At 37.9% G+C, this 288,358-nt stretch overlaps 2 protein-coding genes and 2 pseudogenes across 3 annotated transcripts; 1 reads left to right on the forward strand and 3 right to left on the reverse strand.

Annotated features, from left to right (window-relative positions):
• The first annotated feature begins 20,730 nt into the window (after window positions 1-20,730).
• On the forward strand, window positions 20,731-136,939 carry LOC149138849 (mechanosensitive ion channel protein 2, chloroplastic-like). 2 transcript variants are annotated; one of them, XM_089449163.1, is made up of 14 exons: window positions 20,732-20,993; window positions 22,743-23,009; window positions 56,352-56,432; window positions 56,874-57,037; window positions 70,397-70,520; window positions 70,696-70,793; window positions 70,961-71,074; window positions 71,165-71,225; window positions 71,366-71,515; window positions 72,213-72,323; window positions 72,537-72,704; window positions 134,836-134,949; window positions 135,098-135,154; window positions 135,479-136,939. In XM_089449163.1, exons 2-14 carry the CDS (start codon window positions 22,929-22,931, stop codon window positions 136,541-136,543), a joined length of 2,388 nt encoding a protein of 795 aa, XP_089305289.1. In that variant the 5' UTR covers window positions 20,732-20,993; window positions 22,743-22,928; the 3' UTR covers window positions 136,544-136,939. The 2 variants fall into 2 exon arrangements, with proteins under 2 accessions (XP_089305290.1, XP_089305289.1); XM_089449164.1 differs by lacking the exon at window positions 56,352-56,432 and having other exon boundaries at window positions 20,731-20,993.
• A 38,227-nt stretch (window positions 136,940-175,166) lies between these two features.
• LOC149138850 (splicing factor 3B subunit 6-like protein pseudogene) lies at window positions 175,167-176,065 on the reverse strand (annotated as a pseudogene).
• A 3,505-nt stretch (window positions 176,066-179,570) lies between these two features.
• Window positions 179,571-180,337, reverse strand: LOC149138851 (splicing factor 3B subunit 6-like protein pseudogene; annotated as a pseudogene).
• Window positions 180,338-217,584: 37,247 nt separating this feature from the next.
• On the reverse strand, window positions 217,585-218,968 carry LOC149138852 (splicing factor 3B subunit 6-like protein). Its single transcript, XM_089449206.1, has one exon. It carries the CDS (start codon window positions 218,277-218,279, stop codon window positions 217,908-217,910), a length of 372 nt encoding a protein of 123 aa, XP_089305332.1. The 5' UTR covers window positions 218,280-218,968; the 3' UTR covers window positions 217,585-217,907.
• Window positions 218,969-288,358: the final 69,390 nt, after the last annotated feature.

A 288,358-nucleotide genomic window follows, 5' to 3' on the forward strand; every position in this document is an offset into this window, starting at 1 on the left:
TTGATTCCATCTAGCAATGTTAATGACCAAAACAAATTTATTACCTGCCCTTCCCTTCTTTGCTTCCCAGTCCCTCAGGGAATCCGGTCACCCCCTTTCATGTGCAGTCACTCACCTTCCAAGTTCCCCAATATCTGCTTCTTTGCTTTCCAATCCCTCGAGCGATCCATCCCTTGGCAAGGTTTCCTCACATCGAAAGGTCCAAAAACCAAGGCATGCCCCTACCTCAAAACCACCATATCAATCATAGCGTGCTTATGGAAATCAATGGACACTATTGGGTACTAGTGTCCCACAATGGCCCTACTCCTAAATGCTTTACCGACATATTGTTGCATGCTACAATTCCTTTTACTATTGTTACTAACTTTCTTGTAGCTAGTTCCAATCACCCAAACCAGACATTTCCATGCTTTCCTATACCAAGCACATAATTTCCATTAGACTAAAACATAATTGTAATAAATTCAAATCATACCTCATTAGTAGTTCATCAATGAGGCAACAACTAAAACTCTATTTACTTCTTCTCAAAACAGGTCAAATTAGCTCCTTGATCAAATCATCATATACAAACATATCACATATGGTTAGTTCAAAACCCAATCATCATAAATTAAAATTCTAAATTATGTGCATGACTTTGAAATTAAAAACTAAAAAGGAATATTGATACTTATATTTCAAATGATTCTTTTCTTTTTCCTTTGTTCCTTTTCCTTTTCGTACGCACACCAAATTGGTTGCCAAACTCGGCAAGCACCCAATGCCTTATCTTCTCTTCCATATGCAGTATCAACAAGGGCATCTAGAGGCTATGTCGCCTCAACCCTTTATATCAGCAACAAGGGTATCCAAAATTATACCATCTCAACCCTTAATATCAACAACTCAAGATTGGTCTCTTCCCAAGTTGTCTAGGGCTTCCAGGACTACTATCTCAACCAACAGCCTCCAGGGCACTCAAGTTGTTACAAGGCTCCAACCCACAGCCTCCAGGAAAACCAATATGTTACAAGGCTCTAACCCTCATCCTCTAGGGATCTTGAGAGCTAATCCCCTTCAAAACATGTACACATACATACAGTGTACAACAACACATACATGTACACATAGTACAACACAACACATACACCTACACATGGTGTACAACACACAACGTACACATGTCATAATACAACAACTACACAATTCACATGACACCGTACACCATGTACACAACATGTGCAATGTGTACACAACACAACATGTACGACATGTACACAACACAATGTGTACAACATGTAACATGTACACAACAACAATACTGCACATCGAGAGACCACATTGTCTCTACCAGGCAACCTTGCCTCTAGAGTCTTTCCCATGCCTTATTGCGTGCATCCACAACCTAAGTCTAAGGTTTGTGCCTCTTTCCATTATCCCTGCTTACCCAACATTGCGCAAATCACACAACTTTTATTTTTTTAATGTATCCTTGAGCATTGCCTACCATAAGATAAAGATAGGCATAGTTATAAAAGCGTAATATCAAAATCATATACACATGATATTAACCTCATAAATCTTCCTAGGATACTCTGCCCACTTGATTACTTATAAAACTAAGAACCTTTTTCATGCCATTCACCTACATAAAACAATCATTCTTCCACAAGAATGATCACTAACGACCCTGTCATACAATGGCATTCATATATATAGACATTAGCATAATCACGATCACAACACAATTACCAGTGTTCATAAGACCAAGGTTAAGATAACTCCCTTTATTGTGCAATACATGCACAACATTGAGAACCACAGTTCCTAAATTAGCCAAGGCATCTGTTACCTCAAACCCATTTACTTTACCTTTCATGGTTACCTTTCTCATGAATTTCCTGCCACTGTCCATTTACCCCAATGGACCCAACCAACCCAACTAGTTGTCACATCCTTGCCTTCAGCTGCTCTTTATTCATGCATTGGGCTTCATCTAAATCTTTACACTGTCTACTGGGTACCACTCAAATCTCCTCAAGTTCCATAAATTTCCTTTTCCCCAACCAATTCCCAAGACCGTCAAAACATAAAAGGCGGGAACAAGAAGTCGAGACAAAGAAAACATCGAAAACCAATCAATAATACAACACCACAAACAAAGTGGAAAGGCCATACACTAGACGTAATCAAAACCACAAAACACCAAAACCACAAGACTTTCAATAGACACCATTATTCAAAACCCATGAGTTCCCGTGCTTCCAAGGGTTCATGAGTGAAAGCTCAGCCCGAGCCTTCTTCAACATCTATGGCAATCTCTTTTTCCATGGAGTTCCCTACATCATACTACCATAAACACACAACTAATAGTGCATAAACAAATATAAAATATAATAGTTACCTTGCCTTGTTGTACCCAACACACTACCCTGCAACTAAACACATGCACACATCATCTTCCAAGGGATTCCAATTCCCTTGACAAGTTCAACTAGAACTAGAAACCAACTATCATGCTTGCATCTGATCAACCATCTTCCCTGTAACTTCCTTGGCCCCAAAGTGCTTCCATGCACTTTAACTTGCTCTATTAATTGCTCCCAAAGCATGAGCTCATTCTGTTGCAAGATGCATTGAGGATCTACCTACAAAACTCCTCGTGGTTCCACCTTCCATATTGATAATGGATGCATGATTATCTGCACGTCTGTTATCCACTGTTGCATAAATATGAGGAATGCTCTGACCTACATCCTCAATTGTCTGTGCCTCCTTATCATTGTGGATCTGAGGCCTGCCATGCATCCGCTGCACCACTCTGATACAAAGGGAAGACCTTCCAGCGATGATCTCCACCATAGGTTCAACACCGCAATGGTTTTGTGTCATTGCCTTTCTTATGTTACTCCACAGGCTGAGACCCATATCCTCTCCCCACTACATTAAACTTTTTTTTTAGGTGCCACATTCTCTTTTTCACTTGCATCCTGAGGTCTTCCTCGCTTATGAGGCCATTTTCCTTTAGTATTCTTATTACCCTTCTAGTCACACCTGAATTCAGGCTTGCGCTTTGATTGCTCATAACAATGCATCGACTTTCTAATGGCTTACTCGAACGACCAAGGCTCATCAAACTCAATCTTGTCTTTGAATGCTACTGATAACCCATTCATGAAACTTTGAATCTTTGCTTTCTTATCCCTGAGATAAGGCACATATCTCAACAACTCTAAGAATATGCTTGTGTATTCACCATCCATCATGGATCCCATCCTAAGCTCATAGAAGTCCTTGGCCCTTTCATCATAATATCTTTTAGATAGGTACTTCTTCTTGAAGAGTCTCTCAAACTCATCCCAAATCAGTGCCTCTTCTTTAATGCCTCTGACATTTTTCACATCTTCCCACCAAATATATGCTTTCCCTTTGAGATTGAATGTAGTTATCTTGGATTTCATGTTCTTTGAATAATCATGCAATCTGAAGAACTTATTCATCCCAAGCAACCATGATTTTTCATCTTCTAATTTATTCATTTCTCCATCAAAAGTAGGTGGCTTGGCTTTCTTGAACCCTTCTGGCAAATATCTCTTCTCGCTCCTATAAGGATGATGACGGTGATGGCGATGATGTCTCTTGTAACCAAAACTAGAATAGAATCCAGAAGTGCCACCCTTCCTCTCAGGTGTATCCAAGGATTTTCTACCTTTGACTATATCATCTCTATCCTTCCTCTGTCCTCAATGAGACCTGTTGTCATATGCCCCATTAGTCTTCTCCTCTTGTCCATAATTGATCCCCAACTATCCCTGCTTCTGCAAATACAAAATAATTTGAAGGAAGACTGCATTAACTTTTGCTTACTTTTCTGGATCCCTTGAAAGTATTTCTTGTGCCTTGATCAGCTTGTTATTGTATTCTTTGCAACTTTTGATCTATTCCCTCAGACTCCTCAGTGTATCTGCTAGATCAGGAGAATACTCTTATGCTTTTTTCTCAATTGACCTTTCCCACTCCGTTGAATTCGCATCAAGCCTGTAAGGGGATTCATGTGAACTGTAGTCCACCATTCTGCTCTCCATGTTGGCTTTTCTATTTCTTGCAAACATGCCATGTTAGATAAACTAAATGGAAGACATAATCAAATCATACCTCAGAGTATCTCAAGGGAGTCCATCTTATCTGCACAAATCAATCCATATTACCGTGATATAATATCACAAGCATACCAACTCATACATAAATATCATGACCATAGTAAGAAATAACTTCCATGCATGCATGATGAACACGAAAACAATTGACATGCATGCATAACAATATGCATTTAGCCCATCTAGGGTAAATGTTTGAACCTAAAAGCTTTGATACCACCCTGTAACGACCTCACCCCACATTTACCCACTTTCATAATCTCTCCAGGGTAAACATCAATTGAGTGTCACTATGATATGACCTGACATCCAAGATCCAGTTATGGAAGTGGGGCCTATAGATCGGAAGCTTATTGATACCTCTCAAGAACACCAGATCACCCAGAAGTTAGCCCACAACCTCCAATGATTAGATCCTGAGATGGAATTTCTTTTTCATAGACCTAACACCACAACCGCACCCACAACACAATAAGCATGTGATTATGAAGCTCCAACTACACCCATAAGCCTGTCTCCATGCGATTACGACTAAAATTTCTCTGTTATGTGCCAGTGGTTGCGAGATTTGTGCCACTTTTTCAAGGCTGGCGCTAAAGCCATTTCCCAGAAATGCCCAAAACATTCCAGAAACATGTTTAAGATGATAATAATGCTAAACAACCAATACTCAAGAAAGACCTTGACCAAGACATGCCTACTACGTGATATACATTTCATCAAACAGATAGTAGACATAGAAGCTACCAGTCATGATTGCATATCTAATCATAAACTTCTAAACTTCATCTGAGGATCACTAAGAAGGATTTATGCCCTCTCAAGCTAGTTGCAACAACACTTGTTAGCCATGCATTTATCAACCGTTGATAACTTATCAAATCATGAACAAGATCCATAATAGGAGCACATTGTAGAATCATTCATATAACCAACATATAACCATAATATAAACCATAACAGCTCAACCATAAGATCAACACTATAATCAATACAAGTACCCATAGATCACAATAGGAAAATAACTTATATTAACATATTCAAATAGCAACCAAGTCAGGGACTTCCACATACCACCCGACCATAGATTGGGTTGAACCAAATCTCTCTTTCAGCCAATCACCCCTACGCCATATTCCAAGCATCAATGTGGGATCATAAGGGTTAAACCAAAATAGAACCAACTAGGGCTTCCAAAGGCCAGACCACCTCAACCCTCAACCACAATGATTTCACCTAACCAGTTAAAAAATCACTAATACCAAACCAAATCGGTCTCTTCCCAAGTTGTCCAGGGCTCCAAGGATGCCTATCTTAACCCACAGCCTCCAGGGACCCAAGTTGTTACAAGGCTCTAGAGAACTATAGTCTCAACACACAACCATAGGGAACTTGAGAACTAATCAGAAAATCTAAATGGGGAACCAACTACATCATGGCTATCCATGAAATGGAAAGGCAAGGTTGAAACCACTGTCAATATGAGCAAATCTCCATGCAAATGACAACAAATAACCATGGAACCACATGCATGTATGATGCATCCAAAACCAACAAGGGAATCACATGCAACCTGTTACCTGCGAAGTATCCCTTGTAGTTGTTGATCCAACCTTCTCTTCCTGTACCCACCAATTCCTTGTTTGTCCTTTGCTTTCTTTCTCCATGTCCAAGTGAATTCTAGAATGCTCCAAGAATACTCTAAGTGTGCAAGAGTGTAAGAGAGCCAAAAAAATGAACTAACAAAAGCTAAAACTGACAAAAGTTCGGAATTGTTTCTCTGGCGCCTTTTTATCATTGATGTATTTTTTCTTTCATTTTTCTCTAATTTCCCTTACATGCAAATTTGTGTCTCTTCGCCTCCCTTTTCTCCTGTTTTCCTTATTTCTCACAATCAAATGTCATTTATTGCCTCTTTTCCTTTTTCCAATGCCTTTGCCAATTTACATAGCCATTAATAAACCACAAATGATGCTCACTATAATGTTTTCCCCGCCATTCAACTTAGAATATGTGTCCCATGACCTTTGCCTTATTTTATTTACATGAAAAATCAACCTAGGGTTGTTACAAAAATATTCCAGAAGCTTCAAGATCCCAGCACATGGAAGGAGGAATGGTGCCCCTGGTTACTAAACATTTTGAAAAGAGCGTGGATGTAGGTGCCCCAAGCGAGAATGAAGACTCCAACATGATGGATGATGACGGAAATAGAGGGGTTAGACCTAATGGCCATGAAAGTTGCCTTGAAGAGAAACTAATTGTAAGCAATCCCTTGAAAACAAATCGATCTCCTAGCAGTTGCACTCTAGAAGGACAAAGCAGCTCGCCAATTGGGCGTCCAAAGCATGGTTGCCAGGGAAAAAAAAGGATGCAAGGAATCAAAGAAGATAGGTCACAAAACGAATCTCCAAAGAATTGAACGACTTGTAAGAAAAGTCATTGATTCAAGGAAATACAAGCAAATATTATAGATCTTCTCAACCTCCCACCCCCTTTTCTTACGAAGATCATTTCATGGAACATAAGGGGCATGAATAGCCCCTCCAAATAACACATTCTCAGACGGAGGATCCAACATGACATTCTCTCCATCCTTCTCATCAATAATCAAAATGTTCTAGTTCATGTTTTGATAAAATAATCATTTGGGCCTAGAGGAGTTCTAAGACCATAGCCTTGGATGTTGATGGAGCCATGGGATGCCTAGTCATAACCTAGAATCCCACCTAATTAAATTTAAGTGAGATCAGTTTGCACCCCTCAGTGATTACTATATATTTTCATTTCTTAGGAATGATCCTGCATGGTTTTCTTTTATATGCCTGTGGCCCTCAGATTTAAGCACACAAGTTGACAATGTTGCAGCACCTGAACTCCCTCCAATCAAAGTTGGATCCTCACAAATGGATAATAGGTAGATATTTCAACACAATCACTAATCTCAAAGAATAAAAAGGAGGCAGGCACACTCTAGAAACAAAGTCTGGATACTTCAAAAACTCCATTAAGGAGAATGATCTCATAGATCTTCAAACTACCAACTGGCTACACATGGAACAATAGACGAGGAGGCAAGGCTCAAATCTCTTCACACCTTAATTATTTTCTAGTCTTAAAACTCCTCATCACATCCAAACAAGAAATCACAAGCAAGATCCTCCCAGTTGTAGGATCAAACCACTAGCCGATCTGCTTGTCCTAGCACAATCTAAGCAAATCCCTCAAGAAGTTGTTTAGATTCAAGCAATTATGCCTCACCAATGCCTCTATCATCTCTAATATTCAAGCATGGTGGGAATGTGCCAAACCCAAAGAGGGATTTAAGATGTACATCTTCTAGCAAAAGCTCAAACAAACCAAAATTCATCTTAAAAAGTGGAACAAAGAGGATTTCAACAATATATTATAGGAGAATGATAGACTTGAGAAGGAAATGGATGCACTGCAACAGGACATCATCATCAATGGTCGAAACATTGACTCAGAGGACCAGGAAGTAGCCCTAATCTCGAAATTGGAAGAACGCTACAAACAAGAATAAATTTACTGGAAGTAGAAGTCCATAATCAATTGGCTCAAAGAAGGCGAGCGAAACACATATTTCTTCCACCACTCAACCATCCAACACAAGTCCAACAACAAAATCACCTCTCTCTATCTAGACAATGGTGACTGCATTGAAACATAGGAAGAAATAAAGGATGCCCTAGTGCATTTCTACTTAGATTGAATGAACAAGTGCTCTTTTGCACTATAATTCAGATGCAATCAACAAGATCACAACCAACATTCCTAAGCTAATAATAGAGGCACACAACAAAGCTCTGACAAGGGAGATATCTGATGCTGAGGGCCAAGATGCTCTGAATCAAATGGCAAAAGGTAAAGCTCCTGACCCTTATGGCTTCACAATTTCTTTATTCGAGCACTATTGTCATTTCCTCAAAGATGATGTCCTTGACATCATCCAAGAATCTCGCTTCACCTGTAACATTCTCCCTGCCCTCAATGCCACATTATTAACTCTCATCCCCATGGAAGAGAATGTTGCCTCCCTTGGTAAATTTCATCCCATAGCCCTATGCAATGTTGGTTACAAGCTCATCACTAAAGTCATAGCTAAACTCCTCAAACCCATTCTTCATCTCGTCATTTCGCCTAAGCAAATTGACTATGTCGAAGGATGTAAAATCTTTGATGGAAACAGTGCATTCCCTTAAAACTCTTAAGAATATTGGCATGCTCCTCAAGCTAGAGTTCTCCAAAGCCTTTGACAAGCTCAATTGGTCTTACATGGAACACATTCTTAGATCTTTCAGATTTTATGAAAAATGGATAACTTGGATCCTCTCCCTGATCTCTTAGGCCTTATTTTCTATCTTGGCCATTGAACTCCCTCCAGCCCCTTCTTGTCGTCCTGGGGCATTTGACGGGGGGACCCGATCTCTCCCTTTCTCTTCATTCTCATGGTTGAATGTTTAGGGAGAAGCTTGTATCAAAGGAACTTTAAAAGGCCTCTTCATCCATGACAACCTACCTCAGATTCATCAATAATTCATGGATGCTACTCTTCTAATGAATGACTTCTCTGTCCAAGATGCCAGATCCATACAGGAAATCCTTAACCTCTTCTCGAAAGCCTCGGGCATGGACATAAATCAAGAAAAACCCTCAATCTTATTTTTCAACATTCCTCCCATCACCCAAAGAAAAATCCTTATAATTCTTGGCTTCTAGACTTCCTCTCTCCCATCTAAATATCTAGGAGCTCCCATTACTGACTCAACGATCAAGCATTCCTTCTAGCGGGATCTCCTAGACAAATTCAACCGTCACCTAACTAGTTGAACTGATCCTCAACAAATCCGTGCTTGAATCCCCACCCCTTTAACTCTTCTCTGTCTTATCTGCTCCCAAATGGGTCCTAAAAAGTATCAAATCCCTCTAAATAGGCTTTCTATGGGGAGGAATTGACCACAAGAAAAATAGCCCCTACTTAAATGGGACACTTTATTTCTAGAAAAATATGAAGGAGGATTGGGCTTACGAGATCCTAAGTTCATTAATTAATTCCTTGATGCCAAAATCTGGTGGAAATGGGTCAACTACACATCGAAACCATGGGCCCTCCATTGGCACATAAAATATGCTAGCAACAAAGAAAAGTAAGATTTGATTAGCTTTTCGCTAACTTCGAGGGGCTCATTGATTTGGAACACGACCAATGACAATAAAGAAAATGTGTAAGAGCATTGCTTTTGGGAACTAAAAAATGGCAAAGCAACCAGATTATTGGAGGATTACTGGAAGCAACTTCCAATCTTGGAGTCAAATCTCTAGCTTCCCTCCATAAAGCATTCAACCCTCCTCGAAGGTATAACTTAGGTATGCCATTATTGGAATGAGGGGAGCTCTAGTCTTTTCAGATAATGGAACCAGGAAGACCCTCTCCTGGGGGAAGCTCTCCAAAAGGATCCTCAAGAGATCATACTAGCTTAATGTGCTTAGATGAGGGTACATACCGATTGGATCATTCTCAATCAAGGAGGCCTACTCCCCAGTCCAACAAGCTCCTCCCACTGATCCTGACCCTAATTGGAAAGCCTCGTGGATGATCGATCTCTGACCCAAAGTTACCACATTCTTATGTATGGTTCCTCAAAGACATATTCTAACATGGGATAACCTCTGAAAGAGAGGACCTCTAGGCCCATCATGGTGCCGAATTTGTAAACAACACCCTGAATCCATCGACCACCTTTGGGTTCATGTAAGTTAGCCAACACTCTATGGACCAGGACAGGTTTGGGTTTCCATAAAACAGTCATAGATCTTGATGACATCCTCCATTCTTTCTAATATTGGCCCTGTTGTACCTTAGGAAACCAATTTCCTGGCTGTGTAGAAATTGTGCTTAATACATTAATGTTTATAATTATTGTCACTTGTTTGTCACTTAATTGTATGTTGTATTCTCAAATGAAGGACCTAAAAGACTTGGTTTTAAACCCTCAATACTTAGGTGACATGAAAATCTCAGAATTCCATTTGATTGCTGAATATAAATGATGAATGAAGAAAGCTTGAAGAAGTCATAGACAATATGTTGTTTTACACAGAATCTACTATCTGTGACACTTGGAGAAGTTAAAGATAATATGTTGTCTTACACAGAAACTACTATCTGTAACTTAGAAGAATTGCAGAGGTGGGAACTTCAAGTATAGGAGCACTCTTTTAAGGGATTTTAACTTCATTTACATAAGAAAATAAAGACCTACAACTTCATTACCATACTTAAAGGAAGAAAACATTTAATGACACATAATAGAGAAGTCACAAAATCATACCCAACAATGTGTGGAAAACTTCTGATCCTTTCATTAATCAATAGTTTTATCAAGAATACAGTGGCTTAGTCTCCACGTTTTCGAAAGTTCGAACCCTTTCTCTGTAAATTTTCCTCTTTTTATACATTATGAGACAGTTGGTAATCACCAAAACTGTCATACTACTTAACTATTCTCCTAACTATCTAAAGTAAAAATTATTACAGAATATTACATAGAGGGTAAAAGACACCTCATTCTCAAGAAAATAAAATAACAGGAAGTAACAGAAATTAGAAGGTGATGGTTGTTCGTTGTTTGAATCTATGGCTCAAATACATGGTCTGAGTATTATTCTGCAAGTTGTAACCCTGTAGATGTCCTGATGATAGTTAGACTGTTTTAACACCGCAAACCGCAACTTTACAAGAACTCTGTGCGTGGACTTGTGGGTTATGGGCCCACGTACATATCGGAAGTGTTGTGATTAGCCAAAACACAAGGAAACCTGACCAATCACCGTCCCTTTGAAGTTTTGATCATCTCCCTCTAACTTTGGTTATTTTGCTTAAACAACGAAATTGGCTAATTTACGCGGAACATAGTTTACCACAGAACTGAAAAGGATTTAGATTCTGGATCATAAACCTGTCGCGTCTACCTGAGCTGTGCGCTATCACCGTCCAATCACACATTCAATAAACGGTCCGATCCTTCGGAACTCAACAAAACTTTAAACCTGTTGAACTAAACCTTATCAAGTCCGTTTTTTCAATGCCCCTTTGACTCCCATATGGACCCGATAGGAAATAAAACTGCTTGTTAATGATTTATCAGGTTCAATTTTAAAGATAAAACCCGATTACTTTTCGACCCGATATCCATCGGATCCCATCACTTTCAATGAACGGCTGTGATTGGTCCGAACTTCGGCGGATTAAACTGTATTTCATACAACATTGCTTTTGATATTTGAAATAAACCCCATTCTAATTAACTACGTGATTGTCATCAGATTTGTGGCCTGTTGATCGAACGGCTCAAATCTTCTCGCGAGTTTCTCACATTCGCAAGGGTAAAGAATGTACGGGAGATTCAACGAGGTTGAACCCCCGTAGTAATTTCAGGCCACACATTGCGGTTAATCATGCTAACGTCACGGTCAACTTTGGGGGTTGAGCTTTAATTAATCTTCGTGCTCATTACTTCCTCACAGCACACCTCAATGTACTTATCAAGCTATCTCTTGATCGCGCTTCTTGAACCAGCATGACCTTTAGACAATGGTTTGATTTTTTCATTTTTTGTAATAAAACTGAAAATAGAATTAAAAGGATAATGGATGCTACAACAGGTCCAAAGACCCCTTTCAAAGCCCCATCCTTAATAATCTATGGATCTTAACCCTTGGGCTCATGGTGTAGAAAAATAGAAATTGCAACTACTTAAGATTTCAAACTGAAAAACAAGAGACACAATTCTACTCTACTAATCTACGGAATGGAAATCACAATTTATAACAACATGCATAGACATGCAACAAGAAAAACCACAAATACACAATGATTTCTAAGGGAACCCAATTGGGAAAAACCCCTCAAGCCTCTTTGCATTAATCAGTTGAATAGAGAAACTATTACAATTGCTTGCTCCAACTCTGAGCACAACCTACAAAAGAATAATTGTTCTCTCCTGAATGAAAAACTTTGGCCAACATTTAGCCAATTATTTTTCTCATCAAGCCTCCTATTTCCTTGCGTAAATCCTGAGGAAATTAGTCCCTAAAAGATAGGAATTTCCTCCTAATTGATTGTGCAGTTCCCAAGGATTTTTCTCTTGCCTCATGCAACACCTGTACACTCAAAACTAGTCTATAACTGATGTTACACTGCCTTATCATCTCCACTGCAACTGAGGAATTCCAATTCTTTGCATGCACTAGCTATTTTGGGTCGATTGATCAATTAACTGACATATCTCTGAGTTAGACTATTGTCCCACTGCACAACTCACATTCAACTAACTCTGTTAGAGGCCAGTTAACTGAATACAGCTAAAAATATCTGAACTAGATTGCTAAAATTTAGCAATCACACATGCATAAGTAAACTCCAAACCCTCTAACTCGAATTTACTGACCTAACTAAGTGACAAGGGTCATGTAACACTAGTTAACTACCTCCAAGTTGTCTTGCTAATGTGGAAATTTAATTTACTCAATTTGACTAAGGCTAAAGTCAAATTGAGCCTTTCTTGCTACATTTTTTAACACCTGGTTTGAGAAGTTTGGAAAGAACACAATCAATGCCTATTCGTGGGAAAATCCAGAGACCTTCATGGCAATTGGCTCCAACTTCACAAGCAATTGGAAGAAATTGTGTTCCTGTGCAATTGGGATGCAAAAGATTGCCCCACTCACCCACCTAGAAACCTTAATCTTCCGCTAGTGGAACTTCTCTCACCCTCCTACTGTTCCCACCCCTCTTCGCTCGCCACCCTTCTCACCTAGTCCTGAATGATGGGCCCCTTCTCTTGAACTTCTTTCAAGTTGAATTTCAATGGTGCCTTGAAAGGTAATTCAGGTGAGGCAGGGATTGGTGGAGCAATTCACAACAACAAAGGATAAATCATAAGCATGTATGGTGGCTATATAGGACATGAAACCAATAATGCAACAGAATTGGAAGAACTAATTTAGAGACTCCTCATGACCCAACATCACAAGCTTCTTCCTCTCATTGTTGAAGGGGATTCTTAGGTGATAATTCAACTAGATAAGCGTCTGCAAGTTGGTTCTCCTCCCTCCAAACGCTCAATTGGTTGGAGGCTGGATATTAGATCTCAACACCTAGCACAACTCCTATCCATCTAGGAAGCTATCATGTTCTCTCATGTAAGGTGGAAATCCAACTATCTTGCAGACTTTCTAGCGAAAAAAGGGACTGAGCTTCAATTTCCAATCAGAGAAGTTCCCCTCACCCCCCAACTCTTCAAATTGGGCCTCCTAGTGTCAAGTATTAGCCTCTTAGGATCTCAAGCCCCCAGATCCATGCGGCGATCCAGACCATCCAAATCCCCACACACTTAATACTGGTAGCACATCCTACCTGTAATGGATTTTGGAAATGCTTCTAGTGTGGTTCTCACAACACCTCAATAAGGGAGTGAGGGAGCGATGTCAAGTCCACCACCATTAGGCATTTAAAGCACATTTAGCCCATGCCCACTCCACTTGGTCTCTGCAACTATCATTCACCATTAAATTGATGGAAGCTCACACCATCTAGTTCATTTATGGTTCTCGAGAGAAGGTAGTCTCTTAGCTCTGTTTTAAACCTCGTGATTTTGTTGTTTTACGTCCATGGTGCAAGAGCGAGGAAGGCCCAACATAGGAGGGCATGTGTGAGGCCGACCTCCTCACCCTCCCTAGTGTGGGCATGGGGATGAGCACTTCAACTGTGGAATCCCCCACCACTTCAGACTCATGGTGGCTGAAGCTAAAGCTCGAGAATTTCGCACCTCAGGAGATCACCTATGGGCCTCACACAATGTTATGGGTCGACATTATCGTGATCAAGAGGACACCAATTTCTTTCTTAAGGGCCATGTGTTGGATTTGGAGTATTACCTCCACCATGCAAAGTTGGCATATAAAAATTTCATACATCTTCTGGGTATGTAATTATAGGGGTTGGAATCCCCTTCGATCGACATGGTTCATGATTCTTTGTTCTCTCCCGAGCTTGCAGACGCTCCTCATGCTCGATTGCGCATTCCCTCTCCTCGTTGTCGTTGGCCTTGTCGAAATACGAAGTAGAGTCTCGTGGGTGTGGATCCTTCCCAAGGTCCAAGTTACTAGATTAGTGGACCTCCGATCAAGTCAACGAATCCTCTTAACGACTTGCCGAAATTGATACTCTTGTCTCCAGATCTTTAGAGCTTCCTTTGTCCTTTGACCTATACTTTTACAAGCCATGCCTGATGGTTGAGGAGGATCCTTCATAGCACTAAGTTAGCAAGCTCAACCTCTCAAGGTAACTCTCATGTCCTTGCTGCTAGTTTCCCTCGGTGGTGTGGCCACCTATCATGTTATCGTGGCTCTCGGTTTAGCGGTCAACTCTTAAGGTGGCGTAGTCTATCTTTTATGTTTCTGCTTATTTTGGTGAACTGCAAATGCAGGGAGGTTTTCTGGTTTCTCCAATTGGCGCAAAACCTCCCAAATTTTGTCTGCACCTCATGTCTTCTTGGTGTATTGGCCATAAGGCCTAACATATGAAAAGCTCAATAGCTCCCATGACTATAATGTATATATTTCTACTGTAATGAAAATGCCTTACAAAAAAATATAAATATTTTTTTACTAAAAAAATTTATTTTTTTAAAAGTTAAGTTTAATTATCATTATATTTAAAAAAGATCATATCCAATTAAAAATATACAATGAAATATTTATTTTATAAAATTTCAAATTCAATTTATAAAAAAAATTACTTATTTAAAAGTTAAGTTTAATTATTATTATATTTAAAAAATATTATATCCCATTAAAAATATACAATGAAATATTTATTTTAAAAAATTTCAAATTCAATTTAAAAATAAAGAAATGCAAAATATAATTAATAAAAAAATAGTTTAAATCCATCTTCACGTGGCTTTATCAAATATTTTTAAAAGACGTCGAATTTTTTAAAATTTAAAAATTCCCTTCAATTTTAAACTCTAAAAATAACTAGCAATTGTCCCAGAAGGTACAAAGAGAGGCGGATAGGATTATTAAATTAGAATTGTTGAATTTCTCTAGAAGAGATGTATTATTAAATTAGAATTGTTGAATTTCTCTAGAAGAGATGTTGGTTCAAGCCTAACGGATGAGCAATTTGAGCTGGCTAAAGTATAAGCTTTATTACATAAAAGACATGAGTAGTGGACCAAAAATCATTTTGGTTGCACATGACAAAGCATCCGGCAATTAATGAAATAATGTCGTGCATCTATCCAATCAAAATTTATAATTAATGTTCTGGAGCAATGTTATGTTATGGTTTTTTTTTTCAATTTATTATTTTAAATTTATTTATTTATTTTTTTCTGATAAATATAATTTAAACCCATAAAATTTGTCAAATCTATATTATTAATTTAAAAAAATTATTTAAAAAAAGTCAATTTTCAATCAAAAATTTGTTTTAATAAATATTTTGAAAATAATATTAAAATTTTATAATTTTATTTTATTTTAATTAAAATCAACTAAAACTAATTACAATATAACTTACTCTCGACGAGTATAAAAAAATCATAAATTATTAACCCAACATCATATCATTAAACAAACCACATTTATATAGACTTTAATCTCACATTTCTTTCGACCTAAAACATAATAATTGACTGAGAGTTTCACTCATAGCTGTCTTTATTATATTTAGTGCACATACCATTTTGATATCTAACTAAAATAAAACTTGAATAAATTAAAAAAATAATCCACCCACACTCCCAAGTTCCCTTTCAAGCATTTTTGATATCTAACTAAAATAAAACTTGAATTAATTAAAAAAAATTAATCCACCCACACTCCCAAGTTCCCTTTCAAGCATTTTTGATATCTAACTAAAATAAAACTTAGTCAATCAAAAAAAAAATCCACCGACGCTCCCAAGTCCCAAGTTCCCTTTCAAGCTTCCTTGAATAGTCAAGGGTCCCAAGTTCCTAGCAATACTCATATGAGGTATGGTCATCTTTGTTAATTGATTCAAACGACTTGACTCAGACTTCTAAGGTGTTAAAGGCTAACATTCCCTATATTGATGTAGATTCAGTGGTATCTGTTATATCTGGTTTTGTTCCATTGCTTTGTTGTCCAAAATCCGCTGCTGCTCATTGAAGAACGCTGCGATGGAAATTGGCATGGGAAGCTTTGAAGCTTATTGATGTAGATTCAGTCGTATATGTTATATCTGGTTTTGTTCCATTGCTTTGTTGTCCAAAATCCGCTGCTGCTCATAGAAGAACGCTGTGATGGAAATTGGCATGGGAAACTTTGAAGCTTAAAATCAGAAGTGTGTTGATACAAATGTTGCAAAGACACTGATGCTTCTCCAAGTTTCATAGAGTTTCTCATAATTTTGGTAATATAGCATTTTATTAGTGAAAATATCATTTTTCTATTGAATAGGCAAGCTGATCCAGATCTAAACTTAGCCTAGTTATCCAAAAAAAATATTTGCAAAATTGAAAACATAAGATTTCAATTCGTTTTTCGCTGCTGAGCTGGGTTTTGATTCTTGGAAAGCCAGGATCCAAGAGATGTAGATTTGAAATTTATTTCTGACAAAGAAAGAGGAATTACAGGGTTGTTAGAATGACAACAATTGCTATTTTGGCTAGAGTTTGCATTGTTGTGCTTGCGCTACTTGGGCCATTGCCAGTAGACAGAGCCATTGGCGTTTCGGTCCCTCCGCCTGTCTCACCTGCCGTTTCGGCCCCCACGCCTGTTTCAGAAGACGATATAAGATGCCTGCAAACTATAAAGAAGACGGTAAAAGACCCCATGACTATAATATAGCATTTTATTAGTGAATATATCATTTTTCTTTTTAATAAGCAAGCTGATCCGGATCTAAACTCAGCCTAGTTACCCAAAAAAAAAAAATATTTACAAAATTGAAAACATAAAATTTCAATTCGTTTTTCGCTACTGAGCCTGGTTTTGATGCTTGGAAAGCCAGGATCCAAGGGATGTAGATTTGAAATTTATTTCTGACAAAGAAAAAGGAATTACAGGGTTTTTAGAATGGCAGCAATTGCTATTTTGGCTAGAGTTTGCGTTGTTGTGCTTGTGCTACTTGGGCCATTGCCAGTAGACAGAGCCATTGGCGTTTTGGTCCCTCCGCCTGTCTCACCTGGCGTTTCGGCCCCCACACCTGTTGCAGAAGATGATATAAGATGCCTGCAAACTACAAAGAAGACGGTAAAAGAACCATGACTATAATATAGCATTTTATTAGTGAATATATCACTTTTCTATTTAATAGGCAAGCTGATCCGGATCTAAACTCAACCTAGTTACCCAAAAAAAATATTTACAAAATTGGAATCATAAAATTTCAATTCGTTTTTCGCTGCTGAGCTGGGTTTTGATGCTTGGAAAGCCAGGATCCAAGGGATGTAGATTTGAAATTTATTTCTGACAAAGAAAGAGGAATTACAGGGTTTTTAGAATTGCAACAATTGTTATTTTAGCTAGAGTTTGCGTTGTTGTGCTTGTGCTACTTGGGCCATTGCCAGTAGACAGAGCCATTGGCATTTCGGTCCCTCCGCCTGTCTCACCTGGCGTTTCGGTCCCCACGCCTGTTCCAGAAGACGATATAAGATGCTTGCAAACTATAAAGAAGACGGTAAAAGACCCCATGACTATCTTTATACTTGGAATTTCAATAATAATACGCTTGGGCTTATCTGTAACTTTCTGGGGATAGATTGTTGGCATCAAAACGAAAACAGGGTTTTGAACATCAACCTTCATGGGATGTCTCTTCAGGGCAGTTTTCCAACTGGCTTTGAGTATTGTGGAAGAATGATAGGTATGGATCTGTCGGACAACAATCCCGGACAATACTCGTAAATATTTCAAAATTGCTACCTTATTTGACTTCATTAGATCTCTTCCAAAACAATTTTCAAGGTTCAATTCCAGCAGAGCTTGCTAATTGCACATATTTGAATATAGTTCATAGGAGAATCGGTTGTCTTGTGAAATCTTTCGAGAATTTCATTCCAATGGATCAAGAATTTCATCTCTATCGATTCTTCTGCTCAACATAACAGCAACAAAATAGAATCCCCAGTATAAACCATGCAAACACTCTTTTAAAAAAACATAAATTAAATTCAAAACAGAGAAAAACACGACAAAAATAAAACACTGTAAAATCCAAAATGCATGGCCATGCAACAAAGAAAATAAACTTGAACAAGAAACAAGGCAAGCCAATGCAATGCAGAGTATTGAAGAAAATGATGAGATGAAAGTGAGAATAGGCTCTATGAGATGCTTAATACTAATCAGTGCTAGCCAAAAGCCAGGGAAGAAGAACAGTGCTTGCCAAACGCAGGGAAGAAGAACAGCAACAACAACTAGCAAGGAAAAAGCAGTAAAAATATCTTCAAGAGTGACATAAAAGAATAGGAAAAATCAGTAAGGCAACTCAACCGATATTTAGAAAAAGCAGTCACACTTCAAATCAATGGTTGAAAGTGTCTCACCTGATCCAACGGAGCAGGGTAAAAGTGTTGATGATTGTTGATGCATAGGAAGGCCTATCGGCCTAATTATATATTGATAAAATTAACTCTTTTCAATTATTGATAAATTCACAACTAAAAAGAATTTATATTAATAAATTACTCTAGATTCATCTTAGCTCTAGATCTACCAAGTGTCGAAAGGGATCAAATTTCTTGAGATGAAAGAAAAAAAGAAAGAAAGAAAATTTAATGTCCATAAGGCTAAAGATAGCATATCGGACAAACTGCTTCGCCATTTGATTCCTGTATTCAACCCTTTTCCTGTGAAGCCTCACGATAAATGCTTCGAGCTTCTCGACAAACCCCTCACTGAATAAATTATACCAAGAGCTAGCTGCAAGAATATCTGTATAAAATTCCTTGTTGTTTTTGAAGGTCTCATATTCTAAAATGAAATGCTAATCTGTTTCCACTTTTCCGGAAGAGCAAAAAATACATACTCTTTCTTCCCTCACTTCTTTTGGCCTTTTCGAGCGCCCTGTTTCACAACAGAGTTGATAAGAATTAGTCATTAACTGAGCAATAAGAATTTTGGCTCTCCAAGAAATATTGGCCCTCATGTATGCTTTTTGTTGATGATTATGAGCGGGATTAAACTCTTCAATATAGGTTTTTTCCTTTCTCCCTAGCTCCTTATCCCAAGTACGTTTGTGGAACTTATCCATAACAAAATCTTTTATCTCTTTATTACTTGTGGGACTCATGTTCAAGCAAATACCCCATTTAATAATTCATTTGTTATTTTTTCGCATCTGAGTCTTCTTTTTTTTGCACAATATATCATTAAAGACAACCTTAAGCCAACTCCCCTCTTCCATTTGGTCATTTTTTTTTAAATATCTTATGACTCACCCCATAGCAATTGCTTCAATAGGAGCAACCCATGTTTCACTTAACAAGATATCATAAGGAACTGCACTTTTAATTTTGAACTTGTTTGTAATCAAGTGCTCTTGAATTTTCTCAATTTGTTTCCACTACATGTCGGATGTATTGTTGGCCCATAGTTCACAACCATAGAGAATAGCCATAATCACTAAAAGCCTAAAAAGAGTGTGAGTGGTCTTCCAATCCCATAACTCTGTCTCTCTACACCTATTTTGAAAAGCATAAAATGCTTTCCAAACCCCCAAAGTTCTTTTCTTTTTATAACCGTCCCAACTTAGATTTCCGTTGAAGTCAATTTCGAGGTATTTGTAATCTGCAACTTCTTCTAGAGTGCTGCCTTCAAAGTAGAACTTATGCTAGTTATGTTTTCTTTTGTTAGAGAAAACCACTGCTTTCGTTTTGCTAATATTGACTTGCATCCCAATCTTTCTACAAAAATGCTCAAGGGAAAGTAAGTGCTCTTGCAAACCAAAAGCAAATTTAGCAATAAGAATAAGGTCATCGACATACAAAAGAAGCCTTATAACAAAGTCACCCAATTGGATACCGTCATCCTCTTGAGAATTTAGCCACTCTTCAAGCTTATCAATATATAAACTAAGATGGATCTAGGCTAGTTTAATTCCCCTTTAAATATGTTATATTTCACATAAATACCGTGAGTTCTATAAAAATGGATCATAAAAACTATCAATAACTTAACAAAGTCAAATTTACTTTACTCGCTTGACAAAAATAATTAATTAAAATTTTTATTTGATTTTTTTTAATTTACATAAAATTGTTATTATTATTGGGAAGTCAAAATGTTTATTATGAGGATTTTTTAAGTAATTAATTTTAAAATCTATATACTTTGCTTGCTTATTCTTCCCCTCTTTATCTTTACTCCATGTCTTACCATGGAAACAATAATATAAATACACCCAATTTTAGAAACGTCAAAATCCCCTGTCGCCATCTTATCTGCTTCGAGGACGGTGGCAGGGACTGCCGGACTTTACCGTGTCGAGTCTCCGAAAAATCAGAACTTCTCCCTTTCTTATCAAAGTGAAAGTCTATGTGGCACACGCCAAAACCTGGCAGGGCTATAAACACTTATCGAACAAACATCCAGAAAGGAGATAAGGGGGAAACACTTTTCAATCTTTTAAATTCCTTCAAATCCTCTGAAACCCTCCCTGTTTTTCACTAGTCCCAAGCAGAGAAAATAGTGGGGACTCGCAGGAACAGTGGCCTTATACTCCTGACATCTGGGTTCCAAATTAAAGGCAAATTTCATCGAAGCTCTTCAACGATCCGCCCGTTGCTAAATCAGGTTTGTCGTGTTCTCAAAATTGATCACAATTTTATCAGTTTTGATGAAGGAATGGTCTTAAATTTTAGTAACTCAATGAATTTTTATGCAACGAGTGCAAATCCCCGGTTGAGACTTCTCTGTATGAATATAAGCTCTCAATTTACTGTATCGCGGATGGTAGGAATCATTTTCAGAAGGAAACCTCGTGTTTAGTAGAATTTGAAAGATTGCTTGGTTGTCCTCTTGTGATATTGTGGGCGGTATGATTTTGTGTTCCCTTGAGATCGACATCCTGACCATGTGCTGCCGAATGCCGGCCAGAGCATTGGATCATCTTTCAATGTCGTGTTTAAAGAGCTTTTACGAGAGCACCCAGTGGACATTCCACTCATTGTGCAATGTAAAGTCTGATTCGCTTCGCTGTACCATATAAGTTCCAATATATCACGACGAATTTCTATATAGGTAGATACCTTCATATTAACATAATGATAGATTTGAGACTTCTGCGATCTGCATTTTGTGTGGTTATGTCTTCCGGAGTCATCGCATTTTACTATTTGGTGTATCCACGTTTTGAACTGATTCATCAGCAGAATTCGATACGATGAGTTTCCATATAGGTAGAGACCTTCAAATTAACATAATGGTTGACTGGTTTCTAGTTGTACATGCATGCATGCTTGCTTGGCCTCACTCATCTGTGAGATGTGTTGTGTGGGTGTGTGAGAACAGAAACCAATGAATAATAATAATAAACATTTGGACATTCCGTGTTCAGCCGTTTTGGTGACTTTTAAATCTTAATTGATGTGACTTCAAAATTTTCTCTCTGTGGTACACTGATGCCACCCGATTTCTGTACCACTAATCTTGCTTTTTATATAAAACAATAAACATTCAAAAACTTATTTGGCATTTGCTTTGCCCAGATTGAAACTCTTTGTTTTGTTAAGAGAGCAGGCCATTGAATTTACTTGTGTCCATAATTTATTTATGGCACCTGAAAACAAACAAACTTGGTTTATATTTTGTACATACCATCTCAAATCTGATTTGATATGGCCCTCTAGTTTGTGAAGCTGGAGGTTCTTTATCCAGAGGGGATAAATTATATGCACCTCCGTAAACTTCAGCACTAAAATTACTGCACAGAGGAGTCACTTGTCCGAGAAACAAGAAGTATCTTTCATCAATTTGATGTTTAGCTTGGTTATCACCTTAAAATAGTTTATTATTAATATTATTGTCTAGAATTACAATACTTAGTATATAAGCCATTTGTGTGAAGTTGAGATACACATACTCAAACTTTGCAACCTCTTGGATCATATCAAACCTGGTTCTGGTTCTTGATGAATATTTGTTAAGTATCTACATTCAATGCACCTAGAACATCATCTGGATTCAATGTACTAACACACACAAGGTGTTGATTGATCCCCATCTCACCCACCACCCTGGCTTGACTTTGTATGCTCCCACATTCTGCTTTTGAGCATTGCTTGACTTTGTATGCTTCCACATCCTACCTTTAAGTATCGCATACTGTTGTTGGAACTTGGAAGTTCGTCTGATTTGGATTCATCTCAATTCTTTAAAGCCGTGAATGCAGTTACTGTGGAGCTTTTATATTATGTGCTTATATCTTTATTATAACTTTGCACACGAATTCTTTGATGTACATTTCAAAACTTCATATCTTAATATTTTACAATTTGATAAAGCTTTTTACGGTAACTGACATTCAGCTTGGTTATGTCTTAGGTTTTGATAACTGATATTGTCCTTGCGGTTAAGGACTTTTGAAAGAAATCCTGGCGTTGAATATTTTTTTCCACATAGTACTTGATTCTTCTAACCTTCAGTCCGAGTACTTGGAAAGAAACAAAATTCTGCAGTTTGAGTAACATTATGGTTCTTTCAAACTAAATTTACCCGGAGTCAATATCAATGATGGCGGCTACAAGTTCTTTGCAATTGTATCATGTTCTAAGACCTTGCAACCACCGTGGACAATCTACTCGCTTCGAGGTATGCTTTGGTGGGAGAAGTTTCCATAAGAGTCTAATGATTTTCGTTTTTTTTTGGTTTGATCTGTTCCATTGTAATTTAGAGTAAAAATGACATGCATACTACAACAGCATTGGGCATCTCTGAGGCGTACCTCCAAAAACTAGATCTATATCATCCTTTTTGCCAAGAAAAGGTCATATATAAAATATCATGCCATGAAAGAGAGAGAGAGGAGGTAATCAGAGCTATCTTGCCACATCAACCACTATAGGAGAAATATTTCCATTATCATCATTCTGAAGGTTTTTGAGTAGGAGTTCAACATGCTTCATAGAAACATCGCTGTCACTTTCATCGTCTTCCTGTCCTCAAGGCCAAACAAGAGGGACACAAGAGGGACAAGGGTTTTGATAGCATATCTTGGAAAATGAGATTTAGGTATTTGAAATTCTTGCTAGCTCATATAGGTCTGCTTCTACGTTTGCATGACTTGGGATTTATCTTTATCTTGATTTAGCAGGACAGTAATGGCTTTGAAAGGGACATTGCCCTAGTGGCTCAAGTACTTAAATTTTGTTTGTTCTTCCTTGATGTTTATTTTGTATTGACATGGCATAGTTTACATTAATCACATGTGAATCAGTAAGAAAGATAGAGCGACTTTAGTAAAATTTATATTGTTTACCCACTTGCAAATGTGGAATAAACCTCAAATGCCTACTACTTAAGTTTACTGAAAGGTGGTAGATTGAGCACCCAAATATTTATCTTTTGAGGTTATCCTGAAGGTGTTTAAACTTTAAACCATGTTTAGGGGTGCTTCATGTAACATGGAGTGCATGGTGTGTTGACTACCCTTGCTTATACCATGAGGGACATACACACTAGAGATAGTTTACTTATGATTGTTATGCCTTGACTTGATACTTATATTGTTCACTTAGTAGTTCATGTGGCTTGGTGACATTCTTCTTGAGTCATAGACATGGAGGTTGGTTAATTGCTTGAAGGACGATCCATTCAAAGGATGTCGTTGAGCCCTAGGTAGCAATGAGAACACTTGGTTGCTTGCATGGAGGCTTGTGTTTGAGTTGAGGATGCTTGGGTTGAGGAGTAATCATGTGGGTGTGGTAGGTACACATGGCTTAGGAGGGAGCATTGCAACATTGGATGCCTTTTCATGAGTGATGGATAGTTCTTGTGGAGCGCTCACCTTGGTACCCTTTGATGGAGGCACATACCTTGGAGCTTGATATGTGTCTCTTAGAGTTGGAGTGTTTCACACGTTGACCTAATCTAGTAATTATTTAGGTTGCTTGTTTTGGACATTACCTACTTTGTTATTGTCGGCCTCCGTCATCATTCGTATAAATAAAGGGGGGGGAGAGTCGTTTCATACATCACGTCCATGACATATTTGTATTAGAGATGTGAGAGCTAGATCAAACTCATTTATTTTGTTGTACTTCTTCTTCATTGTAATTTGTTGTCTGTCTTTTGCACTAGGGTCCTTGAGATGATTCGACAATACTAGGGTTAGGGTTTGCCCTAAGAAGACAAAGAGAGCCAAGGAAACACTGTTCTTGTAAGAGAAGAAGACTAGGGTTTTGTGGCATTTGGAAACTAGCACTGCTTGGAGTGCTTTTGTTGGTGTGTCTATTTCCTTGTGGATCTTTGGTAGAGTGACCAGCCTTGGTTGGAAGTGATTCCTAGTTAGGAGTTGGTGGCTAGGTTTTTTTTATGGTTTGTTAACTAGGGTTTGGGGAGCATGACTTGTACCACAATGTATTGAGCTATTGTATGTACATGTAATTTTATCTCATATAAATGAAATATGCTTTGCTGCCCAAGCTGTGTATTTGCAGATCTAAATTTTAGCTTATGGTCATAATGATTGGGTAGTTTCTAGTGCTGGTTATGCATGCTGATTTGATGTAACATTGAGCAGATTTTGTTAAGGGATTTGACAAACAAATAGAAGCTAATTGGTTAGATTTATGGCTGTAATAAATCTAATGTAATAAGTTATGTTCAGATATGGTTTATGTTCAAGATTGTGTTGTAACTTGTAAGAGCTAGAAACATTGTTCCCTTGAAGTATACTTGTTCACTATTTACTTGAGCTACCTTTGTATTTGGTTAGAAGTAAGTGAAGTAAATACTGCCATAATTTATATTTCATATTCAACCACAGGGTTGAAATTCATTGGAAATGGATTCGAGTAATCTTGAGGTTTATCTTACCAGATCTGTTGGCCTAGGTTCGGGTACCCCTAGATTTGTCTAGGATCTGCTCAAAAAATGGATCCTTAAATTTGAAATGTATTAGGCTCATGGACGAACAAAAATGTATGATTTTCCTATGTGACCATTCTTCCATTAAGGATCCTATGCAGTGATATGATTGCTCGATCCTATTAATTATCCATTGAACCTCTCGCACAACCATAAATTTGCTCAACCCTAACATTCTTTTGCTTTTTGAAGTTAACAAACAAATCCAATGTGAAGTGATCGCATACTGTGCAAATAGATGGCATCATGTGTATTGATTGGAAAATCCTTTTGCTGTGGTATGCTAGATTGGAAACCAGACCAATGACAAAAGTTATTGTCTTTTGTACCAAATGTCCATGTACTAACTTGATACATGTAAAAAGGTCTACTGACCAATACTTCATTATGCAAGACATTATGCCATAGTATTGGTAAATTCCAAGTGGAAAAACCATAACTTTACTAAAACCATCAAGAGAATGTGGAAATATCAATGGTGCCTTAAATGATTGGATTGACTAGAATTGTAGGATTTGGTTTGTTGAAAAGATGTTCCTCTATGCAAGCCAGTTCTTCATGTTTTTCCACCCTGTTGCCGCCTAAATCCACAATTGGGTTAACGTGGAGAAAATCTCTAACTCCACTTGGTGTGGCCTTGGGGGCAAGTCTTGAGTTGAGCAACTATCACTCAATTCTCAATTGCTTCGTTTAGGCTAACTCCTAGTGAAGCCAAGGGGGTGGGCCCAATGAGACAAAATGTACTAAGGTTTGATTAAGCTAGGCTAAACTAAATCAATTTCTAGGAGTTAAATGAAATTACACAAGATACATCCAACCATCAATAAATGAATTGCAACATGACTTCAAAGCATGTAAATGATTTCATAAGCAAATAACCATAACCACCATAATTGTTCATAAAGTTTAAACAAATGAAGGTAATTAAGTATTGAAATAGCAAATGAATGACCAATATGACCAATGCCGAGAGAGTGCTTATAAAAGCAGATGCTCAAAATAAAGTACTTGAAAGTAAAATGCTGGAATGTAAATGTACTTGGAGAATGAAGTGCTTGAAGGTAAATGAACTTGAACTTGAAAAATAAAGAGGCAATGAGATAATGATCAAGTACAGATTGCTGCGAAATGGAATGTGAGGGACTTGGTTGATTTTAGTTAAAATTAGATTTTCACTTGATTTATTTTGATTGGGTGTGTGGATGCACAACATACAATAAGTGACTGCAAAAATTAAAACTAATAAGGTTGGTTTCCTCTCCAGGCCTTATCCTTGGTGGGTTAAGGAAAGTTGCAAGGGGATCCTGCAGGAGGAAGCTCAAGCTTCTAGCACTCTTGAGACCCCTCAAGTCAACCCATGCACAAGGAGGTCTAACACTAAGAGAACAAACCCAAAGCCTTACTTCACAAGTTGGACGTTTACTGGTTTCCCCCAATCTTTGAATAAGAAGACATAGAAGAGGGTGTTCCCTAATTAATCTACTTCAATGAACAAGCCATTGGAACATATTGGAGTTTTGTTACTCCTTGCAAGAAATGAAATCTAAGCTAATGACATAAAGTAAAATCTAATCTAAAGTAATAAATTAGAATTAATCTATTTTATGAACAAAAGGAAAACTATTCTAGGTTGTAGTTAGATTGTCTAAATGAAATGGAAATGAAACTAAGCTATATTGCTTGAAAGAAGTTATAAAAAAATTGCAACCTACTCTAATGTTGTGTGAGGATCTAAACTACTATAAGGTTAGTTTTAGCCCAAGAAAACAAACCATGAAAAGAGACAAAAAACACACACAAGATCCCCAATGGAGAAGAGGGATGCTTAGGGGAAGAGGGATGTTTAGGGGAACTATGTGTTGGCATTATGGCTAAAGTGTTGTCCTGATGGCAACCCATTCAGGTGATAGATCACAGTACTTCAAGTCAGCAGCAGAGATTGATGATCAGCTATTAAATATTGAAGAAAATAAGGGGTACGCAGGTACACCTTGCATAAGGTGCATACACGCAGGTCAGTGTTACATAAAGTGCGTACATACCCGCAGTTATCCCGTTCAGGAGGTGCGTACCCCCAGTGCACACATTTCAAGGCAAAGAAATTCACATGTGGGGTTTTCTTATGTTTTACTCTTGGTATTTAGCCGACGGTTTTGTGTTATTATGGTGTCGGCTCGTGGTATTGATCCATGATTTAAGGAAGAGCTTTCCTATATAAAGCAAAGGAGATCATTTGGCTTGAGCATGTTTTGTGTTGAATATCTTATGAGGGCTAGATCTGACATATTATGATCTCTCTTGGGAGTATGTCTAGATCTAAATAAGGCGAATCTACTGATGGATTGAGATCTCTTCGGCGCATGTTCAGATCTGTAGATCTGACTGTCTGGGTTATTTCTGAAGTCTTGAAATCATCTATGCCCGAAGGTATGCAGGTACAGTGAGAGAAAAGTGCGTACATACGCAGGAACGAAGCGTTTCAGGTGCGCCCGTACGCAGGCACAGAAGGGTTTCAGGTGCGCCGGTACGCAGGCACAGAAGGGTTGCAGGTGCGCCGGTATGCAGGCACAGAAGGGTTGCAGGTGCGGAGGTCCGCAGGCAGTTCAATGGACTCAGAGCGAGGTACGCAGGCTAGCAATTGAGCAAGGTGCGTACGTAAGCAGGCGAGCAGTTGAGCAGGGTGCGTACTGTAAGCAGGCAAGCAGTTGAGCAGGGTGAGTACTGTAAACAGGCAAGCAGTTGAGCAGGGTGCTTACGTAAGCAGGCGAGCAGTTGAGCAGGGTGCTTACTTCTCTTAAAATCTTTGTTTATCATTGTTGTGTTCTGGGTTTGGTCCTATTATTGTTGATCTGGTTACTACAGTTGACTGGGTGATTCTCTTATACTTGATGATTATTTGATGCTTATGGATCCAGTTTGAAAATTTATGAAAAGTGGTCCTTGTAAGAAAAGAAGTAGGGGGTTGTAGCTCCCTTCCAGGAGAGACTGGAAAACGAGAGAGAGAGTTGTAGCTCTCTGCAGGTTGCAGCCTGCGTACTGGTAAAGGACTGCACCAGTACAAAACCATTGTAAAAGGAGTTTCTAATTTGAAAGAAGATGAGACATATTGCAGCAGGTGGTTTTCACCCACATTGGGTTTCCACCTTACATCTTGTGTTCTTTGGTGTGACTCTGTTTTCTTTTGTTCATGCTCATTATTTTATGGTACTGACATGCAAAAATAATTCAAAGAACAAATAAAGAAGATTTACAAAAAGAATTAGATAATACTGATTCACCCCCCCTCTCAGTATTATTTCCAACAATTGGTATCAGAGCAGGTCCTTCAGAGAAGCTTGATCGCTTGAAGGTAGATCGTTCATCATGAGCAACTACGAGAGAGAAGCATCAATCAGGCCACCGGTTTTTGATGGGACAAACTTCAATTATTGGAAGGTAAGAGTTACTGCCTATCTTCAATCTCTTGGTACAGAAGTTTGGGACATCGTAGAGACAGGCTACGCTTTTCCTTCAGCTACTCCTACAGATGCAGCCGAGAAAAAGAAGTATGAAACAAATGCGAAAGCAGTCAGTACTCTATTAGGATGTATATCTCAATCAGAATTCATGAAGGTAATGCACTATAAATCCGCAAAAGAGATATGGGACAAAATTGTCACGAGCTATGAAGGAGATGAACAGGTAAAGCGTGCTAAACTTCAAACTCTCAGAATTCAGTATGAGACTCTCAAAATGTATAATGATGAAAGTGTGGCCAACTATTTTCTTCCGGTAGATGTGTTAACTGTATGAAAAATTTGGGTGAAGAAATAAAAGAGGCTATTGTGGTTGAAAAGGTTCTAAGATCATTGTCCCCCAAGTTTGAATCTAAAGTATCTGCAATAGAAGAAAAGGAAAATCTACGAATTCTTACTATGTCTCAGCTACATGGAATTCTAACTGCTTATGAAATGAGAAAGGGAGGTCCATCAGACAGAAGAGAAACTTCTTTCAAGGCATCAGGCAAAGGAGATTATTATGAAGCAAGCCACGTCCCAGAAGAAGAGGAAGAAGCATCAAATTTTGTCAGAAATCTTCAAAGGGGTTCTGGAAGGTTCAGAGGTAAGTTACCTTTTAAATGCTTTGCTTGTGGAAGAGTAGGTCATTATGCTGCAAAATGTCCTTATAAGGATAAAGGAAAGGAACCTGCTAGATGGAACAAGAAACAGAATGCAAATAAGAAAAGCTACTACACTCATGAAGATAGTGATGGTCTATCAAACAGTGATGAAGATGAACAAGGTAATGAATATAAGTTGTTAATGGCATTTGAAGATGATGATTATATGGATGCTATAGATGTGGATAACCTTTATGATGAAATTACTAGACTCAAGAGATGTATAGAAGAAAAGAACATGATCATTGATACTCTACAATTTCAAATTGATGAAAAGGAAAAACATCTTGAAAAATTAGAAGGTGAAATTGTTGGTCTTAGAAAAGAGATTGAGAAAACAAAAGCTATTAATCTCAAGTTTGTCAAAGGATCTGAAACTTTGGATGAGATTATCAATGTGCAGCGGTCTCCACTAAACAAGACAGGTCTGGGCTATAATGGAGAAACTTCTCAAGCATCCACCTCAAAAAGTTATCTTGATGCAGCAAGAAGAAATGAGCAAAAGCACAATGAAGATCATCAGGTAAAGCAGGGACGAATTACAAACAGAAACTATCAGGGGCAATCCATCTTAAGGGTGAACAAAAGCTACAACCAGCCACAGGTAAAATCTTCTCAATTTGGTTCAAGAATAGATGACAATAGAAATTACAATCAATTGGCTGGTAGATTCGATAACCGCAGAAGTTTCTTCAATGGACAATGCTTTTCTTGCCATAACTTTGGTCACAAAGCAGCTCAATGTGTTGCATATAAAACGATCATGACTAGGGAAGCTCAAAAACAAAGAAGTATGACGGGGATTACAAAAAGGACCTATAACAACTTTTCGGTTCTTGAAAATGAAGTTGAATGTTCTATTTGCAATAACTTTGGTCATGAAGACTCTGAATGCAGGAGCAGGTTTCAGCAGAAAAAGGAACAAGCCTCAAGCACCAAAACATGGAGAATAAAGGAACCTCAAACAGAAAGATGTGGGATAGCATTTTATGCAGAGGGACAAGAAAATCTATGATACATTGACAGTGGATGTTCGAAGCATATGACAGGTGATAAAGAAAAACTTGAGTCTTATTCTACTCTAGAAAAGGGAAAGAAAGTCTCTTTTGGAAATGATACTCCTGCAACTATAAAAGGAAAAGGCATTGCTCAGTTAAAAGAAAAGGTCAAGGCTGGAAATGTTTTGTATGTTGATGGATTGAAGCATAATCTTCTAAGTGTCAGCCAGATGTGTGATCAAAGAACCGAGGTTATATTCAGATCAAATGGATGTCTTGTTCGTGATCTTGATACAGGTAAAACAGTGATCAAAGGCAAAAGAACTCCAAATAATCTGTACATATTTGAAGAAGGACAACAACAATGCTATCTGAGCAAGGATGATGAGCACTGGTTATGGCATCGGAGGTTGGGACATCTAAGCTTTTCACAAATAAGGAAAGCATGCAAATATCAGGCAGTTCGCGATCTTCCAGATATCAAAATTCCTGACAACACCATATGCAAATCATGTCAGTTTGGAAAACAAACCAGAACTAACTTTCCAAAGAAAGAAGGATCAGCTAGCATGCCTCTTGAGCTAGTACATACAGATACATGTGGTCCTTTCAGGAAAAGAACACCTCGAGGAGAAGAATACTTGATATTATTCATTGACGATTTCTCCAGGTTTGTCTGGTTAGGACTTATGAAGCACAAAGATGAAGCATTCGAAAAATTCAAATCCTTCAAAGCCTTGGTTGAAAATGAATCAGGTCACAAAATTAAGTGCCTCAGATCCGACAGAGGTGGGGAATTTACTTCAAATGAATTTTTCGATTTCTGTGAAGAACATGGGATAAGAAGAGAATTCTCTACAGCAAGAACTCCTCAGCAAAATGGAGTTGTGGAAAGAATGAACAGAACAGTCCAACAAATGGCTCGTGCTATGCTTGATGAGTCAGGAACTCCCGCAACTTTTTGGGGTGAAGCTGCACATGTTGCAGTTGTTATTCTCAACAAAACAAATGTACGGGTGAACAGCACTCAAACTCCTCATGAGCTCTGGAGTGGTAGGACTCCTTCAGTAAAGCACTTCAAAATCTTTGGGAGCAAATGCTATATTAAGAATACTGATGAGCAGCTTGGCAAACTTGAACCTAGAGCAGATGAAGGCATTCTTCTTGGTTACTCTCCACATAGCAAAGCATACAAATGCTACAATAAAAGACTTGGCAGAATTGTTGACAGCATTGATGTAGTGGTTGATGAGAAGGGATACATTCCTAGGCAAGTACATCATGAAGATATCGAAGAAGATGAAGGCTACCCCCAACGACAGAATGATGAAGAAGAAGAACCTCAAGAAGAACCAGAGGAGCAAACAAGAATAGAAGAAAAGACGTCATCCAGATATGTTCAGAAGAACCATCAAGAATCTCAGATTATGGGGCAGAAAGAAGCAGGTGTACAAACAAGAAGAACAGTTGCAGAAGCTTCAAGCTATTTGGCATTACTCTCCTCTACTGAACCACAAAATGTGAAAGAGGCATGCAAAGATGAATGTTGGGTGAAAGCAATGGATGAAGAACTTGAGCAGATCGAAAAGAACAACACTTGGGAGCTGGTTCCTAGACCAAAAGATAAGAATGTTATCGGGACAAAATGGGTCTTCAAAAACAAATTGAATGAAAATGGAGAAGTAATTAGAAACAAAGCCAGACTTGTTTGTAAAGGGTATGCGCAGCAAGAAGGAATAGACTTTGAAGAAACCTTTGTTCCTGTTGCAAGACTTGAGGCCATCCGAATGTTCCTTGCTCTCTCAAGTTTTCAAAACTTCAAAGTATTTCAAATGGACGTGAAATCAACCTTTCTGAATGGAGACTTGGAAGAAGAAGTGTACATTGAACAGCCAGATGGGTTCATTCTTGGAAATGATCCAAATCTTGTATGCAGATTGAAAAAGGCTCTCTATGGTCTCAAACAAGCTCCAAGGGCTTGGTACTACCGTTTGGACAAATATCTTCATCAACAAGGCTTTTCAAAAGGATCGGCAGATAGCAATCTTTATATAAAAGTTGAAAATGACAAATTGCTAATACTTGTTGTGTATGTAGATGACATTATTTTTGGGAGCAATGAAGAAGCTATGAGTCAAAACTTTGCCTTGGTCATGCAGAAAGAATTTGAAATGTCCTTGCTAGGAGAACTGACATATTTCCTTGGTTTGCAAATCCAACAAAAAGAAGGAGGAATCTTTTTATCTCAAACCAAGTATCTCAAACAGATTTTGAAGAAATATGGTATGGAAGATGCAAAACCAGTATGTACACCCATGGTCACAGGATGTAGCCTCAGTGCAAATGATGAATCTGCAGCAGTACATCAACCAACCTACAGATCTATGATTGGAAGTTTACTTTATTTGACAGGTACCCGACCAGACATCATGCATGCAGTTGGAATAGTTGGAAGATTTCAGGCAAATCCGAAGGAGACTCATCTTCAGGCAGTGAAGAGAATTTTCAAATATCTTCAAGGGACTCAAAATTATGGCTTATGGTATCCTAGAGATACAGATCTTACACTTCATGCTTATACAGATGCAGATTGGGCCGGAAGCGTGGATGACAGGAAAAGCACAAGTGGTGGTGCGTTCTTTATGGGTTCCAGACTGGTATCTTGGTTCAGCAAGAAACAAAGTTCGATTGCCTTGTCTACAGCTGAAGCGGAATATGTTGCTGCTGCATCTTGTTGCACCCAACTCCTTTGGATGATGCAGACTTTGCAGGATTTTCAAATCACTTGTACACCACCAATCCCCATCTTATGTGATAACACAAGTGCAGTCAACATCTCAAAGAATCCTGTTATGCATTCAAAAACCAAGCACATACCGATCAAGTATCATTTTCTCCGGGAACAAGTGCTTGAACAGAAGGTCAAGTTGGAGTATGTTCCTTCTAAGGAACAAGTTGCTGATATTCTCACCAAACCATTGCCCAGGGACACTTTTGAATACCTCAGGCAAAAGCTGGGGGTTGTTGATGCATCATCTTATTGCTGAACCTCTTCTGATTGATGGTACAGGTTCAGAGGGAGCATATAATGCATTGTTGGCATTATGGAGGATGTGCAGAAGGAGATCTTGGAAGTAGCTGCAATATGTCTCTATCTCTTTCATGGTGGATTATGGTTCTTCGTTGCAAATCTGGTTCATATTCAGGGGGAGCATAACCCTTTGCCCTTGATGTCAAAGGGGGAGAATGAAGCTGAAGCTTTGAGGTTGCCATCAAGTCCAAAGGGGGAGATTGTTGGCATTATGGCTAAAGTGTTGTCCTTGATGGCAACCCATTCAGGTGATAGATCACAGTACTTCAAGTCAGCAGCAGAGATTGATGATCAGCTATCAAATATTGAAGAAAATAAGGGGTACGCAGGTACACCTTGCATAAGGTGCGTACACGCAGGTCAGTGTTACATAAAGTGCGTACATACCCGCAGTTATCCCGTTCAGGAGGTGCGTACCCCCAGTGCACACATTTCAAGGCAAAGAAATTCACATGTGGGGTTTTCTTATGTTTTACTCTTGGTATTTAGCCGACGGTTTTGTGTTATTATGGTGTCGGCTCGTGGTATTGATCCATGATTTAAGGAAGAGCTTTCCTATATAAAGCAAAGTGGATCATTTGGCTTGAGCATGTTTTGTGTTGAATATCTTATGAGGGCTAGATCTGACATATTATGATCTCTCTTGGGAGTATGTCTAGATCTAAATAAGGCGAATCTACTGATGGATTGAGATCTCTTCGGCGCATGTTCAGATCTGTAGATCTGACTGTCTGGGTTATTTCTGAAGTCTTGAAATCATCTATGCCCGAAGGTATGCAGGTACAGTGAGAGAAAAGTGCGTACATACGCAGGAACGAAGCGTTTCAGGTGCGCCCGTACGCAGGCACAGAAGGGTTTCAGGTGCGCCGGTACATAGGCACAGAAGGGTTGCAGGTGCGCCGGTACGCAGGCACAGAAGGGTTGCAGGTGCGGAGGTCCGCAGGCAGTTCAATGGACTCAGAGCGAGGTACGCAGGCTAGCAGTTGAGCAGGGTGCGTACGTAAGCAGGCGAGCAGTTGAGCAGGGTGCGTACTGTAAGCAGGCAAGCAGTTGAGCAGGGTGAGTACTGTAAGCAGGCAAGCAGTTGAGCAGGGTGCTTACGTAAGCAGGCGAGCAGTTGAGCAGGGTGCTTACTTCTCTTAAAATCTTTGTTTATCATTGTTGTGTTTTGGGTTTGGTCCTATTATTGTTGATCTGGTTACTACAATTGACTGGGTGATTCTCTTATACTTGATGATTATTTGATGCTTATGGATCCAGTTTGAAAATTTATGAAAAGTGGTCCTTGTAAGAAAAGAAGTAGGGGGTTGTAGCTCCCTTCCAGGAGAGACTGGAAAACGAGAGAGAGAGTTGTAGCTCTCTGCAGGTTGCAGCCTGTGTACTGGTAAAGGACTGCACCAGTACAAAACCATTGTAAAAGGAGTTTCTAATTTGAAAGAAGATGAGACATATTGCAGCAGGTGGTTTTCACCCACATTGGGTTTCCACCTTACATCTTGTGTTCTTTGGTGTGACTATCTGTTTTTTTTTGTTCATGCTCATTATTTTATGGTACTGACATGCAAAAATAATTCAAAGAACAAATAAAGAAGATTTACAAAAAGAATTAGATAATACTGATTCACCCCCCCTCTCAGTATTATTTCCAACACTATGGCACCGGAGGTTTGCCCACCTTCATTATAAGGCTCTACCTGATGTGAGACAAATGGTGACAGGGATGCCCGAGTTCAAAATAGAGCATGAAGATGTATGTCCGGGATGTGCCGAAGGAAAGCTCAAAAGTGTTGGGTGCGGAGCCTGATTATCTTCTATATTCAAAGGTATCGCCACATTGGACCCCAGTTCGAAATGGGGGCGGCAACGCCGCCCGTAAAATATTCGCTGTAGGGGGGGTCCAGGGGGGACGGCTGCGACCTTTGGGAGACCCCCTTGGCGGGGGGTTTCGGGGGCAGCGCCCCCGAAGCTAAAAACAACTGTAAAATTGCCTTGTAAAAGTATAGTAATTTCTAGTCAATTTGGGCCGTTCATTAGGCGGATGATCTGACGATAGAACTTATGTTTAATTTAGGGTTTTTTGCCCTAGAAGGCAACCCCTCTCTATGTATGAGGGCATTGTATTTGAGGCTGTGTGATAGATGTGTATTCTGTGAGCGAGAAATAGAGAGGTGAGACTGTGAGAGAAAACAGAGGATATTACAACGGATTTGCTGTAGGTTGTGTCTCTTCATTTTGCTGGATAATAGAAAGGAAGGATTGGCTGTTCGGGGTGGACGTAGCCCAAACTGGGTGAACCACGTATATCTATGTCTCTCTTATTTTGTGTGTTTTCTGTGTTTATATTTCTGCAATATTTTATGTGTTCCATTGCTCCGTAATATATAATTTTCTAACAACTGGTATCAGAGCTGAAGGTCTATTTGGCTGATAAACTCGCAGGAAAGAAGGGTTCTTGGTTCGAGTGGGAGCAATGGCGGAAGATGGTAAGTTTAGGGTCGAGAAATTTAACGGCCAAAACTTCTCGCTGTGGAAGATGCAGATGGAAGATTATCTGTATCAGAAAGATCTATACCTACTATTGGGCGGAAAAACAAAGATGCCGACGGGTATGAAAGACGAAGAATGGAACCTTCTCGATAGAAAGGCACTCGGTACAATACGGTTGTGCCTTGCTGCGTCAGTCGCCTTCAACATTTCGAAGGAAACCACGACAGAGGGTTTGATGCAGACGTTGTCGAAACTATATGAAAAACCCTTGGCCTCAAACAAGGTATTTCTTATGAAACGGTTATTTAATATGAATATGTCGGAAGGTGGATCTGTTGCAAACCATTTAAATGATTTTAATACAGTTACAAGTCAATTAAGTTCTGTAGGGGTAAACTTTGATGATGAAGTTATAGCTCTGTTATTCTTGTGCTCAATACTAGAACGTTGGAATGGTTTGGTAATGGCCAGTAGTAACTCCGTTTCTGGATCTAGTACTTTAAAGTTTGATGATGTTGTCGGTGCTATCCTTAGCGAGGAAATGCGATGGAAAAGCTCCGGTGAGACATCGGGAATTGCTTTGAGTGCAGAGTCTAGAGGAAGAAAAATGGAAAGAGGAAAGAGCTCAAGATATCGCAGTAAATCAAGGAAAGGCAGATCCAAGTCCAGATCGGGGATAGTGTGCTGGAAATGTGGAAAGAAAGGACACCTAAAGAAAGACTGTAGATCTCGGAAGGGAAAAGAAGGAGATGCACAACAAGAAAACAATCATGAAGCAAATGTGACAGGTGAGGTGTTACAAGATGCTTTGATTCTTTCTTTCGAAAATATTACTGATTCCTGGGTGGTAGATTCAGGGGCTTCATTCCATGCCACACTTGATAAGAAATACTTTCATGACTATGTTCAAGGAGATTTTGGACAAGTTCGTCTGGGTGATGATAAACCCTATAAAATCGTTGGAATGGGTAAGGTTCTTGTAAAACAGCAGAATGGAAACCAATGGCTATTAAAGGAGGTAAGGCATGTTCCAGATCTAAAGAAAAATCTGATTTCAACAGGGCAGTTAGGCGATGAAGGTTGTGTGACAACTTTCACAGATAAAGCTTGGAAGGTCACCAAAGGAGCCCTGGTAATAGCAAAAGGCGAAAAGGTTGGTACATTGTATTTATGCAATGGTATTTCTAACTCTATTAATGCTTTAACTTCCAAAGGAGCAGATACAACATTATGGCATCATGGGCTTGGACACATGAGTGAAAAGGGGATGAAGATTCTTCACTCAAGGAATTTGTTGTTGGGTTTGAAGAATGTTGATTTGGACTTCTGTGAGAACTGCATTTATGGAAAACAGAAGAGAGTCAGATTTCTCAGAGTTGGGAAAGAAAAGAAGAATGAAAAATTAGAGCTTGTGCATACAGATTTATGGGGACTTGCTCAGGTATCATCTCTCGGTGGCTCTCGTTATTATGTTACTTTTATCGATGATGCAACTAGAAAAACTTGGATTTATTGTATTAAGAATAAATCTGATGTATTTGATACTTTCAAGAAATGGAAAGCTTTGGTTGAGATTGAGACAGGAAAGAAATTGAAGTGTCTTAGATCAGACAATGGAGGTGAATATTGCAGCAAAGAGTTTGATAGGTACTGTTCAGAGCATGGAATTCGCAGAGAGAAGACAGTTCCAAGAACACCACAAGAAAATGGTGTGTCAGAAAGGATGAATAGAACAATCATGGAGCGTGCAAGGTGCATGAGATTGCATGCAGGATTGCTTTTACAGTTTTGGGCAGATGCTGTAGATACTGCCGTTTATCTAATAAACAGAGGGCCTTCAAGTTCCTTGGATGGTGGTGTTCCAGAGGAAGCATGGATAGGTAAAAAGGTAAACTACTCTATTTTAAAGCCTTTTGGTTGTGAGGCCTTTGTCCATATTGATAAAGAAAATAGAACAAAGCTTGAGGCAAAGTCAAAGAAATGTACCTTTATTGGATATGGTGTTAATGATTTTGGTTATCGCTTATATGATTACGAAAATCACAAAATCATTAGGAGTAGAGATGTAATATTCAATGAAAAGGTCTTGTATAAGAATCAGTTGCAGGAAAAGAAACAGGAAAAGGAAAACAAGGAATACGCAGTTCTTGATGAAATCACTGAAAAAGGAAAGGTGCCTGGAAATAATAATAATCAACAACCACAACAACAACAACCACCACAACAACAACAGGCACCCCAAACACCTGAAAGTGGTGTTAGAAGATCTACCAGGATAAGTAGACCCCCTGAACGATACTCTCCTTCATTATATTATTTATTGTTGACTGATTCCGGTGAACCCGAATGTTATGAAGAAGCAATGCAGGTTGAAAGCAGGAAGAAGTGGGAGGTAGCCATGGAAGAAGAGATGGACTCCTTAATGCATAACCAGACCTGGGATTTAGTCAGGTTGCCTGTAGGAAAAACTACATTGAAGAATAAATGGGTTTATAGGCTGAAGGAAGAAGATGGAGGAAAACAGAGGTATAAAGCTAGACTTGTGGTGAAGGGGTTTGCACAGAAGAAAGGTATTGATTTTGATGAAATATTTTCTCCTGTTGTTAAAATGACTTCAATCAGAACCATTTTAAGTCTTGTAGCAGCTGAAGATTTGCATCTTGAGCAGTTAGATGTAAAGACAGCCTTTCTCCATGGGGATTTGGAGGAAGAGATATATATGCAGCAGCCACAAGGATATGAGGTGAAAGGGAAGGAGAAACTAGTGTGCAGGTTGAAGAAGAGCTTGTATGGCTTAAAACAGGCTCCAAGGCAGTGGTATCTAAAATTTGACAAGTTTATGTCTGAACAAGGTTATACTAGATGTCACTCTGATCATTGTGTTTATTTGAAAAAGCAAAATGATGGCAGCTATATTATATTGTTATTGTATGTAGATGACATGCTTGTTGCAGGATCTAACATGCAGGAAATAAATGTGCTCAAAAGAAAATTGGCAAATTCATTTGCAATGAAAGATTTGGGAGCTGCAAAACAAATCCTTGGTATGAGAATAACTAGAGACAGAAAAAATCGTAAATTAACATTGTCTCAGAATGAGTACATACAAAAGGTGTTGAAAAGATTTAACATGCACAATGCAAAACCAGTTAGTACACCTTTTGCTAGCCATTTCAAACTTAGCAAGGAAATGTGCCCAAAGACCCAAGAAGACATGGATTATATGTCTAAAGTTCCATATGCATCAGCAGTTGGAAGCTTAATGTATGCAATGGTCTGCACAAGGCCTGATATTGCACATGCAGTGGGAGTTGTAAGCAGGTACATGAACAATCCAGGAAAGGAACATTGGATGGCAGTGAAATGAATTCTCAGATATTTGAAAGGTACCACAAATCAAGCATTATGCTTTGGTGGTTCAAACATCTCCCTACAAGGATATGTTGATGCAGATATGGCAGGTGACAGAGATAACAGGAGGAGCACTACAGGATATGTATTTACTGTTGGAGGAACAACTGTCAGTTGGGTTTCAAAAATCCAAAGTGTTGTTGCACTTTCAACAACAGAAGCAGAGTATGTTGCTGCTACAGAGGCTAGTAAAGAAATGATTTGGTTACAAAGGTTTATGGGTGAATTGGGTAAGGAGCATGATATGGGCACGTTATACAGTGATAGCGAAAGTGCCATTCATCTTACAAAGAGCTCAGCATTTCATTCCAGGACTAAACACATACAACTCAAGTACCATTTCATACGATCAGTGTTGGAAGATGGAGAGTTGAAGCTGGAAAAGATACACAGTAGCCAGAATCCTGCAGATATGCTAACAAAAGTTGTAACCAGGGAGAAACTGAGAATATGCTCAGTTTTAGTTGGTCTTCAAGGATGACGAGGAAGATGAGAAACAGCCAGGTCCAAAGAGGAGTCATTGTCCAGCAAATGGAGCAGCGGTGGAGTTGCTACAATCAGTCTCCAAGTGGGAGATTGTTAGGTGTGGAGCCTGATTATCTTCTATATTCAAAGGTATCGCCACATTGGACCTCAGTTCGAAGTGGGGGCGGCAACGCCGCCCGTAAAATATTCGCTGCAGGGGGGGTCCAGGGGGGGCGGCTGCGACCTTTGGGAGCCCCCCTTGGCGGGGGGTTTCGGGGGCAGCGCCCCCGAAGCTAAAAACAGCTGTAAAATTGCCTTGTAAAAGTATAGTAATTTCTAATCAATCTGGGCCGTTCATTAGGCGGATGATCTGACGGTAGAACTTATGTTTAATTTAGGGTTTTTTGCCCTAGAAGGCAACCCCTCTCTATGTATGAGGGCATTGTATTTGAAGCTGTGTGACATATGTGTATTCTGTGAGCGAGAAACAGAGAGGTGAGACTGTGAGAGAAAACAGAGGATATTACAGCGGATTTGCTGTAGGTTGTGTCTCTTCATTTTGCTGGATAATAGAAAGGAAGGACTGGCTGTTCGGGGTGGACGTAGCCCAAACTGGGTGAACCACGTATATTTGTGTCTCTCTTGTTTTGTGCGTTTTCTGTGTTTATATTTCTGCAATATTTTATGTGTTCCATTGCTCTGTAATATATAATTTTCTAACAAAAAGGGGACCATTCCACTCAAGCCATAGCAAGACCTCCGATATTTTGCAGTTGTTTCACTCCGACATATCTGGTATGATGCTCGTGAACTCTTTAGGAGGTTATTTATATTATCTCACTTTTACAGATGACTATTCTCGCAAGATGTGGATATACTTCTTGAAAAAGAAGGATGAAGTGTTCTCCTGGTTTCGTCACTTCAAAGCCTTGATCGAAAATCAAACCAAGAAGAAGATCAAGATCTTAAGGACTGATAATGGGACCGAGTATGAATCTAATGAGTTCCATGACTTTTGCAAAGAGGCTGACATTAAGAGGGAGACCACAACACCATACACTCCTGAGCAGAATGGTGTGGCAAAAAGGAAGAATCGTACGATTGTGGAAGTTGTTCGTGCTATGCTCCATCTTCAAAGGCTTCCGAAGTTTCTATGGACCGAAGCTACGAATACCGCCATATATGTTCAAAACCGATGCCCTCATCAAGCATTGGGTTCCAAGACTCCCGAAAAGATGTTCACTGGGATGTCTCTCATTTTAGAATTTTTGGAAGTCCCGTATGTTTTCATGTGCCGAAAGAGAAAGGGAATAAATTGGGTGCATCTGGAAAGAAGGGAATCTTCGTGGGTTATAACGAAAATTCTAAGGGCAATAGAATCTATGTGGCTAGTCAAAGGGAAGTCGAGATTAGTCATGATGTCACATTTGACGAAGATATGGCTTTTAGCAAGGTTGACAGTCTTCCTATACTAAGGAAAACTAAAGAAGCAGACACTAGGAAGCCGGTTGAAAAGGAAGATGAGACGATGCCCGAAGTGGAAGAACATATGGATCCTATTGATCCCCCTCTGCAAGAGCCTTCCTCTTCTAGGAAGAGGCCCTCATGGCTTAGGGGACACTTGATGATGCCGAAGGACACATTACACCCAGTGGAACTTTCTGTGACAGTAAGAAGTCGACCAGGTATTAGGGATACTTGACCATTATGAGATGATGATTCAAATGAGCCCTCATCATTCGAAGAAGCCGTTAAGCATCAAGTATGGAAGGATGCTATGAATGAGGAATACGAGTCCATCATGAAGAATGATGTCTGGGATGTGGTCCCCAGACCCTAAGACAAAACAATTGTCACCCCAAAGTGGCTTTACAAAATAAAGCATGGAGCTGATGGGAGTGATGAAAAGTATAAGGTTCACATTGTTGCTCGAGGCTTCTGTCAAAAGGAAGGTATAGACTATTGCACCTGTTGCCCGATACACCACCATCCACTCGTAGCCCTTGCTGCTTCGCAAGGAGGGAACTTACATCAGATGGATGTCAAGATCGTGTTCTTGCAAGGTTCGATTAAAGAGGAAGTGTATGTGGAACAACTCGAGGGGTTTGAGATTCATAATCGGGAATCTCACGTATGCAGGTTGAAGAAAGCCCTCTATAGGCTGAAGCAAGCACCCCGAGCTTGGTATGAAAGGATCGATAGCTAGTTGACGAAGTTGGGATTCACTAGGAGTGAAGCCGATCCAAACCTTTACTTTAAGGTTGAAGATGATAAGCCTCTCATACTGGTGTTGTATGTTGACGACCTCTTTGTAACAGGTGTAGATCCTCTCATTCACAAATGTAAGAGGGAGTTGGCTTCCGAATTTGAGATGAAGGACCTAGGACTGATGCACTATTTCCTAAGGTTGGAAGTTCGGCAGAAGCCAGGGGAGATTTTCCTATCTCAAGGAAAATATGTGGTGAAGATATTGGAGAGATTTGGTATGGTGGACTGCAAGCTCGTGACTACCCCAATCTAGCTTCACTTCAAGAAGTTATGCGGTAGTGCTACCGGACCTGCTTTGGGAAATGCTACTGAGTATCGTCAACTCAAAGGAGAATTGATGTTCTTGGTGAACTCCTGTCCGGATATATGTTTTGCAGTCAACACGTTGAGCCAACATATGGTTGAGCCTCACCACTCAACCATTGGATTGGTGGACCGAATCTTTTGAGATATCTTTGGGGCACAATCACTCATGGGTTGGTGGACCGAATCTTTTGAGATATCTTTGGGGCACAATCACTCATGGGTTGAGATCTCTGTCTTGAAAAACGACCAGTTCGAAACTGACTCGGTCGAGTTGGTTCGAGTCATGCCCCCACCGGGTCGACTCGGCCTTTGAACCGGAATGACTAGCTAGGTTATTACCGAGCTGGCCGAGTTGTTTAACGACTCGGCTTGCTTGGTAATAACTTGGTCGGCTCGGCCGAGTCCGAGCCTACTCGGCCGAGTCCGAGCCTACTCGGCCGAGTCCGAGCCTACTCGGCCGAGTCCGAGCCTACTCGGCCGACTCAGTTACAGCTGCCTGAAAAAGGCAGAACAACGCGGTTTTTTTTTTTGGAATTTGATTTTTGGGGACCCCAAACCCATTTCTAATCTGCCTTTAGGTTCTTTGAAGTCCATTCCCCTCTCCTAAACCCTATAAAGCCCACTCAACCCCTCTCATTTCTTCACAGCCATCTCATTGCATTTGAGTGAGAATTTGATTGAGAGTTTGTGAGGAGTTGTGGAGTTTGTTTTTGGAGCAGCAGTGAGGAGTCTTGGGCAAGCATTGTAGTAGGAGTGAGGAGCTTTTTGGGTAGCCATTGGAGCAGCATTGAGGAGTTGGTTTGTTGGAGCAACCTTGAGGAGGCAGTTTGTGCCTAGGGGTATTTTTTTTTACTTGTAAAAAAATGTTTTTGCTTATTTATTTTTTTGTGCAAATCTGGAAATTGAAAAGATTGTTTTTTGTGAAAGAAATGAACATTGAAACAATGCTATTCTTTTTGTTTTCATTTTCAGATTTTTTCCTTTGATTTCCAATTGAAAAAATGGCACCTAGAGTGAAAAATGCTACTTGGGCATATGTTGAAATGGTTGATAGTCAAATGCATTGCAAATTTTGCCATAGAAAAGTTAAGGTCGGTCCTGGGGGCATTAATAGGCTGAGACAACACTTGGCAGGGATTAGAGGCCAAATTACTCCATGTGAATCACTAGAAATTGGGGAGATTAGGAAGGATTTGTTAGCCAACTTTGAGAAGTTTAAAGAAGAAAAGGCTAGACAAAAGGAATTAGAGGCTGAAATTGGGAGGAATAGGAGTATACAAAAAACGCTGGTTGCCAATCCCCATTTTGATTTTAAGGGTTCTTCCTCTATCCCTTGTAGCCAACCCCTTTCGATATGTTCCTCCCTCTTTGGACTCTGGAGTCTATACAAGAAAAGGGTAAGGATAAAATGAAAAAGAAGGGTGATATGAATATCAAAAGTTATTTCACTATCACACCCTCCTCTCCATCAGATGCACATGGTCCTCAAGCTAGTAGAACTTTGCAGCCCACTTTAGATGACCATTGGAAGAAAGAATTGAGGGAGACTGCTTGTGATTACATATGTAGATGGTGGTATGATGTTGATATCCCCTTCAATGCTTCCCGTTCACCATATTATGAGCCTATGTTTGATGTCATACATGCTGCTGGAAAAGGCTTCAAAGGCCCTACTATGCATGAGCTAAGGGGGTATCGTTTGCAGAAAGAAATTGCCTCCATTAATGAGTATTTGAAAGATTTCAAGGACCCATGGGCAAGAACAGGATGTGCCATCATGTCAGATGGAGGGATTGATCAAGGAACCATACCATCATAAACTTTCTTATCTTCTGCCCATGGGGAACCATGTTTCTAAAATCAGTTGATGCATCTGATAAGGTAAAAGATGGACAATTGTTGTTTCAGCTATTGGATGAGGTTGTTGAGGAGGTGGGGGTGGCTAATGTTGTTCAAGCCATCACAGATAATGCCTCTAACTATGTTCTTGCTGGTAAACTGTTAGATGAAAAACACAGAACCATCGTTTGGACCCCATGTGCTCTTCATTGCATAGACCTCATGCTTGAGGATATTGGTAAATTAGATTGGGTCAAAAACACTGTAGATCATGCCAAAAACCTAACAAAATTTATCTACAATCATTCATTGATTTTGAGCCTTATGAGGAGACACACAGGGGTCAAGGATATTATTAGGCCTGCCATCACTAGATTTGCTACTCATTTTTTGACATTGCAATCTATGCTTTCACAACATAGAAACTTGCAAAAGATATTTTTCAGTGAAGAATGGAATCAAAACCAGTGGTCTCACAAATAGGATGGCAGAGAATTGAAAAAGAAGGTTAATGAAGTAATATTATGGAGAAAGGCAACAGAGATTGTGAAGGTTGTTGAGCCACGGGTTAAGGTGTTGCTGTTGGTGGATGGGGAAAGATTGGCTATGGGCTTCATTTATGAGGCTATGGATCAAGCAAAGGAGCAAATAAAGAGGGCATACAAGGATAAAGTGGCTAAGTATGGGCCCATTTGGGCAATCATTGATGAAAGATGGAACAATCAACTCCATCGCCCTATACATGCAGCTAGGTATTTTTTGAACCCACGGTATCATTATAAAGCTCTGGTGGCAGGAGCTTTGAAGGGGGAGGTTAGAGATGGATTGATTGACTGCATTGATCGCATGATCCCATTGGAGTGTGATCAGCTGGAGATACATTGACAGGTCACAACCTTCAGCAAAGCCACAGGTACCTTTGGGAAGAACCTAGCAAAGATTGCAAGGGAAGCAGATGGGCCAGGAAAACAAAATTTTCAATTTTCAAATTCTTAATACTTATTTTGTTAAATCATTTATAATTTGAAAGTTGGATATAATTTGTAATTTTGTTGAGCTAACTCATTACACTCCTATGTTTTTTGCAACACAATGGTGGGAGGCTTTTGGTAGCCATTGTCCTAAATTGTAGAAGTTTGCAATTCGTATTTTGAGTCAAACTTGCAGTGCTATTGGGTGTGAGCGTAATTGGTCTGTCTTTGAGAGGATTCACATGAAGAAGAGAAATCGTTTGGATAAAAAATGGTTAAATGATCTAGTCTATGTCCAATACAACCTCCGGCTCAGATGCAACCAATTGTTGAACAAAAGACCTGATTTAGATACCATTGTGTTGGAAGACATTGATCCAACATCAGATTGGATAGTGGAGAGTTATCCAACAGAGTTTGATTCTGATGAGGATCTTGATTTGGATTTACAGGTGGAGGCATCACTTGAACATAATATTCAGTTGAATGCAGATTCTAATCCACTTGTACCAGCCTTAGGGCCAGCCCCAAGTCCTCCAGTTGCAGGCACTTCCTCTGCTCAACCACGATAGAAGCGCATATCTCGTCTATCTCAGCTTGCAGCGGCTGCATAGCCTGTTAGTGCTACCACTTCTACAGTTGCAGTTGGAGATGATGATGATGAGGAGCCATGGGCTAGCCTGTCTGACTCTTATCCAGAGGTTGAGCCATATGATCTTGGCTCCTCTAGCAGTAGCCAGTAGTACTGGTCACAATTTACTTTTGTTTTAGAGGCCATTTCTAGCCTCCTTGGTTATGTGTTTTTGTTTTGATCTCTATGTCATCATCGTGTATGTATTGGACAGTGCATTGGGTGCCATTTTGATATAATGGATATATTCATGAGCCTACTTTGATCATATGTTGTCTTCTATCTATATTCTAATGCTGTGTGTTTGGAAACATGAATGAAAATCTTTAAAATTATGTGTGTGTGTGTGTGTGTTTTTGTTTTTTGTTTTGTAATAAAAAATAAATATTTAATGTATTTTTTACAACGATCGAGTCATTGAAATTGAGCCGGTTGAGTCGATACCGAGACGGAGTCCACCCTTAGCCAAGTCGGAGTCGGAGTCAGAGTTTTAAAACAATGGTTGAGATACACTGCCGGAGATGTAAGGCTACATGGATATACTGATGCTGATTGGGCAGGCAGTGTGGTGAATCGAAAGAGCACGTATGGGTGCTGTTTCTCTTTGGTTTCTCCCTCGATATCCTGGATGAGCAGGAAGCAGAAGTCGGTGGCTTTGAGAACCGCTGAGGAAGAGTACATTGCTGCGAGCATAGCCTCTTGTGAGGCTGTTTGGTTGCGGAAGCTCTTCAGTGGGCTGTTTGGACATACATTGGATACTACCGTGATCCTCTGTGACAACCAGAGTGGGATTCGACTATCCGAAAATCTCGTGTTTCATGATCACTCCAAGCATATCGATATCAGGGACCACTGAAGAAATTTCACCTCCCACTCCGGTTATCAGTTTTCTTTATCACTCCATGCATTTAGTTTTAAATTCAAGCATGATAAAAATTCTAAAATCTGGAAATCATAATATTTTTCTGAAAACACAAATTTAGAAATTTCACAATTGCTGAAATTGCAGAAATAAAACACAGCAAAATTATGACAGCCACACACAGAAAATAACACAGTGATTTTTGGTCAATATGACCCTGGAAAAACCCCCAACAACTCTTGGGGAAAACTAGTTTGAGAATTCTTCTTTATTTCTGAAAATGATTTTACAGAGAAACTGAAATATACAGTAAAAATTCCAGCAACCACAAATTACAACTTATCTCGATTTCCGTGCTTGAACTCCACCTCGAAAGTCGTGCCAATTAGCAAACAACCAAAACATAAATTTTTACAGCAATAAAACAACATTAAATGTTGTATGGCTAGCCTCGAAAAATGTGCCCAGAACTTGTTGTCCCTCTTCCTCGATTTTTGTGCCTTTCTCCTGTTGTACGGTTTTCCTTGGGATGCGTGCCAATAAATGCTGCTGCGCATATTTTCTGAAATGTCTTCTTGCTGCTCTTCTTCACTTTCTCACTGCTTAGAAATTCTCTCCTTCCTCTCTCTTCTCATTCTCTCAAATGCTCATGAAAGAATGAATTGATCTTTTTCTTTTCTCTTCTCCTTTTATTCTCTAAATGACCTTTTGGGTTACCCTAAGATCTAATGACTGAAATTCATTTAGATCTAGGGATGAGAATAAATGTTCATTTAATTCTCACTTTCTATTTTTTTAACTCACCCACTTAAATAAAGACCCACTTAGCCTTTTATTTCCATAGTCACTTTTTCACTTTCTAATTCTTCATTCACTTTAATAAAGTCACCTTTAAATTAGAATGTAACTTTACCACTTATAAAGTCACTTTTAAATTAGAATGTAACTTTACCACTTATAAAGTCACTTTTAAATTAAATTGACTTTACCACTTATAAAGTCACTTTAGGAGAAAAGTAAAAAATAAATTTGGACATTCCCTAGGCCAAAGATCAAAGCCTTAGGGAACCACTTTGTCCTATGGTACCCTAATTTAAACACTCCCTCTTACCGAGGAAAGTGTTTCTTACCACTCCCATCTTGTCTCTGAAGTATACATGCTTGCCCCGTGGTAAGGCTTTGGTGAAAATGTCTGGTACCTGCTCATTTGTGGAAATGTACTCAAGCTTGACAACTCCCTTTTGGACATAGTCTCTAATGAAGTGATACTTGATCTCAATATGCTTTGACTTGTCATGAAAAATTGGATTCTCTGTGAGTTTTATGCAACTCTGATTATCACAGTAAATTACTGAAGGACTCAATGTTTGACCAAATAGACCAAACAACATCTTGCGAAGCCATATGGCCTCACAACTAGTCAAACTAGCAGCCATATACTCTGCCTCAGCTGAGCTCAATGCAACTGATTGTTGTTTCTGGCTGATCCACGACACAACTGCCGAACCCAACCCAAAACAACACTCGGAAGTACTCTTCCTATCTGAAGCACACCCTGCCCAATCTGGATCCGTGTACCCTGCCAGTCTCACTCCATCACCCCGTCTATAATCCAGAGCAAAATCCACAGTCCCCTGCAAGTAACTAAGAATGTGTTTTGCAGCTACCCAGTGCACTCTCCTGGGCTCACACATGAACTGACTCATAGTGTTAATTGCAAAACATATATCTGGTCGAGTGTTGACCAAATACATCAAACAACCAATCAACTATCTGTATAGAGTAGGATCCACCAACTCGGAATCAGAAGCATGAAGCTTCTTCCAGTTAGTGATCATAGGTGTAGACATGGGTTTGCAGTCCTCCATGTGAAATCTGCTAAGAATATCCACAATGTACTTCCCTTGTCCCAGGAAGAAATGCCCCTCCTCCTGCGACACCTCCAATCCCAGAAAGTCCACTAATGGACAGTTCGCACAGTCCATCAAAGCTGGGAAAAAGGGATCTGGCAAACTTCCCCATAGCACATCCTCTGCATACATCAAGGTGATCAAAACTGAAATCTGGCACACCAGTGGTGATCTCCTGCAATGTATTTAAGGCCCCATGATACATGTGCCCCATCCTACGGTGCCAAATCTCACACAACTCTGAACTGCTAGATCTGCTGTCAGTCTTGTCTCGGGTGCTGCTACTCAATGCCATGAGGGGATGGAATGAGAACTTGTACACTTTGGCATGGCACACACCAATCTCTCTAGCTGAAGAAGCTGGAGTTCCCCTAGGATATATAAGCACCTGCCCTCTCTTGAACAACACATCATACCCTCTATCCACAAGCGCTGAGACGGATATCAGGTTCTTCTTCATTCCAGGCACATATAGAACAGCTGACACTTTCAAGGGAGGTTTGGGTCCCTTATCAAATGTCAATGTCCCCACACCAACTACTCTAACAATGTTGTCATCCCAAGTACTACCTCCATATCAGTATCACCCTCTGAAAGCTCTGAGAAGTACTCTCTGACTCCTCTCATGTGGCGGGAAGCGCCACTGTCAACATACCAAATGCTAGAAGATGCTCTGCTAGTAGCGGGGAAGGCACATTCCCTCTGAACCTTTATGGCAGGTGATCCTGCACTAGTGGCCTCACAAGCTATGAACCCAAACTCTCGATCAAATATCTCTGAGAAGCTCTCTATCTCTACAGAAGCTGCCATGGGTTTGTCTTTCCCTTTCTTGTTCTTCTTCTCCTTCTCCGGACACACAACAACATAGTGTCCCAACTTTTGACAATTCCAACATTTGACTTTGGAATAGTCCTTCTCCTTGTTCTGCTGCTTGCCTTTTACCTTTGCTTTTGCCTCCACTGTTGGAAGCTTGCTTCTTTGCTCTGCCCTTCTTCCCTCTTGCTAACAATGCCACATTGTCATACTCCTCCACTTGTTTGGCTGCCACAAGATGGTTCTTTTTTATCTTATTTTGAATGCAATCATCCCACAACCTCTCCCAATCGGGAAGGTTTTCCGGTGCAAAAATGCCATCCACAAAATTCTCTCAAGTCTTGGGAAGACCATTCAAAGCAATTCTCGCCAACTTAGTGGGTGCAATGATCTCACCTACGGCTGCCAACTCATCTCTCATATAAGTGATCTTTGTGAGTTATGCTGTAGCACTGTCAGTCTTAGCCATTTTAATGGCCTTCAGTTTCTCCTTTAGGACCATTTTTCTGTTTTCATTTGAGCTCTGGTAAAGACTGATCAACGCTGTCCACATCTCATGTGCATAAGTCTTTCCTTTCACATGATGAATGACATGGTTTTTGATTCCTTCCGGAATCAATCTTTTTGTCTTAGCATTCTTTTTGTTAACTCTGCCAACTGTACAGTGTCAACAGGTACTACTACTGGGTTTTGTGTGGTATTTACCATAATGCCCTAGACTTCTGTTTCCTCAAAGATGCTCTGGATTCTCTCCTTCCATGTACTGTAGTTGTTCTGCCCATCCAACTTGTCTTCAACTCTCAAACCCAAAGACATGTTTCACTGTCCTACCAAATTGAAATTTTCAAATCTGTGGTAAAGTTTCTGTTTTCTGTGTAAAAATCAGCTTGCTGTAATTTTCACTTTGCTGTCCCAAACTGCACTTTTCAGCCAACCAAGTTCCGATACTATGAATAAATTTCAACCCCCACTCCCGTTATCAGTTTTCTTTATCACTCCATGCATTTAGTCTTAAATCCAAGCATGATAAAAATTCTAAAATCTGGAAATGATAATATTTTCTCTGAAAACACAAATTTAGAGATATCATAACTGCTGAAATTGCAGAAATAAAACACAACAAAATTATGACAGCCACACACATAAAATAACATAGTGATTTTTGGTCAATGTGACTCTGGAAAAACCCCCTACAACTCTTGGGGAAAACTAGTCTGAGAGCTCTTTTTTATTTCTAAAAATGATTTTATAGAGAAACTGAAATATGCAGTAAAAATTCCAGCGACCACAAATTACAACTTATCTTGATTTTCGTGCTTGAACTCCACCTCGAAAATCGTGCCAATCAACAAACAGCCAAAACAAAATTTTTTACAGCAATAAAACAACATTAAATGCTGTACGGCTAGCCTCGAAAAATGTGCCCAAAACTTGCTGTCCCTCTTCCTCTATTTCTGTGTCTTTCTCCCGCTGTACAGTTTTTCTTGGGATGCGTGCCAATAAATGCTGCTGCGCAGATTTTCTGAAATGTCTTCTTGCTGCTCTTTTTCACTCCCTCTCTTTTCTTTCTCTCAAATGCTCATGAAAGAATGAATTGATCTTTTTCTCTTCTCTTCTCCTTTTATTCTCTAAATGATCTTTTGGGTTACCCTAAGATCTAATGGTTGAAATTCATTTAGATCTAGGGATGAAAATAAATGTGCATTTAATTCTCACTTTCTATTTTTTTAACTCAACCACTTAAATAAAGACCCACTTAGCCTTTTATTTCCATAGTCACTTTTTCACTTTCTAATTCTTCATTCATTTTAATAAAGTCAACTTTAAATTAGAATGTAACTTTACCACTTATAAATTCACTTTTAAATTAGAATGTAACTTTACCACTTATAAAGTCACTTTTAAATTGAATTGACTTTACCACTTATAAAGTCACTTTAGGAGAAAAGTAAAAAATAAATTTGGACGCTTTTCCCTAGGCCAAAGATCAAAGCCTTAGGGAACCACTTGTCCTTTGGTACCCAAATTTTAACAACCACTTTATCCGGGATGTTCAGTCAATTTAGTGTCGTAAATTGTTACATAAATTATTAATCCGGGTATCATAAACTGATGAAGTGTAGTGCACTATATGTGCCAGATGACCCTCTTACCTCACTGTTTTAGAGTTTTATGTTTGTTTTGGGGTTTTGTTCATTTGATTCCTAATGTTCTGCAATGTAATCTACAAAATCTTAATCTACTATTGCTAAGAATCTAGAGAAATGAAATGAGATTTAAAAGTGCTTTAAGCCGAATTTGGAAGTAAAGTTTTAAACAAGAAAAATGAAAACAAAGCTTCTCTTCTTGCTTTTATGATTGTTTCTAAAACATGAACTAGAAAGACTTAAAACTGCTAACTACTCAACTACAAAATCAAGGCTTTAAATGAGAAAATAAGATTGCAGCTATTTATGATAAATCAAAAATGAAATACTAAAAGTAAGATTACTTCTACTGTGTAATCTACTGCAGAATCAAGACTTAATGAACAACTGAAGATGGAATTGCAGCTAAACTAAGTGAAAAACCATAACTGAAAATGAAGTTACAATTATGAAAGCAAAGCTAAATGACGTATTTTTGTCACTCTGCTACACAATTTAGGGAGAACTACCTCCTTGTGATAGCATTCTTGAGAGATTTCATTCTTCACTATTCTAAGAAAAGTAGACATGAGCTAAACTAAGTGAAGAAACCATAATTGAGAATGAAGTTGCAACTATTCTATTATGAAAGCAAAACTAAATGAAGTATGTTTGTCACTTTGCTACACAATCTAGGGAGAACTACCTCCTTGTGTTAGCATTCTTGAGAGATTTCATTTTTCATTATTTTAAGAAAGGTAAACATAAAAATGCAAAGAAAGACTCATTCACAAATGAAACATTTCACCACTTAGTTTTAGGATTAACCATCAACTGAAAGGCTTTTGAAAATATTCATTTATAACATGAGTTACTTAAACTAATAAGGAAATGACATTGAACAACTTAATTCTAAATCTAAAAACTAATGAACAACAAATGAAATGAACCAATTTATGCTACTAACTTCAACTTAAAACTACTGATAAGAAACTAGAGAGCAGTAAATAACCAAAGAACTATTCTGCGCTGAAATAGAACTACACTAAGTTAGTGAAAGATGACACAAGCTGCATTATAAACAGAGTTAGAAAACGATTATAAACATAATAAAAAAACACAGTGAATGTACAATTGAACTATGAAATACAAAACAGAATTAAAATGTACCCTTGACCACGCAGGGGCCCTCTACAAAGGTCTCGGATTATGAACACTCAATCAGTACACCAACAACGCTTCAGGTATCCATTGAAAACAGAGTTTTTATATTAAAACAGAGAACTGAGTTCTTCAAGCTACAAAGCAGAAATTTGAACTATTACATAAGCGAAAATGTTAACTTGTTCTGCGTTCTACACGCTGGTATTTATAGAGAAATATACAACTATTTTGAAGAGAGAAATCAGCTACAACAAAACACGTAGACAGGCCAGTATGCGGATTTCTTGTCCCTGGTTGCTTAGAAACATAAATCTGTGGTAGTGGCTTGTTAGATTCTGTTTGTGCAGGTGGCATATGAAGTCCGTGGCCTCAGGAGACTGCCTCGGATCCCATTATTGAGAAACGTGTGCAAAACAGAGTCCTGTTTGCCATAGGTTTCTAGAGTTGACTTACCTTTGACCAGAGTCCTCCTCATCGATTTAGGCCAGATGGATAGGATATGATCCATGCTCTGATGTTTTCCAAGCTACCCATGTGGTCCTTTTCCTCTCTCGACACCTGTAACCTACAAAATCATGGAGATGGCTGCAGAACAGCCATTGAGCTGAGGAATGTGGCTGCGTTCCGTAGCTGAGAGACAAAAACCTATTCAAATAGCAAACATAGCAATATAACTTGTAAATCACTGAAATATACTCCTTGAGGCAATGTGTAATGGTTTTTGATGATTAAGGATGCATTTTCATGGAAAAGCAAAGAAAGAAGGATGAGAAAGTTGTTTAAGGGAAAGGTAATTTTGGAACTTAACATACCCCCACTGCGAGACTATTGCATGTCCCCATGCAATCAAAATGGTGGACTCCCTCTTCCTACTGCATTTGCTCTGAGACTTCAGCCAAAACATCCAACCTCTTCTTGCTCTTCTTTGCTGCAACTGCCATCCTAGGCTTCCTCATGAGGAATCTATACTTGAGGTTAATGAGAGCCCTGTTTAGCTTCTTGTTTTTCATCTTTAATTTTCTGTTTTTCTTATGCCATAGACCCAAATGAAGCATAGTGTTATCATGGATAATCTTATCCAACTTGTTTTGTTCTTTTAAGGCTTCATTGTCCCTTTGGATGTGCCTATTTAGAACCTCTAGCTCATAGATTTCCTGCTTAAGTGAGCTAGTCAAAGTCTCTTGTGATGTGGCTGGCTGCTCAGTGTTGGATGAAGTCACTTGATCTACTAATGTATTCTTTTGCTCCAGTGACTCAATGTAATCATAAATCTGCTGTTGGATTGGATCAATTCTTGGAGAGGCTCTTTTTGGGTTGCTTTCAAAGTTTTGTTGAGGAGAGTGCTGTGGGCTTTGCTCAAATGAGATATTGTCTTGGGACCGAGTTGGAGTTTTTTCTCCCAAATCTATGAACTGAGTCTCTTTTGATTTTGTTTTCTTCACTTTGCCCTTGAGTCTAGAACTCCTCCTCAAACTTTGGGAGCCTATGATCTCTTCATCCATAACCTGTCTTCTTTTCCCCTTCTCCTTCTCTTTCTTGTACTGATTCAGCTTGAAGCCATTGCCCTGTTTGGATTTGTCATTGATCTCTACTCCCTTCCATCACCTATTTTGAAATTCTAAAAACCCCAAAACTCCATTTTAGTAAGGCTACTCTCAACTTTGCCTTGTGTCTCATTGCTCAGTCTTAGTAATCCTATTAGGGATACATACTTAGAATTGGAGGAGAGCCAGCCAGAAGTGAAGAAGATAGGTCACTAAGGTGACAGTTGTGATTGTCCTAATAGTTGCCTCTTTAGTTGTTTCTTAAGGATTAGCGTTTTTATCATTAAGTAAAGTTTGAGCTGTAACAGGTCCTTACTTGGAACTCAGTGGACCAATTAAAATCATATCTTAGCTGTGCCTATTTCCAATATAAAAAAGCAGTTGCCTGTACAACAACCTGTCTAGATGTCCCTATCTATAGTACATTACCAGTAAATGTACGAAAATATGTCCTCCTGAAAGAAGGGGAAAGGTGCAAGGTATGATGAGATTCTTGGCCAGGCAGGTCTTAGAGGTAGACCTGGGATGAATTATAGACCATAGAAAGAAAGCCTCAATTTTGTTTTTAACTTTAATCCATGCTATCTTAAAAATTGAAAAAATAATCATTTCCCTAAAGATTGATCATTTCTTGTAACACTGTTTTGATCTATTGTAGCTTGGAATAATTGAAAATTCATGGATTTTGACTGGGCGTAAATTGCATCTGTATCAAGCATTGCTGATGTTGCGATGGAGCACTTTCTGTTTTGTCACTATTTTTTTTCTACTCTTTCTCTATGCTTGTCAGCCCTACGGTAAATTCACACCCACTTATGGAAACCACCTTGCCCTGATGAATGGTGTGAATCTCTCAAATTTCCCAAATGCCATTGGTCATGCAATAGATTCTAACGATAGAGGTGAGATTGCCTATATACATGAAGGATATGTTACACATCCATGGAGTGAAAGGTTCTCAATTCTTGGGCTTAGCATGAATGTAGTGGGGTGACTACACATCTTTGGTGAGATTCCTAATGCACTGGATTTTACACCCTGTGAATCTCCTAGTTTTCCGTCACCTGTGCTTTCAACATGGAGTGGTTTCATTCTTGTCACAAATTTTGTAGGATGGCCTGAACCCAAAAAAGCAACACAAATATTGTTTTAAATGACAATATCAGTACTTCATTAGAACTTGGACATTACCTTGCAGTATTCTTATGTGACAGAGTTGTGGACTTGCTCAGGCGAATTGTGCCCTATGCTCGTATCTCCAACTGCTAGATGGGAATGAAAATAGATATAGTGATTTGAGTGATCAGAATTCAGTTACTGACATGACTTGTGCTGTCTGACATTCACAGGCTTGCTCGAGCCTTGGCTGATATTGACATGGAAACTATAGATGTCTACAATTTCAGCACTAATGTGACATCAATGTGTGAAATTAACGCATGAAAACTGGTCCCACATAGCTGTTCAGTTTCCAGCTTGGTTGTTTGACTTGGAAAATGGGTCACCGCTGACAACCATTATCACTTATAACAACTGTTCAGTTGCATTGAGCACACATACATGTATAGCTGTTATACTTGGTATTGAAACAGAAGAAGAGAGAAATAGTAGAAATGAACAATCTCTTCTTCACTCTAGTTTTCTTCCCAACCCCACAAGCCTCTGCCAGACTTTGCACAAAGAGCAACTCTGCTTGCATGAACACTCCTTCCTTGTGCACATATGTAATATTTATGACAAAGTAATTGAATTCGAGTTAACCCTGTGATATATATTGTCTTCCCTACAGTTTGGAATCTGGATACATTGTTCTTTTCCTCCACCATGCTAGCACTTGTTGATTAATTGGTTGACAGGCACCTACATACACATGTTTGATCACCGGTTGGGATGTGAAATGATGCAGGGCAAATTAAATAAATTCACTACAGCCTTGCTTACCTAGTACTATAATTAGCCATCTCCAAGAAATATTTGAGGTTAAATTGTGTCATCTTGGTTTCTTTGTTTGTTGATGCAGGTCAGTAATTCTTTTTGGGAACATAAGGCAATAGGCGACCTGCCATGCATGTTGAGCCACTGTCTCTCCTCATGTGCTCGGGTACTTACAATTGGTTTCTGACCAGTTTCTCTGCATATTTCTTTTATCTTCAATATCCTTGTGGTTTTGGCATGTCTTTTTGCTTTAAAGACTATCCTGCCAGAACTTACCACCCTGATTTCTTACCACACAAATCAATTGTAAACTATTTGTGATCAATTATACTTGTATTTATTCTTGTTCTTGCTACTAGAAAAACTACCTCCCTTTTTCAAGTAGAAACAGAAGTTTCAGGTGGATGGAAATATCAACCTTTAGTTTCTTTCCTTTGCGCTGCAAATTTTTACTGATGCTGCTTATATTTTTTCCTTGCCCATTATTGATAAATATCTTTTGAAAATGAGATCATGTGATATACTTAATGATAGCGCTTGTTGTAACCATATTTTGCCACGGATATAGTTTTGAAGTTCTTTGAACAGTTCATGGATTATCTTGCAGAGACAGGATGCTTGGAGCCTCAAGATGTCAAAAAGTGTAAGCATGCCACTGTGTACAGTCCCTACATCTCGGGCTGTTGTCACCTGCAAATCTCTATTCAGTTCAGGACAATTAAATCATGCACTTTTACTGTCCATTAAACCTGCAGCTTTATCATTGACCAGGTATAACAAATTCAATTTGGTTATTTCTGCAGTTACCTTATCCTGCCCTCTTTGTGAATAGCTGTAACTTATATTTTTCCTATTGCTTTTCCTCTTAAATTTTTGAAATTTAGCTTTTATTTGTAGTAGGGAACAAATCTGAGAATAGTATAATTGAAAATTTGAGATTCCTGTTGTGTATAGTTTTTGTTCTGTCTGATGCTGTTGGTTGTATAACTGCAGCAGTAGTAAGAATTTTGCTGGCAATATGTATCAATCACGAGAATAGCTTTTGGTTTGCCACTATTTTATCCTTTTAGAACCATTTCGGGTTAAGTTAGGTAGCAATTGCTATACAGGTTGTTTACACCACTGGATAATGTTGTGTGTAAACGTTTACTCCAATAACAGTGATCTGAGCCCCTTTTTTCAATAGCCCACTGGAAATTGGAAAAAACCAACAGAAGGACAATCTCTAGAAAGCATGCTCTCATTGCACAAAAGGAAGACATGGGATTGACAAGAGTGCCTCATCCATGAAAACCAGAAAATAATAAATACGCCTATATCCTATTACTAATACTAAAAATAATAATAGTAGTAGTGGTAGTGAATACATGATAATGAGTTATGATATAGAATGGCAGGGCACTGATTTGAGGCCCACATCTAAAGGAACTATGGAGTTAGACAGAATGGCATAATTCCCAAGGTTAGGTTGTTCCTTTATTATTTCATTATGGGAGCTCTTGGGATCTTCAACATGGAATCTTCTTTCAGGCTCTCTGTTAAGTTTAACAAATCCAGAACCTCTAGGAGAAGGAATTGTAACATATGACCAATTCGTTTGAATACTTCCTCCTAGATCAGAGGCCTACTTCCTTGACAATAACATACCCCAAGCATTTGGTACATCAACTACAACTATGTCCATCACAATCATTATGTTAGGGTAAACTGATAAATGTACTTGTAAATCCTTGACTAACCCATGAACATCATTCTTTTTAGTATCCATGGCACATATGTTGTAGTAAGGCCTAGAAATTCTTAAATTGAGTTGCTCCATGACCTTTTTGGTCAATTGTTGAAATTTCTAAGTCTAACCGTTAGAAATTTTCTCTGTATTCTTCTGGTTTATTTCTCCTACTTGTTAATTACAAACAAGTTATCTTAACATATAAACACCGAAATAAACACAATACAGTCTCAACCATCTACAAATCAACAATTGAAAGAAATAGCAAACACAAATGACACCGTTATTTTTGGACAACTCGTCCCCGGAAAAACCCAATGCAGGAAAACCGGTGCAGCAATTCTGAGGGTTTATTTTATTATGCAGTCTATCCTTGAGTACAACTGGGTGCCAAACTGGCTCACCCGACAGAGAAAAATAACCGACAGTAATACCTCTCTATTCGGAAGCATATATTCAAAAAATCTGCCCCACGAAACCCTTTCCAACACCACTGAGGCACTGTGTCAGCCCTCTTGGCCTCTGCGTCAACCCTTTGAGACACTGCGTAGCCTCTATGACCTTCTGCGTCACTCCTATTGCCCTCTATGTGGATGAAACAGGCCCTTCTGGCTCAGTGCTATCTCTGTTGGGCTCTGCTTGGCTTGCTCTGGCTTCTGCGTCTGCCTCTTTGCCTCTGTACTGGTCTCTTGACACTATATCTGCCTCTCTGTCCAGTACTCAGTGCCCCTCGCTGCAAATTGATCACTGATTCGCAGTGAAACATGAATCTCCGATCACTTGCGATTAATCACGAGTCAAACTCTGCTCTTTCCTCAAACGATCCGATTCAACTCTGGGCGAGTCAAACTTGTGTGGACCAAGTTTGACTCGTGGTCAACGTGATTTTGACTAGTGACTCACTAATTAATTGCGATTTAGGGGACTACGGCTATTTCAACCCTAAACTCGGCGAGCACAGGTTTTAACTTTTAGGGTTCCCACATTTTTTGCTTCATAGTTTAGTTAGGTTCAAAATTAAAAGTTGGTCCATAATTGACTTCACTGTTCAGGGCTACAACTCATAAGTCAAGAAGGTAATAGAGTCATGGTTTCAGTTTCAATTTACTCAACATAATAGAGTCGTAGTGTAATAGAGGCGTAGTGTGCAGTGTGCTCCAATGTAGCTTCAGCGTGTGCTTTGTCAAAGATTTCAATAGAAAACCATTATCATATCATTTTAGCAGCAATCAAGAGATTTCAATCACTGCTTTTTTACTGATTGGTACGCAGTATTTTATAAACTTCTAGAAGTAGATGTTTCTGCTTCTATGTAGTCACAGGTTAGGAGTGAGGACCCAATACTTTGGATCATGTTTGGACTGATAACATATATGAGATACTTATTCATTCATGATATTTTGGACATTTATTGTTATTATGCATTGTTTGGACATGGCTTTATTGAATATCAATGAAAAATCCTTAATTCAATATATGTGTATATCTTAATTTATTGGATTCACCGATTTTTTGATCCGATTAAAACTCTTCGCTCTTTTGCCTTGCCGATTTATTGCCGATTCCGAGTCTGGTAACATTGCTGATTCGACTTTACTTAGCAAACCCCGCTATAGTAAATCAAATGACTGATCACTCTGATGTATTCTCCAACTGACTCTTAAGCCTTTTCTTATACTTTCCCTGCTGGTCCTTCAACGGTCGAGATTACATCTCTAATCAATGACTAAGATTAGATTTGGCTTGATCCATGACTTTTGGAACCTTCTAACTCAGTTTTATATTGATACCCATTAATATTTTATTTTTCCTAAGTTTAGACTTAGTAACTCCATTAAAAATATTAATTATTTTAATATCTCCCAAACTGCTTAGAATTTGCCCAAACCATTTTTGGGTCTTGGAGATCTCATGTGCTTTAGCCTCTCCACCAATTTTCATGGTTAGAGCACATCCGATGCTATCCCAAATCAATAGTCATAATGCAAGGCGAAGCACCAAAATCCAACATATAGTTATATAATCGATAACCATTAACAAGCAAAGTAAAAAATGGTTGATGATCCTTGTTATCTGGGTACATACTTTGCAAGTAAATTGGGGCATCTTGATAGACAACTTCAAGAGCCTTTTCCTAAGAAACATTAACATGAGATGCTTCAATGGCGTTCAATAACTTAGCCTTTTGGGAGGGAATCTTCAATATCTCGGTAACAAAAACCCAAATTTTTTCATTATTCAACCATCCTCCCAAGTCAACATTTAATCCAGAATTAAAGCTTGAACTAGGGTTAGAACTTCGAGGGGTAATTTGATAATCGCTTTGATCTTTATTCCTTATTTGATACCTTAACCAATGTTGCACGACTCGTACTCGTATAAGACTCGTCATGACATTGACTTGTCAACTTGTATAAGACTTGGGAACGACCCATATAAGACTCGTATAAGATGCATTAAAATACAAAAAACCTTAAAATATGGTAAATTTTAATCACAAAAAATAAACTAATGACAATTCCAATCCGCCTGGGGGAGTGACACGTAGGTGAGGGGGCTTGTGCGGGCTAAACCGCTTTTCGCACGCCCCCCTCGCCGTTATCTCATTTCATAGCGAGGGGGTGCAAAGAGCTTCCCCTCTATTGATCTGGGCGGGGAGGCTAATAACTGTTGATCTTCACCTAAAGCTTACCACATGCCGACAAAAGAGTTTTGTCGTTTTATGGCTTTGGTTTAAAAGCATAAGAAACATATTTATTTACAATAATTAATCACCCTTTTTAACAAGGTAATTAAACAATAATGAAAATTAATCTAACTAAGGGCATGTTTAAACTAGCTGCCTTTTAAACTATTTAACTAATCTAAACCTAATCTATATGACTTTAGGCCAATTTTTAAGCATATTAGGCTTTTTATTTTTCCTAATCTAGCCTAATTTCTAATTTTCAACCAAGATTAAATTGTTTGGTTGAATTTATTCTCTAGTCTAGAACAAAAATTTAAATGATCTGAATCAAGTTTAAACAGTTTGATTCAGATAAGAAGAAAAGGCTGTGGCATAAAAAACAAACTGCACACAGACCTTTATTATGACAAATAGAATTTATTCATAAAGTAGCGCTTAAACAAGCACACTTATTCAAATCTTTTTGACTTTCTTTTGATGGGGTTCTATTTCATCACTTTTTTACTTTTCTATTTTTTTCATATTTTCATTTTATTTTTATTTTTTTTATACCCTCTTTTATAAAATAGCAACTAACCAAAAATAAAGCATGTTACAACATGAACATTGACTCTCAAAGGAAGAAATTAATGCTGGTTTGTTCCTTCCTAGGATTTTCAAAGCAACCACCAAAACTTGGGTCACATTTGTAATAATATTGTCCATTTAAAAAATAAAAAATAATAAAAAATGAAAATCTTAAAATACATATATATGCTAGGGTGTGTTTGTTAATTTCTCTAACCCCAGAAACTTGGCAAATTATTTTCTAGTAGATTCCTTCAATTTCAATTACTTATTATGCAGATCTATTGAAGAAAAGCACAACTGAGATTTTCACACGTAAATAAAAAATATAACAAGGAAAGCAAATTAATACACTAATCTAATTCACATGCACACATATTCTGCCTTTAAAAATTTGTTGTTTCATAAATAACAATCTTCAGCATACAAGGGCTCCCTTCTTGGGATAATGGCCCTCTGAGAAAAATACAAATACAACAAAAAACTGTAGTTATACTAGTTGATCAAACCCTATACTGATCTTTCCTTCGATCTTGCTTGGTGGATCGAGATCATTCTCCCTCACTGCCCCTTGTTCTTCTTCCTTTGGACCTTGCACTGTTGGATGAAAGATCTTCTCTGCCCAATCACTGAGATCTCTCTATTTGACTCTGTCTTTTGTTGAAAGATGTGTCTTCTCCCTTAGCTTAGCCTTGCTTTTATAAGTTTGTGTTATTGACCAAATCGACGACCCTAATCTCCAAAGTGATTGATGGATGAGATTAGGTGTCAACTTCATTTGAGATCAATGGTCGAGATTCATCTAATTTGCTAATGCTGTTAGCCTTGTATTTCATTATATTAACTCACTTTTTGTTATAAAAGGAAATTACTTTAATAATTCCTTTAATTGAAGTAATTTGCTAAGGTTAAATGGTCCTTTGGATGACCTCCTTACGTCTAGACACTTGGACTTGTGGGGAACTACCTGTATAATGCTACTATCACCAATAGTGTCTCATTTGTTGTAACGATATCAACAATCAACCAACAACCACTATGCATCTCTTGAAGGGCCTCCTTCCAAACCTGTAGTTGATAAGATGAACATGTGTTGAATAGAAATTCAAGTGGAAAACTACAAATGCATGTAATAGTTGGCTTTGACTATCGTGCTTATGTCACGGGAAAATGTAGACCAGATTGAATTTAAAAATCGATTTTTCGCTATTGAAATATTATGTGATGAAAATATTAATACACAACTTTAGGATAATCATGGGTATCCTAAGGTGGAAATCATGATTTTTTTTAATAAAAGCTTATTGTTATTCTAATGATGAGTGTGGTCGCTTTGATCAATGAAGTTATCAACATTACTTTGAACAAAGATGACACCTTGTTTATGTTCCAAAGAATAAAATTCCAAAATGACTTTTGTCTGAAGACATACTTGGAGTCACAATTAGAGAGGTTACATTTTCAGAATCTTATCAAGATATATATTTGATAAAAGTCGACCTTGGATCTATTGATACTTCTAAATTGCATCAATATTGCTTGGAGCTTCAAAGATCTTTTTTTCTTGTTTCTTTTTGTGCTTCGAGAACAAAGCCCTCCTAAATAGGAGGGTACATAGTATACATAGATTAGATAGTTATATTGTTAATTTTTGGATAACAATGGTATGTTCTATGCTTAGAGTAATTTTACTTCAATTTCTTTACTAGCCCAATATCAATATCTAGTTTAGCAATCACATCAACTTGATAGGAAAATGCAGATAGAACATAAACAATACAGTAGAAGACAAGCCAATACAAGAGGACACAAGATATGGCACCAGCCAGGGAAAAACCCTAATGTGGGGAAACCCTTGATCAATTCTCCTTATAATTCTTCAAAAGTTCAGCAGAGAGAGAGAGAGTACAAGATACGATATTCACTTGCCCAATTATAGTGAAAATTTGATCAGTCAAACAATAGAAACAGAAACCGTAACTAGAAAGTCAACGCTGGTCAACAGGGTAGATTTTGACCTCCAAAACAACTTGGTCAAACTCGGTCAACTCGGCCTCCAACAACAAGTCAAATCAGCCCAAAAACAGTCCGAAAAGTCTAGTTAAATCTGGTCAACAAAAGTCAAAATTACAGCAGACCCTAGCACAGTCAACGCTTGTCAAACAGAGGTCAAACAACCTCGAATTTCGTGCCCAGAATTGCGGCTTGCCCAAACAGAAATACCCCATACAAAACCACAATCAAAGATGGTCAACGCTGGTCAAAACAACCTTTTGCAATTTTCGGTCAAGTCTGGTCAATGCCGGGACAACAAAAGAACAGTCCCTTATTCGCACGTGTGGAGAGAGAGAAGCCTCAGAAATCCGTACCCAATTAAGAAGAGAGAGATGTGTGTGTGAATGGAGTGTCCAAATGAGGAGGAGGCACCATGTATTTATATGCAAACGTTGAGGATGAATAGACGTGATTGTTGGGCTTTTGATCCTACATTAGATTGTTGGTAGACTTTGACAATTTGTCCATAATCAAAATGTTGTTCCTCTAAGATAGTAGTAGGTCAGGCTACCAATGCCAGAGCATCTAAAATAATTGTTTTGGGGGTTTTTGGTTTTAATTTTGGAAGACCAATGAATGAAGACAGATGTAGAATTGAAGTAATTAATCCTTTGGGTTATATTAATACTTCAGCAAAGGGTTGCTATAAAGCATTACATAGTGATATAGATCAAAAATAGTGGTGAGTAGAAGACAACAAAAAATATGATTATCATAGTTTCCAGACTGTAAAACAGAACAATCATAAGTTGGAAAACCTTCTAAACTACGTTCCAAAGGTTCAAGGCAGTATACTTAATGCTTACACAAGATGCTGATGATTTATTGATTAGAGGGGATTAGCTACACAGACAGTTGCATTAATCCAATCTCTTAATAGATGATCACTTCAGGAGCTTATAGGAATCAATTGAAACACAAATTGTTCCTACCTAGATATCTCTGCAAGTCATAAGCATATGAAGAAAAACATAATGATTAAAAACTGGAAAAACTTACAGGATAACACAAACTGTGTAAAACCAGATTCAGAATCCTCTGCTTTGTATTAAGGTTCCAGAAAGACCGAGTACATCAAGTGTTTGTAAAAGCTTCCTTCAAAGGTGGCTTTTAGGTTCAAAGTAGTATTAACAGTCAAGACTTTACAGGTAATGAACTATGAATCTTGAACTCCCAACGCTTAACATCTCGAGAAGAGAGTTATTTATACGATAATAAAACCAAGAAATATCCTAAAACTGATTAAGATTTATTCTAGGAAAGGAAAGATCTTCATGCAAGAAGATAGGGGTAGCTATTGAACTGCTTCTTGCTGTCCCTTTTATTCATGTTTTTGCTGGGTTTGTTTGTCTGATATTTTTCCCTTTTGGCTAATCGATTGTTGGTATCCTTCACGCTGGCAATTTGTTTCATTTAACCTTTTTACCTGATAATGCTTTAAACTCTGTTTAATATGCTTTGACCTGGCTGAGTGAATTTTACTGTGATCTTTTCTACCTTTACTGCGCATTTCAGTTTTATTATTGTGTTTTTCAACAGTAAAATCCTCATATTTGTCTTCCAACTGTTACAAAGGCTTTTTGTTTACAAACCTGGAACAACAGTCTTTACTTGCAAAACAAAAACTTATTAAGAAAAACATGGTGACAGAGGAGGTCGTTCATGGCTTTGCTGAGCTTTAAAGGATATCGGAAGGAGTCCGGGCGTATTCGGAAGGCAAAATGATGTTTTTTTGGCCGTAGAGTTTTATGCAGGCTTCACAGTGAAAACAGGCAAAATAGAGCAAAAATGGTCTTTTGGTGTTTAAACGGGAAAAACAATTTTCCTTTTGAAATACAGCGTGAAGTGAACATTAACCATTTGTCGTTTTGCGGAAGGTGGTTTTCATCTCATTGCTTATAAGGTGCGGGCAATTTTAAGAGGGGGTTGCCCGAAATAATATAAGCTTGACACGTAGCAAAGGGGATCAGTGGAATACCGCTTTTCGAGTGGGTAATGCTCGTACAGAGAGCCAACCTGAAATAGCCGAGGGCCGTTGGATTTCAATGGTCGTAATCGGATGGTGGAGGAGTGAAAGAGCAGCGCGAAAGAGCAAATGGAGGGGCCCAATGATTAATTATGGTGGAATGGCTTTATCATGGTTAAAAACCCAGATTAGCGGTGTAATGGAGGTTTAAAGTTAATTCTTCGTTTAAATCGTAAAAACGATTTAACACATAAAACCCTCGCAAAACACATTTGGCGGATTTGAAAATATATAAATTAAAGTGGATAACGATATCAGGTCTGGGTCTATTCGCATATTGCAATAGGAGTTAGGTGGGGGTAGGCCCATCGCAAAGGAATACGATAAGGGGCGGACGCGACGTAGAATGAAATATGACATATGATTGTGTCGGGTCCGGGTCTATCGCAATCGGAGATCGGAATGCGCAAAGGTTTTGGTATTAGTGGGAAGCTGTGATGGAGGCGGATGCGATGTTTGCGATAGATTGTGATATATAGCGTTGGGTCCGGGTTTCCATATCGAAGTCGGAGATCGCAATACACGGAGGGTTATGCTTCAGTCGGGAATTGCGATGGAAGCAAATGCGAAACAGGAATGAAACATGATATATATTAGCCTCAGGTCCAGGTCTATGACATATCGCAATCGGGAAAGGTGCATTCATATGAAAAGTTGCGATCCACGAACATTTGCGATGCGATATTTTAATAAAATACATAGTTTTTTAATAAAACTAAGGATTCGGGGTATGTTATAAAAGGAATTAATATTATACGGGAAAGGGGAATTTTAAGGGTTTAATACATAAATTAGTATTAAAAATGAAATATGAGCGGAAAAGGGAAATGCGACCAAGTATAATGCTTTTTAATGAATGATTTGACTTTTCATATAAGCATTTATACTTAGGGTAAAGATATTTTTATGGGTTTTTATGTAAAAAGGGATTTTACATGGAATTTTTACTTTTCCTATGTAAAAAAGGGCTTTGACCTTAGGAAAAGGGTTTTTTATGGAAATGAATGAATATGAATGTATGAAGGGAAAATTAGTATATATATGAATGAATGAGGATGAGGGAGGTTAATTAATTGATGTTGTAGACCTTCATTTGCTTTGTGTTATTGCCTCCTGGACATAGAAACATATGGTAAAACATGATAAATGTAGATTTGTCCAATCAATCATCAAACATCTGCAACCTTTTTTCTACTTACCCTTTGCTTAACCTATCATTCTTTCTTCACTTAATGGGTGCATTTGAGTTAGCAAACCCTTATCCATTTTCTTTTAAAGCAGGAAACTATCTAGTTCTAACCTTATATCAATCCAAGGGCTCAGATTAAACTGATGAGCACCTTATTATTCTCTACTTAACTACTGATCTGCCAAGATTAAACAGTTTGGCCAGATCTTTATTTATTTTATTTATTTATTTTATTTTTCTTGTGTGGTTCACGGACACCCTTGGTCACTGAGTGGCCGCTACGTCCATGGTAAGAGACTAGGCTGATCTACGGGGATCAAACCTTTCAGCCATTGCAGACTTGACCCCAAGGGCTTTCGGGAATTGACCCTGTGACCTCCCATCTGGCGAGGCCCTGACTTGACCGATTGAGCTTCCCCTTGAGGCTGGCCAGATCTTTATTTACTAAGTATAACATCAAATTTAAAACATGAAACAATCAAGATTAAACTGTTTGATTGTCATGGGTTGTGGCATTTAAAACAAGCTGCACACAACCATTATTTTGCAGAAACAGAGTAGTGGCATTTAGACTTGCTCACTTTCAGAGTTTATTTGTTTTCTTTTCTTTCTAACCTAACATTTTCTTTTTGCCTTGATTTTTTAGAGCATCTAACCTAACATTTTCTTTGATATGGACATTATCATCAGGATTTTTTTCAAAAATTTTTTTTAACTAACATTTTATTCACTATTGTTATGTCCATATCCTAACTTAACATTTTTTTTTATATATTCTATCTAATCAAAACCAAAAAATGCTACAACACAAAATAAATTCATAATTCCATTTGTACATGTCAGAATGGGATGATCTTTAGAACAATCCTACACCTCTCGGAGAGAGGAACCCAATAAGAATATGAGCTGCCTCATATGAGCTGTCTAAGGTGAAGTTTGGCCCTAGTTGCCAAAATTAACATAATAATTATTATGAAGGGTTATGTCCCTTAGCATGGTGGTGTCTTTTAGATATTATATACATGACAATTTTCTTGATTGTGTATTTTCATTCCTTGTGCCATTCACATTTATTATATAATTAGTTGTCCTTTTGGACAATATGGGATTGTCCCTTTCCTTGTGAATGTGTATGGCCACTTTGTATTTTATTATTCTTTTGGTGAATAGGGTACATTACTAAGCCTTTCATTTTATTAATTCGACCTTGAACTTAGCACCCAATAATTCGTTGACCTAGTAGATTACAGATCCACTGAATAAATGCACGACTAGATTCTTAACTTAATTAGTGGAAGCAAAATTACATATAATCAATCTCAATCACAACGACACAAAATGATTCTTCCCAATCAATAGTTCTTCATTCAAATCTGAAGTTATTTGGGTTCTCGTCTTGGGATAATGGCCCAATTGAGAAAATTACAATACAATATGCCTTGGATATGAGCCAACAAATCAGGTCCTAGATCAATTCTCGTTCTCCTTTGCTTATCTAGATATCCAGTATTGCCCTTTTGCACTTCCTTGGACCCGAAACACTAGAGTAGTACACTCCTCACTTGAGAAAATCGCTTCTTTCAAAGGCTAGTGCTGCTATATGGCATGCCTTTCTCCTCTCCTTAGCCTTGCTTTTATAACTTTACATTGAGCTAAATCCCTAACCCTAATCTCCAAAGTAATAGATGGTCGAGATTAGATCTTGCCTCACTTGGTCACTTTTCCTAAGTTTCTTTAGCACAATTAGCCAACATAATAATTATGTGCTTTTCCTAAGTTTAAACTTAGGCTAAGTTACATTAGCAACTTGCTCACACTTGAGCAAGTGTCTTAAGGAGATTGTGGGTGACTTCTTGCACGCCTAGACACTTAGCGCCTCTGCAGAAGTACCTGCTTGAGCTACAAACATCAACACATTTCATTTCATTTTGGCCAAAGATAAGAACATGAAATGGATTAAATTATTTATGATCTTGTATAGCTAGTGAAGTTTGACTTGTGAGTCTTGTTGAGTCTTCGCTGGAGTGAATATTTGCCTAACACATGCCTTTGAAACTCACCACTCGCCAGACTCATGGGTAACTTGCCATAATCACCATGCTTGCGAGCCTTAGGTCATACTCGCAAGTTGGACTTGGAGACCCCTGTGACCATTCCTTGGATATTTTGATGAGTGAAACTCTGATTGGAGTGCAGGTTCTGTGTTTATTTTCAGTGTATGATTATGAAACAAATGTATAGAGGAATTGGAGGAAGAGAATGTCCTACCAGCTTTAGAGGCCAGTGTTTTGTTTTGTTTTGTTTTATAACAGTTCTAATGTCTAAATACATTAATTTTACATCATTCAAACAACCTTAAATAACTCTAGCAGCAGCTTCACACTTGAGCAGTTTTCCAATTGCCCATGAGACCTTATTTGCAGAAACTTAGATGGTTTTGTCATAGCATCTAATGGAAAGTTATTGACTGAATATGGTACAAGGTCAATCATGAAATTTCTTGAGTTAATACTTTTAATTTGAGTTGTGGAGTCTTGAGACTCACTCATTGTTTCAATCAATTCAAGTTATTTTACTATTTGATGATAATATATTCAGTTCTCAAACATGGTAAACGAATCTTCGTTAATATTTTCTAAAGCACTGATACATCTACGATTTCTAGTGTCCAAGTATTCTTTAATAATACAGTGCCATAGAAACCCGACAGGAATCTACAGGAATCAGAAGTATCTTAATTATGAAAATAGTAGTAGTAAAATTTCAATTATAAGAGACAAACCTGTAGGCTGTAACACCTTAATGGATGTTCCTATGTGTTCTATGAGGGTAAAACTGTAAACAAATCTGTAGGCTTTCTGTAACAACTTTAATTCTAAATTTTTAAGAGACAAACCTGTAGGGCCTAGGCTGTAGCCTGTAATACTTACACCTTTACTTTTGCCTTCTTTCAATTTTCTGCTTATTTGATTTATGTATTAGTGTACGAGTTTGCAAATTTTTTTTGCCATGCTTTTTAAACTAAGGCATGCTAATTGTAATCATCTAATTCTGCTATTTATTCTTCAAATGGAGATTGTTGACCTTGACACTGTGAATTTGATCATGGGATCATCCCTAAATTTACTGTTTTGTAGACAAATATTAAGTGTCAAATGTTTTATTATCATAGTTCATGAGATGATCTTCTGAATTTGTGTGTAGACAATGGCTTTGTTACTTATATGGATTGGAATTGCCATTAATATATATTTTCGTGCCCAAAATTTAAATTTTGAGACTTTTTTCGTATTTCCTGAGTCTTTCCTTAGTTGCCGAGTCTCACAAGTCCCACGACAGCCAGGTATTTACTGTATCTGACTGACAAATTTGTGTATAACCAAAATTTCATTTGGCCTTGACTAGTCGGAAAGAGCATTGATGATTGCTTGTTTTCATCTTTCATTATTTAGTACGCACATATGGGCTTTTTTGGAGGGAGGCTGTAATATCAGTTTATGATATGGCATGTTTTTTGTGCTTGTCCTTTATTTTTGGAGCTGGGTTAGGCACTCTCTATAAACAGTACTATGTCTTCTACTATGGCTTTATTGACCTTTCTTTTGGTCACTGATACACATTAAGAAATATATTATTTCAGTTTTTGGTCATTTTTGGCATTGATAAATTTATCTATCTGACTTTTAATTTCGTTATGATCAAGATGAGATTGCTAAATAGAGTAGAATATTGTATTTTTTTATTATTGTAACAAAATTGATGATGTATGTATGATGTTTGGATGCCCCTTTATCGTTAGTTATCTTTAGTCATGTTCCTAGTATTGTTACAGAATGAAAATCAGTATGTTTATTTGAGAAGTTTGCTTGGTGTAGGGCATACAATGCCTTGCAAGGGAGCCCTCTTGTGCTTCAGTGTGTCCCAGCAGTTGGGCTTATGGCATTTTCTGTGTGGGGACTTGAGCCATCTCTGCAAGTTATTCGTCATTTGATACTTCGTGTATGTTCTGAAACCCGAAGAATGACATTGATAGATCTGCTGACATGATGAAATGTTAATTTAATGGGAAATAATTGTGTAATCTGAAAAGCAGTTTCTTTGTTAAAACTATATATGTGCTCACTTTAAAGCAATTTTAGCTGCATCTGAGATACAATGACTAAAACTTGTGCAGCGGAATGCAAACAATTGGAAAAGAAGCAGCACATATCACATCATGACCTCCTATTTACAACCAATTCTGCTATGGTTAGGTGCAATATTGATCTGCAGGTGACATCATTGCATTCATGACATAATATTATTGTATTTAGGCATGGAATATTTGTGATTGCATTTGATGCTCAAGGTTAGTTTGATGTATATATTTTGAACATTTTAGATTACCACTATTTCTTGAATCAATGAATGGCTATTTTTTTATAATCTATTCGTTGCAGGGCTTTTGATCCTGTTGTGTTATCCTCTGAAACAAGCCAAGCTGTCAAGCAGCGGCTTGTAAACTTTGTGAGATCGCTATCAACTGTCTTGGCTTTTGCATATTGTATATCTAGGTGAGTAATGATAGTACACCATTTGTAATTGAACTGTAATGTCCCCAGCCGTTATGAAATAATCAATCTCTTGTATTCACTTTGGTGCAGCTTGATTCAGCAGGCACAGAAATTTGTAATGGAGCACAATGACACCCAGGACACAAGACATGTATGGGTTCATTGTTTTGTATTTTTGTTCTACATGCACACATGATTTATAGCCGTGGTGGTTATAAAATACATGTAGTGAGTATATCACCATATTTTTTCCGTGGAGGTTCTTTCTTTGAAATTGTTTTCATGTTGCAGGTTGGATTTAACTTCATTGGAAAAGCTATTTATACTGCAGTATGGGTGGCAGCGGTATCCTTGTTCATGGAGCTGTTGGGGTTTTCAACACAGAAATGGATCACTGCTGGAGGGCTGGGAACAGTTTTGTTGACTCTTGCTGGTCGTGAGGTGATTGTGATTATTATTGTTTTACTTCATTTACCATCATATCCCAATCACAGTCATAGGTACTCTGTGGTAAAATTGTTTTCTTGTTTGATACAATAAAATATATCTAGACCATCAATGTCGCAGGCATCTTTTCTTAGAGTTTGTGCTTTTATTTGTAAGGTGGGAGAAAGCTTATCTTGGGCTTTCTGTGGCATTTACTGTTTGGGCCCTATTTTGATTAGCTCTGGTTTTATCTCCTACTTCTAAATTTTTACTATAGGTTAAAACTTAAACACTACAAGAGTGGAAAGAGCAGAGCCTCGCATTCTGGAAGAATACATGTAACCTTTGTTCTTGAGGTTATATGCCGGTAATTAAAAAGATTACCTGATAGAAGGTTGAAACTAAGGTCTAGATTGTTCTCACAGTCCATGAAGGTCCTCAATCTTCTCTTAGATTTCAAACTGGATTACCTTCTTGATAAGTAATTGTTGAAACACGTAACTTGTTAAAATTTTATGGTGTATATCTGGAGTAATGTTGTATGAGAAATCTGTATTGAAGGACTCAAGGAGACCAACGAGATTAGATGATTACATTTATCTCTGAATTTTCTTGACATATATTTTCTTTATGCAAATATTCTGAAGTAATATTTGTCAGTATTGTAACTTCTCTGTTGTTTTGGGTACTTACAAAGTGTTTTTCTTTGTAGATATTTACCAATTTCCTGTCAAGTGTAATGATCCATGCAACTCGCCCTTTTGTTGTGAGTGAGTGGATTCAAACCAAGATCGACGGCTATGAAGTTTCTGGAACTGTGGAAGTCAGTGCTACTTCCTTTCTGGATATCTTAAAATTAAGAGATGGGCATGTGCAGTCAAGCATCACTGTTGATTGTAGGGCATAGAAAATTAGTTTGTAGCATTTTTAGGGGTTTTCATTGTGTATGACACGCTGTGCCAGTTATATGATATTAGACAATTTCATAACATATTTGAATATTTTCAATTCATTCTTTCTGAACTCAATTTTTCAGCATGTTGGTTGGTGGTCTCCAACTATTGTCAGAGGAGATGATCGGGAGGCTGTGCATATTCCAAATCACAAGTTCACTGTTAGTGTTGTTCGGAATCTTACTCAAAAGAGCCATTGGCGCATTAAGACTCATCTTGCTATCAGCCATCTAGATGTCAGCAAAATTGGTGTAAGTAAACTCTCTGACAAAGTTGTCCTTTAGCCACAATAAGAAATAAAATATAATAATTTATGAAGTATCTGGAGTGGTAGATCTCCTTTTTACTGCTTCTAGAAGAATATAGGGAAGGGAAGTATATTTTGGTCAAAGAAAACCGTCATTCTATTTTCTTTGGCGTAGCACTGTTTTTTGACTTTTGTTTATTTACTACAAGATAATTATAATTAATTGAAAATGCCATGTCCATTACCATAATTTATAATCCTGTGAGGTTTTTCTTGTAAAATAAATATTCCATAATTCTAAATAAATAAATAAAATTTATTCTCTCGATCAACTTGCTAGTGTTAGAGATGAAGATATTACCAATGAATTACAATAATGAAGAACTGAGCAAAGATGCATAGTGATTATAGAAGGGGAAGATGTTAGCCCTATGTTAGTCATCAGTTTAGGTTTTTTTGTATAATCTGTCTTTCCATTGAGAGAAGCAAGATGCTCTTCCACCCTGGTTTGATATGTAACACATGTCCATCATGTTACAACAAAAGCTAGTAGTTGTTACCCACCTAAGTTAGTAATCCCTAGGAGAAAATTTTCTCCTATTTAACCTGCATGCCAGCCAGCAGCCCTATGGATGATGCGGAGATAGCTATGCCACATATGTCTGTTCTATGCTTTCTTCCTCACCTAGCATACCTCTTGAAGGAAAGTGGGTCATCTATCACAAGGTACATTAACCATTTTGTAGTCATGTGCTTTCATTTAATGTTAAGGGCATTCTAATATGAATAACAGGTTTAGCTAGATGATCGACCGCTCTTGATTGTATCCTTGTTCCCGCACTTCACCAGGGATGTTATCCCTTGTCCCTAGTCCTGTGTAACCTTTCTTGAGGCCTTTTCTTTCCATTGTTCAAGAGGGGCACAAATATGAGACATTGATTGATATAATGTGCCTAAGGGAATCCATACTTAATCATTTTCCATCAGTCCATTGTATCCACCTCCTTTCTCTGGGCTGATTGTCATTTGTCACTGGCACTGGCACCCTTTGTCCTCATCTTTAAGCAAGGGCCTGGAAACTTTGCCCTTAAGAGGTTAATGTGACTGAAAGAAAGATAAAAGCATGTATAGCTACAAGTAGAAGAAAATATAAAATGCAAAATATGGTTGGGATAGTTAAAAGTACAAGGACAAAAGCCTAGCCTGAGTTCTACCCCCCTTATTAGCCATCATCTAGTTCCTAGCATAATATGCTTTGTCTAAATAAAGGGAACTTATGAATGTCCCAACTATGATGAGCAATAAACCACCACATCTTAAAGGGTTATTGGAAAAGCATTGTTAGAGGAAAAATTTACGCCAGTAAAAATTTATTGTGTAGTTATTGTGTAGATTTTGTAATGTAAGTGTTGTAATAAGTAATTTTGTATTAATGTATAAAATCCGAATGTGTGTACAATACCCTCATGGTGGTTTGCCTCTATAGGCAGTCACTGATCATGAGAAATGCATAGTCATGTTCTTTGACTATTTACCTCTTCACAATAATGTTGTTATAATTATGTAATTATTTATTTAATTAATTATTATTTTAATATTATTTATATGATTAATATTGTTTTGTATATTTTATTCATAACTGCTACCCCCTTTAGAGATGCTTTGTCCTTAAAGCATAACCAGAAGGGTTTCTTCTAGTTGAACACATTGCTATGGAGTGGTATCTTTACGTTGACTAGTGAATCCCTCACGAGTATTTGTATCTTTCTTGAAGCTGGATGTGTTAACACCATAAAATTTATATTTTTGTCCTTGCCAGTTAAACTCCATGAATTGTTCTTCAAGATTTATAGTATAGCTTCCTAGTTGTATTAACCTCTCTACACCTAGAACTACATCCATTTCTTTGAGTGGTAGGGAAAATAAATCTGTTTGAAGCTCTAGTTCTTGTATCTGGATTGAAACCTTATGGCATTCTTTGACTTTTTTGAATTTTTGCCTAATAGCAATAGACATGGTCAGGTCCTTGATTGGACATATGTTGATTTTTGGTAGCATCGGATGCTCTCTAGCCATGAAATTTGGTGGAGAGGCTAAGGCACATGAGATTTGCAAGACCTAGAAATCGTTTGGAGAAATTCCACCTAGATGAAGAGATATTAAAATAATTAATATTTTTAATGGGTCCATAAGTCTAAACTTAGGAAATAAAAATATTAATGTGTATTAATATAAAATGGGTGAGAAAGTTCTATGCGACGAGGATCAAGCCAGTTTTAATCTTAGCCGTTGATTAAGGACTTAATCTCGACTGTTGAATCGTCAATAGGAAAAGTATAAGAGGAGGCTTGAGGGTCAGTTGGAGACACACCAAGAGAGATCATGAATTCGATTTTCTGGGGTGAGGTTTGCTGAGGAAATCAAGTTAGTGATCAGTTGCAGCGAGGGGCAGTTCAGCAAGGGATTTTCATCCAAGGCTGAAGAATACATAGCAGAGAGGCAGTGAAGTGTCGGGAGAGACAACACAAGCCCAAGAAGGGCTGATGCAGAGGTTGAAGGAGGCAGCATAGAGGGCCGTAGAGGTTGTGATGTAGAAGCCGTAGAGGCTGACGCAGTGAACGCAGAGGACACAGAGGGCTTCAGAGGTAGTGCTGGGAAGATTCCGTGGGGCGATCAACCGGGAGAGGGTTGACACAGTTCCTGAAGAGTGACACAGTTCCAAAGCAGTGCTTGGAGCAGCTTTCGCAGTCCAGCACAAGGAACAACCAAAATCACTGTTTGGTTGATCATCCGGTTGCTGATTTGCCGGAACATCTGTCCCCGGATAGAGGTACTACTACCGAGGACATTCTCTCTTGGCTGAGCCATTTTGGAACCCTAGTTGTATTCAAGAAATCTGCTTAATAATAAAACCCTCATATTGCTGCACCGGTTTTCCCGCATTGGGTTTTTCGGGGACGATTATCCAAAAATAACAGTGTCCCTTGTGTTATTGTTTCTGTTTACTTCAGTGCTTGATCTGTATATCTGTGAAGGCTGCATTTATGTTCACTTCGATATTTATGCAATTAAATAACTTGTTAATGTAAAGAACAAGTAGGAGATAGTATACCAGAAATTGTAGAAGGGGTTTCTGATGTGTTAGATTCAGGGATTTTCACATGGTATCAGAGGGATTGCAGATCAAAGGTGATTGAAGACACCAGTCGAGAAAATTTGAGAATTTGCAGCAGAGAAGCAGTTGTCTCGAGAGACAACGCTGTTCCAGAGCCAGAGATGCAGAAGGAGGGACACAATGCAGAGAAGGCGACACAGAGGCTCATGCATTGCTTGCATCAGCACTCTAAGCCAGATGAAGGTGACGTAGTAGCTGGGAGGAGCCCATGCAGTAGCTGCGTCAGCTATCCAAGCCAGCGCAGAGGCAGAGGGGGAGCAGATCAGACCTACGTAGTGCCAAGTCATCTTTCTCAGCGAGGAAGGATTAGCGCAGTGGCCAGGAGGAGCTGATCTAGCTCTCAATGTGATTGTGCAGAGCTAGAAGGGCTCAAATTCTTCAGTTGCTGGGGCTAAGGGAGCTGAGCAGATTTTGATTTGTGAAGTTGGTGGGACGCTGTTTCTGTGAGTGCAGAACAATGTCTAATGAAACTGAACCAAGGTAGAGGGAAGCACTATGTCGACAGATTTCTAGCTAAGAAATCTAGATCCGGGTTGCAGCGCCAAAGGAGGATTGGAGAGGAGTGATTCGACAATTGGCCAGAGGATTTCCGAGAAGGAAACCAAGACTCAAAGGGAGTCTAGAGAAGAGGAGCAGAGATGGCAGTGAACAGATTGATGGATCAGGACAGATTGTATGGGGCTTCCAATTTTGTCATTTGGAAGGCCAAGATCTTGGCAATCCTGGATAAACATCGTATTAAGGACTATGCCTTGAAAACAGTTGCTGTCCTAGTTGACCCTAATGCAAATGAGAAGTATGAGGAAGCCGAGGCGAAGGCGAAATGCATGATTATAGATGGGGTCAAGGATCATGTCATACCACGTATTGCTGAGAAGAACACAGAAAGGGAGATGTGGCAGACACTGACCACCTTATACCAGGGCTCTTCCGTGCAGTGGAAGATGTTATTAGAGAATCAACTGAGGTCATATCAGATGCATAAAGGAGAGGAGATAGATCCGTTCCTTCTCAGGTTGCAAGGAATTCGCGACCAGCTTACTTCTGTGGGGTCTACACCGAATCTAGAGTTTATGGTTAGGACTGCTTTGAATGCAGTCTTTGAGGACTGGGAGACGTTTGTCCAAAGCATTTTGGGCAGAGCGACTCTCCCCAGTTGGGAGGAGATGTGCACAGCTCTTCGACAGGAAGAGATCAGGAGGTTGACCAAGACGGGGAGTAGCGATAACGGAGTTCGAATCAAGAAAGAGGAGGAGGAGGATGAAACTCTAGCATCTGTAGGACAACAGGGTTTCAGAAGAGGAATAAGATATCTCCAATGTCAAGTGCTTCAACTATGGGGAGCTGGGACATTATGTCTCTCAGTGCCCCAGGAAGAAAGGCAAGGGAGAAGCTTCTGACTCAAAGGCTTCTCTAGCAAAGGCGGAGAAGGATGTCAAGACTGATGATGATTGAACCATGAGTGCTCATGCGCCTCTAGAGAAGAGGTGGGGAGACGTAGAGCTGTAGTCGAGAGGACTACAGAAGAGGGGTAGGATCCTTGAGCTGCCCAAACTCTTGGGTCACATACGACTCTGGGAGCCCTTAACGACAATAGCAGAATGACGAGAGTCAGTTGGTGCGAGGGATGACAGAGCAACAGTGGCAGAGATAGAGTGCCAGAGTCTGAAGCAACACAGTAGTAGCAGAGGGTCAACATAGATTAGCAGCATAGGTAGCTTTAGCATCACGAGGCATCCAGAGTCCAGACTGACCACATGTTAGCTCTTTGGGTGGCTTTTTAGTTGCCTCTCAACAACTGAGTTGCAGTGCAACAGTTAGCAGTGGCAGTGCTATGGGCAACATGATGCAGAATGTTGAGAGGGAGCTGTAGTATAGATGTAACAGTGACAATGGCAGTGTCATGGGCAGCAGTGCAATGGATGAAGGGCAGTAGGCCAAGCATCAGCAACACAAAGGACCAATGTCGTGGATCAATGTGATGCTTCTAGTGGGAAGTATTGCTAGAGCACATTCCTCGCTAAGAGGGAGTGTTGATTTTTGGTAGCATTGGATGTGCTCTAGCCATGAAATTTGGTGGAGAGGCCAAGGCACATGAGATCTCTAAGACCCAGAAATCGTTTGGAGAAATTCCACCTAGATGAAGAGATATTAAAATAATTAATATTTTTAATGGGTCCCTAAGTCTAAACTTAGGAAAATAAAAATATTAATGTGTATTAATATAAAATGGGTGAGAAAGTTCTATGTGACGAGGATCAAGCCAGTTCTAATCTTAGCCATTGATTAAGGACTTAATCTCGGTCGTTGAATCATCAACAAGAAAAGTATAAGAGGAAGCTTGAGGGTCAGTTGGAGACACACCAAGAGAGATCAAGAATTCGATTTTTTGGGGTGAGGTTTGCTGAGGAAATCAAGTTAGTGATCAGTTGCAGCAAGGGGCAGTTCAACAAGGGATTTTCATCCAAGGCTGAAGAATACATAGCAGAGAGGCAGTGAAGTGTTGGGAGAGACAACGCAAGCCCAAGAAGGGTTGACGCAGAGGCCGAAGGAGGCACCAGAGAGGATGTAGAGGGCCGTAGAGGTTGACGTAGACGACGGAGAGGGCTTCAGAGGCAACGCTGGGAAGATTCTATGGGGCAGACTGAGAACAGATCAGCTGGGAGAGGGTGACGCAGTTCCTGAAGAGTGACACAGTTCCAAAGAAGTGCTTGGAGCAGCTTTCGCTGTCCAGCACAAGGAACAGTCAGAATCACTGTGGGGTTGATCATTCAGATGCTGATTTGCTGGAATATCTGTCTTTGGATAGAGGTACTACTGTTAAGGACATTCTCTATTGGGTGAGCCATTCTGGTGCCCTAGTTGTATTCAAGAGATTTGCTTAATAATAAAACCCTCTTATCTGATGCACCGATTTTCCCGCATTGGGTTTTTTTGGGGACGATTGTCCAAAAATAATGGTGTCTCTTGTGTTATTGTTTCTGTTTGCTTCAGTGCTTGATCTGTATATCTATGAACGCTGCATTTGTGTTTACTTTGATATTTATGCAATTAAATAACTTGTTAATGTAAAGAACAAGTAGGAGATAATAAACCAAAAATTGCAGTAGGGGTTTCTGATGTGTTAGATTCAGGAATTTTCACAACATATACAAAGATCAAGTTGTTTAACAAGATTAATGTTAATACAATTGTGAGTATTGCCAGAATCTACAAGTATATTGACCTTTCTGCCTCTTATGAGTCTTTTAAGCTTTAGGGTTTTAGGGCGTAATCTCCTTATCATGTTTGTTGGGGATGCAGGAAGCTTAATGCTCCTTGGAGACTGTTTATTATTCTTTTGAATATGTGGTGGAATGTATCATGCAGTTGCTTGTTGTTCTTGATCTTTTGAATGGTTTCCATTTTCATCATGGTTTTTCCAGTCATGGTTCATCAGAATCCAAACCTTCACTGTGTGCGACAACAATTACTTCATCACGTTCTTGCACTTCAACTTGCTTCCCATCCACTATTTTATAGTAGCGTAACGAAGTGTCTTCACATTTGTGTCCTGGCGTCCGATTTTCTCCACATTTGCGATAATCTTTTTTAATCTTTATTTCTGAGTCATTACTTGAAGTGTTTGACTCTTTCTCAACTTCATAAGTATACAATTTGTTGTTAAGGCATCTATGTCCTGATGTCCATTTGTCTCCACAATACCTACATTTGTTTGACTCCTTTTACTTGAGTTTTGGTCGTCATCTTCCTTGAATGATGACATTTTGAACTGATTTGTTTGTTTAATAATTTTTGCTGCATGTCTAGCGTCCTCAATTGTTTTGGGTTTATATAGCTTTATTTTTGTTCGGATATATTCTTTAAACCCGCATCTATACATTTTAAGTAGTTTTTCGTCAGAGAACCCCCTTTGTCTTATAGCTAATACTTCCCACTCGTGGGTGTATTTGTTTATATACCCTTTTTGTTTGAGATGAACGAATTTTTCGTGAACATCGTCTTCTTCTTCGTCATGGAACCTTTTGAGCATGGCGTCCACAAAAATTTTCCAATTGAACAAATGAGCCTCACATCTGTTGGACCACCACAAATGAGCCTCACATCTGTTGGACCACCACAGGAACCAATCTTATGCTTCAACGTCCAGGTTATTGGATGCAATCATGATCTTGTCTTGCTCACTTATCGGCGGGTTTGCTCCGGAAATGGCCTCCATTTTATTTACCCACACAATGGCACCCCTATGGTTCTTACCATCCTACTTACGTAATTCCCTTTTAATTCTTTGGTAATCTCTTTCAGGAAACTTTGTATGGTATTGACTTCCTCGGAATTGTATATGCGGTATTTGTGGGACATTATGCATCGATGAAAATTCATGGCTTGGAAAAACTTCGCCTTTTGGAGTCTTGGACTTTATGACGATTCTTGTGTGATTAAAGGATTAAAAGTGGATTGGCTTCTCCCATTAATTGGCTCAGCATCCTCTCAACGTTCTCTATTCTTTTGATATTGTTTGCCATTTTGTCTTGAGTGATAATTATCATATCTTGGTCTTTTCCAAATTCTTCTTGCTTCTTTTCGATATTATCAAGGCGCCGTCACATTTTATCAAGTTCTTGAAATTTCTTTGAATTGGCGTCATACTTATTACTCCCCATTCTTTTCTCTTTCTTGGTGGAACCAATTATTTTTATTTTTTATTATTTATTCTAATTAAATATTAATAATATATATATATTAAATTAAATATGTAATTGTAAATTATATAACTTAATAATTATAAAACTTATAATTATAAAATTATATGATATAATTATAATTTGTATAATTAAAAATCCTTCTAATTATATAGTTATATGATTATATAGTGAATTATATAATCCAAAGGTGCCGACAGAGTTGTGATGGTCGGTGGCTTCTAAGAGTGGACACGACGGCTAAAAAATTGATGTGATGATTGGTGGAGATATCCGACACAACAATCAGAGAAATGTTGGTTGGCAGACAATCAACAAAGATTAGGGGTCGAGTTGAATAATGGCTGACAATGGCTGACCGAGATTGATCGCTGCAGAGGACGGAACACAATCGTGGACAGGGGTCACGAAGTCGAGCGACTATAGTGGCATTGGAACATTTGACTTTGTGTTTGGAGAATACCATGGACGTGGACGAAATTCAACGCACGAGACAGTTCGAGGAATGAGTGATGCTAGGGTCAAGCGAAACGAGGCGGTGATCGTGGTTTGATGGGAGCAGGACGTGACAGGGAGAGCACAACACTGAAGTGGAATGGAACAGGGTCGGGTTAGCACGTAATCAACATGCAACGCGAACAGGAACAATGGTGAATTAATGACGGACAAGGTTTCCTGGAGCAGTGCAAGCATGGATCAAAGGGGTATACGAGGCATGGATGAGCTGAAGTGTAGTAGAACAATGATTGAGTCGGTTTGGAAACGTATGGATGATGATGGATGCAACGAACCTGTCAAAGGACCAGAAATGGCTCTGATAGCACTGTTAGAGGAAAAATTTATGCTAGTAAAAATTTATTGTGTGTAGATTTTGTAATGTGAGTGTTGTAATAAGTAATTTTTTATTAATGTATAAAATCCAAATGTGTGTACAATACCCTCATGGCGGTTTGCTTATATAGGCAGTGACTGGCCATGAGGAATGAATAGTCTTGTCCTTTGACTATTTAACTCTTCACAACAATGTTGTTATAAGTATGTAATTATTTATTTTAATATTATTTATATGGTTAATATTGTTATGAATATTTTATTCATAACAAGCATCAAGCAAGCTAGTTACCTAGGATATGCAAGAAAGGAAAGGAAAACAAGTAAAAGGCATGTCAAAGGAGTGGTAAAAATAGGCTGGCGAAAGGGGTAACTTTGGTCCCCACAATTGCTCTCTCTTCTCAGCACGGCACTTTGGATGTTTGACCTCATTCACCTTGTACCATGGCAATGACATATTCCTTGAAGCCTTTCCCATTCCATGCCCACCTTTGTCACATCCACTTGTGGATTGATATGCATTCCTAGTAACTGTCATTCCCCTTGGGGTTGAAAGCACCTAATAGGGCTATTGAATATCCATTCCAAACATAGGTGTGGTGACTTGTTTACAAATCATTAGCTACAAAGACATTTGAGCACAAGGCTTGTGTGAAGTATTTTGACGCCCTTATGATTAAATATGGTTCACCATGATATTTTTATGGTTTCTTTACCTAATGATGTTGATTTCACTTTATCTTGAGGGTCTATCTCTGATGCTTTCTCCTAGATGCATTGGATATCCCTTGAGGGATGGCTTGATGCTCTTGCGACTTCTTGAAGAGGATAGTCCAATCAAGAGAGCACTTATGAGCTTGCAACCACAATTTTTCCCTTGTAGAGATGAGTGTTAATCATTGAACAATCCTCACATGGATGTATGACACTTACAACTCTAGATGTTGAAATGCTAATCACCGAGGTCAAGACGTTTCCAAGATTGGTTATGTGCCCCAAAGGACCCAAGAGACCCCTAGGCTGGCCTTGCACCTTCTTGATGGGTGTTGCCTTGTTCCAGAGCCCAAATGATGATAATGATGACTTGAGATGCTTTGGGAGGGTTGCTACATCCCTTCTTGATGAGGATGTCATGTGTTTGCAACATCACCCATTCAAACCATAGAGTGATGAATGTGGTTTATTGCTGTGTAGCTTGATGATGAACCCTTTCATGTTGATGAGGTTACTTGCAGTGAGGAGCACTATTGGACCTTTGCTAGCACCTTGCTTGATGGAGACACTCACTTTGTGAGGACGATGTCTTGTTCGGGAACCTTATTCCCACAAATGTGGAGTGAAAAGAGGCAATTTTGTTATATTCTATCATTTTGAGAGCTATCTTATGGGTTGGCTTGTGATCTTTTTGAACTTGTGAACATTTGAAGTCATGTTTTAGGGATTTTATTTTTAATTTAAGGTAATTCAACTTGGTTGCCCTCCTATAAATAGAGGGGAGTCAAATTACTTGGATCATTGTCACACTTGCTCAATTCATTCTCTTGTAAAGAGTGCACAATGGCTCTTTCTTTTTCACTTGGACGCAATGGATAAATAGGTTATACGAATTGCGTTGGGGAGGATATTTTTTAACTTTTGAATGGAGAGACTTTCTAAGGATTGATGAAGTGATGCTTCCTTGAATGGTGTAAGTTTAATGCTATTTTTCTTCCATTTTGCATTATTTGCTTTCATTTACGAACTCTTGTTTCTTATTATGCAAAATTTGTCATTAGGTATCCACCAAAAGAACTAGATTGCATCCTTTGGCCTTAAATTTTCTGAGGTAACAAGTCGCTAGGGATCTCTCTCCTCCATCCTGGTCCATTGTCCTCAACCTTTTGACCTTGTCCTATTGATGCCATTGCCCAAGTGATTGAAGGCATTAGTCATTGTGTGTTGATTAACTATTTATTGTATTTTAATGGTAAATTAGGGTTAGGGTTTGGTTAAATTTGCATTTTATAGCTAAATTGCACTTATATGTTTTTGTCCTAGACTTCGATATTGCATATATTAATGTTAAAAAAGTAGAATCTATCATTTTGTGCATTTTTCAACTTCATTTTTAGGCCTGACGTCTAGGTCTTGTTTGTTGTTTTTTGCATTTTCAGTCATCAAAAACATAATGTTGACTTATCCCTTGTTTAACCCTTTTCAATAGATTTAATCCCTTGTTGATAATACCCTTCATAGGCTATTTCCATTATCGTTGTAAAGTTTTGCATTCTATAAATCTGTATTCTTTGAAACCCTAACATATAGCATCGATCCATAAATTGATGGTGGCTAGTGGAAGACAAACTTGATTATTTATAGACCTCATCTCGGCCTCTTTGGCTTTGCTAGTAGTCTCCACCAATCCATCATCTCTTTTTTTCTCGAGCCTTTCTTTATTGAGGACCATTCTAGGTATAACTTGCACGATCCTTAGAGAGCCATTTGACTTAGGGATCCTTGGTCATCTAACCTCCACATCTTGCTAGGGAATCCTCCCTTGCGGGGATCACATCTAGCCACAAAGTTATAGGGGAGAGGCCATTGAGGTGACAACGGTGTTGGATCTCGTTGTTTCCCTGGACCTAGAGTACCTAGTCAGGCCTTGCACTAGGATGCTAGGTTTTGCAGCAACAATACCCACAAAATTTTAAAATCCAAAGCTCCAAGGTGATGACTATCTATAACCTGGGAAGATTTCCCACTGTCACCTCAACAACTCTTCCCCACACTTTTAGTTGGCTCTTCTCCAACGCAAGTGTGGCTTCCATAAGTTAGGGTTATCAAGGTTGTGGAGTGGGGGCTTAAGGTGAAAAAAAGAGTAAACCTTGATAAAACAAATGGTTTTAGTATATGGAAGAAAACGGAAATGGGGAAGGGGATATGGGAAAGAAAGAAATGAGAAGAAAAAGAAGACAAGGAAATGAAATGATATGACAAAGGACTAGTGCCTATCAATCTAGTGGGAACTAGGTTTCATACATTTGAATTCAAGGGTTTTCTAGAAAAAAAGTTTAGAGTTCGTCCAAGTTCCTTTATTACATTTGAAATATTATGAATGTATGAATTAGGGTTTCATACATTTGAACTAGGTTGCATAAACTAGTTTGAGAGAGCTAGATGCAACACCCCTCCCATTATCCCTCTTGTAATGTTAAAATTGTGACCATGTAATGTTAGCGTGGAGGCCATGGCTGGTTGAGACATTATGTTGTAAACATAAAATAAATTAAATGAGAATTTTAATCTGGTTGGCCTAAACAAAGGAACACTCAGATCCAATGTTCTGAGGTGGTTTCTTGTTGGTTACCTATGGTTACACTTGTTGCATGTTTGTTGTGTGCTGTGAGCAGGCCCATACTTGGATTCATTTGATTTCCTAAAACTGACCCTGACCAGTGACCAACCAACACTGACAAGCATTGATGAGGGAGAATGGAGAAGTGAGGATGGCGTCCTTACCTTTAAAGATAATGGAGGTAGCATAATAGATCAAGCCAACACCTAACACATGGCAAAGATGTGAGGGGATGAGGGAAGACACCCATGTTTTCTTGATTCGGCAACATGACAGAAGGGAAGCGTCCTATCTTTGCGAAATAGAAGGAGAGAGCGCAGAAAAAAGAACAAGGAGGAGCAAAGAAGAAGATGGGCATTGAGCCATTAGGGGGAGGAGTTTTGTGTCAAAGGAAGGGGACAAAGACACTGTCACTTTGTTTAATGGCCAAAGCCCTGAATGACGAAATTGGCGAAACAGATGGTGAAATTGGTGAAACAGAGAAACTCCAACTTTGTGTAGCAAAATGCTTCAATTGTGACGACAACAAGGTTGACAAAGGATTAATGGCCAAAGGCCAGATTAGACTGGTTCCCTTCAGTGGTTGATCGTCTAGAGGATCGAACAACTCTGATACCAATGTAACAAACAAAGTTCGTATACACAACGGAATATTTCAGAAGAAATGAAATATGCAAGTATCGATCGTAGGACAAGTAGTAATTGTATGTGAGAATTGATATGAGATATTACAAATGAGAATGAGGGCCTGCTTATATACCCTAGGCAAATGCCCTTTCATGAATGGTCATGTCTCTAAGACACACCTCTTCATTACTAACTAACTAACCATTAGTTAATTAATTATTAATTATTATTATTATATTTATATTTATTATTTTTATCAGTGTTCCACGGGGACTTGCCCCCTCGCCCCCCTGCGCTCTGGGGACGAGTAGGGGACGTTTCCCCACGCTCTCAAAAATGAGGAAACTCAGGGGGACATGCCAGGGGGTCGTTTCCCGTCTACATCTTCCACTGCTAACGTTTTGGAGGTTGATAATATGACAGGGTGTAAGATTCCAACATCAAGTCGTATCCTGATCTCACATATGTAGAGCACATTTTGTTGCAGGATGAAGAAACAGCTCAACCTCGTCACTAATAAGTAATATAATTGTTAATATTTCTAGATACCAGAGTCTCCAAGGTATAAGTACACGCACCACCCTCATATTCTTTAAATAACATCACTCGCATTCCTATATCGCTAGAAAACACCGTATTTTAATCACTCCAAATATATATACATAAACTCTAGGATGTGCATATTCGTTTGATGAAATGGTGTACGGAATTTTCATATAGAATGTATATACACGTTGGAAGAAAGTGGTTGACTGAAGGCGCTCCCTTCTCAGCATTATATTTGTATTTTTGATGACTTTATAGAGACAGTTATTTCTGTCGCTGACTTAATATATGTGTCTGGTTTAGCATAATTGTTGAGATCTCTGGAGATTTGAAATGAATATGATTATGCTATTAAGCAGTAGTTGTTCTTGAAAGTTTGAAGCAACGCCTGCTCAGACCGCATGGCCTTTAATCCCGTAAGAAGCTAAGGATTTCGAGGGAAGATTGCCGTGGCTTATGAGAAAAATTGTATTGCTAAGCGGCTCATCCTTAATTTCACACCGTGCTTTATAAAGTTGTTCTTGCAAGTCTAAAAGAAAACATTAGATTTGATTGTTATGGGTAAAATTGGGATTGAATTTTGTAATAGATTGTTTAGTTTAAGTGGTTTGGTTTGGTTTGGTGAATTTTGTAATAGATTGTTTAGTTTATGATGTATGATTATAAATTAGAATTTTAAATTTATATGATATTAGAAATTTACATAATGATATTCATATCAATGATCATGCTTTGCAGCTTTTCAATTCAAACCCAATTGTCATAGTGGACTCAATTAATAGATTGTATTTTATATTTATAAGTTTTTAAGACCCTGACGCTCCCCCATGTTTCCTAAAAAATGGTGGGGAGCTTTTGCATAGGCCGCTCCCGCGCCTCCTCGCCCCCTCGTCCCGGAACCTTGGTGGAACATTGATTTTTATATGAATTATATTCATAACAAAGCCCTTTGAATGAGCTCAAAGGAGTGAACGAGTCATTGTGACACTTATTGCCAGAGGCATTAGATAGGTGACCTGGACAGTGGACTCCACCTTTTGAGTGTGACCCTGCCCTTGGTATGATTCCCTTGAACAAGCATCCCCTCAAACTTGGACCTAGCTTGGGGGTGTTCAATTGCAAGAAAGATTGCAATGTAGTTGGCCTATGGTTGGGTTGGGAGTGGAAGTCCCTCCTTTAGTTGCCAACAAATGTAAATTCACTCATAAGTATAATGGTTTAAGCACATTTGATTATGAGTTATGACAATGCTTCTTATGCTATTGGCTGATGTGTAGTTCTATATGCCTCATGAAGGATTACCTGCAATCATTGTATGATCATAGTTGACAACAACTTATGACGTCTTTGGTTATATGGAATGATTTGTATTTTTAATTTTATTATCGAGCTTAATATTTGTAGACTATTTTCACATGTTATGATTTCAATGAATGTTTGGTTAATGCTAAAGGCACTTAGTTCATGAATGAAGTGGTCAATCTATGAATTATGCACACTTATGCTATTATTGCGATTGAGAACTGTAATTAGCTCAATACCTTGAGTTTCGATGTTTAATACACGACTTGTAACTCTCTTGTGTAAACATGCACACTTGAAGCTTCCTTGAGGATGATTGAAGGCATCCTATCTCATTAAAGAAGACAATTAACCCCCACAGGTAGTAGAGTTAGATAATTGGGCATACATCATTTTAGACAGTGTTGAAATTGGGGAGTTGGCCTGTGGAGCCATGTCTTTCTTCTACTTTGGATTTGGTGTTTTCTCCTTGTGCATCAATATGCATTTTAATGGTTCTTGGTGTTTATAATTATTGAATTCATGTTTAATGATTGTGTTTAATCTTAGATTGAAATGGTAGAGCCCTGTAGCCAGTCACAATATAAATCTGTAATACTTCGTGTTTGACTCCAGTCAACTTCATTAGATCAGAGAAATAATGGCGAACTACAGATTGGACTGGATTTGAGGTTGAACGATGAGTCCATCAATAACTAGATTTGTGAAGTTTCTTGTCGATAAGTCTATCAGTTAGCGGATATCTGATCCTTCACCATCTGGATTGGCCAAGGTGTGCACGACCAAAGTTATGATTGGATCCCTAGATGGGCGGATCGTGGTTTGTTTAAGTGTTATTCGATGTAGGTCCTACATTTGGGACTTGACACGATTATCCGGCTCTTAGTCATCCAACAAACTATGAGTTTGATACTTTAGGCGTGATTTGGATTTTTTCGAATCACCAAATCCACAATCTATTCACAACTTTAACTTATCTGGTGTGGGGCTCATGTTTAGGTATGAATGATTATTCAAGCATCTGACATTCGGTGTATTGTAGCCACTACAACGCCCACCAAAAATTTTATCCTAAATACCTAAATTTTGGGTCCTCCTCTGCTTTTCAAGGTTTTAACATGTATTCTTGTGTCTTGAATTGGTTAAATCCTTAGGTGACCTAGCTATCATTGAGGGCTATGGTTGTTCATGTTTTCACAAGGCACATTGCCTATGCCCACCTTGCTTCATCTTGGTTCTCATTCTTCTGAATGTATTATTATTTGTGGAATTGCTTCTTCATTCATGCACTTTTAAAGCTTTATACTACCATAGTGTGTATTGCAATCTATAAGCATGGGTTTTGTATTATATGAGTGAAAAGTGCCATACTTGACCTTGGTTCTACCCCCCTAATCTGCATCTTTAAGCTTGAGTTATCATGAGCATTCGTGGCGATTTTGGTCACAGTAATAGCATTGTCATGGTGGAAATTGGCTTGTATATCTATGCCATTTTTTGTCATATGCTTGAGTGTTGAATTGGTTGGAGGAAAATGTTGGTTTATACATCTAAGATTCAATTTTTAAAATGCACATTTTGCATTGAACTTCTTTTCGAGAAAAAACATTGGGTTAAGATGATACCCCCCTTACTTCTTCCCTTTTACACTTTGTTGGTTATTGTATAATACTCTCAAGAAGGAGACCAAATGTAGAAAAGGGTCTCTCCTCATTAATAGCTTGCATGCTCATTTTGTTCAAATGAGGTGACTCAAAATTATTTTCTATCATGAACCTTAGCCTGCATTGGACTTGTGATTTGATGTGGATCTTAATGTACTTAAACTACTTTTCTTTGCTTCATCAAGATCTAACTTATCACCCAATGCAACAAAAGCCACTTGCCTCATGATAAATGACTCTTTTAATGATATGGATTTTCACACCCATACAATAAAAGGTTATAAAAGTGGTTCCTTGCACCCATTTGTGGTTTTAGCGTAATATCCACACACTGTCTAGTTAACAACCAAGTCAAGGAGTAGTTTGTTTATGTAGGCACATTCAACCCCAATGCTCATATGGAATGCCATAATGTCGATCCTCTAGTAGGTTGCCTCTTGAATGTAGTAAGTGATTGCTATGACCCTTTGACTTCAACAAAGAAGTATTCTGGTGATCGAGCATTATTTCCTTTGGTTGCAATTGTCATCATCATCATTATAATAGTGCAAGCATCAAGGCATCGTTGCTTACAAGGCATAGTTGTTTTATTATTTATTGTTTATACCTTGCAAATTCATTTCTCTTGCTTAGCACCATCCAACCACCATCCTTTTGTAGGCATGTTTAGTGCTCATATTCCTATTGACCCATGTCACCACATAACTTACATGAGATACACTTTATTAAATGTGTTAATCATATACCTTTTGGGAATATGCTTGTTCATTTTGATTTTTGTAAGTTGAACAACCAAGATTAATATGCCTCCAAGCTCATGGTGTCCTGTCATTGTTTACAGGCGCGCCTGGATAAGCTTGATGTGGAGGTGGATCTTGTTGGCAGATTGGTGGCTCTGTTAGAGTTGATGACCTTCCCCAAAAGACTTTGAAGTTGTGTCGGGAATGCTATATACTGATTGAAAATCATAATCAGATTAAATTTCTTAGTAAGGCACGTAACAATTTGAACAAAACTCTAAATGGTATAGAGGAGATGATGTCTATTTTTGTTGAAGGATTGGAAGCAAGGGACTCCCTGAATGGCAATAGAGAATTGGTTCACATTTTTAGTAGATTGATTGCACTTGATGGAAAAGGAGGTTTGCTTTAGTTGCAACCTTTTCTCACAAGGAAAAGGTTGGAAATATGAGAGTACATTGTAGCTGAAGTTGAGGGAGCAAATCACAATTAGGAGGTTTAGTCCAGGAGCGAACGAAGAATGCTACAAAGACAAATGTTATGAGGAGGCATGCTTTGACAATTTGCTCTCAAAGCTTGCTTGGAGGATTTGAAGGTTGCATTAGAAGAGGCATACACAATGTTTTAAAACTCCGACTCAGAGTCCAAACTGGTCGAGGGTCGACTTCGACTCCGACTCGGTATCGACTCAGCCTAGTTGATTTCAATGACTCGGTCTTTGTAAAAAATACATTATCATTATATATATATATTTTTTTTATTTTTTTTTATTTTTATTTTTTTATTTTTTTAATTTTTTAAATCTTTAATTTTTTCTATCTTATAAAAAAACATAATTTTAAAGTTTTTGGTTCATGTTTCCAAACACGAGGCATTAGAATATAGATAGAAGACAACATATGATCAAAGTACGCTCATGAATATATCCATTATATCAAAATGGCACCCAGTGCACTGTCCAATACAAGTAATATATGGAGATCAGAACAAGGAGGCTCTAAATGACTTCTACAACAAAAGTAAAACATCACTAGTCACTAGCCACTACTGGCTACTGCTAGAGAAGCCAACATCATTTGGCTCAGACTTTGAATCAGAGTCAAATGGGGAACCCATGGCTCCTCCTCCTCATCACGATCTGCAACTGCAACTGTAGAAGTAGTAGCACTAGCAGGCACAACAACTGCACGCTGAGATATACGAGCTATGCGCTTGTGTCGTGGTTGAGTAGAGGAAGTGCCTACAACTGGAGGACTTGGATCTGCATTTAACTGAACATTATGTTCAACTAATGCCTCCATCTATAAGTCCAAATCAAGACCAATATCCTCATCAAAATCAAACTCTGTTGGATGACCCTCCACTACCCAATAATCAATATTTTCCAACACAATGGGATCTGTATCAGGGCTTTTTTTCAACAATTGGTTGCGTCTTAGCCGGAGGTTGTATCGGACATAGACTAGATCATTTAATTATTTTTGTTCCAAACAATTTCTCTTCTTCGTGTGAATCCTCTCAAAGACAGATCAATTGCACTCACACCTAGTAGCACTACAAGTTTGACTCAATACATATTGCAAATTTCTCCAATCGAGGACAATGGCTACCAAACGCCTCCCACCATTGTGCTGCAAAAAACATAGTTGTGTAATGAGTTAGCTCAACAAATTATATCTAACTTTCAAATTATAAACAATTAACAAAATAAGAATTTGAAAAGTGAAATTGTTTGTTTCCCTGGCTCATCTGCTTCCCTTGCAATCCTTGCTAGGTTCTTGCCAAAGGTACTTGTGGCTCTACTGAAACAAGTGATATGTTGTTGTATCTCTAGCTAGTCACTCTCCTAAGGGACTATGCAGTCAATGTAGTCAATCAATCCATCTCTAACCTCCCAGTCCAAGCTTTTGCCTCCAGAGCTTTATAATGATACCTTGGGTTCAGAAAATACCCAGCTGCATGTATAGGGCAATGGAGTTGATTGTTCCATCTTTGATCAATGATTTCCCGAATGGGTCCATACTTAGCCACTCTATCCTTGTATGCTGCCTTTATTTGCTCCTTTGCTTGATCCATAGTCTCATACATGAAGCCCATAGCCAATCTTTCCCCATCCACCAACCACAACACCTTAACCAGTGGCTCAACAACCTTCACAATCTCTACTGCCTTTTTCCAAAATATTTCTTCATTACCTTTCTTTCTCACATCTTTGCCATCCTGTTTGCGAGACCATTGACATTCATTCCATTCATCACTGGAAAACACCTTTCGCAAGTTTCTATGTTGGGAAAGCATAGGTTGCAATGTCAAAAAATGAGTTGCAAATCTAGTGATGGCATGCTTAATAATATCCTTGATCCATGTGTGTTTCCTCATCAGGTTCAAAATCCATGAGTGATTGTAGATATATTTTGTTATGCTTTTGGCATGCTCTATAATGTTTTTGATCCAATCTATTTTACCAATATCCTCAAGCATGAGGTCTATGCAATATGCAACACATGGGGTCCAAAAGATGGTGTTGTGTTTTTCCTCTAACATTTTACCAGCAAGAACATAGTTAGAGGTATTATCTGTGATGATTTGAACAACATTAGCCACCCCCACCTCTTCAACAACCTCGTCTAAAAGCTGAAACAAGTGTGCATCTTTCACCCTATCAAATGCATCAACTGATTTTAGAAACATGGTTCCTTGTGGGCAAAAGATAAGAAAGTTTATGATGGTATGGTTCCTTTGATCAGTCCATCCATTTGACATGATGGTACATTCTGTTTTTGTTCATGAACTTTTGAAATCTTTCAAATATTCATCAATGGACAAAACCTCTTTTTGCAAAAGAGATCCCCTTAACTCATGCATAGTAGTGCCTTTGAAGCCCTTTCCAGTTGCAAATATGGCGCCAAACATAGGTTCATAATATGGTGAACGAGAAGCATTGAAGGGGATATCAACATCATACCACCATCTGGCTATGTAATCACATACAATTTCTCTCAATTCTTTCTTTCAATGGTCATCTAATGTGGGCTGCATTTGACCTCTATTAGCTTGAGGACCATGTGCACTATCAAAGGGAGAGGAGGGTGTGAAATAACTTTTGATATCACCCTTCTTTTTAATTTTACCCTTACCCTTTTCTTGAATAGACTCCAAAGAGGGAGGAACATAGCGAAAGGGGTTGGATGCATTAGTGCAAGGGATAGATGAAGAGCCCTCATAACCATCATGTGTTTTATACTCCTCTTCCTCCTAATTTAACCTCTATTCCTTTTTGCCTAGCTTTTCTTCCTCAAACTTCTTAAATTTTTCTAGCAACTCCTTCCTAATATCCCCAATTTGTTCAGCTGGTGCTGCACATGGAGCAATTTGGCCTCTAATACCAACCAAGTGTTGTCTTCGCCTATGAATGCCCTCCACATCTCTTAATTTTTTTATGACAGAAATTGCACATATGCCCAAGCAACATCTTTCATTCTAGGAGCCATTTTCTGATATTTGGACTGGGAAATGAAAGGAAACAAATCTGAAAATGAAAAGAAAAAAAAAACAACTCTTCAATGTTCATTTCTTTTACAAAAATTACTCTTTTCAATTTCCAGATTTGCAAAAAAAACACAAGCAAAGGTAGATTTGAGAAGTGAAAAAAATGCCTCTAGGCTCTAGCCTCCTTAATGCTGCTCCAACAAACCAACTCCTCAATGTTGCTCCAATGACTGCCCAAGAAGCTCCTCATTGCTGCTCCAATGATTGCCCAAGAGACTCCTCATTGCCGCTTCAAAACTCAACTCCACAACTCTTCACATAATCCTCACAAATGCTCACACAAATGCAATGAGATAGCTGTGAGGAAATGTGAGGGGGATGGGTAACTTATATAGGCTTGGGATGTAAGTTGCACGAAACGGGGAAATGGGTACGAGTTTCCTAAACGGGAATGGGTACGAAACGTGACCCCCCCAAATTTTGGAAACGGGGAAACACAATATATATATATATATATATATATATATATATATATATATATATATATAAAAGGATATTTAAGAAATATGTGCAATCATCAAGCATATATGATACATTCTAATTTATTACATTATGATTAAATTGTCAATTGTCAATGCATAAACTATAAGTCTCTAAATTTACATCACATTTATTCATGAATGATCACAATGAAAATAGCAATATCCAAAATCAGCGATGAGAAATTTCTAATTTCTTGTCTCGTGCTTGATTGGGAGTCTCCTCCTACGTAGTCGAACGACCTTAATGCTCTTGATTAAATACAAGTTCCATACCCTAGTACCCTACATGCTCTTGATTATTGAGAGTCTCCCTTGCATAGAGGGCTTGGTTCTCTTGATTAAATACAAGTTCCATACCCTAGTACATGACAAAATCCAATGGAAACATTGCAATCCCCCCAATACTGAAATCCTGAAAAACAGATAAGTCTGCTGGATTTTGATTGAGATCTAAAATTCTACTTTCTCCATATGAAATCCAATGAGGGAGAAACCACTCTCAAACATCCTGAGTCATTTCATGGTAATGTTAAAAATTTAAGTAAAAGGATGAAAATGAAAAATAAAGGAGAATGTCAATTTTACTTTAAGAATTTAACATTACCATGAAATACATGTCAACACTAGGGCCATAGGCTTGAACATTAGGCTGCCCCACTAAAAAAAATCCTCTTTTTTATAACTTGAGAGGCATCTAGAAGCATCCAGAAGATATTTTAGTCGCCCAATAAAAAATTAGAAGTGAAAAAATTAAAAAAATATACAAGAAAAATTCAAGTTAGAAGAGGAAACTCCATTGTACGGCCTGGAAACTCGTTTCCGGCCGTACTGGCCACGTTTCCTCCTCAAGAAATGGGCTAGTACGACCAAAAACGCGTTTCCAGGCCATAGGTACGAGTTTTCCTCGTTTCCATTTCGTTTCCGGTCGGAAATGAACCCTTCTCCCAACGTTTCCTGCAACTTAGCTTGGGAGAGGTTAGATGGACATGCAAAAACCCTAAAAAAAAAAAATAAAAAAAAAAAATAAAAATTTAGAGTCCGCTTTCCCTCCATTTTCTGCCGCTAATCGGGTTTGACTGGCTTAGCTGGTTTATGTTGGACTTGGTTGAGCCGACCGACCTGTTATCGAACACCGATTCGACCGGTTCGGTAACAGATCGGCCTTTGGCTCGATTTTTGTACCGAGCCAGCTCGGGCAAGGGTCCGGCTCGGTCGGCTTCGCCTATTTCGAATCGATTCGACAGATTTTTAAAACACTGGGCATACGTGGTTGTAGAGGAGTTCGCCGATATCTATGACTTTGTGCATATTGGAAATAGATAAAGACCACCTACCAAAGAAAGCATAAGATGAGAAGCTATACACTGAAACAACGATTGATCTATTTAGAATTTTGGGTGAACGTGTAAATCATGCAGGAGAATAACACTGATGTAATGCTATATAAGGTAGCACTTTCTGTATTCGGGAAATGGTATATTTTTAGGCAGTTGAGAGGTAAAGTCTTGTGGAGCTAGTTGCTTAAATTGGGTTGGAATCATCATGTGCAATGGTTTATTTTGAAGATACTCGCAAAGCCTTTCTTGAAGTAGGAGAGGTCAAGTTGGAAGCCATAAATTGCAAATCGCAAATTGCACATTGCATTTACAAAGTGTGACTATGACTACAAAGTGTGGCTACCACTGTGACTGTAATCAACCACTGTGATCTGCGACTAAGCTAATCACAATCTTCCTTCATCGCATCACAAATGAACTTTGGAGGCAGTTTGTCTTCCCCTCTAAGATTTAGTTTGTGGATTATAATATTGTAAATATCTTTTGTCATGTTTATGAAAATAATAAATGTAAAACCATGTAAAAGGCAATATGAGGAATACAAAAGGTCATAAGGAATACAAAAGTTCATGGGGAAGGTGAAAAGTCACCTCTCCATTTGTATAAATACGCCCTCATGCCTCATTTAGAAGGACTTTTAGCACTTGAACTTTGCTAACATCTAGATCGCTGTTTGTGTTGGAAATACTGAGAGGGGGGTGAATCAGTATTCCTTTTCAATTGTTATTTTGACCAGTTAAATCATTTATATTTAGAACACAAAATGAATAATAGGAATAAATGATTTTATTAATATAATCTTTACAATAAATTAGGTACAATATATATAGGGCTCCAACCCTTAATGAAGACACCGATCTTCAATCTCCTAGGCTCCAACCTGTTGCCAAGCACCAACTTGGTCTTTTGTGAGGCTTCAACCTCTAGGGCACCAACCCCAAGAGCTCCGACCCTATAGTTTTTCTTTCTCAAGAAATGTTTTGATTGTATTACATTGCTCTCAAAATTTTCTTCACTATGTTCTATTAATCTAAAGCTTCACTGTAGTCTCCATGCTACATTATTAATAACAACCTGTCTTCATACGAAGGAGTCTTCACAACTCTTCATATTGCCCAACAGAGTCTGCAAAGTTAACTCATGATGATTTCAAATAGCCATCATGATCTCCAATAATGTCTCCAAGATCTGTTGATGCTTTTCAACAGGATATCTTTGATTAGTTGCGCTAAGCCTTCAATGCCTACACAAATACAATTCTCTATTTGCAACCTTCTGTTCTTACAGTTGTAGTAGTTGTTTCGAGAGTGACTGCTTCTCACTGCTCTTACTGTCGCGATATCTTACTTCCAAGAAACAAACTCACAAACACTTCAATGTTGGTGCTGTCTACTGCTCCCTTCAAACAATGACAGATGAAACTTTATTTCCTTTCACAGAATTGTTCTTCAGGTTGCGTTTTGTACTTCTTCCATAGATTAATTTATCACAGGTCTGAGCCTTTCAAAGATTAACCCAATCAACAGAATTGCTTTGTCCTTCGACTTCCTTCTGTCTTGCTGGACCTTCGGCTTCCTTCCTTCTCGCTCGATCTTCGGCTTCCTCTGTTCCTTCAAGTTCACAAGTTGTGAACTGTTACTTCTTCTCTCTGTAATCGATACCCGAGATCCACACCTTGAAGTGAAGCGTTTTAACTTGTTTTTATACGAGTTTCACCAATGACCAAAGGACATGTCTATTGGAGGGAGGCTGACTTGTATATTAAAAATATATATCGGAGAGTCTTTTATCCATAGACTTGATTATTCACGGAAACCATATAAGAGCTGCTATACCCACATGGAGGTCCCACATGCTACGTCATCACCTTTAATCCCGCAATCGCAATTTCATGAGAATCAGAGTCATTCCTTTAATCCCGCAATCGTAACTTCATAAAAATTGGAGGTTTTACAAGTGTGCACATGCTCTGTCTTCCAATGGAGCGGATGCGATATTCAATGAATTGTTTTTAATGAATCCATCGGGTCCACAATATTATCACAATCGGCGGTCCGAGGTCCACCACTCTATCGCAATCTGCGATCCGTAATACTATCGCAATTGGCGTTTTACCGTGACATCCCATTAAGACTTGTGATATAAAAGTTTTGATACGCGGATGCGATATTACATTGAGTCATATTATAGTGGTACAGTCAGGTCCGCAATAATATCGCAATCGCAATTTTTAACGTGACATCCCTTTATAACTTGCGATATGAAGGTTCTGATAGGCGGATGCGATATTACATTAGGGCTGTTACCATACACTGATCGGGTCCGCATATTATATCGCAATCGGAGTTTTAATGTGACAAGCCTTCATAACTTGCGACACGAAGGTTCCGATACGGCGGATGCAATATTAATTAGGGCGTGTTGTAATGGTTCCATCGGTTCCACAATGCTCCTCTGATATTACTGTTTTCTTCCTTTAGACTTCCGATAGCTCTACTCCGCCGACGTAATGTTCCTATTTGTTCTTCCGATAGCACTTACCCTTGGGCATATGTGATAACCTGCTTCTCTTTCTCCGATAACTTGCTTCTTTGATGGCTTTCGATAAACTCTTCATCTTACTCTTTGGTTTCACGATGACTTCTCCTCTTTACTCTTTCTCTTTCTCTTCTCATGGTTTTCGATATCTTTGCTCCTAGGTTCCACTATTTCTATTACGTCTGTATTCAATCCTTGGATCCTCCATGAGCAGTATTAAGATCAATGGGCATCAATAGGCAACATCATGTATTAAGGAATTTGCCATCACAAACACTGCTATATTGACATCAATGACAACCTAGATTAACACTTTGTTCTTAGGGAGTTGAAAGCACTGTGCTCTTGGTAGCTTTGAGGCTGTGCTGTGGTGAGGCTAGGGTTTGATGTTAGAGATGATATGAGCGACCTACATTCCACTACTAGATTTTGATGGACCTGCTGGATATGTACTTGAATTTGCAGCATTATTAATGAGAAGTTCTTCACTCTTTGCATCAATTCCCGTACATCTTTATGGTATTTGTAATGGCTATCCAATACTTTTATTGTGGTTGCATGTGTGCTTACATATTGGGTATATGTTGACGAACTAATTCGTGGCTTATGGCTTATATGTTTGCTTTGAATCTTTGCTTTCTCATTCCACATTATACTAGTAACTTATTGTGAACTAATTTGCAGTAAACTTCTAGTACATTCTCATTTGTGTATATCTTAGATGGTTTTAGCTAACTGAATCCTTCTTGAGATATACTCCTTGTTATTTTGCTATCATATTCTTGTATTATGTTATGGAATTTATGAACTGTGGGCTGATTTTGTCCCCATTTTCTGGGATTTCACACTTGCTTTCACTGTAACACGTTTGCATTGGACAACCAAGAGAAAACACAAATCGTTGTAGCTGGGTCCACATACTGGATGGGACTCCTATCCCAAACTGTGTGAGGTCTAATTGGCATTTCACACCGGGAAAACCCCCATACTGTTGGCGGTACATTTTTCCCAGTCAACACTGTAATGTTCTTGAGGGATTAATTGGCACAAAGGAAGAAGTAGCTTATCGATCCCCGTAGGATATAGTCTTCAATAAATGGGAAAACCCCCCAAAATACCCAATGTTTGGGCAAGTTTGGGGTAGCTGGGGCAAAAATACCCAAAGTTGGGGTTTGATGTTAATCTCACTCAACTAATTAAGAAGAAAAATCCCTTCAAGGAAATCTATAAATATAAAAGGGCTGGATTCATTTGGATCATCGTTGAATTGGATCATTTATTATTGTTTGTCTTTGAGCTTGAGGCTCTGAGGGTTTTAAGACCCCTTTCCTCCTATCAATTTCGGTGGTGAAAGATTCCACCATTGTTGATAAACTTCTTTTCATTTTTTATCTTTCTTACCTTGTTCTGGCACAAGAATTTCTCTAGACAAGGAATACCAATATCGATTTGTGGAAGGTTCCGTGGAAAAGAAAGGCTAGTTACTCTGAACTGGACAGAATTTACCCTAGGCTAGAATTGCGGTTCATTCTGAGGCAGCAGAGGCATCCTATAGCACAAACCCAAGCCTGAGGTACCACTGAAGTCATCTGTGGCAGACAAACCTGAGACTTTTGTAGTGGGTTGGCAAGGTTGCCTGAGATAACTGAGATATTTTGTGGTAACAGACTGAAGTTTGTGGGAGATCACCCAAATTTCTCTGTGGAATTGGTCCGAGACTGATATGGTACGAAGATGCCCTTGCATCTGGGCTGTGTTCTCATCCTGAAGCAGTTCCAAAAATTTCTAGTACATAATGGAAACAGGGTGGAGCATTCTAATAATTCTCTATGGCATACTAATTGATCTTCTGGGTAGGCAATGTCCTCTGCGGCTGAAAGACGGAGTTTGTAATCATCAAATTAGGGTCTGTGGCCGGGTAGTCCAAGTTCTAAGGCTGGGAGAAGACCTCCTGAAGCTGATATTGTGACATTCTGGGCAGAACGAATTTGTATTCTGAGAAGAAACGACTTCCTGTACAGTCTTGTGAGAGATGCGAAATGTCCTTTTGTAGGCCAAAGACTTGAAGTTCGGATCCTTTAGCGAGAGGAAGGCTGAAGATTTGTATTAGACCCAAAATTAGTGTGAAGATATAATAGTATGTCATATGAAGGCGGAAATCCAGTTGCGAGTCTGAGGCAACTGTCTAGTCTGAACTCACAGAGGGGCTTTCCGGTTACAGATTAAGCAAATCTCTGGTTAGGGTATTTTGTTCTATCAAGTTGGTCTCTGGTCTATCACTACTAAATGTGGAACATATTATTGTGTGGATTTACACATTGTATTGACTTGGACTATACATTTGTTGGATCTGTTTAGTAATACACTGTACTGTTGGATTCATTGCATCATTGGTTTGAAGGGTTGAATTTGTTGGGTGATAACAATGCTCTGCTAAGCTTATTGCGTTATTGAAAAATACTAGTACTGTTCATTGAAGGATGCTTCAGTTGTATTAAATTAAACTGTTATATTTGAGGAAGACATTTTAAAGTTCCAAGAAACCCTAGGACAGAATTACTGTAGCTCACTACAGTGGTATCAGAGCTGGCTCTCCTACCAGCCTGGAGGGTGTTCAAAGATGGGACACATGGAAGCATTTTTTGGCGAAAAATATGCAGAGTCTCAGAGGAAGCTGGAGCCTGGAAGAAGAACAAGCAGAACTATAAAAAAGTTGCAATATTGGAATAGAATGGTTCTTATAGAATTAGAGAAGTTGGACAGAAAGGGTGCATCACTTAAGGAGAATGAAGAGAATCACTCTCTTGAACCTGATGATAAGAGCACACAGCAAAATGTAGGTAAAAGGAAATGGAATGATTCATGGGCTAGCTGCAAGAAAAACAAATTGAGTGATACTGATGGTGAGTCTAAAACAGTAAAAAAAAAAACATAAGAAGCTGAAGCAAGGATAAAGGCATACTAGGAAAGGTGGTCATGGCTATATCCTCCTAAACAGAATAAAAATCCTAAAGACAAAACCATACCTAGTGGTAATGGTGCTGAAAGAAAACAACAGAATGGTCGTCTCAAGGAAGGAGACACCCATTTTGATAATAACATCATTCAAATTTCAGATATGCTTGGTATAAATGAAGGTAAAGGCAGTAGTGTCTGCAAGGACTCTCCAGACACCTCTTGCAGTGGTTTCTCACTGTATAGCTCAATCTCAGTGGAAGCAAGTATAAAGACATCAGATAGTGATGCTGACATTTCCACTAAGAGTATTACAGGGTCTAGTATGAAGCTATTAGAGGAAGATCTACAGGTTGTAGTGGATGCCCGTCGTGATATGGAACCATATAATATTTTATCAGATGAAGAAATAGATGAGCAACCTGGTGATGAACATGCTATTGAAGACAAGTCAGAGGGTGCTAATAGTATTAATGGTGAGTCATAGGTTGTTTGTGGTGTTGATGACAATAATAAGGTATCTGCTTGTGATGGACTACTACCTTCTATTCAGTTTGAAAATACAGTCTGAAAATGTTCTGCAAAATACTAGCACGTTGGCTAGTCTTGAGTCAAATGCTAATCTTCCAGCATGACAAAGTGTGACAGAGAAAATTCTACATGCCCTTGCATCAGAGAATAATAAAGCTACTGGTTATAGTACTAGGAAGCATATACTTCTTAGTGGCAGTGATAATGGAGGAGCTGGACAAAGTGAACTCTGCATTCAAGCACCCTTTACCCTACTGGACAATCATGGTCAGTGGGTTGTTGATCTAAAGGTGGGATTGGTTCTTTGTCAGTCTACAGAGGTTTTAACATGTTCTGAACAATCTCTGCAGATTCAGGAGCTCTGAATTGCTTAGTTAATATGTGCCACTTGCAGACTGTGGTAACTCATTTAGATGGATTGGTCTCAATGTTCCCACAGCACAAAAAAGACTGGTGTGTGCATGTACAGTTAGCGTGGAGGTTGTAAAGTGGATGCATAATTCTTCACGTATAAATATGGGATATTGTGATGATAGTCAATTTCAACAAGCATCGTTATCAGCTATAGCTGAAGCTATTAAGCATGAGCTAATTTGAGACGTTTTCTTACAAGATACTCATGCTCTATACGATCACCTTGTTTGTGATCCAATTCTTTCTGGATTTGCAGCCACACTGAAAATGCAGGGAAAAGTGAAGGCCCTTTTTCCTCTTCATGGGCGCTTATTTTTACAAGCTATTCTTGATTTTCAGCTTTTGATCCCAGGGACAATCAAAGTTTGGCTGGCTGAATCTTCTCCTTCTGTTCAAGGAAGAATGGTAGAAAATGATGGTGGTGGCTGTGTATCGTGGTTGTCATGGGTACCCTTAAATAACCCATTGAATGGAGCTCTCTCTGGCATAGACCATTGAATGGATCTGTCCCTTTATTACACTTATATGTGAAACCCAGGTCCCAAGGACTCATATTCTAGAGCCACTTTCTGGCCTGTTACTATGCTTATCTACAACAATGTCATCAAATAAGTTTTATTGTCTAGATATATATCCAATTTCTATCTGCATTGGAGACATTCAGATTGGTGTCAAATTTGATGACATAAAGTTTCTTCAAAATCTACTTTTCAGGGAACTCTTGAAGCAACTTCAAATAATATTCACCGCCGTCAATCAGTCAAGTGACGATTCTTATCCATGCAATATAGAACATAATGCTATTGTTTTACTATTGCGTTGTTATACTCGAATCTTACCATTATTAGATTTTGATACCAGTTTCAGCCAGGTTGCAACTACAAGGCTGGTATCTCTGTTTCATAAGCCGCGTCCTCCAAATCTGGTTCAAATAGTTTTTCGTTACAAGAAAACAAACATTGGAGAATTTGCATTATGAATTCCAAATTTTCTTGCTAGGTAGATGGATTTGCCGGATCTTTTGTTATATAAAAATTAATCAAATTATTGATTAAATAGGCAAAGGGCATGATCAAAGATCATGCCCATTCACCAAGAGGCACCCAACGTTGTATTTAAGCCAGGGCCTCCCACAATTGTAATCATCCCTCAATCAATTTATATATATATATATATATATATTTGAGTTTAAACTTTAAATGCTCCATTTAGTATCAGAGCGGGTTCCAATCCTCAGACCAAACTGTGAGGCTGCTACGATTCCGTCACCTGTCGTCCTCAACCATCGGCTTCCTTGTCTCACCCTTCTGCGTCCTCATCCCTGTCACGCCGTTCCTTCTCCGCCCTCCACGCCATCATTCCAGGCCTGGCCTGCAACCCGTTCCCATTCCTCTGTGTTCCCTGCTTGTTCTGATTGCTCTGAAATACATTCCTGTCTAAAAACCGCAGCTGCATTCTCTGTGTCCACACCGCTTGCTTCACAACTTATTGTTTCGCCACCATGTGCCATCATAGACCGTCTAGTTTCCTACTGTCGCATTTCCCCCCGACAACCATTATTTCGACTTGACGTCACATTCATAAACATATCGTGTCATCATTCGTTGTCGCTTTGTCCAAACTGAAATCGTAAAGCCACGGGCTAAAACGCATTGGTTCGATTTTGATTTTTGGTATAAGTATACGTATAAAAGTTATTACATAATTAATTGTTATAATATAGTTATATATAATAACTATGTAACTATAACTATATTGGTATATTATAACCATATATTATATAATTAATTTAATTTAAAAAAAATAATAATAATTATTTAGAAAAAAAATTAGGATCAAGTTAAGAAAAATTAAGCTGGATAAGTATACTCCACCACATACCTGATCAATGACTTCATCAATGTCGATGGCCGATTTCAATAAAAGATTGACAGATCTTGAGACTAAGGTGACCAGACATGGCGAACAAATCGAGGCGCTCCAGGATACGTTAAAGAGAATAAAGATTCAGCGCGAGCAAAACTGTAACGAATTTAAAAAGGACAATGCAATCCTTTCAAATACAGTGAATGTAATTCATAGTCAATCAATGAAGATGTTGGCTTGTATTTGTGACGAGTTGAAGATTACACCCAATCAAATACCCTAGAATAATGAAGCTATTCAACATCTCAATTCTCCAGATTCGTCAAACTCGTCAGAATCACATGAGAAACCCGAGTCTCCAAAAGCATCATCCATACCCCACCAACAAAATAGTAACACAAATTTTCAAAATATGCAGCTCTGGAATCAATTCTCAAATATGCAGCTTGCGAATCAATACCCTCTCTTTAGTCCAACAGTTGCGACATATCATCGAAGAGAAAAACTTGAACTCTCCAAATTTGACGGTAACGAGAAGTGCAGCGTTGCATGGTTCAATAAAGCAGAAGAGTATTTCGAAATTTACGGTATTGACAATGATGATGAAAAGATCAAGCATTCATCCATGCAAATGGAAGGAGAAGCATATAATTGGTATATGTGGTGGAAAAATATGACACTTGCTATCAGTTGGAGGAAATACAAAAATGCGTTCTTTAAAATGTTCCAAGGTGTCAAGGAAGAAGAGTTCTTCTCAACACTCACTAGACTGCAACAAAAAGGAGATGTGGATGAATACACTTGAGAATGGGAAACTTTAGCTACACGAGTGCTTGGGTTATTAGAAACCCGTCTCACTTTCAATCATACACCACAAGACTTAAAACCCGTCTCCAGGTTGAGCTTGAGCTTCATGACATCACTTCTATAGAAGTAGCAAGACAGAAGGAAAATGCTTCTGAAAAGAAGCGCAAGAAGATGTAGTGGCCAAAACTTGAAAAAATATATTCGAGATGAAGATTTTCCCAAGCTGCGAACACGGATAACACAAAATATGTTCCACCACATCTTCGTGAAGGAGAAAAAACTAACTTGGAAATGCAAAGAATGAAATAGGGCAAGTACAAATGTTGTGGTGAAAAATGGGACCCTAAATATAGGTGTGCTAAAGGAAAAGAGACCATGAACCTGTATAAATGTGAAGCAACTAATGATTCAGATAGTGATGAATCAAACATAGAAGAAATCGAAGATTCTCCAGAATTTTCTCCAAAACTAGATAACGAGAATATTCCGCAAGTGTCATTATCGGCCATGATAGGTATATCGCAGCCCCAGACATTAAAGTTAAAAGGACATATTAAGAAGAGCAACATAATGCTTTTGATCGATATTGGTAGCACCCACAACTTTTTGGATTCAACTATGGAGAAAAGAGTCAACATTTTCACATTTTGCATGCCCAACATGAAGGTTACGGTAGTTGATGGTAAGAAAATTGAAAAGGTAGGGAAATGCCATAAAGTCAAATCACAGATTCAAGACTATAATCTAGAATCTCCATTCTATACTCTACCATTAGGAGTGGATGTGGTTCTAGGTATCCAATGGCTTCAAACCCTAGGTACTTATTCTGCCAACCATCAAAAGCAATTTATAAAATTTAAATGGGAAGGGTGAAAATACAAGTTATATGGGTTCCAGCCCCCTAGGAATCATTTTCATCCCAATGATGAAAATAATTCAGAAAGGAGCACCAACTTATTTAGTACAATGTCATCAATTAGAAATGTTAACTTCAAATCTGGTCAACGAAGAAGCACTAGAAGTCCAAGAGCTAATTCAAAAGCACGAAAAAGTATTCGAAGATCTTCCAAAGAAGTTGCCTCCTAAAAGAGAAATCGAGCATACAATTGAAGTCAAATTAGGATAAAATCCCATCAACATCAAACTGTATCGATATCCACATCATCAAAAAATCGAAATTGAAAGATTAGTCGAGGATCTTTTAAAACGTGGCATTATCTCAAAAAGCAGAAGTCTGTGTGTTGCTCCAGTTGTATTAGTTCGAAAGAAAGATGGATCGTTCAAATTATTTATCAATTATCGAGGACTAAACAAAATAAAAATTAAAAACAAGTTTCCAATCCCTTTTATCGATGAAATGCTGGATGAACTACATGGAGCTAAATACTTCTCAAATTGAATTTAAGAATAGGGTATTACCAAATCAGAATAAGGTTGGAAGACATAGCAAAAGTTGCGTTCCGAACACATGACGGTCATTATGAATTTAAAGTAATGCCTTTTGGTTTAACCAATGCACCAACAACATTCCAAGTTACTATGAATGAACTATTCTGTCCATATCTAAGGAAGTTTGTGTTAGCGTTCTTTTATGACATTTTGATTTATAGTAAAACATGGAAGTAGCACCTACAAGATTTGGAGCAAGTTCTTACTGTATTAGAAGAGCATTAGTTTTATAGCAAAAATTGTGTTCCAAACACACGAAGGTCATTACGAATTTAAAGTAATGCCTTTTGGTTCAGTGTTGCGGGGGAGCGCCCCCCCCCCCCTTCGAACCCGCTCCCGAAGCGCGCTCCGGGCGGGAGCGGCTCGGGAGCGGGTCGGGAGCGCGCTCCCGTAAAAAAATTTGCGCTCCCTGGTCTGTGAGGGAGCGCTTCAGGGAGCGATCGCTCCCGCGCTCCCGGAGCGCTTTTTAATGCCCGGGAGCGATCGCTCCCTGATCGCTCCCGGGCATTAAAAAACGCTCCGGGAGCGAATTTTAAAAAACCGGGAGCGGTTCGGCGGAAAAAAATTCCGCCGGACCCGAAAAAACAAAAAAATTTAACTAATTTTTTTTGGTTTATAAGCCCAATGGGCCAAAAAAAAATCATTTCAATGAGATTGAGCTTGAGCTTGAGAGCTGAGGAAGAGCAAAGGAGCAAGGAGCAAGAGCTGAGGAGCAAGGAGCCAGAGCTGAGGAGCGAGTGCCAAGGAGCGAGGAGCAAGCTTGCAGAGGTAAGTAACTTAATCATTTAGTTAGTTTAGTTGGTTAGGTAGTTAGTTTGTTTAGTTTAATTTACCTGTTTGAGTTTAAAGATCATTAATTTAAATTAAATTAATAAATTAAATGAATTAATCCCAATAAACTAAATTAATTTGCAGATTCAAGACTCAAACCCTACAAACATCAAACACGATGGACCTGGGGATTTTTATTGGCATTTTCCTCTTCCTGGTCCCTTTTCTGGTTATTATGGTGGTGGAGAGTAGGAAACGGAGGGGGCCTGAAACTGAAGAGGTGGATGAAGAAGCCGGAGGAAGTCAAATAGGTGAAAACCCCAGTGAGGAGGATGTGGAGGAGGGTGAACATGAGGGTCAAAAAACTAAACAAGACCAAACTCCATTGTGGAAATATGTTCAGAGGGCTGAAACAGGGAGAGGGGGTGGAACCACTAAATTTCATTGCCCCCATTGCAACACTGATTACAAGGCTCATACACCCGTGCTAGAAGACACCTTTGCGGGAAAAGGGCATGGGATGGAGAGAAACAAATAGGAATCAGAACTTGCAACGCGGTGTCAACAGCAGATAGAGCCAAATACATAAAGGAAGAGGAGGATGCCCAATACAAAGCAAAAAGATCAAGGGGTTTCTTTGAAAGCTCACAAAGAACTCCTTCAGCATCCTCCCAAGGCAGTGGATATGGACATGGAGGCTCAGGGTCATCATCTTTACGCCGTAGAACCATATCAGATTTCCTTGATGAGGGGTGTAGGAATGATGTGGATTCAAAAATTTACAGGTTCCTCTATGCAAATGGGATACCATTCAATGTTCTACGCTCACCTTATTGGCACGAAATGGTTTCTGCCATAAATGATGCCCCTAAAGGATACAAGAGCCCTGGGTATGACAAGGCAAGAACTGTTGGCCTTGATCATGAAAAAGCAAAAATATCACATTCTTTGAATAAAATGACAAGTTCTTGCACTGACAATGGGGTGTCCATTGTATCTGATGGATGGACAAATGTAAAAGGCAAGCCATTGATAAGTGTTCTTGCTGTGTCCCGAAGTGGTCCCATTTTTCTAGCTGCACATGATTACTCAGACAAGTTCAAGACCGCTATCAACATTGCAGAAGCATTGCTTGAAACAATTGAGCGTATTGGCCCATACAATGTCATCCAAGTCATCACTGATAATGCTCCTAATTGTAAGGCAGCGGGAGCAATTATTGAGGATAGATACCCGAACATATTTTGGTCTGGATGTTTGGTTCACACATTGAACCTTCTGTTGCATGATATTGTCAAAAACAAAAATGAACAATACCAATGGATTGGTGATTTGTACAAGAAAGGAAAAAAAATGATAAAATTTATTACAAATCATAGCAATACCCATGGCCTTTTCCGCAGTCACTCGAGATTGGAGTTGCTGAAGATTGCGAGGACTAGATTTGGTAGCTATTACCTCACCTTCAGGCGCCTTTTGAAGGTAAGAGAGGGTTTAGTTAGCATGGTATCAAGTCCAAATTGGCAGGTGTTAAAGGAAAGGGCTACAAATGTAGCTGACATTGCAGGTTTTGAAACGGTGGAGGAGGCCGCTCTTGATGGGCAGTTTTGGACAACTGTGAGACAGGTATTGGATTTCACCAAGCCAATTTATAACATGATTCGGTTTGCAGATACAGACAAACCAGTGATTGGCGAGGTGTATGAGCAAATGGATACCATGTTGGGGGAAATAAAAGACATTGTTAATAACAGAGATCCCGACTTGTACAATCTGATTCACGATTGTGTGTGTGAACGGTGGAAAAGGCTTAACCTTCCACTACATTGCTTGGCGTATATCCTTACGCCAAAATACTACTCAGATTCTTGATTGGGCAAACCTGCAGCAGGGGGTGGTGTTAGGACCAAACCCCATTTAGATCGAGAGGTAACTAAAGGATATCTGGATGCATTAGAAAAGTTGGTGCCTGACAGGGAGGAATGTGCAGCTGTGCGCCTTGAAATAGGCAGATACTTCACTGGCAGTGGTTTGTATGGTAACTTCCATGCAATGGACGACAAAGATAAATTTGATTCTCTCACATGGTGGGAAACATATGGCGGCGACGGACTTTTGCGAAAATTGGCATTGAAAGTTCTTGCACAGGTTGTAAATTCTTCTTCTGCAGAGAGGTGTTGGAGCACCTACAGTTATATACATAATGTGAAAAGAAACAGGCTCAACGAAAACCGAGCAGAAAGCTTGGTTTATGTGCACTACAATTTGAGGTTGTTGAGCCATTACTGTGATCGGGCTAATGAAGATCCCACATATAAAATTTGGGACAATCACCCTGAGGACGACAATTTGGAGGATGGCATTGTACATATGGAAGAACTAGAAGATGAGCTTGTACGGGATGAAGCTGAAGCAGCTGCAGCAGCCATGCCACCTCCACCTCCACCATCCAGTAGCAGTTCTCGGGGCCCGAGTCTTGTTCCATTGCTGTCGCCACCTCCATCGACACCCTCGCGTGGAGGCTCTAGTTCTGGTCGTCGGTCTGGGCGGGAGACTCCTAGAAGACCACCACGACCTACTTATACTCCTGGAGACTCTCGTGGCAAGGGCCACTTGTAGATTTACAATTTACTTGTCTTTTTTAGTTTCTATTAGACTTGTCACTTTAGTTTTCATAACTGTTCAATGTTGAGTTTTGAGTCCTTGACTCTTGACTCTTGACTCTTTCATATCATTATGACATTATGATATTTTTTGTAAACATTATATCACTGTGACAATGAAAATTTGAAGTTTGAAGTTGGGCCTTGGCAATTATAACTCATTGGTAATGATTGTGAATTATGAATATGATGCTTTGTGAAAGACTAAAGTTGTTTCATTTCATCTCATTATTCATGTTTCATTTTATAAATTTTTAACATTTCATATCATGTTAACAGTTAGAAGTTAGGACTTAGAAATATCTTCGATATTACTTCTTGTAATGGTTAAACTTGGCTTACAAGTACAACTTGTTACTTTGGTGATCAATGATGATAAATGTTATTGAATTGAATGTTATTTTAATTTATTATTTTACTAAGGTTGATGACGATTATAATTTCTAGATGATTGATGTGATATGGTTCAATGATCAATTTATGTTTTTTTATGTTTTTTAGGTCTATTTCATCATTCTACATGTTTTTGTTGACATATATGTATCAAAAATTAAAAAATATATATATTTTTAAAAAATCGCTCCGGGATTCGCTCCCAAACCGGGAGCTTCTGAAAATGGTCACTCCCGCTCCCGCTCCCCGCTTCCGCTCCCGCTCCCAAGTAACACTGTTTTGGTTTAACCAATGCACCAACAACATTCCAAGTTACTATGAATGAGTTGTTCTGTCCATATCTAAGGAAGTTTGTGTTAGTGTTCTTTGATGACATTCTAATTTATAGTAAAACATGGAAGGAGCACCTACAACATTTGGAGCAAGTTCTTACTGTATTAGAAGAGCATCAGTTTTATGCCAAGAAGTCCAAATGCACTTTTGGGAAGGAAGAAGTAGAGTATCTTGGACATATAATATCCAAGGAAGGAGTAAAAGTAGATCCTAATAAGATCAAGGCTATAAGGGAATGGCCCAAACCAGTTAATATCTCCAAGCTAAGAGGATTCTTAGGATTGACCGGGTATTATCGAAGATTTATTAAAAACTATGCCCATATAAACGCACCCTTAACGAACCTTCTAAAGCAAGCTGCAAAACTCATTTCGATGGAATGATGAAGTAGAAAAGTGTTTTGAAAACTTGAATGAATTTATGTCTAATGCCCCTGTATTGGCAACTCCAGACTTCTCAAAACCATTTGTAATTGAGTGTGATGCTTCAAGTTTTGGCATAGTTGCAGTACTAATGCAGGATGGTCACTCAATCGCGTTTGAAAGTAGGAAGCTCAATAAGAAAGAACGTTTCAAGTCTACATACAACAAGGAAGTGCTTGCTATTATGCATGCATTAGCCAAATGTAGACAATATCTCTTGGGAAGTAAGTTCTTAATACGAACAGATCATAATAGTCTTCAGCATCTCCTCCAGTAAGAAACGTATCTACCGAACAACAAAATGGATTGAACAAATTGCCGCCTTCGACATGGATATATTACATAAGAAGGGAAAGATAACGTAGTAACTGATGCTCTATCTAGGAAGGACGAAGAACTACTATTACTTGCAATTTCAGTTGTTGTTCTCGAATGGCTTAATGAGATTCGAAGTGAATATGCAAAAGATCCAGAAACAAGTGCTATAATCAATAACCCCCATCAGAATTCAAAATTTGAATGGAAAAACGATATTTTGTGGTACAAGGGAAGGATTTACCTAAGTCCAAACTCCAAATTTAAAGTCAAGGTTCTCAAAGAGTCCCATGATTCACTATCAGCTGAACATGTAGGTTTCTTTAAAACCTACTATAATGCACGTCAATCATTTTTTTGGAAGGGTATGAATAATGATATTCAAAAATATGTAGCAAAATGTGATCAATGTTAGTGAAATAAAAGTGAGAACATTATGACCCCAGGTCTGCTCCACCCCTTAAATATCCCAAACCAAAAATGGGAAGAAATATCAATGGATTTTATTGGAGGATTACCCAAGTCATACGGGAAAGATAAATCCTGGTAGTAGTAGGCAAACTCACAAAGTATGCACACTTCATAGCAATGAAGAAATTAGATTCAGCAAAGGAGATTGCCGAGATATTTTGCAAGAATGTCTACAAATTACATGGATTTCCTAAAGTCATTGTTAGTGATAGAGATCCCAAGTTTAAAGGGAATTTTTGGAAGGAGCTTTTCAAACATATTGGAACATACCTCAACATGAGTTCTGCATATCATCCTCAAATAGACGGTCAAACATAAACTGTCAATAAGTGCTTAGAAGCTTACCTTCGTTGTTATGCAACAGACAAACAAAATAAGTGGGCTCAGTGGTTACATCTCGTTGAATGGTGGTACAATTCAACTTATCACACTTTTGCAAAGATGACCCCATTTCAAGCTGTGTACAGATATGAACCTCCTAAATGGAAGGACTTGGCCATTTCTGAGACAAAAGTTCCAACAATTAAGGAGCAGTTAGAAGAAACCCAAAAAGTCTTTCAAACATTAAAAGAAAATCTAAGTATTGCAAGAAATTGCATGAAGCAGCAGGCCGACCGACACAGAACAGAGAGAGAATTTGAAGTTGGAGAATGGGTATTTGTTAAACTTCAACCTTACAAGCAATTATCCCTAAAGCAAAAAGGAAAAAACAAATTGGCACCAAAGTTTTATGGACCATATCAGATTAATGTTGAAATTTTTGAGTATTACCCATTAGAAATTTTATCTGTATTCTCTGGTTTATTTCGCCTACTTGTTTAATTAATAGCAAGTTATTTAACTATATAAACACTGAAATAAATACAATACAGTCTCAACCATCTACAAATCAACAACTGAAAGAAATAGACAAACACATAAGGGACACCGTTATTTTTGGACAATTGTCCCCAAAAAAATTCAACTTGGGAAAATCGGTGCATCAGTTCTGAGGGTTTTATTATTAAGCAACTTTTCTTGAGTACACTGGGTTCCAAACTGGCTCACCCGACCGAGATAAATAATCTGGCAGTAATACCTCTCTTTGGAAGCAGATATTCTAAAAGTTTGCTCCATGAAACCCTCTCCAACCCACTTTGAAACACTGAGTCAACCCTCCTGGCTTCTGCGTTAGCCCTCTAAGGCTCTGCGCAGCCTCTCTGGTCCTCTGCATCACTTCTGCAGCCTCTGCGTAAGTCATGCAGGCCCTTCTGGCCTCTGCGCAGTCACTGTTGGCCTCTGCGTGGCTCCCTCTGGCTTTGCGTCTGCCTCTCTGCCTCTGCGTTGGTCTTCCAGCACTATCTCTGCCTCTCTGCCTTGCACTCACTGCCCCTCGCTGCAACTTTGATCACTGGTTCGATTTCTCTTAGCAAACCCTGCTCTAGAAAATCGAATTGATTGATCACTCTGGTGTATCTCCAACTGACCCTCAAGCCTCCTCTTATACTTTTTCTGTTGAGTCTTCAACGACCGAGATTACATCTCTAATCAACAGCTAAGATTAGATTTGGCTTGATCCATGTCATTTAGAACCTTCTAACCCAGTTTTATATTAATACCCATTAATATTTTTATTTTCCTAAGTTTAGACTTAGGAACCCATTAAAAATATTAATTATTTTAATATCTCCCTCACCAGGCAGAATTTCCGCAAACCATTTCTGGGTCGTCAAGATTTCATGTGCTTTAGCCTCTCCACCAATTTTCATGGCTAGAGCACATCCGATGCTACCCCAAATCAACACACCCTCTTAGCGAGGAATGTGCTCTAGTAATACTCCACCACTGAGCATCACCTTGATTATACGACACTCGTATCTGTGCTGATGCTAGGCCTCCCTACCTAACATCCTTTGCACTGTTGCATCCTGTACTGCTGCCCATGGCCCTACCATTGCCACTGCTACATCTGTACTGCAGCTCCCTTTGCATCCGTGTTGCTGCTGGTCCTTCCTCCCAACCTTGCATCTGCACTGTAGTTCTCTCTCATCATGCTACCCATAGCACTACCATTGCTACTGCTACACTGCAACTCAGTTACTGAGAAGTAAGTAACTGATCTACCCAACTACTGACATCCTTGTCAGGCTAGAAACCCTCCCGATGCTGAAGCTCTCTCTGTCGCTATCCTGTGCTCCCTCTGCTGCCTCTGCGCTGCTGCAACACCTCTGTGCCTCTTGCACTGCTGCAAACATCTCTGTGCCTTCCTGCACTGCTGCAACCTCCTCTGTGCCTCTCGTATTGCTGCAACCCTCTTTGTGCTGGCAGAGACTACTACACTCTAGCACTCTCTGCCGCTCCATCCGCATTCGCTTCTACCGACATCTGCCATCCTGCTACTGTCACTTCGGGGCTCCTGTAGCCGGATATGATCCAAGAGTTTGGGTACCTCAAGGATCTTGCCCCACATCTCCTGTAGTCCTCCTGACTACAGCTCGATGTCTCCCCACCTCTTCTCTAGAGGTACATGAGCACTCATGGCACAATCGTCATCATCCTCTACCTCCTTTTTCGCCTTCGCTGGCGCTGCCTTGGAGTCATACTCCTCTCCCTTATTCTTCTTCCTCAGACACTGGTTTGCACAATGGCCCAGCGCCCCACAGTTGAAGCACTTTATCTTGGAGAGGCCCTTTTTCTTCCTCTTCCCCTTGTTAAAATTGGCAACTAGGGCCAAACTCAAGGTGGGTCATCTTATTAATGGAAGCTGATATTTTTCTTGGATCCCTCTCATCGAGAAGTGTGTAGGATTGAGCTAAAGATCATTCAATTCCGATAAGTATTCATGGAGATATGAATTTATTTGTGTTATGGGACAATTTGTCAAGGTTGGCCAGCAAGCAAATAAACCCCACTTGTGCTCAAATTTTAGTATAAATATAGGTGGCCTTCAAGTCATTTCAAAACACACTTGGGATCTCTTCCTCTCTACTTGTCTTTGGGTTTTAGTAAGAGGAGAGTTCCTAAGGGATAACACTGTCCTAATCCAGAGGGCAGAAACCGGAACTACTGGGAATAGCCGGAATTGCAGGAACTGCCAGGAATAGCTGAAACCGCTGAGAACTGCCGGGAAAAGCCAGAATTGTCGAAACTGCCGGGAACAGCCGATGCAGAGGGTAGAAGCCTGAACTACTAGGAAAAGCCGGAACTGCCGGGAATAGCCGGAATTGCCGGAATTGCCGGGAACAATCGAAATTGCCGAAACTGCAGGAATAGCCAAAGCATCTGTCTCCGAAGGAGAGCAACATGCAAGGGACAACTAACTAACATTGGGACAGTTGCATGGTACTTAATAGCAAATACACCAAGCATGCAATGTTACAGCTAGCATGCAAGGGACAGCTAGCAAGCAACAACAAGCATGCAAAGGACAACAACCATGCTAGGGACAACAGGCAAGCTAGGGACAACAAGCAAGCAAGATGCAGCCAGCACATAGGTCAGTATGGCAACATGGTTCAATGGTAGATAATGTAGTACAGTGATGGGTACAGTCATGATTAATGAAGCATGATGAGATGCAGCATAGTGATGATGGGTGTAGCATGGTGCAGCACGGTGAGGTGCAGCATGATGACGAAATGCAGTGCAACGATAGGTGAAGGAGTCACCTTGGAGAATCAATTGAAGCAACATGTCTTCAACTGATCTCATGTATCATCTTCTTAGAGATGATCTATGCTCTTATCTAGATAAGTTAAAGTGTTGACTTCTGTTGTAAACGTACTATCTCTCTCTCTGCTGAACTATTGAAGAACATATAAGAAGAATTGATCAAGGGTTTCCCTACATTGGGGTTTGTCCCTGGCTAGCACCACATCTTGTGTCCTCTTGTCTTGGCTTGTCTTCTGCGATTTATGTTTATGTTCTATCTACAATTTACTTTAAATGCTGATGTGATTGCTAATCTGGAAAAGATATTGAGCTAACTGTGAAAATTGAAATAAATTGCTCTAAGCATAAAACATACCTAAAATTAACATGGTATCGGAGCTGAGGTGAAGACAATGCCCAAGCAAGAGTGAAAGAGCAGTCACCAAAGACAGCTGGGAATGGACAAAAGGATCAGTGGATTCCTCATCCCTCTTCAAATTCACCAAGGGTGAAGTCGAAGCAGAGAATATTATCAGAATGGCGCAGCAGAAGTTTCTGATAGCCTACCTAAAGATCACTTCAATTGGAAGTCCGGATCTAAGGGTGGAAGGAAAGGCAGATGCCTTGGTTGTAATAAGTTCGGCCATTATGCGAAGGAGTGTCTGAATGGCATAGACACATCTCTTGATGAAGATAACAATCATTCCAGGGACATCTTCAATGATCAAAGGAATGATAGGTAATGCAGGTCATCAAGGAAATCGCTGACTCTTCAAAGAAAGCAAGGAACCCCAGTGCTTCAAGACACTTCATCGGATTGAAGGGTGCACTCTCTAATTTGGTAGAGATGGAAACAATCGTGAGATTATACTTGCAGCGGATGCCACCTATCCCGGAAAGGGTGTAGGGAATGTTACCCCTCAATTGAATGAGGGTAACTCGATTCATTTACAAAATCTCTTTTATGTACCTGATCGCAAGAAGATCCTGGTGTCCATTTCAGTAATGGAAGTCAAAGGTTACGAGGTGGCACTCATCGATGGAAAGGTACGTGTTTGAAAATAGAATTTTCAAAGATGTTTTTGAGTTCAGGGTTGTATCAAGTTGCAAAAAGTCCACTGGGGACTATGTCCATTGACACATAGCACCGGAGGTCTGTGAGTCAGATGGTGATAGGGATGCCTGAATGCAAAAAGAGCATGAAAGTACATGTCTGAGATGTACCGAAGGAAAATCTTACAAGGGGACCATTCCCTTCATGTAGCAGGTCCACAGGTTTGGAACAAGCCGAGGGGTTTGAGATTGATGATCAGGAATCTCACGTATGCAGGTGGAAGAAAGCCCTCTATGGCTTGAAGCAAAACTCCTCGGGCGTAGTATGAGAGGATTGATAGCTGTCAAATGAAGCTGTGATTCACTAAGAGTGAAGCCGATCCAAACCATTGTTTGAAGGTTATGGATGATAGACCTCTCATACCAGCACCTTACGAGGACGACCTATTTCTGACAGGTGCAGACCCTCTCATTTGCAGAAGTAAAAGGGAGTTGGATTCCAGATAAGCTTGTGACTACCTCGAGGATCTAAACTTTAAGAAGTTATATGGTAGTGATGTCGGACCAGATTTGGGAAATGCCTCTGAGTTTCATAAACTCATTGGCATTGATGTTCTTGGTGAACTTCTGTCCGGACATATGTTTTGCAGTTAGCATGGTGAGCTCATATTTGGTTGAGCCTCACTGGATTGGTGCCAAGAATCTTCTGAGATATCTTCGGGGCACAATCTCTCATGGATTGAGATACACTGTTGGAAATATGAAATTGCATGATTATTCGAATGCTGACTGGGCAGGCAGTGTGGAGGATCACTAGAGCACTTCTCAGTGCTGGTTTTCTTTGGATTTTGCTTCGATATCGTGGATGAGCAGGAAGCAAAAGTTGGTTGCTATAAGCACCACCGAGACCGAATACATAGCTACGAGTATGATCTCGTGTGAAGCTGCATGGTTGCAGAAGCTCTTAAGTGAGCTGTTTGTACACATGACGAATACCACTGTGATTCTCTGTGACAACGAGAGGGGGATTCGATTATTAAGGAATCCCTTATTCGATGATTGCTCCAACAGATAGACATCAGATACTGCCTTATCTGGGATATGGTAAGTCGATGAGCGAGGAGGCTCCATCGCATTGAGATTGATGTACAGGTTGCAGACATTTTGTCAAAGCCCCGGGGAAAGGTCAAATCTGTGACTTTCCTGAACGACTTGGAGTTGTTGAGAGACCTTCTTATAAGGGTCCTGCATGTTGCATGCATTGAGCTCTGGAACTCTGGGGGGCTTGGGGTACTTACTAGAGCAACATAAAAACACAGGGTGACTCACCCTCCCCTGGTGGTGCACTATGTACAAGATGACAGGTTCAACCTTTCCTTGTGATACCTCGTGGCGATTGTGGAACAGGATGATTAGTTCTCCTGTGGGCCAGGATGATTAGTTCTCCCGTGGCAACTGTGGAACAAGATGATTAGTTCTCCTGTGGGTCGGGATGATTAGTTCTCCCGTGGAAACTATGGAACAGGATGAGTAGTTCTCTTGTGGGCCGGGATGATTAGTTCTCCCGTGGCAACTATGGAACAGGATGATTAGTTCTCCTATGAGCCGGGATGATTATTTCTCCCGTGGCAACTGTGGAACATGATGATTAGTTCTCCTGTGGGCCAGGATGATTAGTTCTCCCGTGGCAACTGTGGAACAAGATGATTAGTTCTCCTGTGGGCCGAGATGATTAATTCTACCGTGGCAACTGTGAAACAGGATGATTAGTTCTCTTGTGGGCCAGGATGATTAGTTCTCCTGTGGACAGGATGATTAGTTCTCCTGCCGAGGCATCCTACCCATGCAATCTGGGACTCATGGGAAGTACCTCTCATCTGATCAATGAGCAGGGAAATGGGTTTAGGGACCATAGTAGTACTATCGATGGACGCATTGATGTATCTACCGTACTCCCTATGCTAGGAACCTCCATTGATCTGGGATCAGTCTGAGTGGTTTGAGACACTCTCTTGTGATATTGATCTTGGATCAATAAAATTAACTTCGGGCTAGTAAGAGTGATGTGACACACTCTCTTTAGATTAAACTGACTTCGGGTTAGTAGAGAATGGTATGAGACATTTTCAATCAATTCTTTTTCTTCATGGTTTAGCAGAGCAGACCACAATAGGGCAGAGCAAAGCAAAGCTCAGCAGAGCAGAGCAGTGAAGGGCATTGATGGCAGAGATATTACAGTCAGACATATGGATCAGCGGATGGAGTTCTCCCTAGTTGAGAGGGAGTGTTAAAATTGGCAACTAGGGCCAAACTCCATGTGGGTCATCTTATTAATGGAAGCTGATATTTTTCTTGGATCCCTCTCATTGAGAGGTGTAGGATTGATCTAAAGATCATCCGATTCCGATAAGTATTCATGGAGATATGAATTTATTTGTGTTATGGGACAATTCATCAAGGTCGGCTAGCAACCAAATAAACCCCATTTGTGCTCAACGTTTTAGTATAAATAGAGGTGGACTTCAAGTCATTTCAAAACACACTTGGGATCTCTTCCAAGCAGAATACCTAAAGTGGGGCTCAAAGATTCTTGCACATCACATTACAAAAATCTTCAACAACATCATACAACAAGGGCTCCCCATAGATTGGACAACTAGTTTAGCAATACCTCTTTTCAAGAGCGGTGATGTCAATAATCCCTCCAATTATAGGACCATCATGATAAACCCTTTTTTTGCAAAGCTATTTGGAAGCATGCTAGAAAACAAAATTAGCAAGTGGGCAGAAGAAAGAGATAAGCTTGCTAAAGCGCAAGCAGGTTTTGGACCCAAACATTCCACAGTTGATCATTGCATAACTTTAAGGCACATCATTGAAAAAGTTTGGGAGAAAAAGGAAGAAGTCTTTTGTTGCTTTGTTGATTTCAGAAAAGCGTTTGACTTGGTTCCTAGGGATAAACTTTGGCACAGAATGGAGGAACTTGGGGTTCCTAAACATTTGAGAGCAGCTGTGCATAGGTTGTATGAAGAGGTAAAAGTCAAAATTTGAACTTCAGCAAACATTTCTGAAAGTTTTAGAAGCGATATCGGGGTCAAGCAAGGTTGCCCACTGTTTCCTACCCATTTTGGTTTATCTATTGACAAGCTTGAGGAGTGGTTAAATTCGCAAGGGGGTGATGGTATCTATTTGTGCAAGTTTGTTATAAGGCTTCTTTTGTATGCAGATGACCTTATTCTGATTGCTAAATCAGCTCTTGGTTTGCAAGAGCACTTACTATCCCTTGAGCATTTTTGTAGAAGTGTGGGGATGCAAGTCAATATCAGCAAAATGAAAGTAGTGGTCTTCTCTAAGAAAAGAAAACATAACCAGCATAAGTTCTACTTTGAAGGCAACATTCTGGAAGAAGTTGCGGATTACAAATACCTCGGAATTGACTTCAACAAAAATCTATGCTAGAATGATTGTAGAAAGAAAAGAACTTTGGGGGGTTGGAAAGCATTTTATGCTTTTCAAAACAGGTGTAGAGAGGCAGAGTTATGGGATCGGAAAACCACTCAAACTCTTTTTGGGCTTCTAGTGATTCCGGTGATTCTCTATGGTTGTGAACTGTGGGCTAGCAGTACCTCTGACATGCAGTGGAGACAAATTGAGAAAATTTAGAAACGTTTGATTACAAACAAATTTAAGATTAAAAATGTAGTTCCTTATGATATCTTGTTAAGTGAAATAGGGACTGCTCCTATTGAAGCAATTTCTATGGTGCGAGTCATAAGGTATTTAAAAAAAATTAAGCAAATGGAAGAGGGTAGATGGCCTAAGGTTGTCTTTAATGATAGATTGTGCAAAAGCGAAAAAACTTGGATGCGGCAAAATAACAAATGGTTTAGTAAATGGGGTATTTGCTTGAATGCGTATCCCATAAACAACAAAGAGATAAAAGCTTTTATTATGGAAAAGTTCCACAAACGTACTTGGGATAAGGAGCTAGGAAGAAAGAAAAATTACTATATTGAAGTGTTTAATCCCACTCATAATCATCAACCAAAAGCATACATAGAGGCCAATATCTCTTGGAGAGCCAAAATTCTTATTGCTCAGTTAAGGACTAATTCTCATCAACTCCGTTGTTTAACAGGGTGCCAGAAAAGGCCAAAGGAAGTGTGGGAGGAAAGGGTATGCAATTTTTGTTCTTCCAAAAAAGTGGAAACAGAAAAAAATTTCATTTTAGAATGCAAGGCCTTCAAAGACAAGGAGGAAAGTTATGCAGATATGTTGGTAGCTAGCTCTTGGGATAATCTATTTGTCGAGAAGCTGGGAGCATTTATTTTGAAGTGTCACAAAAAAAGGGTCGAATTCATCAAGCAGATGAAGAAGCAATTTGTCCCATAGGCTATCTTTAGCCTCGTGGACGTTAAAATAATTTCTTTCTTTCTTCTTTCTCTACTTGTCTTTGGGTTTTAGTAGGAGGAGAGATCCTAAGGGATAACGCTGCCCTAATCCAGAGGGTAGAAGCCGAAACTGCCAGGAATAGTCGGAACTGCCGAAACTGCTGGGAATAGCGAGAATTGTTGGAACTGCGGGAATAGCGAGAATTGTTGGAACTGCGGGAATAGTCGGAACTATCGAAACTGCCGAGAATTGTCGGGAAAAGCCGAAATTACCGGAACTGCCGGAACTGTTGGAACTACTGGGAACTGCTGGAACTGCAGGGAAAAGCCCAAACTGCCTGGAATAGCTGGAACTGCCGGGAATAGTTGGAACAGCCGGGAAAGATGACGTAGAGGGCAGAAGTCGGAATTGCTGAGAACTGCTGGAATTGCTGGGAAAAGCTGAAATTGCCGGGAATAGCCGGAATTGCCGGAACTGCCGGGAACAGCCGAAATTGCCGAAACTGCTGGAACAACCAGAGCATCTGTCTCTGAAGGATAGCAGCATGCAACAAACAACTAACTAACATTGGGACAATTGTATGGTACATAACAACAAATACACCAAGCATGCAATGTTACAGCTAGCATGCAAGGGACAACTAGCATGCAACAGCGAGCATGCAAAGGAAAACAAACATGCTAGGGACAACAAGCAAGCAAGATCCAGCCATCACATAGGTCAGTATGGCAACATGGTGCAACAATGGCACATAATGCAGTATAGTGATGGGTGCGTCATGATTAATGAAGCATGATGAGATGCAACATAGTGATGATGGGTGCAACATGGTGTAGCACGGTGAGGTGCAACATGATGAAGAAAGGCAGCACAACAATAGGTGAAGGAGTCACCTTGGAGAATCAGTTGAAGCAACATGTCTTCAACTGATCTCATGTATCATCTTCTTAGAGATGATCTATGCTTTTATCTAGATAAGTCAAAGTGTTGACTTCTGTTGTAAACGTACTATCTCTCTCTCTGCTGAACTATTGAAGAACATATAAGAGAATTGATCAAGGGTTTCCCCACGTTGGGGTTTGTCCCTGGCTAGCGCCACATCTTGTGTCCTCTTGTCTTGGCTTGTCTTTTGTGATTTATGTTTATGTTCTATTTGCAATTTACTTTAATGCTGATGTGATTGTTAATTTGGAAAAGATATTGAGCTAACTGTAAAAATTGAAATAAATTGCTCTAAGCATAGAACATACCTAAAATTAACACCCTTGTTGTCCCGCAGATGCCAGAGCTGCATCCTCCTCCTCCTCTTTCTTGACCTGGGCTCCTTTGCCACTACTTTCCACCTTGGCCAGCCGTCTGATCTCTTCTTGACGAAGAGCTTCCCATAGCTCTTCCCTTGGTCAGCCATCATCTATGTATGCAGGCCGAATCCCATCCAGGTTGGATTTTCCTTAGTCTGCCAAGAGGGGCCACATGTGGAGGTTAGGGGGTGTCGACAGTTGGAATTTTGCTGTCATATTGTATTTGATACGAATCATATCAAATGTAAAAGTGCCGCAAAACATGATTGGGATGGGCCAGTTGGGCCTTGTGCCCTGTGTTGACGTGGCAGGGCCTCGTGGAGCCTTGAAATTGCCCACCGCTCCTTCCCCCTTGCCTTTGTTCATTGTTGAACACTGTGCCTGATGACAACACCGAGCAACATGATTTGGACGTGGAGGTGGACCCCTTTATGATGACTTATGAGGGTGATGTGGAGGCCACATGTCCTTACCATTGCCCACCGCTCGCTGTTGGGAAGTTCGGGTGTGTAGTATGACTGTGTTGGTAAGAAGAGGCTAGTTCGGTTGTGGTTTTGATGTCGAACCTTGCCATCACCCACTGCCCATAAGATGTCTTGCACATTACATTAGAGCATGCTAGACCGACACTTGGTTGTAAGACTCTTATGATTATGCCATGCAGGAAAACCCTAAAACAGGTGGATTGCCTAGAATGGTTGTTTTCTCGGTTCAGACGGGTAAGTAGCTGATGGGGGCCCATGCGGGAAAGCTCTTGGATAGGTAGACTGCCCAAAATAGAGTTTGCTTGGGCCCAGAAGGGTGAGTAGCTGATGGGGGTTGTTGTAGGAAAACCTTTGGATAGGTAGATTGCCCAGAATGGGGGTTGCCTTGGCCCAAAAGTGAATAGCTAATGGGAGAAGAAATATAACACATGCTCACAGGGATGTGAGCATGAGGCGACTTGTTCGGTAAAGGCAAAGCTTGCTCGATAAGGACAAAGTTGGACTCATTATCTACGTAGACAAAGGAAGCAAAGGGTAACCATAAAGATATATATTAGTTTAAAGAATTTGCTGTTGAAAGTAGGGTTTAATTTGATTTAATTTTTTTATGATTAAACTCATAAAAATCGTATGCTTATGATATAGGTGAGTTGTTGAACTATCCAACACAGGCATATGATATTTATCACAAGGAATATCAAAGCAGTATTAGCGTGGTAATATTAGTGTGGTGCAGCGGAAGCATATTGGAGTTGAAGACCTTAGGGTGTAGGCCATTGTGGTGACACTGGAACCCAATGATATGCAATGATTGCCATGAACTATGTTGTGGCAAATGTTTTGTGTTGTTAGAGAAAACCAGAGGGATGCCTTCGCTATGAGACTCCATGAAGAACCTTCCTGTGCGAGGAAGCCTTGCTAAGGAATGGATCGCCCGAGGGAATGGCAAGGTAGAGAAGGGGATGCCTGAACTTGTAAGGTGTGTGAATGCTAGGAAGAGGAAACTTGAGTGAATTGGTTTTCAAAGAATCATGAGCATACTCATTGGGATCATAAATGCATTGGTTGTGTTCCAGGAAGCAATGAGCTAAATTTGTTCTCTGAGGAAGCCTTGAGCATAATGAATGACAAGGCTGGATGTGACAATTCAGGACATGGAAGATGCCATTGATATAAGGGTTTTAATTAAGAGGCTCAGATTTTGTCTTTATTATTTGTTTATGGAACACTGAGGAAGGTGTTCCTTGAAGGGGGTGGGGTTTGTAACACCCTTCCTGTTGCCCCTATTGTTACATTGTTAAAGTTGTGATTGTGTAACGCCAACATAGAGGCCAAGGCGGGTTCAGACGTTGTGTTATAAACATAAAATAAAATAAATGAAGGGGGGCCTAAATGAAGGGACACACTGATCCAATGTTCTGAGGGGGGTTTCCTATTGTGTTCTTGTTGGTTACCTGACTAGTGACCAACCAACACTGACAATCATCGAATAGGGAGAGTGGAGAAGTGAGTTTGACATCCTCACCTTCAAAGATAATGCATGTGGCATAATAGATTGAGCCACCACCTGACACATGGCAAAGATGTGAATGGACAAGGTAAAACGACCATGTTTTCTTGATTTTGCTACATGATGAAAGGGAAGCATGGCATCTTTGGGGAACACAAGGAGAAAGCATGAACAAAAGAAGAGGGAGGAGCAGAGAAGAAGAGGGCCATTGAGCCATTAGGGAGAGGAGAAGGACTTTTGCTGTAGTAGTGGACAAAGACACTCTTGCAAGTAGCCTATGAAGATTTAGAGTGGTCGTTGAGGAGCAAAGGAGTGAGCTGGTAACCAAAACATAGGTAGGGAAATAGCAAGGAGCGCCTGGAGCCAAACGAAAAGACTGAATTGGACTGGACATTAGGTTCAAGTCCTATGAATGAGCTCGGAGGAGTGAGGGAGTCGTTGTGGCGCTTATTGCCAGAGGCATTAGATAAGTGACGTGGACAATGGACTCCACCTCCTGAGTGTGTGACCCTACCCTTGGTGTGATTCTTTGAACAAGCATCCCCTCAGACTTTGGATTTGGCTTGGGGGTAGTTAGCTGCAAGAAAGATTGCAGTGTAACTGGCCTATGGTTGTGTGGAGAGTGGAAGTCCCTCCTTCAGTTGTTAGCTAATCTAAACTCACTCAGATAAGTATAATGGTTTAAGCACATTTGATTATGAGTTATGACAATGCTTGTTGTGTTATTGGCTGATGTGTAGTTTTGTATGCCTCGTGAAGGATTACTTGCAATCACTAGTGGAGAGTGGAAGTCCCTCCTTCAGTTGTCAGCTAATCTAAACTCACTTAGATAAGTATAATGGTTTAAGCACATTTGATTATGAGTTATGACAATATTTGTTATGTTATTGGCTGATGTGTAGTTTTGTATGCCTCGTGAAGGATTACTTGCAATGACTATATGATGATGGTTAACAACAACCTATTATGTCTTTGGTTATATGGAATGTTTTGTATTGTTGATTTTGTTGTCAAGCTCAAGATTTGCAAACTATTATTATATTTTATGATTTGAATGAAATTCATGAACGAAGTGATCAATCTATGAATTGTGCACACTTATGCTATTACTGCGATAAAAAATTGTAATTAGCTTAATACCTTGAGGTTTGATGTTTAATACACCACCTGTAACTCTCTTGTGTAATCATGCACACCGTTAAGCTTCCTTGAGGATGATTGAAGGCATCCTATCTCATTAAAGAATTTAGTTAACCCCTACAGGAAACATACTTAGATAATTGGGCATGCATCATTTTAGACAGTATTGAAATTGGGGAGTTGGCCTGTGGAGCCGTGTCTTTCTTCTACTCTGGATCTAGTGTTTTCTCCTTGTGCATCAGTTATGTGTTTTTATGGTTCTTGGTGTTTATAATTATTGAATCCATGCTTAATGATTGTGGTTAATCTTAGATGGAAATGCTAGAGTCTTGTGGCCAGTCACAAGATAGCTCTATAATCCTTCATGTTTGACTCCAATCGACTTCATTAGACTAAAGAAACAACGTGGATGGAAGATCTATTGAAGGGACCCCTCATCGAATCTACAAATTAGGTATTTACCCCCCGGAAACCACCTTTGGTTGTTCTCACTTGATGACCTCTCCTGACGAAAAACTCCATGCATCGTTAATAGACAGATTTGTCTTTCATAAATGCCACGTGGCAACCCAATGCTGATGTAGATTTATTTGATTGGTCAAACATCACGAGGGAATACATTTCAATTGATGTGTTAGTTTGAGATTAAATTTATATCACCGGGAATCTCTCGATGAGCTAAATTTGATGGTAGTATAGTTTTGTGTTTCAATGAAGTTGAAAGAAGAGGATTTTTGCAATCCCATTGTTAGTCATAACTTTCCAAAAGGACGGAGTTAGCCATGATAGCCAATTACAAATTGATAATGGGAATCTTCTTTTCGTACAATAGCAGAGATAAGAAGAGTATAGAATGACAGGAGAATGCCAAAGAATTTCTGTTGATGAATGGGGAAGAGAAAGCTCTTATTTATAGTTTTTTGGAGCTAAAGGGGGTGCCCCCTTCTTCATTCATGATCTTTGAGTTAAGTGGAGTGAATAGAGAATAGAGTGGGTGAGATGGGTGTGGGGGAGTTCAGTGAACTAGTGGATAAGAGTAGTGGGGTGGCAAGGTGACCTCTTAAGGAAGGGAGGTGGCAATGCAAGTGAAGTGTACCCTCTTTGAAAGTGGAGTGAACTGAGGACGAGGAGTCAGGGAGAGGGATGTAGGAGGCGAGTGAAGTGCACGAGAGAGTTGAGTAGAGTGGTGTGATGGAGTGGGCGCCATGCATGTGGGAGTTTAATTGAGTTAAAGTGGGCACCCTCCTTTTTATTTTATTTTATTTGTTTTATGCATCCATTTCCCTTGCATGAGGTGCCATTTGGAAGCCTTTCATCGTGCCATGTGTCAACCATGTGGATGGCCACATGTCAACCATGCATGGTGCCATGTGTCACTCATGCATGCAATCTCAAACTGTCATGCATGTATATAATATTATACTCGGGACTCAAAATTTCATGGGGAGTCCACTGGTGCTGTCAGAATTTGTATGCATTATCCTAGACTCATGCATGTGCCTCAAAACTATGGGAACTTGTTGCATGTTGCAGGTGAGCCATATGGAGCCATACCAGAAATTGCTAAAAATAAAAATTCCATGCAAGAACATCATTGGATCTGCAATTTCGAGAGGAATCTGAATATGGTGTCAGAATCGCCATGCAACATAATGGCCATGCAACATAATGCATACATGAAAACTCAACTCAAATTGAAAGTGCTCGCATTCGCATGCGAGTATATCACTAGAATCTTGAAGTGATGAAGATGCTCATATCAATTTCTCTGCCATGCTCTTACTCGATCTCCTCCAAACCTAAAACATCTCCTGTGTCATGTCTCAAGTCTTGTACTAAAAAAAATCACTGCACTAGTCTGCTACGGACTATTATGGTAACTCGATTGGTCTGCTTTCTGTGTTTGGGTCATCCAACTTGATGGTGTGGGTTGGTGGTTGACTCTCAATTATAATGGAACTAACTAGGGTCAACAATTCTAGGTTGTGTTGTCGCACAGATTGACACGACAACGCTCAGACCGGGGGCTGTCACTCTGATCCCCGATCTCTCCGTTTAAGCCTGTCTCCCGCGGCTAAGGGGGGTAGACCCTATGAGGTGAAGGAGACCAACTGTTGATCAGTTGGTTTTGGGAGACACAAAGCACTAAAATGATTTTATTAATTTAGAGGACCAGTGCCTTATAAGATTTATGTTTATACGATTACTTGCTAGATGATATAGAAATACAAACCATGAACAACAATCATTTATCATCAAACGACTAGAACGGCGTAAGATATCTGTTAAAAGCACAAAGTTCTTATAATGACCAAATCTCAATAACGATATCCAGCAATTAAAAAATTCTAAAAGATCAATGCTTTAAACAACCACGCAATTATGAAACATTAACCAGATATCATATGCAGCTAATCTTTAAGATAATCATTCATGCGCAGACTTGTCTAAAATGATAAACATTCATTCCACATAAATTTAAATCTCAGCGTGAAAAAATATGACGTGACGATTTCCCGAGGAAAACTGAAACTGGCAAAATTTCCCACAATACTTTTTATACCTTTTTAAATACGGCAAAAAGATTTTAAGCTAAAACTAAATAAAATCTAAATCTAAAATCTTTTTTATTATTTTATTTTAAAATTTTTGAAATTTTTATGATTTTTAAAAGTAAATTATCAAAACTAAATTAAATTCTAAATAAAAATAAAACTTAAACCTAAAGAGAATAACCTTATAACCAAATCCGAGATTTATCTAACCTATGAAAACAAAACTTAGGATAAATCGAAAAGCACTGCAATTAAGAACTAAATGCTACCCCTTTTTTTTTATTTGCCTTACATTTTCGATACAAACACTTAATGCAAAACGATTGCAGTAAAACGAAAAAACCTAGAACCGAAATCAGAATCACGAAGAGCTAGGCTATGAATTTTCAAAAGAAATCCTGAATGCTGCTTCTGAGTTAACGCAAAAAAAAGTCGTGCTCTTAACAGAAACAAACTTATACGCTTACCTTCGATTTACTATAAGCATACCGGATTAAAAGATGGTGTTTATCGTTTGTGAAAGTGAGAGAAGAGTACATAGAGTACTGGCTTGTACCTAGTATTGTCAACATGGGGCATGCAATAGGACATTTTAGATTGGAATAACATTCATGAAAGTATTTTAATGTAGTAGATTTAATGTATTAGTTGACCTCAACATAAAGATGAGGTGCCTAGTTTCAATAATATTTGATTAGTGCAAGTCAAATTATTACCTTGGTTGGAAGATGGGGAAAGATATCACTGGTAACTCTTACACAATTTGTCCCATATCAATGTCTAGCTCCATCTCCCCTGCCCTACATAAACTTCCCACTTCATTGGTTGGGTATGCATTGTTCCTTCAAGTTAAAGCCATGAATTCAACCAACACAATTGTGAAATGCAATGATTGAGCTTTGTTTTGTAAATGTAATCATGAAATAGTTGATTGCTTGCCAATGGACTTATAACATAGTGATGGGTTCCAATGGAATGATTTGAGGTTTTGAGTAAAGATGGTACTTTTTTTCCCTCACAACACCGCTAGGCAGGCCCACCTGAATGGGCATCACGCGCAATCGATCCAACTGTTGGGGCCTATCCCTAATGGACCCAAGGAGAATTGAACATGTGCCTCATGACAGAGGGCCAATGACTTGGCAAGGGAGTCTTCAGCCAATTGGGCTACCCATCAAGGCTAAGTAAAGCTAGTACTTACCAAGTGCCAATCAAATTTTATTTTGGAATTAACATCCCACTCGTGATGTCCCTATTGATACTTTTCCTAAGTAGAAGAAAAGGCTAGTGTTGAGAGGAACCATTGTTGGGGAAGCAAGTGCTTTCCTTTGCTTTTATAGAGGCAGTGCTTTTTAATTGATGGGCTGGTGTTATATAAATAAAATAACACAAGAAGTATTGACTTAAAAACGAATAATAGGGAATGAGTACTGTTACAACCAAATTTGACATCTAGTGCTAAGCGTCACTAGGTGACTTAAAGAATGTGCAACACACAAGACTATAACCATTGTCGCTTCAACAACCACTCCCCTCTCTTTAGTGAAGGACAAAATCGAACACAATGGAGGCTTCCCTAGTAGGGATTAAGAATCAAGTAACCTAAGGATCTTAGGCTAAACCTTGCTAAGGATCCTACAATAGAAATCCATTAGATAAGCATATGACAAACTAGGGTTTGGAGTGGATGAACAAGTAAGTTCATGGTTTGAGTTTAGAGGACCTATGGGTCCCATCTAAAGGCCATGGTTAACCTAAGGAGTCTCAAATAGGTGATGCAAGCACACCAAATCAAGAAAAACACAAGGTTGCTTTAAACTAGGGTTTTAGACCAACAAATTGTAGCACAACAATAGTTTATAACGACAACAAATTTAGCCATTAAAATTGTGGAAAACTTATATGAGATGATTGCTAAATTTAAGAGTAAACTAAGGAGAAAATGAGAACAAATTTTGACAGTTAATAACTCATGTAACAACAAATAAAGTTTGATGTTAGTCTTAAAAATGATTGAAAATTGCATGAAATTTTTTAAATTAGCTTCTCTAATGCACTTATAAACAAGACCTAACTCTTAAGGCATACATCCACAAGTCATTAAATGCTTAAAGCACAAAGTTTTGCTACAATTTAACCCTAATTTATAATGAAATGGAAAAATGATTTAGTGTTTTAAAATAATTCCACAAATGAGATAGACTAGTGTCTTCTCATTCTATGGCATGTTACCCACCAAAATGGGTAACCCTGTAGGAGAATTTTTTTCTCCTATTCTTCAAACCCAACTGACCAGCCAACAACCCTTGAAAACCGCCACTAGCTGATGTGCAATTATACATCTCCACCACTTGCATCAGTTATATGCTTCTCACCCATTCGACAAGAGCACATGGACAAAGGTGGGTTTCTACTCAAAAGGTACTTTGGTCATTTTGCAATTGGGTGCTTATGTTTGTTTGTGTTTGGGAATTTGATATAGATTATGGGGTGACTTGGAAGGAGGGTTTTTGACCATGATCTTGTTCGGTCACATCAAATGGGGAGTCAATATTTGATCCTCTATTATTTGGACCTCCCCTAATGGCCCAAAGGGTATAGGAGGGGCACTTATTGGGAAGCCCTGATTGTGATATCGTAGCTCCATCTATCCCCATGTCATACTTACCACTTTCCATCATACCTTACAGGCCCTTATCTCACATGCATTCTTTGGGTTCAATTGACCATTGGTTCTTTGGAATTTAACACCCATACATCCACATACCTGGGTAGGGCCCGAAACCTTTCCCTAGGAGGTTGATGCATTGAAAAGAAAAGGAAAGAGCATATAATGGCCACAAAACAAAATCAAAAGAAAGAATATCGAAAAGCAAAAGATGGTCATGACATACAAATTAGCAAGTGGGCAAAAGCCTAGCATGAGTTCTACTTCGCTCGTTATGGCCACCCAAATTAGCAAGTGGGCAAAATCCTAGCATGATCTCTACTTCACTTGTTATGGCCATCACCCAATCCTTGAGTAAATATTGTTCCTTTACATCATAAAGAAACCCTTGGCAGTGAAATGACCCATCCTTAAGGGGTAATACAATTGCCATACACCATTCAAAGAAAACTCTAACCCTTTGAGCTACGAATAGTAATACAAAGAAAAAGCAAGTAGAAGCAAAAGGTGCACAAGAGGGGTGGAAAAACTGTTGTAAAGTGTAACTAGGTCCGGTCTTCATAATGACATGTAATTATGATTTTATGTAAGAGATGTAAAGAAAAATAAAATTATTATAATGCTTGCATCATGGGTTTCATGAGCAAGAGATTTTATTTTAGTATAGGCTCCCATTGAGAGTGCTTAGGAATTTTGTCATTTAGTGATAAAAGTATAAAGAGTCATTGTCATGTAAAGAGTAAAGGATCATGTGGTGTGTCATATCGCTAGTAGAGGGACCGCTAAGGAGATGTAGGATGCCTTGGCTATGTTATATCATGGATCTTCTGAGCAACGAAAGATGTACTTGGAGCAGAAACTGAGATCTGCTCAGATGCAAAAGGGGGAGTGTGTGGATTCATTCCTCACAAAGCTGAAGGAAACCCGTGATGAGTTGTCTGTTGCGGAGCATACACCTCAGGATTCAAAGTTGGTTAGACTCGCCCTTAATTCTGTCTCAGATGAGTGGCAAGTCTTTGTCTAGAGTATCCTGTGCAGAGCAACTTTGCCAAATTGGGATGAGATGTGGGCAGCTCTAAAACAAGAGGAGCTGAGGAGAGACTTAGTCAAGGTTACTTGACAGAAGAAGCAGCAGTGGGTCGAAGCCCAAGGAGGAGATGATAATGCAACCCTTGCATCGAAGGGATAGAGGAGCAGCGGAGACGTAAGAAGGACATCTCGAAGATCAAGTGTTTTAGGTGTGGTGAGATGGGTCACTACGCTACACAGTGTCCTCTTAGGAAGAAGGACAAAGATGAGAAACACGATTCAAAGGCTGCGCCCACGAAGATCGAAGAGGAGGAGTTCGCCATGACAACCAAGATACCTCCAGGAGGGAGGTGGGCTGATTTGGAGCTATAGTTCGAAAGAGCTATAGATGGGAAGGATCCTTGAGGAGTCCATCTCTTGGATCAATACCTTGCTACGGGAGCCCATATCAGTAGTATCAAGATGGACTAGTGTCGGATGGTGCCGAGGAGTGTCAGAGAGACAATTGCAGTGGCTAGGAGCGCTAGAGACTGAACAACGCAGAGCAGAGTTGACAACAGTGCAGATGGCACAGAGCCAGAGGTCAGCAGCAACACAATATATTCAAAGGGTCAGTGCAGAGATTAACAACAATCATGCTTCAACATTCACGTGGTATCATACTGAACACAGTTAGTTCAGTAATTTTGGATGATTTTCTGTTGCTGATAGAGTAGTAGCAATAGTTTGCAATGCGGTAGCAGTTGGTAATGGCAGTGCTAGCAGTAGCACAGATGCAACACTTGAGAGGGAGCTGTATTACGGATGCAGTGTTGAGAGTGGCAGTGTCAGCAATAGTACAATTGCAACAACAATGCAGTTGTTGATGGACAACATGTCAGACATTGGCAGCGCAAAGGACGAATGCTTCAGAGTCAGAGCAATATGCAACAACATATATTGCTAGAGCACATTCCTCGCTAAGAGGGAGTGTTGATTTGGGGTAGCATTAGATGTGCTCTAGGCCTCAAATTTTGTAGGGAGGCTTGGGCACATGTATTCCAAAGAACCTAAAAAGCATTTTGGGAAATTCCACCCATAAATGATTTTATTAAAATAATTAATATTTTTTAATGGGACCTAAGTCTAAACTTAGGAAATAAAAAATATTAATGGGTATTAACCTAATTGTGGGTGTAACTTCTAGAAGAAGACACGGATCAAGCTACAATGATCTTAGCCATTGATTAGCTTTTAATCTGGGCCGTTGAATGTCAACGAGAAGATTATTTAAGGGAGCTTGAGGGTCATTTGGAAAACACACCAAGAGATCAAGAGATCAAATTTCTGAAGTGAGAAGTTCTCAGGAGGAAGTTCTGATCGAGGAGATTTCTTGCAGTTGAGGGGCAGGGATAACATCTGAGAGAGAGAGAGAGAGAGAGATTTTCTCAGCCGGAGAATCATCAATAGAGAGAGGTAGAGAGTGATCCAACAGTCCAGATGCAGAGGTTGACGCAGGGCCACACAGAGGCAGCGTAAAGGGTGAGAGAGAGTCTGAGATTTTGCTGGGCATAGTCAGTTTTAGAAGTCGAGAGCCAGGGTGTGAGACCGGGAGGCTGAGAGTAGAGACTCCGAGCAATAAATCGATCAACAAATTGGGTGCAATGCCTAGAGAGGTTGACGTAGGGACTGTGTGAGGACTGTGCAGAGGCAGTGTGGGGCCTACCAGAGGCACTTCATTCAGTATCCGGATCAGCCGGGATTTTCTCAGTGATTGTGTGAGGTAATCTCACAAATATTTCTGCTAGTATTTCTCTCTATAACTGAATAACCTGAGAGGTATTTAGAGATGTATTCGGAATTTGCTATTGCTTAATAATAATAAATCCTCAGATTTGCTGCAACGGTTTTCCCACATTGGGTTTTCCATGGACTTTTGTCCAAAAATAACGGTGTCTATTGTGTTGTATTTTCTTTCTTGCTCAGTCTCTTGTTTCCACATAATATTTAATTAAGTGAAGGCTGCAGTGTATGTATTGCGATATTTGCCGTAGGAAACTGCAAGTAATTTGTTTAAATGAATTTAACAAATAAGAGTAATATCATCAGTTGCTGCAGTAGGGATTCCGGTTGAGGAATTTTCACAAAGAGGGGCTAGAGCCTTTGGGCAGCTAGTACTAGTACAAGTGACCAACAACAACCATGTAATTTCGTCTTCCAATTAAATGCCTAAGGACGGAATAGCCTATCCAATCCCGTAGCTATAGTCAATAATAAAGGGGGAACCCATCATCCAATGTTTTTGGGCAACATTGGGCAATGTTTGGAGTAGATGGGGCAAAAAGCCAGAATCGGGGCTAAAACTCGTAAACTCTCACATCAAAATAAGAAGAGACCCCATAAGGAGTCTATAAATAAGAGAGGAGAGATAATTTTCTCATCAAGGTTGAATTGGATATTTCTGTTTTGTGAGCTGAGGCTCTGAGGGCTTTAATACCCCTTTCTCTCTAACTGATTTTAGTGGTGAAAGATTCCACCCTAGTCAGCCTTCTCTCCTTGTCATTTGTCTGGCATAATTCATCTTAAAGCAATTCTTCTTCTGATTTATCTGGCAAACACAAGGAAGAATTTTCTGTTCGACATATCATTAAATAAGCTCCCTGTGAAAACTCTCCCAAATTTCCTGAGGCTAACATCAAGAACAGCAACTCATATTAGTGATAGTGAAGGCACTCTAGAGCACGGTCTGAGGCTGGTTTTTCTTTCCTGAGGTTGTTTAGGGCAGTAGCACCACCCCTAATCCCATCCTGAGGCTGTTTAGGCAGCAATGCAGCAATTAATTAATCTCTGAAGTAGCGGATACCTACTTCTGTGTTCATGCAGACTTGAAGATCAGTTGGTGACCTGTACAGGCTCAGATTGGACAAACAGGACATCTCAACAGCTCTCCAAGGCAGCTTCTTTACAGCAGTATGGCCAGCACAGCACGAGCTTGGAGTTACTACTTCCACGGCAGGGATAATTTGGTTAAGGAGGGGTCTATCACAAACTCTCCTAGACAGCACAGTGAAATTTGGAAGCAGCATAGTAGCATCAAGGATCATGTAAGACAAATAGTGAGTTGCTGAAGTGGTAATATTGGATGACTATAGCTAGTCGTTGTTAGATCATTTGGTACAATTCTGTTGTTAAATTATTAAGGGCTGTGCTACTGCTTGCAGCAGCTGTAGAATGGATCTTGAAATCTGATTTGTACTGCTGGACATTGTTTACTTATTTCATTGCATTTCACTGCCATACTGTTGGAAAGTTACTGTAATTTTTGGATCAAATCTTGTCATGTGTTGTCAATCATAAGGGAAAAAAATTCCCTAGGGACATTACAAACCAACCCAAAGAATAGGACAATGGAGAAAGGGGTAGATGGCAGGTGTTGAGTGTAGAAGGATATGGACACACTATCTCTGTCTGGGCCTCCTATTCATGGCTCCCTCATGGACAGTGAAAGAAAAGCCCCAGAGTGATTATACTGACTAGAATGAAAAGATGACCACCAAGATGAAATGAGGCAACAAGTGTAACTTCCAAACATTATGATCCATTATCTGACTTCAACCCATGATCCTTACTTAGATGCATAAATTATTAAATATTAGCAATTAGCATGAAATAATAGCTAATGTACCTCATGGTTGCTGTGAGGATCCTGATCAAGTGAGTGGGCTGACCAATAATGAGACAGAGAGGCATCTGAGAGGCTGCTAAATGAGGGGCACATGAGGCTGCTGGCTGGATATCTGCATCATGGAAGAATAATTTTCTCCTATGGCTACCCCTGTATATACATTGGTAACATTTCCAACTAGCTAGAAATAGATTTTGAGCAAAATCTCCAGATCTGGATCTGATCTCCCCTAAATGTATCTTGAATCCTCCCCAGCTGGGCCTGGTAACACTGGTCTATTATTCTATTGGATTGGTACTGTTGCTTTGTGGTAAATATGACAATTTAAATTGATCAGGTAATTGTTTAACTAAGTGCTCTTGCTTTACAGCCACAGGATTAAGAATGTCAGCTGTATTGGTCCTTTTTGTGGGTCAAATTTATTCTACAAATGAGTATTGTTTCTGATGTCAATAATATCCTGATTTCTTGCTTCTATTTTAAATTTCAGAATATTGTAGCTGATATGCGGAAAGTCTTAGCAAAAAATCATCAAGTGGAGCAACAACGGTTGCATCGAAGAGTATTTCTGGATAATATCGATCCAGAAAATCAGGCGCTTTTGGTAAGTTTCAGATTCCCTGTGTATTCTTTTTTTTTATAATGAAGATCATTTTCAAAGTAAATTCTTGCTGCTGGGGTAAATTTTCTAGAAGTTGAGAACCAATGGAAGAACTAATGTGATTACTTCTTTTGTCATGTTCTTGTTACAGATTTTGGTTTCTTGCTTTGTAAAGACCCCCCACTTTGAAGAGTATCTTTGTGTTAAGGTATGCTTACGTAATTTCTGAATCACCTATTTTGTTGTGAAACCTGAAATGTCAAGAAGAAGATGCTTGAGGGACTCCTTTTTGCTGTTGCCAAAAGTTGTTGTTCCAAGTCCCCTTCACCTATATTTGTCATTTATGGACAGTAATAAAATTTCATTTCATTAGTGCCAATACCCGTATCACAATTGATCTTGTATTGATGAGAAGGTTGCTTCATAACATGTTTTTGTTAAATACTTTAATGCTTTTACGAAGAGTGAATTTAATTCCAAATGTGCTACATATTTACCTTCATAATCCTTTTTCATATGTTGCTTGGAACAGGAAGCCATTTTATTGGACCTTCTAAGAGTTATCAGTCATCATCGTGCCCGATTGGCTACTCCAATCCGTACTGTACAGAAAGTATATGGTGACAGCGAGACACAGAATATACCATTTGAGGAAACCATACTCAGAAGAGGAGTGCCTAAGATGATTGAAAGTCCAAAATTAACTGTTGAGGATAAAGTAAAACAACGTTCTCTTCGTAGCAAGGAAGAGTTGAATACTGTTCATCCAAAGGCAGTGTCTGTAGAGGCTAAAGGGACTGAACCCGGAGTTTCTTCCAATGAGAATACAAAACCTAGTAGCTTGGATGGAAAGAATATTCACAAGCAGAAAGAGAAAGAGAAAGATAGGGACCATGCTCCTTCAGACTTGCAATCAAAGATGCTAGATGGAGTTCAAACATCGCATGCAAAGCCATCTCTTGAAGGTTTAGATTCAATGGGACTGAATTCCAAGGACATCACATTGCTTAGGGCAGCATTTGAGAAACCTCCAGTTATTATTCCTGAAGCACCCAGGGATCCTGTAATTCCAAAGAATGAGAATGGAAATAATGAGAAGAACAATGCAAGGAGTGAGAAGAATGCTACAACTAATGAGAAGTCAAACTCACAAGTTTTTGAAAAGCAATCATATCAAAATAGTAAGGGAGGTGAAAAGAATGGGAGCAAGCTATCTATTGAAGTTGATAGTTCAACCATAGAAATAAATAAAGGTAAGGCCAACTCTGTAGGTGAATTGGAAAACGAACTAAGACCTGAGAAAAACAAACAAAAAGGCCAGGGGTCTTCCTCTGTACCATCTTCCAAGCATGAAAAAGAACGATCTGTTAATTCTGCCTCAATCTCAAGACCTCTGCTGGAACAAAATTTACCTCTGGGTGTTGCTCTGGACGGACCAAAAAGAACTCTTCCAATTGAGGGAGAAATTACTTCACAAGTGGAGCAGAAAGAACTTGCACCATTGCGAAATGGTAATAGTAGTTCTGGAGTCAAGGATAGGAGGGAACCTCAGTCACCATCCTCAAGCTCTGTTCATTCTGATGAAAAAGATCAGTAGAGGTGATGACAGTAGTATCTGGTAACTTATAGAACCCTGGCATGTTTGTTAATTTACTAACTAATCCATCTTGTTAGGATGCCATAGAATGGGCAGAATAAAAGGGTAGTATCAGAGTTTTCTGAATGTCTTTTGAATCTGATCACTATATAGTATTCTTATATATTATATAGATTTGTAATATAAAGTATAATGATATTACTTGGGTCCAAAAATCAACGAATTAACTTACCCAAGCCTTTGCTGCATATTTTGCTATTAATTTCTTGCTGCAAGTATGCAGTGGTAGCAGACCGTTCCAACTGTTCAGAAACTGGGCATTGTACTGATTTGTAATGCAAGTGTTTTTCTATTCAAAAAAATTATGGTTATATATCACAGAAATTTACTAGTTTTTTTCATGGCTCATATTGTGAGTGCCTTTTTCTCAACATCGCGTAACGAAAAAATGACTTTTGAGCTTCTGGTTTTGACCCTGTAATTGTGATTCCGTTTTAATTGCCACATGGAAATAATCCTTTTTTCATCATAATTTGTTGATATTCTTCTTATCTGCTGTTTTTCCTGTATGTTCCACTATGTTTCCGAGACTTGAGAGTGGGGAAACACATCTAGGTGATGTGTTGAGGCAGCACCCCAAGTTCTAGGGAACATCATAATGGACATTGGGGTTTTTGTCACAGGGAACCCCCATCGGAAATACTAAAAAATTAAAATTAAAATGTAGTAAAACTGAAACATACATCATTGAAATATTAGACATGACAATGCACCAACAACATACATCATTACATGTAACACAATAATCATAAATGATACATGTTATGATGTAACACATAATAGTAACGACTCACAAATAATGCATAACCATTTTATGTCTGTATAGAAAATTCAGAAGATATAGATCTGACTCGTAAGATAACTGATCTAAGAAAAGGTTAGATGAAAAATGAGCATCACTGCTCAACGCAATGGCCCACTAGTCTCCACATCCAACTACTACAGGAGGAGGACTAACCATTGGAATGTTGCTATGTAAGTTGGAATCATTTGCATTCTCCAAAATACTCAATGGCATACCAACAAGCCTGAGTTTTTCCTCGTAAGTCCCTATGCATCAGGTTCACGTTCATTAAATTTTTAATTTTGCTTCTTTTTCTATCTTTTCATTGAAAAGACAGACCTGGGTCAAAAGGAGTGTGGGAGCATCTTATTTTTTCAGGGGGATATTCCCTACCCTTGCATCTCCCCAAAAGGGGACATGGGGAAACATCCCCCTTGGAGTACCCATGTCTTGGGAGCATGGGGAGCGCGTTCTCTACCCTTGGGAATGCGTCCCTGCATAAAACTGGTATATTCACCTCTGCACATGAGATGCACGGATGTTGACTATTTTCTGTGAATTTCCATTATGGATTTTCGTTTTACCACATACATTTTACTATATCAAAATATAAGGCCTTGATTTCCTGATTTTCAAAAAGAAGTTCTGTTAAATCTGATTTTCAACGTCTTCTTTTTTCTATAATATAAAGTTAAAGGTAATTTCTGAGATCCTGGCCCTAGGCAGCAAGCCAGATTCTGCGTATGAGATTCCCCTTGCTGTAATGCACCCACTTTGCCAATTCACCTCATTACACCCTCCCGTTGGTAGTGTTTACAGTGAGGATAAAGCCCAACACTTGTAAGTGGAAACAAATTTTAGCCATCGTAAAATATTAACACCATACATGTGTTATGTGTTTGGCATGATTTTGTTGATATGTTGATTCACTTATGATTTATGAATCTCTAGAAACCTAGGCTAATAGTGAAGGATTGGCTCAGTATAGTGATTTATGTACTCGGTGATTTGAGAATACTTCTGCTGCTTGCATGTGTATTGAAAAAGGGATGGAGGATATCGTAATGTTTGGTCATTTTGTAATTACTGTTATTTTAGGTATAGTCTATATGGCACATGTTGGTTGTTGTTCAAGCCCAGTGAGTGAAGTCGTGCCGTTGCTGCGTGGTAACTAGGCTACTTGAGTGGTCTTGGATGCTCAAGATGAATGAAATAAGCACAGGAAAAATGGCAAACAATGTAATACAGTATTGTTTGCTTGTGTTGAGACAAGCTGAGATGCTATGATGGTTGAGATGTAGTTGAGACTATTGTTTCACTGAAACAGTTGAGAAAATTGTTTTGTGAAGACAAGAGAGATGACTGTTTTGTAGACACAGTGGAGATAGGTCAAGATGGATGAGATAATTCATTGTTTGAGAGTCGAGACAAGCCAAGATGACTAGGACAGTGGGTTTGTTGAGACGCATGAGACGAGTCGAGATTGTTGGAACGTGCTGAGATACCTACCAAGACAACAATGGACAAGTCAAGACAAAGCTTGGACAACTATGGATAATGGTGGGAACGTTGAATAACCCACGACAAGATTGGACAATGGATTGGTTACTATATGATCTTAGAGCGCTGAGTGAGCCAATTGATGGACAATTTTACTAGTATAGCAAATGGACTTCTTGTGACAAGGAACTTAGATAAAGTGACTCAACACTTGGTTCCTTGAGGTATTGTATATCGTTTGGGTTATAGATAGTAGCGTTGCACCCCAAACTTGAGTGTACATTTCTCTAGATAGGTTGTCACTTGTCAGTTACCAAGGTTGGTTTTTCTGTCGATCTCAGGATTTCCCATTATGCATGTGTTTAGAAGATGTGGAGGGTTGAGAGTACGAGTAGCAGTGGGATAATACTATTGGATTTGCTTGTTTTCGAGTTTGGCTCTTGCAGCTTTTCTGATGGTACCAGATTTTATAATATTGACGTTTATGATTTTGCATATCATAAATGGAATGATAAATCTGCTCTACAAACTTGTGATTTTGTTCACAATGCATTTTGTAGTGTAGAAATTTGGAATTCTTATTTTGTTTGAATAACGCAATTATGAATTTTGTTTGGAACGCAAAAATCTGATATTCTGATTTTCTTGACAGCATGATTAACAGGATAACATGTATGATGTAGAATTATGATAACTGAAAAAATGAAACAGAAATTTAGCATCTATGTCATTAATGTTGAACTTGAGTAGATGGGAATTGAATATGTAGCATTTTTTCCATTCTCTCTACTGCGGGGAAGTTGTAGAATCCTATTCGTAGGCCTTGGGATTTTCCCTTGTGGTTAAAATTTACCAGAAGCAATCAACAAACTTTTTGTTTGTGTCAAGAAAAATAAATAAATTCAAATCATGAAAATATGTTGTGTAACCACGTGCTCTCTATGCATATTCATATATTATGTTGACTAATGCCTGTCAAATATTCAAAACTTCATAAAATATTCGAGAGGGAGCTGCATATTTTTATTGCTTATTAATTTAAAACATTTATTTGTTAAAATGTAATTTAATGAATAAATAAATTGAATATATAAATATTTCATTATGTTGTGAATATTACCATTATTAGATAATATTGAGCTGCGATTTAGTGATAAATGATATTACCAAATGGAATAATATACACAAATTACTGCAAATTAGTACGATAACGTAGAGAAAGCCTTTGACAACTTGACTCAACCTTCATGGTCCTAGATGACAAAGACAATAAATTATTAATATTATAATTTAAACAAACATGAATATAATTGTTAAGCTCGAATCAACTATTGATCCCAAATCTGATCTTTTATTAAAATGTGATTTATCAATTTTTAAAAAGTATTAATGCATGACTTTTAAAAACACCATTTCAATTGCTTTAAAAGCTTGAAATTGAGAATAAGAACTTGAAAATAGAAATAACATCAATTAAGAGATTATAACAACAAACACATTAACACAATGACACCAAAAGTCTGTTAACGGAGTTCGGCTATCTTTAAGCCTACATCTTCAGCGGGAAGGCTTTTATATTAAAATTTCAAAACCATAAATACATAAAAGAAAATTGCTTCATATACAATCTTGAACAATCCTACTGCAATCTGCTTTGTCTCAGGGTCCTGTAGCAACTAGCGGTTTTGAAAAAGGCTTTTTGGATCTCCCAAAAAGTGCCTTCAAAGTTTTCAGTCTCGTTTCATGTACTTGCTCAAAACTTCTTTGTTGCATAAAATGTCACCACTCCTCCTCTATCTTCCTTGGCATTTCATTACCCCATATATATATATATATATATATATATATATATATGTTATAGTGATAAAAATTGGTTATAACAACATGGTAATACATAACAATGGATTTATTGCATGGCGCATACCATATGGTATCGTTACAAATGTTATAGAAAAGTTTTAAATATGCTATAAACTTAACCCATATTTAACATATAGTTTTAAACCCCATGGCATTATCGTTGAACTGCATAACAAATATAACATATACCTAAGTTTAACATAATCCTCAGGCGCAATCGGAATATGAAACATGGCATATAGTTAATAAACTCTGCGTGGTCTATACAATATGCGACTCATGGCATATTTGTCGTCTTCTGTGGTATGTCACCGGTCCGGTGGTTACCTGCTCTCCAGCGGTTATGTCTCTCTGGCTGTGATATAACCCATAGCAACAACTCGTGCCATGTGTTGAACGTTATTTGCTATGACTCCGACAGTGTTGCTCCATTAATGGAGGTTTGTTTGGAGTGGCACTTAACATACATTGGGTTTGGCGGGGCTGCCAAGTATGGCGGGCTCCACCAACCCTTCCCCCCATACTCCATACAACATAACCTAAAATAAAACATTCCATCATTGTATATTAAAGCATGACCTGTGGGTGGATGATAAGATTTTGCAATGTGGTATGGGAGGTCACGGTTTTGAGCCTGACCTGCCCATCCGACCTCTATTGACTTCGACCACCTGCGTTGAATTTGACCCCTGTGTTGACTTTGACCTGCCACTTGTCACACTGTGAGACTACCACTTGGCTTGCAAGACCCATTTTTTTACTTGTTTTCCATAAACTTTAGAGTGCATTTTCTCCTTTATACAAAGGCTATTTTCGAAACTGAATATACCACTGGAATTAGTGTGACGAGCTCTTCAACTTGGTGTTGGTTTGCGAGCATCTGAGACTGTAACATTATTAACATTTCAAGGATCCATGATCATCCATGGATCAATTTCAGATCATTTCCTCCCCGCTGAGACCTTTTGGACCACCAAAAGTCTTAAATTCCATAATACAAATGTGGGTACTGTTTTCCCACTTGGCGGGTATCTGTTCACCCTGTTCTAAATCTGTACACTTTACTCATCCATACAATCGTCAGTAAAACACACAAATTGCAAGGTATATCAAGTCTTTTTTCACCCACTTCTACATTCATATTTGTTGCTAATATCTAGACACCACTAAACAATAATAAACTCATTAACATCACTGAAAGTATTGACATAGATGAAACCATACCTTGCCTTTTCTTCATAGCTGAACAAAACTCAAGTTATCATGTTGCAACTCTTGTTGATGTATAATTTTGGATTCCTTAAGCATGCCTCTCTGTTTGTGATTAAGCTTAGTGATCTCATGCTTAGGTACTTTAGTTTGTACAACAACATTTTTATTAGCATACGATGCTTGTTTTAACTGTTTCACTGTGAAAAGAGATTTATCTGCTTTTATGGGGTGAGAATGTACAATATATTCAATTCCATTATTGAACAAGTGATATTGATTCTGTTCCCTGAAAAATATCGCTTTCCAATCATATAGATATGGGCTACCCAAGACTATCCCACATGGATCTAGTTTTACCACGTCACACATCACCTTATCCTTAAATTGAGAAGTTATTGCAAATTGTAACATACATTGCTTAGTCATTTACAATTTATGGTTTCTTCTCATCCAAATTAAAGTATAAGGTTTATGATGCTTTATGGTTTTCAATCCCAATTGCTTAACCACTTTTTCTGAAATTAGGTTAGCTTGAGATCCACTATCTAGTAATGTGTCGATCTTTTTATGTTTCATAACAACCCTTATATGAAATAACTTGTGACTGGAACTGTTAGAATCATTACTTTCACCAGAATTACGTATCATAACCAATGATGCAATCTGCATCTCGTCCCCTGAATTTGACCCTAAGTCCATCGGTTTCACTGCTGCCGCAACCTTTTGCTTCCCTTTTCTGATCCACTTCAGTTTCATTTCAGGATGCAATTGCCAACAATGGTCTTCATCATGGCCCTCTTTCTTGCAATGTTTACAAGAGATATTTTCAACCTCCATCTTAGTATAGTTTTCTTTCTTCGCTTTTCCTTTTCCCTTACTCTCCTTTCTAACTGTCGATTCTGATGATACCCCAACTCCTAATATACCTAGTTCAATATAAGTTGCTTGTACTGTCACTTCATCTAGGTTAGTAGGATTGAACATAAATACAATATTATGAATATACTCAGGTAATCCTCCTATGTATTTCATGAGAGTTTCTTGAGTATATAAAGGAATATCTAGCATCAATGCCTTCTTACGAAACTCATTTGTATATTCCTGCATTAAGTACCTTTCTGTAACTTACTCTGCCACCAAATCAATGATGTGGCTTCTAAACGAGTGATGTTACTCTGATTTTGACTTCATCTTCAGAGATCCGTTGCACGCTACAGTGGACCTCCATTTACTTGACCCAGTTTTTAAGCTTCTTAGCATCAACTTCTCCATTGTAGATGGGTAACTCGAACTTAACATCGAACTTCAACAATAGTTTCAAAGTTTAAGATGGAGTCAAGAGAGAAGCGATAGGGTCTTTTTAATTGCTTTCATCTTCTTTTCCAGATTGTGATGGTTGCCCTTCTTCCTCTTTAGGTTTTGCGTCTTCATCTTTTGCTTTCTTGAACTCTCGATACATTTCTTCGACTATGGCTTGCAAAGTCAAGAAAGCATCCACAAAGCCTGCATCATATCCAAAAGGATGATCACCACTTCCTTATTGAGCCAACTCTTCTCCTCGAGTTGTCCTTCTCAAGCCAACTTCTGGATCTCCTTCAACAAATTCTCCTTCACCAAGCTTTGATTTTCTCTTGGTGATCATGCACACTTAAAAATCACAATTATCAATTAAGCTCTATACCCTATATGATCTTTTATTGAAATGCGATTTATCATCTTTTAAAAAGTATTAATGCATGACTTTTAAAAACACCATTTAAATTTATTTAAAAACCTGAAATTGAGAATAAGAACTTGAAAATAGAAATAGCAACAATTCAGATATTATAATAGCAAACACAATAACACAATGACACCAAAAGTTTGTTAACGGAGTTCGTCTATCTTCAAGCCTACATCTTCGGGCTCTGATCTTCAGCGGGGGTCTTTATATTAAAACTTCAAAACCATAAATACATAAAAGAAAATTGCTTTATATACAATCTTGTTGCAATTTGCTCTGACTCAGGATTCTGTAGCAACTCTCGGTTCTAAAAAGGCTTCCTGGATCTCCCAAAAAGTGCCTTCAAAGTTTTTAGTTTCACTGCCTGTACCTGCTCAAAACTTCTCTGTTGCATAAAATGTCACCACCCCTCCTTTATCCTCCTTGACATTCCATTACCCCATATATATTATGGTGATAAAAATTGATTATAAAAACATGACAATACATAGCAATGGATTTATTGCATGGTGCATACCATATGGCAACGTTACAAATGTTATAACAAAGTTTTAAATATGTTATATCCCTAACCCATATTTAAAATATAGTTTTAAACCCCGTGGCATTATCGTTGAGCTACATAACAAATATAACATATACCTAAGTTTAACATAACCCTTCGACGCAATCGAAATATGAAATATGGTATATAGTTAATAAAATCCGCGCGTTCAATACAATATGCGACTGGTGGCATATTTGTTGTCTTCCATGGTATGTGACTGGTTTGGCAGTTACCTACTGCCCGACGGTTACGTATCTCCGGCGGTGATATAACTCATAGCAACAACTGTGCCATGTGTTAAGTTCAACAGTGTTTGCTATGACAACGGTGGTTTTGCTCCATTAATGGAGGTTTGTTTGGAGCGACACTTAACATATGTTGGGTTTGGCGGGCGTGCCAAGTATAGCGGGCTTTTCCAACCCTTCCCCCCATACTCCATACAACATAACTTTAAATAAACATTCTGCCATTGTATATTAAAGCACGACCTGTGGGCCGACAGTAAGATTTTGCAATCTGATGTGGGAGGTCACGGGTTCGAGCACGACCTGCCCATCCGACCTCTGTTGACTTTGACCACTTGCGTTGACTTTGACTTGCCACTTGTCACACTAAGAGACTACCACTTGGCTTGCAAGACTCATATTTTTATATGTTTTCCATAAATTTTAGAGTGGGCTTTCTCCTTCATACAGAGGCTATTTTCGAAATCGAATATACCACCAGATTCAGCGCGACGAACTCTTCAACTTGGTGCTCATTTGCGAGCATATGAGACTGTAACATTTTGAGCATTTCAAGGATCCCTGATCATCCATTGATCAATTTCGAATCATTTAATCCCCGCTCAGATTTTTTGGACCACCAAAAGTCTTAAATTCCATAAAACAAATTTGGGTACAATTTTCCCACTTGGCCGGTATCTGTCCACCCTTAACTGAATCTGTACATTTCACTCATCCATACAGTCGTCAGTAAAACACACAAACTGCAAGGTATGTCAAGTCCTTTTTCACCCGTATATACATTCATATTTGCTACTAATATCCAGGGACCACTAAACAATAATAAACCCATTAACAACATTGAAAGTATTGGCATAGATGAAACCATACCCTGCATTTTTTTATAGCTAAAACAAAACACAATTTATCATGCTGCAACTCTTGTTGATATACGATTTTGGATTCCTTAAGCATGTCTCCCTGTTTGTGATTAACTTTAATGATCTCATGCTTAGGTACTTTAGGTTGTACAACAACATTTTTACTGGCATAAGCTGCTTGTTTTAACTGTTTCACTGTGAAAAGAGATTTATCTGCTTTTATGGGGTGAGAATGTACAATATATTCAATTCCTTTTTTGAACAAGTGATATTGATTATGTTCCCTGAAAAATATTGCTTTCCGATCATATAAATATGGGCTACCCAAGACCATCCCACATGTATCTAGTTTTACCACATCACACATCACCTTATCCTTAAATTGAGAAGTTATTGCAAATGGTAACATACATTGCTTAGTCACTCGCAATTTATGGTTTCTTCTCATCCAAATTAAAGTATAAGGTTTACGATGCTTTATGGTTTTCAATCCCAATTGCTTAACCACTTTTTCTGAAATTAGGTTAGCTTGAGATCCACTATCTAGTAATGTGTCGATCTTTGTATGTTTCATAACAACCCTTATATGAAATAACTTGCGTCTAGAACTGTTAGAATCATTACCTTCATCAGATTTACTGGTCATAACCAATGATGCGATTTGCGTCTCGTCGCCTGAATTTGACCCTAAGTCCATCGGTTTCACTGCTGCCGCAACCTTTTGCTTCCCTTTTCTGATCCACTTCGGTTTCATTTCAAGATGCAATTGCCAACAATGGTCTTCGTCATGGCCCTCTTTCTTGCAATGTTTACAAGAGAGATTTTCAACCTCCATCTTAGTGTAATTTTCTTTCTTTGCTTTTCCTTTTCACTTTCTCTCCTTTTTGGTTGTCGATTATGATGATACCCCAACTCCTAATTTACCTGCTTCAATGTAAGTTGCTTGTATTGCCACTTCATCCAGGTTAGTAGGATTGAACATAAATACAATATTATGAATATACTCAGGTAATCCTCCTATGTATTTCATTAGAGTTTCTTGAGTATATAAAGGAATATCTAGTATCAATGCCTTCTTATGAAGCTCATGTGTATATTCCTGCACTGAATGACCTTTCCTAGCTTTTAGTCCTTGCCATTCTATTAAAGATTTTCCTTATATCCCAATGGATAGAATTTCTTTTTAAGTTCTGTAATAAAATCAGACCATGATGGAAAAATCTTACCGATAAGCTGAGTACCTTTTTGTAACTTACTCTGCCACCAGATCAATGTTGTGCCTTCTAAATGAAGCAATGCTAGCCTGATTTTGACTTCATCTTCAGTGATCCATTGCATGCTACAATAGACCTCCATTTGCCTGACCCAGTTGTCAAGCTTCTTAGCATCAAATTCTCCATTGTACATGGGTAACTCGAACTTAACATCGAGCTTCAACAACAGTTTCGAAGTTTCAGATGGAGTCAAGAGAGAAGCGATAGGGTCTTTTTGATTGCTTTCATCTTCTTTTCCACATTGTGACGACTGTCCTTTTTCGTCTTTAGGTTTTGCATCTTCATCTTTTTCTTTCTTTAACTCTCGATACATTTCTTTGACCATGGCTCGCAAAGTCATGAAAGCATCCACAAAGCCTGCATCAGATCCAAAATGATGATTACCACTTCCTTCTTCAACCATCTCTTCTCCTCGAGTTGTGCTTATTCTTGAGCCAACTTTTGGATCTCCTTCAACAAGTTCTCCTTCACCAGTATTTGATTTTCTCTTAGTAATCATCCACACTTAAAAATCACAATTATAAATTAAACTCTGATACCAAAATGATCCCATATCTTATCTTCTATTGAAATGTGATTTATTAGCTTTTAAAAATTATTAATTCATGACTTTTAAAATCACCATTTAAATTACTTTAAAAACTTGAAATTGAGATAAGAACTTGAAAATAGAAATAGCATCGATTCAAAGATTATAACATCAAGCACATTAACACAATGACACCAAAAGTTTGTTAACAGAGTTCGGTTGTCTTCAAGCCTACATCTCTGGGCCCCGATCTTCAGTGTCGAGGCCTTTATATTAAAACTTGAAAACCATAAATACATAAAATAAAATTGTTTCATATACAATCCTGTTGCAATCTGCTCTGTCTCAGGATTCTGTAGAACTCTCGGTTCTAAAAAAAGGCTTCTCGAATCTCCCAAAAAGTGTCTTCAAAGTTTTAAGTCTCACTGCTTGTACCTGCTCAAAACTTCTCTGCTACATAAAATATCACCACTCCTCTATCATCCTTGGCATTTCATTACCATATATATATATATATATATATATATATATATATATACCTGCTCAAAACTTCTCTACTGCATAAAATATCACCACTCCTCTATCATCCTTGGCATTTCATTACCATATATATATATATATATATATATTATGGTAATAAAAATTGGTTATAACAACATGGCAATACATAGTAATGGATTTATTGCATGGTGCATACCATATGGTATCGTTACAAATATTATAACAAATTTTTAAATATGTTATAACCTTAACCCATATTTAACATATAGTTTTAAACCCATGGCATTATTGTTGAACTGCATAACAAATATAACATATTCTTTAGTAGAGGAGGAATGACCTGTTATAGAGTTTTGTGAACCCAACGTTTTGGACTACTAAGTGAGTCCATCATCAGGGGATGCGTCAATAGATATTTTTAGATCTTAATGATGTATCCAAGAGCTAAAATTCTAAATAAACATAACATCAATGTAACAATAACATTCAGTGGGGCAGCATATCCTCTTTAGATCTCTCCTCCCACCAAAACCCAAAGAGAAATGGAGAGGAAGAGATCTCCAAGAGGATGTGTGTGTACAAATGACTTTCAAGGCACCTCTATTTATACTAAAACGTTGAGCACAAGTGGGGTTTATTTGGTTGCTGGCCAACCTTGATGAATTGTCCCATAACACAAATAAATTCATATTTCCTTGAATACTTATCGGAATCGGATGATCTTTAGATCAATCCTACACCTCTCGATGAGAGGGATCTAAGAAAAATATCAGTTGCCATTAATAAGATGACCCACATGGAGTTTGGCCCTAGTTGCCAATTTTAACAAGGTTTGTTTGGATCGAACTTAACATATGTTGGGTTTGGTGGGCTCCACCAATGCTTCCCCCCATACTCCATACAAGATAACTTTAAATGAAACATTCTGCCATTGTATATTAAAGCACGACCTGTGGGTTGACAATAAGATTTTGCAATGTGGTATGGGAGGTCGCTGGTTCAAGCCCGACCTGCCCATTTGACCTCTATTTACTTCGACCACCTGCGTTGACTTTGACCTACCACGTGTCACACTGAGACACTGCCACTTGCCCTGCAAGACCCATTTTTTTATCTGTTTGCCATAAGCTTTGGAGTGCATTTTCTCCTTCATACATAGGCTATTTTTGAAAGAAAATATACCACCGGAATCAACGCGACGAGCTCGTCAACTTGGCGCTGGTTTTGTGAGCGTCTAATACTGTAACATTTTGATCATTTCAAGTATCCCTGATCATCCATTGATCAATTTCAAATCATTTCCTCCTTGCTGAGACCTTTTGGACCACCAAAAGTCTTAAATTCCATAAAACAAATGTGGGTACCGTTTTCCCACTTGGTCGGTATCTGTCCACCGTGTTATGAATCTGTACACTTTACTCATCCATACAATTGTCAATAAAACACACAAACTGCAAAGTATATCAAGTCCCTTTTCACCCACATCTACATTCATATTTGCTACTAATATCCAGGCACCACTAAACAATAATAAACCCATTAACAACATTGAAAGTATTGACATAGATGAAACCATACCCTGCTTTTTCTTCATAGCTGAAACAAAACTCAACTTATCATGTTGCAACTCTTGTTGATGTACAATTTTGGATTCCTTAAGCATGTCTCTCTGTTTGTGATTAACTTTAATGATCTCATGCTTAGGTACTTTAGGTTGTACAACGATACTTTGACTGGCATAAGCTACTTGTTTTAATTGTTTCGCTATGAAAAGAGATTTATATGCTTTTATGGGGTGAGAATGTACAATATATTCAATTCCATTTTTGAATAAGTGATATTAATTTTGTTCCCTGAAAAATATCACTTTCTGACCATATAAATATGGGCTACCCACATCCATCCCACATGTATCTAGTTTTACCACATCACACATCACCTTATCCTTAAATTGAGAAGTTATTGCAAATGGTGACATACATTGCTTAGTCACTCACAATTTATGGTTTCTTCCCATCCAAATTGAAGTATAAGATTTACGATTCTTTATGGTTTTCAATCCCCATTTCTTAACCTCTTTTTTTCTGAAATTAGGTTAGCTTGAGATCCACCATATAGTAATGTGTCGATCTTTGTATGTTTCATAACAACTGTTATAAGAAATAACTCGCATATGGAACTGTTAGAATCATTACCTTCATCAGATTTACCAGTCATAACCAATGATGCAATCTGTGTCTCGTCACTTGAATTTGACCCTATGTCCATCGGTTTCACCACTGCCACAACCTTTTGCTTCCCTTTTCTGATCCACTTCAGTTTCATTATAAGATGCAATTGCCAAAAATAGTCGTTGTCATGGCCCTCTTTCTTGCAATGTTTACAAGAGAGTTTTTCAACCTCCATCTTATTGTAGTTTGCTTCCTTGGCTTTTCCTTTTCCCTTGCTCTCCTTTCTGGCTGCTGATTCCAATGATACCCCAACTCCTAATTTACCTAGTTCAATGTAAGTTGTTTGTACTTCCACTTCATCCAGGGTAGTAGGAATTAACATAAATACAATATTATGAATATAGTCACGTAATCCTCCTATGTATTTCATCAAAGTTTCTTGAGTATATAAAGGAATATCTAGCATCAACGCCATCTTACGAAACTCATTTGTATATTCCTGCACTGAATGACCTTTCCTAACTTTTAGTCCTTGCCATTCTATTAAAGCTATTTACTTATATCCCAATGGATAGAATTTCTTTCTAAGTGCAGTAATAAAATCATACCATGATGGAAAATTCTTACCGATAAGATGAGTACCTTTCTGTAACTTACTCCGCCACCAAATCAATGTTGTGACTTATAAACAAAGGAATGCTAGCCTGATTTTGACTTCATCTTCAGTGATCCGTTGCACGTTATAGTAGACCTCCATTTGCCTGACCCATTTGTTAAGCTTCTCAGCATCAACTTCTCGATTGTACATGGGTAACTCGAACTTAACATCGAGCTTCAACAACGATTTCGAAGTTTCAGATGGAGTCAAGAGAGAAGCAATAGGGTCTTTTTGATCGCTTTCATATTATTTTCCAGATTGTGATGGTTGTCCTTCTTCATATTTAGGTTTCGCATCTTCATATTTTTCTTTCTTGAACTCTCGATACATTTCTTCGACCATGGCTCCCAAAGTCATGAAAGCATCCACAAAGCCTGCATTAGATCCAAAAGGATGACCACCGCTTCTTCTTCAGCGATCTCTTCTCCTTGAGTTGTCCTTCTTCTCGAGCCAACTTCTAGATCTCCTTCAACAATTTATCCTTCACGAAGCTTTGATTTTGTAGGTTTTAACCCTGTACAAGAATTACCTACATAAGAATTCTAAAAATAGAAAATAAACATTGGCGAGAGCATAAAACATAAAACAAATATACACAGAGATTTTCCGTTGGATCCCAAAACCGAGACTACTAGATTGATTTTTCATTATGTTCCTTTCAATGTTACAATACATATATATACATGCCGAAGCATCACCCCAATCCACTAACCTTGGATTAGAACATAACTGTAGTTTCCTTGACCAGATTTACAAAATACGGTGGATAGAAAATAATCACGCCCAAAACCATGTGCGAAATCCATGCACAAAACCATAGATAGGTTCATCTACCTAATATAGGGTCCAATTGTTTTTTCCCAGTGGGCTGCCTGGGACCCTGTGTAGGCACCCTACTGCCCCCCCTGTGACCCCCTCGCGCGTGGGGTAGTTGTGGAAAGAATAACACAACCCAACTTTCTCCCACTTGTTTTCTTTCCACAGGGGCTCACATGAGAGCTTAGTCATTGATCTAGCCCTGCAACACTCATTGTTTCTCTACACCAAAAGAGCTTCTTAGTGCTCTCGGTCTTTGTCAATGCATCTCCAATATTCTTTAAAGTGTGCACCTTTACCAACAACACCTTTTTTTCCTCAAACATACCTCTCACAAAGTGATACTGAACATCAATGTGCTTTGTCTTTGAATGATAAGCATGGTTTTTTGCCAAGAAAATTTCACTTTTCCTATGATAGTCTATCCTTATAGCTCGTTGTACTAACCCCATACTTGAACACAATCTCTGCAACCAAACTGCTTCCTTGCTTGCGTGAGTGGTTGCCATGTATTCTGCTTTTGTAGTTGAAAGTGCCTCTACAGACTGTCTCTTACTCATCCAACTAAATGCACCTCCAAATAGGTTAAACACATGCCCACTTGTAGATCTTCTCTGATCCAGATCTTTAGCCCAGTCTGCATCAACAAAGCCACCAATGTCCAAAACTCTGTCCAATTCTGGTCTTCTTTAGTAGCACAAACCAGAATCACTAATGCCATGCAAATACCTGAAAACCTGCTTCACTGTTGTCCAATCATTAGGGGAATTTTGAGGTCTAAAATGGGACTCCTAAGAAAAATGTACAACCAAAATAAACTTTATAAGAACCAACAGGATTCAAGATGATGATGTCAACCATGGGGGATAATTCTCCATTTTTGGAGTAAAAAAGTAAAAAGATTAAAAAATAATAAGACTATTTTTTCAACTCATATTTTCAACTTATTTCCCTAAGGTTTTACTCATATTTCAAGCAGGAGTACTTTTTGGATGCAAAATTTAATTCTTCATCCAAGGAGTACCCATGTTACATACTTTCGATGGACCCTGCTACACGAAAAATTAGAAATACATGAAAAATGTGATTGCGATAACGTTTTTCATGTATTTCTCATTTTTCGTGTAACACGGTTGATTGAAAGTATGCAACATGGGTAATCCTTAGATGAGGAATCAAATTCTGCATCTAACAAGTGCTGCCACTTGAAATTTGAGTAAACCCATAGGGAGATAAGTTGAAAAAGCATTATTTTTCTTTCTTCCCTCTAAATTTTGATGATGCAATTTATCTTATTTTATTATTTCGACTATTATTTTATAGTTTCCTTAGGAGACCCATTTTAGACCTCAAAATTCTCCTAATGGTTCCTTCCTTGGTTTTGACATAAATCTGCTCAATACTCCCATTGCATGTGCAATGTCTGGTCTAGTACAAACCATTGCATACATGAGGCTACCGATTGCACTTGCATATGGAACACGATACATGCCCTGTTATGAAACTAGCTCACAAAAAGATAGAAAAGATAGATCAACGCCTTAGAATTCAGCCTCTTCGAGGGGGCAACCCCCTTTACATTGCAAAAATGAATGATTCTTTGATGATTCAAATGAAAAAACCTCCTTTCTATATATAGGAGTCTAAGGAGTCACAATATAACTCAGCGGACCTAATAATAATAATATAAAGGCACAAAAATAACAATAGAGGGATTCTATGGGGCAGAGTAATAACAATATGGGGAAAATAGGGGCACAACAATATTAATAAGGGATACAACTACAATAGTGATGGGGTAATAACTAGTATTATAGAGACCTATCATGCCCCTCTCCTTCAAAAAGTGTTGTCCTCAACACTCGAGTAGTTCTGGATGCTTCTGTATAAAATTCTCATCCTCCCATGTGGAATCTTCAGCGGATAAGTTCTTCCACTTGATGATATACTCCAAAATTGATTGATTTCGTAGTTATCGAGTTCTTGTTTCTGTGACTGCTTCCGATTCCAATATAATTTTTCCTTCCTCGTCAAGTTCTGGAAATATTGTTTGAACTGGGAGCTTGTCGCCTATAACCTTCTTTAAACATGAAACATGGAAAACTGGGTCATGGGACACTATTCAACAAATAAATTTACACCTACAGGAATATGAACCTTCGTTGATTTACTATTCTGCATATTAAACCTTTGTAGTGTTGTCTCGACATACTTCCTCTCGTTTAACCAAAGCTTCCTCTTTGCCTGATCTCGTTTAATTTCCATGCCCAAAATATAGTTTGCAGCACCAAGAACTTTCATGTCGAATTTGGAGGACAATTGGGTCTTCAAATCCTAGATAATTTCTTTGTCATTTCCAACCAACAAAATATCATCCACATACAATACCAGATAAATAACACGGTCACCAATTAATTTAAAATACACATAGTGATCTGCTTTGATTTGGTGAACCCAAGTCCCCATATAAATGTATAAAATTTCTGATACCCCATCCTTGGTGACCTATTTTAACCCATCCAAAGACTTTTTTTAACTTGAATACCAGTTCTTTCCTACCCTTCACCACAAAGCCTTTAGGTTTCTTTCTGTAGATCTCTTCTTCTAGATCCCCATGAAGAAACGTTGTCTTCACATCTATCTTTTCTACCTCAAAAGCAAAAGAAGAAACAACAGATAAAAGTAATCTAATAGAAGCTACCTTGGCAACAAGAGAAAAAATATCACCAAAATCAATTCCGGGCACCTGGAAATAACCTTTTGCTACCAACTGAGCTTTGTATTTCTCTACCTTTCTTTCTGCATTCATCTTCTTCTTAAACACCCATTTGTTGCCAATGGGTTTCTTTCCAGCCGACAACTCCACCAGATCCCAAGCCTCATTTTTGTGCAAAGATGTCATTTCATCAACCATGGCCTCTTTCCAAAGTTTGTCATCCTCTGAACTTACTGCTTCCCTCATAGTTTTAGGATTATCATCATTAATAGATAAAGCAAAATTTGCATAGAAATTAGATGGACTATACCTTTCTGGTTGCCTTCTTTCTCAAACTGATATTCTCATGGCTGGAGTTTGTGGGTCTTCATCTTATGATTCCTCTTCTACTATAAATTCTGATTCTTCTTCCTTTAGCTCAAACTCTATATTCTCAGGTTCCTTTGGTAGGAATTCATGTTTCATACCATCTTTCATCTCTTTAAACACCACATCTTGGGTGTACACAACCTTCCTTATTTCTAGGTTCCAAAGCTTATAACCTTTTAAACCATCCTTATACCCAATAAAGATGCACTTTTCATATTTACTATCTAACTTTGTTCTTTTCTCCTTTGGAACATGTACATATGCATCACATCCAAATACCCTCATATGTGAAAGAGAAGGTTTCTTACCAGTCCATACCTCTTGTGGAGTCTTATCCTCCAACATTGATGAAGGTGATCTGTTGACCGGGTAACATGCAGTCTCCACTGCCTCTGCCCATAATTCTTGTCCTAATCCGGCACCACTGAGCATGCTTCTTGCCTTTTCCATCAACGTCTTGTTCATTCTTTTCGCAACTCCATTTTGCTGAGGTGTATATGGAGTAGTTTTCTATTGTGCTATACCAAATTTTTACAGAACTCTTGAAATTCCTTTTTGCAAAACTCTCCACCATTATCTATCCTCAACACATTTATCTTCTTCTCTGTCTAGTTTTCCACCAGAGCCTTAAATTCTTTGAACCTATCAAAGAATTTAGATTTCTTCCTGAGGAAATATATCCATGTATTCCTTAAGAAGTCATCTATAAATGATACATAGTACACAGACTTACCAAGTGATGGAACCGACATAGGTACAAACACATCACTATGCACAAGCTTTAATATATGTTTTTTTCTCTTAGCACCAGAGGGGAAACTCACCCGATTTTGTTTCCCATATACACAATTTTCACAAAAATCAAAATCTAGAGAGAAATTAGACACACCTTCTATCATACCATTACCATGAAGTATTCGAAGGCTCTTCTTTCCAATATGTCCAAGCCTTTGATGCCATAGCATGGTATTTTCTTCAAAGACAACTACATTTTCTGCTCCACTTCAAGAACTACATAAATGTTGCACCCATCAATGACAGTGCTACCTTTAAGCTTGTATAGAGTTCCAGTCCAAACTCCCCGCATCAATACTAGTTCTCCCCAAACCATCTTGCAGGTATCTTTCTCGAACACTTTTTTTACTCCTGCATCATCCATCTTTCTTACAGAAATCAACTTTAATGCAGGAATATGCAGAACACCCGGAAGTGTTCTAATCCTTCCACCTTGCAACTTCAACTTGAATTTTCCGCTATCAACAATTCTAGCCTTCCCGTCATCCCCTAAGAAGACATCGCCACCATCATATTTCTTATACTCGCAAAACCACTTTTTATGGGGAGTGAAGTGAAAGGATGCACCTGGCTCAATCAACCATGCCTCATGATCTACATGTGTACTTGAAGAAGGAGCCAAGTACACATCCCTGTAGGTTTTAACCCCGTACAAAAATTACCTACATACGAATTCTAAGACACAAAAAATAAACAATGCAAGAGCATAACACATAAAACACATATACACAAAGATTTTCCCCTAGATCTCGAAACCAGGACTACCAGCTTGATTTTCCATTATGTTCCTTTCAATGTTATAATACATATTTATACATGCCAAAGCATCCAATACCATGGACTGAAAACCATCTCGTCCAAAACCATGTGTGAAAATCATGCACAAAACCATAGGTAAGTCCGCCCAACCTAACATAGGGTCCATGGTCAATCCGGGTAAGTAAACTTCGAGGATCATCCAATATATATGGACTTAGAGACAAACTAAACTTAGCTAGGTGAAGAAATGCCAAATCTCCCTTACAGGAGGTCTTTCCTTGGGATCTCCAACACCTATTTAGTCGTTTAACAAAATGAAATCTAAAGACATTGTGACAAGTGTAAGAAATATTAAAGCTCCCTTACAGGAGACTGTTCATTAATATTTCTAATCATCTTAATCAACAAACTATTTAAACTAACGAAAATAAAGCACTTAAACCTAATTCTGTTTGATTGCATAAAATATTAAAGCTCTCTTACAATAGACTATTCATTTATATCTCAAGCATATGAATCAGAAACTTAAACTAATGAAATCAAACATTAAATAACAAATCGGATTCATTGAAAGAAACATTAATACTTTCTTACGAAAGGTCATTCGTTAATATTTCAAACATATGAACCAATAATTTAATCTAATGAAATTCACAAACAAACATAAAATGAAAGTTTACCAAAACAAAACGAGCATGTAAGTGAGGCAATGTGGGCCCTCCACAGCTCCACAAGCACACCTAGAAAGAAGTCAAATGTAGAAGAAAATCCAATCCGCTTTATTTATCATCAATTGCAAATTGCAATTACAAGCTCCAAGTTCTACATTCCAAGAGGTCCTAAACTCTACATCACAATGATTCTAAAATCTAAAATTACAAATGAAGGACTAAGTTTCTAAATTCTAAAAATTAAGATTACAAAGTGAAGATTACAAATGAAGGAGATAACACTCCTATTTATACAAAAGCTATGATAACAAACTCATAAATGTAAATCCACTATTCCCTCCTTTGACCCACATATTTCTCAACCAATGGTGACACATAACCCTATCGTCCATGAGGTCCATGATCTTCTCCATGAGGTCCATGATCTCCTCAAATTCGAATTTGAACATAGAGTGCCACATAAAGATGCTTTGGAAGCTTCCTTTGTACCTACAAATGTCAATGAACTCATTCTAATTGTTAGGTATAAGTATATGGAGATTATTTTCTAAAGTTTAACCATAAATTCTCTTAAAAATACTAAGAATTAATAATATTTTGGAAAACACAAAGATAACCCATATAATGATGAAAGTGAAGCTAATGTGGTGACATGGTGGTGGAATAGAGGTGAGAAAATGTGTGAATGGAGTGAAAGTGGATGTATTTTAAGGATAATTCCTAGGCCCAACAATGGGCCTTATGAAAGTGTAAGGATAGAGTTTGTTTGGCTCAATCTGCAAAAATGATCAAGTATACCCAATCAGAAAGCAGTGTATTCCCATCATTGGCATCATCTGAAATAAACTCAACATATATGTAACTAAATCTTTTGCAACTTCAATAGAGGACTTATGAACAAGTCATGTGAAATAACAAATTCAAATACTTTAGTTACACTCAAGTGTATAATTTTTGTGGTCAACAAACAACTCAACTTGTAGCCGACATGTCTTATATTAGATTGATAAATGGTTGGGGAAGACCCTTGCAAGAAGGCATCCATAACACCATTGGCTGGTGACTAATCCATGTTAGCATATAATCTGGTCAACACAATACCATAATAAACTTCTAATATATTTAACATGATTGGACATTATAATATTTACTTAAAGTTATTGCAATGTCACTTAGGATCAAACCTACCTCTTTGAGTTTCCATTTTTATTGCTTGTAAAGCCTCCTTTTCCCAATTAAAAAAAAACATCAATAATACATGAACTGAGGACCTTTGGTGAATTATATCTTTGGCATTTTTAAATACAAGTGTTTGTATGACTATCGACAAACAAATGTAGGAGCATCTTAGGGATACTTCATCAATGGAATTCACCCTTTGACATCAATGACACTTTCTTCTAACATCTTAAACCTAGATATATCAAACATTGAGAAGGAACAATTTTTTTTAGGCATGGGGTGGTACAGTTTGGCCACACAAACTAGTCGTTCAACAACGACCCAATGCCCACTCCCTCGCCCAATGCAAGGACAACTGGCACGACGACGATGACTTTGTAACATGTAGTGAGTTAAGGTTATGAATTAGATACTAGCCTTCATGTTTTTTCATGCATTGTTTCCCTCTAGCTTAAGGGATGATTTCATGTTGCCCATGTAGTCTCATCTCGTGATTATCGCTATGGCTAAGGAAGGAATGTTTCAACACTATAATGTGCTTAGTTTCTAACCTTGCAGATAGGGTGGCTCTCTTTCTGTAATTTTTTTCCTAGTCTATTTCAACTCAATTTTTTGTGCATGCCTCTTTTTTTCGATCTCTTTTCGTGGCAAGTGTTCTCTCCTCGATTTATTTGTCCCCTTTCCCTACTGTCTTTCTTTCCTCAATCTGTTTTTTCCACAACCTCCTCTTACTTAGTATTGGTCTAATAGTTGTTCAACACGATTTCTCCTTAGTATTCTCCACCACCCCTTTCCTTCCTACCCTCATGTTTACCATTATGCCTTGCATTGGTTCTAGTCATGCATCACAATCATCCCATTTCACCGACCGAATAGGGTTTAGAGGTCTTTTCCACCCTACATTGGGAGAATATCTTAGTAGAGGTCAACCTTGTTGAGGTTAAAGCTTGGGTGGAAAGTAGCTAAATTCACAATGATGTTAGAAGATGTGGGGAATTAGATCCTAGACATTTGAAACACTCTCAACAAAAATAACAAATACATACAAGTGGCAGACAATTATTGGAAAATAAAGAGAATAATGGAAAGAGTACTTGTGTGAGAGAAGTGAAACAAAACAATAAATTCTTTTTTGTTTAGACTCCTTTCAATTGTAGGCCAAAAAGTTGGACCACAAGGTTCCCCTATTTGCAAAAAAGATTATTTACTGGTTTGGAATTTGTAACCTTAGAGAAAGATGATGACAACGTTGAAGCCATTGTTGATTTTCCCTCCATTTAACATGCATGGTTTATTGTTTTTATTTTCCTTATTTCTGAGCAACACAATTTCTTTATATCATAAACATAATCTTAAGATATCTAGTAATTTCTCAAATAAAAATAAACTCTTTTTGTTATATCATTGTTGTATTACCCAATACATAATTATATTAACAAAAGACTAATATTTTTTTCTATTATGGATCTAGTTTTTCTAATAAAAAACCAACAACAAATCTATTTACTCAATTTAATACAAAGTTATTGTAACTTTAAAATCTATTTATTAACAATAACGATACTCATAATAAAATTATCTTTTAAAACAACATTTATAATTTAATATCATTAAAATAATTATACACAATATTTATTTTCCCTGGGTGTAAAATTGTTCTTTTCGCAATTAATTCACTCTCTATAAAACTTTTCCATAATTTAATATAATTTAATGTTTATTGTGGGTGTAAATGAAAATGTATTAATATAATAAATTTTGATATCCATCCTCACAATAGTGGATGTTTTATTTTGAAATAAAAAGGTTAACTATTTTAATTTATCAAAATATTTGATAAAAGCGAAAAAGAGATATATTTTAAAATAATATTTATAATTTTGTATTACTAAAAATAATATTTATAATTTTTTATTACTAAAAATAATTTTTTTTATATGTAAAATAATTATTTTCGCAAATAATACTCTATTATATAGATCAATAATTTTTGTATACAGGTTATTATTTTAATAATAGATAATTTAATATTTTTTTGTTAATATAAATAAAATGTCGTGATATAATAAATTTTGGTATGCTATTAAGAGAAGTTATTGGTTTAATTTTTTGGATATTTTTTTTTTGCTAATTTTCTCTGGTATAAATATTTCGTGGACATAGTAGTCACTAATTTACAAGATCCAAACATCATAGTAGTAGAAGAAGAGAGAAAAATAAAACATAAGCAAACACAATTACTTTGATATCTATTGTAATAATGTAAAATATTTTATTTTGAAAATAAGATATTTAAGTATTCTTTTCATAACTTATTTTGAAAGTAAACTATAAAAAATTGTAAAAGCAATTTTTTTTATTTTATTTTTCTTTTTTCTTTAATATACCTTATTTTAAAAATCAAGTATAAAATTTTAAAAATTATATATATATATATATATATATATATAGATGTCGATTGAGATTATTTTGGGTGGTTGAGCTAATGGCACTTTTATCTTCTCTTCCCACATTCAAACTCCTACTAGTTCAAATCTCCACTAGTCATATGATGAGCTATAATACCTTAATAAATGTTGTTGTAAAAGCTTCATGCTAATGAATATTGTTATATTAGCTTGTAGCTTTGTTAAAATCTTAAGAAAGTATACCCTTCGAGCCTTGTTAAACTCTTAAAGAAAGTATCATGTGGAGTGATGTGGTACCAACAACATCACTCTAGATCTCTATTTAAGAAAAAAACTAATTTATTTCCATAAAAAAACCTCGTAGTCTAACGAGGTGAAGGAGTTGCCCGGAAAGTTATGGAAATTCTGGTCATATTTAGAGAAAATCGGCAAGGATTTTTGTAAATCCAAGTTATAGTTGTTAAACTTCAAAATTTTAGGTGTCCTAGACATTTTGAAACTTTTCTGCCTTGATTCCAGCCACTTTTGCTTGTCCGAACAATTCCTCTACCTCATTAGACAACTCCTAAAAAACAAAATATATATATATATATATATATATATATATATTTTAAATTTTATATAAAATGAATTAAATATAATCGTTATTATCTTAAAAAAAAATATGTTTTCATTTTTATACACACCAATTCCTCCTGAGATGCAGTATAAATAAAATTCTAATTGAATATATTTTGATTCATAATGAAATGTAGTATAAATAAAATTATAAATATGGTTGAAGATATTTTGATGATGGCCTTGAGTTTCAACAAAAATAAAGTATTGCAAATCTTCTTTAGTCATGGTACTAGTTTTTTCTTGAATAACACAAGAAATACTACCATCTCCTCTTATATAATTTTCACAAAATAATTGCTCGAAGAAAAGGATTCTAGAGGTTTTCATCATGATTGGGAATATGTTCTTGAAATGCCTTTTTATTGAATTGTTTTAGTAAAATTGGTTGAGGATAAAGTTATGCTATTTGATTAAGCCAATTTTTGATATATTTTGAAAAATGAATATTTCTTTGTTAATAAAAACTAAGTTAGAAGTGAACCTTTCGAGTGAACATGTTAATGTTGTAACTAAATGTCATATAGTATATATATCTTGGTTTTCAATGTCACATGTTAATGTTGTAACTAAATGTCATATAGTATATGTATCTTGGTTTTCAATGTCACGAAGTTGTGGTTATCTATCTCCAAAAATATAGAGTGTCTCTATTCCATTTCATTCATTTAGTAGAAGGTATTCAAATAGATTTAGAATGACTCAAGATGACATCTAATTGGAGAATTTTTTTGTGGTTTTCAATTTGTTTCCCATTCATAGCTAGTGTGCCCATTTTGTGAATTGAAACTCTATTCATGACCTTAAATGGGATTTTAGTGTTTTCTAGATAATGACCTATTACCCACCAAAAATTAGGTAACCCATAGGAGAAAAAAATCTCCTCTTTGGATAGTGAACCAACCAACAACCCTATATGATCAAGACATAACACGATGCCAAGATCCTCCATTTCTTGCTCTGGTCAGATTTCTTTCCCATATGGCATTCCTTCTTAAAGGAAGATGAGTCATCCATTGGAAAGTACTTTAACCATTTTTGCAATCATGTGTTTTCACATAATGTTATGGGAATACTAACATAGATCAAGGGGTAAACTAGATACTTGATCAGTCTTGAATGTATTCTTGTTCCCTCACTTCACTTAGGAGGTTAGTTTTTGACTCTATTCCAAAGGGACCTCCTCTTAGGCCTTAGGGCTTTGGGAAAGGAACTACTTGAGAACGATTGATTCAAGCAGCTTGTCCAAGGTAATCCATGCATACCACTTGTCATTTTTCTCCGTAGTCATCTCCATTCTTTAGGTTGGTAGTCATTGTTCATTGGAATTGACACCTTTCATCCTCATCCTTGAGTTTGGGACTAGAAACTTAGCCCTAGAGGTTGATGCAAATAAAAGAAAGGTAAAATCATAAGAAACACACAATGAAAAAAAGTGTAAAATGCAAAAGATGGTTGGGACATTTATTTACTGCATGGGCAAAATCCTAGCATGAGCTCTCTTGTATTTGGTTGTCTCTTTATGATCCTATTATCATTATTATTTATATAGTTGAGATCTTCTATGTAATTACCTAATGATGAATGTGAACACAATAAAGATTAAATTAAGAAAAACTTAAAAATTCAACGCTTTTTACTGTTATTTTATTATTTTCCTTAGGAGGCCCATTTTAAGCCTCAAATTCCCTTTATTTAACATTGGTATCTCTCGTGATGATCCTAAATCCCTTTGTTCAAATACTTCCACATGGTATTTAAAGGAAAATGAGGCCTTCATTTGATTTCTTGAAAGAAGTCTTTCCCTTAAATGAAGATTCCAAAACTTCAGGATGTCCTTGTCTAGGAGAACATTCACCCTAGAATTAAGAAGCATGGATTTGATTATTGTTGTTAAGTTAGTGGTTTGAATTAGGGAGAACAATCTCGTCACTCTATATTGTTTTCGTCATTTACACAAAATCACTTTACAAAAGGGGTTTATATCCTCATACGAGAGCCTAAAAGTTTTAGTGCCCCAAGGGGATGTCAAGAAAAAAAATCCAACTTTCAAAGATAACTTCTTTATTGATGCCAAAGCCCATATCAATGTCAAATCCAATCTGAGCCTAACATTACCCAACTATTGATCATTTTGATTCTAGAAAAAGAATTATAGAAATTTTGAGACAAAAAATGGACCTGAAAATGAAAAATGCGCCATCAACATTAACTTTAAAAGAACCATTAGGGTTCAAGATGGTGTCAACCATAAGGGTAAATATTTTATCCTTATGTCAATCATAAGGGTAGACATGTTTCTTTCAAGAACATATTTTTTCACATGTTTCTAGTATATTTCACTATGGGTCTCCCAAAAATATGTAGATTAGGTACTTGATGGATGCAAAATTTAATCTAGATCCAACAAATGCATACACTTAAAATTTGAATAAACCTACAAATAATTAAGTCGACAATGCAATGAAACAAATAAAATTTAATTATATTTTCCTTTGAAAATTCATACTTGTAATTTTATTATTTTAACTATTATTTTCCTTATGAGTCTTATTTTATACTTCAAATTTTCTCTGATGTCCCTTTCCCATTATTTCATGTAGATAATGGAACTTTGGTTCCACTCTCGAAGTTTAATGAAACAACGGGTCAATGAGTAGTATTATTTGGCACATGGAAAGATTTGTAGAGTTAATTATATTTGGCCCTCCCTATAAAATCTCCAGCCTTGGATACAAGGGACTTGGGGATCTCTCCCAGATGATAGAATGGTTATCCATCCAAATGTATAAGGTTTCCTCATCCTAGATTTCATTATGGTGAGTATTAAAGCTAAAGTGGTAGGTAAAGGGACTTGATTGAAGGAGAGAAAAATCTTTTAATGAAGCCATAACAACCTAGATTCAACCAACCTTCAAAAGTTTTTTTTAGAGGCTCTAATATGGGTTATATTTCCTAGTGTCACCTTGGAATATTGGCACTATGAGAGTATAATACGCATTAAGTTTTTCAAGTATATTCCCTTAGCTCCAAAAACTCTTAATTCCAATTCCTACCCTTGAATATGTATTTATGTTGATTAAAGCAAAGACCTCCTTAGCAAAATGGTGTTGGAGAGTGTCAACTAAAGTTGGATATAATGATTGGATTATGGAAATAGTTTCTTTTGATGTAAATTTTATAATGATCATGGAAATTTGGTGACTTATTATGAAATGACATGGTTTTCATGAGATAGTAAAGGGGGAAATAAGACATTCATCTTGGGAAAGCTCGATGATAGATCACCAATAGTTTGGACCAAAAAAGAACTTAGAGGTGCCTAATATTGTTGTCATGCGAAATACTTTTGTTCCATCTTTAGAGGGAAGCAATAATTACACTGATTTCATCATGTCTGAAGAGGACATTCCCATCCCAATAGTCCTTGTAGGAAACTCATGTGGTAGGGGAAGACAAGATATGAATTCAAGTCTTTGGATTTAAAAAGGGACCAAAAATCTATTATTCCATTAGATGAGGAAAAATGATTAATAATTATAAAATTCAATACTGCTTAGCCAATCAACTAGTTGGATTGAAATAAAGGGAAAGAGGGGCAAAAGGAAAAATGCAGGAATGTGATCTTCATCAAAAAGATTTTGAATTAGGATATTTTACCAATTTTTGTAATCAATCAAGTTGGGATATAGCCTATGATATGAAAGTTGATTGCTAATCATTTATAGGTGTGCATAGATACGATAGAGATTGCATATCACATATATGAATCACAAATTAAGGAAGCGTATGTTTGTACATTCTCCTATACATAATATGTGTTTTTTAATTTACACAAAACATTCTAAACTTGGGAATCACCTTAAACCATCTACTCTTTTGATCTAATAAAATTGCACTTAAACACGTCTTTGAAAAAATTTGTGGTCTAAAACACGCCTCACAAGAATATTTTTTTAGTGAATGAGAAATCCAATACCCAATATAGTTTCAAGAATTCGGTTAACAATAATGTTGAGTTGGATTTATAAAAGTCAAATATGATGCAATGTCATAAATATTCTTATTTGAAAATAATTAATTGCATATAAAACTCACATTGGTCAAAATCTTGGTTAAATCTTCTTGATATATACTAAATATCATTGGAATAATTATGTCAATTGGCATATCTATTTTGGAATAAAGCTTCCATAATTTTAATTTAATTATCAATAATCATTAGGTGGATGGTAGGGATTTAATCTCCAGTTAATGTTTTTAGTAGTAGTGGTTGAAATTTATCTTTAAGGTAGTAATGCCTTATCTACTTTTAAATTTAATTGAAAAACAAATTCATGTCACAAGTGCAAATTTGATTTCCATTGGGTTTTTATTTATGGCAATGAACTCTTATTGCTTATTGTTGCTTCCCTATGTTTTTCATGTTCCATGTTTTTTAAATGTATATATGTTTAACTTATATATTAATTCTTTTTGCAATTTGATAATAATAATAATAATATTTATTATTATTATTATTTAAAATAAAGTGTATCTTTGTTGATTTGTGTGATTTTTTTAAAATATTGACAATGTGAGATGTATTATGAGGTAAGTGTCTTGATACTTACTATGGATTAACACCTATCAATGTTTACCAACCATTCAATTTATATGACTGCACTATTACATATACAATGTGTTTTATTATCAATACTACTAATTAATATGATAATGGAGTTCTCATTGAAATAAAATGAATTTGAAATATGATAAATATTTTATATTTTTAATACATTTAAGAAAAAACAATTAATAATAATAATTTAAATAATTTTGAAATGAGAAAATGAAAATGCATTTTTTTAATTTTGTTTAATTAATTTCTTTGTAAGTTCACTAAAAGTATAAGTTTTCATATTCATGGGAAGAAAAATTATATTATGTATATAATTAGATTCATTAAAATTATTTACTTTTACTAAACCTACAATTTTATCTCAAATTTCAAGAGAATGTTTGATCTCCTGAGGAGTAAGGGTACACATTACTAATGTTTTCTAGTCATCATGGCTACTCACAGAATCCCCCCACCTCACTGTCATCATGTTGCAGAAGGTGTCATCAGGTTTATTGCATGTTCATGCGGATCTTAGTTTCTTGTGTCGTTATTCCAGTACGTTTACACATGTTTTGCAGAGGTATTGTCAAGATGTATCTCAGAGTTTCGTTTTTATGTGGTTGTGATTATAGTGGCCACCTTTGCTCCTATGCTACGAAATTTGTGAACCCCTCACTATGTTCAATGGAGCATCACATATCTTCTGGTCCTCCAGTTTTAGATCTTTCCATTGCCTTGGGTAATGTTGTATTCTTCAAGAATGCAACGTTTCAACAATTTCATGCACTTACTTCCTTATTTATGGTCCATTAAGCTCCATACTTTTCCATCCCATTTGGTTCAAAAGATGATAAAAAAGATAAGTTACTCAAATCTGGTTTTTTTTTTTCTTTTTTCTTTCTTTTCTTTTTTTTTCGAGGTTTTGGCCTCAACTCAAAGATCTTCAGTCTTGGATTACACAACACCAACTTTAGGTGATCAAGCATGAGGTCTTCATCCACCCATATGCTAACACTCCTTTTGTTTTTGAGTTTTATAATGTTGAAGATAGGGATTTGATATTTAATTTTGACTCATAGTTTTTGGACAATGTCAATTTGTGTTTGAAACTTTGGTCTCCCTCCTTTGATCCAATGAATAATGCCTTGAATTCTACTCTTGTTTGGATGTGACTTTCAAATATGTTGGTGCATTTATGGGGTTTTTCCTCTCGTTAGGATATTAGGTATACTTTAGGAAAGTTCAATGTTTCCATTCGAGAAACTCGTCGGAGAAGCATTGCTACCTTTGCCAGAATCTATGTGGAAATAGACCTTGTTATTGGGTTTCCAGCTAGAATTAATTTGATTGGGAAATTTTTTTCCTAGACTCAAAAATTTGATTATGAGGAAGCTTGAGTGTGATGTGGGACTTTTTTAATACATGCCACATAGTTGTTCATTATCCACCTCAGTGAAAAAAACAGTGAAATGAAACAAAGAAAATATACTTGATGGGTTGGCTCGATTGAGGATCATCAATGAGTCCTTCAAGACAAATTTCTTCAATCTCCTCCTCCTCCACAACAACTATAGTTTCCAAAGAAAAGAAATGATATCAAGTCCCCCAATGTCTACCAAAAGAAAATTCATATCTTTTGGACTTGGGCATTAAATCACATGGTAATCTTGGCCCTCAGACACTGAAAAGTTGGGCAAGTCATGGTGTAGTTGGATCTATAGAACAAGAAGAATCGCAGGTGCAATATACTCCATATTAAATTAATTTAGCAAGCTCTCCTCATACTTCAACAAAAGTCTAGAAAACAATAGGAAGAAAGAAGAAGAAAGACCTAGTAGCATCTCAACCAATAGTGATGAGAAATCATTACTGAAAAACCAATATAATTATGCTTTTCCTTTTGTCCATGTTTATGTCGTTAGTTCGTGAGAATATATTCATGTAAAAAATGTTGGATTGCAATTCCTTGAAATATTTGGAAGTTTAAGTCAACCATGTTCTTTCTAGGTATGTTGATAGTGTGTGAGTTAGATCTTCATGCCTTGGAATTTTGGAAAACTAGAGTCCATTAATACATTTTGATGTAATAGTTGTGCCTGAGGTACATATTCTTAATTAATAGGTTTCTTTGTTCTAGTTAAAAATATATATCTCAGCCCACGGGGTTGTTGAGAAATGTAACTAGTATCGGTCTTCGTAATTTTATTTGAGTAATGATGTAATGTATTTGTCAAAAGAAATAAAAAGAAAAAAAATTGTAAAAGAAATCTATTTATAAGCATGGGTTTCATGCTTTATTTATTTTACTTCTAAGTCAAAGACTCCATTTAAGGCTTCTAGGGTTTGTGTCATAAGTACTTGTGCATGTCATCATGCAATAGACCCTTCTTGGGTTTTGTATGTCAAGAAGGAAAATTTATTTTGATGTAAATTCATCATATAACCCTCCTCCACCAAGTCAGCCTAAAAAACGAGCTACACCCACTATAAATAAGCAGCTACTCAACCTCATTTTCTCATCTAATCAATCAAGTTTGATTTTTTGTTGCAAGAGGAGATAAGAAGTGTGAAAGAACAACAAAAAGGTACAAAGAAGGCTAGTGAAGGAGGAACCCCAACGAAGAAGTTAAATATCATTTTATCTCTCTTTTGACTCACGTACGAAGGAATTGAAGCTACAGGGGGGTCGGAGATGCAGGGTCAAAAATATGTTGCAAGATCAATGAAATTTTGCTACTGATGCAGTATTGATGTTGTTTGACTTAAGTTGACTTTGGAATTTAGTTAGTCATCTTGGGAGGTTTACTTGGTGGATTGGAGGAGGTATTTCCCTTGGTCAAAGGTCTTGGTTGTCTCAATTTGACTTGTTTCTATTATAGAAAAAGAGTTTAACTGAGTTTTCCCCTAGAAAGGGGTTTTTCCCTGGTTGAGCACCTTCATCTTGTGTCCTTGATCTTCATGTTTAAGGTTTGGATAATTGCTTGATGATTAGAAGTTAAAGAAGGCATAAAGAAGTTAATAAGAATTTAAGGAACATAACAAGTAATTATCAAAGATAAGAAAATCTTTCTGCATTTATGATTTTCAACATGGTAATAGAGTTATGGTGAAGAAGGACAAAAAGCAGCTTCAAGATCTTTGGCTCACATCATTGGCATTAATTCAATGAATCTTATATGAAGAATTCAAGAACAATTTATGTTGGCTAACTTCTTCATTGAAATACAAGGTGATACCAAGAGTACAAGGGAGATCGTTTTATTTTTTGAAATATCTTCAAGGCTACATGTGACTGCAGTATTGTGTCCTATTTGAAGATCAATATCTCTATGATTTGGGACTTGTTTTGAGGTCGAAGAGGAATAGTGAGACTCACTCACCTTTGTGATCTTGACTAAACCCTTTTTGAGGGATACCTCTAAGCCACCACAATGACACATTTCAGCCCTATTGGACAATGACAACTCTAACTTGTTCAAGTGCTTCCACAGTAATATATTTTGGCTCCTTGCACAGTGATACATTTGGATTTTCCTAACAGTGAAGAATTTGACCCTGACATAGCTACAACAATGGTAAAATTCAGCGTACAAAATAAATCTACAATAGTACTTTTGGAAATGGAATAGATGGATGCAAAGAAAAACATGGTATAATGTACCAATCGCCTCGGAAGTTACCTTGCATAGCTAACAACAATTTATTAACACCAACATATATATTTAGGCAATCTCTAGATCAAAACTAAAGAGAAAGGAAAGAATACCGAGCTTGAACGAACTTACAACAAATTCAGTGTATAGTTCTAAGTATAACAAGTAACCCAAGAAGAAAATATGCTACAATACACAGTTGCAAATCAATATGACATAAGGATCTGAAACCATGAAGCTTCCATCCAATAATTACAAATGGTGGAATTTGAAGTTATGAGGGCATCAAACTACACAAGCAGTGATACATAAGTATAAATAGAGCATCCAAAACTTGGCATCCTTGAAGGAAGAACTAAAGAAGGTACGACTTTGTCCTTGTAAATAAGTCACTTGCAAGATAGGATGAGGTAAGAATAATATAAGGTACATACAATTATTTCTTAAGGTTTAATTATGGTTTCAAAATCTCATTTTTTCTAGTTCTCAGGTTTTTAGACTTCATAATGTTGGAAGTTGTTGGCACCTAATTTCTTGTAAACCCTAATTGAGAAACCCTAACCCTATTCTAGTTTTTTTCCTCATAAAAACCCTAGATTTTGGTATCTAAGGGTTTGTAGGTAATCGAGCGAGAAATTGGAAACCCTAGTAAGTATAGAATTGAATTTGAAACCCTAGAATTAATATTTTATGGTTTGGATCTAAAATATATAGTTTGTAATTATACTCTTGTATTGTAATTATACTCTTGGATAAGTACTTATTTTATAAGTATTGTTATATATATATATATATATATATCTTTGTTACTTGATCATTATCGTTTCCTTGGAAGGACTAAGCTTGTAGGTATAAATATTGTGACTAGATTCAAAGGGAGACATCAAAGTGAGACTTGTAAGAAGATTTGTTGTAGAGGGAGTCCTTCAATAGGAAATCCTACAAGGTTTGTAAAAGTAACAATGCAATGTATGTTTAGGACCACATGATCTACAACTAGCCTTCTTTATATGAAAAGGTATGATCATTTTGAAATTTGCTATATATTACTAACTCTCTCATGTCTAGGGTTTTGAATCATCAAGATTCCTATTCTTATTTAGGGTGATTAATCTTTGAATTAAATCAACCCTTTGTCATACTCACTATCTTTTGTTCACTTTGGTAAAACCCTAACCTTCAGGGTTCATTGTAAAACCATATCCTTTTTTATGTTTAGGGTTTGTTTATGTTATAATGAAACCATAGCATTTTAGGGTTTATGACAAAACCCTTGCAATAGTCAAAGTAAAATAGTAGGAAGTAAACCATATGTGAATATGCTTTCATTTGATTGAAATTCTAGCTTGGTCGAGTTGTTGTATATCTAACATTAAAATTTTGATGTTTGTGTCTAGGGTTTACGACAAAACCTGGTAGAGATTGATATGAGTCTCTAGGGCATGTAATAATGCTTTCATATCATTGAAATAAATTGTTGATATTTGAAGTTTATTTTTTATGATGGAATCTAGGATTTGTGAGAAAAACCCTAGAAAAGGTTGTTGTAAGAAATCTAGGACATGAAAATGTAACCCTAGTAGATTGTTTCTCTTTTGATTGTTATCCTATCAAAGTTTAGAATTTGATATTATGAGTTCAAATTTCTTGCTCAAAATTTTGATAACCTTAAATGTTCTCTCTATGATAATATGTTTGACTTTTCATAGTCCTATATATTTGTGTTTGGTTGTACTTGTTTATAAAGATTTGCAGGTACATGGTCTTCAAGATGTTGAAGATGCTTACTTAACTCATACTTGATGATGATGTTGAGTATCATGGAAAGAAAGAGTTGTAAGAATCTTGATAGCATTGAAGTATACATTACTCATTAATATATGACCTTGTTTCCATGTGAGTATAAAAAGGAATGATGTTCCAAAAGATTGAAGTTCTTCAATGATATGATGATAAACCCTGTGTGGATGAGTTGTTGATGGATTTTTCTCTTAGTAGAGAAGAAGCTCAAATAAATAAAGTGCATAAATCCCTAGTTAAGGGGGAGGGAATATTGTGACAACTATAGTAAAGACCATGAAGAAAGAGTAATATCAGAGAAAGGCTAAAGCACTAGAAATGACTATTCTTGTGAAAACTAGAATTAATGTCTTGGAAAGTGTTGAAGCTAGGTGTTATTGAAAAAGATGAAGAAGGATCTTTTCTTCGGAATATGTTTGGATACCTAAGAAACATCAGAATAGTTGAACACCCCAAAGATTATGCTAACATAAAAGAACATATACATTGGAAGTTTAATTATTGGTTAGGTCCGTGAAGCTACAGTACGTACCAACAAATGAACAAATAGATGATGTATTGACGAAATCTTTTCCCAACAAGAAGTTAGTTTATTTTAGGAGCATGCTCGAATTGGTAGATATCTATAATTTGGTTAAAAGGGAGATTATCATAAAACTGCCTTATGATGGTATTTGGGAGGACATCGTGGCTTGGTAAGTATTGAGAGATATGGTTTAGTGTTGATACCTAGATCCCTAACAGGGTTGGTGTTAGGGCATGGGGGACTAGATGGTATCTATATCCTATTGGATGGATACATGGGTTGTAGCCTGATGGTACCTATAGTGGCAATTTCCAAAATGACATCTTAGTCCCTGTTGGGGGATGCCTTGGCAATGAGAGTATCCCAAGCATTGCGTATGTTGTTGTACTCTTCTTAAGAACATTTCAATTTGAGGTAAACCTTGTAGCAGTTGAACAATTATGAACACCTCCCTACTTAAAAGGGAGTGTTGAGAAATGTAACTAGTATCCGTCTTCATAATTGTATTTGTCAAAAGAAAGAAAAAGAAAAATTGTTGTAAAACAACATTATTTATAAGCATGGCTTTCATTCTTTATTTATTTTACTTCTAGTTCAAACCCTCCATTAAAGTCTTCTAACGTTTGTGTCATAAGTCCTTATCCATGTCATCATGTAATAGACCCTTCTTGGGTTCTGTATGTCAAGAAATAAAATTTATTTTGATGTAATTTGGTCATATAACCCTCCTCCGCCAAGTCAGTCTCAATTATTTCAAGTCAGCCTAAAAAAGGAGCTACAGCCATTATAAATAAGCAATTGATCGACCTCATTTTCCCATCCAATCAATCAAGTTCAATTTAAAGTTGCAGGAGGAGATAAAAATAGTGAAAGAGCAAGAGCAATGTGAAAAGAAGGCTATAAAAGGAGGAACCCCAACAAAGAATTTAAAGATCATTTTCTCTCTCTTATCATTTTCTCTCTTTTGACTCAAACGTATGAAGAAACTGAAGTTGCAAGAGGGCCAAAGTTGTAGCGATGAAAATCTATTGCAAGAGGACCAAAAGTTTGTTACTAATGAATTATGATGTTGTATGACTTAAATTGACTTTGGAATTAAGTGAATATTATATTAATTGAAAACGCTTGAGATTACATATATCAGTAAAAAGATTGTTCATATCAATACATATATCAGTAAAAAGAAGATTGTTCGTATCAATATTTTATTAGGAAGACCTGACCATGACAAAAAAATAACTCTCCACATAGAGTACTGAGAAGCCAAAAAGCAAAAAACAGATGAAAAAAACTCAGTATAGTTGAAGTTCTACCCTAAGATATACTGAATAGGGAGAGTTACAACACAATACACAAAGAAAAGACATGAGATAATTATTTCGAGGGCTTTGAATTAACATGGTGGATCGATCAAAGCTCTCCAACCAAGAAGGAGATCAAAAACGACCAAGACTTTGTTTCCATTTTCACTGCCACTACCTGGACTTTGTTTCTATTTTCACTGTCAGTTCCTGTTTGGTTTCCTGGTGTTCATTTATACTTTGTTTCTATTTTCACTGTTAGTTCCTGTTTGGTTTCCTGGTGTTCATTTATAATGAGAAAAAAAGATCATGTAGGATCACAAGGCAATCCAATTGCTGAGTTAACATGGCTTTAATTTTTCAAACATCAGATGTATCATTTGAGTGAAAAGTGTGTTTTTTAACCCATTAAGAAATGTTAAATTATCGTTCTCTCGGTACTTGGGCTTGGCATCCAACAACCAAGCTAAATCCTATAGCTTGTACCTAAGACTTGAGCTTTCTTTGGGTAAGCTTCCCTCTCTAATGCCAAATTCTACCCCATTTTCTATCATAAACTCACTATATTCCCAAGTTCCTCTAGTCTTCTTTTTCCATGTCCTTTGATCAATAATTCACTTTAACAAACAAGCCAGACTGTTGCACAACTTGCAAAATTACAATAGATCTGTCACCTCTTGGCCATAATTCCCCTTGTCTCAGCTTTTGTATTAAACTATTCCCACACTCTTCCTGGCACCAAGGTGGGATTTCCCCTATACCAAAGCATTCTCAAGTCTGTCCTCTAAAATTTCGAGGCAAAAGAAATACAGAGATGAGATTGGAGGTTATGGCTAGTGTTGCTAACAAGATCCTCATCAGTGTTCAACATCATTACCATCTTCACCTCCAGCTCTCTCCTAGCATATCCCACTTCCTATCTTCTCTTTCATTCATGTGATTACTTAGGCTCACATGTGTTCCTCTGTCAAGGATCCTATTCCTAAGGAGAACTGCTAGCTCTCTATCCTCAAGTCTGCCTTCAATCAGCTTTTCGGAGAAATTGAGGAGAAGCACTCCTCACTGTCACGTTTCCTCACCATCACGTTTAGGTTCATTTTTCAAGTTTGACAGTCTTTCTGACCTTGGGTATGTGCCTCATCCCACCTGAATCCTCCTGGTCCCAACAGCAGAAAAGATTCTTAATGCCTCCACTAAACATATACCTTCTGCAGACTCTACTCGCCCTTGAAGGGTTGAAAGTTGCATCCAAGGTACCAACACAGAAACCCCCTTCATGGCCTTGAATATCTATCTAATTTTACATGTTTTATGGAAACCTGCAGTCTGTGAAGCACAGTAGTGTCATTACATTTTATTTGTATAATAGAGAATATTCTTCTGTTATCTCTTGAAACAAGACAATTTTATCTAGCTCTCATCTGTAAGAATGGTTAGCAAGAAGGGATACAGTACTTTTTGATAATATAATTAAAACATTACTGTTACACACATGATTAACATAAAAATAATATAGTTTAATGCTTCTATGCTAGGTCTTCAAGTTATCAAAGGCCTGACAATCTTTTAAAGTACAACTCACTTACTGGGTGTTTCTGACCCTTATCAATTTCATAGATGTGCGACTACAAATAACTTTTCTTATTGGCTGTAATGCAAATGGTTGAAGAGAACAATAAATCAATTTACATAATCTTAACACAATTTATGATATGCAATAAAGAACCCATTGAAGGTTCAAATAATATAATGTCATACAACATAAAATCCCATGTAGATACTTCAGATGGACTGCCAAAATCCTATAATCATGTCAATACCTTATAGCAGACATTTAAACGATGCAGAGGCCTTAAGCAAGTCTTTTCCCTACAACATTTTTATCATCAGACAACATCAGCTACAATGCCAACTTTAGAAATGTTGTTGTAGTCCATATTGCTATGCTAAATAGATACACTTTTGGATCCATGTACAAATCTAAGAAACTTGATTTGAACTGGTAACTCTTTCAAAGTTGCTTCTCTTAGAGAACCACCAAGGTCACCCTGTTTATGTTTGTATTCAAATTCAGGGACAAATGAAATCAGAAAATAATTTGCAGATCAAAGATACGATTAAATTTGCCATTAATGGGCATTTCTATTAGGATCATCCTCAATACATCACAGGTCGGATGTCGAATCAACAAAAATAACACTAGATTATTTTTGTTGATTCCACAGAACTCTACTCCAGCCAACAGAACTCTTTAAGTACGGTAAACACTTCCTCGCAATCTAGTTGTAACGCATTTCTGGACTGCACGAAGTAAACGAAGTATGCGGTCTTGAAACTTATTAGACCTTGTCCAATCCCAGAATTGGATGGTGTTTTATGCAACATATCAATGTTTAAAAAAACAAAAACAAAAAAAATCATATGTTTCAACCATCTTATGCAATTCATTCATGTTTTCTTGATAGCTCAGAATAATAACGACGTTTCAACCATCTTAGGTAATTCATTAATGTTTTCTTGATAACTTCTTGCTTACTAAATAAATAAAAAAAAAGGTTACATTGAGTCAAAAGAAAATGCAACTGAACCTCGTATGCATATTAATACAGAAAATAGCAACTATCCCTTATAAAGGAAGCTGATGGGATGCAGGTAAACCCTGATTGAGATAACCTAAATTGAGAAAACCCCAATTTCGGAAAACCCTAATTCAGGCAAAACCAATTGGGAAACCCTAATTCAGAAAAACCCCAATTCAGCAAACCCCCAAAAGCCCTGAATAGACAATTTTTTAATCATATGCAAAACAGAAAAGAGGCAAGCTTATTTATCTTTTGTTGAGACGCCATATTTCTCTTACACCTTGGTGAGGTTGTCCTCTTTTTTCTTGTGGTCGATCTTCTTGGTCATCTTGGCCTGCTGATAATAGAGGATGATAAGATACCTGTTGGCGACATTGAAACCTGAGAGGTGATCGACGACGTTCTTGGTATCATAAATGTCTTCATACACGACGAAGGCGGTACCGCGGGTGTCCTTATTGACGCCAATTCGGATCTGTCTGATGGCTCCATATTTGCCAAATATGTCATACATTTCCTCCGACGTTATGTTGAATGGCAGGTTCCGCACATACACAACCCTGTTCACCTCCGGCGGCAGCCGAGTATTGGCCTTCCTCAAGCTTATGCTCATCTTCCCTTCTATGAAATTCCTTTCTTCCACCAATTAAAAAAAAAACCTGAACCTCTGTGTATCGGTGTTGTTTTCCTCCCTGAAACAGCAAATACCCTGAACTCTCACTCAACGGGATATTTATTTAAATACACATCCAAAACGAGCGAGCCCGCTCGGTGAGAACCGACCCGTCGATTAACCAAATCCACGTCTCATCCCAAGTGACACAAACTATATAAACACTTGCTCGCTTGAAGAGTTTATCCCACGTCTATTTATTAGCAATTGCCTCAAAAGTTGCAAAGAGCAGATAAGATTAAATTGCGACAATTTCAAAAGTGTGTAAAATTAAATTCAACATATCATATGTTTGACTTTTCATACTCCTATATATTTGTGTTTGGTTGTACTTGTTGATAAAGATTTGCAGGTACATAGTCTTCAAGATGTTGAAGATGCTTATTTAACTCATACTTGATGATGATGTTGAGCATCATGGAAAGAAAGAATTGTAAGAATCTTGATAGCATTGAAGTATACATTACTCATTAATATATGACCTTGTTTCCATGTGAGTATAAAAAGGAATGATGTTCCAAAAGATTGAAGTTCTTCAATGATATGACAATAAACCCTGTGTGGATGAGTTGTTGATGGATTTTTCTCTTAGTAGAGAAGAAGCTCAAATAAATAAAGTGCATAAATCCCTAGTTAAGGGGGAGGGAATATTGTAACTATAGTAAAGACCATGAAGAAAGAGTAAGATCAGAGAAAGGCTAAAGCACTAGAAATGATTATTCTTGATTGATGAAAACTAGAATTGATGTTTTGGAAAGTGCTGAAGCTAGGTGTTATTGAAAAAGATGAAGAAGGATCTTTTCTTCGGAATATGTTTGGATACCTAAGAAACATTAGAATAGTTGAACACCCCAAAGATTATGCTAACATACAAGAACATATACATTGGAAGTTTAATTATTGGTTAGGTCCGTGAAGCTACAGTACGTACAAACAAATGAACAAGTAGATGATGTATTGACGAAATCTTTTCCCAACAAGAAGTTAGTTTATTTTAGGAGCATGCTCGAATTGGTAGATATCTATAATTTGGTTAAAAGGGAGATTAGCATAAAACTGCCTTATGATGGTACTTGGGAGGACATCGTGGCTTGGTAAGTATTGAGAGATATGGTTTAGTGTTGATACCTAGATCCCTAACAGGGTTGGTGTTAGGACATGGGGGACTGGATGGTATCTATATCCTATTGGATGGATACTTGGGTTGTAGCCTGATGGTACCTATCATCAGGCTACAACCCAAAGCTCTCCAACCAAGCAGGAGATCAAAAACGACCGGGACTTTGTTTCCATTTTCACTGCCACGACCTGGACTTCGTTTCTATTTTCACTGTCAGTTTCTGTTTGGTTTCCTTGTGTTCATTTATACTTTGTTTCTATTTTCACTGTCAGTTCCTGGTTGGTTTCCTGGTGTTCATTTATAATGAGAAAAAAAGATCATGTAGGATCACAAGGCACTCCAATTGCTGAGTTAACATGGCTATACTTTTTCAAACATCAGAAGTATCATTTGAGTGAAAAGTGTGTTTTTTAACCCATTAAGGAATGTTAAATTATCATTCTCTTGGTACTTAGGCTTGGCATCCAACAACCAAGCTAAAGCCTATAGCTTGTACCTAAGACTTCAGCTTTCTTTGGGTAAGCTTCCCTCTCTAATGCCAAATTCTACCCCCATTTTCTATCGTAAACTCACTATATTCCCAAGTTCCTCTGGTCTTCTTTTTCCATGTCCTTCGATAATTAATTCACTTTAACAAACAAGCAAGACTGTTGCACAACTTGCAAAATTACAATAGATCTGTCACCTCTTGGCCATAATTCCCCTTGTCTCAGCTTTTGTATTAAACTATTCCCACACTCTTCCTGGCACAAAGGTGGGATTTCCCCTATACCAAAGCATTCTCAAGTCTGTCCTCTAAAATTTCGAGGCAAAGGAAATACAGAGATGAGATTGGAGGTTATGGCTAGTGTTGCTAACAAGATCCTCATCAGTGTTCAACATCATTACCATCTTCACCTCCAGCTCTCTCCTAGCATATCCCACTTCCTATCTTCTCTTTCATTCATGTGATTACTTAGGCTCACATGTGTTCCTCTGTCAATGATCCTATTCCTAAGGAGAACTGCTAGCTCTCTATCCTCAAGTCTGCCTTCAATCAACTTTTCGGAGAAATTGAGGAGAAGCACTCCTCACTGTCACGTTTCCTCACCATCACGTTTAGGTTCATTTTTCAAGTTTGACAGTCTTTCTGACCTTGGGTATGTGCCTCATCCCACCTGAATCCTCCTGGTCCCAACAGCAGAAAAGATTCTTAATGCCTCCACTAAACATATACCTTCTGCAGACTCTACTCGCCCTTGAAGGGTTGAAAGTTGCATCCAAGGTACCAACACAGAAACCCCCTTCATGGCCTTGAATATCTATCTAATTTTACATGTTTTATGGAAACCTGCAGTCTGTTAAGCACAGTAGTGTCATTACATTTTATTTGTATAATAGAGAATATTCTTCTGTTATCTCTCGAAACAAGACAATTTTATCTAGCTCTCATCTGTAAGAATGGTTAGCAAGAAGGGATACAGTACTTTTTGATAATATAATTAAAACATTACTGTTACACACATGATTAACATAAAAATAATATAGTTTAATGCTTCTATGCTAGGTCTTCAAGTTATCAAAGGCCTGACAATCTTTTAAAGTACAACTCACTTACTGGGTGTTTCTGACCCTTATCAATTTCATAGATGTGCGACTACAAATAACTTTTCTTATTGGCCGTAATGCAAATGGTTGAAGAGAACAATAAATCAATTTACATAATCTTAACACAATTTATGATATGCAATAAAGAACCCATTGAAGGTTCAAATAATATAATGTCATACAACATAAAATCCCATGTAGATACTTCAGATGGACTGCCAAAATCCTATAATCATGTCAATACCTTATAGCAGACATTTAAACGATGCAGAGGCCTTAAGCAAGTCTTTTCCCTACAACATTTTTATCATCAGACAACATCAGCTACAATGCCAACTTTAGAAATGTTGTTGTAGTCCATATTGCTATGCTAAATAGATACACTTTTGGATCCATGTACAAATCTAAGAAACTTGATTTGAACTGGTAACTCTTTCAAAGTTGCTTCTCTTAGAGAACCACCAAGGTCACCCTGTTTATGTTTGTATTCAAATTCAGGGACAAATGAAATCAGAAAATAATTTGCAGATCAAAGATACGATTAAATTTGCCATTAATGGACATTTCTATTAGGATCATCCTCAATACATCACAGGTCGGATGTCGAATCAACAAAAATAACACTAGATTATTTTTGTTGATTCCACAGAACTCTACTCCAGCCAACAGAACTCTTTAAGTACGGTAAACACTTCCTCGCAATCTACTTGTAACACTTTTCTGGACTGCACGAAGTAAACGAAGTATGTGGTCTTGCAACTTGTTAGACCTTGTCCAATCCCAGAATTGGATGGTGTTTTATGCAACATATCAATGTTTAAAAAAACAAAAACAAAAAAAAATCATATGTTTCAACCATCTTATGCAATTGATTCATGTTTTCTTGATCGCTCAGAATAATTCCGACGTTTCAACCATCTTAGGTAATTCATTAATGTTTTCTTGATAACTTCTTGCTTACTAAATTAAAAAAAAAAAGGTTACATTGAGTCAAAAGAAAATGCAACAGAACCTCGTATGCATATTAATACAGAAAATAGCAACTATCCCTTATAAAGGAGGCTGATGGGATGCAGGTAAACCCTGATTGAGATAACCTCAATTGAGAAAACACCAATTTCGGAAAACCCTAATTCAGGCAAAACCAATTGGGAAACCCTAATTTAGAAAAACCCCAATTCAGCAAACCCCTAAAAGCCCTTAATAGACAATTTTTTAATCATATGCAAAACAGAAAAGAGGCAAGCTTATTTATCTTTCGTTGAGACGCCATATTTCTCCTGCATCTTGGTGAGGTCGTCTTCTTTTTTCTTGTGGTCGATCTTCTTGGTCATCTTGGCCTGCTGATAATAGAGGACGATAAGATACCTGTTGGCGACATTGAACCCTGAGAGGTGATCGACGGCGTTCTTGGCATCATAAATGTCTTCATACACGACGAAGGCGGTACCGCAGGTGTCCTTATTGACGTCGATTCGGATCTGTCTGATGGCTCCGTATTTTCCGAATATGTCATACATTTCCTCCGACGTTATGTTGAATGGCAGGTTCCGCACATACACAACCTTGTTCACCTCTGGCGGCAGCCGAGTATTGGCCTTCCTCAAGCTTATGCTCATCTTCCCTTCTCCGAAATTCCTTTCTTCCACCAATTAAAAAAAATCCTGAACCTGTGTGTATCGATGTTGTTTTCCTCCCTGAAACAGCAAATACCCTGAACTCTCACTCAACGAGCTATTTATTTAAATACACATCCAAAACGAGCGAGCCCGCTCGGTGAGAACCGACCCGTCGATTAACCAAATCCACGTCTCATCCCAATTGACCCAAACTATATAACCACTTGCTAGCTTGAAGAGTTTATCCACGTTTATTTATTAGCAATTCCCTCAAAAGTTGCAAAGAACAGATAAGATTAAATTGCAAATGCTAGTAAGTAGAAAGTAAATCAAAATGAAGTTCTCACCCAGGTAGACTTATATACTTCAAGGAGAGGTTGTGTAATGGCCATTAAGGCTGGCTTTTAGGCTGGCTTTCCTGTACAGTCATTCTCGTCAATACGCTCGTCAAAAGGATGGAGCTCATCAATGTGCGGAAAGGGCGGAAAAGAGAAGAAAAGGAAATTCCAGTTATTGATTTGGTTTGAGGGGAATTTTGTCAGGGCCTGAAATACATCACAGGGCGTTAGCGAAGAAAGAACAGATAAGATTAAATTGCGATAATTTCAAAAGTATGTAAATTTAAATTCAACATCTCAATATTATCAGATGCCAATAGAATTGTTAAATTGTGATAATTTCAAAGGCATGTATATTTAAATTCAACATCTCACTATTATCAGTGTTTCAAGGGAGAATATATCACTATTTGATAATAAAAAAAATGAAAAGTGGAATCTCAACCAATTAATTGATTAACTTTGCAGTGTTAATATGAAAATAGCACAATAAGGATTTTCATCTTCACACGCATATGTGTAGAGGTAGACCTCAGCGAAGGAGTTTCGGACAGCATCCGATTAATTCACAACCAACGAATTTGGACATAGAGCTTGGATTACGATAACATAGCTTTCAGATGCCGAAATTGTAGACAAACAGGGCACCTGCACAATGTGTGCCCAGAAGCCAAAAAGGATACCAGAAGGAAAAATAACATAGGGAAAAAAACTGAAAGGGTGGCAATACCCCCCACCTGAACCTGAAGAGAAGGACGAAGAAGCTCTGGATGAACCATCCCCACAAGAGGAAAGTCAAGATCCTATGGAACCTGACACATAAGGGGGATCTCCACAAGACCAATCAGATGCCAAGAATCAGAGGGTGCAGGTTGACTTGATCCCTGATGAAGGGGACATCAGTGGAAATAAGCGCTTCCATACATCAGATAACTCAGACTCTGACAAGGACAACACCAAATTGGAGGCAGGAAACCATCTTGCTCTTGTCTCCTCGACGCCATCCCAAGGGGAATGGCGCAGGGTAGAGATAAAGAAGGAGCGGAAAGTTTAGCTTCCCCCACCATGTACATTATCTTGTTTTGTTAATTTCTGCATGTCTCTACTTATCATTGGTCTCTGACTTAATGATGCTACTTCTAGCCAGTGCAACATGTAATTTTGTTATTCATATATCAAAATTATGCTTTTTTCTCTGGAGAAAATAGCACAATCAAATTGAGAATATAACATAATTTCCTCAAATAAATTAAAAAACTTAACTTAATTATTTAATTGGATCAATAGATAACTATAAAAATGGATGAATAGAACTCTAGGCTAACTCAATAAAATTGTTAACTGTTTCATTTTAAAATTTATTTTTACTTATTTATTCATTATGAATTGAATGATTTTAATTTATAGGCTTCATTACATGTAATATTATGGGAAACATACCATTGGTCAACATAACCATAAGCTCAAAAACAATGTACTTTAAACCTAACCACATTGACTCTAAGATTGAGTCAAGTTTACCTAACAATCACCCTTTAAACTTGACTTGGGAAAAATCTTCAGATCCAATCTATAAAACTTCCTATCAATTTACTAGAGGTATACTTCAAGTCTTACAATAGTATGTCCCATTTACATATTGTAATATATATATATTACTCTTGGCCAAAAGAAACCTTACAACATAGGATATCAAGCCTATTTATAGGTTTCATTAGATGCAATATTATGGAAAACATACCATCGGTCATTAATACCATTTCCCTAAAAACCACTTACCATAGACTTAACAATTTTGACTCTATGAAAAAAAAAATCGCAATTATTTTTAAAAAGTTCCTCTTCCCTTTTCACCTTCTCACACTCAATGCTCTCCTCATGCTACCAAAATCATTGGTTATATACAAGTGCATCTCAACCTCAATCTCCAATTTTGACTCTCACAATTGCTCTTTGCACACTCAAAAATTCTTACAAGAGACTCACTCTCTCATGCTTTCAAAACTTTACTGTGACAGTCATGGCATAGAGCACACCATCCTTCTTAAGCACTTAAATTAGACTATTTGACCATCTTTGTAATAAACTCACACAAAGGCTCACAACCATGGCTCTAATACGACATGTTATGAATCGACACTGAAAAAGATAAATATAAGAAATCAATTTTAATAAAATATATATCCACAACATATAAATCATGACGCATAATCTTGGAAATCATAAATCAGAAAATCATATCGTAATAGATTTATCACTCTTGGAAAAAATACATCTTACAACGGTGGATTTGAAACCGATTTATAGGTTTCATTACATGCAATACTATCGGAAATATACCATATGTCACAAAAATCATGTATCTAAAAACCAAATATTGTAGACCCAACAACTTTGACTCTATGATTGAGTCAACTTCATGTGTGTGTGTGTATGAGAATCTATCTTAACTTTGATGTATCTAGAATTAAATCCATTGAGGTGCAAGTATGTCCTCAAGTTTAATACTTTAATAAAGACTTACAAATTGAAAGATTTGATCCCTCTCAATGCATTATAAATCTAGAGTTAAGATAGATTTATACTTGTAATTTTACATTTATTTTTCTAATAACATTAAATAATCAAAAGTTATTTTCTTAATATAAAATTTAGAAAAATGCTTTCTATCTATCTATCTATCTATTCATTTTTTGACAATAAAGTGCACAGCCATATTATTTTATTTAAAATAATACCACCAAAAAATCGAAACAAACATAAAAGACAATCCTTTATTTCCATATTACAACCTACATGTTCTTTAAAAGGAATTTAGATTTGATTGCTTGAAAAAGCTTCAAACAAAGTGCACATGAAACAAGTCCAACGCTTCAATGTTTGGAGGACTTGGGGAAAAGATCATTAGCATCATAGTTGCAATGTATTCATTATGACAGGATAATTCCAAATTATTAAATACTTCCATGGTTAGGTTAGAACTGTTAATGACAAAAATAGCAAAGGTTATGATAGTTACACATTGATATTTATGATGGTTGCAGAATTAGTTTAAATATAATTATAAAAAATAATTGTAATTTAATTCTAGATCTGTGGGAGTTTATTAGCGAAATTTTTCAAAAGACATCTGAAATTCCCAAAACCACAAGAATTGTTTTTAAAAGAGTAATTTGGGGTCTATACCCTTTAGTGGATCTGTGTCCTTCCAACTAACAAACGAGGAAAAGATTCAAGAATATGAAAGTGAGTGATTCAAGGGTAATTGTTTTGTTTGAGAAAAACCCTTTAGTAGATATGTGTCCTTCCAACTAACAAACCAGGAAAAGATTCAAGAATATGAAAGTGAGCGATTCAAGGGCAATTGTTTTGTTTGAGAAAAAAGAGTTGGCTACTTATGTGTGGAACTTCGAAAGGCAAAGATTATCATGTTATTTGCATCCATAAATAAACATTTTTTTTGTCAATTCATACCTAAATCATTAATCTGTTTACCCTGAGTACAGCATGAGCATGACCATGCAGTAATATGAAACATGCATCCAGTTGCTTCATTATTTCACACATGTAAATTTGACTAGGTTTGGAAACACTAATCCAACAATCAAATAAAAATGCAACATTGACACATCTAAAATGTTTTCTTGCCATTTGTTTTGTTAGAGTTTTACTCCAATCCAGACCTGTTAATTGTTTCCTGCTCGAATGATATATACAACTTACAACTTTCTTGGTTTTCAAATTTCACCATAGAAGTTGTCAATATAGTTATGTCCTTCAGCTTGGTTTGAAAAGAATCCCCTGAAACTCAACATTTTTTTAATAAAATTAGAATTGAGATAACTTGGCACCACCCCATGCAGTTACATTATAGATATTGTTCACAAAGAGGAGGAGCCAGAATACAATGTTCAGACAATAACCAACTTGGTTTCGGTTACCAATTCCAACAAGATTGTAGGTGAGGGGTATGGAACTTTAGAGGCGTTGTAGACAATTTCAAGTTTGAGTAGTTTGTTGTTTGCTTGTACAACTGGTTCCAGAGGTCCTTGAAAACTATTAAGTTTCTCCCACTTGAAATTGCTGGAGGAAACTGAACAAGTTAAGTGAGGACCACTATAAGTAGAATAATTTCTTTTGCTCCAAGAAACTTGGTTTTGAGGTAATAAACATATACAGTTGACAAATATATCAAGTAATCAACTTATAATGCCATGATCAACTCCACATAGAATGATATCTGAAACGGTTCAGTGCTCATAGTCAGCCTAAATGAATGATCTTACACTCATCTCATCAAAGGAAACAACCCTTGTAGTTATCGTTCCCAAAGAAAACTGACTGCAATTCAGAAAAAGTCATGAAGCCCATCATAAAAATGTCTATTGCTTTTAGGATGTATTCCATCAGCATAATTCCCATTCTGCAAACTTCTTTCTTCCTTGTGGTTCTTTTAGCATATGCATATTCTCTTGGGAAAATTATGGCTCTCAGATGACCCTGTGTTATAAGCATCCCGTGTTTTGTGTGTTGCTTCAACTATGTCTTCAAATGTCCATCTACATTCTTCATTGTTCAATTCAAAGTCATGATTATGGTAAACTGAGCTAGAGGAAGAAACTGCTTTGGCCCAAATAGCATAAATTTTCAAAAAAACCAAGAACATAATGATACCCAAAAGGATTAAACTTAATACAATTGCAACTGAGATGCTAGCCATTGCTCGCTTTGTCAGTTGATTCCTTCAGATCTTGAAGATTCTAGAGAAGCCTGTGAGCAGGGATCCAATGGATTTCCATGGAATCCAAGATTTCCCACAAAAGAGATCCAACGCCATTTGGAAGCACTCAATGGAAGATGTCCTTGGAGAAAATTATTGGATAAGTTCAACTCATCCAAGCTTCTAAGATCTCCAATATCATTAGGAACTTGATCACTAAGTTGGTTATTGGAAAGATTGAGAACCTCGAACATCATTAAATCCCCATGTGAAGAAGGAATACTTCCAGACAAAAGATTGCCACTCAAGTCTAGCATGACTTGTAAATTACTAATCTTTCCAATCTCCATTGAGATTGAACCTATCAAAGAATTATCTGAGAGCCTCAAGTCATAAAGCTTTTCATAGTTTTTTTTATACAAGAAGGGATTCGTCCAGAAAGGTTGTTCTTTACCTACCTCCTCTACATATTCCTAAACGATACAAGTTTTTGTCTCAGTATCATTCCAATTAAACTCATGAATAAATATAACTAATTAAATGAATAAATATATTAGATTTTAAGCTTATGTGGTTGTCTTTTAGAGTTTTTTGATTCAGATCATCCACAGTATTGTGTGCCTCTTTAGTTTTTAAAAATTAGGTGGCTTTTTGTTTTTATGCATTAGGTATTTATTTTTTCTAATTGGTAAGCTCCTCCTTCAATCTATCACTTATGCCCTGAAGATGGATCCTCGTTGGGATTCGAAACGTTGATAAGAGGCACACAATAATATGGATGATCCGAATCAAAAATCTCTGAATAAATATAACCATTTTTCTTGTATTCTTCACTATTGTGAATTAAATTACCTTCGGATTCCTCTATGACCAGCTGCGACAATTTAAGGTTAGTATATTTTTGGATAATTTCTTTTACTTATTTAACAAATTATAATTTATAGGCAGAAAACCTAAAGTAACAGTAAGCACCCATATTTCAATTGCTTCATTAGAAACATAACAGTCCTTTCCATGAAGGGCTTGCAATGCTTCAAATTCTTTTTCATGGCCAACTTTTACCTGAAACGACGAATTACACTAATCAACACAAAAATGATAAATGACACCTTGAATTCTGCCTAGTAATGTATATCTAAAGTTTGAACTTTCCTAGATACTCTCTTTTCGTTTATTTGTATTATTTAATATCTTATTATGTTGCTACATATTCTCTTTAAATTTATAAACCTTTGTTGTTTTCGAGCATTGTATTATGTACATATGACAAATCTGAATTGCAATCAATCAACCGTTTGAGATGATAGAAGGTTTCAGTAAGAGCATACGTGGTGACCAATTTGAGAAACTACAGTTCAATACACTAAAAATTCATTAACAATATGCCTATGGAAATGTACCATAAGAAATGACATTGGAAAGGAATAACTACTCACCAACCACCTAGGGGACTATGGAATAAAGAAGATTCATGATATCAAAAGAAGATAGGGGATGATTCCTGCAAATACGTGTTAAAATAAGTCTAGTTTTTTTAATCTTTGAAATTACAACAATCATATAATGAAGGTCCTTTTAGACATTTTGTATGGTTGTGTACTTTATAGCTTGTATTAGGCTCCAACCAAGATGGAAACAATCTTTGTTTCTCATATTATCATATTTGATAAGAAAAACATGGTTAAGAGATTTTTAATGGTGATGATTACCTATAATAGCAAGAAGGCGCCATTCGACTAGCATCCCAAGCAAATATGCTATTAAAATACCAATGGTTATGGACAACTGCCATGAGAGGCAGAAAACAATGATGTTAAAGTTTTTAAAATGAATAGGACTTCATTTTCTACATAGTGAACTACAATGTTGTTGTTACAAATTCTAGTTCAAATAAAAATTGTCCATTCTAATTAATCAGAGATTGTAAAGAACGAATCATGTGGATCAAAGCTTCATATTTGATCTGTTGTTGTAAGACCTCCCCTTAAGTTCTTGGGAGTTATTTCAGATATGTATACAGGAACCTATCAAATATTATAACATAAAAACCTGAGTGGAAAGGAATTCTAGAACTAATATTATAACATAAAAACAGGAGTAGTAAGGAATTCTAAAATTAAAAGGAATTTAAGTGAAACTAACATTTCAAGACCTAACTACAGCTAGTTCAACAATACCCAAACGCCCAGCAAAGGTTTGGGTGATAGTGTAACGACCCATCTAAACTAATCCACTATATAAAGTTTTAAACTTTATAAGAAAACTGATATGATGAAACCTTATAAATATAAATTTTTAAATCCTTATATTAAAACAAAAATGATGAACTTTAAAATAAATATGATTAAGTTTTTTTTTTTAAATATAAACCATTAAACTTTATAAAATATATGAATTAAACTTTATAAAATTAAACTATATAATAAAAATAAAATCATATGAAGCACCCTTATAAAAGGGGGACGCTTAACCCAGCAGGACATTTATAACAGAGCGCTATGTCAGCAGGGAAATATCTGAGAGCCGTAAGTGCATGGAGGCGTGTCGGGAGGAGGAAAGGCGGTGGCTGCAGGTAGGAGGGCGGTCACCGCCAGGCCCGCAGATAAAAACCGGAGGGCTGAACCAAGAGAGGGGGGAAAAAACAAGAGAGGAGCAGAAAAACCAGAAGCAGAAATTCACCAGGAGAAAACCAGGAGGAAGATAATTATCCATTGGAAGAGCTTTAAGCGGTCTGAGGTTCTGGGCACGGAGGGACAGAGAGCTTCTGTTGAGAAGCTTTCTGGATTGAGCAACTAGGTTTGCTCAGTCTGGTTGGGTGGTATTGGTCTCCCGGAGATTGGATCAAAATAGCCACGACATCATCAGCAGAATCACCAGTTCAATAGCAGAATCAGCAGCAGTTAAGGTAAGTACAAACTTAAATTCTTCAGGCTTTTTGTATTTTAGATTCTGGTTACTGTGTTTGGTCATTACAGATAGCTTGTTGCGAATATTGGCATATAGTAGTGAAAATCACAGGGCCTGAAATAGCCCACAACTTTTTGGATTCTATCCAACTTTCTCGAGCTAATTGCTTGGGATTTGAGATTAAATGTGCATGTGCATCCAGAAAAAGATCATTTGGCCTGCTCTAAATCAAACGCTCGTCTCTTATCTCTCCACCATTTTCCTCTTCTTTCTCTAAGAAAGGAGATCTCAGAGTCTCCTCCTTCATTGTTGTAACTTCTTTATTAGTAAAAAAAAAACAATACAATGTAATACAAAATGGCCACTCAAAACCAATTCAAGGGTGCAGTTTCTTTGCACAGCTTCTAAATCTCCAACCAAGACTCCCAGATTCAGGATTCAAGATTTTGCTACCAGAATTCGATATAGGCTCACCGGTGAAGGCTACAAGAAACCCTCATTTTCCTTCATTCCCAAGGAAGCTTTAGGGGATAATCGTATTTTTGGTAATAAGGGCAGCGGCATCAATAGTTTCAAGACTTATGAGTCAGGCTAATCGGACGTCTCCTACGTTGGTTGGATAAAGCTCAAGATGAAAGAGGCCAAGAAGCTCAAAACCCTAACCAGCGCCCATCGTGAAGATCGACAGCCAAGAAAACCCCAAGGGGACGGAAAACTAGGGTGGTTCAAGAAACTCTGCAATTTCGAAAGGCAAAAAGTTGAATCTACAGTGGCTTTTCCAGATTCTAGAGTCGCGGCCTCTGATAATATGCAAAATGTGGGGGATATTGTTGAGGAGGAGGAGAGGTCCTGCACTTCAGTTCTGCGGCTCTCAAATTTGAAACGCTTTACGTCACAACAGGAGTCAAATGCATTATCAAACCATAAACTCCATGATGAATTCAAATGGATTCTCCTGGAACTCTAGTGGTGTGCACACATGTCAAGTGGAAAGTAGAAGGTTGCTTAAAATTTTGTGCACATATGTCAGGTAAACATGGGAAGTGTAAACAAAAACTAGAGATGCACTGATTCAAAAGAAAGGCCTATCAGGCCTAATTAGGAAAATTATGATTTAATTAATGGTTAATGGTGTATTCTAATTATATAATTAGCCTAAATCCATCTTAACTCTGGATCTATCAAGCGTCAAGAGGGATCAAATCTCTCGAGGTGCAAACCTCTTTTTTGAGTGCAAAACTTGAGGAAAGGTTTGCACCTCGAGAGATTTGATCCCTCTCGGTGTTTGGTAGATCCAGATTTAAGATGGATCTAGGTTAGTTTCAATCGTATGTGGGCAAGAAAAATCTATAGAACATATGACTAATTTTATCAATAATATATAAATACATGTAATATTAATATAATCATTTTAAATATTGAGATGATAAATATTAATAACTATAATGATAAAAGATAACCTTACACTATCTACGGCTGAAAAACATGGTGGGAGCATAGTAAGGGATCCAGCGCGAGAGTGGGCTGAAGATCTACTTCAGGACTGGGACTTGATCGACATCAAACCTTCGTCGGGCAAGTATACCTGGTCCAATAAAAGGCTTGGTCCAGGCCACATCGCTGCAAGGTTAGATCGATTTCTTGTTCAAAGCTCTTTTTTACTTCTTGGTCTAGATACTAGAATGCATATCCTTCCATGCAGTGTCTCTGATCACAGGCCCATTAAGCTAGATCTCTTGGCTCATTGGGATAAAGGCCCCACTCTGTTTAAATTCAATCCTCTCTGGATCAAGGAGCAAACCTTCTTGCAATTAGTAAGGGATATGTGGAAGCAACCAGTGAATGGCTCTCTGATCTTTGTGTGGGAGGAAAAACTCAGGAGAGTGAAGGCAGCTCTAAAAGTTTGGGCAAAATCTCTCCCAAACCCTACAGCGGAAAGAAAGAAGTTACAAGAGCAGCTAGAAACCCACCAGCTTTATTCAGAAAATGAGGAGATCACAAAAGAAATACTTGAAAAAGAATCAGATATCCAGCAAAAGCTGCTTAAAGCAAGCCTGGCCGAGGAAGAATATTGGAGGATCAAATCGCGCAGGCTATGGCTCAAGGCAGGTGATAGAAATACATCCTTTTTTCATAAACAAGCCCAAGCCCGAAAAAACTCCAATAGCATCACCGAAATCAAGGAAGAGAACTCTATTCATAGAGACACTCAAAGCATAAAAATTGTGGCCTTTCAACACTTTAAAAAGTTGTATAGCGAAAAAGAGGAACAAGCTCAAATTTCACTGACTGTAAATGAGGTTCCCAAGCGGATATCTAACAGAAAGAATCAGTTCTTGGAAGTAGAAGCCACAAACAATGAAATCAAATCCACCCTCTTCTCTATGGAGCTGGACAAGGCTCCAGGCCTTGATGGCTTTACAGCGAGATTTTTGCAGCACTGTTGGCAGATTATCGAAAAAGACTTGTGTAGGATGGTGCGGGAGTCTTAAAACTATCAGAAGATAGGGGGAAGCACTATTTCAGATTCTTGGCCCTTATCCCCAAGGAAAGAGGTGCAAATATCTTCTCCAGATTCCGCCCCATCTCCCTTTGCAATATCAGTTATAAGCTGATAACAAAAGTGATAGCGAACAAGTTGAAAACAATTCTCCCAGACATCATCCCAGAGAATCAGGGGGGCTTCATTCAGGGAAGACAGTTAGCAGACAACTATATTTTGGTACAAGAAGCAATCCACTCAATTTTGGCCCGGAAGGAGAAAGGAATGGTTATCAAATTCGATCTTGAAAGTGCCTTTGATAGGGTTAGACACAGATTCCTGTTGGAGGTTCTACATAAATTCGGGTTTGGGCACAAGTTCATCAATTGGATCAAGGCCTGCATCAGTGAGCCATGGATTGCCCCTCTGGTAAACGAGAGAGCCACGGACTTCTTCAAAGCCTCAAGAGGGCTGAGGCAAGGGTGTCCCCTCTCCCCCTTGCTCTTTGTCCTTCAAGCATCAATATTAAGCTTCCTCTTGAACAGAAAGCAGACAGAGCAAGAAATAATGGGAATAAACATAGCAAGAGGAGTAAAAAGTATAAATCATGCGTTGTTTGTTGATGACTCTCTGCTGCTGGGAGCCACTTTAGTGGTTTTGGCAAACCGTTTTAAAGAGGTAGTGGAAGAGTACTGTGCAGACTCAGGAAGCAAGCTCAACAAAGGCAAATGCCAAGTTTATTGTTGGAACACCTCTGCCAGATTGATCCAAGCTATTTCTAATTGCCTAGGATTCACAACCTCTGCTGCTTGGACTTCATTCAAATACCTGGGGCTTCCTGTCTTTCAAAAAAGAATCCTCAACAGAGATTGGATGCCGCTGCTGGAAAAATTCAAGCTTAAAACTCAGTCCTGGGGATATAATTGGCTCAATTTAGCAGGCAAGACAGTATTGATAAAGTCTGTATTGAATAGCCTGCCCATTTTTCAGGCAACTGCTATGATGGCGCCCAAGAGTATAATGAGGAAGATGGATGAGCATATAAAAAAAAAAAAAAAATTGGAAAGGGGGCAAAGGCAATGAGAGGAAAATCCCTTTACTAAGCTGGAATATGATCTCCCTGCCTAGATCAGAAGGCGGTTTAAATTTTAAAAATCTCAACATTCAAAGCACAGCAATGGGTGCCAAATTGGCTTGGAGGATTATCGCTCCAAAACCGGGCTGGGCACAACGGGCCTTGTGGAAAAAATACTACGGAGGGCAGAGAATGCGTTGCCTGAGCAATTCAAAGGGAATAGCAGGTACGCAGATCCACAAACACTGTGAAAACTCTGTACCTCTGATCAATCAGCACGCACATTGGATTCCAGGCAACGGTCAGCGAATACGCATCTGGGAAGATAGCATTATGGGAAGCGATCCGTTGGCTGAAGATCACTCATTAGTCACGCTGAGAGAATGGATGAACTCTGAAAATATCAAAACATTGTGGGATCTGTCCCTCTGGGACAATGGAGATTGGTGGCGGTGGAAAAATTTGGAGGTGCCTGCGAATCTTGCTCACGAGTACGCTGCCCTCCTTGCCCATCTGAAAGGCAAAGCCCCGCTGAGCTTAAGGAAAACTGATGTCAGAGGCTGGGGACCGATCCCTGGCAAATACACGGTTTCTAAGGGATATGCCCAGCTCACTCGAATTCCCAGCGCTCCGCCTGATCCGAGGCCATGGCAGGGGGTTTGGTCATCAGAAACGCTGCCCAAAGTGGATACCTTCTGCTGGCTGCTTTGCCACCACAGAATCCTGACAAAAGACAGACTCAAGAAAATTGGGTACTCAGGGCCATCACGCTGCTCTCTGTGTGAGGATCATGAGGAAAACGCATCTCACATGATGCTAACATGCAAATTCGCTGCAAACTTGTGGAAGGAGGCCTTAGAGCCATGGAACTTGAATTTTGGACCATTCAACCACTGCTCAGAGCTTTTTTCAAATTGGAATCGAATTTATCCAGGAGGCGCTGTTTAGAATTCGCAAATCAGAGACGCATGGCACTCCCTGCCCAAGCTTATCTGCTGGCATATCTGGTTAGAAAGAAACCAAAGGATTTTCATGAATAAGAAGAGTGCTCCTAAGCTAACCTGGGTTAAAATTAAAAGACACCTTAAAGAATGTTTGGGAGATCAGATAAGCATAAAGGACCTCACGGAACAAGAAATAGCCTGGGGTGCCTCCCTGGACCTCCACCTCTCAGACACTGTAAAGAACCCCCCCCCCTCTCTTAAAGTCTTGGCAAATAAGACTAAATGAATCAGAGTTTGCCGAATTCTGCAGCAAAAATGCGATGAAAGCACTCTTCTTTGACGGTGCAGCTAAAGGAAATCCTGGCAGATCTGGAGCTGGTGGGGTTATTAAAAGAGCAGAAGGTATAATGGAAGCTAGTTATGCTTGGGGAGTGGGCATCAACACCAGTATTCAAGCTGAAGCACTTGCTCTTCTCCAGGGTCTCAAGATGCTTAAGAAATTGGGAATCAGAGAGGCAGTGGTTTTTGGGGATTCCCAGATTATTATAAACGCCATGGTGGAAAATTCACCTCCCTCTGATTTAAGACTATCCAGATTGCTGAGCAGAATCAACACTCTTAGATCCTCCTTCCATAAGCTGGAATTTCTACACATAAAGAGGGAAAACAACAAAGAAGCAGAAGTTGAAGCCAATATAGCAGTTAGTCTCCCTCTCGGAAATTATATAAGAGACGGAGAAGAAGGCTGGGATCCCATCCCCTAGCAGTCCATTAAAAATGTATTATTGTTTTCTCCTGAAGCAATTTGTATGCACTTTTAAATTAGGACAGATAGAAAATTTTGCTAGAAGAACAGAATGTAAAATCAGAAAGATCTTGAAGAGGACAACCATATGGTTACTGGATGAGGCAAAAACTGAGCCCCTCCCCCCATTTTGTAATCTGAATTGAGGCATTTCAGCCAAGAAGGAATATAACAGTCTAACCGTTTCTTTAAAAAAAAAACTTTAATGATAAAAAAAATGATGAAATAAAAAATTTGAATGCAAAGTGACAATGTAATAGTGTTGAATGATAGAAAATGTGAATAATAAGAATGTAGTCAATAACAAATAATATGCATTGTGATCAATCTCAAACTATTTTCTTCTATTATTATTATTGTCACCCTTGTTAGTTTTCTCATCTTTTCATATCGATTATATGAAAATGACAATTGAAATCGTAAACCATTTAAATCTTTAGCTCGATCTGTTGTAATAAACATCGCACCTTGTCTCTCTTGCTCTCCAATATTAATAGGTTGAATTATTACCATCCAATCTTCTTAATATCTCCCTCCCTCTCTCATTCTCTTTCTCCCCTCCCCATCTTTATGTCACCCTCTCCCTCTCTTACCCTTCTCTACCTCTCTCACTCCTCTCCCCATCTCTCTCTTCATTCCTCCTCTCCCCTCTCCTTTAGTTTATCTCCATCTCTCTTGTCACTCCCTCATACCTATCCCATTCTCTCTCCCCCCTCCGTCTTTATGTCTCCCTCTCTTACCCTTCTCTACCTCTCTCACTCCTCTCCCTCTCTCACTCCTCTCCCTCTCTCTCTCTCTCTTCATTCCTCCTCTCCACTCTCCTTCAATTTATCTCCACCTCTCTTGTCGTTCCCCCTATCTCTCCACCTCTATCACTCTATGTTTTTGTTCTTCCCTCCCATATATATCTAGAGTTAATATAACATGATAAATTAATATATATTATAATATAACAAATTTAAAATTGTAATAATCTAAAGTTATTAAATTTAATAATATTAGTATTATAATATATTTATTTGAATATTAGATTTAATAATGATAATAATATTACTATCCCTTGAGCATTTTTGTAGAAGTGTGAGAATGCAAGTCAATATGAGCAAAATGAAAGTAGTGGTTTTTTCTAAGAAAAGAAAACATAACCAACATAAGTTCTACTTTGAATGCAACATTCTGGAAGAAGTTGCGGATTACAAATATCTCGGAATTGACTTCAACAAAAATCTAAGCTGGAATGGTTGTAGAAAGAAAAGAACTTTGGGGGGTTGGAAAGCATTTTATGCTTTTCAAAATAGGTGTAGAGAGGCAAAGTTATGGGACTGGAAAACCGCTCAAACTCTTTTTGGGCTTCTAGTGATTCCAGTGATTCTCTATGGTTGTGAACTATGGGCCAGCAGTACATCCAACATGCAGTGGAGACAAATTGAGAAAATTCAGAAGCATTTGATTACAAAAAAAATCAAGATTAAAAGTGCAGTTACTTATGCTATATTGTTAAGTGAAACAGGGACTACTCCTATTGAAGCAATTGCTATGGTGCAAGTCATAAGGTATTTAAAAAGAATTGAGCAAATGGAAGAGGGTAGATGGCCTAAGGTCATCTTTAATGACAGATTGTGCAAGAGAAAAAATACTTGGATGCAACAAAATAACAAATGGTTTAGTAAATGGGGTATTGCTTGAATGCGTGTCCCATAATCAGCAAAGAGATAAAAGTTTTTGTTATGGGAAAGTTCCACAAGCATACTTGAGATAAGGAGCTAGGAAGAAATAAAAAATACTATATTGAAGTGTTTAATCCCACTCATAGTCATCAACCAAAAGCATACATAGAGGCCAATATCCCTTGGAGAGCCAAAATTCTTATTGCTTAGTAAAGGACTAATTCTCATCAACTCCGTTGTGAAACAGGGCGCTCGAAAAGGCCAAAAGAAGTGTGGGAGGAAAGAGTATGCATTTTTTGTTCTTCCGGAAAAGTGGAAATAGAAAAACATTTCATTTTAGAATGTGAGGCCTTCAAAGACAACAGGGAGAAATATGCAGATATGCTGGCAGCTAGCTATTGGGATAATATATTTAGCGAGGGGTTTGTTGAGAAGTTGGGAGCATTTATTTTGAAGCTTCACAGAAAAAGGGCTGAATACATCAAGCAGATGAAGAAGCAATTTGTCCCATAGGCTATCTTTAGCCTTATGGACGTTAAAATAATTTCTTTCTTTCTTCTTTTTTCATTAGGATTTGGTGGACGTTTTGAACCAACTAATGTGGTTCATCCTCGGGACAAAGGTACATTACTATTTATAGTATAGATCACAAAAGTCTTAGATATAACATTTAATAATAATATTAATATTAATCTTTAATGTTAATATTAGGGTTAATAATGTTTTTTTGCATGGTATTAATAGTAATTTGGCCCATGGTATTCACCTAAATAAAACCTATTTTTTTAGTGTTAGTAAATATAAAGAGATTTATGGAGTAAATATAAAAATAGGTTTTATTTATTTACCATGCCTCTAGTTTAGTTATATTTTTATTTACTTACCATACCTCTTTTATAAATATGGTATTTGGCTCATGGTATTAATAATAATTTGTCACATGGTATTTGGCCCATACCACTTCACCTAAATAAGCTCTCTTTTTTTAGTTTTTGTAAATATAAAGAGGTTTATGGAGTAAACATAAAAAGAGGTTTTATTTATTTACCATACCTCTAGTTTATTTATATTTTTATTTATTTACCATATCTCTTGAGTAAGTATAAAAAGAAGTTTTTTTTTTTTTTTTAACAGGAACGGTTATGAATTGTATTAATGAGTTGGTCTAAATACCAGTCTTCTGAATACAATGGGTATGGGCACTATCCAATTGGATTCTTCCTTCTGAGATTCTTTTAGCCTTGCTGTCCGCTTCCATTTGGATTCAGCAATTGCGCTTTTATTTCCTATTTGCCCCAGTTTAAATATACATACAAACAGCTTTAAAATTAAGCAAAAAAACATCTTCTGAAATGCTTTAAGGAATTGGAACCCATGCTTCTTCTCCATCTCTTTTCAATGTCCCGACCGATAGCTGAGCAACTTTATTGGCTTCAAGATCTGCCTCTTTGTTTTTGTCTCTCAACATGTGAAAGAATTTCAGATTTTGAAACATCTTTGCCATTCCTCTGATTCTATGGATCAGTCTTGCTAATCTTAAATCTCGTGGAATGGAGCTAGTCACCATAAGTTTGATGATCACTTCAGAGTCCCCCAGGATATTGGCCTCTTTGATTTCCAGATTCTGAAGTTGTTTGAGTCCTTGGAAGAGGGCAAATGCTTCAGCTTGGATGCTGGAGTTGATTCCTAATCCCCAGGCAAAATGGAGGATCTCTGCACCATCTATGTTTTTAATTACTCCCCCTGCTCCAGCGCTGCCCGGGTTACCTTTTGCTGCACCGTCAAAGAAGAGGGAGTGCATCCTCTGGTTGAGAATCCAGTCTTGAAAGTCCTCTCTGCCTTTTCCCCTTATTTGCCATTCCTCTGGAGGAGCCATGCTTCTGATATTTTGTTGGAAATTCAGGTTCAAGGAGGACCCCCAATCTTTGTCTAACTGAGTAAGGTTGGAGTCATCTTTGTGACCTCCCAGACATTCTTTTATTTGGGACTTTACCTTGGTCGCCACCGTCTTGGCATTGTGATGGAGGTTCCTGAAGATTCTGCTGTTGCGCTCAAGCCATAGCTGCCAGCAGCAAATTTTTAGCAGTGATGCCCAGGCCGCTTTGATCCCTTTGTTTTTGGGAGGGGGTCCGGGATAGCAAGTTTTCCAGGTGGCAAACAGGTCTAATATGGTCGCTGGTAGCTCGAATTTGGGGTTCCAATGCTCCATCAGTTCTCTCCAGACCTGAATTGAGAATTTGCAATTAAGAATCAGATGTGTGGCGCTTTCCTCAGAGTCATGGCACAACGAGCACCTGGATGGTCCGTAGAAACCGCGCCTCTGAAGTTTATCTTCTGTTAATATTTTCCTGTGGCACAGTATCCAGCAAAAGATATCGATTTTTGGCAGCGTGGGATTGCCCCATACTGCTTTCCACGGGGCCGGGTCAATGGGCGCATTTGGAATTGCGTCTAGGCACGCATATCCTTGGGCGACTGTATAACCAGTCGAATGATCGCCCCATCCTCGCCTGTCCTTCTTGTTAACTCGCGCGGGTGCTATGCCATTCAGTAGATCGCGGAGGTGGGCGGCTTCTTGATGCAGGTCTGAGGGCAGATCCGGCAGGCTCCAGCCCGCCCACTGTGCACCATTCCAAGTGGAGATGTCCCACAATTTGTTCTTCCCTGCAGCCACCAACCAATCCTTCAACGATTTCAGATTTGGACTTTCTCCGATAGGATCTCGATCCATGATCCGGTCCTTCCATAAATTAATTTTTTTACCATTTCCGGGAATCCAATAGGCTTTTGATTGAATCAAGGGGGCGGCTTTGGAACAAAGTTTGACGAAAGGCGTGTTTCCTTGAGGCAGGGGTCCGTCTAAGCATCTCAGTCTTGCTCCTTTGAGATATTTTCGCCAGAGAGCTGTCTGTGCCCAGCCTGGCTTAGGTGCAATTATTCTCCATAGAAGTTTAGCTCCCATTGCTATGTTCTGATGAAGGAGTTTTTTGAAATTTAGGCCTCCCTCCATCTTAGGCTTGAGTACAGTCTCCCAATTGACAAGCTGGAATCTTCTCTCATTGTGTTTACCCCCTTTCCAAAAGAAATTTCTGATATATTGTTCCATTTTCTGGAGTATACCCTTGGGCGCCAGAAGCACAGAAAACTGGAATAACGGGAGGCTGCTAAGGACAACTTTAATGAGGACTGTCTTACCTGCCATATTTAACCAATTAACTCCCCATGCCTGGAGTTTACTTTTAAACTTTTCTACCTGTGGCATCCAGTCCCTACTGTGGGCTCGTTTGAGGAAGATGGGCAGCCCCAGATACTTGAACGATGTCCATTCTGAGGAAGCTGCGAATCCTAGGCATCTGGAGATAGAGTTGATCAAAGAGGGCGAGGTGTTCCAGCAGTAAGTGTGGCACTTACCCTTGTTGAGGCTGCTACCAGACTCCATGCAGTACTCATCGAGCGCCTCTTTAAATCTTCTGGCCGAGTGGATCGAGGCTGTCCCAAGCAGCAGGGTGTCATCTGCAAATAATGCATGATTTATGTTTTGGACCCCCCTTGCTATGGATATCCCTGATATCTCCTGCTCTTGCATTTGATTGTTTAGATGGAAACTGAGAACTGAAGCTTGGATTACAAACAGCAGGGGAGACATGGGGCAACCCTGTCTTAACCCTCTTGTAGCTTTGAAGAAACCTGCAGATCTACCATTGATTAATGGGGCGATCCATGGTTCCGAGATGCAGGCCCGGATCCAATTGATGAATCTCTCCCCAAAACCAAATTTTTTCAACACATTCAAAAGAAAACTATGATTAACTCGGTCAAAGGCATTTGCTAGGTCTAGTTTGATTGCCATACCTTGTTCCTTGCGTTGCTGACTTGATAGAATTGCCTCTTGGACAAGTGTGAAATTGTCCAATAAATGTCTTTCGTGGATGAAGCCTCCTTGGTTCTCCGGGTTGACTTTGGGAAGAATATGCCTCAGCCTATTAGCAATAACTTTTGTGATCAGTTTGTAGCCAATGTTGCACAGGGATATAGGGCGAAACCTATTGAAGGAATTGGCTCCCTTTTCCTTGGGGATGAGAGCTAGGAAGGAAGAGTTGGTACTTCCTCCTAATTTCTGGCAAGCCTGCGATTTTAGGACCATTTTATATAGGTCTTTCCCCACTATGTGCCAGCAGGTTTGGAGGAAAGAGGCGGAAAAGCCATCAGGGCCAGGGGATTTGTCAGGATTCATGGCATAGAGGGCTCTTTTGACTTCATCCATAGTGACTTTACTTTCTAGATGCTGGTTCATATCAACAGATATTGAGGAGGGGATCCCGTCCAACAAACTAAAGTTCTGGTTCGTATTATTATCTTTACTATACAGCCCTTTGAAATGGTGATGAGCTGCCTGTTTAATACTTGCAAAGTCCTTATGAGTGATATCCGCTTCCTTAATTTCATTGATGGAGTTGAAACCTTTTCTGGCTTCCGCGTGCTTATGAAAGAATGATGTATTTCTGTCACCTGCCTTTAGCCAGAGGCATCGCGATTTGATCCTCCACGTTTCCTCTTCAGACAGGCAAGCTTTATGGTAGCATTGCTGAAGATGAGCCTCCTTGTCTAAAGTCTCTCTGGTTATGTGCGCCTCTTCTGCGTTCAGCTGAAATGCTTCAAGCTGACTTTGGATATTTTTCCTATCAGCTGCTGGATTTGCAATAGATTTGGCCCAGCTCTTCAGGGCTGTTTTCAATCTCCTGAGTTTTTCTTCCCAGATATAAAATGGAGATCCAGTGACTGGCTGAGACCAGCTTTCTTTCACAATCTGCAAGAAATTTGGTTCCTTGATCCATAATGGGCTAAACTTGAAGGGAATGGGACCTAGATCAACGTGAGCTCGGAGGGTGAGCTTGATTGGCTTGTGATCAGAGATGCTACAAGGAAGAATATGCATGCTAGCGTCTAGACCAAGCAGAAGAAAAGAGCTATGCACCAAGAATCTATCCAGCCTTGCTGCAATATGGCCTGGACCTATTCTTTTATTGGACCAAGTGTACATACCTGAGACGGGCTTGATATCTAGCAGATCCCAGTCTTGGAGGAGATCCTCGACCCATTCCCTTGCCGGATCTCGTACAATGGAGCCTCCTCTCTTTTCAGAAGAATGCAAAGTGATGTTCAGGTCGCCTGCTATGATGACATTTTCTAAAGTAACCAGATCTGCTTGCTGCCTTAAGGAGTCCCAGCAGCTCTTTTTTTCTCCAGCATTTACCGGAACATAAACATTGAAAAGGCAAAGGATTTCTTTTGTAATAACATGTTGCATCTTTAACATCGCCCAGTGGGTGTTTGATGCCTCTGCCACCAGCGAAAATATGTTTTCATTCCAAAGAGTGCCCAACCCTCCAGAGGCTCCTCAAGCTGAGACAGCTGAAGCATTACTGTTTTTCCTCTACAAAAAAATTTGAAACTGGATTCCAGCCACTTTTGCTTGTCCAGACAATTCCTCCACCTCATTAAACAACTCCTAAAAACAATATATATATATATATATTTTAAATTTTATATAAAATGAATTAAATATAACCATGATTATCCCAAAAAAATTATGTTTTCATTTTTATACACACCAATTCCTCATGAGATGTAGTATAAATAAAATTCTAGTTGATTATATTTTTATTCGTAATGAAATGTAGTATAAATAAAATTCTAAATATGGTTGAAGATATTTTGATGATGGCCTTGAGTTTCAACAAAAATAAAGTATTGCAAATCTTCTTTAGTCATGGTACTAGTTTAAGTATTGCAAATCTTCTTTAGTCATGGTACTAGTTTTTTCTTGAATAACAAAAGAAATACTACCATCTCCTCTTATATAATTTTCACAAAATAATTGCTCGAAGGAAAGGATTCTAGAGGTTTTCATCATGATTGAGAATATGTTCTTGAAATGCCTTTTTATTGAATTGTTTTAGTAAAATTGGTTGAGGATAAAGTTATGCTATTTGATTAAGCCAATTTTTGATATATTTTAAAAAATGAATATTTCCTTGTTAATAAAAACTAAGTTAGAAGTGAGCCTTTCGAGTGAACATGTTTATTGAATTGTTTTAGTAAAATTGGTTGAGGATAAAGTTATGCTATTTGATTAAGCCAATTTTTGATATATTTTGAAAAATGAATATTTCCTTGTTAATAAAAACTAAGTTAGAAGTGAGCCTTTCGAGTGAACATGTTAATGTTGTAACTAAATGTCATATAGTAAATATGTTTGGGTTTTGATATTATGGAATTGTATTTTATCATTTTAAGAAAGATAAATCAAATAAAATATGCCGATTTAAATTTTTTTACCAGTAGAAAATGTTAAGCATAAAATAAAATAATGTTGTTTATCTAGTTTTAATATAGTTTAAAAGATAAAATATATCTCTATTAATAAAATTGACTTGCAGTGAGTTTACTAATTCAATATTTTAATGTTGGAATTAGATACCATATAGTATACATATCTTGGTTTTCAATGTCACGAAGTTGTGGTTATCTATCTCCAAAAATATAGAGTGTGTCTATTCCATTTCATTCACTTAGTAGAAGGTATTCAAATAGATTTAGAATGACTCAAGATGACATCTAATTGGAGAAATTTTTTGTGGTTTTCAATTTGTTTCCCATTCATAGCTAGTGTGCCCATTTTGTGAATTGAAACTCTATTCATGACCTTAAATGGGATTTTAGTGTGTTCTAGATAATGACCTATTACCCACCAAAAATTAGGTAACCCATAAGAGAAAAAAATCTCCTAACCAACAACCCTATATGATCAAGACATAACATGATGCCAAGATCCTCCATTTCTTGCTCTGGTCGGATTTCTTTCCCATATGGCATTCCTTCTTAAAGGAAGATGAGTCATCCATTGGAAAGTACTTTAACCATTTTTGCAATCATGTGTTTTCACATAATGTTATGAGAATACTAACATAGATCAAGGGGTAAACTAGATACTTGATCAATCTTGAATGTATTCTTGTTCCCTCACTTCACTTAGGAGGTTAGTTTTTGACTCTATTCCAAAGGGACCTCCTCTTAGGCCTTAGGGCTTTAGGAAAGGAACTACTTGAGAAGGATTGATTCAAGTAGCTTGTCCAAGGTAATCCATGCATACCACTTGTCATTTTTCTCCTTAGTCATCTCCATTCTTTAGGTTGGTAGTCATTGTTCATTAGAATTGACACCTTTCATCCTCATCCTTGAGTTTGGGACTAGAAACTTAGCCCTAGAGGTTGATGCAAATAAAAGAAAGGTAAAATCATAAGAAACACACAATGAAAAAAAAAGGTGTAAAATGCAAAAGATGGTTGGGACATTTATTTACTGCATGGGAAAAATCCTAGCATGAGCTCTCTTGTATTTGGTTGTCTCTTTATGATCCTATTATCATTATTATTTATATAGTTGAGATCTTCTATGTAATTACCTAATGATGAATGTGAACACAATAAAGATTAAATTAAGAAAAACTTAAAAATTCAACGCTTTTTACTGTTATTTTATTATTTTCCTTAGGAGGCCCATTTTAAGCCTCAAATTCCCTTTATTTAACATTGGTATCTCTCGTGATGATCCTAAATCCCTTTGTTCAAATAATTCCACATAGTATTTAAAGGAAAATGAGGCCTTCATTTGATTTCTTGAAAGAAGTCTTTCCCTTAAATGAAGATTCCAAAACTTCAGGATGTCCTTGTCTAGGAGAACATTCACCCTAGAATTAAGAAGCATGGATTTGATTGTTGTTGTTAACTTAGTGGTTTGAATTAGGGAGAACAATCTCGTTGAACAACAAACATTTCTCTTCATCAACAAGCAATTGGAACATGGTTGGAAAAACATTATAAAAATTTGAAGGTCGTCACTCTATATTGTTTTTGTCATTTACACAAAATCACTTTATAAAAGGGGTTTATATCCTCATACGAGAGCCTAAAAGTTTTAGTGCCCCAAGGGGATGTTAAGAAAAAAATCCGACTTTCAAAGATAACTTCTTTATTGATGCCAAAGCCCATATCAATGTCAAATCCAATCTGAGCCTAACATTACCCAACTATTGATCATTTTGATTCTTGAAAAAGAATTATAGAAATTTTGAGGCAAAAAATGGACCTGAAAATGAAAAATGTGCCATCAACAAACTTTAAAAGAACCATTAGGGTTCAAGATGGTGTCAACCATAAGGGTAAATATTTTATCCTTATGTCAATCATAAGGGTAGACATGTTTCTTTCAAGAACATATTTTTTCACATGTTTCTAGTATATTTCACTATGGGTCTTTCAAAAATATGTAGATTAGGTACTTGATGGATGCAAAATTTAATCTAGATCCAACAAATGCATACACTTAAAATTTGAATAAACCTACAAATAATTAAGTCGACAATGCAATGAAACAAATAAAATTTAGTTATATTTTCCTTTGAAAATTCATACTTGTAATTTTATTATTTTAACTATTATTTTCCTTATGAGTCCTATTTTATACTTTAAATTTTCTCTGATGTCCCTTTCCCATTATTTCATGTAGATAATGGAACTTTGGTTCCACTCTTGAAGTTTAATGAAACAACGAGTCAATGAGTAGTATTATTTGGCACATGGAAAGATTTGTAGAGTTAATTATATTTGGCCCTCCCTATAAAATCTCCAGCCTTGGATACAAGGGACTTGGGGATCTCTTCCAAATGATAGAATGGTTATCCATCCAAATGTATAAGGTTTCTTCATCCTAGATTTCATTATGGTGAGTATTAAAGCTAAAGTGGTAGGTAAAGGGACTTGATTGAAGGAGAGAAAAATCTTTTAATGAAGCCATAACAACCTAGATTCAACCAACCTTCAAAAGTTTTTTTTAGAGGCTCTGATATGGGTTATATTTCCTAGTGTCACCTTGGAATATTGGCACTATGAGAGTATAATAAGCATTAAGTTTTTCAAGTATATTCCCTTAGCTCCAAAAACTCTTAATTCCAATTCCTACCCTTGAATATGTATTTATGTTGATTAACGCAAAGACCTCCTTAGCAAAATGGTGTTGGAGAGTGGCAACTAAAGTTGGATATAATGATTGGATTATGGAAATAGTTTCTTTTGATGTAAATTTTATAATGATCATGGAAATTTGGTGACTTATTATGAAATGACATGGTTTTCATGAGATAGTAAAGGGGGAAATAAGACATTCATCTTGGGAAAGCTCGATGATAGATCACCAATAGTTTGGACCAAACAAGAACTTAGAGGTGCCTAATATTGTTGTCATGCGAAATACTTTTGTTCCATCTTTAGAGGGAAGCAACAATTACACTGATTTCATCATGCCTTAAGAGGACATTCCCATCCCAATAGTCCTTGTAGGAAACTCATGTGGTAGGGGAAGACAAGATATGAATTCAAGTCTTTGGATTTAAAAAGGGACCAAAAATCTATTATTCCATTGGATGAGGAAAAATGATTAATAATTATAAAATTCAATACTGCGTAGCCAATCAACTAGTTGGATTGAAATAAAGGGAAAAAGGGGCAAAAGGAAAAATTCAGGAATGTGATCTTCATCAAAAAGATTTTGAATTAGGATATTTTACCAATTTTTGTAATCAATCAAGTTGGGATATAGCCTATGATATGAAAGTTGATTGCTAATCATTTATAGGTGCGCATAGATACGATAGAGATTGCATATCACATATATGAATCACAAATTAAGGAACCATATGTTTGTACATTCTCTTATACATAATATGTGTTTTTTAATTTACACAAAACATTCTAAACTTGGGAATCGCCTTAAACCATCTACTCTTTTGACCTAATAAAATTGCACTTAAACACGTCTTCGAAAAAATTTGTGGTCTAAACAACGCCTCACAAGAATATTTTTTTTAGTAAATGAGAAATCCAATACCCAATATAGTTTCAAGAATTCAGTTAACAATAATGTTAAGTTGGATTTATAAAAGTCAAATATGATGCAATGTCATAAATATTCTTATTTGACAATAATTAATTGCATATAAAACTCACATTGGTCAAAATCTTGGTGAAATCTTCTTGATATATATTAAATATCATTGGAATAATTATGTCAATTGGCATATCTATTTTGGAATAAAACTTCCAGAATTTTAATCTAATTATCAATAATCATTAGGTGGATGGTAGGGATTTAATCTCCAGTTAATGTTTTTAGTAGTAGTGGTTTAAATTTATCTTTAAGGTAGTAATGTCTTATCTACTTTAAATCTTCTCCTCGACTGCGCAAACTTGTCCCTCTCATATCAAATCCTCCCCCCTGCACTTGAATATATCACCTCTTCCAGCCTCGACATAGTGTTTCACTCGTCCCCAGCCGTCATTCCCAGGCTCTGCGCAAATGGTCATCATTCCATTATCCTCATCGCTCGCTGCAAGATCTCTCCCTGGGATCACAGTCATCTCAAGAATCGATTCACTCAGCACTGGTTCACGCACCCGAGATGCCCCCTTCCCTCTATTTATAGCAGCTTGGGCCTCTCTGCCTTCTCATCTATCAGTGCTGCAAAGGTTCTGGACCGCGCCCCCTCTCAGCACAGGCATTCTCATGAAGCTGGGCTCAGTCATCGGGAGCTCGGATTTCGCACTTCGACAGTGGTAAACTCAGGCCTTTTAATTTCTGATTTAAATTTCTTTCTAACTGGTGGTTTTATTGGCCGTGGCAGCGCTTTCCCTCGCATCTCTTTGCTCCCCCGTCATACTGTTCCTTCCCCCCCTCCCTGTGCAGCTCCACAACCCTCCTTACTGTTTGTTCTTTTCCCTTATATCGCCCTCATCCTCGGTATTTGTCCCTCTCCGCATCTTCAGCTCGTCGACCTTCTTCCCCAGCTTGGCGAAATGGCGGACCAGCAGGATCAGCAAGGAGCTCAGGCGCCTGTCAACAATTCTCTTGAAAATATCATCACCAACAGTGAATGCACACTCTGCAAAGCGCATACATTCATGATTAACAGATTCATCAAACATTTCAACGACCTCAAAGAGGATTACCAGGCAGACAGCAGATCAAAACGGAAGAAGCTTGAGAAACAAAAAGCAGAAATCGAGGCCTTGAAGGTCAGGTGCACTCATCTTGAGGAAGCTATAGTGAATATCAGGACTCTCACCCAAAGTATGCAAGCGGAAGCTTCAACCAGAGCCAGTGCAAGGAAGGAATCCCTCCCTGATGACTCAGTTACCCAGAAACTCCCCTAGGAATTATGAACTGTAAATTTTGTTGGCTTGCAGGCTCTTTTATCCGGCAATATAGCCGTTACCTCTTTAATTTCAGTTACCGTTTATGTAGCAATGAAGAACAAGGGTCTGCGAACCCGTTTTTGATCCTCAATGCCTTAATCTATCATATCTATGTACTAGGACTCAGTGCCTGAAGTTTTTATAATATACAAGTAACCGATTTTGTCAAAAAAAAATGTCTTATCTACTTTTGAATTTAATTGAAAAACAAATTCATGTCACAAGTGCAAATTTGATTTCCATTGGGTTTTTATTTATGGCAATGAACTCTTATTGCTTATTGTTGCTTCCCTATGTTTTTCATGTTCCGTGTTTTTTTAAATGTATATATGTTTAACTTATATATTAATTCTTTTTACAATTTGATAATAATAATAATAATATTTATTATTATTATTATTTAAAATAAAGTGTATCTTTGTTGATTTGTGTGATTTTTTTAAAATATTGACAATGTGAGATGTATTATGAGGTAAGTGTCTTGATACTTACTATGGATTAACACCTATCAATGTTTACCAACCATTCAATTTATATGACTGCACTATTACATATACAATGTGTTTTATTATCAATACTACTAATTAATATGATAATGGAGTTCTCATTGAAATAAAGTGAATTTGAAATATGATAAATATTTTATATTTTTAATACATTTAAGAAAAAACAATTAGTAATAAAAATTTAAATAATTTTGAAAAGAAAAAATGAAAATGCATTTTTTAAATTTTGTTTAATTAATTTCTTTGTAAGTTCACTAAAAGTATAAGTTTTCATATTCATTGGATGAAAAATTATATTATGTATATAATTAGATTCATTAAAATTATTTACTTTTACTAAACCTACAATTTTATCTCAAATTTCAAGAGAATGTTCGATCTCCTGAGGAGTGAGGGTACACATTACTAATGTTTTCTAGTCATCATGGCTACTCACAGAATCCCCCCACCTCACTGTCATCATGTTGCAGAAGGTGTCATCAGGTTTATTGCATGTTCATGTGGATCTTAGTTTCTTGTGCCGTTATTCCAATACGTTTACACATGTTTTGCAGAGGTATTGTCAAGATGTAGCGTGTTTGAGAGAAGATCTTGGTTTGTAGTTTGCTTCTTGTGGTTTTTTCTTGTAGTTCAGAGTTTCGTTTTTATGTGGTTGTGATTATAGTGGCCACCTTTGCTCCTATGCTACGAAATTTTTGAACCCCTCACTATGTTCAATGGAGCATCACATATCTTATGGTCCTTCGGTTTTAGATCTTTCCATTGCCTTGGGTAATGTTGTATTCTTCAAGAACGCAACGTTTCAACAATTTCATGCACTCACTTCCTTATTTATGGTCCATTAAGCTCCATCCTTTTCCATCCCAATTGATTCAAAAGATGATGAGGAAGATAAGTTACTCAAATCTGGTTGTTTTTTTTTCTTTTTTCTTTCTTTTCTTTTTTTTTTCGAGGTTTTGGCCTCAACTCAAAGATCTTCAGTCTTGGACTACACAACACCAACTTTAGGTGATCAAGCATGAGGTCTTCATCCACCCATATGCTAACACTCCTTTTGTTTTTGAGTTTTATAATGTTGAAGATAGGGATTTGATATTTAATTTTGACTCATAGTTTTTGGACAATGTCAATTTGTGTTTGAAACTTTGGTCTCCCTCCTTTGATCCAATGAATAATGCCTTGAATTCTACTCTTGTTTGGATGTGACTTTCAAATATGTTGGTGCATTTATGGGGTTTTTCCTCTTGTTAGGATATTAAGTACACTTTAGGAAAGTTCAATGTTTCCTTTTGAGAAACTCGTCGGAGAAGCATTGCTACCTTTGCCAAAATCTATGTGGAAATAGACCTTGTTATTGGGTTTCTAGCTAGAATTAATTTGATTGGGAAAGTTTTTTCCTAGACTCAAAAATTTGATTATGAGCAAGCTTGAGTGTGATGTGGGATTTTTTTAATACATGCCACATAGTTATTCATTATCCGCCTCGGTGAAAAAAACAGTAAAATGAAACAAAGAAAATATACTTGATGGGTTGGCTCAATTGAGGATCATCAGTGAGTCCTTCAAGACAAATATCTTCAATCTCCTCCTCCTCCTCAACAAACTATAGTTTCCAAAGAAAAGAAATGATATCAAGTCCCCCAATGTCTACCAAAAGAAAATTCATATCTTTTGGACTTGGGCATTAAATCACATGGTAATCTTGGCCCTCAGACACTGAAAAGTTGGGCAAGTCATGGTGTAGTTGGATCTATAGAACAAGAAGAATCGCAAGTGCAATATACTCCATATTAAATTAATTTAGCAAGCTCTCCTCATACTTAACAAAAGTCTAGAAAAAAGTAGGAAGAAAGAAGAAGAAAGACCTAGTAGCATCTGAACCAATAGTGATGAGAAATCATTACTGAAAAACCAATATAATTATGCTTTTCCTTTTGTCCATGTTTATGTCGTTAGTTCGTGAGAATATATTCATATAAAAAATGTTGGATTGCAATTCCTTGAAATATTTGGAAGTTTAAGTCAACCATGTTCTTTCTAGGTATGTTGATAGTGTGTGAGTTAGATCTTCATGCCTTCGAATTTTGGAAAACTAGAGTCTATTAATACATTTTGATGTAATAGTTATGCCCGAGGTACATATTCTTAATTAATAGGATTCTTTGTTCTAGTTAAAAATATATATCTCAGCCCACGGGGTTGTTCAGAAATGTAACTAGTATGGGTCTTCATAATTTTATTTGAGTAATGATGTAATGTATTTGTCAAAAGAAAGAAAAAGAAAAAAAAAATTGTAAAAGAAATCTATTTATAAGCATGGGTTTCATTCTTTATTTATTTTACTTCTAAGCCAAAGACTCCATTTAAGGCTTCTAGGGTTTGTGTCATAAGTACTTGTCCATGTCATCATGCAATAGACCCTTCTTGGGTTTTGTATGTCAAGAAGGAAAATTTATTTTGATGTAAATTCATCATATAACCCTCCACCAAGTCAGCCTAAAAAATGAGCTACACCCACTATAAATAAGCAGCTACTCAACCTCATTTTCTCATCCAATCAATCAAGTTCGATTTGTCGTTGCAAGAGGAGATAAAAAGTGTGAAAGAACAACAAAAAGGTACAAAGAAGGCTAGTGAAGGAGGAACCCCAACGAAGAAGTTAAATATCATTTTATCTCTCTTTTGACTCACGTACGAAGAAATTGAAGCTACAGGGGGGTCGGAGATGCGGGGTCAAAAATATGTTGCAAGATCAATGAAATTTTGTGACTGATGCAGTATTGATGTAGTTTGACTTAAGTTGACTTTGGAATTTGGCTAATCATCTTGGGAGGCTGACTTGGTGGATTGGAGGAGGTATTTGTCTTGGTCAAAGGTCTTGGTTGTCTCAATTTGACTTGGTTCTACTATAGAAGAAGAGTTTGACTGAGTTTTCCCCTAGAAAGGGGTTTTTCCCTAGATGAGAGCCTACATCTTGTGTCCTTGATCTTCATGTTTAAGGTTTTGATAATTGCTTGATGATTAGAAGTTAAAGAAGACATAAAGAAGTTAATAAGAATTTAAGAAACATAACAAGTAATTACCAAAGATAAGAAAATCTTTCTGCGTTTATGATTTTTCAACATGGTAATAGAGTTATGGTGAAGAAGGACAAAAAGCAGCTTCAAGATCTTTGGCTCACATCATTGGCATTAATTCAATGAATCTTATATGAAGAATTCAAGAACAATTTATGTTGGCTAACTTCTTCATTGAAATACAAGGTGATACCAAGAGTACAAGGGAGATCGTTTTATTTTCTGAACTATCTTGAAGGCTACATGTGACTGCAGTATTGTGTCCTATTTGAAGATCAATATCTCTATGATTTGGGACTTGTTTTATTCTTTTTGGGACTTGTTTTGAGGTCGAAGAGGAATAGTAAGACTCACTCACCTTTGTGATCTTCACTGAACCCTTTTTGAGGGATACCTCTAAGCCACCACAATGACACATTTCAGCCCTATTGGACAATGACATCTCTAACTTGTTCAAGTGCTTGCGCAGTAATATATTTTGGCTCCTTGCACAGTGATACATTTGGATTTTCCTAACAGTAAAGAATTTGACCCTGACATAGTTACAACAATGGTAAAATTCAGCGTACAAAATGAATCTACAATAGTACTGTTGGAAATGGAATAGATAGATGCAAAGAAAAACATGGTATAATGTAACAATCGCCTTGGAAGTTACCTTGCATAGCTAACAACAATTTATTAACACCAACATATATATTTAGGCAATCTCTAGATCAAAACTAAAGAGAAAGGAAAGAATACCGAGCTTGAAATAACTTACAACAAATTCAGTGTAGTTCTAAGTATAACAAGTAACCCAAGAAGAAAATATGCTACAATACACAGTTGCAAATCAATATGACACAAGGATCTGAAACCATGAAGCTTCCATCCAATAATTACAAATGGTGGAATTTGAAGTTATGAAGGCATCAAACTACACAAGCAGTGATACATAAGTATAAATAGAACATCCAAAACTTGGCATCCTTGAAGGAAGCACTAAAGAAGGTACGACTTTGTCCTTGTAAATAAGTCACTTGCAAGATAGGATGAGGTAAGAATAATATAAGGTATGTACAATTATTTCTTCAAGGTTTAATTATGGTTTCAAAATCTCATTTTTTCTAGTTCTCAGGTTTTTAGACTTCATAATGTTGGAAGTTGTTGGCATCTAATTTCTTGTAAACCCTAACCCTATTCTAGTTTTTTTTCCTCATAGAAACCGTGGATTTTGGTATCTAAGGGTTTGTAGGTAATCTAGCGAGAAATTGGAAACCCTAGTAAGTATAGAATTGAATTTGAAACCCTAGAATTAATATTTTATGGTTTGGATCTAAAATATATAGTTTGTAATTATACTCTTGTACTTGTATACCTTTGGTAGTACTTGTTAGTGAATGTTGTAGGTAAATATAGAAATAAGGATGTTGATGGTGAGAGGGAGCTCTTCCAGAGGGAGCTTCCACCTTCTCACAAAAGATAAGTACTTTTTTTATAAGTATTGTTTTATATATATCTTTGTTACTTGATCATTATCGTTTCCTTGGAAGGACTAAGCTTATAGGTATAAAGATTGTGACTAGATTCAGAGGGAGACATCTTGTAAGAAGATTTGTTGTAGAGGGAGTCCTTCAATAGGAAATCCTACAAGGTTTGTAAAAGTAACAATGCAATGTATGTTTAGGACCACATGATCTACAACTAACCTTCTTTATATGAAAAGGTACGATCATTTTGAAATTTGCTATATATTACTAACTCTCTCATGTCTAGGGTTTTGAATCATCAAGATTCTTATTTAGGGTGATTAATCTTTGAATTAAATCAACCCTTGTCATACTCACTATCTTTTGTTCACTTTGGTAAAACCCTAACCTTCAGGGTTCACTGTAAAACCATGTCCTTTTTTATGTTTAGGGTTTGTTTATGTTATAATGAAACCATAGCATTTTAGGGTTTAATGAATTAGGGTTTATGACAAAACCCTTGCAATAGTCAATGTAAAATAGTAAGAATTAAACCCTATGTGAATATGCTTTCGTTTGATTGAAATTCTAGCTTGGTCGAGTTATTGTATATCTAACATTAAAATTTTGATGTTTGTATCTAGGGTTTACGACAAAACCTGGTAGAGATTGATATGAGTCTCTAGGGCATGTAATAATGCTTTCATATCATTGAAATAAATTGTTGATATTTAAAGTTTATTTTTATGATGGAATCTAGGGTTTGTGACAAAAACCCTAGAAAAGGTTGTTGTGAGAAATCTAGGACATGAAAATGTAACCCTAGTAGGTTGTTTCTCTTTTGATTGGTATCCTATCAAAGTTTAGAATTTGATATTATGAGTTCAAATTTCTTGCTCAAAATTTTGATAACCTTAAATGTTCTCTCTATGATAATATGTTTGACTTTTCATAATCCTATATATTTGTGTTTGGTTGTACTTGTTGATAAAGATTTGCAGGTACATAGTCTTCAAGATGTTGAAGATGCTTACTTAACTCATACTTGATGATGATGTTGAGCATCATGGAAAGAAAGAGTTGTAAGAATCTTGATAGCATTGAAGTATACATTACTCATTAATATATGACCTTGTTTCCATGTGAGTATAAAAAGGAATGATGTTCCAAAAGATTGAAGTTCTTCAATGATATGACGATAAACCCTGTGTGGATGAGTTGTTGATGGATTTTTCTCTTAGTAGAGAAGAAGCTCAAATAAATAAAGTGCATAAATCCCTAGTTAAGGGGGAGGGAATATTGTGACAACTATAGTAAAGACCATGAAGAAAGAGTAAGATTAGAGAAAGGCTAAAGCACTAGAAATGATTATTCTTGATTGATGAAAACTAGAATTGATGTCTTGGAAAGTGTTGAAGCTAGGTGTTATTGAAAAAGATGAAGAAGGATCTTTTCTTTGGAATATGTTTGGATACCTAAGAAACATCAGAATAGTTGAACACCCCAAAGATTGTGCTAACATACAAGAACATATACATTGGAAGTTTAATTATTGGTTAGGTCCGTGAAGCTACAGTATGTACCAACAAATGAACAAGTAGATGCTGTATTGACAAAATCTTTTCCCAACAAGAAGTTAGTTTATTTTAGGAGCATGCTTGAATTGGTAGATATCTATAATTTGGTTAAAAGGGAGATTATCATAAAACTGCCTTATGATGGTACTTGGGAGGACATCATGGCTTGGTAAGTATTGAGAGATATGGTTTAGTGTTGATACCTAGATCCCTAACAGGGTTGGTGTTAGGGCATGGGGGACTAGATGGTATCTATATCCTATTGGATGGATACTTGAGTTGTAGCCTGATGGTACCTATAGTGGAAATTTCCAAGATGACACCTTAGTCCCTGTTGGGGGATACCTTGGCAATGAGGTATCCCAAGCATTGTGTATGTTGTTGTACTCTTCTTAAGAACATTTCAATTTGAGGTAAACCTTGTAGCAGTTGAACAATTATGAACACCTCCCTACTTAAAAGGGAGTGTTGAGAAATGTAACTAGTATCCGTCTTCATAATTGTATTTGTCAAAAGAAAGAAAAAGAAGTATTGTTGTAAAACAAAATTATTTATAAGCATAGGTTTCATGCTTTATTTATTTTACTTCTAGATCAAGCCCTCCATTAAAGTCTTCTAACGTTTGTGTCATAAGTCCTTATCCATGTCATCATGTAATAGACCCTTCTTGAGTTTTGTATGCCAAGAAATAAAATTTATTTTGATGTAATTTGGTCATATAACCCTCCTCCACCAAGTCAGCCTCAATTGTTTCAAGTCAGCCTAAAAAAAGAGCTACAACCATTATAAATAAGCAACTAATCGACCTCGTTTTCCCATCCAATCAATCAAGTTCAATTTACAGTTGTAGGAGGAGATAAAAATAGTGAAAGAGCAAGAGAAATGTGAAAAGAAGGCTATAAAAGGAGGAACCCCAACAAAGAATTTAAAGATCATTTTCTCTCTTATCATTTTCTCTCTCTTTTGACTCAAACGTATGAAGAAACTGAAGTTGCAAGAGGGCCAAAGTTGTAGCGATGAAAATCTGTTGCAAGAGGACCAAAAGTTTGTTACTAATGAAATATGATGTTGTATGACTTAAGTTGACTTTGAAATTAAGTGAATATTATATTAATTGAAAAAGCTTGAGATTACATATATCAGTAAAACGATTGTTCATATCAATACATATATCAGTAAAAAGAAGATTGTTCATATCAATATTTTATTAGGAAGACCTGACCATAACAAAAAAATAACTCTCCACATAGAGTACTGAGAAGCCAAAAAGCAAAAAACAGATGAAAAAAACTCAGTATAATTGAAGTTCTACCCTAAGATATACTGAATAGGGAGAGTTACAACACAATACACAAAGAAAAGACATGAGATAATTATTTCGAGGGCTTTGAATTAACATGGTGGATCGATCAAAGCTCTCCAACCAAGCAGGAGACAGTGCGCAAGAAACTCTAAGGGGTCGAGAAATCTTGGGATGCTCAAAGTTTCCAATTCCAATGATATCCATTATTCTGATTGTTTGAGCTTGCACGATGTCATAGCAATTTAGTGAACTCACAAGCAAGAGTTCTCATAATAACTAATTCCCAAATGTATGGCATGTTGATACTAATAAGATGGCTCATGATCATATTAACATGGCAAAAGGGGTTGATCTGCACTCAGACACCGACAATGGAGACATAATTCTTCATTGTTACACAATTACACAAGACAACTACCTTTAATTTATTTATTTTTAATTTTTATATATTATCTTCAATTTTTTACAAATTGTAATTCATTTGTGTAGAATATTTTTTTTATATTCGTTATGACATGGCACATTAATTACAATGGTAAACAAGCTTATTGAATCATAATGTACGTTTCCAGAATACCATCACCCGACTAACTAAAGCAAAGCCTAGCCTTAAAGTTTTTTGAGTAATTGTTGCAACAGAATCGTGCCACTGCTGGATTATAACTGGATTCAAGGCCCTTGTAACATAACTTTGTCTAGTTTCGGTATTTCCTTAAACGAATGTGCAATTCTCCAGTAATGAATAACCATAGACATACAATCAACATTGTCGTCTCAATGTCAGAATCCTTGAAATTAGATCAGACTAGAGTATTTGATTAGTACAATGATAAAAGCATATACAAATACAATTTGATTTTTTCTAATATAAATAAATAAAATATTGTGGATAAATTTGTATTCTTGAATGGCTTCGGATTCACTTGATTATATATTTAGCACATACATATGCAGAGTCTGAGGGGGGCATCTTGATCAAAAACGACCAGGACTTTGTTTCCATTTTCACTACCACGACCTGGACTTTGTTTCTATTTTCACTGTCAGTTCCTGTTTGGTTTCCTGGTGTTCATTTATAATGAGAAAAAAAGATCATGTAGGATCACAAGGCAATCCAATTGCTGAGTTAACATGGCTATAATTTTTCAAACATCAGATGTATCATTTGAGGGAAAAGTGTGTTTTTTAACCCATTAAGAAATGTTAAATTATCATTCTCTCGATACTTAGGCTTGGCATCCAACAACCAAGCACTAAAGCCTATAGCTTGTACCTAAGACTTGAGCTTTCTTTGGGTAAGCTTCCCTCTCTAATGCACAACTTACAAAATTACAATAGATCTGTCACCTCTTGGCCACAATTCCCCTTGTCTCAGCTTTTGTATTAAACTATTCCCACACTCTTCCTGGCACCAAGGTGGGATTTCCCCTATACCAAAGCATTCTCAAGTCTGTCCTCTAAAATTTCGAGGCAAAGGAAATACAGAGATGAGATTGGAGGTTATGGCTAGTGTTGCTAACAAGATCCTCATCAGTGTTCAACATCATTACCATCTTCACCTCCAGCTCTCTCCTAGCATATCCCACTTCCTATCTTCTCTTTCATTCATGTGATTACTTAGGCTCAAATGTGCTCCTCTGTCGATGATCCTATTCCTAAGGAGAACCGCTAGCTCTCTATCCTCAAGTCTGCCTTCAATCAGCTTTTCGGAGAAAGTGAGGAGAAGCACTCCTCACTGTCACGTTTAGGTTCATTTTTCAAGTTTGACAGTCTTTCTGACCTTGGGTATGTGTCTCATCCCACCTGAATCCTCCTGGTCCCAACTGCAGAAAAGATTCTTAATGCCTCCACTAAACATATACCTTCTGCAGACTCTACTGGCACTTGAAGGGTTGAAAGTTGCATCCAAGGTACCAACACAGAAACCCCCTTCATGGGCCTTGAAAATCTATCTAATTTTACATGTTTTATGGAAACCTGCAGTCTGTTAAGCACAGTAGTGTCATTACATTTTATTTGTATAATAGAGAATATTCTTCTGTTATCTCTCGAAACAAGACAATTTTGTCTGGCTCTCATCTGTAAGAATGGTTAGCAAGAAGGGATACAGTACTTTTTAATAATATAATTAAAACATTACTGTTACACACATGATTAACATAAAAATAATATAGTTTAATGCTTCTACGCTAGGTCTTCAAGCTATCAAAGGCCTGACAATCTTTTAAAGTACAACTCACTTACTGGGTGTTTCTGACGCTTATCAATTTCATAGATGTGCGACTACAAATAACTTTTCTTATTGGCCGTAATGCAAATGGTTGAAGAGAACCATAAATCAATTTACATAATCTTAACACAATTTATGATATGCAATAAAGAACCCATTGAAGGTTCAAATAATATAATGTCATACAACATAAAATCCCATGTAGATACTTCAGATGGACTGCCAAAATCCTATAATCATGTCAATACCTTATAGCAGACATTTAAACGATGTAGAGGCCTTAAGCAAGTCTTTTCCCTACAGCATTTTTATCATCAGACAACATCAGCTACAATGCCAACTTTAGAATGTTGTTGTAGTCCATATTGCTATGCTAAATAGATACACTTTTGGATCCATGTACAGATCTAAGAAACTTGATTTGAACTGGTAACTCTTTCAAAGTTGCTTCTCTTAGAGAACCACCAAAGTCACCCTGTTTATGTTTGTATTCAAATTCAGGGACAAATGAAATCAGAAAATAATTTGCAGATCAAAGATACGATTAAATTTACCATTAATGGACATTTCTATTAGGATCATCCTCAATACATCACAGGTCGGATGTCGAATCAACAAAAATAACACTAGATTATTTTTGTTGATTCGACAGAACTCTACTCCAGCCAACAGAACTCTTTAAGTACGGTAAACACTTCCTCACAATCTAGTTGTAACGCATTTCTGGACTGCACGAAGTAAACGAAGTATGTGGTCTTGAAACTTGTTAGACCTTGTCCAATCCCAGAATTGGATGGTGTTTTATGCAACATATCAATGTTTAAAAAAACAAAAACAAAAACAAAATCATATGTTTCAACCATTTTATGCAATTCATTCATGTTTTCTTGATAGCTCAGAATAATTCCGACGTTTCAACCATCTTAGGTAATTCATTAATGTTTTCTTGATAACTTCTTGCTTACTAAATAAATAAAAAAAAGGTTACATTGAGTCAAAAGAAAATGCAACTGAACCTCGTATGCATATTAATACAGAAAATAGCAACTATCCCTTATAAAGGAGGCTGATGGGATGTAGGTAAACCCTGATTGAGATAACCTCAATTGAGAAAACCCCAATTTCGGAAAACCCTAATTCAGGCAAAACCAATTGGGAAACCCTAATTCAAAAAAACCCCAATTCAGCAAACCACTAAAAGCCCTAAATAGACAATTTTTTAATCATATGCAAAACAGAAAAGAGGCAAGCTTATTTATCTTTCGTTGAGACGCCATATTTCTCTTGCATCTTGGTGAGATCGTCCTCTTTTTTCTTGTGGTCGATCTTCTTGGTCATCTTGGCCTGCTGATAATAGAGGACGATAAGATACCTGTTGGCGACATTGAAGCCTGAGAGGTGATCGACAGCGTTCTTGGCATCATAAATGTCTTCATACACGACGAAGGCGGTACCGCGGGTGTCCTTATTGACGCCGATTCGGATCTGTCTGATGGCTCCGTATTTGCCAAATATGTCATACATTTCCTCCGACGTTATGTTGAATGGCAGGTTCCGCACATACACAACCCTGTTCACCTCCGGCGGCAGCCGAGTATTGGCCTTCCTCAAGCTTATGCTCATCTTCCCTTCTCCGAAATTCCTTTCTTCCACCAATAAAAAAAAAACCTGAACCTCTGTGTATCGGTGTTGTTTTCCTCCCTGAAACAGCAAATACCCTGAACTCTCACTCAACGGGATATTTATTTAAATACACATCCAAAACGAGCAAGGGTGCAGTTTCTTTGCACAGCTTCTAAATCTCCAACCAAGACTCCCAGATTCAGGATTCAAGATTTTGCTGCCAGAATTCGATGCAGGCTCACCGGTGAAGGCTACAAGAAACCCTCATTTTCCTTCATTCCCAAGGAAGCTTTAGGGGATAATCGTATTTTTGGTAATAAGGGCAGCGGCATCAATAGTTTCAAGACTTATGAGTCAGGCTCATCGGGCGTCTCCTACGTTGGTTGGATAAAGCTCAAGATGAAAGAGGCCAAGAAGCTCATAACCCTAACCAGCGCCCATCGTGAAGATCGACAGGCAAGAAAACACCAAGGGGACGGAAAACTAAGGTGGTTCAAGAAACTCTGCAATTTCAAAAGGCAAAAAGTTGAATCTACAGTGGCTTTTCCAGATTCTAGAGTCGCGGCCTCTATGTGGGGGATATTGTTGAGGAAGAGGAGAGGTCCCGCACTTCAGTTTTGCGGCTCTCAAATTTAAAAGTTTTACGTCACAACAGGAGTCGAGTGCATTATCAAACCATAAACTCCATGATGAATTCAAACAGATTCCGCTGGAACTCTAGCGGTGTGCACACATAAGTAGAAGGTTGCTTAAAATTTTGTGCACATATGTGACGCAGACATGGGAAGTGTAAACAAAAACTAGAGATGCACTGGTTAAAGAAAGGCCTATCCGTCCTAATTAGGAAAATTATGATTTAATTAATGGTTAATGGTGTATTCTAATTATATAATTAGTCTAAATCTATCTAAACTTCGGATCTATCAAACGTCAAGAGGGATCAAATCTCTCGAGGTGTAAACCTCTTTTTTGAGTGTAAAACTTGAGGAAAGGTTTGCACCTCGAGAGATTTGATCCCTCTCGGTGTTTGGTAGATCCGGATTTAAGATGGATCTAGGTTAGTTTCAATCGCATGTGGCCAAGAAAAATCTATAGAACATATGACTAATTTTATCAATAATATATAAATACATCTAGTATTAATATAATCATTTTAAATATTGAGATGATAAATATTAGTAATTTTAATGATAAAAAAAAAAATGATGAAATAAAAAAGTTGAATGCAAAGTGACAATGTAATAGTGTTGAATGATAGAAAATGTGAATAATAAGAATGTAGTCAATAACAAATAATATTCATTGTGATCAATCTCAAACTATTTTCTTCTATTATTATTATTGTCACCCTTGTTAGTTTTCTCATCTTTTCATATCGATTATATGAAAATGACAATTGAAATCGTAAACCATTTAAATCTTTAGCTCGATTTGTTGTAATAAACATCGCACCTTGTCTCTCTTGCTCTCCAATATTAATAGGTTGAATTATTACCCTCCAATCTTCTTAATATCTCCCTCCCTCTCTCATTCTCTTTCTCCCCTCTCCATCTTTATGTCACCCTCTCCCTCTCTTACCCCTTTCTACCTCTCTCACTCCTCTCCCATTTCTCTCTTCATTCCTCCTCTCCCCTCTCCTTTAGTTTATCTCCATCTCCCTTGTCACTCCCTCATACCTCTCCCATTCTCTCTCTCCCCCCTCCGTCTTTATGTCTCCCTCTCTCACTCCTCTCCCTCTCTCTCTCTCTCTCTTCATTCCTCCTCTCCACTCTCCTTCAATTTATCTCCACCTCTCTTGTCGCTCCCCCTATCTCTCCACCTCTATCACTCTATGTTTTTGTTCTTCCCTCCCATATATATCTAGAGTTAATATAACATGATATATTAATATATATTATAATATAACAAATTTAAAATTGTAATAATCTAAAGTTATTAAATTTAATAATATTAGTATTATATATATTAATATGAATATTAGATTTAATAATGATAATAATATTACTATCCCTTGAGCATTTTTGTAGAAGTGTGAGAATGCAAGTCAATATGAGCAAAATGAAAGTAGTGGTTTTTTCTAAGAAAAGAAAACATAACCAACATAAGTTCTACTTTGAATGCAACATTCTGGAAGAAGTTGCGGATTACAAATATCTCGGAATTGACTTCAACAAAAATCTAAGCTGGAATGGTTGTAGAAAGAAAAGAACTTTGGGGGGTTAGAAAGCATTTTATGCTTTTCAAAATAGGTGTAGAGAGGCAGAGTTATGGGACTGGAAAACCGTTCAAACTCTTTTTGGGCTTCTAGTGATTCCAGTGATTCTCTATGGTTGTGAACTATGGGCCAGCAGTGCATCCGACATACAGTGGAGACAAATTGAGAAAATTCAGAAGCATTTGATTACAAAGAAATTCAAGATTAAAAGTGCAGTTACTTATGCTATATTGTTAAGTGAAACAGGGACTGCTCCTATTGAAGCAATTGCTATGGTGCAAGTCATAAGGTATTTAAAAAAAATTGAGAAAATGGAAGAGGGTAGATGGCCTAAGGTCATCTTTAATGACAGAGTGTGCAAGAGAAAAAATACTTGGATGCAACAAAATAACAATCAAATTGAGAATATAACATAATTTCCTCAAATAAATTAAAAAACTTAATTATTTAATTGGATCAATAGATAACTATAAAAATGGATGAATAGAACTCTAGGCTAACTCAATAAAATTGTTAACTGTTTCATTTTAAAATTTATTTTTACTTATTTATTCATTATGAATTGAATGATTCTAATTTATAGGCTTCATTACATGTAATATTATGGGAAACATACCATTGGTCAACATAACCATAAGCTCAAAAATAGTGTGCTTTAAACCTAACCACCTCTAAGATTGAGTCAAGTTTACCTAACAATCACCCTTTAAACTTGACTTGGGAAAAATCTTCAGATCCAATCTACAAAACTTCCTGTCAATTTACTAGAGGTATGCTTCAAGTCTTACAATAGTATGTCCCATTTACATATTGTAATAGATCTATTACTCTTGGCCAAAAGAAATCTTACAACATAGGATATCAAGCCTATTTATAGGTTTCATTAGATGCAATATTATGGAAAACATACCATCGGTCATTAATACCATTTCCCTAAAAACCACTTACCATAGACCTAACAATTTTGACTCTATGAAAAAAATTTCACAATTATTTTTAAAAAGTTCCTCTTCCCTTCTCACCTTCTCACACTCAATGCTCTCCTCATGCTACCAAAATCATTGGTTATATACAAGTGCATCTCAACCTCAATCTCCAATTTTGACTCTCACAATTGCTCTTTGCACACTCAAAACATCTTACAAGAGACTCACTCTCTCATGCTTTCAAAACTTTATTGTGACAGTCATGGCATAGAGCACTCCATCCTTCTTAAGCACTTAAATTAGACTATTTGATCATCTTTGTAATAAACTCACACAAAGGCTCACAACCATGGCTCTAATACGACATGTTATGAATCGACACTGAAAAAGATAAATATAATAAATCAATTTTAATAAAATATATATCCACAACATATAAATCATGACGCATAATCTTGGAAATCATAAATCAGAAAATCATATCGTAATAGATTTATCACTCTTGGAAAAAAGACATCTTACAACGGAGGATTTGAAACCGATTTATAGGTTTCATTACATGCAATACTATCGGAAATATACCATATGTCACAAAAATCATGTATCTAAAAACCAAATATTGTAGACCCAACAACTTTGACTCTATGATTGAGTCAACTTCATATGTGTGTGTGTTATGAGAATCTATCTTAACTCTGATGTATCTAGAATCAAATCCATTGAGGTGCAAGTATGTCCTCAAGTTTAATACTTTAATAAAGACTTACGAATTGAAAGATTTGATCCCTCTCAATGCATTATAAATCTAGAGTTAAGATAGATTTATACTTGTAATTTTACATTTATTTTTCTAATAACATTAAATAATCAAAAGTTATTTTCTTAATATAAACTTGATTTATAAAATTTAAATTTTCCAACACAAAATTTAGAAAAATGCTTTCTGTCTATCTATCTATCTATTCATTTTCCCATTTTCTTTTGACAATAAAGTGCACAACCATATTATTTTATTTAAAAAAATACCACCAAAAAATCGAAACAAACATAAAAGAAAATCCCTTATTTCCATATTACAACCTACATGTTCTTTAAAAGGAATTTAGATTTGATTGCTTGAAAAAAGCTTCAAACAAAGTGCACATGAAACAAGTCCAATGCTTCAATGTTTGGAGGACTTGGGGAAAAGATCATTAGCATCATAGTTGCAATGTATTCAGTATGATAGGATAATTCCAAATTATTAAATACTTCCATGGTTAGGTTAGAACTGTTAATGACAAAAACAACAAAGGTTATGATAGTTAGACATTGATATTTATGATGGTTGCAGAATTAGTTTAAATATAATTATAAAAAATAATTGTAATTTAATTCTAGATCAGTGGGAGTTTATTAGCGAAAATTTTCAAAAGACTTATCTGAAATTCCCAAAACCACAAGAATTGTTTTTAAGAGAGTAACTTGGGGTCTATACCCTTCAGTGGATCTGTGTCCTTCCAACTAACAAACCAGGAAAAGATTCAAGAATATGAAATTGAGTGATTCAAGGGTAATTGTTTTGTTTGAGAAAAACCCTTTAGTAGATATGTGTCCTTCCAACTAACAAACCAGGAAAAGATTCAAGAATATGAAAGTGAGCGATTCGAGGGCAATTGTTTTGTTTGAGAAAAAAGAGTTGGCTACTTAAGTGTGGAACTTGGGAAGGCAAAGATTATCATGTTATTTGCATCCATAAATAAACATTTTTTTTTTGTCAATTCATACCTGAATCATTAATTTGTTTACCCTAAGTACAGCATGAGCATGACCATGCAGTAATATGAAAAATGCATCCAGTTGCTTCATTATTTCATACATGTAAATTTGACTAGGTTTGGAAACACTGATCCAACAATCAAATAAAAATGCAACATTGACACATCTAAAATGTTTTCTTTCCATTTGTTTTGTTAGAGTTTTACTCCAATCCTGACCTATTAATTGTTTCCTGCTCAAATGATATATACAACTTATAACTTTCTTAGTTTTCAAATTTCACCATAGAAGTTGGCAATATAGTTATGTCGTTCAACTTGGTTTGAAAAGAATCCCCTAAAACTCAACATTTTTTAATAAAATTAGAATTGAGATAACTTGGCACCACCACATGCAGTTACATTATAGATATTGTTCATAAAGAGGAGGAGCCAAAATACATTGTTCAGACAATAACCAACTTGGTTTCGGTTACCAATTCCAACAAGATTACAGGTGCGGGGTATGGAACTTTAGAGGTGTTGTAGACAATTTCAAGTTTGAGTAGTTTGTTGTTTTCTTGTACAACTGGTTCCAGAGGTCCTTGAAAACTATTAAGTTTCTCCCACTTGAAATTGCTAAAGGAAACTGAACAATTTAAGTGAGGACCACTATAAGTAGAATAATTTCTTCTGCTCCAAGAAACTTGGTTTTGAGGTGATAAACATATACAGTTGACAAATATAGCAGGTAATCAACTTATAATGCCATGATCAACTCTACATAGAATGATATCTGAAATGGTTTAGTGCTCATAGTCAGCCTAAATGAATGATCTTACACTCATCTCATCAAAAGAAACAGCCCTTGTAGTTATTGCTCCCAAAGAAAATTGACTGCAATTCAGAAAAAGTCATGAAGCCCATAATAAAAATGTTTATTGCTTTTAGGATGTATTCCACCAGCATAATTCCCATTCTGCAAACTTATTTGTTCCTTGTGGTTCTTTTAGCATATGCATATTCTCTTGAGAAAATTATGGCTCTCAGATGACCCTATGTTATAATCATCCCGTGTTTTATGTGTTGCTTCAACTATGTCTTCAAATTTCCATCTACATTCTTCATTGTTCAATTCAAAGTCATGATTATGGTAAATTGAGCTAGAGGAAGAAATTGCTTTGGCCCAAATAGCATAAATTTTCAAAAAACAAGAACATAATGATACCCAAAAGGATTAAACTTAATATAATTGCAACTGAATGCTAGCAATTGCTCACTTTGTCAGTTGATTCCTTCAGATCTTGAAGATTCCAGAGAAACCTGTGAGCAGGGATCCAATGGATTTCCGTGGAATCCAAGAAAAGAGATCCAACGCCATTTGGAAGCACTCAATGGAAGTTGTCCTTGGAGAAAATTATTGGATAAGTTCAACTCATCCAAGCTTCTAAGATCCCCAATCTCATTAGGAACTTGACCACTAAGTTGGTTATTGGAAAGATTGAGAACCTCAAATCACCAAGTGAAGAAGGAATACTTCCAGACAAAAGATTGCCACTCAAGTCTAGCATGACTTGTAAATTACTAATCTTTCCTATCTCCATTGGGATTGAGCCTGTCAAAGAATTATCTGAGAGCCTCAAGTCATAAAGCTTTTCACAAATTTTTTTATAGAAGAAGGGATTCGTCCAGAAAGGTTGTTCTTTACCCATCTCCTCTACATATTCCTGAATAATACAAGTTTTTTGTCTCAGTATCATTCCAACTAAACTCATGAATAAATATAACTAACTAAATGAATAAATATATTAGATTTTAAGCTTATGTGGTTGTCTTTTAGAGATTTTTGATTCAGATCATCCACAGTATTGTGTGCCTCTTTAGTTTTTAAAAATTAGGTGGCTTTTTGTTTTTATGCATTAGGTATTTATTTTTTCTAGTTGGTAAGCTCCTCCTTCAATCTATCACTTATGTCCTGAAGATGGATCCTCGTTGGGATTTGAAACGTTGATAAGAGGCACACAATAATATGGATGATCCGAATCAAAAATCTCTGAATAAATATAACCATTTTTTCTTGTATTCTTCACTATTGTGAATTAAATTACCTTCGGATTCCTCTACGACCAGCTGCGACAATTTAAGGTTAGTATATTTTTGGATAATTTCTTTTACTTATTTAACAAATTATAATGTATAGGCAGAAAACCTAAAGTAACAGTAAGCACCCAGATTTCAATTGCTTCATCATAAACATAACAGTCCTTTCCATAAAGGGCTTGCAATGCTTCAAATTCTTTTTCATGGCCAAATTTTACCTGAAACGACGAATTACACTAATCAACACAAAAATGATAAATGACACCTTGAATTCTGCCTAGTAATGTATATCTAAAGTTTGAACTTTCCTAGATACTCTCTTTTAGTTTATTTGTATTATTTAATATCTTATTATGTTGCTACATATTCTCTTCAAATTTATAAACCTTTGTTGTTTTCAAGCACTGTATTATGTACATATGACAAATCTAAATTGCAATCAATCAACCGTTTGAGATGATAGAAGGTTTCAGTAAGAGCATACGTGGTGACCAATTTGAGAAACTACAGTTCAATACACTAAAAATTCATTAACAATATGCCTATGGAAATGTACCATAAGAAATGACATTGGAAAGGAATAATTACTCACCAACCACCTAGGGGACTCAGGAATAAAGAAGATTCATGATATCAAAAGAAGATAGGGGATGATTCCTGCAAATACGTGTTAAAATAAGTCTAGTTTTTTTAATCTTTGAAATTACAAAAATCATATAATGAAGGTCCTTTTAGACATTTTGTATGGTTGTGTACTTTATAGATTTTATTAGGCTCCAACCAAGATGGAAACAATCTTTGTTTCTCATATTATCATATTTGATAAGAAAAACATGGTTAAGATATTTTAAATGGTGATGATTACCTATAATAGCAAGAAGGCAACATTTGCCTAGCATCCTAAGCAAATATGTTATTAAAATACCAATGGTTATGGACAATTGCCATGAGAGGCAGAAAATGATGATGTTAAAGCTTTTAAAATGAATAAGACTTCATTTTCTCCATAGTGAACTACAATGTTGTTGTTACAAATTCTAGTTCAAATAAAAATTGTCCATTCTAATTAATTAGAGGTTGTAAAGAACGAATCATGTGGATCAAAGCTTCATATTTGATCTGTTGTTGTAAGCCCTCCCCTTAAGTTCTTGGGAGTTATTTCAGCTATGTATACAAAAACCTATCAAATATTATAACATAAAAACCTGAGTGGAAAGGAATTCTAGAACTAATATTATAACATAAAAAGAGGAGTAGTAAGGAATTCTAAAATTAAAAGGAATTTAAGTGAAACTAACATTTCAAGACCTAACTACAACTAGTTCAACAATATCCAAACGCCCAGCAAAGGTTTGGGTGATAGCTTGTTGCGAATATTGGCATATAGTAGTGAAAATCACAGGGCCTGAAATAGCCCACAACTTTTTGGATTCTATCCAACTTTCTCAAGCTAATTGCTTGGGATTTGAGATTAAATGTGCATGTGCATCCAGAAAAAGATCATTCGGTCTGCTCTAAATCAAAGGCTCGTCCCTTATCTCTCTAAAATAAGTCTAGTTTTTTTAATCTTTGAAATTACAAAAATCATATAATGAAGGTCCTTTTAGACATTTTGTATGGTTGTGTACTTTATAGATTGTATTAGGCTCCAACCAAGATGGAAACAATCTTTGTTTCTCATATTATCATATTTGATAAGAAAAAAATGGTTAAGATATTTTGAATGGTGATGATTACCTATAATAGCAAGAAGGCAACATTTGCCTAGCATCCTAAGCAAATATGTTATTAAAATACCAATGGTTATGGACAACTGCCATGAGAGGCAGAAAACGATGATGTTAAAGCTTTTAAAATGAATAGGACTTCATTTTCTCCATAGTGAACTACAATGTTGTTGTTACAAATTCTAGTTCAAATAAAAATTGTCCATTCTAATTAATTAGAGGTTGTAAAGAACGAATCATGTGGATCAAAGCTTCATATTTGATCTGTTGTTGTAAGCCCTCCCCTTAAGTTCTTGGGAGTTATTTCAGCTATGTATACAAAAACCTATCAAATATTATAACATAAAAACCTGAGTGGAAAGGAATTCTAGAACTAATATTATAACATAAAAAGAGTAGTAAGGAATTCTAAAATTAAAAGGAATTTAAGTGAAACTAACATTTCAAGACCTAACTACAACTAGTTCAACAATATCCAAACGCCCAGCAAAGGTTTGGGTGATAGCTTGTTGCGAATATTGGCATATAGTAGTGAAAATCATAGGGCCTGAAATAGCCCACAACTTTTTGGATTCTATCCAACTTTCTCAAGCTAATTGCTTGGGATTTGAGATTAAATGTGCATGTGCATCCAGAAAAAGATCATTCGGTCTGCTCTAAATCAAAGGCTCGTCTCTTATCTCTCCACCATTTTCCTTGTCTTTCTCTAAGAAAGGAGATCTCAGAGTCTCCTCCTTCATTGTTGTCACTTCTCTATAAGTCAAAAAACAAAACAATACAATGTAATACAAAATGGCCACTCAAAACCAATTCAAGGGTGCAGTTTCTTTGCACAGCTTCTAAATCTCCAACCAAGACTCCCAGATTCAGGAGTCAAGATTTTGCTGCCAGAATTCGATGCAGGCTCACCGGTAAAGGCTGCAAGAAACCCTCATTTTCCTTCATTCCCAAGGAAGCTTTAGGGGATAGTCGTATTTTTGGTAATAAGGGTGGCGACATCAATAGTTTCAAGACTTATGAGTCAGGCTCGTCGGACGTCTCCTGCGTTGGTTGGATAAAGCTCAAGATGAAAGAGGCCAAGAAGCTCAAAACCCTAACCAGCGCCCATCGTGAAGATCGACAGCCAAGAAAACCCCAAGGGGACAGAAAACTGGGGTGGTTCAAGAAACTCTGCAATTTCGGCAGGCGAAAAGTTGAATCTATAGTGGCTTTTCCAGATTCTAGAGTCACGGCCTCTGATAATATGCAGAATGTGGGGGATATTGTTGAGGAGGAGGAGAGGTCCCGCACTTCAGTTTTGCGGCTCTCAAATTTAAAACGCTTTACGTCACAACATGAGTCAAGTGCATTATCAAACCATAAACTCCATGATGAATTCAAACGGATTCTGCTGGAACTCTAGCGGTGTGCACACATGTCAAGTGGAAAGTAGAAGGTTGCTTAAAATTTTGTGCACATATGTCAGGCAGACATGGGAAGTGTAAACAAAAACTAGAGATGCACTGATACAAAAGAAAGGCCTATCAGGCCTAATTAGGAAAATTATGATTTAATTAATGGTTAATGGTGTATTCTAATTATATAATTAGCCTAAATCCATCTTAACTCCAGATCTATCAAGCGTCAAGAGGGATCAAATCTCTCGAGGTGCAAACCTCTTTTTTGAGTGTAAAACTTGAGGAAAGGTTTGCACCTCGAGAGATTTGATCCCTCTCGGTGTTTGGTAGATCCGGATTTAAGATGGATCTAGGTTAGTTTCAATCGCATGTGGCCAAGAAAAATCTATAGAACATATGACTAATTTTATCAATAATATATGAATACATCTAGTATTAATATAATCATTTTAAATATTGAGATGATAAATATTAGTAACTTTAATGATAAAAAAAAATGATGAAATAAAAAATTTGAATGCAAAGTGACAATGTAATAGTGTTGAACGATAGAAAATGTGAATAATAAGAATGTAGTCAATAACAAATAATATTCATTGTGATCAATCTCAAACTATTTTCTTCTATTATTATTATTGTCACCCTTGTTAGTTTTCTCATCTTTTCATATCGATTATATGAAAATGACAATTGAAATCGTAAACCATTTAAATCTTTAGCTCGATCTGTTGTAATAAACATCGCACCTTGTCTCTCTTGCTCTCCAATATTAATAGGTTGAATTATTACCCTCCAATCTTCTTAATATCTCTCTCCCTCTCTCATTCTCTTTCTCCCCTCTCCATCTTTATGTCACCCTCTCCCTCTCTTACCCTTTCTACCTCTCTCACTCCTCTCCCATCTCTCTCTTCATTCCTCCTCTCCCCTCTCCTTTAGTTTATCTCCATCTCTCTTGTCACTCCCTCATACCTCTCCCATTCTCTCTCTCCCCCCTCCGTCTTTATGTCTCCCTCTCTTACCCTTATCTACCTCTCTCACTCCTCTCCCTCTCTCTCTCTCTCTTCATTCCTCCTCTCCACTCTCCTTCAATTTATCTCCACCTCTCTTGTCGCTCCCCCTATCTCTCCACCTCTATCACTCTATGTTTTTGTTCTTCCCTCCCATATATATCTAGAGTTAATATAACATGATATATTAATATATATTATAATATAACAAATTTAAAATTGTAATAATCTAAAGTTATTAAATTTAATAATATTAGTATTATATATTAATATGAATATTAGATTTAATAATGATAATAATATTACTATCCCTTGAGCATTTTTGTAGAAGTGTGAGAATACAAGTCAATATGAGCAAAATGAAAGTAGTGGTTTTTTCTAAGAAAAGAAAACATAACCAACATAATTTCTACTTTGAATGCAACATTCTGGAAGAAGTTGCGGATTACAAATATCTCGGAATTGACTTCAACAAAAATCTAAGCTGGAATGGTTGTAGAAAGAAAAGAACTTTGGGGGGTTAGAAAACATTTTATGCTTTTCAAAATAGGTGTAGAGAGGCAGAGTTATGGGACTGGAAAACCGCTCAAACTCTTTTTGGGCTTCTAGTGATTCCAGTGATTCTCTATGGTTGTGAACTATGGGCCATCAATACATCCGACATACAATGGAGACAAATTGAGAAAATTCAGAAGCATTTGATTACAAAGAAATTCAAGATTAAAAGAGCAGTTACTTATGCTATATTGTTAAGTGAAAAAGGGACTACTCCTATTGAAGCAATTGCTATGGTGCAAGTCATAAGGTATTTAAAAAAAATTGAGAAAATGGAAGAGGGTAGATGGCCTAAGGTCATCTTTAATGACAGATTGTGCAAGAGAAAAAATACTTGGATGCAACAAAATAACAAATGGTTTAGTAAATGGGGTATTGCTTGAATGTGTGTCCCATAATCAGCAAAGAGATAAAAGTTTTTGTTATGGGAAAGTTCCACAAGCATACTTGAGATAAGGAGCTAGGAATAAATAAAAAATACTATATTGAAGTGTTTAATCCCACTCATAGTCATCAACCAAAAGCATACATAGAGGCCAATATCTCTTGGAGAGCCAAAATTCTTATTGCTCAGTTAAGGACTAATTCTCATCAACTCCGTTGTGAAACAGGGCACTGGAAAAGGCCAAAAGAAGTGTGGGAGGAAAGAGTATGCATTTTTTGTTCTTCCGGAAAAGTGGAAATAGAAAAACATTTCATTTTAGAATGTGAGGCCTTCAAAGACAACAGGGAAAATTATGCAGATATGCTGGCAGCTAGCTCTTGGGATAATATATTTAGCGAGGGGTTTGTTGAGAAGCTGGGAGCATTTATTTTGAAGCTTCACAGAAAAAGGGTCGAATACATCAAGCAGATGAAGAAGCAATTTGTCCCATAGGCTATCTTTAGCCTTGTGGACGTTAAAATAATTTCTTTCTTTCTTCTTTTTTCATTAGGATTGCAATTTGTCCCATAGGCTATCTTTAGCCTTGTGGACCTTAAAATAATTTATTTCTTTCTTCTTTTTTCATTAGGATTTGGTGGACGTTTCGAACCAACTAATGTGGTTCATCCTCAGGACAAAGGTACATTACTATTTACAGTATGGATCACAAAAGCCTTAGATATAACATTTAATATTAATATTAATATTAATCTTTTAATGTTAATATTAGGGTTAATAATTTTTTTTGCATGGTATTAATAATAATTTGGCCCATGGTATTCACCTAAATAAAACCTATTTTTTTAGTGTTAGTAAATATAAAGAGATTTATGGAGTAAATATAAAAATAGGTTTTATTTATTTACCATGCCTCTAGTTTATTTATATTTTTATTTAATTACCATACCTCTTTTATAAATATGGTATTTGGCTCATGGTATTAATAATAATTTGTCCCATGGTATTTGGCCCATACCACTTCACCTAAATAAGCCCTCTTTTTTTAGTTTTTGTAAATATAAAGAGGTTTATGGAGTAAATATAAAAAGAGGTTTTATTTATTTACCATACCTCTAGTTTATTTATATTTTTATTTATTTACCATACCTCTTGAGTAAGTATAAAAAGAAGTTTTATTTACTTACCATGCTTCTAGTTTATTTATATTTTTATTTATTTACCATACCTCTTTTTTGAGTGATTGTAAACCTCTTTATATTTTAAATTTACATTGTGTTTATACATAATAATAATTAGATTGATTTTTAAAGAGGACCGAGCATAAATGCATAAATATTTTCAGAATAAAATTTAGAACATGCCAGATATATGAGCAAAAGAGCATACTGCACAAACCATACCATAGATAGAATATAATGTCTTAGATATTTCCACAAATTGAGATTTAGCGATAAAGAGATTCCGCTCATATATATATAGTAGAGAGTAGACATTTATTTTGTAACAACCCTGGTTAAAAATCCATATATATATATATATATATATATATATAGTAGAGAGTAGACATTTATTTTGTAACAACCCTGGTTAAAAATCCATGTAAAAACTAATAAAGGTAAAATAAGACCTTGGTGATGGGACATGTATTCCAAGTTGAATGTTGGGAAAAACCATAGTGGTGGAGGATCACTTGTGATTAATTAATGGCTAAGGAAATTGGCAAAGGTAGTGGCTAAGGCTTTGGAAAGGGAAAGTGTCATTTATTGGCATTTTATTTATGAAAATAATGGAAATTAGGAGGAAAGGGAGGTGAAAGGTCACAGGCTGCATGTGAGGAGGAAAATGAGAGGCCTCATTAATAAAAAGGCTTCGGGGGATCAATTGGTAACCTTTTGACAGTTTAGTTTTGGAGCTATCTCTCTATTTTCTCTCTCTCTCTCTCTCATACTCTTTGACACTTAGAGTTTTCTTCAAGCACTCTTGGAGGAGTGTGGCATACTTAGAGTTTTGGAGCAAGAAGAAAAATAAGAGAAGGAAAGCGCAATAGGACATCGGGATTAACAACTACAGCGGGTTTTGTTTGCAGGTACGAAATTGCATGTATGTTTTCCTCACTAGTTTTGGCATGCATGGCATATGCATGTGGTTTCTTGGTTATGACCTGTCATTGGCATTCAGGATTGCTTGGATTGGTAGTGGATTTTCCATTTCCTAGATGTTATGGGTTTTACTTTTATTTTTTTATTGGTTTTCTTGTGCCTTTGGTTGTGAGTTGACTTACTAGTTCTTGGAAGCCTTAGTTGGACAAACGCTCTGGAATCCCTGTAACAACTTGGGTTGAGTTACTAGTCCTGGAAGCCTTGGTTGGACAAACGCTCTAGAAGCCTTTGGTGGGTTGAGTTACTAGTCCTGGAAGCCCTGGTTGGACAAATGCTCTGGAAGCCTGGCACCAACTATGGGTTCAGTTACTAGTCCTAGAAGCTTCGATTGGAACAAATGCTCTAGAGCCTTGGACAGCTTAAGTAGAGACCAATATGGTGATGATTAGTGATGTCGAACCATGAGGTGGAATCACTGCTTGAGGGTGGAGGTGGTTTGGCCTCTAGAAGCCCTGGATGAAAGAAAGATTTGGTTCAGCTTAGTCTACGATTGGGTGGTTCGTGGAAGTCCCATACTTGGTCAGCCTAATCATCAATAAGAGCTTTCCTTCTCCTTCGTATTTTATGGGTAAATATACTTGTTTATATTTGGTTTATATGGTTGTTATACCCTTGATATTTCTATTGGTTATATGTTGGTTATGAATGAGTATTATGATAGTGGAAATGTATGGCTCTCATCATGTTTTGGTTAATCACTGAATGTATCATGAATATATGGCTTAATAGATGGTAATGCAGTTATTGTGATGAGGCATCAATGCTTCTTAGAGATGCTCAGATAATGATGAGACCCCTATGCTTAGATCTGTTGTTTAAACTTGTATATTGCACTTTTGACATGTTTGATGTAACACCATCCTCCCACATCTACCCAAGCAATCGACCAGCCGAGGTAAACATGCGATGAGAGGCCACTATGATATGATTCGACCTCCTAAGTCACATTAGGGAAGTGGAACCGACGGAAACACACCATACAGATAATGATCATCAGCTATAGGACCCTCAAGAACCAATCCAATACTTTAGACAGCTTGCCTTGGGGTCCCATTGAGCTTTTAAACAATTTAAGGCTCAGTCACTCCCATGCTATAGGCATGAGTGCCACCCGCAACCCAAATTCACTCTCACAGGCTTGCCTTCCAGCAACCAAAGGCCAAAACTGTCAGTACTATGCCAGTGACTCTAGGATTGAACCACTTTTTTAGGTCCAAAGCCCAGGTCACTACCCATAATTGAACCATCTCTTCAAATTAGTAAAATAACATGGAAATGATAGTATTAAAGCAAATACTTGTTTAAGACCTTGACTTGACCCCTACTAGCCATGATAGGAATTTCGTCAAACATCTTGCAAATGTGTAATCTACAGGTGTAATTAACAGTTATGAGCATAGGGGTCTCATACTTAGCTAAGAATCACTAAGAACCATTGATGCCCAACACATCAACTACCATTCCATTCATTAGGTCATAGATACATTGATAATTCAATTACAAGTAAAAACATGAGGAGAACCATACATCGTTGTTGTCATAAAACACATACATAACCAACATAACAAGGACAGAAATACTCCTGAAAGTACAATCATATAGACCACATACAATCCATCAAAATTCTCATAGAAATACAAGGAGAAATAACCTTTCATTAATGATGCAAAATCCAAACTAGGGATGGGACTTCCACTTTCCACCCGACCGTAGAATGGCTGAGCCAAATCTCTCTTCAGTCATTCACCCTCATGCCATATTCCAAGAATGAATGTGGTATCTCATTAAACACATCAATCAAAACTCATTTAGGGCTTCCAAAGGCCATCCACCTCAACCCATCAAATAGTGATTCCACCTCACGGTCGAACATCGCAAAACCATCATTATATTTGTCTCCATCTAAGCCTTCTAGGGCTTCCAGAGCATTTGTCCAACCAAGGCTTCCAGGATTAGTATCTCAACCCATAACGTATTCAGGGCTTCTAGAGCGTTTGTCTAACCAGGGCTTCCAGGACTAGTAACTCAACCCACCAAGGGCTTCTAGAGCATTTTTCCAACCAAGGCTTCCACGATTAGTAACTCAACCCAATCTATTACAGGGATTTTAGAGTGTTTTTCCAACCAGGGCTTCCAGGACTAATAACTCAACCCAAGCTAAACATGAGAACCAACCAAAACAAATAATGAAAGTAAACCCAAAATCACCATGGTTATCCAGGAAATGGCAAGGCTAGGCAATCCACTATCAATCCCAACCATCCTCCATGCCAATGACAGATCACAACCAAAAATCCACATGCATATGTCATGCATGCCAAAACTAGTGAAGGAAACATAAATGCAACTCGGCTCCTGCAAGCAAATATGATGTAGTTGTTGATCCCAATGCCCTCTTGCGCTTTCCTGCGCTTCCTTTGTCTTCTTGCTCCAAGAATCCAAGTATGCCACACCCACCAAGAGTGCTCCAAGGAAACTCTAAGTCCCCAAGAGTATGAGAAAGAGAGAGAGAATAATGAGAGAGATCCAACACTGAAATAACAAAAGGTTAGCAAAAGTTTTCCAAGTGATCCTCAGAAGCATTTTATGAATGAGGCCTTTATTTTCTTCATTTTCCATTATTTTCCTTCATTTTCCTCCTCGCATGCAACCTATGAGCTTTCACCTCCCTTTTCTCCTAATTTCCATTATTTTTATAAATAATTGTGCCAAAAAGGCCATTTTTCCTTTCCAAAGCCTTAGCCATTGCCTTTGCCAATTACCTTAGCCATAAACAATCACAAGTGATCCCTTCAATAGGATTTTGCCCAACTTTCAGCTTGGAATAAGTGTCCCATGATATGTGGTTATTATTTTTCCTTTATTTACTTTTATTACATGGAATTTTCACTAGGATTGTTACAGAACCCTCCCCCTTGTGGGACGCCATCCTCAGTGTTCAATCACACATGTACCTCAGCAACCTGCTGAAAGAAGACATACTACTCATGGAGCTTTATAACACAGGTCATTGCAGTATTTACAAAGAAAGACCTGCTCAAGACAAAAAATCATGACAACATGACAACATACCACATAGTGGAGCTTTATAACACAACTCATTATGATATTTACAATGATCATCCTGGTGAGTGCCAATCCACATGACATCATAACATCATGATAGCATAATAACATGACAACATAATCATAATAACATGAAACCCATACTGCATAGTGGAGCTTTATAACATAGCTCATGTCGGTATTTACATCCATATACATGTGTACATATAACAACATTACCAAAAACATATACCAAATCATACACTAAAGCATATATCAAAACATATACTAAACACCACAGCTAAGCATATATCAAAACATCATATAGCATATACCAATTCATCATAAGCATATATCAACCACCATAAAACATATACCAAACCACCATAAAGCATATACCAAACCACCATATTGAAGCTTCTTTGCCTCAACCGGCAAACAAGGAAGGATACATAGCCCGCATCTTATCCGCCATCTCCCATGTAGCTTCATCGGGCCCAAAGTGCTTCCATTACACTTTAACTTGCTCGATTGCTCGATTTTGGAGCATGAGCACCTTTTTCTGCAATACACACTGAGGCTTCGACTGGAATTCTCTATTTGGTTCCACCTACAATATAGACTATTCAATCACATGATCAACATCCTTGACATACTTCTTAAGCAATGATACATGGAAAACATCGTGGACTTTCACTGTCGGAGGTAGTGAAAGTCAATATGCTACTGGACCAATCCTCTCAATAATGTTGAAGGGTCCACAAAATCGTAGTGCCAGCTTAGCACATGATCCAATCCGCAAGGAACTCTTCTTCGATTTGATGTGCAAGTACACATGTTCTCCAACCTGGAACTCCTTGAAAAACCTATTTCGATCTGCATAGATTTTCTGATTATCATGTGTTTCCTTGAGATTCTTCTTGATCACCTACATATCCTATTCCATTTGTACCAACATATCTAGTCCAATCAACACCCCATTAACCAGATCACTCCAACTGATGGGGGTGTTAAAACTTCGCCCATACAAATCCTCAAAAGGACTCATCCTTAATGACTCCTGATAATCGTTGTTGCATGCGAACTCTCCCAAAGGGAGATACTCTTCCCACTTTCATTGTTGATGCATCACATCCTCAACATGTCCTCCAATATCTTGTTGACCCTCTCTATTTGTCCACCGGTTTGCAGATGATAAGTTGTGCTAAAGGCCAACCCTATGCCCAAACCTACAAATAACTCCTTCCAAAACTTGGAAGTGAACTTTGTATCCCTGTCTGACATAATCTTCTTTGGAACATTGTTCAATATAACTACATCTCTAACGAATACCTGTGCCACATTGCTAGCTGAGAATGTAGACTTTATTGAAATGAAGTGTGCAACCATTGTTAACATGTCCACAATGGCTATGATGGAATCATGCTACTTCACTATCTTAGGCAACCCTGTGATGAAATCCATGGAAATAACCTCCCATTTCCACGCCGGAATCGCGATCGGTTGTAGCAATCCACCTGGATGTTTACATTTTGCTTTCACTCGCTGACAGTCGAAACACCTCACCACAAGCTCTGCTACATCCCCCTTCAAATTCGGCCAATAGTAGATTTTTTTCACCGTTGTTAGTGTCTTCTAATAACCTGGGTGACCTGAATAAGGTTTCGCATGAAACTCCCTCAAGATCACCTTCTTGAGCTCGTTGCTATCTGGTACATATATCCTATCTCAGAACCTAACCAATTCACCCGTTGTAAGATAATAATCCATACCTTGTGCACCCACACCTATACCTGTACCAGTATCCTGTTGCAACATGTGCAAAATCTCTATATACCTAACATCTTGTTGACCTGTCTGCAAGATCTTATCCTATAATTTTGTCCCATAGGAGCTCATGGCTGCCAAATGATATACATGTACACGTCTGTTGAGAGCATACCAAAAACACTTTGCCTGGATCTGTAATTTGTAACACTGGTGCATGTGTCAACAACTGCTTAAGTTTCTCAAAGCTAGCCTCACACTCCTATGTCAATTCGAACTTCTTACCTTTCATTTGCAATGATGTAATGGGATAAGCAATCTGCGAGAAGTTCCTAATGAACCTCTTATAATATCCTGCCAAACCCATGAAAGATCTTACCTCATCCACACTCTTAGAAGCTACCCACTCCATGATGGCCCTTATCTTTTTTGGATCTACTGCAATGCCTTCCTTGGAGACAACATGTCCCAAGTAGTGTACCTTAGTCTGAAAAAAACTACACTTGTTGAGCTTAACATACAACTGATGTTCCCTCAACAACCTCAACACTGTAGTCGAGCTCGTTCAAAAACCTTAACACTGCTGCTAAATTCTCAACATGTTCTTCCTCATTTTTACAATATACCAGTATATCATCAATGAACATGATAAGAAACTTATCGAAATATGGACGCAACACACTATTCATCAAACACATGAATGTATTTGGATCATTAGTTAAGCCAAATGGAACAACAACAAATTCATAATGCCCATACCTGGTCCTAAACACAGTCTTGTAAATGTCCTCTTCTTTTATGCATACCTGATGGTATCCAGATCTCAGGTCAGTTGATCGAACAAGTCATCAATCCTCAGCAAAGGGTATTTGTTCTTGATAGTCACTTTGTTCAACTGCCTGTAGTCAATGCATAATCTGAGAGTACCATCTTTCTTCTTCACAAAAAATATCAGTGCACCCCAAGGTGATACACTTGGCCTAATGTATCCCTTGTCCAACATTTCCTTCATCTACAATTTTAAATCAACCAGCTTAGGTGTGCTCATTTTGTAAGGTGATTTTGATTCTAGAGTTGCCTCTGGCACTAACTCAATAGAAAATTCTACCTCCCTATGAGGTGGAAACTTTGAAATGTCCTCAGGAAACACATCCCTAAACTGTAGTAGAACTGATTACCTGCTCAACACATCCATATCCTCAACTTCCTTACCCTTATCGCTAGAAATGTGCACTGCGAATAACTTACACCCTCTCGTGCGGCTACACTTTGCTTGCATAGTTGTCACCATCCTAACTGATGTAACTTTCTTCTTAACCTATAAGACTCTTGGTTCTCCATTGTCATCAACATACCCAATGGCTTTGTCAGAATAGTCTACCTTGGTTATATGAAGATACAACCAGTCCATGCCCAACAACATATTTTATGAACCCAATGGTAAAACATTCAAATGTGTTGCGGTAGGCATACCATTCAAGTCAAATGCACAAGCTCTTACCCAATGATGAACTCGTTTCTTCGTACCTGTATCCAATTTTACTAACTAAGACTTTTCATGTAATTCCTTACTCAAACCACACTTATCCACCAAGTCAGGACTAACATAGCTATAATTAGATCTACTGTCAATCAAAATAGAAATAACTTGATCACAAAGCTTACCATCCATCTCAATGATAGATGCCTGATGCTCTGCCTTCCTGTTGTCCACTGCTGCATAGAAACATGGAAAAGTCTAATCAACATCCCCAACGGTATGCACCTCATGTGCACTGTATATCTGAGGTCTACCACCCTGATTCTGCGAATAGTCTCTCCTGTGATGATCTTTTCCACAAGTCCAACACTCTATAGGCTTCCAATCGGTCTCCTTGTTTTGTTCTCCTTACCAGAATCCCTGTCCTTTATCTGATGTATTGAACTTATTAGGTGGTGCAACATTCTCCTTATTACCTGTATCCTGTGGTCATACTCGCTTCTTGTCCCATTTTCCTTTTTTTTTGCATTACCTTTCTAGTCTAGCTTAGTATCAGTTTTGCGCTTCTATTGTTTATAACAATGCTTCAGTTTTCAGATGGCCTCCTCCAATGATCTAGGCTCGTCGAACTCATTCCTATGTTTGAATGCAACCAGTAATCCACTAATGAATCTCTGAATCTTAGCCTTCTCCTCCTTGAGGTAAGGCACATACCTCAGCAAGTCCAAAAATATTCTAAAGTACTCATCATCTGTCATGGATCCCATCTTTAGCTCATATAATTCTTTCACCTTGTCATCAAAATATATTTCCAAAAAATATTTATTCTTGAATAGTCACTCAAACTTACTCCAAGTCAAATCTTCCTCATTTATACCTCTGACATTCTTCACGTCTTCTCATCAAATGTATGCTTTTCCTTCAAGACTAAGTGTAGCCACTCTAGATTTCATATTCTCTGAATAATCATGCCATCTGAAGAACTTCTTCATGCCTATGCGTCTTGTGACTTCTTTACCTCTCCATCAAAATTAGGTGGCTTTTCTTTCTTAAACTCATCTAGAAAATGCCCCTTATCACTCCTCCTATAAGGATCTTACCGATGACGATCATTGTGCTTATCTGAATCAAAACTAGAATCATACCTATGCCTATCCCTTCTCCTATAAGGAGTGTCCAACAATCTGACATCTATGATTGTGTTATCTCTATCTGATCAATGACCACCATGTGATTTACTACCATATGCCCCGATGGTTCTATCCTCTTGCTCATGGCTGATCCGAAGCAGTCCCTGTCGCTGCAATTCTAACAAGCTCTGAAGTATGACTACATTTACTTCTACTAAATTTTCATGTGCCTATATGATTCTGCCATTATCTGCCTTACAAATCCTTATTTCTTCCTTTAAACTTCTCAGTGTCATTGCCAAGTTGGAAGAGTTCCCAACACCATATTGCTCTCCTGATTCATAGGGAGAGACTTTGTAGTCAACCATCTTGCTAGCCATTTGATATTTCTTCCTGCAAGGTATATCAAGTTAGCTAAACCAAATCACAATAAACCAACGTACCTTAGTATAGCTTGGGGAGGATACATTGTCTGCAAGATAGACAAATCAACGTGATACATGTATAACATAATCATGACAACATATAGAAACATAAAACATAAGCCTATGACCATGCAACTGTCATTCTAGCCAGGGTCCAGTCATCAAGGCATGACCTCAACAACAACACACACCACGACCTCAGGCATGACAACCACCATCATTATGTCACTATACACTTGACCAAATGCAAACATGAACATGCATAAGTTATGCATAACCATTCACACATATGCATAAACACATATGATCAAGCGTGAATGAACAATATTTGAAAACAAACCTACAATAATGATACATGCAACCAAGCATACAAGAATGTAACCAAACATGCAAGAATGTAACCAAGCATACTGCAACGATACATGTAAGCGACATAAATTGATATGTAACTAGTCATACACTCACATCAATGCATTCCACAAGCACACCTCAAATTTCACATGAAGACATAACTACAACCATGAACAACATCATGCAAATGCAACAAGCACAAGAAATGCAAGTGTGAGAGACATAAACGCAACTGACATGCATGCATGACCAACACATAGCCCATCCAGTCTGAGGGGTGAACCATGCTCTAATACCACTCTGTAACACCTTCCTCCCACATTTACCCAAGCAACCAGCCAGCTGGGGTAAACATGCAACAAGAGGCCAATGTGATATGATTCGATCTCCTAAGTCATGTTAAGGAAGTGGAACCGACAGAAACACACTGTTGTAACATGCATCGTTCATTGTTTATAACATATATTTTTCATTCAAGGAATCTTCGAAAATACTTTAAAAAAGAGACAAACCAAAAGGAGTGGTATATCGGAAGTCAATGGTTATATGGGCGCATGTATATGTATATATATATATATATATATCGCAAAACAATTGGAAAACAAAATACAAAGGAAATGATGGAAAAGGTCGAATTTCAAAGAAAACAAGTGTTAAAACATTAACACTGGACTCGACATATTATATGCTGCATTTAAAAGTTCAACAGATCCACAGTATGGATGGTTGCACCACGGATATGCGTCGATTGCGATTAGCGATTGGGTTCCGGACCGGAAAGTTTACATGCCATATTTTGTAACATCGGCGGGTCCACGATAATATAAAACTCTTATGTTATATACATATGCCCCCGCCAATTGCGACTTGGGTTCTGGACCCGAAATGCATATAGGTTATGTTTTATAAACTGGCGGGTCCGCGTTATCGCATAAATTCTTAATATATATGCAGGTGGCTATGCCGATTGCGATAGGGGTAGGCTGGACCCGAAAGGTATATACACCATGGTTTAAAGTTCTGTCGGGTTCGCCACGCCACAGAGCCTTGAACAGTAAGAACCGCTGATTGTGACTTGATATAGTGGACCCGAAATATTATATATCCTGTTGTAAAGTTTCGGCAGGTCCGCTATATTGAAAAGGCTTCATATGCTTTATAATCATGCATTTTTAAAATATTTCTATTATAAAGGGGATTATAAAGTAATAAGCGCCAATTGTGATTTATAAGGGGAAGTCAATGTTAGGCAGATGCGATAGGTTTATTAAAATAGGTTAATCCCTTTCCAGTTCCTCTTTGACTGTTTTGCATTGGTATTGTTGTGTAAATAGGAAAATCAGTGTTAAAGCTGGATTTAAAGAAGAAGGCAGTTGATCGAATTTCTTGTTGTTCTAGCCAATCGAAATGCGTCAAATGCATGCGTAAGCCAGGTTATGCATAAATTAAACACAACTTTGTTATGATTAAAGCAGGTTAATTACCATTGAGGCACCTTCAGAGGAATTCAACAGTGGATTAAGCAGAGCGAGTCAGCAGTTGTCATCTCCTTCTATATTCAGTTTTATTCTTGCTATTTCATGTTATTTGAGGTGTTTTACCCTCTATAAATTCTGTAGCAATTTTATTTCATATAGTTAGAAAGCAGTTACATAGGTTTCAGAAATCAATAACTATTCCACAATGTATAAAAAGTGGAAACATTTACGAAGAAAGGGTTGGAATTTTGGAGAACCAGGCCATTGTATTTCTGATAACATCATTGATTAATGAAACAACCAGAAGTTTCCAGGAGTTGTTACATATAATTTGTAAGTTTTACTATCATGTGTCATGCAATGTTTTCTTCTTTTTAAGTGTAGTAATGAAGTTGCAGGGTAAAATTCCTTAAAGAGCGCTCCTATACTTAAAGTCCTCACTTCCTTTCTAAGTTGTAGATAATAGTTTTTGTGAAAGACCAGCATATTGTCTATGATTTATTTCTCATGATCATAATTCCTCTAAGTTACAAATAATAGTTCCTGTGAAAGATCAGCATATTGTCTTTAACTTCCCTTTCAAACTTTCCTCATTCATCATTTATATTTAGCAAGAAATGGCATTCTGAAATGTTCTGGTCATACATGTATTAAGAGTCTAAGGGCAAGTTTTCCAAGTCCTTCATTCAGGAATATAATAAACAATAAGTGACAGTAAATAATCTTTATTAATGTCTTAAGCACAATTTCCTTATAGCCAGGAAACTGGTTTCTTAAGGAACAACACACACCATACAAACATTCATCATCAACTACAAGACCCTCAAGAACCAATCCAGTACTTTAGACAACCTGCCTTGGGGTCCTACTAAGATTTTAGATAATTTAAGGCTCAGTCTCTCCCATGTTATAGGCATGAGTGCGACCAGTAACCCAAAGTTGATCTCATAGGCTTGCCTGCCAGCGACCACAGACCAAAACTGTCAGTGTTATGCCAATGACTCTAGGATTTGAGCCACTTTTTCAGGCCCAAATCCCAAGTCACTACCCAAATTGAATCATCTCTTTAAATCAGTAAAATAACATGGAAATGACAGTATTAAAGAAAATACTTGTTTAAGACCTTGATTGGACCCCTACTATCCATGACAGGCATTTCATCAAACATATTGCAAATGTGTAATCTATAGGTCTAATTAACAGTTCTGAGCATAGGGGTCTCATACTTAGCTGAGAATCGTTGAGAACCATTTATGCCTCAACACATCAACTGCCATTCCATCCATTAGGTCATAGATACATTGATCATGCAATTACAAGTAAAAACATGAGGAAATCCATACATGGTTGCTGTCATAAAACACATACAGAACCAGCATAACAGGGACAGAAATACTCATGAAAGTACAACCATATAGACCACATACAATCCATCAAAATGCTCATAGAAATACAAGGAGAAATAACCTTTCATTAATGATTCAAAATCCAAACTCGGGATGGGACTTCCACGTTCCAACCGACCATAGAATGGATAAGACAAATATCTCTTCAGCCATTCACCCCCGTGCCATATTCCAAGCATGAATGTGGGATCTCATTGAACACATCAATCAAAAGTTATCCAGGGATTCCAGAGGCCATTTACGTCAACCTATTAAACAGTGATTCCACCTCACGGTCAGACATCACAAAACCATCATCAGGTTGGTCTCCATCCAAGCATTCCAGAGCATTTGTCCAACCGAGGCTTCCAGAACTAGTAAGTCAACCCACAACTTATTCAGGTCTTCCAGAGCATTTGTCCAACCAGGGCTTCTAGGACTAATAACTGAACTCACCAAGGGCTTCCAGAGCATTTGTACAACCAAGGCTTTCAAGACTAGTAACTCAACCCAAGATGTTACAAGGCTTCCAAAGTGTTTGTCCAACCAGGGCTTCTAGGACTAATAACTCAACCCAAGCTAAGGAAACATGAGAACCAACCAAAACAAATAGTGAAATTAAACCCACAATCACCATGGCTATCTAGGAAATGGAAAGGCTAGGCAATCCACTTTCAATCTCGATCATCCTTCAGGCCAATGAAAGATCACAACCAAAAATCCACATGCATACGCCATGCATGCCAAAACTAGTGAAGGAAACATACATGCAATTCGGTACCTGCAAGAAAATATTATGTAGTTGTTGATCCCGATGCCCTCTTTTTATAAGGAGTCGTTAAGCAGAAAGGAAAATGGACACAAGCTTCTCCAACTAGTGGTGTGCTTGCAATAAAGTTCTTCCCTTCAAATTAAGTCGGTCCAAGAGGTAAGCCAGGCTCCTTGGTTAGCTTGGTTATTTAGCTTGTTATTGTGTTTTTCTTGTTCACCTCTCGTGCATGGCCCCTCTTGTGTTCTTCTTTGGTATTAGTCTTTGTGGTTTTTTGAGCTTATTGTTATCTATTTTGGGAGTTAGTATGCAGTTCAAGCTTAGGGTTTACGACTAGGACCCCAATCCATTGGCCCCTGGCCCATCCTAATCTTGGTATCTTGTACATAGGTCTGTTGTATGTTTGAGAACATGAGGCTTGTGAGTCTTGTTATGGTCACACTAGGGGATTGGGGACCTATAACACTGGTTAATTCCTTTGGTCTTGTGTGATACTTTAGGTGCTCATCTTGGTGGTCAATTTGGTTTCCTACATTTTGTTGGGGAAACGACCTAGATCTCATTTCACTCATCCCTAACTTTTATTGTTCTTGGTATCCCCTCTCTAGCTCCTATTGTTCTTAGTTACATCTCTTCTAGTTATTCTGGTGGATTGAGGGATTGCATCATTGGTTAATTCACTTGGACTGATATCCTTGTATAATTATGGGGACGAGGAAATCCTCCTTCTTAGCCCACTATGGTAAATTTTGTAGCTTCAACTTTCATTGGGTTTGAGCCAATATCAGGATGCCATGACAATGTGGACGCACTCGTAGGGGTGCTAGAGAAATGGGTCAGTCCAGTCGGCCTCTTTTGGAGACTTAGGATCTAATAGAGTCTGCAACTAACCAAGCACCAATTCCACAAAGTATGTGAGAGGAGCATCGCTACAGAGGGGCCGGTACACTGAGACATGCATTTTATATTTGAGTATAACTTATTAAGTGAAATGCTTACCATGCATAAGCAACAATAGGTGTTATTGGAGAAACTCCTAAAGACAATGCATGACGACCGAAATGCACTCATTTCCTTTGTGAATGGCCTCCAATGAAATTAATGGCACATGTAGGATAGTTTCGCCTATCTCCAATGAAATCAATGGCTCCTACAGGAAAGCTTGGACCATCTAGATGGTTGCTTGAGCCATATGGGAAAACATGTTCATTGTAACTTCCAACAACCACCTCCCCTAGTTCTCAGTCCTAATCATGATTTGTTATGTCTTAGTCTTAATGGTTTTCTAGTATTGCATCCCTCTCCGATTTTGTACAATAAAATGGTTTTATCTTAGAGTAATCATTTTTGGAAATTTTCTACTAGCCAACAAATCTAGTAAGAGGGAGGTTGGTATAATTTTTCTAATCAATGGACAACGACGTAATTTTGCTTTATAAATGAAAAGTTTAGACTTACAACAAAAAAATAGACAGTGGTTGTAAAATATCATAAGTAAAATGGTGTCTTACCTCTTAATAATAGATGGATGTTCAATAAAACTTAAGTGCATCATATATATATATATATATATATATATATATATATATATATATATATATATATATATATATATATATATATATATATATATATATATATATATAGATATATATATATTCAATTTTTTTCATTAAAGTGAAAGAAGAATAAAGTTTAGACCATGGTTTCGCAAAAGAGAATGCAAAGTATTCTCATGATTTCACAGTAGAGGAGGAAGAAAGCCAAGTGAATGCTACAAATATTGTTGATCAGAACTCTCAAAAAATCATAGAGAAGAGAGGGGCGGAGCAAGTAGTTCCAATGGACCAAACATCCAAAGTAACATCAGAATCATATTTCCAGCAGCAGCTTGAAGAGACTACATCTAAAAGAGAGGCAAGAGGCACTAAAAGAAGTCATGCATCAAAGACTTTGGACTCTGATAAAGAAATCCCTGTAAATGTAACAAAAAACCAAATGTCTATTGTGTCTTCCACTCCCAACTCCCGTGGTTGGTGAAAAGTGGAGAAAAGGAAGGGTAGGAAAGAGTAGTACTCTTTCTTCTTTTTGTTTTTTCTAAGTTCATTTTTGGTACCAGGTAAAGCTGGCATGGTCGAATGCTTTTTAAGCATATGTAACATGTGATTTTGTTCTTTTGAATAAAAATTGTGATTTTTCCTTGGGGAAAAAAAGAGAGAATGCAAAGTATTAATATGAAACAAAATTCTTACATTGAGATATTTTTCTTAGATCGATTAATAAAATTTTGAAAATGTGACTTTTATATATATTGTTTATTAGGAATATAATGATTTGGAGGATATATATATCTTTCATTAAAGCGAAAGAAGAATAAAGTGTAGACCATGGTTTTGCAAGAGAGAATGCAAAGTATTAATATGAATCAAAGTTCTTACATCGAGATATTTTTATTAGATCGAGTAATCAAATTTTGAAAATATGACTTTTCTATGTAAAGTTTATTAGGAATATAATGATTTGAAGGATGTTTGTCCAAACACTGAGTTTCTTTTCAGTAGGAAGGGAAAATAATAACCCTGAAGGTTAGAGAAAGTTTGTTTTTGCAAGGATGTTAAGTGAATCTTCACACATACATTATTGCCAAACAAAACCCCTTTAAGGTTGAACAAGTGGGAGAAAACAAACAACTCATCTTAGAAGTGGGAGCATTTCCTTTGATCGTATCAAAGTTAGACCACTAGTGGCTTTCACAAGAACCTCCACTACCCTCAAACCATCTGATTGAGTAGAAAGCCATCATGAAGAAAGTGGGGCATAGGTAACCATGTTAATGTTCACAATCCACAGCTAAGAGATGTAGCAACAAGAATCATATCAACAAAAGGTATAACATGGTAAATGGAAAGATGGAACTCCTTGATTAATTTGTCACATTCAGAGGTGCACTCTACAACCTAGTGTTGTGTCGACATGTATCATGGGCATTGTTCGGGCATTGTTCACATCATCGTGCATAAACCATAACTAATTTCTAAAAAAAGAAGATAAAATTATAAAAAATGAATATGAATCAATTGAGTAGGTGTTTGCATCATTGGGACAAGGGAGATAGCCACCACCAAATGATCTAGCTAACATTCTTCCTTGCTTTGAAAAAATCAATTGAGTGTGTGTCATGAACTAATAAAATAAATCATCCTAGATCCATCTTAACGTCACATTTATCAATTATCAAAAAATTGCATTTGTTATGGGAAAGAGGGTGGAAAGAGCTCTGCAAACCCTCACGACAGCTATGGTTTTGCCTTAACCGGTCGTTCTTTGCTTAGTCTGCATGAATACTCTAGAGATCTCTTTTGCAATGGCAAACTCTAGTGATTTGGTGAAAAATTTTGTTTATTCTTTTATCCAGGTGGATATTGGTGGCCACCCGCCTATTCCAATTGGACCCCTATAGTTGTTTCTTTTCAGTTTCCTTAATTGTAGCACAACTTAGTATTTTTGGCAGTTTTTTTGGGTCCTAAACTTCGAAGTCGTTTTGAGGGTCTAAAAGATGTTTTTTGGGAAAATAAAGAGACTGGAAAAGTGAAAGACCACTTTATGTATCTATTTTCATCCTCCTCTTGGAGATCTTCAAAACGAGGTATTATGCTAGTCAAACAGAGATCGTATGCCAAATTTACGACCTTGGGAAGTTGACGTTCCAACTAACCCCAACGGGACCCATAACCTTTTGGTGCTTCATCTCCTAGGGTTAGGTTTCTGGATGTTTAGAGTTTCCCATTATTTCTCAATGATAAAAAGGCCACCGAGCCTCATTGTAACATAGTTTAGAAACCATGTAGCTGCCACATCTCTTCTCAGAGATAAGCTACCATTCCCTGAGCTAGTTTATTTCCACGTTGCATGTAAACAATTTTCAGTTCTTTGTTATTAATGAATTGAAGTTATGTTTTCATTGTATCTTTGTGTTTCCATTTATATATGTATTTCATTTTTTTCCTACATAAATCTGGATCATTGCTATCAAAGTGTTCTGCTCTTTCTCTGTTTTTCTCTGCATTTCCCCAACGAGGCCGGGGTATAAGGAGTTAGGGCTTGAACTGGTTGAACCTTTGCAATACTGGCCTCGCCGACCCTGACCTCCTCCCATTGCAGAAGAAAAGAAAGATGACGGAGCAAGATATCCCTTCAAAATATTGCTTAAAAGAAGCCCTCGAGCGACAAAGGAATGCGATGTTGGACAACTTTGCCTAGATCCTTCAGAAAATGCCCATTGACAACGTATTTTCATCCAATAGTCACTTCAGAGGTGCCAAACCCTTCAAAGTACAAGTGAAATTCAATATTCGAAGGTCAAATAGATGCAGATGATATAGATAAATGGTTGAATTTGTTGCAAGGTTATTTTTCGATCCATAGTTTCTCCAATAGGGAGAAGATTACTTTTGCATTGCTCAAGGTTTCCCCGCATGTCAAGGATTGGTGGAAAACATACTATGAGAAAAGGGTAGAGGAACCCTCTATGTTTACAACCACCCCCTCTTAGAACTCTTTCCAAGATGTTGTCAATGAACAATATTACCCCGGGGGAGCTATGAGGACAAGTACATACAGTGGACCACACTACGGCAATAGAGGGACCAAGATGTGCATGAACTCACAAATGTTTTTCATACTCTATGCATAAAGCTGGGTATCAAAGACTCTGAGTGACATCTAGTGCTCAAGTATCGTGGTTGTCTGCACAAATAAATTCTTGAAGAAATGGAGGTCTTGGACATCTCCTTGCTTGGTGCAGCGTACTGATATGCTGCCAAGATTGAACAAAAAATTGAACACAAGAATCACAACTTTGGATCTGAAAATTAGAAGCAGGGCAAGAATGACCCCAAACCACATAAAAAAGGACAAAGCCAAGGAAGGGTGACCCTCGACAACCATCGAAGCCGTGAGAAAGCAACAACACCCCAAAGATAAAGAAGGACACATGAAAGTGGTGCGAGTTCCATAAGAGCCCCACTCACAACACAAGTGATTGTCGAGCCAAGCAGTCATTGGTGGTCAAACTGAAGGCTTCATAGTCACATGCATGTTTTGACTTTGAGTCAAAACCTGATAAGGGGAATGACCAAGGGAAGTAGATTATTGATGTGTAGCCCAGTGTTATTGTTGCCACCACCAAGATATATAAGATTAAACCTGGAGATATAGAGGAAAGAGAGCATCTCTTCCACTCACAGATGTGGGTGAAGGGTTCTCCATTGCAGTTCATTGTGTATAGTGGGAGCCAAAAGAACCTCATTTCAGCAGAGGTCGTGAAGCGGTAGGGCTTGCCGACCACACCACACCTGTAGTTGTACAACAAGGGGTGGCTTCACCAAGGACAAGATCTCTGCGTCAGCCAGCAGTGTCGTCTTCCCTACAGTAGCAAGACCTTCATGGATAAGGTATTGTGTGATGTTTCTCCTCTTGAACTTTGTGATGTATTATTAGGCCAAACATACTTGTCAAAGTGTCATGTTGTGTATGATTCTAGGCCTTGCACTATTATTATTACTTTGGGCAATAAGTTATTTAGGATACCGGAGGTAGCTCCGCCTACCACCATCTCTTTGATCTCTACTAAGCAATGCAGTAAGATCATCTCCCAGACTGGGAAAACTATTTTCTTTCTTATTCAATCTCAAAGTAATGGGAAGATCATGGCTACATCCATGGCCATCGATAAGGGTTCCTGCACGCAACAGAAGCATGTGGATAAGATCATGGAAGAATACAGGGAAATCTTATCCTCACCTTGCACTTTCAAGTCAAGCATTCGCTCGATCTAACTCCCGGAGCACCCCTACCCAATGGGTTGATATACCACTGCTCCATTATGGAAAATGAAGAGATCAAGAGGTAGATCAAGTAGTTGCTGCAAAAAGGGAACATTTGACCAAGTTCCTCACCTTGTGGGAGCCTAATTGTACTTGTAAAAAAAAAGGATGGGACTTGGAGGCTCTGCATTGATTATCAAGAACTAAACAAAATCAATGTCAGGAATAGGTATCCAATCCCACAGATTGATGACCTTATGGACTAGCTTAAGGGGGGCAAGTATTTAAGCACGATCGATCTGAAGTATTGTTATCACCAGGTTCTAATAGGGCCCACAAATGTATAGAAGACCACCTTCAAATCTACGAAAGGCCTTTTTGAATGGTTGGTCATGCCCTTCGGGTTGACAAATGCCCCTACTACTTTTATGAGGTTGATGAATGACATCTTGCACCCCTTCACCAACTCGTTCGTGGTTGTTTATTTAGATTACATCCTCATCTTCAGCAAGAGTTGGGAAGAGCACCTACAAGACATTTGATAGGTCCTTCAAACCTTGCGGCAACACGAACTTTGTGCTAACTTGGAGAAATGCACCTTTGGCATGAATCGGGTCCAATATATGGGTTACATCATAGATGAGCAAGGTGTGCATGTGGATCCGGCTAAGATCCAATTCGTTCAGGATTGGCCAGCCTTGACCACTCTAATGAATCTTTGTAGATTTTTGGTTCTTGCAAATTTTTATCGGAGCTTCATGTTGGGATTCTCCCATATCACTTGGCCTTTGAGTCAAATTACCAAGGGAAAAGTGAAAGAAAAGTTTTCTTGGTTAGAGTCCCAATAGAAGGCTTTCTTTGAGCTGAAGTATTGCCTCTGCTTTTCAGCTGTACTCACATTGCCATACTTGCAGCAGCCATTTGAAATTGAGAGAGATGCTTCCAATTGTGCTATCTGTGCATTCCTCACCCAGTACGGGCATCCAATGTCTTGTCATAGTGAGACACTTTCCGATACAATTCAGAAGTACCCCACCTATGATAAAGAGATGTATTCTATCGTGTAGGCCTATTAACAATGGAAACATTACATTGGGGAAGGAGATGGTAATCCACACCGATCACTAGCCTCTTCAGTTTATACAGACACAAGGAAAGTTGCAGAACAATCGCCATCAAATAAATGTCTACATATCTGCACCAATTCCACTTGAACATTAAATACAAAAAGGACAACACCAATATTGTTGTAGATTGCCTCAGTCGGCCCCCAGTTGCAGCATTGACTATTGTTCTCAACTCTTATGGCCATGAGACCTTTGGAGGGTCATAGTTGTACAAAAGTGATCCAGAGTTCACCACCACATACCAGATGCTAGTTAATGGCAAGCAAGTTCCTGGTTTCCACCTCTAGAATGCATTATTATGCTACGTGGGCCACCTTTGTGTTCCTTCGAGCGAGTGTGGCAAGCTGATTTGGGATGCGCACTACAGTCGGGTCACGGGACACTTTAATGTGGAGAAAATTAAGGTCATACTTCAAAAGTACTTTTATTGGACAAAACTCCAACATGATGTTGGAAAATATATCAGATCCTTCACTGCTTGTGCCATCGCCAAGTTGACCATCAAGAAGCAAGGCTTGTACACTCCTTTGCCTACTCCCAGCTAACCCTGGGAATTCATCTCCATGTACTATATGTCTGACCTCCCTTCTACCAAGGATGGTAATGACTGCGTATTTGTGGTCGTTGATAGATTTTCTAAGATGGCTATATTGGCAGCCTGCAAGAACAGTATCATAGTAAAGGACACTACCAAACTCTTCTTCGAACGAGTGTGGGCAAGTTTTGGGATCCCACATAGCATTATATTAGATCAGCATAGTAGGTTCCTGAGCACATTTTGGTCAAGCCTCTGGACACTACTGGACACCAAACTCACCAATTCGATTGCATTCCATCCCCAAAGTAATGGCCAAATAGAGGTTGTCAACAACATGATAGTGCACATACTTTGCATGTACAGTCCAAGCTTCCACGAACCTGGGATGAGATCCTTCCCTATGTGTAACACATCGATAATAGAGCTCTCCATAGTCGCAGTCCCTTTCAAGTGGGTATGGGATTTCAACCATTGTGTCTAATTGATGTCATTGTGCCTCGTGCGGCTACACAAACATAATCCACACTTGTACAATATGAGGCTTATAAAGCAACCAAGTTTATTAAACACATCCATAACATCTTCCAACAAGTTCATGACATCTTGGAGAAGTCCAATGCCAAGTACAAGCAATGACATGATCAACATTGGGTGCCATACAAGTTTCAAGTGGGTGACAATGTTTGGTTTCATTTACAAAAATAACGCCTTACTGGAGCCCATCAAAAGCTCGTAACACTTTGATATGGTCCTTACACCATCACCAAGGCTATGTGAGATAATTCTTTTGAGGTAAACATTCCCCCATTCCTTGGTCTGTACCCAGCGTTCAATGTGGAACACCTTCAGCCATACTTTCCACCATTATTGGACACATCAGACATTGCAAAATAGCTCACACCGACAGAGCTAAATTGAGGTTGCATGGAACGAGCCACGACTAATCAGATTATGGACATGCAAATGAAGAACACTCGCCAACAGAAGATCCAACTATATCGGGTTGTCAAAGCTATACAACTCTTGCACCAAGGCAAGTGGCTCACCACAGACCAAGTTCAGCAAAAGTTTGCCCATCTCATGGAGGCATTCAACACAATGGGGACCATTGATTCCTAAGGGGAGAGGATTGATTCAGGTGGATATTGGTGGCCACTCGCCTATTCCACTTGGACTCCCACAATTGTTTCTTTTCAGTTTCCTTAATTGTAGCAGAACTTACTACTTTGGAGATTTTTTTTTAGGTCTTAAACTTCTCGAGCCTTTTTGAGGGCCTAAAAGATGTTTTTTGGGGGAAAATAGAGAGATCGAACAATTGTAAGACCAAATAAGTAACCTATTTTTGGCCTCCTCTTGTAGATCTTTGAAACGAGGTATTATGATAGTCAAACAAAGATCGTATGCCAATGTTACGACCTCAGGAAGTTGACGTTCCAACTAACCCCAAAGGGGGCCACAACCTTTTGGCAGAGAGAACGAACAAATGCAAGACCAAATAACTTACCTATTTTTGGCCTCCTCTTGTAGATATTTGAAACGAGGTATTATGATAGTCAAACGAAGATTGTATGCCAATGTTGCGACCTCGGGAAGTTGACGTTCCAACTAACCCCAAAGGGGCCCACAACCTTTTGGCACTTCATCTCCTAAGGTTAGGTTTTTGGATGTTTAAGGTTTCCCATTGTTTCTCAGTGATAAAAAATCCATTGAGCCTCATTGTAACATAGTTTAGAAGGCATGTATCAACCACATCTCTTCTAAGAGATAAACTACCATCGCTTGAGCTAGTTTATTTTCATGATGCATGTAAAAAAATTTCAGTATTTTTTCATCGATGAATTAAAGTTATTTTTCGTTGTATCTTTTTGTTTCCATTTATATTTGTATTTCATTTCGTTCCTTCATAAATCTGTTATGAAACCAGCTCAAGAAAAGATAGAAAAGATAGATCAACGCCTTAGAATTCAGCCTCTTCGAGGGGGCAACCTCCTTTACATTACATAAATGAACAATTCTTGGATGATTCAAATGACAAAACCTCCTTTCTATATATAGGAGTCTAAGGAGTCACAATACAATCCAGTTGACCTAACAATAATAATATAAAGCCACAAAAATAATAATAGAGGGATTCTATGGGGCACAGAAATAACAATATGGGGGTAATAGGGGCACAACAATATAAATAAGGGTATAACTACAATAGTAATGGGGTAATCACTAGTATTACAGGGACCCAACATGCCCCTCTCCTTCAAAAAAGTGTTGTCCTCAATGCTTGAGTAGTTCTGGATACTTCTGCATAAAATTCTCATCCTCCCATGTGGAATCTTCAGCAGATAAGTTCTTCCACTTGATAAGATACTCTGAAATTGATCGATTTCATAGCTGTCGAGTTCTTGTTTCTATGACTGCTTCCGGTTCCAATATAATTTTTCCTTCCTCGTCAAGTTCTGGCAATATTGTTTGAATTGGGAGCTTGTCGCGTATAACCTTCTTTAAACATGAAACATGGAAAACTGGGTGCAATCGAGAAGCTGCAGGAAGCTCCAATTTGTATGCCATAGTACCAATCTTTTGCAACACCTTGTACGGACCATAATACTTTGGTGATAATTTATTATCCTTCTTAGCTTGCTTTAGGGACATTTTCTTATATGGTTGTAGCCGTAGGAATACCCAATCACCTACATCAAAACTTCTTTCACTGCGATGTTGATCTGCCTGTTGTTTCATTCTATTTTGTGCCAACACGAGGTTATCCTTTAAGAGTTGGAGGACTTGTTGTTGATGTTCGATGTGATGTTCCACTGCCTGAACCTTAGAATTTTCTCTTAAATATGATGTGATGGATGGTGGTTGATACCCATAAAGTGCCATAAATGGGGTCATTTTTTTTGTTGTATGGAAGGAAGTGTTATACCACCATTCAGCCAGAGGCAACCATTTGACCCTTTGTGTTTGTTTATCAGATACAAAGCAACGAAGATATCCTTCCAAAGATTTGTTCACTATCTCAGTTTGCCCATCAGATTGAGGATGATAAGATGAGCTATGAGCTAACTGAGTACCAAGACAAGAAAATAATTATGTCCAAAAATTTCCAGTAAAAATGGGATCTCTGTCACTTACAATAATCTTTGGGTTTCCATGTAGTTTTTGAACTGTTTCCATAAATGCAGTAGAAACTGTACTGGCTTTAAATGGATGTGATAATGCACAAAAGTGTGCATACTTGGTAAGTCTGTCAACTGCCACCATGATGACACTCTTTCCCTCAGACTTGGGTAAACCTGTGATAAAATCCATTGAAACCTCCTCCCAACGTTGGCTTGGAATGGATAAAGGTTGTAATAGACCCGGTTTCTTAATTGTTTCAACTTTATTTTGTTGGCAAACCAAACATTCCGCCACAAACTTTTGAATATATGATTTAAGGTGTTAGAGTCGGTCTTGAGCCCTCCATCAGCTATCAAAAATCTTTGCATTGCATAGGTAGGTGTCTCATCAGTGTTAATTTTTGCATCCCATTAGGCATGCCATAACCCTGATGGAGGAGCTGGTGTGTTTATACCCCTCTTGGCATTGCTGGTTCAGGTCATTTCAGTCATTAAGCTCTTTCAAGCTTGTCTTGTCTTGTCTTGAGGTCAATTTCCTAGGTCTAGGGTTTTGGTCAAGTATGCTTACAAGGTCATGTCTCTGAAGGTCAATAAGTGTTCAGCAAGCCAGAGGGATGATTTTAAAGATGTTTCTTCGAAATTTTTTATCTTGTACAGCTAATTTTCACCTTGGATTTAAAAACTTTGTTTTTTAAAGCCAATGTCATTTTTCAAATTTTTGTAAAAAGTGATGAAATTTCAAAAGTTTTCAGCGGACAATATGCAACCCTGGTCCCCTTGCCTAGATTCCTCAGATGATCTACCTGCAAAAAGAATCAAGTCAAAGCACTAAATGAGCCAATCTCAGGACAAAGGAAACCAAAAAGTCAATTTTATAAAGTGTCAAAGAGAAACATTAGAAAGTGGGTTTGAAAATGAATTTTTTTCAAATGAAACTTATAAAAACCCAATCTCCCTCCTATCACTCTCATTGTGCATCCAAGACACTTGCAAGAGAAGTTTGAGAGAGTGATTGAGTGTAAGGAGTGAAAACAGAGCAAGTTCGGGCGTTGGACAGGGGCGCGACCCGTCAGGCCAGGTGCGCGACCCGTCAGAGGCGCGCGACCCGTCAGAGGGTTTCCCACAGTGCGATTTCACAACGGGCGCGACCCGTCAGGCGCGCGCGACCCGTTGGGCGTGGTGTGCGACCCGTCAAGCTGTCTCCCTACAAGCTTAATACAAATTTGCTCAAACGCCCTCCAAGCCATCAAATCGCTTGAGGTAGGTTCCCTAATCTTGGAATGATTACTGGTTATGGTTGGTGGATATTATGAACTTGTTTTAATGACCAAATTGTGCAAGAGAAAATGCTCCAAATGGCTGCAATAAATGTGTAAAAAATTGTTAGGGTTTCTTGCTGTTTCATGGTTTTTTCCCTTGTAATTATTCTCCCCATTCCCATTTCATTTTCCCTGCATTTCCATGCCAATATCACTTGTAAATTTGTAAAGCAAATAAATCCTATCCTTTTCCCTTTAAAAAAATAAAAATGAAACCCTAAACCCTACTTCTCCTTATGCCCATGTAAACATATGAAATTGATGATGTATATGCAATGATGTTTGCAGTGTATTTCCCTAAATTCCCTGTTATATACATGTATTCCCATTTTCCTTGTAAAAATGCCCCTCCCCTAACATTTCCCTCATGTTCCTTGTCCCCTTGAAACAGCATATAAATCAACATTTTATAAAGCAGAAGCAGCAGTACATTTTGTCCACTTTGCTCTTTTAAACATGTCAGAAACCGAAACCTATGAGCAAAGTGATGACCAGTCATCAGCTTCAGAGATTGAGGTACAGAGGAGGCCTCATAAGGGTGGTAAGGGTGGACATCATAAGAGAGAGGAGCCCACCTCTTTAGCAGAATTACAGGCTTGTCCTATGGCAGTCACATGTTTTCAGTATATGTCTTGCTATGAGTTTTGTGAGAGGATCTCACGGATTCAGCACCACCGAGAGTTGGCTCGCCTCTTTGTCTTACACTTGCATGATGGACATGTCAACCTTGCAGGGGTAAACTTTACATTGACACCCGAGGTGATCTCACATGCCACAGGGATACCTAATGTTGGGGAGGTGTGGAATAAGCACAAGGTGCTGGATAATGTTCACTTTGAGCCTTTTGTCCGGCCACCATTCATGAGACATTTGGCAGGTGTGTTTCCATTCAGGTTTCTCAAGAGCGAGTATGCTCCCATGATGAGGCTCATCATGCACTATTTTACCTGTGAGGGCAGATTTTCACAGGTATATTCATATCATATTCGCCTCATGATGCACTTCACCCGAGTGAGGATGATGAACATCCCTGTTTTCTTCTATCAAAACATTCAGAGGATGGTGCCCATGTTACAGAGGAAGAGCCCGGCACAGCAATATAGGAGCCTATACCATTATGGTTTGATTCAGCTTATAGTATTGCATCAGTTGGCTCAGCAGGGCATCTCATGGGAGGAGTTCATCTCTCGTGAGTTTTTCACAACACCACCCTCGCCACATCCTGAGGTTGTTCACGAGGAGGGAGGACCATCTCAGCAGTATGATATCCCTGTCACTAGACATGTCAGCTCCTCACCTCTGGTTACCTATCAGAAAGGCCCAAGGGCCTTATTTGCAGCAGCTCGGCGAGTACTATCTCCACATCAGGTGGAAGGGGTCTCGCCTTCATCATCAGCTCAGCGAGTGTTATCTCCACATCAGGTGGAAGGGGCCTCGCTTTCTTCACCAACACAGGTACCAGGGAGGGGCAAGCAGCCCATGATTCATGAGGGGCCATCAGGGGTTCCAGATATTGAGCTTGTGGATCTTGAGACCAGTTCTCCTAGCCAAGAGGCAAAGGAGATCATTCAGCATCTCAGAGCTGAAAATGATGCCTTGCAGAGGAGGTTAGAGGGAGCACAATGGACAATCTCATACCTGGAGCAGCGCAACAAACAGTTGGAGGATGAGAAAGTCCTTGATGAGCTATGGAGGATTAGAGGAGACCGAAACTTGAACAGAAGGAGGCCCGGTGATCTATTGCCTACTGAGAGAGAGTCCATGCTCATCCGGGTCAATGCACACTTGGAGAGGCTGTTGGCTAAGGCCAACCAAGAGAAGAGATTGCTAAGAAACATGAAGAACCATTACTGGGCAAGAATGCATGTGTGCAAGGCAAAGATGAAAATGTTTCAAAGGCGGTTGACCGAGGCACTGAAAAGGAGAAAGAGGCCAAATCCCCTCCGTATCTTGGCTGAGGCTTCACTCAAGGATCAAGGCACTAAATAGCCCAGCCACAGCACAAATCCCAAGAAATTTTGAGAATTTTGGGTGAATTTTGGCATTTTTTGGCAATTTGCAGGTTTTTCCCATTAACGGGTCTCACCCCCCGCGCGACCCTACATCAGGGCAACACCTTTTGACCAAAACTCAACATTTCCAGATTTTTCATGCAAAGTTACATAGGCTCATGGATGGACTTGAGATTTGGTGAAGTTTTAGGCCTCCAGAAAGTCAAAAAACTAGCAAAATTTGACTTTCTGCCACTTTTTTGAATTGCAGAAAGCAGTCTTGGGAGATTTGATTTTTGACAGGGCAAATGAACTCCAAATTCAGAAAATCTAGTTGGGTTGGAAAGTAGACTCATAGACCTTTCCAACAAGCCCACGTTTGCTCAATTTGGCCACCTGAAAGTGCCCCAAATATGGCTCCAAAGGCGCGCGACCCGTCAAGCAGTGGCGCGCGACCTGTTAGGCAGTTTTGTCCAGAAATGCACTGTACAGCTCAGAAAAGCACAGTTTGACCCAGTTTGACTTTTTGGGATGAAATGTGATCCTCTTTGATGTAATTTGATGTAATTATTGTACTTTTTAGACACTTTTACTCTTATGTAACATTTCTAGAAGATTCATTCATGAAAAGGGTAAATATTAAGTGAATGAATTGGTTTCCTAGCTTATAGAGGCAGGTTGTTTTGACTGCCTAATTTGTAGTGCTTAGTTTAGAAGTGGTTGAAACAGCTCCTAGGATAGTGAGCTCGACCCATGGAGGCAGGGAAAGAGGTTAGATCATCTATATTATGTACTTTCTTTCTCATTTTCATGGTTGGACTCTTGAGGGAGAAGCTATCATTGTATTATTTCACTGTATCTCTGCAATTTTTGGCTAAGGAAGACCAGGGTTTTGCAGTCCTCTTTGGGATTCTTGTGGACTCATGTGTTGATGGTGTGTTTCTCAATGTTCTTGTAAGTGTGTTTATGTGAATCATTTCCTTTTTTTTGCTTCTGCACATTAAACAAATGAAGTGTTAAAGTAAGAATTCATGCTTGCCATGCTCTGCTTTTAAATTTGTTTAATTTCAATGTTTTCTACTGTCTAAGGGGAATTCAAAGTTATTGTTTGCTCTCCTTGGCTCCTCACCTGTCATTCCTGATCATCCACCTCAATCAAAGGCATCAATACTGTCTCCTACCTCGCCCCAAAGAACCCCCTGCAGAAACTGTGTCCAATCCCCGCACCCAAAATTGCCATCCCCTCAATTTGCCACCAAAAACCCTAAAAATCCCAAAACAACCTTTTTATCAATTTACTAGCCTAAAATCATTTTCTTTTAAAGTCATCTCAGTCCATTGAAGATTTTACCGAGATAGACCGGAGAGAGCCTTCTCCTGCCCCGTAGGGCTAGCTACGAGGCTAAATGGTTTGATGTTGCCTTGAGTTTTACCTTTCTCAGCGTGAGGTGAAATTTCAAGCGCTAACATAAGGCCATCCCAAAAAAATTCCTTCTTAACCCTGTGGTAAGTTTTTAAAAATCCTGAGTGCCCTCCTAAGGGAGAAGTGTGCAGTTCCATAAGAAACTTTTGTTTTAGCTGGGAATTCTTACATAGGTATAAGCGATCTTTGTACCATAACGAATCATTTTGCCAGCTAAATGTATCAGAAGTACTGGAATCTTGTTGTAGCTTTCGAATAAGTGCCCACACTTCTTCGTCATTCTTTTATTCCTCCCTTGCTTCGTTTATCCAATCTGGTTGGATAATAGAAATGGCACACAACAATGCTTCCACATCCTCATCCTTTCTTGAGAGTGCATCTGCCACCACATTTTGCTTCCCTTTTTTGTAGATGATTTCAAAGTCATAACCCAACATCTTTGTGACCCACTTGTGTTGCTCTTCAGAGGATAATCTTTGTTCTAAAAAGTATTTAAGGCTATCATGATCCGTTTTTACCTTGAAGTGTCTTCCCATTAGGTAGGGTTAAGTGCATGGAGTATTGCCAACATTTCCTTCTCATAAATAGCTTTGCTTAAAAAATTTCCCTTGATTGGACAACTTTCAAAAGCAATGGGTCTTTCATCTTGCATTAGAACAGCACCAATTCCATTTCCTGAAGCATCACATTCCACAATAAAGGTTTTTGTGAAGTTCGGTGTAGCTAAGACCGGTGCTTGGCACATTGCCTCTTTAAGATGTTCAAAGGCCTTTGTTGCTTCCGGAGTCCATGAAAATGAATCTTTCTTCAATAATGTTGTTAGAGGTGCTGCTATTCTCCCATAATTCTTAACAAACTTGCGATAATACCCTGTCAACCCAAGAAATCCTCGCAGATGCTTTATGGATGTGGGGATTTTCCATTCCTTAATGGCTTTAATTTTGCTAGGGTCTACCTTAACTCCTTCATGAGATACAATATGACCCAAATATTCCACCTCCTGGACTCCAAAGAAACATTTTGATCTTTTTGCATATAATTGTTTCTCCTCCAATAGTTGTAGCACCCTGTCAACATGTTCAACATGATCCTTCCAAGACTTGCTGTAGATTAGTATATCATCAAAAAATACTAACACAAATTTTCTAAGGAATGGTTTGAAAATTGAATTCATCAAACCTTGAAATGTTGAAGGTGCATTGGTAAGGCCAAAAGGCATGACCAAAAATTCATAATGACCCTCATGAGTTCTAAATGCCATTTTCAGAATGTCTTCAATCTTCATTCTGATTTGATGATATCCCGAACGAAGATCCAACTTGGTGAAGTAAATTGATCCATGCAATTCATCCAGTAATTCATCAATGACAGGAATGGGGAACTTATCTTTAATAGTGAGCTTGTTGAGCTCCCTATAATCCGGACACATGCGCCATGATCCATCCTTCTTGTGCACCAATACTACTGGAGCTGAGAAAGAACTTTGACTCGGTTGAATTATACCAACCTCTAGCATTTCTGCAACCATACGTTCAATTTCACTTTTTTGGACATAGGGATATCTGTACGGCCTGATGTTTGGAGGAACACTTCCTGGAATCAGATGAATAGCATGATCATGATCACGCATAGGTGGGAGACCTTTGGGAGTCTCAAATACCTTGGAATGATTGTCCAGGACTTTTTGGAGATCTGGAGAAATAGATGATTCCAATGTGGAAACATCTAGCGAACATAATTGTGCAATTACACCTCTTTGCTCCTTTTTTAGAAGCTTTGTCATGCCATTAGAGCTGATTATCTTTCCTGGTTTCCCTGCAATACCCCTTAATTCAACTTCCTTTCCTTCTGTAGAAAATTTGATGAAAAGTTCTTGAAAATTAAAAGCTATTGTACCCAAGGATTGTAGCCATTGGACTCCTAGTACAACATCAGCACCTCCCATTGGAATGGAAAGCATTGGGCTAGTCAATACATATTCTCCCATGGATAGCTTGATATTATGGCACTTTCCAGAGAAATTTATTGTTCCTCCATTTGCAATCATCACTTGACACTCTGGTGCTGGATATAGGAAGCAATTCAATTCTTTTGCTACCCTACAATGAATAAAATTGTGGGTGCTTCCTGAATCAATCAACACTATTACCTTTTTCTTCTTGATTTGTCCTTCTATCTTGATGGTTTGAGGAGTGGTAATTCCCGCCAATGCATTACAAGATATGGTCGGATTTATTTGTTCTTCATCTAGGCTTTGTTCCTGGAGTATATCCTCTTCTTTTGACCTTTCTTGCTCCTTTTCTTCTTCCTCTTCACAATCTATGTAGAATAATTTCTTCTCAGCACACTTATGACCTTTTGTGTATTTGCTATCACAACTGTAACAAAGCCCTTTTGCTCTTTTTTCTTCCAATTGTTGTGGTGTCAACCTTGTAGGTTGTGGAAGACTAGGGGCAACAACACTTCCGTCTTTATAGTTGTGAGTGGTATGCTTCCTAGTTGCCATAATTTTGCTTTCCATTTTTCTTGCTAACCTGAATGCCTTCTCTAATGAATCAGGTTCCCAAAGGCGAACATCATGTTGGATATTATCCTTTAAAGACCCTATGAACACATCAATCCTATGCTCCTCTGGAATATCTTTTACCCTTATGTTCAATTTTTGGAACTCCTCAATGTGCTCCATTATTGAACCCTTTTGTTTGAGACTTATCAATTGGCTAAAAAAAGTGTTGCTTTTTGTATCCTCATAATGTGCTATCAATTCTTCCGTAAAAATTGCCCAAGTGATAAATTTTTTACGAGAACAAAGCCATTGATACCATACAAACTGATTTGGTTCCAAATATACAGTTGCCATACGTACCTTTTGTGCGTTTTGCACATTATTGAGATCGAAGAATTGCTCCATCTGTAATATCCATGTGGCGGGATCCTTGCCATCAAACTTCCTCATATCGATTTTTGGAATATGGTGATTCTTCGATCCAACATTAGCGTCTATGGAATCATGATTAACATTTCTTTTGTTCTCATCATGAGTTTCCTTTACTACCTTTTCACCATTAGTAAGTATTTCTTGTAGAAAATTTGTCAAATCTGTCTTCAAATCTGCCATGCCTGTCTTCAAATTTGTGTTCAAATCCATCTTCAAATTGTCCATCTTAGCTTCCATGCCATTCATCTTAGCTTCCATGCCATTCATCTTAGCTTCCACGCCATTTATCTTAGCTTCTGTTAACTTTTGTGAGCGTGACATTTGTTGCACTTGTTCTTGTAATTTTGATATATCATGTAGCATTTCTTCCTCTTCTTCATGAGTCATGCTAGAGCTTTCAGGTTCCTTACTAGGTGTTTGCATTTTCTTTCCTCGGGGCATCAGTTACCGATAATAATGCTCTACTATGCCCTTTGAATTCCTTCAAAATAAATTTTCAAACCAAGCTTAAGCAAAAATTTAAAAAAATCTACACACCTTTTTTCACTTTGTAAGGGCTCGATATTGCCTCTGATGTATCTCTGTACTTTCAAATCATCTAGTTCTGAATTTGTGACTTGTAGTAGCTCTCTGTGTCCTCTTTCCAATGCCACCAGTTTGATCCAAATTGGATTCTCCAAGAAAGAGTTATGCACAATCTCCCAAGATGACCTGATTATCGACCTTTCCAGAAGAGCGAAGTTGTATGAAGTGCCACGTGTACAATTTTCGATATTTGGTTCTGAAAAAGATATACAGGAAACTACAGTCTGTCCTCTTTCTGTACCTTCTTACTAAATTTCAATATGATTCCTAGAGAGAAAGTTATGATGATTTTCCCCAGGTCACCTGTTTTGAATGTAATTCAGGAGTCTGCAAAAAGACCAACTTCCTCAGATCATATCTCCGCAAATATTGCGCGAAAAGCTCTGAAATTCGGACACAAGGTTCAACGCGGTTTCTTATCAATTGGGGTTTTTTTGCGACTTTTGAAACGTCACAGAAAAAAATTTATAGTGAAAATGCCACGATGACCTGTTTGGAGCAGCAAAACCCTAGAATCCAAAGCTCTGATACCAAATGTTATGAAACCAACTCAAGAAAAGATAGAAAAGATAGATCAACGTCTTAGAATTCAGCCTCTTCGAGGGGGAAACCTCCTTTACATTACATAAATGAAAAATTCTTGGATGATTCAAATGACAAAACCTCCTTTCTATATATAGGAGTCTAAGGAGTCACAATATAATCCAGCCGACCTAACAATAATAATATAAAGCCACAAAAATAACAATAGAGGGATTCTATGGGGCACAAAAATAACAATATGGGGGTAATAGGGGCACAACAATATAAATAAGGGGTATAACTACAATAGTAATGGGGTAATCACTAGTATTATAGGGACCCAACAAAATCCATATCACTTTTGCAGGTATGCCTACGAGTTTAGCAGGATCTTGTTCGGTTTTTTATAATTCCATGGTGAAATTTGGCTCTGGTCTTCTGCCGGTTCAAGGAATTCCTTCCCTCAATGTTCCTATGGATGAGGAAGATATCAGTTGCAAAAAAAAAAATCTCGGAGAAAGGTTTTATTTTTAGGTTTAATGGGATTTAACCATGAATAATTGATATGCACAAATGGATCTCTGAATCCTAGAAGCCCCTTTTGATGGATAAATTAAATATTTACCCTCTAGCTTAGGGTTTTTTCATTGTGGTTTTTGATAATATATAGGACAATAAGACCATTTGCGAAGCTGGCATGTGGTTTTGGGGCAATGTCGGTCTCTTCATCTAGCCCTGGACTCCCATTTTTGATCTGGTAATGGCATCAATTTCTATAGCTCCAGTTTGGGTAAGGATTTTGAACCTTCCCTTGTAATTTTGGAATCTTCCATTTCTTTCCTCTATTGGGAACGCGCTGGAAATGTTTTATCATCATTGTCATGAAATATAAAAATTCTTGAAGACTTCAACAAGGGTTTTAGTGCACATATTATTTTGACGGCTCCAAACTATGTTTACGTCTAAAAGATCGATCATGATAATATTTCTTTCTAGTGTAAAGCATGCTATGAAATCAGCACGTAATTAAAAATTGCCACAAGTGTATTCAAAACAAATAAACAAAAAGTCCAAAAAGGAAAGAAAAAAAGGCCCAAATGGCGGAAAGGAGATCAAGGTATTCATTATACGATATTTGAAGAGGATGTGCTTTAAGATAAGAAAGAACTAAAAGAAAAGAAGGAAGTAGATTCGGCTAAAGACACTACTTCAGCAGCATGAGAAATGAAGTAAGAATTAATGAATTTTAATGAGGATCCTCTAGATCCAGCAAGAGTAGAAAAGCAGCAAAGCCTCATGGAAAGCATATCCCCTTCTGAATACACAAGGATTTTTGCAGGAAAAGCATCTTGTTGGGCAGATCAGGCAGATGAGAAAGAGTCCAATTTTCATATGCTGAAGAATGATACGCTAGAAATAGAAGAAAATACAGGCTAGACACAAGTTGGAAAGAAAGGAAAAGGCTTTCCCCAAGGAAAACAAGAAGTCAATCCAAGTCAAAACAAAAGTAGTGAATAATGGAATATAAATGCATTTAGATATTAGAAATTTTTTGGAGAATTTTTAGTTGGAAAGGGTCTGAAATTTTTGTATCATGGGGTACTTGTTGGACGGTTTGGATTGAGCCTTTATACTCAATTTCAAACCTCCAAGGAAGATTGGAATATGTAAAGGTCCTAACCTAGTAACAACATTTTTTAATAATACAAATTCCTACCCGTTTCTTAAAAAAACTTCATATTTATCAAGTTGAAAGAGGAATCAAATCCCTTCATGTGGAAATCTTTCCTCATTTTTTTGAACCATGGGTGAATAACATGTTTAAAAACCAAGGATTTTGTTGGAGATGTTATAGAAGAACTTCAACTTCCATCCTTCGAGTCACCAAAGGATTTTCTCCCAACAAAATCTAATAAGAAAATGTTCCAGCAAAGAAGAACTAATATTCAAAGCATTTCATATATACATGATGAACCTTTAGATAAACAAGCTATGGATGTGACTCACATTTAACTATCTTTTCCAAAAATAGAGAAATACACAAAAAGGTTAAAAAAGGTGTTCTGAGCAATTGTTTGATTTTCTACCCCACTCAATCAACATATTTTTACACAAACAAAACTATGTAAAATCTTATTTTAATAATGGGAATTTCTATTGAAGGTTTGGATAAGGACAACTCATAATCAATTAGGTTTAGCTCAGGTAGTTAGGAGAAATGCTTGCTATCCTCCCTGCACAAGATTGATTATTGCAAGTGACATGTTGATCTCTTAACGAGTATATTATTGTAATGAATTCAAGCCTTGTTGTTAATAAATCTTGTGCCCCGGAGATTCTAGAGTTTACTCTAGGTACCATCTTCAAAATGAGGGGGAGTACACAAGACGATGTAACCTAAAAAAAAGGACAAATCACCTAGTCCATCAAATGGTTATCTTCCTTATAATATGAAGTTAGTTATTGTAACTAAGACCATGTATAAATAAGATAAATAATAATAAGAAAAGTGTTTTTTCTATTAGGGTGGTTTAGGTAAATTAGACTTAGTCAAGTTATCGACAATTTTTTGGCTCCAGGTTTATTATAAACCATGGTTTTTCCCATGGTATTCATCTCTAATGTAGCTTATTTAAAGGTATAAATATTCCAGGTAAATTAGTCTTGGTGAACAATGGGATCCCAATAATGGTGTATTTAGACACCACCACTTCTCAATGTTTCGTGATCCTAGCAACTGGTATTAGGGTTATGGTCAAAGTTGTTGTGTGTTGAAAATAGCAAGGTTGACTTAGTAGAAATAAATCAAGTCCTTGAATGTCTATAACTACATAGCAAGGTTATGAAATTTGTGAAGGTTGTAGCTTGTGTGATACTAGAGCTACAAAAGTGAATAATTATGTGTTGGGCCAAGGAGAGCATCAAGATGGCAGTGGACAAATTTGAGAGATGAAGCTCAAGTGGATATAATGAGATGAATAGTGAGTACAATTATTGGTGGATGAACCCATGATGAAAGTGATTGATAATTATGTAGGAATGTAAGTAATGAGAAAGGTCAGGTCAATATATGGATCAACAAAGCTAGATAACAAGAGAATGGTTGTATGGATGAGAAAATGAATATGGAGCCAATGGTGTTTGGGGATAGTAATGGAGCCAGCATGTGATAAGAATTGCAGTGGTGTGTGAACACCCTAAGGGTTTTGGTATAAGGTAGGTGCATTTCCCTAGGAATTTGTAAGACCGATTGTTCAAGCATATATGTTGTGCAGGAGCATAGATTGTTGCAAGGCATTAGGACTTTGAATATACATACATGTAGCATAGTAGCACATGGATTCATCAAGTTGTGGAATGGACTACTTGATAGGTACCATGGTGGAAAGTGTACTAGTATCCTAGGTTCAGGGGGAAAATGTGAGATCTTAGTTGAAATAGTTGATGAATGATTAGGACCGGGTTAATCTCACTGAGTCAAGTTTAAGGGGGGGGATTTTTAGGGTGGTTCGAGTAAATTTGACTCGGTCAAGTTACGAATGGATTTCTATTCCATGTTTATGAGAACCTGTGGTTTTTCCTACAATATTCATTTCTAATAGTAACAATGTAACAACCCTGGGTTAAAATTTCATGTAATAAAGTTAATAAAGGCAAAAGAATAAGACTAAGGTCATGGGATACATATTCCAAGCTGAATGTTTGGAAAAACATCTTAGTAGGTGTTCATCTCGGTTTATTATGGCTAAGGAAAAGAGGCATTAATTGACATTTTATTTATGGAAATAAAGGAAATTAGGAGAAAAGGGAGATGAAAGGTCACAGGGTTGCATGAGAGGAAAATTGAAGGAAAATGAAAAAAATAGAGGCCTCAATGATCAAAAAGGCTTATGAGGATCAATTCACAACTTTTGTCAGTTTTGTCAGTTCAATTTTGGAGCTCTCTCTCTTCTCTTTATTCCCTCATACTCTTACACACTTAAAGCATTATTGGAGCACTCTAGCATTGGAGGAAGAAAGCGAAGAAAGGCAATAGAAGGACAACAAAAGTAAGGGACAAGCAACTAAGAGTTGAATCAATCTGCTTCAACAAGAATACTTGCAGGTAACAGGTTGTATGTGTGAATTCCTAGTTGGTTTGTGAATGCATGGTACATGCATGTGCGTATTTGGTTCTCTTGCTGTCACGGGCATGGTTTTTTCCAGGTGTGACAGTGGTTTCAGCCTTGCCTTTCCATTTCCGAATAGTCATAGTGTGATGGGATTCTTTCATTCGGTTGAGATTTGGATTGCTAGATGGTTTTGGAATCGGGTGAGGTGGTCTCAGGAAAATTCCCAAGGGCCTAGATATCCCTTGACCAGATTTGGCAGGATTGCGGTAAAGACTGAAGGTGGAGACAAGAAAATTCCTCAAGGTATTGGTGAAGAAATTTTGAGGCATCCAAGATTGTTTTGGGCCTAGTAATCCCTTGACCGATTTTGCGGATTGTGGTAAATCCTAATGGTAGAGGTAGTTTAATCTCCAAGAAGCCTTGATTGTTTATGTGCTTGTTTTGGGCCTAGGAATCCCTTGAACAATTTTGGTGGGATTGCAGTAAAGCTTGCCGGTGGAGATAGGAAAATTCCTCAAGGTATCGATGAAGAAATTCTAAGGCATCCAAGCTTGTTTTGGGCCTAGTGATCCCTTGGTGGGATTGTGGTAAATCTCGAGGGTGGAGGTGGTTTAATCTTCAGGAACCCTGGTTGTATATGTGCTTGTTTTGGGCCTAGGAATCCCTTAACTGGTTTTGGCAGGATTGTGGTAAAGCCTGAGGGTGGAGACAAGCAAATTCTTCAATGTATTGGCGAAGAAATTGATAGGCATCCAATCTTGTCTTGGGCCTAGTGATCCCTTAACTAGTTTTGGTGGGGTTGTGGTAAGGCTTGAGGTTGGAGGTGGTTTAATCTCTGGGAAGCCCTGGTTGTTTATCTACTTGGAGGTGGTTTAATCTCCGGGAAGCCCTGGTTGTTTATGTGCTTGTTTTGGGCCTAGTGATCCCTTGACCGATTTTGGCGAGATTGCGATAAATCTTGTGGGTGAGGGTGGTTTAAACTCCAGGAAGCCCTAGTTGTTTTTGTCTTGGTTCCCACATTCATACTTGGAATATGGCACGAGGGTGATTGGCTGAAATAAATATTTGGTTCTACGCAATCTACGATCGGGTGGTACATGAAGTCCCTGACTTTGTTGGCTTTTGAATGTGTTAATAAGATCTATTTTCCAATTGTATTTTATGAATACTTGTACTTGTTATTATGTGGCTTTGATGGTTGATATTCTAGTTATATGTTGGTTATAAGCATGGTTTCATAACAGGTTCTAGTTATGAATCTTGACATATTTCGATTAGTGATGAATGGTTAATGAATGATTGAGATAACAAATGTTATTGCAGCTATTATGAGAGGCCAATATTTCTTCTTGATGATTCTTAGATAAGTATCAGACCCTATGTTCATATATGCATCCATGACCTATAGATTACATGTTCTCAATATGTTTGACAAAATGTCTGACATGTTCTAAGCAGTCTAGGTCAAATTCTGCCTCCAAATTTGTATCTCTAGCATTGTTGTCATGTCATTATTGAGTCTGAGAAGTTACACGAAGTTTTGGGTAGTGCTCTAGAGGCTGACCTGGAATTTAGGCTCAGAATTTAGGACCACATGCTCCTAACTGGAAGTTTTGGGATGCAACCTAATGGATGTAAGCTTGTGCATGTGGTTGGAGACTTCCAACTGCATGGAGGCTTTGTTATGGGTGCAGTTGAGGGCCCATAGCAGAGAAGGAGGGGTCTAGCTAGGGTTTTGGCCACCTGGGATGGTTTCTTAGCCCCTAAGTGTCTTGTAGCCCCTGTAAGATGTTCTGAAAGGTCATTTTGTCATACGTATTCAGCCCCACTTCCTTAATGGGACCTAGGAGGTCAGGTCATGTCATAGTAGCCCTCAACTCATGTTTATCCCAACATGCTAGTTCAGGAGGGTAAATGTGGGAGGGGTGGTTATAGGTTGGTATCAGAGCATGGTTCAAATACTTGGAATGAATGGGAATAATGTGTTTGTCATGCATGCATGTTAGTGTCTATATGGTTGTTATGCATGTATTTCCATGGTTATGTTTGTCGTGCATGAGGTCATGGTATGTAGTTGGTATTATCATGTATGATGTCGGTATATTGATATGATTATGTATATACATGTATCATGTTAATATAGATTGATTTTGTAGACGAGAAAGCCTGACCTGAACTTCACTGAGGTATGTTGATTATGTTTGTATTTGGTTTATCTAGCATGGTATGTTTGCAGGAAGAAAAAGATCAAAGATGACTTGAAAAATGGTGGATTACAGTTTACAAGACTCTCCTTACAAATCAGATGAGCAGCCAAGAGGGGGGTACTCTCCAGACATAGCAAACACTTTGAGAATTTTAAAGGCAAAGATCAGAAGTCGCAAAGAAGATAATGATATAAGCATTCAGTCACAGGAATGACTTGCCAAGGCATAGGAAAAACAAGCAGAGGTTAATGCAGTGATTCTTTAGATTTTATAGAGTTCAGGCTTCTGTGATCCATATCAAGTTTATGAGAGATTTTTCGGTGAAAATCACATGGAATACCATTTGTCGACGCGTTTCGAACCAACTAGTGTGGTTCATCATTTTTTCAGACTTGTAGAGATAGGGACAGCCACAGATCAATTATGGATAGGAAGACATGACTAATAGGGCATATGGTAGCATGTCTCATCGTGGGCATAAGTCGGATAGAGATGACACGGTCAAAGATGGCAGATTCTTGGATACACCTAATAGGAGAGGTAGTGGATATGGGTTCTACTCTAGTTCTGGTTCATACAGGTATCATGGTCATCATCATTATCATCCTTACAGGAAGAGTGATAGTGTATATTTTCTGGATGAGTTAAAGAAAGCCAAGCCGCCTACATTTGATGGAGAGTTGAAGAAACCAGAAGATGTATAGGCATGGTTGCTTGGAATGAAGAAGTTTTTTGAGTTGCATGATTACACAAAGAAAATGAAGGTCGAGATAGTTATTTTCAGCCTCAAATGGAAAGCAAACATTTTGTGGGAATATGTGAAGCATCTTAGAGACATCAGGACAGAGGAGTTAAGTTGGCATGAATTCAAAAGACTCTTTAGGAAGAAATGTTTATCAGAGAGGTACTATGGCGGTAAGGCCAAGGAGTTCTATGAGCGGAAGATGGGATCAATGACAGATGAGGAGTACATGACTAAGTTCTTGGAGTTGTTGAGGTATATGTCATACCTTAAGGATGAGAAGACAAGTTCAAATATTTATTATTGGGTTCCCATTAGAATTTAAGGATTAGATTGAGTATGATGAGCCTTGTTCATTAGAGGAAGTCATTGGAAAGTTGAAGCATTATTATGAGCAATCGAAGTGTAAGACTGAATCTAAGCAGGGTTGGAAAGGGAATGACAATATTAAAGGTAAATGACCACTGAAGCGAACAGGACCCCAGGATGCAAGTGAGAAAGAATTTTTTTCTCCTTACAAGAAGTTTAATGTAGTTAAGAAGGGACATGGGTCGCAGCCCAGAGAGCATCATAATAGAGGTGATGGTAGGAGACACGTGTTGTGTTGGATATGTGGTAAGGATCATCTCAAGAAGGAATTTCTGTCATATCAGGGTGTTAGGCATTAGATCTACAGTTCTAAGGAGGCGCAGATAGTTGGGGATGTTGGACAGAGCATTCCTTGGATCTATGCAACATTTGATAATAGGCAGGCAGATCATCGCACATTTATTATTGAGATGGGAGTTAAGCTCTGTGACTATTTTGATTGACCCTAGATCTAACTATAGTTATGTTAACCCTTACCTGGTGGATAAGTGTGGTTTGAGAAAAGAAATGCATGCATTGTCTTGGTTAGTGCAGTCATCTACTGGTGCTAAGAAAAGAGTTCATCATTGGGTAAGAGCTTGTGCATTTGAGCTCACTAGTATGCCTACATCAGTGCATCTGAATGTCCTTCCATTGGGATCATGCAATATGCTTTTGGATATGGATTAGTTGTACCTTCACAGGACTAAGGTGGATTTTTATGAGAATGTTATTATTGTTTGGATGATTATGGAGAGAAGAGAATATTGCAAGGTAAGAAGAAGGCTACATCGGTGAGAATTATTACAACTATTCAAGAAAAGCGTAGTTGCAGGAAAGGGTGTTTATTGTATGGTAGTGCATGTTTCCAGCCATAAGTAGTGATGTTGAGGATGTAGAACTCTTGAAAATGTATCTAGTTTTACAACAGTTTCAATATGTATTCCCAACAGATATTTCAAATTTGTCGCCTCATAGGGCAGTGGAATTTTCTATCGAGTTGATGTTGTGGGTAGCACTAGTATCAAAGGCACCTTACAAGATGAGCACTCCAAAGCTAGTTGAATTGAAGTTGCAGTTGAAGGAAATGCTTGACAAGGGATACATTAGGCAAAATGTGTCACCTTGGGGTGCACCAGTGTTGTTTTTTAGGAAGAAGGATGATACTCTTAGGTTATGCATTGATTATAGGCAGTTGAACAAGGTGAGGATCAAGAATAGGTATCATTTGCAAATGATCAAGGACTTGTTTGATCAGTTGAAGGGAGCAACAATGTTCTCAAAGATTGATTTGAGATCAGGATATCATCAGGTACACATCAAAGAAGAGGACATCTACAAGACTACTTTCCAGACCAAGTATGGCCATTATGAGTTTGTTGTGGTTCCTTTTGGTTTGACTAATGCTCTAGCTACTTTCATGTGTTTGATGAATAGTGTGTTGCATCCTTATCTGGACAAGTTTGTGATTGTATTCATTGATGATATATTGATATATTCTAAGAATGAGGAAGAGCATGTCGAACATTTAGCAATAATATTGAGATTGCTAAGAGAACATCAGTTGTGTACCAAGCTTAGTAAGTGCAATTTATTTTAGACAGAGGTACATTAATTGGGACATGTTGTTTCCAAGGAAGGCATAACAGTGGATCCAGAAAATATAATAGCGATCATGGAATGGGAAGCTCCTAGGAATGTGGATGAGGTCATATCATTCATGGGGTTAGCAGGTTATTACATGAGGTTCATCATGAACTTATCATGGATTGCCTATCCTATTACATCATTGCAGAGGAAAGGAAATAAAATTGAATGGATAGAGAAATGTGCAACTAGTTTTGAGCAGTTGAAGCGGTTGCTTACAAACACTCTAGTTTTAAAGATTGTAGATCCAAATAAAGAGTATGTGGTGTGTACAGATGCTTGCAAGAGGAGACTTGGTGGAGTCTTGATGCAGGAGGGACAAGTGGCATGCTATGATTCAAGTAAATTGAATGAGCATGAGCAGAATTATGTGACACATGATCTTGAGTTAGCAACGATCATTCATGCATTGAAGATGTGGAGGAACTATCTTCTTGGCAGGAGGTTTGTTCTAATCACTTATCACATGGGGCTGAGATATTTGTTTGACCAACCTAATCTGAATGCTAGGCAAGCCAGATGGTTGACCACGCTGAGTGAGTCTAACTTTGAGATCAGGTACATCAAGGGAAAGGAGAAAAGGGTTGCAGATGCTCTTAGCCGAAGAGTGTGGGTAAATCACATAGTGGTTATGAGTTCCTATGGGACAGATTTACAGGATCAGATCTTACAGGCAAGACAATAGGATGACAAGTGCAGACAACTTAGGCACACATTACAACAACAGGGTACAGGTGAACAAGATGTGGATTATCATCTCAAGACAGATGGTTTGGTGAGATTTAGAGACAGGATCTATGTGTCGGACAACAGTGAACTCAAGAATATTATCCTGAGATAATTTCACGTCAATTCATATTCAGGTCATCTGGGATATTAGAAGACTCTAACAATGGTGAATAAGTTATACTATTGGCCGAATATGAAGAAAGAGATAGCTGATTTAGATTATCAATAGGTAAAAGCCAAGTGTAAGCATCTAGGCGGTTTACTATAGTTGATTCCGATTCCAAAATGAGAATGGGAGGTCATTTCCATAGATTTCATTACAGGTTTTTCGAAGACATATAGACAACATGATTCTACTATGGTTTTAGTTGACAGGTTGACAAAGGTAGCGCACTTCATAGTGGTTAAGTATACTTATTCATCCAGTGAGGTCTTCATCGGGGAGATAGTGAAATTGCATGGTATTCCTAAGAAGATTGTACCAGACATAGATGCTTGGTTCACGTCCAGGTTTTGGAAGGAGTTATTTGTAGGTTTGGGTACACAGTGGGCCTTCAGTACAACTTATCACCCGCAAACAAATAGACAGACAAAGAGGGTCAACACGATTCTGGAGGACATGTTGAAAATGTATGTTATGCACCAATAAAGGAGGTGGGAGGAGTATCTTCCACTGGTTGAGTTTGCTTACAATAATGGGTATCATGATTCATTGAGGATGAGTCTGTTTAAGTCACTTTATGGGCGGATTTGTAATACTCCCATTAATTGGAGTGATCCAATGAATAGGGTATTGATTGGACCGAACATGTTGGCAGAGCTGGAATAAGAAATGAAAGTTATCAAGAAGAATCTAATGGAAACACAGGACAAACATAAAAAGTTATGCAGATCAGCATAGCGTGTTTAAGAAGTTTCAAGTTGGGGAACATGTGCACTTGTGCATCAATCCCAAGGAGTGCTCCTTGAGGTTTAGGTCATGTGATAAGTTGGCACCTTAGTATTGCGGGCCTTTCGAGATCCTTGAGAGGTTTGGACCAGTGGTCTACAGACTTTCAATGCCTCCGGCATTAAAATTCCATGATGTTTTCCATGTTTCATTGCTTAAAATATATGTGAAGGATGTTGATCATGTGATTGATTGGTCTGTATTGCAGGTGGAGCAAGAAGGAGAATTCCAACTAGAATTCAGTGCACATTGCAGCGGAAACAACTCATGCTCAGGAACCGAGCAATCGAGCAAGTTAAAGTGCATTGGAATCACTTTAGGCCCGATGAAGCTACATGGGAGATGAGTTATCAGATGTGGGTTATTTATCCTTCATTATTTGTCAGTTGAGGCAAAGGAGTTTTGGTATATGTATATATTTATGTATGGTTGTTATTGTAAATACTGCAGTGAGTTGTGTTATAAAGATAAAATAACTGGTATGGTTGTGTTGATGATGATGGGCCCGCCAACATGTCAGGGGATCTCCCCTATAAGAAGTCCCAACTAGACCTTAGACCGTTTCAAGTAGGAGTCTCAACAGTGGGCAGTAAAGTTATGCCTTGACTATGCAGAGCTAAGTGTGATATCTGTGTCGGATGCAAGTGTGTGACCTTGCAGTGAGTCAAGAGAGATGCATGGGGAGGTTCTAACACATGGAGGGGAAAAGGAAGTGTTCCCCTTAGAATCCTGTAATAGTACACACCCTGAAAGGAACACACGAGCTGAATGACATCACAAGTTGGAAAGGAGAATAGTTGACAATCCAAAGTGATGGGTGAAACCATCAACATGACTTCAAAAATATTCATACAACTGTATACAAAATAGTTCATACACAAATGCATAAGTTAAACAACATACATTGCTAAAGTAACCAGAATAGTCGAACTACAATAACATCATATGCATGAAGACGTGTTGCCTCTGTCATATTATATAAACTAAAAGTTTCATCCATATATACAACCATGATATCCACTAGCCCCAATAGTGGAACATTACAGTCAATGCCGCTTTCTCCTCCAAAGAGATGTACACTCTTTGCACTGTGGAGAAGCCAAGGGTTGTCACAATACTCTCCAAGCCCTCTCTAAGAAATTTCTAGCAAAAGCTTGGCTCCCAAAAAGCCTGCTCTAAGAGTTATGAGGTTATATATATAGAAAAGGGTGGAGTGACCCTTTACATCCCCTTTGACTTTTGGACTACCCTCATGACGCTTCAAATTCGTTACATATAACTCTTTACATTACATATGATTGTTTGCATTCCACTAATGACACTTGGAATTTCTCTTTACATTACATCTGATTACAACAGTTACGACTCATAGTAGTGAGGTGGTCGAGACAACTCAGAGCACAACTTGACATGACACTATTGACATGTATTGGCTTACTGTAGTGTCCATGTGAGGTTGGTGTGATATTAAGTGATGGATGTGTCCTTGAATGTACTTTGTCTTCATCTCCGCATAGTTTGGTGTTGCAAGATCTTCAATGGTCTTCGTCCTTTCAAGATGGTTCCATGCATGTGTTTCTTTCGCTTACTACCCGATGTGATTTGTTTGTTCATTCAACTGCGAGCAAGCCTTTTAGCATGCACTCCTTCTTCATCTCGTTTGTCGTTGCACCATGTTCCATCAATGTACCTATTCCTGTAATCACTCATGTCGAGACGACATCAAATCCAAAACCTCCTAGTCTAGCATGATGCATTGTTCTCGTGTTTTAGGTCAAGGTGACCAGGAGGGAGGACAAGACACTGAAACTGTGCAGAGCACAACTCAGGCCAATATCAGGGGCTCTGGAGCATTGTCGGGAAAAAATGTGTAGATGTCACTGGGAGATAGATTTTTGCAATCTGGGACAACAGTGATAGTTGCAAATTGGAACCCAATTGGGCAGGACTGCACAGTTCCTGAAAGGAAAACAAGGCAGGGTGTCTAAGGGAACTGCTGGATAGTTCTGCGCAATTTTCAAGATGAGGGTTGGTCATGTCATCCAGGTTCCATCTGGGAATCTACGCAGTTTCTCTGGGGAAGACAGAGCAGGAAGCATGAAGCACTGGCTGGCAAACATTTCTGTGCAGTTTTCCAAAGCAATGTTGGATCAAGCTACAGGGAGCTGCTGGTCACAACTATGCAATTATGAGGGACAGTCCAGGACAGGCAGCGGGGGCCTTCCCGACATGACTGCACAATTTCTAGTATGAGTACAGAGTGGGGCAATAGGGAGAGTGCTAGTCAAAATTGTGCAATTTTCAGAGGGAGAGTAGAACAAGCTAGCAAGGGACCTCCCAATCAGATCTGCGCAATTTCCTGAGACAATGCAATGACAGGTAGCGGAGGCTTGTCTCACATGTCTCCGCAGTTTCTGCAGGCAAAGAAGGGAAGGCAACTAGGAAACTTCTGTGCATTTTTGGGGAGCAATTCAAACCCAGGTCACAGTGAAATTTAGGTTTTCCGGTTAACCATAGGGAGGTTTGATGAGTGATCTTGCAGGAATTGCACACTGGATTAGCCTTGGGGACAACTTTCGCGCAATTCTGGGAGACAATCAGCTTTCTCACTTCCAGGATTGCGTAGTGCAAGCTAACTCGGAGGACAACCTCAAGCTCTGCGCAGTGTAGCTCAGTCAAGGTCTGGTTGGAGGAGGGTTGTCTGGTTGAAAATTTTCCAACAAAAATGGCTAAGTGCAGGAGCAAGTGAACTATTGCATACATGACATTGTGATCACACACTTAGGATATTTCAACATCCTAGCAACATTAACCACCAGGACAACCTAGCAAAGCATTATCCTTTGTGGGACTATCTATAGGTTAGAGTGACAAGTGCGACACTTGGGATAGACTTTGGGACGGTTGTGACGACACTTGTGCAACAATGCTTACAACTTTGTTTGTGAGTGCGACAGGTGTTCACATAGCTAAGACAACCCAAACACACAAAGACAAACCTTCGAAATCACCAGAACCAGATCACAAACATGACATAGCAATCAACATGCCAAAGATGACAGTTGGTTCAACAAGCGAAAAGGAAGTAAGACACGTAGTGGAAACACATGGAATTACTTTTAGTGCTTGCAAACATGCATGTTATTGAAGACAAAATGATATGACAATGACAAGCAGTCCTTCAAGCTACGTTAAGAGATGTACTTCAAAATATATACTTTACTTACCATACTTACCCTCGATATGATTATGCATATGATGGTCCTTCTCCTCAACTCCTTGAGAGTGATCTAGCATGTCATCTTTTCCTGTAGTCACTGAGAGATAGATCTACGTAGTTTTAGCTGGCAGTGATTGTTGCCAGGATGAGGCCCTAGGAGGCCCATCTGCGCAGTTTCTAAATGCAAGGCATTGTTGCGGGATGGGTCCCAAGAGGACACATTTGCGCAGTTTTAGGTTGCAATATAGACTGGGCAACTAAGAAACAACACTGCGCAGTTTCTAAAGACAGTGGGTTCCGACTAGGGAAGGACACTAGAGGAAACCACTACGCAATTTTGGATGCCAAGGGAGGCTGGGGTCTCTGCGCATTGCGCAGTCCCAGTAGGCAAGGGAAAAAAAACTTGAGGGTTGCAGAAGCGAAGTGTATAGTTCCGAAAATCTGGATGAGGCTAGGTTGCTTGGGAAACTGGCTAAGTGTGAGATCATAGTGAGAGAACTTAACTATGTTCACACACGAACACTTAGTGATACAACATAGACAATCTAGAACATAAAAGACATATTCTACTTGATGCAACAACCTTTGTGGCAAGAATGCATGAAGTGAGTCTGAAACATGTCCATGTAATGAGAACAACCCATACGCACAAGATTTCCCCTTGAAGTAGAAGAACATTCCCTTTGCATGACAATAAATAATCTTGATGCCCAAAGATGACACGTACTGCATAAAGATGAGAATTTGAACAAATATTAAGATTATGGAGGGGGTCTTGAGATCATCAGCTTACCAATAAGTGACCAAGGATGATCGATCATAGGATCCATGGAAGGCTCCAAAATTTGCATGTGAGCCAAAATTTTGGAGGGTGGTTGTAGCCGCTACAACATTGGCAACACATTGGTAGAACTTCGACTCTTTGTATGGAACTTGTCTCGTGAAAAGCGATTCTAACTCTTTTGTAAGTATTTTTCAATTCTTTGATCGTCATGGCTTCCTCACTAGCTTGTGTGAAAGATGTAGTCCCTACCATTCTCTTCATCGGTTAGCACACATATCAAGCCAAGTCAAATAAGTTGTTCTGATTGGGGATGAGGAATATATTGATGCACAAGTAATATGACTCTCAGAGTTTTAGTTTCATCTCTAGTGTTGTTCCGTTTCCAATAGACCTGGTCAATACCTCGGCAGAGTCATGCAAGAACATAAGCATCGCTTTGCTGCCAGCGAGCCTAGAAAGTACCCCAGTGGAGTTACTTGCACCACCTCTCTGCGCAGGAAGCATTTCTCTTCTTTCACCTTATTTTTTTTTCTTTTTATTTTTATTTTTCAAAGAACTGTGCATAGGCACTTATTTATTTCATAGGTGGAAGAGGGATCCCGACTTATTGAGAGTAGAAGAGGTTGTCCCTAAGTATGTTATATATACTTCTGACATACTTCTTAATATTCCCCCCCTCACCTTACTCTACTTGACTGAGCTGACAAGGGTTAACCCAAAAAAACCGATTAGAGTAGGTCATACTAGTTAACAGTGCAAGCGTTGTATATTCATCAAGACTCACTCTAAATAGAATGAATTTTCCATTAGGGTATCATCAACTGAAGACAACAAGCTCTTCATAAAGAGAGAGGACAACACATAAGCAAATTTTGATATATGTACAGGTCCTCTTATAATTGCCCAACTTGTCTCGAGAGCCAAACACGGTTTCATGTGAGACTAAACCTATGAGTACAAACAAGAAAACAAACAAGAAAGCAAAGAGCAGAAGTAAAGCGAAAGCAAAACAAGAAAGAAAAGAAAGTAAGCAAGCAAACTAACATGCAAACAATCAAAATAAGAAATCAAACACTACTCCTACTCCTAAACTAAACATTGCATGGGTCTACTCACGTACAGTGATATTCCAAATGTAGCCACCGATGCATTGGTTGACCCATGTTGGCGAAGGCATGTTCACAAGAAACATAAGTGTGTAAAATAGCAAACAAGAAAGATAAATCGGTGATGACAAACATGCTCCGATTTTCAAAATGTCCACAGAAAATAAAAGAGTAAATACGCAAGACAAACATTTTGCAGACATACCATGGTGTTGTGACGCACTGTGCACAGCCGATAAACACGTACACTCTTTTAACCTTGACTGATAAGCAAACATGAAGAAAGAAGACAACTTGTGCTTCACAAGGATGCTCGTTGTGTATGACTACTCCATTGCATGAGTGATGGGATCACGTGATTCCAGTGGAGGATCTAAAATATGTGGATTAGATTGATCTTCAATGCACATAAGAGAGTGATGAGGAGCCTCGGGTGTTTCAATAGATTTCTGACCAGGAGTAAAACTTGTTAGCGCTTGAAATTTCACCTCAGGCTGAAAAAGGTAAACTCCAAGGCAACATCAAACCACTTAGCCTCGTAGCTAGCCCTACGGGGCAGGAGAGGGCTCTCTCCGGTCTATCTCGGCAAATATCTTCAACGGGCAGAGATAACCAATAAAGAACACTGATTTTAGGCTAGTAAACTGATAAAAAGGTTTGATTTTGGATTTTTAGGGTTTTGGTGGAAAATTGGGGAAAGGCAATTTTGGGTGCGGGGATTGGACACAGTTTTCGCAGGGGGTTCTTTGGGGCAAGGTAGGAGACTGTATTGATGCCTTTGAAAGATTTGGATGGATGAGAATGACTGGTGAGGAGCTAAGGAGAGCAAGCAATCACCTTGAATTCTCCTTAAACAACTGAAAACATTGATATTAAGCAAACTTAAAGGCAGAGCATAGCAACCATGAATTCTACCTTAACACTTCATTTGCCTAATTTGCAGAAGAAAAAGTAAGAAGATGATTCACATAACAAACTTACAAGTACAAAGAGAAACACACCATCAATACATGTAACCACAGGAATCCCAAAAAGGACTGCAAAACCCTGGTCTTCCTTTGCCAAAAATTGCAGAGATACAATGAGTAATACAATAGAAGCTTTCTCCCTCAAGAGTCCAACCATGACAATGACCAAGAAAGTACATAATATAGGCAATCTAACATCTTTCCTTGCCTCTAGGGGTCAACCTCACTATCCTAGGAGCTGTTTCAACCAATTCCAAACTGAGCACTAAAATCTAGGCAGTCAAAACAACTTGCCTCTATAAGCTAGGAAACCAATTCATTCACTAAATTTTTGCCTATTTCATGAATGAATCTTCTAGAAGAGATAAATAAGTGTCAAAGTATCATAAAATTACATCATTTGCATCAAGGAGGATCAAAACCCACTCCAAAAAGTCAAACCTAGTCAAAACTGCGTTTTGCTGAGCTGTAGGTGCATTTCTGGAAAAATAGCCTGATGCGTAGCGCCCTGATTCTCAACGCGTAGCGCGCCTTTGGGCCTGCTTTTGAGGCACTTCCCGGAGTCCAAATGAGGCAAAAGTGGGCTTGTTGGAAAGGTCTGGATGTCTACTTTCCAACCCAAGTGGAATTTCTAAATTTGGTGACCATTTGCCCCTCCAAAATTGCAACCTCCAAAGACTGCTTCCTGTGTGTCAAAAAAGTGGCAAAAAGTCATTTTTTGCTTGTTTTTTGACCTTCTGGAGGCTCAAAACTTGATGGAATCTCTTGGCAATTGCTGAGAAAGTGTATTTTTTCATGAAAAATCCAAAAATGCTGAGTTTCCATGAAAAGGAGTTGCCCTTCTTCAGGGTAGCGCGCTGCGCGCTACGCGTTGGGGAAGAAAGCCTGTTTTTTGCCCAAAAAATTCACAAATGACCAAAAATGCTCAAAATTTTTTGAAATTTGTGCAGAAGGTAAGTCATTTAGCACCATGCTCCTTCAAGGAAGCCTCAGCCAAGATGTGGAGGGGATCGGGCCTTTTTCTTCGTTTTAGTGCCTTGGCCAACCGTCCTTTGAGCACCTTCATTTTTGCCTTACATACGTGCATTCGAGCCCAATAATGGTTTTTCATGTTCTGGAGCATGTCCTTATCTTTGTTAGCCTTGGCCAGCAACCTCTCCAAATGAGCATTGACCCGGAGAAGCATAGCCTCTCGCTCAATGGGTACCAAATCACCGGGTCTCTTACGAGCCAAGTTGCGGTCTTCATGGATCCTCCGCAACTCATCGAGAGTGTGCTCATCCTCTAATTGCTTGTTGCGCTGCTCTAAATATGTGATTGTCCATTGTGCCATCTCTAATTTTTCTTGCAACAAGCGATTTTCATCCTCCCGTTGCTGAATGATCTCCTTAAGCTCCGAGCTAGGAAAACGGGTGTCAAGATCAATGATGTCAATATCTGGATCACCTGACAATCCCTCCTCAATCATGGGCTGCTTGCCCCTCTCTGATACCTGTGCTGCTGTCGGAAACGAGGCCCCTTCCACCTGGTGTGGAGATAACACTCGCGGTGCTGATGAAGAAAGCGAGACCCCTTCCACCTGATGTGGAGAAAATACTCGCCGAGCTGATGCAAATAAGGCCCTGTGGCCTCTCTGATATGTGACCAATGGAGGGGAGCTGACATGTCTGGGCTCAGGGATGTTATACTGCTGTGAAGGTCCTCCCTCCTCATGAACAACCTCAGGGGGTGGTGGCGCTGTGAAGAAATCTCGAGAGATGAAATCCTCCCATGGAATACCCTGCTGGGCCAACTGATGCATGACCACAATCTTGATCAAAGCATAATGGTAGATGCTCCTGTGTTGCTATGCTGGGCTCTTTCTCTGCACCAAGGGCACCATCCTCTCAATATTCCAGCACATGAAAAATGGTATGTTCATCATCCGTACCCGTGTGAAATGCATCAACAAGCGGATATGGTACGAATACAAACGTGAAAATCTACCCTCACAGGTGAAATAGCGAATGATGAGCCTCATCAAGGGTGCATACTCATCCCTCAAGAATCTAAAAGGAAATACACCAGTTAGGTGCCTCATATATACAGGTTTAATGTAGGGCTCATACTGGAATCTGTCCAACAGCTGGCGTTTGTTCCACTCTTCTCCAACATTGGGTATCCTTGTTGCTTGAGCAACAACCTCAGGTGACAATGTAAAATCCACCCCTGCAAGATTCACATGCCCGTTGTGCAAATGAAAAACAAACAAGCGGACCAATTCCCTGTGGTGCTGAATTTGGGAAATTCTCTCGCAATATTCATAGCATGATTGATGACGGAAACATGTGACTGCAAGTGGACAAGCTTGCAAATAGGCCAAAGAGGTGGGCTCCTCTCTCACATGCTGACCACCCTTACCACCCCTGTGAGGCCTCCTTGGCACCTCAACCTCCGGTGTTGACTCACGGTCATCACTTTGCTCATAATCTGTTTCGGTTTCTGACATGGTTTCAAGAGCAAAATGGCTGAAATGTACTGCTGCTTCTGCTCAAATGACCTGCTGTTTTGACTGTTTGAATGCTGCTCCAAGGGGACAATTTTGAGGGGATTTAGGGAATATATATATATATATATATATAAGGGAATTTAGGGAAAGAATTGTGACATATACATCATCACATAATCATAATTTGCAGGGGTTTGATAGGAGGTAGGGTTTAGGGATATTTTATTGAATTTTAGGGATAGGTAGGGTTTTAGGGCTTTTGATTTTTTTTTTTGTTAGGGAGATTAGGTGAAAATGACAAGGGAGGGGATAATCGGAATGTGGGGAAATGAGGGAGTGAAAAAGGATGACCTTGGGCAGCAAATGTAAAACCCTAGCTCACATGCATTTGAATTTTTTAAACATAATACATATGAATTTTCTATTTCAACTTGATGGCATTTGACACATTTTCACGCTCATGTTATCTTTACAAAGCAAGGACTTCAATGATTTGATGCCTACCTGAAGAAATTGAGGAGGAAGAAGTCGATTTGTGGCTCACTGGAAAATTTCTGAAGGTGGAAACCCAACGCGTAGCGCGCGGGCTCTGGAGCGTAGCGCGCACCCAACGCGTAGCGCCCGACCAATTTTTGCACTGCAGAGACTGCCCTGACGCGTAGCGCGCAGGCCCTGATGCGTAGCGCGCAGGTGCAGTCACCAAATTCGCCCAGTTTCACACTAAATCGCCTTTCACACTTGCTCTTGGAGTCTTGGAGACAAAAGAATTACAAAATGAGGAGAGAGGGGCTTTTATAAGCTTGAGTTAAATTTATTTCCCCTCAAACCCACTTTATAATGTTTATGCAATGACACTTTTTAAAACTAATTGCTGTTGACTTGTGGTTTCCTTTTGTTATGAAATTGGTTGAAATGATGCTTTTTCTTGAAAATTTTTGCAGGGATAGCTTCTGAGGAGTCTTGGCAAAGGAGACCAAGGATGCATGCCAACTTCTGGAGAGTTTGAATTTTTTACAAATTTTTACAAAAAATGAGAAAATGACCTTGCCTTCAAAAACAGGGTTTTTGAACTCAAGGTAAAAATTAGCTATACAATATGAAATCATTTGAAGTGATGCTTTGCTGGACATCCCTCTGGCCTGCTGGGCATTTATTGACCTTAAAAGACATGACCTCAAAAGACAAAATTGGACTAAACCCTAAACCTAGGACCTTGACTTCAAGACAAGACCAATGACCATGTAAAGAATTTTATTGACTGAAACAAACTAGATCCAGCAGTGCCAAGAGGGGAATAAAGACACAAGCTCCTCCATCAGGGTTATGGCATGCCTAATGGAATGCAATAAGATGACACCGATGAGACACCTACTTATGCAAATGCAAAGAGCTTTGATCGTTGATGGAGGGCTACTAGACCGACTCTAACATTGGCTCCAATGGGGATGGTAGCTCCTTGGAGGTGCCAAGAACCTTAGACCTCTGGGAGAGCAGACCAGTGCCTTTTAATCATTGGGCAATGGAGTCATTATTTACATATTTGACCCAAACTGGGACAGCTTTATTGACTTGACAAGTGACTGAAAATTAGACCAATTTTGACTCAAACTGACTTCAACTTTAAACAAAAAATGAACTGATACAAACAACATGAAAAACTCACACCAACTAATCTTCATCTTCAGAATTATAGCCTTCACCGCGGGCCCCAGACTAAAGATGAAAGATCAGTTCACACTTGCAGTGGAATCAAAGTAAAATGGTAATTACAATGATAATGACTAGAGCAGAAAATGCTCAGACATGGTACCTTTTAAGCAGTCGACCATTGACCGACCCTCCGAGACAATCATCACCGTTCATTTCTTTGAGAAGAAAGGCATTTGGACCACGGTATGCTGCAATTTTGTAGGGACCTTTCCATAGGTTGTCAAACTTTCCATGTTTCCCTTTGTCTTCATTTCGGGCATCCCACCTCAAAACAACATCATCTATTTGGAAATCATCCGGTTTTGCTTTCCTGTCATAGATTTTCTTTATGCGCTCTTGCAACTTGAGAGTATTGTGAAGAACCTCCTCCCGTGTCTGTTGTAAATGAATCATTTGACTAATCCGCCTTTGCATGGGATCCTCCTCACAGCGTCTTGAAGCAACTTTGCTACCGGAATACTAAGTGAAGTAGGAAACACTGCATCTGTCCCGTAAACCAGTTCAAAAGGTGACATACCAATTGACTTTTTCTGACTTACACGATCAGCCCATAATGCATTTACTAACTTTTTGTGCCAGCTCTTCTTATTGATTTCCAGCAATTTCTTTATGATGTTTACCAAGGATTTATTCGAAGATTCAGCCAGCCCATTTCCTTGCAGATGATAGGCGGTCGAATGCCCCAAGCTGATATTATATTTGTAGCAAAAATCAACCATCTTCTTTGATTTAAACGCTGCTACATTATCTGTAATCAGCTTATGTGGACAGCCGAAACGTGACAATATGTTATTTTCAAGGAAAGAAATAATTACCAAGTCCGTGGCCTGCCGGGTGGGAATGGCTTCAATCCATTTCGTGAAGTAATCGGTGGCTGTCAATATCCATCGATGCTGTCCGGAAGATGCTGGATGAATTTCGCCGATGAAATCCAAGCCCCACTGCTGAAATGGTGCGCTGACTTCAATGGGCTTGAGAGGCAATGGTTGTAATTTCTGCTTTCCTTGAAAAATTTGACATTCATGACAACTCTTGACTGCTTTATATACATCTGAAAACAATGAAGGCCAATAAAAACCTGCCCTTAAGATCTTGTTTGCCGTGGTCTTCCAAAACAAGTGGCCCCCACAGTCACCTTTGTGGAAATCCTCTACAGCTCTCTTAGCTTCCTCCTCGACCAAACAATTCAGCAATATTCCACCGGGGTCTTTCCAATATAGTGCAGATTTTATGATGCAAAATTTGGCAGCCTTTAATTTCAATGTCCTAGCTTTGTTTCGAGACATCCCGGGAGGTGAAGACAAATTTTGAAGCACATATACAATATCAGCATACCAAGGAGAAGAAATAAAGATGTCAGATACCTGTAGTGCTGAATTCTCCTCGTCTTCATCGGATAGGGAAGCTATCAAATTAATGTCTAGGACATGGAGATTTGAATATATGACCAGAATCGGAAGCCAGTTTGGATATCAAGGAACAAATAACCAATCAGCCTGTGAAAACTCTTAACTAATCATCCAAAAGTTCAGAGTTTGCAAATATACTGGGGTGAAATGCAAATGAAGTGTTACATTCACAAGCTCACGGAGGTCGACTGAAGCAGCGTTTATCTACTTGCGCTTATGCAAAGCAAAAGCGTTTCGAAAGCTACCTGGCATATCTTCAGACTCTGTCTAAGCCTTATGAAATAAACACATTGTTACACAGTAATTTGTCACCATTGGTCACTGTCCCTATCGCCCCGTTTCCATACATTGGAGGACGCATTCCGGGACCTGTGAGCAGTGACATAACCCAAAAACACTTGCATTATGTTCCCCTGAGTATGTATTTCATGTTCCTTGAAGGCACCTTCTACAAATTATCCCTGAAAAGTGCTCTTTTTCCATTGGCACAGGTCCACAGTATCTTACCCGCGCCAATAACTGAGATCCTCAAAAGAGGGCGCGACCACTGGCGCTCTGTCACAGAACAATACCCGCGCCAGCCCAGTTTAGTAATGATTTTTGCCAAAAGCACACCCATATGATTTATTCCCTTCAGATCACGAAGCCTATTGAGGGAAAAATCCAGTGGATAGAGGTCGAGAGTCATCATCTATCCTTGACAACTATCCACAGTAGCTTTTCCGAGATAACGCCAATCCACAATGGGTGTCCTGGTTCATCGAATCTTTCTACCTTCTCCATCTATAAATATTTGTCCTCATGCATTAGACAAGCTAGTGCTAGTTGTTGAGTTGTTGAGTTCTTGGAGGAATGCTAGTTGTGATTATCATGAGTGATAATGAAGCATAGAGAGGTTATGCTGCCGGAGAGGAGATACATTGCAAGACACATATAGTTGTTCGCCCAGCCAGAGGAGAGGTTCAACGTCAGAACCTTGGTTGTAACTTTTCCTGTCTATTATTAATTAATGAGCGACTGCTATTATAGTTCCAATCTCATTGTCTATTATAGTGATGTGTTGATTTATTTCCTTTCTGACTGAAATATAGTTGTGCCTTGGTAGATTTTATGTTGGTATTTGTTTCTTCCTTTGCGTGTGCAGGTGTCCGTTTATGATCTGCTGGAGCGAGGGAGCGGGAATATCAACTTTGCTTCGACCATAGTGTTGGATTCGAGGTTGGTCTTCTTAATTCACCTTTGATGCATAACTAGGAACTTGCGTGGCAGCATGGTTTGATTGTGGCTAGTTCTGTTTTAGGCTAGTGGGATCGCCTCTGTCCGCAGAGGAGATTTACCTATCCAACAATTTGGCGACTCCGCTGGGGAGAAGCTATTTGGAGTTTGTCTTGCATGTTAATTTTCTCTTGCTTGCTTGAGTGAATGAGCTTCATGGGTCAGTTTTGAGTTTATTCTTTACTGTTTGATCCATCTGAGCACTGTCAGCCCGACCTGAGGTCGTGTTATTTATTTGTCTAGCCGGCAAGCTTAATTGGCGCGGTTATTACTCTGACAGTCGCGCCAGTTGGCGCATGTTGCTCAAAAGCAACTCGCGCCAATCCTTTGGTAGCGCAAGTTGCAGGCTGACAGTCGCGCCAGCCCTGTAAATTTTGCCTGTGTGTGGGTGGAAAGCTCTTTCAGCCTCTTTTTATATCTCTTACAGCCTCTGGAAGTGTGTTGAACCTCTGTTTGACTGGTTTTAGCCTTTATCCTTCAGTTGTTTGCTTATTTCTATTGATTTTCGTCTCAGCCCTAGAACATCTAGTGACTTTGCATGTCTAGCCTTCTGTGGGAAGTTTCGGTCTCTTGATTATCCAGTCAACTTGTTGGTTGTGTTCCGCACCTATCCAGTGATTTGTTAAGGCTTGATCTTCTATACTCTGAGTGATTCACTTCTAGCCTCTTTGGATTTTACTTGACTTCATTCGAACTTAGATTACATGGTTCATTGAAAGTCTTTGTGTTTTTCCTTGCTTGCATAGTTCATTTTGGTGTTTCAGAGTTGGTTCTATTTCATTGAGTGAACTTGGATTGTGCATATCTCTTAAGATTTGTTTAAATGCATCATGCCATCTTAAAGGAAAGAAAAACAAAATATCTTTTGCATCATATTAGTTAGCGTTTATTGTTATTCGTTGCTATTAAAAAGAAAAAGAAAAAATTTCATTTCTTGTTATTAGCTGCATTAGGATCTTTG

Source organism: Pinus tabuliformis, chromosome X (assembly GCF_031772625.1).
Source record: "Pinus tabuliformis cultivar Carrire ecotype Pingquan chromosome X, CPIR1, whole genome shotgun sequence".
Taxonomy (NCBI): Eukaryota; Viridiplantae; Streptophyta; class Pinopsida; order Pinales; family Pinaceae; genus Pinus; species Pinus tabuliformis.

What these genes read in the sequence shown, in the direction of transcription:
- LOC149138849 (XM_089449163.1), top strand. Translation starts at nt 22,929, where the DNA reads ATGATGGCGGCTACAAGTTCTTTGCAATTGTATCATGTTCTAAGACCT. An exon ending in TGACTCTTGCTGGTCGTGAG is followed by an intron (nt 71,516 to 72,212) that starts GTGATTGTGATT and finishes TTTTCTTTGTAG; the next exon opens with ATATTTACCAATTTCCTGTC. An exon ending in AAGAGTATCTTTGTGTTAAG is followed by an intron (nt 135,155 to 135,478) that starts GTATGCTTACGT and finishes TGCTTGGAACAG; the next exon opens with GAAGCCATTTTATTGGACCT.
- LOC149138852 (XM_089449206.1), bottom strand. Translation starts at nt 218,279, where the DNA reads ATGAGCATAAGCTTGAGGAAGGCCAATACTCGGCTGCCGCCGGAGGTG.